The sequence below is a fragment of the Urocitellus parryii genome, chromosome 1 (assembly GCF_045843805.1).
Source record: "Urocitellus parryii isolate mUroPar1 chromosome 1, mUroPar1.hap1, whole genome shotgun sequence".
Lineage (NCBI taxonomy): Eukaryota > Metazoa > Chordata > Mammalia > Rodentia > Sciuridae > Urocitellus > Urocitellus parryii.
Window position 1 is genome coordinate 191,457,616 of NC_135531.1, and position 253,724 is coordinate 191,711,339.

Below are 253,724 nucleotides of genomic sequence, written 5' to 3' on the forward strand. Positions count from 1 at the left end.
AGAATCCATTGCTGGTCACTGGCAGAAACTGGAAGCCAAGGTGTTACAGATAATCTGCACCAATACTATAAGATTATGGGGTAGAAAATACCATAAATCCACTCTGCAAAAAAAGGAAGACACATAGACAACATTAAAAAAAGGGGGGGGGGGAAGTGCCCCCAACAAACCAGGAAACCATAATAACAGAACCCATGGACAGCAAAGTTGATGAAATGTCAGACAAGCAGTTCAGGATGTATGTAATAAAATGATCTGTGAATTAAAGTATTACCTAAATGAGCAAATACTAGCAAAAATTGATCATTTCAACAAAGAGATAAGGGAGAAAATACAGGCAACCATTGATCACACCAACAAAGAGATAAGGGAGCAAACATAGGTAGCAAAACATTACTTTAAGAAAGAGAGAGTCTGAAAAAAAACCAAATCAGAAATCCTTAAAATAAAGGGGAAACAATAAACCAAAGAAAAAACTCAATAAAAAGCATCCCCAACAGAATAGATCACTTGAAAGACAGAAGGTCATATAATGAAGACAAAGTATATAATCTGGAAAGTAAAGTTGACCACACAGTGAAGATGGTCAGAAACCATGAACAGAACATTCAAGAATTATACAATAGCATCAAAAGACCAAATATAAGGGTTATTGGAATAAAGGAAGGCACAGAGATTCAAACCAAAGGAATGCACAATCTCTTCAATAAGATAATTTCCCCAAAATGAAGAATAAATTGAAAAATCAAATACAAGAGGCTTACAGGACACCAAATATACAAAATAACAACAGATCTACACCAAAGCACATTATAATAAAAATAAGCATTCAGAATAAGGTTAGAATTTTAAAAGCCTTAAGAGAAAGAAATCAGATCACATATAGGGGGAGATCAATTGGATCTCAGCAGATATTTAAATCCAGACCCTCAAAGCCAGGAGATCCTGGAGCAACATATACCAAGCTCTTAAAGAAAATGGATGCCAACCAATAATCCTGCAAAATTAAGCTTCAGATTTGATGATGAAAGAAAATCCTTTCATGATAAACAAAAGTTAAAAGAATTTACAGTGATAAAGCCTGCACTAAAGAGCATCCTCAGCAAAATACTCCAGGAGAAGGAAATGAAAAACAACAATGAAAATCATCAAAGGAAGGAAGTACACTAAAGGAAAAGGCCAAAGGAGAAACCAAGTTACATTGAAAACCAAAAATAAACCAAATTGTCTAGGAACACATATCTTATTTCAATAATAACTGAATGTAAATGGCCTAAACTCATCAATTAAAAGACATAGCCTGGAAGATTGAATTAAATAAGAAGACCTAACTATATGTTGCCTTCTAGAGACTCATTTCACAAGAAAAGATATCTACTAACTGAAGGTGAAAGGGTGAGAAAAAAACATACTCACATCGACCATGTAAACAAGCAGGGGTTTCCATCCTTATCTTTGAGAAAATGGACTTCAAATGAAAGCTGGTGAAAAGAGATAAAGGAGGACATTTTATACTGCTTAAAAGATACATACATGAACAAGACATAACAATCATAAATATCTATGCTCCCAACAATGGGGCATCTATGTATGTCAAACAACTACAAGAACAAAATAGACCACAACACAATAATACTGGGTGACTTTAATATACTTCTCTCACCACTGGACAGATCTTCCAAACAAAAACTAAACAAAGAAACTACAGAACTCAATAATATAATCAATTTGGACTTAACAGACATTAACAGAATTAACAGATTTAACAGACTTAACATTAACAGACATTAACAGACTTAACAGATATTAACAAATTCCATCCATTAACAAGAAAATACACTTTCTTCTCAGAAGCACATAGATCCTTCTCCAAAACAGATCATATGTTATGCCACAAAGCAAGTCTTAGCAAATACAAAAAAACCCCAGAGATACTACCCTGCATTCTCTCAGATCATAATGGAATGAAATTAGAAATCAATGATAAAATTAAAAAGAGAAGTTATTCCAACACCTGGGGACTAAACAATATGCTATTGAATGATGCATGGATAACAGAAGACACCAGGAAGGAGATAAAAAATTCTTAGAGGTAAATGAGAACTCCAATACAACTTATCAAAATCTCTGGGACACTATGAAGGCAGTGCTAAGAGGAAAGTTCATTGCATGGAGTTCATTCATTAAAAGAAGAAAAAGTCAGCAAATAGATGACCTGACATTATAGCTCAAAGACCTAGAAAAAGAACAAACCAGCACCAAAAGTAGTAGAAAACAGGAAATAAAATCAGAGCAGAAATCAATAAAATTGAAACTAAAGAAACAATTCAAAAATTGACAAAACAAAAAGCTGGTTGTTTGAAAAAATAAATAAAATTGACAAATCCTTAGCCGGTATAATGAAAAGAAGGAGGGAGAAATCTCAAATTACTAAAATTTGTGATGAAAAAGAAAATATCATGGCAGACACTATTGAAATACAGAAGACAATTAAAAACTATTTTGAAAATTTAAACTCCAGTAAAATACAAAACCTATAGGCACCAACAAATTTATCGAGACATACAATCAACCCAAATTGAGTTAAGAGGACATACAAAAGGCTACCAGCCAAGAAAAGCATGGGACTAGATGGATTCACAGATGAGTTCTACAAAACTTACAAAGAAGAATTAATATCAATACTCCTCAAGTTATTCCATGAAATAGAAAAGGAAGGCAAAAATTGATCATTTCAACAAAGAGATAAGGGAGAAACTCATTTTACAAAGCTTGTATTACTATGATACCAAAACCAGGCACAGACACATCAAGGAGAGACCAATATCCCTGATTAACATTGATACAAAAATTCTCAATAAAATTCTGGCAAATTGCATACAAAAACGTATTAAAAAATAGTGCATCAAGATCAAGTTGGGTTCATTCTAGGGATTCAAAGTTGGTTCAACATATGGAAATAAATAAATATAATTCAACAGACTTAAAGATTCATATGATTAGATCAACTTATGCAGAGAAAGCATTTGACAAAATACAACTTTTCATGCTCAAAACACTAGAAAAAACTAGGGATAGTAGAAACATACCTCAACATTGTAAAAGGTATCTGTGCTAAACCCAAGGCCAACATACCTTGATTCATCATTTCTTCACATGAATGTACCCATGTTTATTACTGGGTTCAGTTCAGACACTTGTCTTCCTAATTACTATTGTTTCAAAGACAATAGATTCAGCCCTCTATTTAGTCCTCCCCTGATACGGTTTTAAATTTTATCAATCTACTGAATTTTCAAGAAGAAACTGGACCATAGGTGGTGGCACATTTCTGTAATTCCAGTTACTTGAGAAATTGACATGTGTAAAATAAAAACATCAACCAGAAACACTTAGAAAACCACTAAAGTAGAATTATCACAAATTACAACATCACAATTCAGTTCATCAAGGAAATCTGGAATGAACTATCAAAGTACACACTTAATTGAATATAGGTATTGGCATTTCTGTTTATCTGATAGTCTTAAAATGTAGCAATATTGGGCTGCGGATGTGGCTCAAGTGGTAGCGTGCTCCCCTGTTTTGAGTCACCTTCATTATATAAAAGAAGACATTCGGCATTTGGTTTTTAGGGATTGGCTAACTTCACTTGGCATAATCTGCTCTAAGCCATCCATTTCCCTGCAAATGCCATGATTTTGCTTTTTAGTGCTGAGTAATATTCCATTGTGTATAAATGCCACATTTTTTTTATCCATTCATCTATTGACGGGCATCAAGGTTGGTTTCATAGTCTAGCTATTGTGAATTGTGCTGCTATGAACATTGATGTGGCTGTGTCCCTGTAGTATGCTCTTTTTAAGTCTTTTGGGTATAGTCCAAGAAGGGGAATAGCTGGGTCAAATGGTGGTTCCATTCCCAGCTTTCCAAGGAATCTCCGTACTGCTTTCCAAATTGGCTGCAGTCCCACCAGCAATATGTAAGTGTACCTTTTCCCCCACATCCTTGCCAGCACTTGTTGTTGTTTGACTTCATAATGGCTGCCATTCTTACTGGAGTGAGATGGTATCTTAGAGTGGTTTTAATTTGCATTTCTCTGATTGCTAGAGATGGTGAGCATTTTTTTGTGTAATTGTTGATTGATTGTATATCCTCCTCTGAGAAGTGTCTGTTCAGATCCTTGGCCCATTTGTTGATTGAGTTATTTGTTTTTTTGTTTAATTTTTTGAGTTCTTTGTATACTCTGGAGATTAGAGCGCTATCTGGTGTGTGAGGGGTAAAAATTTGTTCCCAGGACGTAGGCTCCCTATTTACCTCACTTATTAGTTCTCTTGCTGAGAAAAAACTTTTTAGTTTGCATAAGTCCCATTTGTTGATTCTTGATTTTAACTCTTGTGCTATAGGTGTCCTATTAAGGAATTTGGAGCCCGACCTCACAAGATAGAGATTAGAGCCAACTTTTTCTTCTATTAGACACAGAGTCTCTGGTTTGATTCCTAACTCTTTGATCCATTTTGAGTTAACTTTGTGCATGGTGAGAGGAAGGGATTCAATTTCATTTTGTTGCATATGGATTTCTAGTTCTCCCAGCACCATTTGTTGAAGATGGTATCCTTTCTCCATTGCATGCTTTTAGCACCTTTGTCTAATATAAGATAGTTGTAATTTTGTGGATTGGTCTCTGTGTCCTCTATTCTGTACCATTGGTCTACCCACCTGTTTTGGTACCAGTACCATGCTGTTTTTGTTACTATTGCTCTGTAATATAGTTTAAAATCTGGTATCACTATACCACCTGTTTCACTCTTCCTGCTTAGAATTGCTTTAGCTATTCTGGGTCTTTAATTTTTCCAGATGAATTTCATGATTTCTTTTTCTATTTCTGTGAGGAATGATGTTGGGATTTTGATTGGCATTACATTAAACCTATAGAGTACTTTTGGTAATATGGCCATTTTAATGATATTAATTCTGCCTATCCATGAACAAGGTATATCTTTCCATATTCTAAGGTCTTCTTCTATTTCTCTCTTTAGGGTTCTGTAGTTTTTGTTGTATAGGTCTTTCACGTCTTTTGTTAGGTTGATTCTCAAGTATTTTATTTTTTTTTGAGGATATTGTGAATGGGGTGGTTGTCCTCATTTCCATTTCAGAGGACTTGTCACTGACATACAGAATGCCTTTGATTTATGCGTGTTAATTTTGTATCCTGCCACTTTGCTGAAATCATTTACTAGATCTAGAAGTTTCTTGGGTAGAACCTTTTGGGTCTGCTAGGGATAGGATTATGTCATCTACAAATAGTGCTAATTTAAGTTCTTCTTTTCCTATCTTTATGCCTTTAATTTCTTTTGTCTCTCTAATTGCTGTGGCCAGTGTTATAAGAACTATGTTGAAACGAAGTGGTGAGAGAAGGCATCCCTGTCTTGTTCCAGATTTTAGAGAGAATGCCTTCAATTTTTCTGCATTTAGAATGATGCTAGCCTGAGGCTCAGCATAAATAGCTTTTACTTGAGGTAAGTACCTGTTATCCCTAGTTTTTCTAGTGTTTTGAACATAAAGGGATGCTGATACTTTGTCAAATGCTTTTTCTGTGTCTATCAAGATGATCATATGGTTCTTATCTTTAAGTCTATTGATGTGGTGAATTACATTTATTTATTTCCATATATTGAACCAACCTTGAATCCCAGGGATGAATCCTACTTGATCATGATGCACTATCTTTTTGATATGTTTTTGTATCCAATTTGCCAGAATGTTATTGAGGATTTTTGCATCTATGTTCATTTTAGATATTGGTCTGTAGTTTTCTTTCTTTGAAGTGTCTTTATCTGGTTTCAGAATCAGGGTGATATTGGCCTCATAGAATGAATTTGGAAGAGCTCCCTCTTTTTATTTTTCCTGAAATAGCTTGAAATGTATTAGCATTAGTTTTTCTTTAAAGGTTTTGTAAACTCTGCTATATACTCATCCGGTCCTGGGCTTTTCTTGGTTGGTAGTCTTTTGATGGCTTCTTTTATTTATTCCATTGATATTGGTCTGTTTAAGTTGTGTGCATCCTCCTGACTCAATCTGGGCAAATCATATGACTTAAGAAAGTTATTGATGTCTTCACTATCTTCTATTTTATTGGAATATAAGGTTTCAAAATAATTTCTAATTACCTTCTGTATTTCTGTAGTGTCTGTTGTGATATTGCCTTTTTCATCCCATATGCTAGTAGTTTGAGTTCTCTCTCTTCTTCTCTTCATTAGCATGGCTCAGGGTCTGTCAATCTTATTTATTTTTTCAAAGAACCAACTTTTAGTTTTGTCAATTTTTTCAATTGTTTCCTTTGTTTCAATTTCATTGATTTCAGCTCTGATTTTAATTATTTCTTTCCTTCTACTACATTTGCTGTTGCTTTGCTCTTCTTTTTCTAGGGTTTTGAGATGAAGTGTGAGATCATTTATTTGTTGGTTTTTTCTTTTTTTGAGAAATGAACTCCAAGCAATGAGTTTTCCTCTTAGAACTGCTTTCATTGTGTCCCATAGATTCTGATATGTTGTGTCTGTGTTTTCATTTATCTCTAAGAATATTTTGATTTCCTCCTTTATGTCTTCTGTAACCCATTGATCATTCAGTAACATATTGTTCATTCTCCAAGTGATGTAGGATTTTTCCTTCCTTCTTTTATTGTTGATTTACAGTTTCATTCCATTATGATCAGATAAGATGCATGATATTATCTCCACTCCTTTATAATTTCTAAGAGTTGCCCTATGGCATATATATGGTCTATTTTTGAGAAGGATCCATGTGCTGCTGAGAAAAAAGTATATCCACTTGATGATGGTTGATATATTCTATATATGTCGGTCAAGTCTAGGTTATTAATTGTGTTATTGAGTTCTATTGTTTCTTTATTCAACTTTTGTTTGGAAGATCTGTCCAATGGTGAGAGAGGTGTGTTGAAGTCACCCATAATTATTGTATTGTGGTCTATTTGACTCTTGAACTTGAGGAGAGTTTTTTTTTTTTTTTATGAACGTAGTAGCACCATAGTTTGGTGCATAAATATTGATAATTGTTAATGTCTTGTTGGTGAATGGTTCCCTTTAACAGTATATTGTGTCCTTCTTTTAACCCTTTTGATTAACTTAGGCTTCAAGTTGATTTTATTCGATATGAGGATGGCCACCCCTGCTTGTTTCCGAGGACCACGTGAGTGGTATGATTTTTCCCAACCTTTCACTTTAAGCCTGTGTATGTCTTTTCCTATCAGATGAGTCTTCTGAAGGCAGCATATTGTTGGATCTGTTTTTTTAATCCAGGTTACCAGCCTATGTCGCTTTATTGGTGAGTTTAAGCCATTAACATTTAGGGTTACTATTGATATATGGTTTGTATATCCGGTCATGTTTGTTTATTTTTAATTTGGTTTGTTTTTCCCGCTTTTATTAGTCCCCCCCTTTACTGAGGTACTTCCCACTGTTGGTTTGGGTTGTTTTTTATTTCCTCTTCGTGTATTGTTTTGCCCAAAATGCTTTCCAGTGCTAGTTTTCTGGCTGCGAATTCTTTTAACTTCTGTTTATCGTGAAAGATTTTTATTTTGTTGTCAAACCTGAAGCTTAATTTTGGTGGATACAATATTCTTGGTTGGCACCCATTATCTTTCAGCATTTGAAATACGTTGTTCCAGGATCTTCTCGCTTTCAGCATCTGTGATGAAAAATCAGCCATTAACCTAATTGGTTTACCCCTGAATGTAATCTGCCTCCCTTCACTTGTAGCTTTTAATATTCTCTCCTTGTTCTGTGTGTTGGATATCTTCATAATTATGTGTCTTGAAGTTGGTCTATTGTGGTTTTGTATGTTTGGCATCCCGTAGGCTTCTAGGATTTGGACATGTGTTTCATTTTTCATGTCTGGAAAGTTTTCTAAAATTATTTCATTCAATAGATTGCTCATTCATTTGGTTTGGACCTCTGTACCTTCCTCTATTTCAATGACTCGTAAGTTTGGTTTTTTTATGATATCCCATATCTCTTGGATGTTTTGCTCATGTTTCTTACCAGCCTTTCTGAGTTGACTAGACTCTTTTCGAGATGATATATTTTGTCTTCATTGTCTGATGTTCTGACTTCTACTTGATCTACAATACTGGTAATACTCTCATTTGAGTTTTTTATTTGGTTTATAGTTTCCTTCATTTCTAGGATTATTGTTTGATTTTTTTATAACCTCTGTCTCCCGGTAGAGTTGTTCTTTTGCTTTTTGAATTTATGTAATTTGTTGTTGAAGTATTCTTTTATTGTTTGCATTTGCTGTCTAATGACATCTTTAAGATTCCATTCCATCTGAGTCAGGTATGCCTTGAGTTATTTATCTGATCATTTTTCTGATGCCTCTAGGTTCTCTTATAAATTTAAGCTGTCCTGGATTGTTTGTAATCATTTTTTTCCTTGTTTTTTCATGATGCTCACATTACTTTCCAGCCCTGTTTGATTGCTGTGTTACTATTTACCCCTATAATTTTGTTTTGGTTTTGTATATCTCCGTGATCTCTCCTTTGTGATGGGAGACTATGTCTAGAGATGTTGGTTTTATTGTACTTTAAAGCAAATTCATTTGTTTCATAAAAGGCATATGGATTCTGATGGCATATAGTGATCTGCGGTTTGGTCTTAGGACTTGGTTTAGGTCAGGTGATGTGATGGTATGGGGGTTGGTATATATCTTAGCTTCCTTGGAAGATTGCTCTACTGAAGGGGGATATTAACAGGAGAATGGACCTGAGTATTTGGGGGTAGCTAGGGACTTGGGAGCACTATAGACAGCCTCAGAACATTCACCTGTATGCATTTAGTAAATTACACATAATAGAAGTTGTAATGCTTGGGAGGAAAGGTAGGGGAAGGGGAAGTAAGAAGTCACTAAAGAGAAAGAGACAGAGAAAAATAGGTAGAATAAAAAAAGGGAAAAATAAAAATTGAAAAGAAAAAAAAAGATAAATGCAGTCTTAGAGTTCTATTATCTTCTCTTCCAGTAGGTGGAGCTGTGCCCTTTGGGCCAAGCTTCTGCCCTCAATGCACAGGAAACAATCCCTGTGAGGTGGCTCCTCTTGCCCAGGGCCATTCCTGGTCTCCAGCCCTCCCCTTCTCCTGCCAGCCAGGCCCCAGTCAGCAGCGCCGTTCTCCACAGATCTAGCTACACTCCGGGCCTGCAGCCCCCTGGGTGCCCTGTACTCTTGAATGACTGGGAACTCTCCCTGTTTGCCATTCACCCAGACCCCAAGGTTGTGGAGCGTGGGGGCTGGGGTCTGTCAGCTTATTTTGCCTGATTCCCTCCAGGTAGCCAGCCTGGGAGCTGGTGGAAAAGGCCTCGTTGCGGCTGGTGGGAGGGGGAGTTGGAGGTCAGGTGCCCCTCCTGTTTCCCTCAGCTCTGATAATCATGCCCATGGAGAGCTGGGGAGAGATTTTTGAGATTTCCCAGCTGTATGGAGAGGGAGGGCTGAGGATCGAGGGTCACACACCTGTTGTCACCCATTTCTCTGTGGAGGGATCCCATCCGCTGAACTCTGATGACGTCAGTTCTCTGCCATGGTGGACGCGGGTCTCCTTGTCAGGGTGTCCCATGGGAAGTGTGGGTCTGGTCTGTCTCTCCTAAGTCCCTACCTCAGATCTCTGTCCGCTGGCCATGGAGGCTCGTTTGGCACCTCCTCAAAGGGTTCGAAGTTTTGTTTCTCTATGCCCCTCGAGGGTCTCCCTAGTGCTGAGTCGTGGTGGGTCGTCGGCAGGTTGGTGGCAGGTGGCCAGTCAACCAGCCAGTACGTCTGCACGCAGGGTGGCCTGGATTCACCCACCGGAGCATGCTGCGCCTCTGAGAAGCTCAAGCTCCTCGCTTAGGTTTCACCTCAGCCCAACTTTGCTGGACGTTCCTGAGCAGACAGCCTCCAGTTGTTCTGAAGTCTCTCTCTGCCAGCCTAGCTGAGGAAGTCAGGGGAGTGCTCTCTCCCCACCCGCCGCCGTGTTCTTCCTCCTATCTACTGACCACAATTTTAACCGCTCAATCATAAGATTCAAATTTGATCTTAATTCATTGGTCATGTAAGGAGATTACACAAATGAAAACACAAATAATATTCAGGGTTTTTTGAACCTCAGTTCTGAGGATAAAATTCAGCTCTAAGTAACAGTAATATATTAAGTTTTGCAGCTACTTAAAATAATCTAAAATATAAAATTCAGTATTAAATGAATATCTACTAATTCTAAAAAGCTATGAAAAGTACACTCTTGTCAAAATGCTACATTTGGAAAGCACAGCAAACATACTAGCAGCTCATTACTTTGACTGCTATCAAGGTTCTTTTGTTGATCAGATGTAACTTCTGTGTCTGATTCTGCTGACAAAGCCATATATTTATTTAAAACAAACTACTTAGAATAGTCTGATTAAGAAAACTGCCTTTGAGGGGTTGTGGCTCTGTGGTAGAGCACTCACCTAGCATGTGCAAGACCCTGGGTTTGATCCTTAGCACCACATAAAAATAATTAAAATAAAATAAATATATTGTGTCCAACTACAACTAAAAAATATTTAAAAAGAAAATTTCCTTTAAAACAGCAGAAAATAAGAAAAAAATACTAATCTTAAAAACTTATTTTTTACTCTCCCAATGAAGATTTACATGGACTTCAATCTTTAGCTGAATATTCTTTAGGAAATAATTTTAAATATACAAATCATAAAGAAACCACTTGGAGAGACACTAAGAACTTGTTATTATTACCAGGTTTAACATGTACAGACATCACAGATTTGCCCATTAAACATAGTAGATGTTCTCAACATTCATGAACAAACCCTCATAAAAATTAAAATATATCTTGCAACCATGTAAATTCACACTGTATACTTTTATCCACCTCACATTAGTATATTTTAATGTTTATACTAGTGCATTATAATTATACATGATATTGTGACATAATCATACAAGCATGGCATAAAATTGACTCTAATTTAGTCCCCAGTACTTGCTTTATCCCTCCACTCCTTCCTCTGTTTTTCTTTATCTACTCTACTGATCTTCCTTCTATTTATTTAGTTTTAAAAAATTATTCCTTTATGGATATAAAGTGGAAATTCACTATGATATATTCATATATGTACATAGCATTATTTTGTTAATTTCATTTCAGTTTCTCCCTTTTTCCATCCCTCTTCCACCCCCCTCAATCTCCTTCCTCTTCTCCACTGACCTCCCTTCTATCTTCATGGGACCCCCTTTCCTCATTTTGATTTATCTTCTGCATATAAAAGAAAACATTTGACCTTTGACTAGTTCGTTTTGCTTAGCTTGAAATGAGCTATCCATTTATTAGCAATTGCCATAATTTTATTTTTTTTATGACTGAGTAAAACTCCATTGTGTATGTATGTGTATATATACAGTGGAAGATATATATATATATATTTTTTTTCTTTATGCATAACATGTTGATGCACACATGGGTTGGTTCCATAACTTGGTTATTGTGAATTTTGCTGTTATAGACATTATTGTGCATGTGTCACTCTAGTATGCTGATTTTCATTCTTTTGGATAAATACTGAGGAGTCATATATCTGAGTCATATGATTGTTCCATCCTAGTCTCGAGTAGTCTCCATAATTCTTTCCAGAGTGGTTGTACTAGTTTGCAGTCCATCCCACAAACAATTCATGACTGTACCTTTCCCCCACATTTTCACTATCCACTTATTATTTGTATTCTTAATGATTGCTATTCTAACTGGAGCAAAATGAAATCTCAATGTGGTTTGATTTGCATTTCTCTGATTGCTGTGGATGTTGAACATTTAAAAGATATATTTGTTGGCCATTTATATTTCTTCTTTTGAGAAGTGTGTGTTTAGTTATTTTGCCTATTTATTGATTGTGTTATTTGATTTTTTAATGTTCTTTATAGATGCTGGATATTAAACCCCTGTCAGAGAAAAGCTGGCAATTTCTTCCTATTCTGTAGGCTCTCTCTTCATGCCCCCATTTGCTTTGTTGTGCAGAAGCTTTTTAAATTGATGCTGTCCCATGTATTGATTCTTGGTTTTATTTTGTGCTTTTGGAGTCTTGTTAATGAAGTCAGTGCTTGCACTAATACATTGGAGTGTTGACCCTATATTTTCTTCTAGCTTTTGCAAAGTTTCTGGTATAATTCCTAGGTTTTTGATGGTCTTTGAATTGCTTTTGTGCAGGGTGAGAGAGAGGTATCTAGTATTCCTCTTCTACATATGGATGCATTGCTTTCCAAGTATCTTTTTTTAGAAAGGCTATCTTTTCTCCAATGTATGTTTTGGCATCTTCAACTAGAACCAGATAACTGCTTATATGGATTTATCTCCTATTCCTTTTCCTATACCACAGGTCTTCATGTCCATTTTGATGACAATGTAACTCATTAATGTGTTGTCATTAATAATTTCTGAAATTACTGCTTTTTTTCACCATCATCTGTGAATAGCCTATTCCTTACATCTGAAATGGCTTCATTCAATATTTTTTTTCTCTTCTCTCTTATTCCTTCAAGTTGTGCAATCCTTTATATTTACTGTGATATTCAGTTTGTGCATGTTTTCTTATTTGTTGTTTTTAGTTATACATGAAAGTAGGATGTATTTTGATGTATTATACATTCATGGAGTGCGACTCATTTAAATTTGAATCCTATTCTTGTGGTTATACATGATGTGGAGTTACACTGGTCAGGATGTACAAAGAAGTAAAAAACCTTAACACCCCCAAAACAAATAACCCAATCAATAAATGGGTAAAGGAACTCTCTCTCTCTTTCTTTTTTAAGACATAGGCTGATATGTGAAATCTTCCTTGATTATGGCCATGTTTTCTAAGATAGTCAAGTGTCTCCTACCTTGGTACTTTGTCACCATTTCTACTAAATTATTACCTATCAACTGGAAATTATTTTTACCTCTCTCTCCTTCTTTTTCATTGGAGGGTTAATGTTTCAAATCATTGTAATATAATGACTTTATTTTTTCTACAATAAGTTCTTGCTAAGAGTTAAACACTGGAGTTTAAAGAGCAGAAATAAAAGGTGGCAAAGGTAGTTTCCCAAGATGCTTTTTCTGTTCAGAGAGTTAGTGAAAATAGGCAGGAAAGGTTGAGAAAATAAAGGGCAGTAGCAAAAGAGAAATAGAAGTCTTAACTGGATATGTATTTGTCTCAAAATTAAGGGATGGATGTGGAGAGTATCATCAGCAAGTTAGTTTCTCTGTCCACAAAGGTGTGGACAGAGAAAAGGGCTAAAGATTAAAAGCTGAACATATGTCAGACTATGAAAGCCTTTTATTGTAACCTTAAGATCATTGGGTGTTGATGTTTAAAAAATCATTCATGGTTATATTTCATTGGAGAGAAATCACTCAAACCTCTGACAAGTATATGACTGAATGGAGGCAGAACAAAACAGAGGTGAACAGTGCAAAATGAAGATGATACAGGTCTGTATTGTGGGAACAATTCCAGAATTATTAGAATATAAAATTATCAGTGCTTAATGGAGAAAGAAGTGCTGTTAAATTAACTATACAAAAATGAATTAATAATTACAAATCCAAATCTCTGGAGAAACAGTCTCTATTACTTCACCAAACAGAAAATAGGTGTGAAATAAAATTAAGGAACTATTTATGTTGCTTCCATTTACTGTGTAGTTCTTCTGTTTTACTTTTTTTTTAGATTAAAACTTACTTAGGTATTTTGTCTTAAATGTCCTTCTTCTCCAATCTACCATATCATGAAGAAATTAAGCAGACCTGGAGATGAGATAAGTAGAGATGAGATAAGTAGAGATTCTGCTTAGGAAACACAAATACCTGGGATGAATCTCCAGTATCAATACATATCTCTCTATATATGCATATATATATGTGTATATGTGTATGCATATATATGTACTCATAGATATATGTATTTATAACTATCTATCTAATAAAAGCAAATATGTTCACTTTTTAAGTTAGTATGTATATGCATATATATGTACTCATAGATATATGTATTTATAACTATCTATCTATCTAATAAAAGCAAATATGTTCACTTTTTAAGTTAGTAACTATGGATTTCAACATTTTAGTCACTACTCTAAGACATAATTGAAAATCTTCTATAAAATACTATGTTAATTCTATAGAATAGGGACTAAAAGAAAATACATGTTATACAATATTATAGCATTATTGATTGCCTAAGACATGATCATATGACTGACTTGGGGCACTGAATTAAGTGGGACATAAAATGGAACACATATGAAATGCAGTTAATTAATAAACTGGGTGCCCTAGTAGAATTAAATTGATTTTCTAATTTTATTTTTAAGTGGCAGGGTCTCATTGCATTGCTCAGGTTGGTCTTGAATTACTGGGCCCAAGTGTTCCTCCTGCCTCAACATCTGAAGTAGCTAGAAATATAGGAATGTGCCACCAGGATCATCTAGATTTTCATATATCAATTTCAATGACGTAATACTCCTTAATACCAATAATCCTTTTGAAATATTTATCATTCCTTTAAAGAATGTGATAGAGTATGTGGACACATCTAATGAGCTACCATATATAAAATTCTCAATGATTCCCAGGTAGTAAAGGGAAAGTCAACTCCATATAAATTATAAGAGATAACTTAGTATTTGTGTTTGGAAGATGATTTTGGTAGTTACACTCATAGAGTTATAAATAATTCATTTGAATTCAGAACTGTACTAAATTGAACTGGTCTAATTCCTGAATCTATTTTATAGAAGATTCTCAATTATGAGTAGTGAGCAAAAGGTGGAAATACAAAGTTGTTAACTCATACAAGTGACATGTTTGCTCTTATTACTTTATATATATACATATATTACATATATTGATGAATATATATATATGCATATATCTATGTATGTATTCATATATATGTATTCATCTACATATATTGATATGGGGGCTTCATCACAGGAACTTGTATCTCCTATGCATTTCAATTCTAGTCTTGTGCAGGGTAAAAAATAGGGTTCTAATTTCATTTTTCTACATGTATCTATCCAGTTTTCCTAGCACCATTTATTAAAAGGGTGCCTAGTCTCCAAGAAATATTTTTGGCATCTTTGTCAAGTATCAGATAACTATTGGTTTGTGGGTTTGTCTCTGGGTCTTCTATTCATTCCTTTGGTCTTCCTGTCTACTTTTGTGCCAATATTATGTTATGTATAAATAATGCTCTAATATAAAAAAGAAAGACTCATCATAAAGGTTTAGGCTAACTTGTAGGCTCCATATAAAATACTTAGCAGGTGCGGTCAGGGTCAGAGTGCTCACTGTGTATATCACTGAAGCTTGAAGGCCAAGCAGCCAAAGCAATGTGTGGGTGCTTCTGCAGTACTGTGTGAGCTTGAAGTAGATGCATTTCTGAATTAAAACAGTTATATCTTTGAAGTCCAAGTGCGAAAAACCCTGAAAACTCAAACTTGGTGGTAAAGATTAATTGTTACTAGACTGAAGGATCAGTTTTAATAGCAACATCACAGAAAAAGAATTAACAGAAACCAAGAATGGTTACAGTGGTCACATTTCCCCCTCCATGTGACATGAAAGTGGATAATCCTCCATGGACTTTAGACTCACTTTTGTTTCTGGGAAATTCAAGGATCAGGGTACAGAAAATAGCTCCCAGAAGGAAGGAATATGATTTGCTGCTTAAAGAACATTTTAGGACCCAATGCACTAGTCAGAAAAATCCAAAATGTAACTATTTGCACCCCCTTCATAGAAGTTATACTTGTATTGAAATAAAAATGTCTGGGATTCCTAGGATAAATGTCTTAAAAGACCTAAGGCAAAGGCAGGGGTTTAGCTAACTCCTAGATCACTTGACTTGCCAAAAACAAAAGTCCTGTACCCATTTTTTCTTCTAGTCTAGCCTATTGCTTGGTTTTGTCTGAATTTGTCTGATGGATGGAATAACACATTGCCATTTCAGAAATACTTGAACCTCAAACTAGGAAATTTCACCCGATGTATACGATACCATAGCTCAATTTCATTGTAACTAACATATTTATGTAAACAAGAACAGATTATAACTATCGAGAGCATGAACTCATGTAAGCCATCCTCAATTATCTTTAGAGAAAGCATCAATTTCTCACTCAAAAAAAAGCCTGATTCTATTTTTGATTGACTCTTGCAATAATCATGAGAGCTGTTCTAAAAAAACAGAGATACCACACCTAGGCACTTTAATAAAGTAATTTAAACAGCTAATTTGATATATTTTGTCTATTTAATATCTTTCCTCTCTATGTACAATTGACCATTTACACATTATAATAGACCTAAGCATCTTGGAAGTTAAAGTGTTCATTGCTGTAAGTAAAATGGTATCCTCTTGTTCTGATGGGGTATATGAGCTAGATGTAACCAAGTTAAAGTCCTCTGGTGGACATAAATTTTGATGTTGGGATCTGAATTTACTCCCTACCTGAAATATCATGCCATGTAGATCATTATCTACTATCTGCCTTTGTATTATGCTTGTCAAAATCCTGTTATCTGTAAGTTCTCAAGACACCACCCCTTTGCAACTTTTTTGCAATAAAATCTTGTTCCTGAAAAGCTGATATGCTGGTTTCTAGCCCAGGTTCGGGAGAGACAGTTGCTGGTAACCAGCTTTCTTTGTATACACAATACAAGCTTGCTTTAATTTGATTTAAAATTGGAGTTGATAGTCTTTTCTTTGCATGATAGTTCAACACAAACACCCATCGAGGATATATCATCTTCCTTTTCATATCAGGAAATGTATTTGGTTATAAGTAATATTTCCAATGTCACACTCCTAGCAAGTGTGAAAGATAGGAATTAAATCCTGTCCCTTTTGAATTTAAAGCTTATCATTTTTCTCTTTGTAACCCACTTATGATTAATCTTCATTAAACAAAATTCTTTCCAATTAAAGCCATTACTGCCCATGCTAGTTAAGAAAGCATCAAAATGCACTAGAAATGATAAGGGAATGGAACCAAACAGCACTATGTAAAAGCAACTTATAGTCACTTATGGATAATATGACACCAATATTCATCAGAGAAAGCAATTCAAAGCAAGTCATCCAATATAAAATGACTTTTGATTCCTATTTATGTTTTTTAAAATTTTTAAAATACATGACAATAGTGGAATGCATTACACTCATTACCCCTATAAGCACAATTTTTCATAACTCTGTATATAAAGTGTGTTCACACCAAGTTATGCCATTATACATGTACTCTTTTTTTGCATTACAATTCTTAATACACATATATACCACAATTTTTCATCTGTTTGTATATAAGGTATGTTGACACCAAATTCAAATCTTCACACATGTATTTTGTATAATGATGAGCATCACATTCCACCATCCTTGCTATTCCCCTTCCCCCTCCCTTTCCCTCCCACTCCTCTTCCCTATCTAGAAATAATCTTCCTCCCATGCTCTCCCTCCCTATCCCTTTAAGTCACCCCCCTTATATCAGAGAGAACATTTGTTTTTTGGGGATTGATTGGCTAACTTAACTTAGCATAATCTTCTCTAACGCCACCCATTTACCTGCAAATGCCATGATTTTGTTCTTTTTTAGTGCTGAGTAATATTCCATTGTGTATAAATGCCACATATTTTTTTATCCACTCATCCATTGAAGGACATCTAGGTTGGCTCCACAGTTTAGCTATTGTGAATTGTGCTGCTATAAACATTGATGTGGCTGTGTCCTTGTAGTATGCTATTTTTAGGTCCTTTGGGTATAGTCTGAGAAGAGGAATAGCTGGGTCAAATGGTGGTTTCATTCCCAGATTTCCAAGGAATCTCCATACTGTTCTCCAAATTGGCTGCACCAATTTCCTATTTATGTTTAGCACTTTAAAAGGAAGATTATGTAAGATCAAGTTGTAAAATCACCAGAAAAGGAAAAGCCTAGCAAGAAACTTTTAGACAATAAATTTTTGTCTCCAGCCAAACATTACATTACATGAGTCTAGACTTCTACTCTCACCAGGCTATAGATTCCCTACTGAATATGTCACAGAGACATTCAGGTCTATGACAAACAATCTAATGTTTAAGCTAAAGAAGTTCAAGAGAAAGAGGATCAACAGGTGGGTCTAAAAATTACTCAAAGAAGTACAGCAGAAAACTTTCAAAATTTTGTAAAAGTCAAACCTGTGGACTTGAAAAGTTGATAAGACCCTGAACAAGAAATACCAAAAAACGCATATCAAAGCATAATATGATTAAACTTTTGAAAGGCAATAAAAATGACTATAAAACTTTTAAGTTCAATACTGAATCAAAAATTATGCTAAGCTATATTTTATGAAACAAATAATAAAACATTTTAACTAATGACTGGTGCCCCTTATGGACACCAGTCATCTCCCAAACTCACTCAAACAGTTGCTGATTCCAAGCAACTTTGGTTCTATCACAGCATTTACCTTGGTGTTCTGGAGATACAAGATTTCTCCTCATCTAAACCAAGGGATTCTTGAGGGCAAAAGTTATACTTGTTACCTCAATAACCACCAAACTATATAAGATCTATAACTAATATAAGATCATATGGCCCACAGAATCAGATTACAAATAAGAAACACCAGTCAATATTATAAGGGGATATGAATATTACTTCATACTATTTGTTCTTTTTTTTTTTTTTAGTTGTAGTTGGACACAATACCTTTATTTTTACGTGGTGCTGAGGATCAAACCCAGCGCCTTGCATGTGCTAGGCGAGCGCTCTACTGCTGAGCCACAACCTCAGCTCCAATACTGTTTGTTCTTGTGTTGCCCAAATTATTGTTTTTCTACCAAAGTGATGGTTTATTTTCTATTTTTCATTAAATTCCAATAATTATAAGTTAATTTTCTTTTTCCTATTAATTTAATATTTAACTTAAATGATGGTAAGCACTCTAGAACCCCACAAAACAAACTACTGTACCTTTCTTGTTCAACTGCATAGTTTTTTTCTTCTCTGTTAAAAATGCTTCTACTTCCTGTCTCTTGTGTTTCAGAGCAAATGATATTGGTGTGAGGCCATCCTATGAAACAATAAAATGATTTGCAATAAAATACATATGTCTCAACTGAACTGAAAATCATATCAATGGTCTGCTTAACAAAACATATCAAATAAAAAGTAAGTAGTCTCTTTCTTCTCACACCACCAAATTTTCACATGTGCTGCTTGTTTTCTCTTTGAAATCCCTCTCTTCCGCCTAGTGTTGCCCCTTGTGGACACCAGTCATCTCCCATACTGCTTTCCAAATTGGCTGCACCAATTTCCTATTTATGTTTAGCACTTTAAAAGTGACATGATTCTAAGCAACTTTGGTTCTATCATAGCATTTACCTTGGTGTTTTGGAGATACATGATTTCTCCTCATCTAAACCAAGTGTTTCTTGAGGGCAAAAGTTATACCTGTTATCTCAATAACCCCGAAACTATAATAGTAAAGTTGAAAGATTGAAGCACTTTTATTGGATTAGTGAGCTAAATTATCATCTCTAGATCAGGGTTTCTCAATCTGGAATATTTCTCAATTTCTGGAATATTTACCTTTTCAGAAGTACCATGACCCAACAGTAATAGTCCATGACCACCACTTTGAGAAAGAATACAAAACTGCACTTTATGTCTCCTATTAAAGAATTCTCTTTAACTTTATCTAATCATTCCCTCTTGTTTCATATTTAATCATGACCTAGTCAATAAAAATCTGGTGCCATTATTGATAGACAAGTTTATGATTAAATAACTTTTTTTCCCAAATAAGAATTATTGAAGAGCATCTCATATATCAACATAAACTACAAACAGTTTTCCTTCACATTTTTATTGGTGCATTAGAGTTGTACATAAAAATGTGTTCAGATTTGGTATCACATATTAGCATATGCACACAATATATCAATATAATTTGGCAAATATCATTCCCTAACATTTTCTTCTCTTGTCACTCCTTCCTATCTGGTTCCCCTGGATCCCTTTCATCTATTCTACTGATCTCTTTTTTCATTTCATGAATCACCCCCACATTTCTTTCACTTTTTCCTCTCTAGATTCCACATTTGGTAGAAAAGTAGGACACTTGGCCTCTGAGTGTAACTTATTTTGCTTAACAATATGTTTTCAAATTCCATTCATTTTCCTGCAAAGGACACTGTTCTTTGTGGCTGAATAAAACTCCAGTGTGTGTATACATCACATTTTCTTTATCCATTCATCTGTTGATGGATGCCTAGGCTGGTTTCATAGTTTGGCTATTTTAAATTGTGCTGCTGTGAACATACGTATGCATGTCTCACCATGGTATGATAATTTAAACTTCTAGAATACTGAGAAGTGGTATAGCTGGGTAATATGGTAGTTCCATGCCTAGTCTTTTAAGAAACTTCCATATTTATGGAAATACATTTTTTAAAAAAAATGAGCAAGCTTTTCTTGTCATTTTCCCTTGATTATCTAATTTCCAAATTGGCTGGCACACCTCTGATTGCTTTTCTTCTTCATTTTCCCTTTTTCATGCTTTACCAACTAAGAGATAAATTTCATTTATATAAGTTATCAAGAGCAAGATTTCCATTGATGTTAATACTTTCCACTTGTCAGAGTTTTAATATAAAGTCTTCTTCTAAGGCAAATTTTGCTTTCTTGTGTTTTTGTACATTAATTGAGAAGAGCCTTAATGGAAAAAATTTTGAACAAAAGGAAAATTTTCACCTTTAACAAATTTATAATTTTCACAAATATTTTCTATGAATGCAAAATAAGCCTATGTTCCTCCTCAATTCTTTTTTTAAAAATATCAGGATTTAAAGCAAAATCTTCTACAATAAAATTATTTTAATATTTTAATTCAGAGAACTCTTGAACTTCTTAAGTAGAAAATAGAACTTACAATATGCAACTATTAAAATATGCATTACAAATATTCTGAAAACAAAGCTTTAGTGGATCTATACCTTGTTTTTTGCTTCAATATCTGCATTATATGAAAGTAATTTTTCTGTTATTGGTATGTTATTCCTAAAGGCAGCATGGTGAAGCAGAGTGAAGCCACTTGCATCCATAACTTTTGGATCTGCATCATGTTCTAGAAGAATAGTCACACATTCTTTCTGTTGGCATTATATGGCCTGTTGGTATTGTAATGAGAAATAGATTTTATATTCACAATAAACATCTAAAAATCTCATCAATTAGATATCTTTAAATCAGAAAATTAATTTTTTTCTAAGCTGATATTTACTTTAATAAGAGGTGTGTGGTTTTTGCAGTCACAAGCATCAATGATGCATTTCCTATCTACTAGGAGAGTCACCACTTTTGGATGTCCAGAGAAATAGGCAAAATGTAGAGCAGTCCTATAAAAGCAAGAGGATTTGTTAGGAAATTTTAGAGCACTCTCTCAAAATATACAATTATTTATGCAGTTGTAAATATTAAATAGTATGTAATTCTTATGCCTAAAAAACAAATATTTTTTGTCTTCTGAGGAAAATACAATATTTAGCAATATTTAGTAGTACCTTTAATTGCTGTATTAATGAAGGTTTCTTTTCTTATTTTGTTACTATATTAATGTGGTGTCTTTTTTTTTTTTTTTTTGGCAGTGCTGGATATGAAACCAGGATCCTCCACAAACTGGGCAAGCAGTCTACCACTGATTTATATCTCAAGCCCAGAGAAGCCTAATTGAATAGAAAGAATATGGTCTTTCAATTGAGTTTAAATTTACTATAAGTTCTGCTACTTAAAAGCAGATATATTTTTTTCAAGGTTTCAATTTACTTATCAAAAAATGGGCATTAAAAATACTAGTTAACTCACAGGACACTACTGTGATGCTTTAACATGCTTCTATGCTAAGTATTTAGAAGGTTTGTAAGTCTTCAATAACAACTCAATAATCATAATTTATAATTATTATGTTATTGCTACTTAACAAAGACAACATTTCAGCTAAGTAAAACAATCCAATTATATCTATTTTTCAGATATATCTTGAAGAATATAAATTTCAGTGAGTCTAAGATGCTATTTTCTCACATTTTAAGATTTTTAACATTGGAATACCACTTAGCATTTGTGAGGTGTTAAAACTATACTTGGCAAAATTTTTTAAAAAATTCATAAGAAAAAATTATGGTGCTTTCACATAATCCATGGTGCCTTACATAAAAAAATATGATAAAATTGACAAGTCTTTAGCTATCTAGACAGTTATTTGGCATTTACAGAAATTGTGATTCTTATCTGTACTAAAAGTGGAAGAGACCTTAGTGTACACACACACACACATGTGTAAAAAACTAATTATTTGGTTTTTTTTTTTTGAGAGAGAAAGAGAGAGAGAGAGAGAATTTACTTATTTATTTATTTTAGTTCTCAGCGGACACAACATCTTTGTTTGTATGTGGTGCTGAGGATCGAACCCGGGCCGCACACATGCCAGGCGAGCGCACTACCGCTTGAGCCACATCCCCAGCCCCTAATTATTTGTTTTTAAACCAGTGGAGTTGGTGCATGTCTATAATCCCAGTGGCTCAGGAGGCTGAGACAGGAGGATCTCAAGTTCAAAGTAGGCTCAGCAACAGTGAGGCAATATGAAACTCAGAGAGACCCTGTCTCTAAATAAAATACAAAATAGGGCAGTTGTGGCTCTGTGGTTCAGTGTCCGAGTTCAATCCCTGATACTCAAAACAAAACACTCTAATTATTTGTTTTCCAAGAATCATTAACACAAAGAAAACTTAGCATTGAAATGGGTGTCTCATTCAATATTTGGATATTTAAAATATATGGAAAAGCAGATGTTTCTAATGCTTAATGACAATAATTAATATTATTGTAATTTTTTCAAAGACGTTAAAGATACTTTTACATAATAATTATATATTATAGTTGGTTTCATTGTGGAATATTCATAAACTCACATAACATAGTTTGGTCACTCACATTCCCTAGTACCTTCCCTTCCCCTACCTTTTTCCTAGTCCCTGATATCTCTTCAGACCCAGTTTCACTTTGCTTTTCATTGAATATTCTATTTTCCCCCTTTTTTCTATCTACCATTCCCATGTCAGAGAAAATTTATGACTGTAAGGGTCCGGCGGAGCGTCGGAGGGAGAGACCACACAAGAGACCAGCCTCATGCAATTGCAGGGGGAAGTTTTATTGAACCAGCATGCTGGGGCTCAAGGCTCACTCAGGAAGGGAGAGCAGCCCAGAGCCCAGAGCTTAAGTACACTTTTTGGAGAGGGTGGGGGGCTTTGCATACATCAGAATAAATCATCTTGAGGCTCGGAAAATTGAACAACAACCCTGAGCCATGATTAGTACATCTATTGGCGGGAACAGTCTGGGCAGGGGTGATTGGTCACCACTGAGCGGGGGACACATTTAAACTGATTGGTTTTGTGGCCTGGATGCTTACGTCTGAGCTATTTGGAGCCCTTAGCTAATAAACAACCAGGGAATCAATGGAAATATTTACTGGGCAGTTCAGGTATTGTTCTAACAGCTACAGAGATTACAGGTTCCCGGGGTAGCAGAGGAATTTTAACAATACCTGGCCTATTATTATTATTTTTTTAGCCCAAGTCTTTCAATTTAGAAACCTTACAATCCCCAGTCTTTTACACTTTAACTCAGACTCTTGCAGCTTAGAATCAGCTTAGAAATTTTACCTTTACATGACCACAGAATTTCTGAGTCTGGCTTATATCCCTTAACAAGTTGCTTTACTATTCTATCAAAATTTCTGCAAATGATACGATTTTTCTTTTTTTTTTCCCATGGCTGAATAAAATGACACTTATATGTGCCCTATTATCATTATTCATTCATCAGTTCACACACACACACACACACACACACACACACACACACACGCTGGTACCAAAATTTGCATACTCTGAATTGATGCTACAAAAATGAGTATGAATGCATCTCTACAGTATATTGAATTTAAATATTTTCAGTGAATACTAAGAAGTAGAATAGCTGGATCATATGGTGGTTTGATTGGAGGTTCTTTAGACAAATCTCAAAGTTGAAAACCATAGTGTCTGAAATAATTTAAAACTGTGACAGGGGTACAAGCTGAAGCACTAACAAGTTTCTGTAAACTGGGTTGCATTGCACATATAAATTACCTACAAATTCATAAATACACACAGAGGAATCCATGCTTTCCTATGCACCTATACTGTTGTTTGCTTTCATTTTTCTCTCATGCTTCAGGGGTTTCACATCTTCCTTGTGACAAATCAGCCTTTTGAATAGTTGCTATTAAGCAGGGGGTGAAGATCAGGTGGAAAATTTCCACTGGGGGTATCCCATGCCTTGGTGTCAAGCCCCAGGACATCCTTGCCAGGGAAAGCCTGTGCAAATAGGCATTTAGGTTTCCTTGAAGTATGGTATGATCCTCACTTTACATTATTCCTTATGATTAAGATTAACTTCTTCCAGGGAACTTATTTCTGCATCATAAAACCCAGACAGCTTTCACAAAACTGTTAACAAGGCAACTTGTTGGTGAATAATCAGTTGTTTCTACAACTGTGGAATGTCAGAAGCATCACAATGAACCTTCTGGCATGTACTTAGGGGTCTCTGAAGTTTCTCTTGGGTTCCCTTTAGTTACCTATCAATTTGTCTGTTAGCATCCAATTATTCATTGGTGAGAATGAGCAGGCAAATTGGGCTGTCTCAAAGGGCACTTGCACTTACAGAAATTTCCTTTGTGTGGTCACAACAGTCAAGGCCATCAAAGGGCACTTGCACTTACAGAAATTTCCTTTGTGTGGTCACAACAGTCAAGGCCAGCAGTGGAACTAAAAAATGTTCAAACTGTGATAATGTTATGGAGTGTCCATAAAACTGAGCACGTGCAGAGAGCTGACATTTCTGGGAAGAAGGAGTCTTCCAATTGAGGAACAGGAGCCCTTCTCCCACTGAAGCCAGAATTAGACAGGCAGTCAGCATAGATAGGTAAATCTAGTCTGGTTGGATCAAGGAGGCCAATTTTGAGTCTGGGAAGTTGGAGACTATCCCCTGAAGGATTGAAATGTTAATTCCTTCAGAGCCCTTCCTCCACCCTTATCAAGAACTGCCCCTGCTCCAACCTGTTGCCAAGGTAACCTGTCCCAGGAATGCTGCTCCCTACAGGGAGCTATAAGATTGTTAATGTGTCCTAAGCTGCACCATCTTGCCCTTCCCCCTTCAGCCCACCTGTTTCCCTCCTTTGAGCCATTCCCCTGAGCATTTCCTAGGCCTAGTCATGTATGTATACAGGAAGGAGAGAGATAAGGGGAGGAGGGCAGGAGAACAAAGGAAGCCTAGAACTTACAAAAAAAAGGGCAGAACACCATGTTTCTTGGGATACCAGCATACCAGCTATGGCCCCCTCCACCCACCCCTTTTTAAATAAACCCTGCTTCTCCAATGTTATACTTCAACCTGTGAGGAAGTAAGACTCCTCACCAGTAATGATAATCAATGGTAGTGTTATGCTCCAATTCAGGACCTCCAAAAGACCACCAGAAACCAAGATTGATGTAAGCAGCAAAGAGGCATTTATTTCGAGCTAGCTCAGTCCTCTGCCCACACACAGCAACTGGTGATGCTGAGAGCCCCTGAGCCCAGGGTTTGCAGCAGTTTTATATATTCTTTGGGGAAGGCAGGGACTTCACATACATCATAGCATCTCTTAGCAAATCATCACACACCACGAGAAAATCATAAAACAACTCTAAAACATGATTAGCACATTCACTGGTGGGAACACGTTGAGTAAGGGTGATTGGTTAGTACAAGAGGGGGATTCGTTTGAACTGATTGGTTTAAGCCACAAGGGGAGTATGTGCTGAACTACATGGTTTTCCAACATGTTATCAACCACCATAAACTACTGGGAGGGTCATCTGACATCCCAGGTATTTTCCCTGTCTCATGCTGGTTGGTGGTTGCTAGGGGGTTGCTATGGGTCCTCACCTTGCCTGACTGAGTCAGGGACACCTGGCTCACAGATCTCTCCTGTTATTTGCAGTCAAACAACTCAGCAGGGTGGGTATGTATCTAGGAGTGCTCTGTGAGTCTTTCTAAGGACAAGGGCCATGCCCCCTTCCTTGGACAGGTTTTGCTCTGAGGTAGAGGCTAGTTTCTCAGTAGCACCACTGGCCAATTTCTTTGTTGTGTTCCTCAGTGAAGAGAACCCATCTGCTTGGGGGTAAAGTGATTTGAAATTTTGTGTGAAAATGTCTAGGTCTGGTGGCTACGTGGTGGTAAGTAGAAAGCTCACTGTGCATTTGTCTACAGTGGCAATGTTGTAGGGACAAATGAGGCAAGGCACCGAAGATAGCAGAAAACAGTTTTACTTGGCTGCAGCCAGGTTCAGAGGGCACAGCTTTTGCTGTAATCAATTAATCCCCTGAACCTCGAGTTTAGGTAGTTTCAGAGTTTTATACCTAGTATGTAAGGGGAGGGGTTCAGAAGTTCACAGTCTGCAAAAGTTCCCATAAAAGCATCTTTTTCTTTCACTGTTCTGGGCATGTTAACCCTTCAAGGACAACACCTGAGAAGGGGAGAGCCAAGTTGGTAACTCCGCTTATCTTAAAAATGTAGACATCTCTGTGAAGCCCAGCTCAAGGCCAGAGGCCTTGTTTGCACATTTCTTCAAAGCACTATACTGGATATGTTTGTGAAAAACTAGTAAGGGGGTATCTAGCACCTGGAGTGCTAGTATCTTCTTGGCCAGTGGCCAAGTAAAACAGGGTGACATGAAAATAGGAAGTTTATCTACATTGAACTCTTTTGTAGAGACTCTTTTGCTGACAGTCCTGAAATCAGTCTGGGTAAAGATTTCTGGAGAGGCCCAGTTAAGACTTTTCAGTGGAGAAAGGGGGTGCCACTTCAGCAATAATGTGGGGGATGTTTAAAAAGTGGAAACTGAAAGGAAAACATGGTATTTGCTGAAGTTGGCTGGGAAAATCACTTGGAAATGCCTCCTAAGATGCTCAGGGTCTGAGGGGTCTGAGATGTCTGTGTTAGGAAAAGAGCCTTGCCTGCCCCTGCAGGGCCCTGGCTCCAAGCCCATCCTTCGCATTGCACCCTTCCAACACCACCCACCCCTACAAACACAGCTCTCAGGTCCCCTCACCTGTGCCTACCCCCAAGGTACTGCCCATCATCACCCCTTGACCTTGGCTCACTGGTCCTTGGTTACCTATTTTTCCTGTCTCTGTCATTCAGGCCACATTTTCCCTTTAGAAACATGTCCTGCACCTTCGCGACCTTGCCTGCCTTCGCAGTGGCGTGGATCTTGCCCATATCCTTGCCTGGCGCTGGTACTCGGACAAGCTGAAGCTACAAGCCCTCTCACGTGCAAAGCTGGCACTGGCCCTGTGAGGGTCGGTGAAGGAGACCAGGGCCAGGGCCCTTCATCAAAGATGACCTTCTCAGAGGTCCTGCTATGGAGGCACCTTCCCCCTCACTTCCCTTGGCTAATAGCTGCCTAAGGACCCCCGAAGTAGGACTCCTGTAGGAGCCAAGCAAGACATGCCACAGGGTCTTCACAAGGAAGTCTGTAGTTTGGTGTCCGATATGGGCCGACCAGTAATGGTTGCCCAGCTATGACAGGTAAACAGCAGTGCATGTGCACCTCTTGGAGTGCGCAGATGCAGCTCTGGCTTCCAAAGGCCACAAGAGGGCCAAGGCAGCCTAGTGCCCATGTGCAGGGCCTCTCAGTGTGTATGTGCAGAACCTCTGTCAAGGTTCGGCTGCAGAGGTGCCCCGCCTTCTCTTCCACTCTGTGCCGACCCAAAGAACTATAGCAAGGACCACAAGGAACACAACCTTCTCCAGGCAGCCTTGCCCCAGAGTCAAACCAAGGGCCTGAAGGATGATGAGTGACCCTTCAAGTTGATGCACCCCCAAGTTTTTGTGTCCCTGAGCTCTGTTCACAGGGACTCCATTCCTCTATACTTGAATTCTGACGGATAAATAGTGAGATTAGTACATTTCTTTTAGTACTAGGGATTGAACACAGGGATGCCCTACCACTTAGCTACAAACACACACACACACACACACACACACACACACACACACACACATATATATATTAAAAAAAAAAAATATATATATATATATATATATATATATATATATATATATAGAGAGAGAGAGAGAGAGAGAGAGAGAGAGGGAGTGAGTCTCTCTTGCTAAATTGGCATGGCTGGCCTCAAAATTGTGATCTTCCTGCCTCAGGCTCTGGAGTAGCCAGACTTACCTGTCTACATTACCATGCCCAGCCTTTTTACAATTCCTTTGGGTCTACGAGTGAAATTACTGGGTCATATGATAATTGCTTAGCTTAAATATTGATTGAGAAACTACTATATTTCATGAAGTGTTTCAAGTACTGACAACACAATATTTATGATATTGGAAAAAATAGATAAGATCTCTGCTCCTTATACTTAAATAGCAAAACAAAACACAATAAACAATACATAACAGTGGCATATAATTTGTGGCACAAAATGAAAAGGCAGGTCCATTGCTTAAAAATTATTAAAATATCAAGATAAGCCTGGTTCATTGGTAAATGCTTGGGAGGCTGAGGCAGGAGGATCACATGTTCAAAGCCAGTATCACAACAGAGAGGCCTTAAGCAACTTAGTGAGACCTTGGCTCAAAATGAAAATATAAAAAAGAGTTGGGCATGTGGCTCAGTGGTAAGAATCTCTGGGTTCAATTCCCAATACCTAATAATAATAATGATAATATTTTGACACTGAGTTGCTTAGCCTTTTGCCCATTGCTGAGGCTAGGCTTGGAACTTGCAATCCTCCTACCTCAGCCTCCTGAGCCACTGGGATTATAGGCAAGAACCATTATGCCAGGCCCTGAGCCTATTCTTAGAAACCTGTTACATAGTTACTAGTTGTAATTTATGCTGCCTCAACTTTAATATTCAGAAACTACACTTAGTGCATGACTTGTGTTACTAAAGCTTCACATTCAGTATTAATTTATTATGTTCAGGTACTCTGATCTGTTTCTCTGTCAGAATCAATATGTCATTTGTTAGGACTATCAAGCTTGCTATTTCCTCTACCTTGTAACGCTTTTTCAGTTCTTCATAAGGTTGTCTTCATCTTGCCATTTAGGTACCAGCTCAAATATTTCCAGTTTACCTTCCCTGTCCCACCCCTGAGTCACACTGTTGGATGGATGCCACTTAAACATGTAAAGATGTAGTTAGTACAGGTCAGTCTACCAAGCACCATGCTTTAGGGTCTTGGTCTTAGGATCATGTTCATGTTATCTTGCTTCATTTCATGTGTTGCTTTTTATGTGTGTGTTTATCATCCATCTTGCCCCTAGAATTTCAGCTTCTTGAGACCAAGGGCCTGATCTTGATCATATCTATATTACTACCTTCTAGAAACAATGACAAATGCTTGTTAGGCACTCCATAAATATTTGCTAGATGCAAAAAAAAAAAAAAAAAAAAAATCTGGCTTCCACACAGATTTATCTATTCCAAGGAAAAAATTACATAATTATGGAGGCAAGAGGTCCAAAGATTTGCAGGACACATTAAACAGGCCACTCAAGAGAGCTAGTAGTTTTGGTTCTAGTTCAAAAGCTATCAGACTTAAGACTGAGGAAGAACAGGTATTTTCATCAGGTATTTTGCTGCTGTGACTAAAGGAACAATTGTAACTGCTGTGACTAACTAGAATGATTGTAAAGGAACAAAAGTTTAGGTAGGGACTCATGGTTTCAGAAGTCTCAGTCCATAGACAGCCAACTTCATTCTCATGGGGCTCTACTTGAGGCTGAACAACATGGCAGAAGACTGCTTCAGAGGGAAGTAGCTCACATTGTGATCAGGAGGGAGGGAGGGAGGGAGGGAGGGAGGGAGAGAGAGAGAGAGAGAGAGAGAGACACTACTTGCCAGATACAATATATATACGCCAACGTCATGCTGCTGACACCCATCACCTCCAATCACACCCTACCAGTCTTCAGTTATCACTCAGTTAATACCATCTGAGGATTAATTCACTGGTTGGATTAAGACTCTCAAACCCAATCATTACTTCTTTGAACAATTTTGTATTGGCTCATACTGAACTTTTGGGGGACACCTCACATCCAAATCACAACATTTCAACCTTTGACCCCCACAGCTCAGACAATCTCACACGGCAAAATATATTTGGTCCATTTCCAAGAGTCCCCATGGTCTCAGCAGTTCCAAGACTGCTCAAGGTCAATTCTAAAGTCTTATCTGAGGTGCAAAGCAATCTCACACTGTGAGCTCATGTAAAATTAAAAGAAATTTACCAGTATCCAATATATAAAGGTATATAGTAAACATTTCCCTTCACAAAATTAGGGGCATAGAAAGAAGGGATAGAACCAAAACAACATCAAAATCTAGCTGGGCAAACAAGTCCTGTAGTTCTGTGCCCTGCATCTGGATCAAATGGAATGATGTCCTCTCCAAAGGGCTTGTGTATCTCCACCCCTATGGCCTTGATGGTTGCAGTCCAAGTGGCCTTTCTGTTGGCTTATTTCTCCTCAATTCCTGTAGCTTTCCTAAGATAATGTCCCACATTGCTGGCATTTCTTAATCGTGTGTGGAGAGCAGTGACAGAGAATGGGAGAGCAGTGTCTGAGATTGGGGTCTCTGATTACCCTTATGGTTGTTACAAGAATGTAACTTCTTGGTGCCTGGGAAAGCTTCTGTGAAAAGGTGCAGGATGCTAGCTGCTGTGATAATGCCCTGCATGAGGAGGCTCTATGCTAGAGTCTTATCAGCCTGGACCTTGATCTCAGGCACACAGCTCCTGGGAATAGAGGAATTCTCTTGCTTGACAACCACAGTGTTTCACCAAGCTCAGTTGCTCCTCAACCTGCCTGCATAATAGTAACTTTAAATAATGGACTTTCTTGATAGCTACATAAAGCTCTTAACATTGCACATTGCAACTGTAGAATGTAACTGCAGAATAAGTTTCATAATCATGCTAACTCTGTAACTTACATGAATACAAAGAATAATTCTTGCATGATCTTTAATCTGATATTGAGACATATATAAATAAATATTGCTGGCATAATTTTTTAGATCTGCTTCTCCATCAGATACTCCACCCAGCTATACTTTACAATCTGCATCTGTGAGTCTTTATTTTTTTTATCCCCCTTCACCTCTCACTGGAACCTGCTAGATTGACAATCTTGGGGATCTCCATTGAAGCTTTGGCTTTCTCCTCACATCTCCATGATTTGCCCTCTTAGGGGCTTCCTGCAAGGACTCTTACCCTGCTGTGCTTTGCCTGGCTTGCCAGGCCTTTCTTTGAAATCCTGCTGGAAATCTCTATGACCCCCAAATCCAACTTCTTTCATTCCTGCAGAACTAGCATCACATTGTTGATGCCAAGGTCTGTTGCCATCTCCAGCAGTAGCCAAGACTACAGGCACCCTGGCTACAGCAGCTTTTGAGCATCTGGATGGCTAAGCATGTTTTAAAAACATCCTAGACCCTCTTGTACAGGAAGAGTTCCCTGCAGGTCTCTTCTCAAAATAATTTTTACTTTTACATCCTGGAGTCTGCAATGGGTTTGGTGTTGCTAGCTCCTCACATGATCTCAAGTCATCTTTCTCATTGTCTCTGAGCAGTCATAAGTATTTATCTTTAGTGGTGTTAATCTCTTTAACAATTGCAACTTCCTTAGCCCCAGTTTTACTCCCACCTATCAAGTCCAAGTTTTTCAAATATTTCTGATCTGATTTTTGTTCCTGATTATCATAATAAATTTGGCTAAAAGCCACCAGCAATATTCATGCCACAGTCTGAATGCTATGCTGCCTAGACATTTCTTCCACCAGATTAAGAAGTCCATTGCTTTTCAAATCAGCCTCAAAGAAATTCTCAGGACATGGGCATAATGCAGACAACTTCTCAGCCAGAACACAACAGAAATGGCCTCTAGTCCAATTATAAACAGTGTCCTCCATTTCCTCTAAACTCTCTTGAGCCCTGTCTCCACTATCTACAATTCTATTGACATTTGGGCCTTCTAGGCACACACTAGAATTGGCCATGAAGCTCTGCTTACAACAATCTAGAACATGTCCTGTTTGCACTGCTAAGCATCTCAAAATTTCTCCCACTAATTCCAGAAAGCTCATAAAACTTCTGAACCACATGGCAAGGTTAGTCACAGCAATGAGCCCATTTCTTGGTACCAATTTGTGTTTTAGTTAGCTTTTTTCTTTAAAGAGAGAGAGAGAGAGAGAGAGAGAGAGAGAGAATTTTTTTAATATTTATTTTTTAGTTTTCGGCGGACACAACATCTTTGTTTGTATGTGGTGCTGAGGATCGAACCCGGGCCACACGAATGCCAGGTGAGTGTGCTACCACTTGAGCCACATCCCCAGCCCCTTAGTTGGCTTTTTCACTGCTGTAACTGACAAGAACAATTTTAGGGGAGGAAAAGTTTATTTAGGGGTTCATGGTTTCAGAGGTATCAATCCGTAGACAGCAGGTTCCATTTCTTGGAACCACTTCAAGGTGAGACAGATTATCATGGCAGATAAGTGTGGCAGAAAGAAGCTGCTTACATGGTTATCAGAAGGCAGTGAGAGAGAATCCACTCACCAGAAGCAAAATATATACCCAAAGCCATGCTCCTGCTGCCCACCCACTGTAACCATAACTTACCAGTCTTCAATTGTCACTCAGTGAATCACACAAAAGGATTAATTCATTGACTGGGTTAAGATCTCACAACCTGTAGGCCATGGCTGCCCGCTTCCTGGTCTTGAGGCCACACATGTGACTGAGACGGCTCCTGGTGATCAGCCAGGAGGCGGTGCTGTGGGTGGTAACGGAGGAGGCGGACCACCTCAGGATAGGTCCAGGACTTTTCCACCCTCGCCCTCGTGGACAGCTCGTGCCTTCCCTTACAGACTATGGGATGGATGTACACGTGAACTTGCTCCACCCCCATGACCTTCATTCTCATTGGCTCCTGTGCAGTATATAAGCAGTGTGTACTTCCTCATTAAATGAGATCCTGCTTTGACTGTTCTCCCTGGCATGTCTGATTGTCCTCAGAGGAGGGAGGGCTGGGTGTGGGAGGCCAGTTTCTTGGCTCATCCTGGTCAGGGCATGCTTTCCCTGCTTCTCCCACTGGTAGGAGGAGACGGGGTGGGGTGGGGAGCTAAAAATCCTGACAACAACCCAATGATTTTTCCTCTGAACCTTCTTGCACTGGCTCATACTGAGCTTTTATAGGACACCTCACATCCAAACCATAACAGCTAGTTTTTCAGCTTCTGTCAAAAAGCAAGAAAAAAGCTGGTGTCTCAGACTGAAGGTAGACATGCAGGAGGAGTTCTGTCTTTCTTGAGGAAGGGCTAGCTGTGGGAGACCATCCTTGCATGTGACTGAGTTTCCTCCCTGGCTGAGTGTGAGGCACTCAGTCACTTTTAATGTGGCAGAGCTTTCCTCACTCTTCTTGGTTCGAGAGCTTGTCCGTGTGGAGGCATGTCTCATCACTGCCCCAAAGATCCAATCATCACACCTGACCTTGCCACACTACCTCCCTTGACCTTTATTGGATCAGATTTTCCCCAGAATTTTTTGTTACCCAATAAAAGCCTCTCCCTAGCATGCTCGCTCTCTCTCACTAGCCTCTTCTGTAAAACCCCACTCCCACCCTGGGAAATTTGAGGCTTAGAGCTTGAGGAGCTGTCCTGGAGCTGGTTTAAAGGTAAAATGGTGTCTGTGTCTTTAACTTAAACTCCCTGATGATTTTCCCACATGATCAAACTGTCTATCTGTGCTGGCCGCAGACTAAATGTGGCACCCTTGAATGTGGGCCATGTGAGTTATGAAAGAATCCTCCACGCAAGACAATTCGCCAGGGAGAATTCCAATTTTATTGCAAAAGGCTGTGTGCTTATATAGATCTAAGGAGAGATGGCAGGGCTTAGATAAATGGCTGGCCACCTGTTTATTGGCAAGTTCTTCCAGATATCAGTTCCAAAGCCCAGGAATTAGTTCTTATTGGGGCTAAGGTTCCCTGCCAGCGAGATTTGAAATTGGCACCGCCGGGAGAGTTCACACCCACGGGAACTTTTTGCGCCAGTGAAAACAAGGGGAAAGTAGGAAGAGAAGGTCCTTAGGCACCATGTTTGGGTTTTTTTCTGGGGTGTGGCTGCCGTTATACTTTTCTCAACAGGTTAAATTCTAGGTTGAGTGGAGAAGCGCACTATATAAATTTAGTGGATCATGACAATTTTTGTAGGGTCATAGAGGTAGCAGACAGTTCGGAGTCAAGGACGTTAAAGATTAATAATGGGAAATTCAGCTTCAACAGATAAGGACATGTATCTGACTATTTTGGAGACAGTAATTAAACAAAAAGGAAAACAGGTCAAAAAAAGTCAGCTAGCACAGTTCTTAAAGACGGTTGGTGAGTTTTGTCATGGTTTTGTGATCAAGATTTACCGGATTTATGTACTTGGGGGAGATTAGGAAGAAAATTACATAAAGCTTGTCTTTCTGCCAAATTACCAAACAGTACTATTAATAATACTCAGAGGGTTTGGACTGCATTAGAAATTTGCCTTTTTTGATAACTTGGGCCAGAGTCCATGGCCCCCAGAAGATCTATTGAAAGGAATTCAGAGAGCAATCAAATCCATACAAATGGAAAAACTGCCTGAGGCTAAAAGAATCTCTCTTCCTTTACTGAGGTTGAGAGCAGAATCAAATTCCATTCAAATTACCCATCAGGTGAGTGACCTTGCAGCCAGACCCAAGATTGAGAGGTTAGCTCCACCCAAGCCAGACTGAATTAGTCACTTAGAAAAACATCATTCCCAAGAAAGTCCAGAGGAAAACCATAGAGAAGTCTCCAGAGGAATAGATAATGCCCCTCAGAGAGAGGAGAGTGGAGAGAGAATTTCTAGGGAGGTAGAGAGTCCTCCTCCTCGAGGCTTTTGGAAACAAAGCCAAGATGGTGGTGAGGAAGGACACATAGATGAGTCTCAGACCAAGGGAGATGAGTCAGTGAAATCCAGGAATTACCAGGAAATTTTTACATATTACATCTAGCAGGCCTGATCCATCTATTCAGATTCAGCCGCTTCTAGTTAGGAGGACAAATTTTAACAAGTACTCTGAGCTAGCAATGACCTTCCTTACACCAAATGACAACATGGATTTAGGAAGGCTCAGGAGGCAGGTGATGATATTGAAAGGGTAAAGTTTCTAAGCTGGAAAGCTTGAATGTAAAAGATTAGGTATTATTAAGTTCCTCTGTGACACCCAGATTCCTGAGATAGTTAAGACAACACCCTACCGGCCATTTAGCCTAGGGTCCTGTGCAGTTCGTCACAGGGCCCAAACCAATCAGTTTGAATGTGTAACCCGCTTAGGAATGATGAATCACCCCCGCCCCACCTGTTCCTGCCAATGATTGTGCCAATCACGTTTCAGAGTTGTTGTTCAATTTCCCCGCGCCTCATGATGATTTGTTCTGATGTATGCAAAGCCCACCGCCCTCTCCAAAAAGTGTACTTAAGCTCTGCTTGACCTTTGCTCTGGGCTCTGAGCTGCGCTCCCTTCTTGAGTGGGCACAGAGTCCCAGCGAGCTGGAATGGATCCCCAATAAATCCCCTTTTGCCAATTGCATGGAGTAAGTCTCTTGTGTGGTCTCTCCCTCCGACGCTCCGCCGGACCCCTCTTACAATATTAGTGGATTTCAGTTCTTTTTCCAGTTTTTGAACAGGTTAATGACCAAGACCAGTGTGACCACGTCCATGCTGTAATACCATTTAAAGCTATCAAGGAGTTAAAGAATGCTTGTGAGGTATATGGTCCTGATTCACCATTTGTACAAAGCTTGCTCAAGACAATTTGTCATTAACCTCTTCCACCTTTTGACTGGATCTCTATTGTATAGTCTTATTTAAGTGGTGGGGACTTCCTGCTTTGAAGGTCATATTAGTCCAATTATTATTCAGAGCAAGCAGAGAGAAATTGAAGGCAAAATATTAAAATCCCCTTGGAGATGCTTTTGGGGACATATGAATTCGTAGATTTGGAAAGATGGTTGAATTATGAATTTGCAGTTTATGATCACATAACTGCATGTGCTAAGCATGCATGGTGACAAATTAACTCCTGGGACCAGTCTAGATTAGTTTTAACTAACATTAAATGGGCACAGACAAGCTTTAACTGAGACTTTGTAGACTGCCTGTATTGAAGTGGCACCCCCTTTCTCCACTGAAAAATCTTAACTGGGCCTCTCCAGAAATCTTCACAAAGACTGATTTCAGGACTGTCAGCAAAAGAGTCTCTACAAAATATTAATGTAGATAAACTTCCTATTTTCCTGTCACCCTATTTTACTTGGCCACTGGCTAAGATACCAGCTCTCCAGGTGCTGGACACCCCTTACTAGTTTTTCACAAACATATCCAGTATAGTACTTTGAAGAAATGTGCAAACAAGACCTCTGGCCTTGAGCTGGGGCTTCACAGCGATGTCTATATTTTAAAGATAAGTTACAATTGGGCTCCATGGTAACAGCTGGCAGGGGGAGGAAAGAGAGGGGAGAAGCAGCTCTCCCCTTCTCAGGTGCTGTCCTTGAAGGGTTAACTTGCCCAAAACAGTGAAATAAAAAGCTGCTTTTATGTGAACTTCTGCAGACTGTGAACTTCTGAGCCCCTCCCCTTACATGGTGTGTACAAAACTCTGAAACTACCTGAACTTGGGGTTCAGGGGATTAATTGATTACAGCAAAAGCTGTGCCCTCTGAACCTGGCTGCAGCCAAGTAAAACTGTTTTCTGCTATCTTTGGTTCCTTGCCTCGTTTGTCCCTACAACAGTATCAGATGGCTAACAGGTCAATCGGAGACCCAGGTGCTTGTGAATTTATTGTCAAGCAGTTAGCATTTGAAAATACAAATAAACTGAGACTGGAGATGTGGCTCAAGCGGTAGTGCACTCGCCTGGCATGAGTGTTCACTTGCAGGAAAACTTTTAATTTTTAGGTTTCACTTTGTTTTCCCCTATAGGGATGAATGCAGTTGGAACTGGAAATCAAAAACGGTTTGTGCTAGCTGCTTCAAACTTCACCCATTCAATTTGTTCTCTGTGGGAACTCTACGCTTTGTTCCCCAATGAAGTAGCCCTAAGCAGAGGCACTTCTAAGCCAAGAAAGGAACACCTTCATTTGAAAGCATTTGGGAAGCTTGCACAAACTCCAGTGTACTGAAAACTCTGAAAATATTTTTTCACTGGATTTTGTTGATACTGTTCTGGAATGTTCCTTATCCTAGTCCCTCTTTGCCTGCCAAATTTCATTGTTCTACATTGAAATGTTCTCTTGCAGTGCCACAGTCTGGCTGGGCACAAAATCACAAGCCACTCAAGCAGGAACAAACTTTATTTCCAAAACTCCTGTGAACACCACTCACGCGGCCTTCTCCCAGGACACACCACACCAACTGGCAATCCCTCCTCCAGAAATCCCTCCTACCACACTTCCCCAACCAATGGGAACTCTCTGGGAGTCCTGTGAGAGCTCCAAAGTAGCAGGCTGAGGTGGATAGCAGGGGTTTAACATCCAATTGAATGCACATCTTAACATAATCATTATCATCTCAATGGCTTGCTGGTGTCACCTTTCAACCAAAAATGCCATGCATCATTCCTACTCGGCTATGGCTCTTAGCATTGCAGGAACACTTTTAATTTTTAGGTTTCATTTTGTTTTCCCATAGGGTTAGGGCTAGGGTTAGGTTTAGGGGTTTGGGTTAGGTTAAGAGTTAGGGTTAGGGCTAGTGCTAGGGTTAGGGTTAGGGCTAGGGCTAGGGTTAGGATTAGGGTTAGGGCTAGGGATTGGGCTAGGGTTGGTTTAGAATTAGGACTAGGGCTAGGACTAGGTCTAAGGCTAGCTAGGTCTAAAGATAGCTTTAGGGCTATGGGTAGGTTTAGGTTTAGGGTTGGGTCTAGGTGTAGGGTTATGGTTAGGGCTAGTGTTAGGTATAGGCTTAGGGTTAGGATTATGGCTAGGGCTAGGGTTAAGGTTTGAGGTAGGTTAGTTGTTAGTGTTAGGGCTAGGGCTAGGGTTAGGGTTAGGTAGCTAGGGTTAGAGCTAGGATTACACCTCTGGATAGGGTTATGGCTAGGGTTAGTGTTAGTGTGGGGTTAGGGTTACTGTTAGGCCTAGAGTTTCAAAGGAAGGGAACAACTTCCTTTGGAAGCTTTTGGGAAAGGTTAGGTTTAGGGTTATGGCTAGGGCAAGGGTATTGGGTTAGAGCTAGGTTTATGGTTAGTGTTTCTGTTCAGTTAAGGGTTAGGGTTAGGACTAGGGCTAGGGTTAGGTTTAGGGCTAGGGCTAGGGTTAGGGCTTGGGTTATATCTAGGTTTTTGATTAGGGCTATGGCTTTATTTCAGCTTAGATCTAGGGTTATGGCTAGGGTTAGTGTTAGGTTTAGGGTTAGTGTTAGGGTTAGGGTTAGGGTCAGGGGTAGGTTTTGGTTTACTGTGAGGCTTAGGATTAGGGTTGGTGCTAGTGTTAGGGCTAAGCTTAGGGTAGGTTTAGTCAGGGTGAGGGTTAGTGTTAGGACTAGGGCTAGGGTTAGGTTTAGGGCTAGGGCTAGGATGAGGTCTAGGGTTTGGATTAGGGTTAGGGTCAGGGTCAGAGAGAGGGTCTGGGCTATGGATAGGGTTAGAGTTGGTTTACGGTTAGAATTAGGTTTGGGGCTAGGTTAAGAATTAGGGTTAGGGCTAGATTTAGAGTTGGGGCTTGGTTTAGGGCTAGTGTTAAAGCTAGGGTTTGGCTTAAGGTAAGGTTTGGGTTAGGTTTATGGTTAGTGTTAGAGCTAGGGCTAGAGTTAGGGTTAGGTTTAGTGCTAGGGTTAGGGTTAGGGCTAGGGCCAGGGCAAGGGTTAGGGTTAGGGTTACGGTTAGGGCTGGAGCTAGGGCTAGGTTTAGGGCTAGGATTAGAATTAGGGCTAGGGTTAGTGCTAGGACTAGGTCTAGGGCTAGAGATAGTGCTAGGAATAGGGTTAGTGTAAAAGTTAGGTTTAGGGTTAGGGTAAAATTTAGGGTTAGGTTAGTGTAAGGGCCAGCATTAGGGTTAGGTTTAGTTTTAGGGTTAGGGTCAGGGTCAGGGTTAGGGTTATAGTTGGGATCACATTATGGTCAGAGTCAGGGTTAGGGTCAGGGTTGTGTTTAGGGTCAGGGTTAGGGTAAGGGTTAGAGTCAGTGTTAAGGGTAGGTTTACAGTTAGTTTAAAGGTTAAGTTTAGGACTAGGGTTAGCGTAGGGCTAGGCCAAGGTTTAAGGCTAGAGTTAGTTTTGGGGTTTGGGCTATGTTTAGGGCTGGGATTAGGGCTAGGGTTAGTGTTAGGATTAGTACTAGGGTTAGAGCTAGGGCTAGTGTAAGGGCTAGGGTTATGGTTATGGCTAGTATTAGGATTAGGGTTATGGCTAGGTCTAGTGTTATGGTTAGTTTTAGGGTTAGAGTCAGGTTTAGAGATAGGGTTAGTGTTAGGGTCAGACTCAGGGTCAGGGTTAGGGTTAGACTTATGGGTTAGGGCTAGAATTAGAACTAGGGTTAGGGTAGGGGTAGGATTAGCATTTGGGGTAGGTTAAGGGTTAAATTTAGGGCTAGAAGAAGGATTTGGTTTAGGAATAGGGTTAGGGTTAGGGCTTATTTCAGGATTAGGGTTAGGGCTAGGGCTAGTATTAGGGTTAGGGTTAGGGTTAGGGCTAGAGTTAAAGTTAGGGTTAGATCTAGGGTTAGGGCTTGGGCTAGGATTAGGGATAATTAGGTTTAGGCTTAGGTTTGGGGTTAGGGTTAGGGCTAGGACTAAGTCCAGGGCTAGAGTTAGGACTAGGATTAGGGTTAGGTTTAAGGTTAGGGTAAAATTTAGGGTTAAAACCCTCAGAGCCCAACTGCCACCACCGGCTTCCACAAGCCTCTCCCACACACCAACCACCACCTCCCACAATCCTCCTGCTCTTGAGGCCGATTGGCTAGGTCGCGTGGGCGGAGCCAAAGAAGTCCCCCAATGAGCAGTTCCGTAGTCTGAAGGGCAGGGAAACAGCCCAATGAACATGACCGCAGAGGAGCCAATCAGCTAGATGTTGCTGGGGCCACTGTGAGCCAATCATCAGCTGGCAGTCTGAAGGGCAGGGAAACAGCCCAATGAACATGACTGCAGAGGAGCCAATCAGCTAGATGTTGCTGGGGCCACTGTGAGCCAATCATCAGCTGGCAGTCTGAAGGGCAGGGAAACAGCCCAATGAACATGACTGCAGAGGAGCCAATCAGCTAGATGTTGCTGGGGCCACTGTGAGCCAATCATCAGCCGGCAGCTGGAAGTTTGCTGGGGCCCCTTTGGCTGTGGCTCTCAACATCTCCCCCTCTCTGTTTAAACAACAAGCATGTGGCTTAGGGACCGTGCCTGCCTTAGGTTGTCCAATACTACATATGGTCCTTACCCGTCTTCGGATGAGCTGACCTCAGGGCGTCAGCCTCCTGTCTTAGGTTGGTACCATTGTAATTGGATCTTACCCGTCATTGACTACCAGTCCAGTATACAGCCACACCTGTGGAGAGGTACCAGCGGGGGGGTGAGGTTCTTTGCCTCACCTCTGTTGGCCCCCAAATAGCTGAACGATCATTACAAGCAGAAGGGAGGAAGATATACCAAATCAATACTCCAACACTACCACAAGTCGCTGCACCAACAGATAGTTCACAATGCATATAAGTGAGTTTACAATGCATACAAGTGACATATAGTTTAGGCAAGTTCTGTAAGCGGTTCAGTGATGGCTATTGCAGAAACTGTAGATTAGTTTTATCTTTGTCTTCACCGGCACAGGGATGAAGATAGGAATTCTGGCAATAATGGCTAAAGAAAAAATTATATAACATTCTAGAAGGTACTAAAAGAAAACAATTTTCTTAACAATTCTTCACTGGCACTGGGATGAAGATAGAAATTCTGGCAATAATGGCTAAAGAAAACATTGTGTAACATTCCAGAAGGCACTAAAAGAAAACAATTTTCTTAACAATTTACATTATCTTCACCGGCACTGGGATGAAGATAGGAATTTTGGCAATAATGGTTAATATTAATAATTGTGTAACATTCTAGAAGGCACTAAAAGAAAACAATTTTCTTAACAGTTTACATTATTTTGAAAAGAATTATTAAATATAATGAAAAGAATAGGTGAAAGTAAACAAACAGATCTGTTAACCTTCTTTTTTGTTTACATATTAAAATAATTCTTAACAGTTATTTACCCAATTTAAATTAAACCATTTAAATCACGTGAATAAAAAAAATTTTTGGATCCATTTTTTTTTATGAGCGCTCAATTATATATGATATATGGACATATGTACATTCAAACATATAACACAAAACACAAGTGTGCACACATAATATAATACATACAACACATAACATAATAGTAAAGGCCTTATAACTTTTTACAGGTGAAATCTCCATTGCAATGTTTAAAAACTCAATAGTCAAAAAAGAAAACAAATAGAACTGATCAGCAAAACATTAACCTAGGTCTGTATGAGCTCAAAAAACAAAATAGAACTTCATGATATGGGAAAGGGCAATAATAAAACAGATATTGAAAAAAGCATCCTGGTTCTGTCGCAGATGTAAGGATAGCCAAATTGGAGTTTTGGATATCAGCTATTATTGATTTGAGCCAAATCATCTTCTTTTTGGTCTGTAGAATTCGCTTTAGTTAATCTCTCTGGAATCCAAATTGGCTGCTGTTCTCCCTGTGGAAACACACAAACAGACCCCCGACTCCAGACAATCACTGGGTCAGGATTTTAGTTAATCTCTCCGGAATCCAAATCGGATGCTGTTCTTCCTGTGGAAACATATAAACAGGCCCCCGACTCCAGACAATCACTGGGTCAGGACCTTGGTTAATCTCTCTGGAATCCAAATCGGCTGCTGTTCTTCCTGTGGAAACACACAAACAGACCCCCGACTCCAGACAATTACTGGGTCAGGACCTTTCCATTGTCCTGTTAGAATATCTTTCCAAAGTACCTTGGGCTTATGTACATTTTTTGGACACATGCCTTTCTGCAGCACTAAGTCCTGATGAATCCAAATTTAAAAAGTTTAGAGTAAAAAGGGTTATTTTAAGTTTATCTTTGGGGAATATATACCCCTTCCCAATTCCGTCTTTTTGCTTTAATAAGTACATTTTAATAGTTTGATGAGCTCTTTCAACTATGCCTTGTCCCTGTGGATTGTATGGGATTCCTGTTATATGAGTAATGCCAAATGATGAACAAAATTGTTTAAAAGAAGTAGACGTATAACCAGGGGCATTATCTGTTTTTAACTGTTTTGGAATGCCCACAGTGGCAAAATTTTGTAAGCAATGAGCTATAACATCTTTAGTTTTTTCTCCGGCATGAAGGGAGCCCATCAAAAATCCAGAAGAAGTATCAACTGTAACATGCAAATATTTTAATTTTCCAAATTCTGGCAAGTGTGTGACGTCCATCTGCCAAATATGGTTAGGTATCAATCCTCTAGGATTGACTCCAAGATTAACTTGTGGTAAAAAGGTCACACAATTTTGACATTGTTTTATTATTTGTCTAGCTTGCTCCTTAGTTATTTTAAAACGCTTTTGTAAAGTATTAGCATTGACATGGAACCTTTTATGAAAATTTATAGCTTCTTCTAGTATAGAGAAAATATGTACGTCATGTGTAGTTTTATCTGCTAAATCATTGCCCAAACTAAGGGCTCCAGGCAATCCTGTATGTGCCCTGATATGTCCTATAAAGAATGGATCTTTTCTGTCCCAGATTAAACTTTGTATAGCGGAAAACAAAGAGAAAACAGTAGAAGAAGGGGAAATCCTACCAGCATCTTCAAGGGATACTATAGCATTAACTATATACTGACTATCAGAAAATAAATTAAATACAGAATCTTTAAACATCACAAAAGTTTGTAATACTGCATTAAGCTCTACCTTTTGAGCTGATTTGTTTGGGTACTAAAAATGTAAAAGTTCGATCAGGTGTAACTATTGCTGCTGTACCATTATTTGACCCATCAGTGAATATATTTGGAGCATTCATGATAGGTGTTTTTCTTGTCATTTTTGGAAAAATTACAGGATGCAATGACCAAAAAGACAATAAAGGATTAGATGGTAAGTGGTTATCAAATGAAACATTAGATTTGCACATGATTATTGCCCAAGTATTTAACTCATTAGCTAATTCATCAATTTGATTCATAGTATATGGAGTAATAATTTTATTAGGAGAAATTCCAAACACTGCCTTTGCTGTTTTTATTCCTTTGAGTATTAATTGTCCTACAGCCTCAGGATACCTAGTAAGAATAGTGTTAGGAGAATAAGATAAATGTATCCATAATAATGGACCTTCTTGCCAAAATACTCCTGTAGGAATATTTTTTGTTGATAGTACAATAAATAATAAAGGCAAACTTATATCAATTCTATCCAAATGCATATTTTCCATATATGTTTCAATGATTTTTAATGCCTTTCTTGCTTCAGGCGTCAACATTCGGGGTGAATTTGGATCTGATGGACCTTTTAGGATATCAAATAAAGGTCCCAATTCTCCTGTTGGAATACCTAGATAAGGCCTTATCCAATTTATGTCTCCTAATAACTTTTGAAAGTCATTAAGTGATTTGAGTTGATCTACTCGTATTTGAATTTTTGGTGGACGGACCATGGTTGAGGATAATAGAACTCCCAAATAATTAATTGGAAAATTTAATTGTACTTTATCTATTGCTATCTCTAGATTATAATTTTTTAATAAGTTTGTAAGTGTGGCATAACATTCTAGCAATGTGTTTTTAGCTTTGTGTGCTAATAATATGTCATCCATATAGTGAAATATTTGTAGCTCAGGATTTTGATTTCTAAGTGGCTGGATTACTTTGTTAACATAAATTTGACACATAGTTGGGCTGTTAGCCATCCCTTGAGGGAGTACTTTCCATTCATATCTCTGATCAGGACCTTCATGATTTAGTGCAGGGATAGTAAATGCAAAACGTGGACTATCCTCAGGATGAATTGGAATTGAAAAAAAACAATCTTTAATATCTATAACTAAAACATACCAAGTTTTTGGCAAAGCAGACAACTGAGGAATCCCCGATTGAGCAGGTCCCATAATGACCATTTCATTATTAATGGCTCTTAAATCTTGCAATAATCTCCATTTACCAGATTTCTTTTTGATGACAAAAATGGGAGTATTATGGGGAGATACAGAAGGTTGTATATGTCCTTCCACTAATTGTTGTTTGACCAGATCATGGGCTACTTGTATCTTTTCTTTAGTCAAGGGCCACTGAGGAACCCATACTGGTCTTTCTGATTTCCAGGTAATTTTTATTGTCTCAGTGGCCCTTTGTGAAAATCCAACCCATGTCTGTCTGTTCCTTGATTTATTTGTATTGGTGCTGCTATACCTTGTTCTTGTTTTTCTAATCTTTTTCCTTTCCTAAAACCTTGTCTAGCCATAATAGTGGGTGCATTTTGATTGATATTATTTGTTAATGTTAAACCTAATTGATCTAAGACATCTCGTCCCCATAAATTTACAGGAAGATGATCCAATACATATGGCTGTATAGTTCCTTCACATCCTTCAGGATCCTTCCAATCTAATACCATTGCACTTTTATCGGGATTATTCGCCACTCCTAGGCCTCGAAGCGTTTGAGTGGCTTGTTGTAATGGCCAATGTTTTGGCCATTCTTGACGAGAGATAATGCTAAGGTCTGCACCTGTATCCATTAACCCATTAAATTCATGTCCTTGAATATTTAGTTTTAGCATGGGGCGAGAATCTAAATTTAAAGAAAGCATAGCCCAATCTACACCTGTGGAGCCTAATCCCTTGGAACCTCTTTCTACAGCATGACTGGAAAATTTATCATGTAGGCATGGTATTATTAGTAACTGTGCTATTCTATCTCCTGGTGAAATTACTGATATACCCTTTGGAGAACTGGCTATAATTTTTATTTCACCTTCATAATCGGGATCAATTACTCCAGGACTTATCAAAAGTCCTTTTAGAGTAGAAGAGCTGCGTCCCAATAATAAGCCTACTGTTCCTTTGGGAAGAGGTCCTTTCACCCCTGTGGGAATGATTTGAACTCCCATCTCTGGAGTTAGTACTGATTTGACGGAGGCGCAGATGTCCAACCCTGCGCTCCCTCTAGTCTGTCTGACGAGGGATCTGATGCCCTGGGCACTACCCTGATGGGGTTGCTGGGGTTGCTGGGTTCCTCCAGAGCTCCGTATATTTGTGGTTTGGGGCCCCGGAGCATTGGGGCCCCCTGTCCGTTTTTTGGCAATGGAGCCCGATGCCTTTGTCCACGATATTGTGGATAAAAACCTTGTCCTTGCTCGTTTTTTGATAATGGAGTACCCTCTATGGTGGTTTGAGAATGGCATTCATTAGCCCAATGTCTCCCTCTACGGCATCGTGGGCAAATACCCGGTATTCTATTCCTTTGATACCTAGTATTGTTAAACCCTCCTCCTATGGGGCAATTCCTTTTAAAATGTCCTGCTTGTTGACAATTGTAGCATGTTCTTGGCCCGGCATCTAAAGCCTGTTTTACTGCAGCTGCCACAATTTGCCCTTGTTCATTAATGTCTCTGGCATCTAAAGCCTGTTTTACTGCAGCTGCCACAATTTGCCCTTGTTCATTAATGTCTCTGGCATCTAAAGCCTGTTTTACTGCAGCTGCCACAATTTGCCCTTGTTCATTAATGTCTCTGGCATCTAAAGCCTGTTTTACTGCAGCTGCCATGACTTGCTCTTGTTCATTAATGTCTCTACACAATTTAATATATTTGTTTAAATCTTCCTGTTTCCATGGTCTAATGATATCTCTGCACCAACGATTCGCTTGGTCATAAGCCAGTTGTTTTATTAATGGCATTGCTTGTTCTGTATTCCCAAAAACTCTGGTAGCTGTTTGAATAAGCCTATCTACAAATTCAGCATAAGGTTCATTAGCTCCTTGTATTATCTTAGATAATTGACCTTGTAAACCTCCATGTCCTTGTAAAGTCTTCCATGCCTTAAGTGCATCTACAGCAATTTGTGCGTATACACCAGGATCATATGCAAGTTGTTGCTGCCGATCCTCATAAGGTCCCTTTCCTAACAACATATCTAGATTTCTCTGAGGATAACCAGCTGCTGCATTTCCCATAGCCGTCTCCTTGCAAAATTCCTCATTAGCAACCTTCCATAACAGGTATTGTCCTCCAGTTAGCACAGCTTTACACATATTAGCCCAATCTGCTGGCGTCATATTTAAGTTGGTAATGGATTCGATCAAGCTTACAGTGAAGGGTGCTTGAGGACCATAGGTTGTTACAGCCTCTTTTAGCTCCTTCACTGTTTTGTAAAATAAACCCTGGTGAATTCGCTGCCCTCCTACCTCAAATACAGGGCATACTTGAGATCCTGTCTCAGGATCCCAACTATCAACTGTGGGGGTTGGGAGCCTCCTAGCATATGGAGGTGGTGCTGTTGGTTGGAGACTTTCACTCTCTAATAGAAAGATGTTATTAACAGTCTCCTGTTGTAACTTTTCCCCTGATGGCTTTTGCTGCTCTAAACTTCCTTCCTCTACCTTTGTCTGAACTGAAGGCTTTGGACTAAGCAAACCAGATACGTTCGCCCACAATGTCAATGTGCCAACTGGCAGAGTCCCTGGGTTGTACTTTTCTATTCTTTTTAAATCTTCACCATGATGGTTCCATTGTGATATATCTAACAACTCCTCCTTAAAAAGCCATGGGCTATATTTTTGTATTGTATCAACGTATGCTCTGACTGCTCTTGATTTTACTGGGATGCCTCCTTCGTCTAACAATTTACTTAACACTCTTTTGGTTTGTTTTTTACTAATTGCTGATCCCGTATTTCTACTATAATACAACCCAGCAAGATAACACCAAAGCAAACCGAGACAGAATCCAATAAAAATGGAACAACAAAATTTCATTATAGCCTTTCTATCCTCCTGACATGTGCATCCGTCCTTTCTCCCTATCTGTTCCTCAGACGTAAATAGTTTTTCCTCAAATGTGAGCGGTTTTTCTTCCGTCTCACTCATCTCCAGGGACTGAAATGTCCATCCTTCCTTTCTCCCTATCTGTTCCTCAGACGCAAATAGTTTTTCCTCAGATGTGAGCGGTTTTTCTTCCGTCTCACTCATCTCCAGGGACAGGCAACTTAAAACAAAAATGAAGCAAAACAAAAGAGTAAACTTAGAATGGCTACCCATCCTCTCGCCCTGCCCTCAGGGGCGAGCAGTTTACTTACCCTCAGTCGTTCCCCGTGCGAGCCACCAAATGCCGCAGTCTGGCTGGGCACAATTCAGGAGCTACTTGTCAAAAGAAACAAACTTTTGGGTTATGGCTAGGGTTAGGGCTATGGTTAGGTTAGTGTTAGGGTTAGGCTTAGTAAAAGGATTAGAGTTAGAGTTAGGGTTAGATCTAGGGTTAGGGTTAGGATTAGGCTTAGGGCTAGCTTTAGGGCTAGGGTTAGGTTTAAGATAAGGGATAGGGTTAGAGCTAGGTTTAGGGTTAGGACTAAGGTTAGGGTTAGGATTAGGTTTAGGGTTAGGTTTAGGGCTAGGATTAGGGCTAGGGTTAGTGTTAGAATTTGGGCTAGGTTAGGGCTATGGCTAATGTAAGGGCTAGGGTTACACTTAGGGCTAGTTTTAGGGTTAGTTTTAGGGCTATTTCTAGTGTTAGTGTTAGGTGTTGGGTTAGGGACAGGTTTAGAGCTATGATTAGTGTTAAGGTCAGAGTCAGGGTTAGAGTTAGGTTTAGGGTTAGGGTTAGGTTTAGGGATAGGTTTAGGGCTTCAGTTAATGTTAGGGTTAAGTTTAATCTTAGGGTTAGAGTTAGAGTTAGGATTAGATCTAGGGTTAGGGCTAGGGCTAGGGTTAGGGCTTGTGTTAGGTTTAGGGTTAGGGTTAGGACTAGGGTTAGTGTTAGGGTTAGGGCTAGGTCTATGGCTAGGGCTAATGTAAGGGTTAGTGTTAGAGTTAGGGCTCGTTTTAGGATTAGAGTTTAGGCTAGTTCTAGTATTAGGGTTAGATTTAAGGTTAGGTTCAAGTTTTGAGCTTGGGTTAGTGTTAGGGTCAGAGTCAGGGTCAATGTTAGTGTTAGGGTTAGGGTTAGTTTTAGAATTAGGGCTAGGTGTAGGGTTAGGGTTTGGGTTAGGTTATAGGTTAGGGCTAGGGCAAGGGTTTGGTTTAGGGCTAGGGTTAGGCTTAGGTCTTGTTTTAGGATTAGGTTTAGGGCTAGGTTTAGTTTTAGTGTTAGGTTTACGATTAGGTTTAAGGCTAGGGTTAGGCTTGTGGTAGTGTTAGAGCTAAGGTTTGGGCTGGGTTTAGGGTTAGGGTGAGGGTTAGGGTTAAGGCTAGGGCTAGGTTTAAGTTTAGGGCTAGTGCTATGGATAGGGCTAGGGTTAGGTTTAGGGTTAGGGTTAGGTCTAGGACTAAGTCCAGGGCTAGTATTAGGGCTAGGATTAGGGTTAGGGTAACGGTTAGGTTTAGGGTTATGGTAAAATTTAGGGTTAGGTTTAGGGTTAGGGTAAGTGTTAAAATTAGGGTTAGGGTTATGGCTAGGGTTAGGACTATGGTTAGGATTAGGGTTAAGTTTAAGCTTAGCATTTGGGTTAGAGTTAGAGTTAGGGTGAGATCTAGGGTTAGAGGTAGGGATAGGGTTAGGGCAAGGGTTAGGGCAAGGGTTAGGATCAGGGTTAGGATAAGGGATAAGGACAGAGCTAAGGTTGGGGCTAGAGCTAGGGTAGGGTAAGGGCTAGGGTTAGGGTTATGGTTAGGTTTAGGTCCAGGTTTAGGGCTAGTATTAGGGTTAGGGTTAGTCTTAAGGTTAGTGTTAGTGTTAGGGCTAGAAATAACATAAGGTGTAGGGTTATGGTTATGGCTAGATTTGGGTTAGGGTTAGGGTTAGGGCTAGGTCTAGTGTGAAGGTTAGGTTTAGGGTTAGGGTCAGGTTTAGAGCTAGGGTTAGTAATAAGTTGAGCATCAGGGTCAGGGTTAGGGTTAGAGTTAGGGTTAGTGCTAGAATTAGGAGTATGTTTAGGGCTAGGGGTAGAGTTAGGGTTTATGTTAGGTTAACATTTATGGCTAGGGCTAGGGCTAGGGTTTGGTTTGGGCCTAGGACTAGCATTAGGGCTAGTTTTAGGATTAGTGTTAAGGCTATGGCTAATGTTAGGGTTAGGATTAGGGTTAGGTTTATGGCTAGGGCTAGTGTTAGGGTTAGGTTTAGGCTTCAGGTAAGGTTTAGGGCTAGGGTTAGTGTTAAATTCAGAGTCAGGGTCAGGGTAAGGATGAGGTTCAGTGTTAGGGTAAGAGTTAGTAATAAGGTTAGGTTAGAGTTAGGGTTAGGGCCAGTTTCAGGTTCAGGGTTAGGGTCAGGGTCCGGGTCAAAGTGAAGTTCAGGAGTAGAGCCAGGGCTAAGGCTAGTGTTAGGTTTAGGGTTAGAGCTAGGCCTAGTGCTAGGATTAGGGTTAGGTTTAGGTTTAGGGTGACATGTAGGGCTAGGGTTAGTGCTAGTGCTAGGGTTAGCACTAGATAGGGCTAGAGATAGGACTAAAATTAGTGTTAGGGCTAGGGTTAGGGGTAAAGTTAGGTTTTGTGTGAGGCTTAGGTTTAGGGTTGGGGCTGGTGTTAGGGCTAGATTTAGGGTTAAGGCAAGAGTTAGGGTTAAGTCTAGGGCGAGGTTTAAGTTTAGGGCTAGGACTAGGGATAGGGCTAGGGTTAGCTTTAGGGTTAGGGTTAGGGCTAGGACTAAGTCCAGGGCAAGAGTTAGGGCTAGGATAAGGGTTAGGGTAAGGGTTACTTTTGGGTTAGGTTATAATTTAGGGTTAGGGTTAGGGTTAGGGTCAGCGTTAGGGTTAAGGTTAAGGTTACGGCTAGGGTTAGTGCTATAGTTTGGGTTAGGTTTAGGTTTAGGCTTAGCGTTAGAAATTAGTGTTAGAGTTAAATTTAGACCTAAGGTCAGGGTTATGGCTAAGTTTAGGGCTAGGGTTAGGGTTAGGGTAAGGGAGAGGGTTAGAGCTAGGGTTAGGGCTCTTGCTAGGATGAGGTTAGAGTTAGGGTCAGGATAGTGTTAAGGCTAGGATTAGGGCTAAGGTTAGTGTTTTAGTTAGGGATATGGTTAGAGTTAGGGTTAATGTAAGGGCTAGGGTTATGGTTAGGGCTAGTTTTAAGGTCAGGTTTAGGGGTAGGTCTAGTGTTAGGGTTAGGGTTAGGGTTAAGGTCAGCATTAGGGTTAGGGTTACAGTTACGGCTAGTGTTAGGGCTAAGGTTTTTGTTAGGTTTAGGTTTAGGCTTAGCGTTAGATTTAGAGTTAGGTTTAGATCTAGGTTTAGGGATAAGGCTAGGTTTAGTGCTAGCATTAGAGCTAGGGTTAGGGTTAGGGTAAGGGATAGGGTAGAGCTAGGGTTAGGACTTGTGCTAGGGTTAGGTTTAAGGTAGGACTAGGTTTAGAGTAGAGTTAGGTTTATGTCTAGGGTTAGGACTAGGATTAGTGTTAGGGTAGTGTTAAGATTAGGATTATGGTTAGGGCTAGGATTAGGGTTAGGTTTAGTGTTAGGTTTAGGGCTAGGGCTAGGGCTAATGTAAGGGTTAGAGTTAGGTTTAGGTTTAGGGTTTGAGTTTAGTGTTAGGGTTAGGTTTAGGCTTAAGATTAGGCTTAGGGTAAAGTGTAGTGCTAGGTTTAGTGCTAGGGCTAGGGTTAGCACTAGGGCTAGGGATAGAGCTAACGTTAGTGCTAGTGCTAGGGCTGGGGCTAGGGTTTGTTTTGTGTGAGGCTTAGGGTTAGGGTTGGGGCTAATGTTAGGGCGAGGGTTAGGGTTAGGGCTCATATTAGGGTTAAGTTTAGGGCTAGGGTTAGGGTTAGGGTTTGGTTTAGTGCTAGAGTTAGGGCTAGGATCAGGGTTAGGGTTGGGGTTAGGGTTAGGGCTAAAAATAGGGTTAGGGTTAGTGTTAGGTTTAGAGCTAGGTTTATGATGGGCTAATGTATTGGTTAGAGTTAGGGTTCGGGTTTCATGTTAGGGTTAGTGTTAGGGTTAGGGTTAAGGTTAGGCTTAACCTTAAGGTTAGGTTTGGCTTAGGGTGAAGTGTAGGGCTAGCATTAGTGCTAGGGCTAGTGTTAGCACTAGGGCTAAGTATAGGGCTAATGTTAGTGCTAGGGCGAGGGCTAGGGTTAGGTTTTGTGTTAGGGTTAGGGTTGGGTCTAATTTTAGCACTAGGGCTAGGGATAGGGCTAACATTAGTGCTAGGGCTAGTGTTAAGTTTAGAGTTAAGGTCAGCATTATGGTTCGGGTTTAGTGTTAAGGTTAGGTTTAATAATGTTAGGTTTGTGTTAGGCTTAGGGTTAGGTTTGGGTCTAATTTTAGGGTAGGTTTAGGGCTAGGTTTAGAATTAGGGTAAGGGTTAGTGTTAAGGCTAGGGTTTGGTCAAATTTAGGGCTAGGGCTAGGGCTAGGGTTAGGTTTAGGCTTAGGGTGAAGTGTAGGACTAGATTTAGTGTTAGGGCTAGGGATAGGGATAGGGCTAAAGTTAGTGCTAGGGTAGGGTTATGGCTAGGGTTATGTTTTGTATGAGGCTTAGGTTTAGGGTTCGGGCTAATGTTAGGGCTTGGGTTAGGGCTAAGTTTAGAATTAGTGCAAGGGTCAGGGTAAAGCCTAGGGCTAGGGTTAAGTTTAGGACTAGGGATAGGGATAAGGGTAGGGTTAAGTTTAGGCTTAGGTTTAGGGTTAGGGTTAGGGCTAGGACTAAATCCAGGTCTAGAGTTAGGGCTAGGATTAGAGTTAGGATAAAAATTTGGTTTAGGGTTAGGGTAAAATTTAGGGTTAGGTTTACAGTTAGGGTCAGCGTTTGGGTTAGGGTTAAGGTAGGGTTAAGGCTACGGTTAGGGATAGGGTTAGGTTTGGGCTTAGCATTAGGGTTAGAATTAGAGTGAGATCTAGTACTAGGGCTAGGGTTAGGGCTAGGGTTTGAGCTAGGGTTAGGGCTAGGGTTAAGGTTAAGGTAAGGGATAGATTTAGAGCTAGGTTTAGGGCTTGGGCTAGGCTTAGGTTTAAGTTTAGGGCTGGGGTTAGAGTTAGAGTTAGGTTTAGGTCTAAGGTTAGGGCTAGGATTAATGTTAGGGTTAGTGTTAAGGTTAGAATTAAAGTTAGGCTAGGATAGGGTTAGGTTTAGTGTTAGGGTTAGGGTTAGGTTTAAGGCTAGGGATAATGTAAGGGTTAGATTTAGGGTTAGGTTTAGGGTTCGGGGTTAATGTTAGTGTTAGGGTTAGGGTTAGTTTTAATGTTAGGTTTAGGGTGAAGTGTAGTGCTAGGGTTAGTGCTAGAACTAGGTTTAGTGCTAGGGCTAGGGATAGGGCTAACATTAGTGCTAGGGCTAGGGTTAGGGCTAGGGTTTGGTTTTGTGTGAGGCTTAGGGTTAGGGTTGGGGCTAATTTTAGGGCTAGGGTTTGGGCTAGGGCTAGGGTTAGGGTTAGGGTTTTGTTTAGGAAGTTAGGGCTAGGATCAGGGCTAGGGTTAATGTTAGGGTTGGGTTAGGGTTAGGGATAAAAATAGGGTTAGGGTTAAGGTTAGTGTTAGGTTTAGGGCTAGATTTAGGGTAGGGATAATGTAAGGGTTATGGTTAGGGTTTTGGTTTCCTGTCAGGGTTAAGGTTAGGGTTAGGTTAAGGTTAGGCTTAGGATGAAGTGTAGGGCTAGCATTAGTGCTAGGGCTAGGGTTAGCACTCGATCTAAGGATAGGGCTAACATTAGTGCTAGGGGTAGGGTTAGGGCTAGGGTTAGGTTTTATGTTAGGCTTAGGGTTAGGGTTGGATCTAATTTTAGGGTAGGTTTAGAGCTAGGTTTAGAATTAGGGCCAGGGTTATGTTGAGGCTAAGATTATGGTCAAGTTTAGGGCTAGTGCTAGGGATTGGGCTAGGGTTAGATTTTGGCTTAGGTTTAGGGTTAGGGTTAAGGCTAATACCAAGTCTAAGCCTAGAGTTAGGACTAGGATTAGAGTTAGGGTAAGGGTTCAGTTAAAAATTAGGGTAAAATTTAGGGTTACAGTTATTGTTAGGGTCAGCATTGGGTTAGGGTTAGGGTTACGGTAGGGTTAGGGATGGGGTTAGGTTTAGGCTTAGCATTCAGTTTAGAGTTATGGTTAGATCTATTGTTAGGGCTAGGGCTATGGTAGGGCTAGGGTTTTGGCTAGGGTTAGGGGTAAGTTTAGGATAATGATAAGAGTTAGGGTTAGGTTTAGGCTTAGGCTTAGGGTGAATTGTAGGGCTAGGGTTTAGTGCTAATGCTAGGGATAGGGCTAATGTTAGTGCTAAGGCTAGGATTTGGGCTAGGGTTAAGTTTTGTGTGAGGCTTAGGGTTTGGTTTGTGAATAGTGTTAGGGGTATGGTTAGTGCTGAGTATAATGTTAAGAGGAGGGTTAAGGTTAAGGCATGGTTAGGGTGCAGTTTAGGTGTAGGTCTAGGTATAGGGCTAGAGATAGGTTTAGGCTTAGGTTTAGGGTTAGGGTTAGGGATATAACTAAGTCCAGGCCTAGAGTTAGGCCTAGGATTAGGTTTAGGGTAAAGTTAGATTCAGGGTTAGGGTATAATTTAGGGTTAAGTTTAGGGTTAAGGTCAGCATTATGGTTATGGTTAGGGTTATGGCTAGGGTTAGAGCTATGGGTAGTGTTATGGTTAGGTTTAGGCTTTGTGTTAGGGTTAGATTTAGATTTAGGGTTAGATCTGGGGTATAGGGCTAGGGTTAGGCTTAGGATAAAGAATAGGGTTAGAGATAGAATTAGTGCTTGGGCTAGTGTTAGGTTTAGGATTACAGCTAGGGTTAAGGTTAGGGTTAGGACTAGTGTTCGGGCTAGGGTTAGGGCTAGTGTTAGGCCTAGGGTTAGCGCTAGGGTTAGTGTTAGTGTTAGGGGTAATGTTAGAGTTAGGTCTATTGTAAAGTCTAGGGTTAAGGTTAGGGCTAGTTTTAGGGCCAGGGTTTAGGGCTAGGTCTAGTGTTAGGATTAGGGTGAGTGTTAGCATTAGGGCTAGGCCTAGTGCTAAGATTAGGGCTAGGCTTAGGGTTAAATGTAGGGTTAGGGTAAGTGTTAGGGCTATAATTAGCATAAGGGCTAGGTATAGGGCTAATGTTAGTGCTAGGGCTAGGGTTATGACTAGGGTTAGGTTTTGTGTGAGGCTTAGGGTTAGGGTTAGTGCTAATATTAGGGTTAGGGTTAGAGCTAGGTTTAGAATTAGGGTAAGGGTTAGGGTTAAGGCTAGGGCTAGGACTAGGGTTAGGTTTAGGCTTAGGTTTTGGGTTTGGGTTAGGGCTAGTACTAAGTCCAGGGCTAGAGTTAGGGCTAAGATTAGGGTTAGGGTAAGGGATCTGTTTAGGGTTAGGGTAAAATTTAGGGTTAGGGTTATGTTTAGAATCAGCATTTGGGTTAGGGTTAGGGTTACGGTAGGGTTAGAGCTACAGTTAGGGATAAGGTTAGGGTTAGGCTTAGCATTAGGGTTAGAGTTAGAGTGAGGGTTAGATCTAGGGTTAGGGCTAAGGATAGGGTTAGTTCTAGGGTTTGGGCTAGGGTTAGTGCTAGGGTTAGGGTTAGAGCTAGGGTTCAGGTTAGGTATATGGTTAGGGTTAAGTTTAGGGCTAGGGTTAGGGTTACATTAGGTTTAGGGCTAGGATTAGGGTTAGAATTAGTGTTAGGTTTTAGGCTAGGATTAGGGCCAGGACTAATGTAAGGGTTAGGGACAGGTCTAGAGTTCTGGTTTAGTGTTAGGGTTAGGGTAGGGTTAGGGTTAAAGTTAGGCTTAGGGTAAAGTGTAGGGCTAGGGTTAATGCTAGGGTTGGGTTTAGCACTAGGGCTAAGAATAGAGGTAATGTTAGTGCTAGGGCTAGAGTTAGGTTTTTTGTGAGGCTTAGAGTTAGGGTTGGAGCTAATGTTAGGGCTAGGGTTAATGCAATGTTTTGAAATAGGGTGAGGGTTAGGGTAAAACTAGGACTAGGGTTAAGTTGAAGTCTAAGGCTAGGGCTAGGGCTAGTGTAAGGTTTAGGCTTAGGTTTAGGGTTAGTGTTAAAGCTAGGACTAAGTCTGGTCCTATAGTTAGGGCTAGGATTAGGGTTAGGGTAAGGGTTAGGTATAGAGTATAATTAGGGTTAGGTTTAGGGTTAAGGTCAGCATTAGGGTTAGGGTTAGTGTTACTGCTAAAGTTAGGACTATGATTAGTTTAAGAGTTAGATTGAGGCTTACTTAGCATTATGGTTAGAGTTAGAGTTAGGGTTAGATCTAGGGTTAGGCCTAGGGCTAGTTTAGGTTTAGGGTTATGGCTAGAGTTAGGTTTAGGATAAGGTATAGGGTTAGAGCTAGGGTTAGGGCTAGTCCTAGGATTTGGTTTGAAGTTAGGGCTAGGGTTAGGGTTAGGGTTAGGGCTAGGGTTAGGGCAAGGATTAGGGCTATATTTAGTGTCAGGGTTAGGGCTAGGGTTAGGGTTAGCGTTAGGGTTAATTATGAGGTAGGGTTACGGTTAGAGCTAGTTTTATGGTCAGAATTAGGGTTAAGTCTAGTGTTAGGGTTAGAATTAGGGTTAGGGTTAGGTTTAGGGTTAGTGTTAGTGTTTGGGCTAAGCCTAGTGCTAGGATTAGGGTTAGGCCTAGTGTGAAGTGTAGGGCTAGGGTTAATGTTAGGGCTAGCATCAGCTCTAGGCCCAGCGATAGGGATAAAGTTAGTGGTAGGGTTAGGTTTAGGGCTAGGGTTAGGTTTTGTGTGAGGCTTAGGGCTAGAGTTGAGGTTAATGTTAGGGGTATGTTTAGGGCCAAGATTAGAATTAGGGCTAGGGTTAAGTGTAGGGCTAGGGCTAGGGACAGGTCTAGGGTTAGGTTTAGGGTTAGGGCTAGGGCTAGGACTAAGTCCAGGGCTCAAGTTAGGTTAGGGCTAGGGCTAGGACTAAGTCCAGGGCTAGGCATAGGGTTAGGTTTGGCGTTAGGGTAAAATTTATGGTTAGTGTAAGGGTCATCGTTAGGGTTAGGTTTAGGGTTATTTCTAAGGTTAGGGCTACAGTTAGAGTTAGGGTTACATTTAGGCTTAGTGTTAGGGTTAGAGTTAGAGGTAGATTTAGATCTAGGGTTAGGGTTATGGCTAGTATTAATGTTAGGATTTGGGCTAAGGTTAGGGCTAGGGTTAGTGTTAGGGTAGGGTATATGGTTAGATCTAGGGTTAGGGCTAAGGCTAGAGTTAGGTTTAGGGTTAGGGAAAGGGGGTTAGGACTAGGGTGAGGCCTGGTATTAGGGCTAGGGTTAGTGTTAGGGTTAGGGCTAGGGTTAGAGTTAGGATTAATGTAAGGGCTACGGTTACACTTAGGGCTAGTTTTAAGGTCAGGGTTAGGGCTATGTGTAGTGTTAGGGTTAGGGTTAAGGTTAGTGCTAGGCCTAGTGCTAGGATTAGGTTTAGGCTTAGGGTGTAGGGCTAGTGTTAGTGTTAGGGTTAGGGTTAGGGCCAGGGTTAGGTTTTGTGTGAGGCTTAGGATTAGGGATTGGGCTAATATTAGGGCTAGTGTCAAGGCTAGGTTTAGGTTTAGGGTGAGGGTTATGGTTAAGGCTAGGGCTAGGGTTAAGTTTAGGAATAGGTTTAAGGCTAAGGCTAAGGTTAGGTTTATGCTTAGGTTTAGGGTTAGGGTTAGGGTTAGGATTAAGGCTAGTATAAATCCAGGGCTAGATTTAGGGCTAGTATTAGGGTTAGGGTAAAAGTTCAGTTTAGGTTTAGGGTAAAATTTTGGGTTAGGGTTATAGTTAGTGTCAGTGTTTGATTTAGGGTTAGGATTACTGTAGGATTAGGATGAAGGTTAGGGATAAGGTTAGATTTAGGCTTAGCATTAGGGTTATAATTAGAGTTACAGTAGGTCTAGGTTTAGGGCTAGTACTAGTGTTATGGCTAGGGTTTGAGCTAGGATTAGGGCTAGGGTTAGGGTTAGGATAAGCATAGGTTTAGAGCTAGTATTAGGGCTTGGGCTAGGGTTAAGGTTAAGCTTAGGGCTAGAGTTAGGGCTAGGATTAAGGTTAGGGTTAGTGTTAGGGTTAGGGCTAGGGTTAGGGCCAGGGGTAATGTGTGGTTTAGAGTTCGGTTTAGGGTTAGTGTCGAGTTTAGTGTTCAGGTTAGGGTTAGGGTTAAGGTCAGGCTTAGGGTGAAGTGTAGGGCTAGGGTTAGTGCTAGGCTAGGATTATCACTAGGGGTAGGTATAGGGCTAACGTTAGTGCTAATGCTAGGGCTAGAGTTAAGTTATGTTTTGTATTAGGCTTGGGGTTAGGGTTGAGTCTAATGTAAGGACTAGTGTTAGGGCTAGGTTTAGAATTAGGGCAAGAGTTACTGTTAAGGCTAGGGCTAGGGTTAAGTTTAGGGCTAGGGTTAATTTTAGGGCTAGGGCTAGGGCTAGAGATAGGTTTAGGCTTAGGTTTAGGGTTAGGGTTAGGGCTAGGACTATCTCTAGGCGTAGAGTTAGAGCTAGGATTAGGATTAGAGTAAAAATTTGGTTTAGGGCTAGGGTAAAATTTAGGGTTAGGGATACATTAGGGTCAGCATTTGAGTTAGGGTTAGGGTTATGGTAGGGTTAGGGCTACAGTTAGGGATAGGGTTACACTTAGGCTTAGCATTTAGGTTTGAGTTAGAGTTAGGGTTAGATCTAGGATTAGGGGTAGGGCTAGGGTTTGGGCTATGGTTAGTGCTAGGTTTAATTTTAGGATAAGGGATAGGGTTAGACTTAGAGTTAATGTAAGGGCTAGGGTTAGGTTAGGGCTAGTTTTATGGTCAGGTTTAGGGCTAGGTCTAGTGTTAGGGTTAGGGTTAGCATTTGTGTTAAGGTTAGGGGTTAGGGTTAGGGTTAGGGCTAGGAATATGTCTATGTCTAAAGTTAGAGCTAGAATTAGGGTTCTGTTTAGGCTTAGGGTAAACTTTAGGATTAGTGTCAGGGTTAGCATTAGGGTTAGGGTTAAGACTAGGGTTAGGGCTACAGTAAGGGTTAGGGTTACATTTAGGCTTAGCATTAGTGTTAGAGTTAGTTTTAGATCTATGTTTAGGGATATGACTAGAGTTAGGGCTAGTGTTAGGGCTAGGGTTAGTGTTAGGGTAAGAGCTAGGGTTAGAGCTAGGATCAGGGCTAGGGCTATGGTTAGGTCTAGGGTTCGGGCTAGGGCTAGTATTAGAGTTAGGATAAGGGATAGGGTTAGAGCTAGTGTAAGGGCTATGGCTAGGATTAGGGTTAAGTTTAGAGCTAGGATTAAAGTTAGGTTAAGGTTTAGGTCTAGGTTTAGGGCTAGAATTAGGGTTAGGGTTAGTGTTAGGGTTAGGATAGTGTTAGTGTTAGGGTTAGGGATATGGCTAATAATGTAAGGGTTATGGTTATGGTTAGGGTTAGTGTTCAGGTTTAGTGTTAGTTTGAGGATTAAAGTTAGGCTTAGGGTGAAGTGTAGGTCAGGGTTAGTACTATTGTTAGGGTCAGCACTAGGGCTAGATATAGGGCTAATGTTAGTGCTAGGGCTAGGGTTAGATCTAGGGTTAGATTTTGTGTGAGTCTTAGGGTTAGTTTTGGGGCTAATGTTAGGGATAGGTTTCAGGCTGAGTTTAATGTTAAAAAGTTGGTTAGGGTTAAGGCAAGGACTAAAGTTTAGTTTAGGGCTAGGGATAAGGCTATGGTTAGGTTTAGGTTAGGGTTAGGGCTAGAACTAAGTCCAGTGCTAGAGCTGGGGCTACTATTAGGGTTAGGGTAAGAGTTAGATTTAAAGTTAGGGTATACTTTAGGGTTAGGGTTAGGGTTAAGGTCAGCATTAGGGTTAGGGTTACTATTGTGGCTAGGGTTAGGGCTAGGGTTAGTGATAGGGTTAGTTTTAGGCTTAGCGTAAGGTTTAGGTTAAAGTTAGGGTTAGATTTAGGGTTAGGACTAGGACTAGGTTTAGGGCTAGGGTTAGGACTAGGGTTATGCTTAGGATAAGGGATAGGGTTAGAGTTAGGGCTAGGGCTAGGGCTAGGGCTAGGTTTAAGGCTAGGGTTAGGGCTAGGGTTATTGTTAGGGTAAGAATTAGGGTGCCAGCTAGGGTTACAGTTAGGGTTTGTTTAGGTTTCAGGTTAGGGATAGGGTTAGATTTAGGGTTAGGGCTAGGGTTAGGGCTAGGATTAGAACTAGAGTTAGTATTATGGTTAGGACTAGGGTTAGAGTTAGGATTAATGTCAGGCTAACTAGGGCTAGTTTTATGGTCAGGGTTAGGGCTAGGACTAGTGTTAGGGTTAGGGTTAGAATTAAGGCAGGGCTAGTGCTAGGATTAGGGTTAGGCTTAGGATGAAGTATAGGGCTAGGGTTAGTGTTAGGGATAGGGTTAGCGCTAGGCCTAGGGATAGAGCTAAAGTTAGTGCTAAGGCTAGGTTTAGGGCTTGAGTTAGGTTTTGTGGTGATGCTTAGAGATAGTGTTGAGATTAATGTCAAGGCTAGGGTTAGGGCTAAGTTTAGAATTAGGGCAAGGGTTAGGGGTAAGGTTAAGGCTAGGGTTAAGTTTAGAGCTAGGGCTAGGGACAGGGCTAGGGTTAGGTTTTGGGTTTTGGGTAAGGCTAGGACTAAGTCCAGGGATAGAGTCAGGGCTAGGATTAGGGTCATGTTTAGTGTTAGGGTAAAATTGAGGATTAGTGTTAGGGTCAGCTTTAGGGTTAAGGTTAGGGTTATGGCTAGGGTTAGGGCTATAGTTAGGGTTAGGGTTAGGTTTATGCTTAGCGTTAGGGTTAGAGTTAGGTTTAGATCTAAGGTTAGGGCTATGGCTAGGGTTAGGGCTAGGGTTAGTGTTAGGGTAAGGGATAGGGTTCGAGTTAGTGTTAGAGCTAGAGGTAGGGTTAGGTTTAGGGTTAGGGCTAGATTTAGGGCTAGGGTTATTGTTACAGTTAGGGCTATAGTTGGAGTTAGGGTTAATATAAGTTCTAGGGTTATGGTTAGGGATAGATTTACAGTCAGGATTTGGGCCAGGTCTAGTGTATGTGTTAGGGTTAGGATTAGGGTTAGGGTTAGTGCTAGGGTAAGGGTTAGGCTTAGAACTAGGGTTAGGGCTAGGATTAGGGCTAGGTTTAGTGTTAGGGTTAGGGCTAGGATTAGAGTTAGGGTTAATGTAAGGGCTAAGGTTATGATTAGTATTAGTTTTACAGTCAAGGTTAGGACTAGTTCTAGGTTTAGGGTTAGGATTAGCATTAGGGTTAGAGTTAGGTTTAAGGTTAGGGGTAGGCCTAGATCTAGGATTAGGGTCAGGCTTAGGGTAAAATGTAGGGCTAGGGTTAGTGTTAGGGCTAAGGTTAGTGCTAGGGCTAGGGATAGGGCTAAAGTTAATGCCAGTGCTAGGATTAGGGTTAGGGTTAGATTTTGTGTGAGGCTTATATTTAGGGTTGAGGCTAATGTTTGGGCTACAGTTACTGCTAGATTTAGAATTAGGGCAAAGGTTAGGGTTAAGACTAGGGCTAAGGTAAATTTTAGGACTAGGGCTAGGATTAAGTTAGGCTTAGGTTTAGGGTTAGGGTTAGGGCTAGGGTTAGGGTTATTGTTAGGGTTAGAGCTAGTATTAGGGTTAGAACTAAAACTAGTGCTTAGGTTAGGGCTAGGATTAGGGTTATTGTTAGGGTTAGAGCTAGTATTAGGGTTAGAATTAGAACTAGTGCTTAGGTTAGGGCTAGGATTAGGTCTAGGGCTAGGGTTAGTTTTAGGGCTAGAGTTAGGGCTAGGGTTAAAGTTAGTTTTAGGGTTGGGACTAGGTGTAGGGTTAAAGTTAGGGCTATGGTTAGTTCTAGGGTTAGGTTTAGGGTTAGGTCTAGTGTTAGGGTTAGGGTTAGGTTTATGTTTAGTGTTACAGTTAGGGTTAGAGGTAGGGCTAGTGTTAGGGTTAGGTTTTGATTTGGGGTATGGTTTAGGGCTAGGGTTAGTGTTGGGGTCAGAGTCAGGGTCAGAAAAAGGGTCAGGTTCAGTGTTAGGTTCAGAGTTAGCATCAGGGTTAGGGTTAGTGTTAGGGTAGGACCAGTTTCAGGCTCAGGGATATAGTCAGGGTCAGGTTCAAGGTGAAGTTCAGGGCTATGGCTATGGCTATGGCTAGGGTTAGGGTTAGGGTTAGGGTTAGGGTTAGGGATAGACCTCATGCTCAAATTAGGGTTAGTCTTATGGTGAAGTGTAGGACTTGGGTTAGTGCTACTGCTAGGGCTAAAGTTACTATTAGGGATAGTGTTAGGTCTAGGGTTAGGTTTTGTGTGAGGCTTAGTTTAGGGTTGGGGCTAGTGTTAGGGCTAGGTTTAGGGTTTGGATTAAGGTCAGTTCGAGGCTTAGTGTTAAAGCTAAGGCTAGGGTTAAGTTTAGGGCTAAGACTAGGGATAAGACTTGGGTTAAGTTTAGGGTTAGGTTTATGGTTAGTTTTAGGGCTAGGACTAAGTCCTGGGCTAGAGTTATGGCTAGGATTAGGGTTAGGGTAAAGGTTAGGTTTAGGGTCAGGGCAAAATTTAGAGGTGAGGTTAGGTTTAGGATCAGCATTAGGGATAGGGTAGGGTTAAGGCTAGGGTTAGGACTCTGGTTAGGGTTAAGGTGAGGTGTGTAGACTTAGGGTTATATTTAGAGTTAGGAGTAGATCTAGGATTAGGGCTAAGGCTAGGGCTAGGGTAAGGGCTTGGATTAGGACTATGGTTAGGATTAGGGTAAGGGACAGGGTTATAACTAGGTTTAGGACTAGGTTTAGTGTTAGGGTTAGGGCTAGGGTTAGGGCTAAGGCTAATGTAAGGTCTAGGGTTACGGTTAGGGCTAGTTTTAGGGTTAGGTTTAGGGCTAGGTCTAGTATTAGGGTTAGGTTAGGTTTAGAGCTAGGGTTAGTATTAAGGTCAGAGTTAGGGTCAGAGTTTGAGTTAGGCTTAGGGTTAGGGTTAGGTTTAGGCTTAGGGTTAGGGGAAGAGTTAGAGTTAGGATTAGATGTAGTGTTAGGGCTAGAAATAGGGTTAGGGCTAGGGTTAGGGCTTGGGCTAAGGTTAGGGCTAGGGTTAGGGCTAGGGTTAGGGCTTGGGCTAAGGTTAGGGCTAGGCTTAGGGCTAGGTTTAAGGTTAAGCTAAAGGATAGAATTAGAGATAGAGCTAGGGTTACGGTTAGGGTTAGGGTTGTGTCTACAACTAAGTCCAGGGCAAGAGTTAGGGCTAGAATTATGGTTAGGGTAAAGGTTAGGTTAAGTGTAGGGTAAAATTTAGGGTTAGACGGGCTGGGGATGTGGCTCAAGCGGTAGCGCGCTCGCCTGGCATGCGTGCGGCCTGGGTTCCATCCTGGGCACCACATACCAACAAAGATGTTGTGTCCGCCGAGAACTAAAAAATAAATATTAAAAATTCTCTCTCTCTCTCTCTCTCTCTCTCTCTCTCTCTCTCTCTCTCTCTCCTCTCTCACTCTCTCTTTAAAAAAAAATTTAGGGTTAGATTTAGGGTTAGGGATAGGGTTAGGGATAGGGCTTTGCCTAGGTTTAGGGTTAGAATTAGGACTAAGCTCAGGTTAGGGCTAGGACTAGGTCTAGAGCTAGAGTTAGGTCTAGGGCTTGGTTATGGCTAGTGTTATGGTTAGGTTTAGGGTGGGGTTAGGTGTAAGGTTAAAGTTAGGGCTAGAGTTAGATCTAGGTTTAGGGTTAGGTTTAGGGCTAGGGCTAGTGTTAGTGTTAGGGTTAGGGTTAGATTTAGGATCAGAGAAAGGGCTAGTGTTAGGTTAGGTTTAGGTTTCGGGTCAGGTTTAGGGCTAAGGTTGGTGTTAGGGTCATAGTCAGGGTCAGGGTAATGGTGAGGTTCAGTGTTAGGGTCAGAGTTAGCATCAGGTTTAGGGTTAGTGTTAGGGTTAGGGCCAGTTTCAGGCTCAGGTTTAGGGTCAGAGTCAGGGTCAAGGTGAAGTTCAGGGCTAGAGCTAGAGCTATGGCTAAGGTTAGGGTTGGGGCTAGTGTTAGGGCTAGGCCTAGTGCTAAAATTAGGGTTAGGCTTAGGGTGAAGTGTAGGGCTAGGGTTAGTGCTAGAGCTAGAGTTATATTTTTTGTGAGGCTTAGGCTTAGTGTTGGGTCTAGTTTTGGCCAGGGTTAGGTCTAGGTTTAGGGTGAGGGTGAGGCTTGGGGTTAAGGCTATGGCTAGGGTTATGTTTATGGCTAGGGATAGGGATAGGGCTTGGATTAGGTTTCAGGTTAATTTGAGGGTTTGGGTTAGGGTAAGGACTGAGTCCAGAGCTAGAGTTAGGGCTACAATTAGGGTTAGGGTAAAGGTTACGTTTAGGTCTAGGGTTTAGGGATAGGCCTAGTGCTTGTGTTAGGGTTAGGGTCAGCATTAGGATTAGGGTTAATGTTACTGCTAGAGTTAGGGCTACGCTTAGTGTTAGAGTTAGGTTTAGGCTTAGGGTTATGGTTAGAGTTAGATTTAGGATTAGATCTAGTGTTAGGGCTGGGGCTAGGGTTAGGGCTTGTGTTAGGTTTAGAGTTAGGGTTAGGGCTAGGGTTACTGTTAGGGTTTGGGCTAGGGTTAGGTCTAGGGCTAAGGTAAGAGCTAGGGTAACAGTTATGACTAGTTTTACCATTAGAATTTGGGCTAGGTCTAGTGTTAGGGTTATATTTAGGATTAGCATCAGGTTTAGAGCTAGGTTTAGTGTTAGGTTCAGAGTCAGGGTCAGGGTTAGGGTTAGGGTTATGGTTAGCATGAGAATTTGAACTAGGTTTAGGGCTAGGTGTAGGTTTAGGGCTTGGGTTATATTAAGGGTTAGAGTTAGGGCTAGGGCTAGGGTTAGGGCTAGTTTTAGAATTAGGGTGAGGGACAGGGCTAGTGTAAGGGTTAGGTTTAGGTTTAGGTTTAGGGCTGGTGCTAGTGTTGGGGTTAGGGATAGGTTTAGGTTTGGGGTTAGGTTTAGGGCTATGGGCAGTGTTAAAGTCAGAGTCAGGGTCAGAGTAAGGGTCAGTTTCAGTTTTAGGTTCAGAGTTAGCATCAGGGTTAGGGTTAGTGTTATGGTAGGGCCAGTTTCAGACTCAGGGTTAGGGTTAGGGTCAGGGTCAAGGTAAAGTTCAGGGCTATGGCTAGTGCTAGGGCTAGGGTTAAGTTTAGGGTTAGTGTTAGGGATAGCCTGCTGCTCAAATTAGGGTTAGGCTTAGGATGAAGTGTAGGGCTTAGCTTAGTGCTAGGGCTAGGGTTAGCACTATGTCTAGGGCCAGGGCTAAAGTTACCGCTAGGGCTAGTGTTAGGTCTAGGGCTAGGTTTTGTGTGAGGCTTAGTTTAGGGTTGGGTCTAGTGTTAGGGCTAGGATTAGGACTTGTTTTAAGGTTAGGGTGAGGCTTAGGTTTAAGGCTAAGTCCAGGGTTAAGTTTAGTGCTAATGCTAGGGCTAGGGCTAGGGTTAGGTTTATGGTTGGGTTAGGGCTAAGACTAAGTTCAGGGCTAGAGTTAGGGCTAGGTTAGGGTTAGGGTAAGGGTTAGGTTTAGGGTCAGGGTAAAGTTTAGGGTTAGGGTTAGGGTTAGGGTCAGCATTAGGGATAGGGTTAGTTTTACAGCTAGGGTTAAGACTACAGTTAGTATTAAGGTGAGGTATAGGCTTAGGGTTAGGGTTATAGTTACAATTAGGAGTAGATCTAGGGTTAGGGCTAGGGCTAGGGTAAGGACTTGAGTTAGGACTAGGGTTAGGTTTAGCGTAAGGGATAGGTTTAGAGCTAGGTTTAGGGATAGGGTTAGTGTTATGGTTATGGCTAGGGTTAAGGCTAAGGTTAATATAAGGTGTAGGGTTAAGGTTAGGGCTAGTTTTAGGGTTAGGGTTAGGGCTAGGTCTAGTGTTAGGGTTAGGTTTAGGGTTAGGGTCAGATTTAGAGCTAGGGTTAGTGTTAAGGTCAGAGTCATGGTGAAGGTATGGGTTAGGGTTAGGGTTTGGTTTAGGGCTAGAAGTAGGACTATGTTTAGGGCTAGAATTAGGGCCAGATCTAGAGCCAGAGATAGGTCTAGGGCTTGGGTTAGGGATAGGGGTAGATTAGATATTGGATTAGGTTAAGGTTTAGGATTAGTTCTAGGGCTAGATTTAGACTTAGGGCTAGGGCTAGGGTTAGGGTTAGGTTTAGGGTTAGGATTAGGGCTAGGACTAAGTCCAGGGCTAGGTATACAGCTAAAATTATGGTTAGTGTAAGTGTTAGGTTTAGGTTTAGGGTAAAATTTAGGGTAAGGGTCAATATTAGGATTAGGGTTAGGATTATGGTTAGGGCTAGGGTTAGGGTTAGGATTAGGTTTAGGTTTAGGTTTAGGGTTATGGTTAGAGTTAAATTTAGGATTAGATATAGCATTAGGGTTAGGGCTAGGGTTAGGCCTTGGTTTAGGTTTAGGGTTAGGGTTATGGCTAGGGTTAATGTTAGGGTTTGGGCTAGGGTTAGGCCAAGGGCTAATGTAAGGGCTAGGGTTACAGTTAGGATTTGAGCTAGATCTAGTGTTAGGGTTAGGTTTAGGTTTAGGATTAGGGTCAGGTTTAGAGCTAAGTTTAGTGTTAGGGTCAGATCAGGGTCAGGGTTTGGGTTAGGATTATGGTTAATATTAGAATTAGGACTAGGTTTAGGGATAGGTGTAGGGTTAGGGTTTGGGTTATGTTAAGGGTTAGGGTTAGGCTACTGTTTGTTTTAGGGCTAGGGAAAGGGTTAGGGCTAGTTTTAGCATTAGGGTTAGGGCTAGTGCTAGTGTAAGTCTTAGGTTTAGGGTTACATGTAGGGCTAGTGCTACTATTAGGGTTACGTTTAGGGTTTGGGTCAGGTTTAAGGCTTGGGTTAGCTTTAGGATTAGAGTCATGGTCAGGGTAAATGTGAGGTTCAGTGTTAGGGTCAAAGTTACCATCAGGGTTAGGGTTAGAGTTAGGGTTATTCCCAGTTTCAGGCTCAGAGTTAGGATCAGGGTCAATGTAAAGTTCAAGGTTAGGGCTAGGGCTAGGGCTAGGGCTAGGGCTAGGGCTAGGGCTAGGTTTAGTGTTAGGGTTAGGACTAGGCCTAGATTTAGGGTCCTAGTCAGGGTCAGGGTAACGGTGAGCTTCAGTGTAGGGTCAGAGGTAGCATCATGGCTTAGGTTTAGAATTAGGGTTAGAGCCAGGTTCAGGCTCAGGTTAGGGTCATGTTCAGGATCAAGGTAAAGTTCGGGTCTAGGGCTATGGCTAGGGCTAGGGTTAGGGTTAGGGTTAGGGCTAGGCCTACTGCTAGGATTAGGATTAGGCATAGGGTGAAGTGTAGGGTTAGTATTACAGTTAGGGGTAGTTTTAAAGTTAGAGTTAGGGCTACGTCTAATGTTAGGATTAGGGTTAGGGTTATGGTAAGATTTAGAGCTAAGGTTAGAGTTAGGGTCAGAGTCAGAGTCTGGATTAGGACTTGGGTTAGGGTTAGGGCTAGAATTGGGCTATGGTTAGGGCTAGGGGTAGGGTTAGAGTTTGGGTTAGGTTAAGGGTTAGTGTTAGGACTAGGGCTAGGTTTAGGTTTAGGGCTAGGGCTAGGGTTAGGGCTAGTTACAGGATTGAGTTTAGGGCTAGGGCTGGTGTTAGGGTTAGGTTTAGGGTTAGACTTGGGGCTAGGACTAAGTACAGGGCTAGAGTAAGGCCTAGAATTACAGATAAGGTAAGGGTTAGGTTTAGGGTTAGGGTCAGCTTTAGGGTTAGTGTTAGGGTTAAAACTAGAATTAGGGTTATGGTTAAGGATAGGTTTACATTTAGACTTAGGGTTAAGGTTAGAGTTAGATTTAGGGTGAGATCTAGGGTTAGGGCTAGGGTTAGGGCTAGGGTTAGGATTAGGTTAAGGGATAGGTTTAGAGCTAGGGTTAGGGATAGGGATAGGGTGTTAGAATTAGGGCTCTTGTTAGATTTAGGGTTGTTTAGAGATTGGGCTTGGGAAAGGGATAGGGTTAGAATTAGGAATAGGGCTCAGGTTAGGGCTAGGACTAGGTCTAGAGCTAGAGTTGGGTCTAGAACTAGCTTTTCGACTAGGGTTATGGTTAGGATTATTGTTGAGGCTAGGTGCAGGGTTAAATTTAGGGCTAGGTTTAGTTCTAGGTTTAGGGTTAGGGTTTGAGCTAGGGATATGGTTAGGATTAGGGTTTGGGTAAAAAACAGAGCTACTGTTAGGGTTAGGTTTAGGTTTTGGGTAAGGTTTAGGGCTAGGGTAGGTGTTAGGGTCAGAGTTAGCATTGAGGTAAGAGTGAGGCTCAGTGTTAGGGTAACAGCATGAAGGTTAGGTTTAGAGTTAGGGTTAGTTGAAGTTTCAAGCTCAAGGTTAGTGCAACTGCAAGAGTTAGCACTTGGTCTTGGGATAGGGCTAAAGTTAGTGTTACTGCTAAGGTTTGGGCTAGGGATATGTTTTGTGTGAGGCTTAGGGTTAGGTTGGGGCTAATGTTAGGGTTGGGGGGAGGCCCCTCTAACATGGGTGTCGGGGGGAGTTCCCACGGTACCCAGGGTAGAGGACACTACCCCTCTAGGGGAAAGGCCTATCTATCCTGGGTGTCAGGGGGAGCTCCCACAACACACAGATTGGAGGACACTCCCCCCTCCGGGGGAGGAGGCCCCTCTAACCTGGGTGTCAGAGGGAGGTCTGTGGCACACAGGGTAGAGGGCACTCCCCTCTCGAGGGGGGAGGCCCCTCTAACCTGGGTGTGTGGGGGGGAGCTCCGATACAACAACAACACCCAGGGTAGAGAAAACTCCCCCCTCTCGGAGGGAAGCCCGTCTAACCTGGGTGCTGGGTAGGAGCTCTGATACCACAACGGCACCCAGGGTGGAGGGCACAACCCCCTCTTGGGGGGAGGCCCCTGTAATCTGGGTGTAGGGGGGAGCTCCCCAACGCACCCAGGGTAGAGGTCACTCCTCCCTCTAGGGGGGGAGGTCCATCTCACCTGGGTGTCTGGGGGAGTTCCCACAGCACCAAGGATAGAGGGAACTCCGCCCTCTAGGGGAGAGGCCCCTCTCAACTGGGTGTGTGTGTGGGGGAGATCCCTCGGCACCCAGGGTAGAGGGCACTCCCCCATCTAGGAGGGAGGCCCCTCTCACCTGGGTGTCGGGGGGAGCGCACACGGCACCCAGGGTAGAGGGCACTCCCCCCTCAAGGGGGGAGGCCCCTCTCACCTGGGTGTTGTGGGGAGCTCGGATACCATCATGGCACCCAGGGAAAGGGCAAACCCCTCTCTAGGGGGGAGACCCCTCTCACCTGGGTGTCTGGGGGAGCTTGGATACCACCACGGCACTCAGGGTAGAGGGGCCTCCCCCCCTCTAGGGGGGAGGCCCCTCTAACCTGGGTGTCTGGGGAAGCTTCCCATACCACCACCACACCCAGGGTAGAGGGGCACTCCCCCCGCTGGGGGGGGACCCGTCTCACCTGGGTGTCTTGGGGAGCTCCCACGGCACCCAGGATAGAGGGAACTCCGCCTTCTAGGGAAGAGGCCCCTCTCACCTGGTTGTTGGGGGAAGATCCAAACCATCACGGTACCCAGGTTAGAGGGCAACCCCCATTTAGGGGGGAGACCCATCTCACCTGGTTGTAGGGAGGAGCTCGGATGCCACCACAGCAACCAGGGTAGAGGGCAATCCCCCCTCTAGGGGGGAGGCCACCCTCACCTGGGTGCTGGGGGTACCTCGGATACAACCATGGCGCAGAGTAGAGGGAACTCCTCCCTCAAGGGGGGAGGCCCTTCTCACCTGGGTGTCAGGGGTAGCTTGGATACTGTCAGGGCACCCAGGGTAGAGGGCACTCCCCCCTCTAGAGAGGAGGCCCCTCTCACCTGGGTGTAGGGGGGAGCTCAGATACCACCAAGGCACACAGGGTAGAGGGCACTGCCTCCTGTAGGGGGAGGCCCCTCAAACCTGGGTGTCGGGTGGAGCTCGTATACCACCCACGGCACCCAAGGTAGAGAGCATTCCCCCTCTAGGGGGGAGGCCGCTCTCACCTGGGTGTCCGGGAGAGCTCAGATACCACCCTGGGCTGGGGTGGAGCTTCCCCCGACACCCAGGTGAGAGGTGCCTCCCCCCCCCAGAGGGGGGAGGTCCTCTCTACCCTGGGCACTGTGTTGTGGTGGGGAGCTCCCCCACCAACACCCATGTGAGAGGGGCTTCCCCTCTAGAGGGGGGAATGCCCTCTACCCAGGGCGGGGTGGTGTGGTGGGGAACTCCCCAGTACACCCATGTGAGAGGGGCCTCCCCTCTAGAGGGGGGAGTGCCCCTCTACCCTGGGCGTGGTGGTGTGGTAGGGAGCTCCCCCGGGGCTCCCAGTTGAGAGGGGCCTCCCTCCTAGAGGGGAGAGTGCCCCTCTTCCCTGGGTGAGGTGGGGAGCTCCCCCACACACACACCCAGGGAAGAGGGGCCTCCCCGCAAGAGGGGGCAGTGCCCCTCTAACCTGGGCGAAGTGGGGAGCTCCCCCAGACACCCAGGTGAGAGGGGCATCCCCCCTAGATGGGGGAGTGCCCCCTCTACCCTGGGCATGGTGGGGAGCTTCCCCCGACACACTCCACCCCGGGCGCAGTGGTGTGGTGGGGAGCTCCCCCGACACCCAGGTGAGAGGGGCCTCCCCCCTAGAGTGGGGAATGTCCCTCTACACTAGGTGCCATAGGGAGCTCCCCTCGACACCTAGGTGAGAGGGGCCTCTCCCCTAGACGGGGGAGTGCCCCTCTTCCCTGGGCACTGTGGTGCTGTGGGGAGCTCCCCTGACACCCAGGTGAGAGGGGCCTCCCCGCTAGAGGGGGAGTCCCCCTCTCCCCAGGGCGCGTTGGGGAGCTCCCCCCCACACACACCCAGGGTAGAGGATTCCTCCCCACTCCAGGTGGGAGGGCCCCTCTACCCTGTGTGGGCGGTGGTGTGGGGAGCTCCGCTGGACAGGCAGGTTAGAGGGGGATAACCCCTAGAGGTGGGAGTGCCCCTCTACCCTGGGTGCGGCGGGGAGCTAACCCACACCCATGTGAGAGGGGCTTCCCCCCTAGAGGGGGGAGTGCCCCTCTTCTCTAGGCGTGGCAGTGCTGTGGGGAGCTCCCCTGACACCCAGGTGAGAGGGGCCTCCCCTCCTAGAGGGGGGAGTGCACCTCTACCCTGGGCGCGGTGGGAAGGTACCCTGGACACCCAGGTGAGATGGGCCTCCCCCCTAGACGGGGGAGAGACCCTCTACCTTGGGCATGGCGGGGAGCTCCCCCCAACACAGCCCGGTGAGAGGGGCCTCACCCATAGAGAGGGGAGTGCACCTCTACCCTTGGGGCGGTGGTGTGGTGGGGAGTTCCCCCCACACACACACCAAGGTGAGAGGGCCCCCCCCTTGGGGGGGAGTGCCTCCCTCTAGGGGGGAGGCCCCTCTATCCTGGGTGTGTGGGGGGGAACTCCCAGGGCACCCAGGGTTAGGGTGCTCCCCCCTCTAGGGGGGAGTCTTCTTTCACCTGGGTTGGGGGGAGGAGCTTCCCTGGCACCCAGAGTAGGGGATCCTGCCCCCTCTATGGGGGAGGACCCTCTAACCTGGGTGTGGCAGAGGGGGACCTCCCATGGCACCAGAGTAGGGGGCACTCCTCCCTCTAGGCGCCAAAGTATTCAATAAATATTAGGAATGGTACCTGTTGCTCCTTAGCATTGACTAAAAGCTGAAGCCTTTCATGTAATGGTTCCATGGGAGGCTTAGATAAATGTTCCTGGAAAAGCTATTGTGGCCACTTATTCATGTTCACTTTATTTTTAACTAATTCACCCAATATTTGTGAAACATTTATAAACAGTATATTTGGCAGGATTTTTCAGAGAATCACAACCAATAGGCTCTATAACCACACATTTCATAAGGACCTTCGATTCAATGAGGGACCACATATGCAATGGTGGCCCATAATACTACAATGAGAAATTCCTATTGCCTAGTGATGTGATAGTTGTCCTAAGGTCAAAGCACAACACATTTCTTATATATTTGTGGTGATGCTGAGGGAAATGAACCTTGTATACTGCCAATTGTATAAAGTACAGCAAATACAATGATGTAGAGTACTTGACTATATAATAAACTACTGTTACTGGTCTATGTATGTATTACACTATATATTTTCATTATTATTTTACAGTGTACTCCTAATTATGGAAAAAAAAACATTTACCATAAAATAGTATGCCATGTTACATGGGCAGCATCCTCTTACATCTTGTGTTTACCAAGTCTTTCGATTGACCCATGTCTTCCAGGCTTATGTAAGTATACTCTATCATGTTCACACAATGACAAAATCACCTAACAACACATGTCCCAGAACATTTCCCTATCATTAAGCATGATAGATGGGTAAATAGGTTGATAGACAGAAGAACACAGAGAGATTTGTTTTAAGGAATTGGCTCTCATGACTTTAGAAACTGGAAAGTCCAAAGCCTGCAGAGCAGGCAGACCCAGGGAGGAGTTGACAGTGCAATCTGAGTCTGAAGGTAGTCTATTGGCATAATTTCTCCCAATTGAGGAAAGTCGGTCTATTTTAATGAAGTCTTAAACTGATTGTATAAGCCTCGCCCAAATTATGGACAATAAACTGCTTTACTCAAAGTCTACTGATTTAAATGTTAATTCCACTTTTAAAAGACCTTCACAGAAAAACATCCATAATAGTTTTTGATGAAATATTTGAGTTGTTATGCCCCACCCAAGTTGACATATAAACTTAACCACCACAATTACCTACTCAATAGCTTTTCACTGATGATGTAATAGACAATAAGTTAAACACAATCCCTGTTCCTGTGGTGCTTACTCAAAACTTCATTAAATCAACAGTGCCTGAATGTAGATAAATTCAAGTCTAAAACACTGGAACCAGTTCCTCTTCAAATAACAATGTTTGACAAGGAAGAGAAAGAACAAGAAGTCTCTGGATACCTGGATGTGGTGGACCATGCCTGTAATCCCAGCAATTCTAGAGACTGAGGCAGGAGGATAACGAGTTTGAGGCCAGTCTCAGCAACAAAACAAGATCATGTCTTAAAATGATATATTTTTGAAAGGGCTGGAAATATAGCCAGAGGTAAAGCACCTCTAGGTTCAATTCTCATCCTGAAAAAGAAAAAAAAAAAAAAACAATACAAAAGAGGGGGAAAAAAGGGTTCCTGGATGCTGAAAACAAGGGTGTGGGGAAAAGGTAGCAGAAAAGGACTCTGGTATCTTTAAAGGGCTTTTCCAGGGTCATTACTCACTCCCCAAGCTGAGTGCTCCAATAGAATGTGGTTCCCTTAACACTGGACTATGGGAGTCGTCAAGAGAGGCTTTATAGAGGAGATGAAGCTAAATGTTGAGTCCCTGTTATGAATATTGGTGGCCAAAAAAGAAAAGGAAGAGAAAAGTCATTTCAGATATTACAGAGCAAAGAAGTCATACATAAAGACAGAAGGGAATTCATCACATGCGGGGAGAGATGAAGGGCTCCTTGTGGCTGGGGCATGGGACACAGTAACAAAGTATAGACACAAGAGGCCAAGCATATCTGGGGTCTTGTTTCTCTTGGGTAGTTGGACTTAGTGAAAAACCACACAAGTGTTAAGCTGGAAGGAGATGTGATCATTTTGTGTTTTGTTTTGTTTTTCCTATTGTAATTTTTTATAATTTTTTAAAATAATTTCTTCTCTGATATAAGGGGGTGTCTCAAAATGGGTAGGGAGGAAGAGCATTAGAAGAAGATTACCTCATTTTGTGTTTTGGAGAGATTGCCACAGCCAAGAGTCTTAGTACAGTGAGCCATGCCTGGAGCTACAGGCCATTAGTAGACAAAGAATCCTGGAGAGAGATAATAAGGTCCTGAGAGTGAGAGAGGAGGAAGCAAGGTTCTGAGATGCAATAGAGTTAGAACAAAAAGACTGGGTGATTTATTAATCATGGGGGTGGGGGAAGAAGCAGAGAGGAAGAGTTTACCTTAGGTGGGGTGTCACCCGTTGAGAGGGAAAATACAAGAAAAGAAGCAGATGTAAGAGCAAAGAATTCCATTTGGAATAGGCATTTCCAGAAATGATCCTTTCAACCAGTGGAGCTGCCCACCCTCAACTGCACTACACAGACTGACCAAGAAGAATACACAATATGATGACCATCACAGAAGGCAGCCCCCACTCAACATTCCCAGATTACATAAATTTCTGTCCTTGTATAATCCAAGAAAGGGAGGGTCCTTAAATTGACTGATACTAGACTCCATGCCTGTCTTGGTATATGGCAGACTACGCCATAATTGGATTGTGTGTCATGTTACAATTCACAGCTGATCATTTTATGGGACTCAAATTAATAGTACAATTCTATGATGTCAGTTATTGTACTATCAGGCCTATTACAGTAACTTGCCCTAAGCCACCCAACTAATAAGCAGTGTGGACAAAAGTCAAACCTTGGTATTTGAGCTGATTTGGAGCCATTAGATTAGGTTACATTTGAGAAAATATTTACTCAGGCTTGGTTTAGACCATTTTTTTTTATTTTCATACAACCCAACTACTGAACAATTTAAGGACTTCTTGCCTTTTCTCCATAGAGGAATGCTCAGTATAAACCTATATGATTTATGAATCACTTTTTAAATGTGAAGATAAGATCTTATACAATTTTCCTTTTTGTTTTCATCTTTCTAGGTTTTTTCCCCCCAGTGGGAATTGAAACAGTGTCCTTGTTTGCTCTAAATTACCCTGTAATTAAACTCCTGTTTATTTAGCTAAAAAGTTTGCCTGTCTTCATGAGCAAGAAAAAAAGCATGGTAGCACTCCAGTAATCCCAGTGACTCAGAATGCTGGAGCATGAGGATACAAGTTTGAGACCAATCTCAGTACCTCAACGAGGCCCAGAGCAACTTTAGTGAGACCCCTTCTCAAAATAAAAAATAAAAAAGGCTCTGGATGTGGCTTAGTAAAGCACCCCTGGGTTTCAATCCGCAGCCCATACACACAAAAAAAGTATTCAAAATTTTAAAAATCATTGCTCTGTTATAGGTACATTGGGTATAGTCATATACACAACTTTTTAAAACCCCCACTTTCAGTTTAATTCTACTTAGTAAATGTACTCTTTCTCCTCCCTCTTTATGAAAACCTGCACAGCCTCCAAGACATCTCAACTCACTTTCATGTAATAAAAACTCCTAAGGTTGTTTTAAACTGCAAGCCCAGCCTCAGATCAGAAAGTAAAAACTGTCCCCTGCAATGTTAATAATCTCGTTAATTATCTTTGGAAGGTAAAGCTTTTCTTCTTCCTAAAAGTGGGCACTTCATCCTTGCTCCTTCTTCCCCAACTGGCATTTCCCCTCCCTGATCTTGATCTCTTTTTCCCTTCCAAGTCAAAGCAAGGGGAGGGAGGAATTGTAAGGGCTGTAGGGAAGTCTTCACTTGACTGACCCTGTGGTAAGATGGCTCAGAGCTCCATGGACCAGGTTGGAACTGACAAAACTCTCCCTTTTGGCTTGTGGAATACTTTTGAAGTTCTTTGGTGGTTCCCGCACACTAAGACCCTCCTCTTCAGCTCCCTGTAGATAACTTTTACTTGATTGATTTATCAGTAATTAAGAGACATGTATTGGAAGATTTGTTATACACACACATATATTTCTGCATTATATATTTTGAGGCAATTTGTTCTACCAAATTTAGAATTACTATAGCTTTTTATTTAGTGATCCTTTTATTATTATGTAGTGATCTACCTTTACCCTAAAAATGCTTTTCATTTGCTAGTTTTATTTATCCGATATATGTTTTTACTTCCCTGAAGTGTTAATGATAAACAGCTATCATAGCTTTCCTTTTTTATAATTTCTTTTTTTATTTGTTCTTTTTAGACATACATGACAGTAGATGTATTTTGACACATACATGCATGGAATATAATTTCCCATTCTTGTGGTTGTACATGATGTGGAGTTACACTGGTCACCTACTCATATATGAACATAGGAAAGTTATGTCCGATTTATTCTAACATCTTTCCTATTCCCATCCCCCTCCTTTCCTTCATTCCCCTTTGTCCAGTCCAATAGACTTTGATCCTTCCCCTCTCCACCCTCCTTTGTTGTGGGTTAGCATCCACATATGAGACAGAACATTTGACATTTGGTTTTGGGGAATTGGCTTATTTCGCTTAGCATGTTAGTCTCCAGTTCCGTCCATTTATCAGCAAATGTCATAATTTTATTCTTCTTTATGGCTAAGTAATATTCCATTGTACATATATACCACATTTCTTTATCTAGTCATCTTTAGAAGGGCACCTATGTTGGTTCCATAGCTTAGCTATAATGAATTGAGCTGCTATAAACACTGATATGGCTGTGTCACTGTAGTATGCTGATTTTAATTCCTTTGGGTATAAAATGAGTAGGATAACTGGATCAAATGATTGTTCCATTCCAAGCTTTCTGAGGAAGCTCCATACTGATTTCCAAAGTGGTTGCACTAATTTTCAGTCCCACCAACAATATACAAGCGATATGAGTGTACCTTTTTCCCCACATCCTCACCAACATTTATTGGTACTTGTATTCTTGATAATTGCCATTCCAAGTGGAGTCAGATGAAATCTCAGTGTAGTTTTAATTTGTGTTTCTCTAATTGCTACAGATGTTGAAATTTTTTTTCATGTATTTGTTGACCGATTGTATTTCTTCTTCTGTGAAGTGTCTGTTCAGTTCCTTTGCCAATTTACTGATTGGGTTATTTGTTTTTGGTTTTGTGGTTAAGTTTTTTGAGTTCTTTATATATCCTGGAGATTAATGCTCTGAGGTACAGGTGGCAAAGATTTTCTCCCATTATGTAGGTTCTCTTTTCACATTCTTGATTGTTTCCTTTGCTGTGAAGAAGTTTTTAGTTTGATACCATTCCATTTATTGATTTTTGATTTTACATCTTGTGCTTTAATAGTCTTGTTGAGGAATTCAATTCCCAAAATGACATATCATGGCTTTCTGTTGGTTAATATTTTCTCCTTTAAAAAATTTTTTTAAAGTTGTAGATGGACACAATATCTTTATTCTTATTTATTTTTTTAATGTAGTGCTGAGGATTGAACCCAGTACTTCATGCTTGCAAGGCAAAGTGCTCTACCACTGAGCTACAACCCCAGCCCAGTATTTCCTCCTTCTGAGTTCTCTTAACTTTCTGACTTTCCGTATCCTTCCTTTTTTTTTTTTTTTTTTTTTTTTGTTGTTGTTGTTGTTGTTTATATTGCCCAGGCTGGTCCCAAACCCCTGGCTCAAGTAGTCTTTTTGCCTCAGCTTTCTGGGCAGCTGGGACTACAGGCCTGGTCTTATATCCTTATAATTTAAATGTGTTCCTTATAAATACACAGAGTTTTTGGATTTTGTTATTTCAGCATTTTTATTTTGTGCTTTCTATTTGGCTTACTTTTTATTAGCTTTCTTTTTTCTTCTTTTATTGTCTTCTTTTGGATTGATTTTTTTTTTCTTATTCCACTTTCTATCTAACTGGCTTTCAAGTTAGGTACCATATTTGAATTCTTTCAGTAGCCACTCTGGAAATTCATCATGCCTAATTGTGGTAAGCTGTATAATGCTCTCCCACCCCCTGCTCAAAAATGTCTATGTGATAATCCCCAGAACCTGTGAGTATGTTACTTTGCATGGTAAAAATTACTTTTAAAAATGTGATTAAGAAAGAATTTTGAGATGAGAAAATTATCATGGATTATCTAGGAGGGCCCAATTACATGGGTCCTTACAAGAGAGAGGCATGAGGGTTATAATTTTTTTAAGGCAATATGTTGACAGAAGCAGAGAAGGAATAGAAGATGCTATATTTCTGGCTTTGATGATGAGCACAGATATACAAGCCAGGGATACAGATAGTCTCTAGAAGCTAGAAAGACAATGAATTCTTTTCTAGAGACTTCAGCAGGTACTAGGTGTGGTGGAGCATGCCTGTAACCCCAGCAGCTCAGGAGGCTGAGACAGGAGAATTATAAGTTCAAAGTCAGCCTCAGCAATTTAGCAAGGCCCTAAGTAACTTAGTGAGATACTGTCTCAAAATAAAAAATAGAAAGAGCTGGGGATGTGGCTCAGTGATTAAGCACCTGAGTTAAATTCCTAGTACTGAAAGAGAGAGAGAGAGAGAGAGAGAGAGAGAGAGAGAGACAGACAGACAGACAGACAGACTTCGGTAGGAACACAGCCCTGCTCATTTATTTAAGACCTCTGACCTCCTGATCTATGTAAGAATAAATATGTACTGTTTTAAATCACTAAAATTGTGGCAATTTATTAGCAACAAATGCCTTGAATGGATTACTAGTAGAAAACTGTAGATGTCAAAGGTTCTGGGCAACAGTGGTGAAGGCTCAAAAGGGAATGAGGACAATTAGAAACTGGAGGAGAGAGGATCCTTGTTACACAGATACAGATACAGGTTCTGGTACCTGAAAGTGAGGTGCTGCTATAACAAATACACAAAAATGCGCAAGTAGGGCTGCAGATGGAGCTCAATGGTAGAGCGCCTGCCCTGCATGTGTAGGGAACCGGGCTTGATACTCAGCACCACATTTAAAAAATGAATAAATAAAGTTATTGTATTTAATCTACAACTAAAAATATTTTTAAAAATATGTGCAAGCAGCTTTGGAGTTGAGCAGAGAGTAGAAGAATACTGAGTGCCTGATATAAAAATCCTAGATTGCACCTTTTTCTATAAGTGGCCTAAGGTAATCTGTGATTCGCTACTCTCTTGACCAAGAAAACCCTGAAAAATCATGCAGATTGAGAGATTCAAATCTTCACGTTCACTTTAAGAACACCAGTGAAACTGCCCACGCCATTGAGGGTATGTATATCTGAAAAAACACCAAATGTCTGAAAGTTGTCACTTTGAAAGACCCCTGTTTCCCTGTCCAAGGAGAATCACACGGAACACTGGCTGCAAAAGCACGAGGTGGTTTATTGGGACACAGGCGCCTGCGGGTGTCCAGCAGAACCTCAGCCGGAGCTTTGGTGAACTGGCACACTGGGCTTGGGGATACAGAGATTTTTATAGGGTTTGGGACAGGTTTCGCGCGCGCGGGAAGCAACAGGTTTCTTATTGGTTTGTTTAAATCTAGCATATAGGCCATCTAGGGGGTACAGGTCTGCATTCCAAAAACCACAGGTCTGCATTCTATTCTTTCTGTTCCTGCTTATCTGTTCCGGTTTATTCATTCATGCCTCAGGATGCGGGTGCTCTGTTCTTCAACCGGTTGTCCGGAAAGCATGCCGGGCGCCTGAACCTGTTTATGGCCTGCCTGATATCTTGGTTTCATATCTTGGCCTTAGGTAACTGGGCTAACTGGGCTAGGGTCTTTCAACTTAAAGAAGCAGTGTGTGATTTCAGCATTACCACAGGGCAGTTGAGAAGTACACCCAGGTCAAACAGTGTAGCTGAACTCAGGGTCAGTGACCCAAAAAGAGTGCTGAATTTGTCCTGCACATTCTTAAACATGCAGAGAAATGTTGAACTTAAGGGTTTAGACACAGATTCTCTGGTCATCGATCATATCCTGGTGAACAAAGTGCCCAAGATGACTGCCAAACTTACAGAGTTCAGGGTCAGATGAATCCATACATGAATTTCCCAAGCCAAATTGAGATGATCCTCACTGAAAAGGGACAAACTGTCCCAAACCAGAGGAGGAGATTGCATGGGGGTGGGGGATGGGAAGACATCCCCTGAAGAAACTGAAGGAAAAAAAACTTATGGCATGAGAATAGATTTAGTATAAAATAAATGCAAATAAGTTTATTTAAAATCCTAGATTGCCTTGAACAGACTGTTAGTAGAAATTTAAATGTGGATGTTAAAGGTTCCTCCAGTCAGGGCTCAAATGGTAGTGAGGAGTTTGATACAGGAGAAAGCACTGTCTCAAAGAATACTTACATCACAAACATCACAAATCATATCATGGGTTAAGAAATACATATGTTTATATAATATACGTGTGTGTGTGTGTGTGTGTGTGTGTGTGTGTGTGTGTGTGTATCTCAACAGTGGTAAGGGCTCAGAATGGAATGGAGATGCATAAGAAACTGGAAGAGAGGGACTCCTTGTTATTCAGTGGCAGAAAACTTAGCTCAATTGTGTACCCTACAATTATGTGGAAATCAGAACTTGTAAGTGATGAAATTGGATGTTTACCTGAGAATATTTCCAAGCAAAATAATTAAAGGTACATCCTGTTTTTTCTTGCTGCTTATTGTAAATGCAAAAGGGAAAGAATTGACTGAAAAACTGGTTTGCCCAAAGGAACCAGGACTTAATGATTGAAATTTTCAGATCATTCAGATTGGTAAAAGATAATATTAGTAATATTGGTACAAGATAATATTAGGAGATTCACTGTCAATAGAGCATGTGCTGGAAATAAAAGGCAAGGCTATGGCTGCACAAAATTTTACTAGTGCCTAGGATAAACATTAGTAGTAGTATTAATATTATTTTTAGTATTTAACTTTTCCAAGTTGTCTTATATGATTACACAGGGTTTTTTTTTTTGTTCCCCCTTCAATCTTGCATTTCAGACTATCTTTCTAGAGTCATCTTCCTTATTTCTGGAACATAGTTTTAGAAATTCCTTATGTGAGAGTCTTTTGTAGTTCTAATCTACAAATGTCTTTACTCTTCCCGCATTGTTAATATAAAATTGTACAAGGTGTACAATGTAGCTTGAAAGTTAATGTCTCTTGGCCTTTTGAACAAACTATCCTATTGTTCTATGGTTCCCATCATTGCTGCAGTTTTGAAGGCATTCTCTTTCTCTCTAGGAGCTTATCTTAATTACTGGTGTTCTGTAGTTTCATTACAAAGTTTTAAAATATGAATTTCTCTTTATTAATTCTTAATGATATAAATTTTGGAGCCACACTGGATTCAAATTTAGTCTCTACCATATACTGTTGAGGGACCATGAATGAGTTATGCAACTACTCTGTACTTCAGTTTTCTCTTCTATAAAATGGATATTGTTCATAACTATATTATGGGCACTAAATGAACTGATATGATTGAAATGCTTAAAACAGTGCCTGTTCCATAGGAAATACTCTAAAAGTGCTGGCACTTACTCTGGGTTTTGGCATGTGCCTCTGAACTAAGAGCTCACTCACTGGGTTTTAAAACTTTTTAAAAATGGAATTTGAGAATTTCCTTTCAAGCTGAGAATCATTTACAAATACATCAGTTATGATTTACCCACAGTCTAGTTAAATTATAGCAGGAAGGCTTTTTGACTACTTAGTCTTGTCCTATAGGGACTGAGCTGGGAAGAACATCTCCAAGCAGGTTTAAGGCTTTGCCAGGAACCCTGGGTTCTCTTAAACATGTTAAGTTTTCCAGGAAGAGGAAAAGCTCTCCCCAGCTGCCAAGATAAACCCCAATAGAAATAGCTACTGTCTTCTTTCCCCTATGCTTTGGCTGTGTACAATTATCTGCTATAGAATATGTATTAGCTTATCTCTCTTTCAGCCTTATATCCTCAGTGCATGTTAGCTTTCAATATATGTTTGTTAAATGCATGCAAGAATGAATGAATGAACAAGTGAGTGAAGAAACAATACAGGGAAAGCTTATAGGAAGAGTGGATACTTTCTATAATTTAAAAATAAAGATGAAACTTCCTTACAACATGATAAATTTTCATGAACAAACCATTTGTTAAAATAGTATTTAAAGACATGGAAATAACTAAACAAAAAAGCAAAAGCAGTAAAATTGGTTGCTTTTAGGGAGTAAAAACAAATTAAAGAAGATGTGAATCAGAAGCCTTCTGTGTTATTTTTAACCATGTACTATTTGAGTTTTAACCATATACCTTAATAAAATCATAATATTTAAATATAAAACTAGTCTTGCTATTGACTTACTGTAGCCCAGAGCAGCCTGAAGTATTTTTGAACTCAGAGGTTGAGTACGATTCTTTTTTTTTTCTTTTCTTTTAATTTTGTGCTGAGTTCTGCTTACCAAAGAGTGTTGATCCAAAGCCAGGTTGGTAAACAAAATTTTAAACTTTAATAGGGCAGTTCCAATAGACTAAGACAGGGCTGGCCAGGCCTCTTGACTGGTACCTGAAGGTAGCAATAAAGAGACTGAGTAAATCAATCAACTCCATCGCTTTCGTCGAGATCTCTTGATACCAAATTTTCTTCTTCTTTTACACAGTCCCCTCTGATACTGTGAAGATGAAAATTGACATCCATAGTCATATTCTACCAAAAGAATGGCCAGATCTAGAAAAGGTAATTATAACCAATTTGCTGAATTATTTCTGGAACTTCTCCAAGGTTTCTCAATGCCTCTATTTATAGACCTTTCTCTTATTTGGGAAATTAGATGTTGTGTTTCTTTGCTCTGGGGATGATTTTAAATGTCTTGGGAGCTCTAATTTCCCCATTTTAAAAAATGACTTTCATATCTATTTTGAAAAAGCATCAGATCAATGAAATAATTGTCTTCTCAATATCTCTTTTTCCCCTCAAATAAAGTATTTTTTTAACATTCTGGACAATTTAAACCAGGCAGATTTACTTCCTTTTAAATTCAGCTGCTGGAAAGATACATGCTGATTACAGAATCTAATGTTACAATTACTATTAAAAATGGAATGTGATAAGTTTCAAGGACTTCCAAAATCTCTCTCTCTTTTCCAAACTGTTTAAAATAAGCTTTAGAAGCACCAGGAAATAGCTTTGTGAAAAATTTTTAGTCTATTTTAGGACACTGTCTGAAACCTTTCCTTTTTGATTTTTAAGCTGTAAATCCTTGTTATGAAGAACTGGGAAGTAGGTATATCAGAACCCTAGAATAAATGACATGAAATCTTTGCATGAGAGTATCTCTAAAGAGTATTCTCTAGGTTGCTCCATACATGGAAATTATTTTTTTTGATTAAGGACTTTTGAATAAGTACTAAAAAAGAAAAGCAGGGAACATGAAGAAAACTTTAAATTGGCTAGAAGTTTACTCAGGCTTTCTATCAGGTGTTAGCCAATCTTCAGCATTCTGCTAGTACTTTTATATCCCTGATAACATTTCATCTTTTTTATCCCAAATGAGGAAAAATGAATTAACCCAAATTCTAATTAAAATGTGGCCTGTTGGCCAGGCATGGTGGCATATGCCTGTAATCCCAGTGGCTCAGGAGGCTGAGGCAGGAGGACCAGAAGTTCAAGGCCAGCCTCAGCAAAAGTGAGGCTGTAAGCAACTCAGTGAGACCCTGTCTCTAAATAAAATACAAAATAGGGCTGGGGACATGGCTCAGTGGTTGAGTGCCCCTGAGTTCAATCTCTAGTATCCCTGCACCCAAAAAAATGTGGTCTTTTGTATAAGCAATCTTTTCATAGTTGTCTACTACATGATTGTTGATCTTAAGTGTTTCTTTGTTCATTGGTATCTTAGGTAAAATGTGTAGCAGAAACATAGACCAAAAAATACAAATGATGCTGAACTACTACAGCTAGTGGTAAAAGCAAACCCTACGAATCTTCCCCCTACAAAAGGAGTCTAAATGCTTTCATGGGACCATGCTGTTCTCCACGCCATTGTCATCCTCCTATCTTATTAAAGCACAAATACCACCTCATGATGCTAATCTTTTTATGAAGCAAACCCTCAGCTACTTCACAGGAGCACTGGCTTGTTTGGAAGCTGTGATGCAGTTTCTTATTTCCTATGGTGCTTGCCATTTTCTACCCCTCACTTATGAGTAGTTACCAGGAATGGCACAATCAATAAATTAATTTATGATACAGATAATGAAAGGAATATATGATACTTCTTAATCTGACAGTTTTCAAAATTTCTAGGTATTTAGCATGTGATATTTTATAAATAGCTCTTGATCTATTCCCACCAAAGAGTGTTAACTCCAACATTCTAGCTATTCTCTTTATTAATATCAAAGAACACCTACATGAAATGCTTTGGGAGTTACCTTGGCGGTCTCCAGAGGACATTGCCCACCTGTACCTGAGAGAGCTAACCAGCATAACCCATCCACCTAGAGAAGTCACAGCAACTGGGATGCCAAGCTCTATGGCATCCACCTCCTTGTCCTGACAAGGATTTTGAGGCTTAGAAAGTGAGTTGGGCTGGATATTTGTGTCTCTTCCAAGTTCATATGTTGAAATCCTAGCTCCAAAGGCAATAGTACTAGGAAATGAGGCCTTTGGGAAGTGATTATGTCATGTGAGCAGAGCCCTTGTGAATGGAACAGTGCTCTTACAAACTAGGCCCAAGGAAGCTTGTTTATTGTTTCTACCATGAGGACTCAGCAAGAAGGTACCATCTAGGAACCAGGAATGAACCCTCACCAGCCAGACACCAAATCTTCCAGAGATGTATCTTGGGCTTCCAGCTTCCGGAAATGTGAGAAATAAATATCTGTGGTTTATAAGCCATCACTTGATGGCATTTTGTTATAGCAGCTCAAATGGACAATAGGGAGCTAGCTCGTCACAGTTAAAATGTTTTTATCACTAAGGAAAAATTTTCAGTTTCTTTCAGAGGCAAGTGTGTGGTAGTCGTAAAAAGAGGAACCAGTCTGTTCTGTCTGTGCTTGTCGAATTCTTAGTGTGTTATGTGTACTTAAAACCAAGCTTCAGAAACCCCTGAACTGTTTTAAATCATTGCTCATTTTTTTTTCTGGGGAACATAAGCTCCAGCCTTCTTGGGAAAAATGGTTGTGTTCTTACTAAACTAGGCACCAATGAGACATCCCCTCTGAACACTGGAAGCTGTTCCTAAGTAAGCCACATGTATAAAGGCCTTCCCCAGCCAGAAGACTCACAGGGGCCTAGAATGGTGCCTCCTCTTTGCAAGTAGAGAAAGTTTTCTATCTGTACTCTGGGCCACAAACTCACTTCCAATAACCTACCTCCTACTCCCAAACCTGCTCCATTTAAGCAAGACCTGAGCACCTAGGTCTGACAATTTCTAGGTATCCTGCCTTATGCAAGGCCCTAAAAGCCTTGTTTAAACTACTTTAAACAATAGGATGAAGAGCACATGGTACATAGATTGTGCCCTAAAAATTTCCCAAGCAGTTGTCCTGCTGACTCTTGACACTGCCTCCCCTTCTATTCTCAGCCATTGCCTTGAAACAGGGAGAGGTGTTTTGCCCAATATGCAGGCTTCCTCTTATCCATCAGTCTCACATGCTGCAAACACATAGATTTTGACATGCTTCATCAAAATAACAATAACAATAATAATGGTCATAACACTTTGTGCTTCCAGGGACAGAGACCAGAGATGAATATTCAATTCATATAAAACCTTGTAACATTTATATAATATTTATTTTAAAAGGGTTAATGCCCTTTTTATATTGTTCTTAATTTTCATTTATTATATATGACAATAGAATGCATTACAATTCACATATAGAGCACAATTTTTCATATCTCTGGCTGTACACAAAGTAGAATCACATCTTTCATATCTTCATACATGTACTTAGGGTAATGTTGACCATTGCATTCCACCGTCTTTCCTTCACCCATGCCCCCTCCTTTCCCCTCCCTCCCCTTTTCCCCTTTGCCATATCTAGAGTTCATTTAATTCTCCCACTGCCACCCCCACCACAGCATATTATAAATCAGCACCCTTAATCAGAGAAATCATTTGGCATTTGGTTTGAGGGGATTGGCTAATTTCTCTTAGCATTATATTCTCCAGCTCCATCCATTTACCTGCAAATGCCATGATTTTAATCTCTTTTAATGCTGAATAATATTCCATTGTGTATATATACCACATTTTCTTTGTTCATTCATCTACTGAAGGGCATCCAGGTTGGTTCCACAGTTCAGCTATTGAGTTGTGCTGCTATAAACATTCATGTGGCTGTGTCCCTGTAGTATTCTGTTTTTATGTCCTTTGGGTACAGACGAAGGAGTGGGATAGCTGGATCAAATGGTAGTTCCGTTCCCAGTTTTCCAAGGATTCTCCATATTGCTTTCTATATTGGCTGTACCAATCTAAAGTACCACTAGCAGTGTATGAGTGTGCCTTTTGCCCCGCGTCCTCGCCAACACTTATTGTTGTTTGTATTCTTAATAGCTGCCATTCTGACTGGAGTGAGATGAAATCTTAGAGTAGTTTTGATTTGCATTTCTCTGATTGCTAGGGATGTTAAACATTTTTTCATGTATTTGTTGATTTGATTGTATATCTTCTGAGAATTGTCTGTTCGGTTCCTTAGCCCATTTATTGATTGGGTTATTTATTTTTTTGGTGTTACGATTTTTGTGTTCTTTATATATTCTAGAGATTAATGCTCTATCTGACATGTGTGTGGTAAGAATTTGCTCCCAATTAGCAGGCTCTCTATTCACCTCAATGATTGTTTCTTTTGCTGAGAACCAGCTTTTTAGTTTGAATCCATCCCACTTATTGATTCTTGATATTAATTCTTGTGTTATAGGCATGTTATTAAGAAAGTTGGGGCCTAATCCAACATGATGGAGATTTGGGCCTACTTTTTCTTCTAATAGATGCAGTGTCTCTGGTTTAATTCCTAGGTCCTTGATCCACTTTGAGTTGAGTTTTATGCATGGTGAGAGATAGAGGTTTGATTTGTTGCATATGGATGTCCATGTCATTAACCCTTTTTGATAGAGATGAAAGACTTGATATTCAGAAATGAACCCAGAGCTGCATGGGAACACAGTAATTCTTCCAGAGCATCACCAATCCATCCAACTTGAAAAAGCTGAAAAGGGAGCATATTACTATTTTAAGGGATGTCCACTCTTCCCTATGTTCCCCCACTTCTCCTCTTGACAACCAGCCTGCCCCCACAACTCGTCACTTTCACATAAACCAACCGAGGGCAGCTTTGTCACAGGGTCATTGGAACCTGGCTTCCAGCCCCAGGTCAAGCAATTAAATCTGTTATGTGTTAGAGGTTTAAAGCTAGTGATGAGGGCTGGGGATGTGGCTCAAGTGGTAGTGCGCTTGCCTGGCATGTGTGCGGCCCGGGTTTGATCCTCAGCAAAAGATGTTGTGTCCGCCGAAAACTAAAAAATAAATATTAAAAAAAAATAAAGCTAGTGATGAAACTACTAGCCCCAAACAACCACATTGACCAACCAAGATCAGTGAAGTAAACAGAGACACATCTAAATGGGACTAGGATTTTTCTCCCTGACCCCTCATTTTTAGTCTATATGATCAGAGAAGAATGTGTAGTAATGAAATATTACTATAGCAGAGTTTCATCTTCAAATTGTTTTTAGTGGGGAAAATATTATTTTAAAAATCAATCTCTGATCTTTTCTCACTTCCAATAAAAAAATGAAAAGAAAAAGCCAGAACTATTTTTATTTGAGATGATGAAGTCCCTTTAGAAAAATTAATGTCTCCTTTCAAACCTACCTTTCTTTTTTAAATATTAATAGACACACCTCCACAACTTTGACCTCATGGAATGAAGAAACTAAAAAGCGAATAAACACACTCATGCTGATGATTAACTAATGGTTACAAAGAACCAGGATTTAAGATATCTTTCATTTTCACTTGCTAACAATGATTTTAGTCAGAGTTACAAGTCAGGATCCTTTTTAAAAATTTGGGGTGGGAAGTCAACAGATTCAGGGGAACTTAATTAAATGGTTTCTGATGAATCAGGACCCACATTCTCTGCTGTCACAAAAGGAGGATCCTGATCCAAGAAGCCATAGTGAAAGATGTTTCAGGTTAATCTACAATGAGATTATTCATAACAACAATGATTATGGTAAGGTTTTGGCTTTTTCTTCAATTGGGCTTTGTTGACCCCCTACTCTATGTGCAATAGTAGGGCTTGCAAAGATCTTTCTAATTTTAAATGGGGTAAAAAAAATCTGGCCTTTAATTTAAAAGTATATATGTATATCTCCTTTCATTGGCAATGATTTAACTACACTTGTTCAAGGTAAAATTTTCAGAGACAAAAATCCCAGGCATAATTTGAATTTTAAACAACTGCTCTCAGGAAATAGGTAACTGACTACCCAGGAGGTTCATTACTCACCATGTGAAGATGTGAAGTCTTAAGGACATTGAAAATGTCATTCAGGAGCCAGGATCAGTGATACACAACTATAATCCCAGCTACTCAGGAGACTGAGGAAAGAGGACTGCTTGAGCCCAAGAGTCTCAGCAATACAGTGAGACCCTGTCTCAAAAAAAAAAAAAAAAGTCATTCAGTCCATCCACTCTGGTGTTTGTTTGTGTGTGTGTGTGTACTGCACATAAAACTAAATTCCCTTAGTTTTTTAAAACTTGCTTTTTCATTTGTCATGCTATAAATACCTATGGGACACTGGTCAGTGTCAATCAAACCCTTTCAGATTGTAAATGTCTCCTGGCATATGCTCTGACTAAAAACCACTTCCAGAGTCATACTTGAGACCCCAAATTTGACACAATCAGAATGAGAGATGGAAGACTGTGTGGAGCCCAGATCCTGGGCAGAATAGAGTTGCCCTAAATAGGTTATTGGTTGGTAGAATAACTTCAATACTTTAAGCTTTTTAGGAAAGTGAGGGAGAAACACAGAGTGACAGAGTCTCCTTCTTTCATAACCTTCCTTAGTGTCTGACCTCAGTGTATTCTACCTAAGGCTGTCATCATAACTGCCATTCCCATCAGCATCACCAACTGCCACACATCACCTCCTCCTCTACTACCACTCCTGCTGCCATTATTGTTGCTATGACCACCACCATCACCACCACTGGTACCACCACTGCCACCATACTGACAACCACAGCCACTACCATTACCATCTCACTCCCTCTACCCCTGCCATTGCAACCACTGCCAACTCTAGCAACACTATTAGCAACCACCACTTCCCCTCCACCACCTCCATGATCACCACCCATATAATTAGCTTTGATAAAGGACAAACCTGATGTCAATAGCTTTATATGCATTATCTCAGTTAATTCCCATAATACCCTATATCTCAGCTATGCTTGTTAGTCTCCATTTTACATGCAAGAAAACAGAAACTTGGAGATGTTATATTACTTCAACAAAGTCAAGTACCTTGGACATGATTTTTCGGATGTGGCCAGATTCATCCCTCTGCTCTGCCTCCCTGTTCTTCTCCAAATGCAATACACCTCTAACCTGGTCACATATGGATTAAGGTTCTCTAGAGAATTAAGAAACAGTAACAGTGAGGGAAGAATAAAGGAAGTAAAGAGAGAGAGATGAAAGAAGGAAATACAACCTTTTCTTCTACACCGAAGATAAGATTTCAATGACAAATGTTCAGTTCAAGAGCACATTGTTAGTCTCAAATTTACTCTAAAGTGTAACTGATAGAAGTCATATTCTACTCCCTCCTCCAGCAGCTTTTTCCAAGGGAAGAGAAGGGCATAAAGGTATCGAATGCACAAAGAGAGGAAAGTGAGGGGTTGGGGGCATAGGCAGAGGAGCAAACTGGTGCAGTTTCCCTTGCAGTGTTCAACCTGATAAACAGCAGGTCACTAGGGAGGAGGCATACAGATCTCCAAAGATAACATGATTATTTGGAACTAACCTCAAGAACAGAAGCCTGTTGAGGTAGATCCTTGTCACAGATGAACACCTCTATGCTATACTGTGGTCCAGACCCAGACCTTCCCAGTCAAACTGGAGGTTAGAAGGAAGCTAGGAAGAGGGATCCATCAAGACCTCACTCTCTTCAGGTAACATTCCAGTGCCATGACATGAGAGCAAACCACTGTTACCTGACCTTACCCAACTACAAGTGAAAAATGGAAATGAAATTCAGCTTGCTTTATTCATCTACTTATTATTGCTGATAGTCTAAGGAGCTGGTGATGAGCTCTTTCATCTAGCTGTCTCTGCTTCTACACATTCCCTCCATATATCTTGCATTATGAGTCATTCTTTGGAGCATAGAAATCCTGAATAAGAAGTTTCTCTCCAATCTGATACCAGTCTACCTTTCCAACCTCGCTTCCCCAATACCACCTGACCCAAGGTGTGGATCAGCATCCTCCTCCAGACTCCCAGAGAACATGGGCAGCACTATCACAGTGCATCTCATACACTTGTACAGCTCTTCCATCACTTTTCCACTTGACCCCACCCTCTCAACACTCTGCTCCACATAGAAATTGTCCTCCACTTTTATTTTCTTTGCCCCAGTAAGACTGGTCATGAGATTCCATGAGAGCTTGAACAATGAATGAGTGAACAAATAAAATATTATATGAGTCATATATACCTACATCCTTAGGAATCCAATAAATATTGAATAAGTGATACATTATTAGGCTTTCAATTTTTTAAATTTATGACTCCCAGGAAGAGATATATTTTGTATATTATAAATCATGCAAACATTTACAAATGTAACAGGAAATTTTTATGAAACTAATACTACATGGGAGATATTATTCTATTCTTTTTCATTCTATTCCATTTCTTTACTATCTTATCTTGTGTTTTTAAAGAAGCACACTTTGAATCAAGGATTCAAAGGCAAGTACTTTACTTTGGAGATGATCTCAGGAAAATACAAGTGGGGAAGTAAGATAGGAAAAGCCATGAAGCCAATAAAAGGGTTGTTATCCATTATAAAATGTGTACCTTGCCTCAGAGTTATCCTGCCCAGAACTGGAGTACTAGTATATTCAGTATTTTTACATTCAACTTTTCTCAGTCATTGGTTGAGAGCTGCTGGGCAGATGGCAAGGGTAGACTAATTTCCTGGTACTTCCTACCTGTTAAAAGGGGTGGATCAAAGAAGCTTTCAGGGGAAGAAGAGAGATTCTTAAAGAAGTATAGACACTAGCATTTGGAGGTGGGCTGTTGTACCCCAGAGTATTAAGGGGAAGGAATATGAGTGGGATGCCGTTAGTATCTGCAACACATATTATCTCATGATTTTAAAATGTCTAGGCCCCTAGTCACTGAATTGTTTTTATGATCTATTCATGGATTGCAACTCACAGTCTGAAAAGCAGTATATGTTCTAAAGAGTAGTCCTTATGGTCCATGTACTCCCAGTACTGCATTAAATGATCTGGTAGTACATATCCAAATATTCTGTGTTAATCTTTGCTTTAAAACTTCAAACTATATTAGGAAAAAAGATAAAACCAATGAGATGTAGAATTTTCTTTCTGTATAAATATATTTAAAGGAAAATGTATATTGAAATATACTTTTTTTGGTACCAGGGATTGAACCCAGGGGCACTTAACCACTGAGTCACATCCCCAGTCCTTTTTGTATTTTATTTATAGACAAAGTCTCACTAGTTGTTTAGGGCCTTGCTAAATTGCTGAGGCTGGCTTTGAACTCAAGATTTTGAGCCGCTGGGATTATAGATGTGTACTACCTCACCCAGCTTGAAATATAAATATTGAATAGTGATACATGGGGATGGAGGGACAAATGGAAAGATAATGTCTAAAAGGATGGAGTTTAGGCTCCTTTGCCCTGAGGATGTGTCCTTTATTGCAATCCTCTCTTCTTTGCTTTTCAAGCCTAATTGTACTTCTCTCCACTACAGAGATTCGGCTATGGAGGCTGGGTGCAGCTCCAACACCATGGCAAGGTAAGTTTTTCCCAAAGCATGAGTATGAGCAGGACCCAGGGACATCCTGAGCATTAAGATACTTTATTGCAGGCCGGGGCTTCAGGGAACTCAGCTCTCCTGCCTTCACATTAGCTTGTAGTAGGGAAGGAAACAGTACCACTATTTTTCAGAATTATTAGGAGAAATGGGGGTGACTTCAAATAGTGGTATTTAGGAAGATAAAATTGGAATTCGAGAACACATTGAGAAATGACTTCCCCGCCCCTCTCTCTTTTGGCCTAGAACCAATTTTGGCATTTATTGCTATGCCTCAAGGGTTATCACAGTATATTAAGGCTGACCAAATAAATGGGACAATTAAGTTTGAGCACAAGCTTGAGAAATTAAACATTGGAGACAAAAGGGAGAAGCCACTGTTATTAAGGGCTGAGATTGATACAAAAAAGGGAAGATACAGGGCAAAGCATTCTGCAAATAATGAGGCCTGAGAGTGATCTGGGAATCCAGACCTACACAGAGTTCAGGTCTGACCTCATTTTCAGATGCCCTCTATGAGTTCAAAGGAAACATTCTTGAGCTTCTAGCTAGAATATGGACATGACTAACATGCCCTGGTGCAATCATGGTCTGGAAAGAGTATGCATAGGGTCAACCCAAAGCAATGTGGTAAGGATAAGACTGCCTTTGCTAAAGGGCACAGATTTGAACACCAAAGACTGGGAAAGGCCTCCTGGAGAAAGTGATACCCATCCTGACTCTTGAAGCAGGGGTACAGGCAGGGTTGCTCAATGAGTAAAGGAAACAATTTTCCATAAAAAAAAAGAAGTCAGGGACCAAAGTCATGGAAATATTAAACTTGTAAGCCCAGAACTTAAGCACTAAGCTATAGCAGGCACAACCTGCTAGTCCCTGGACTAGCAGGTTCAGCATCACCTGGGAACCCAGGAGAAATACAAATCAGGGGGCCACACCACCAACCTTCCAAATCAGGAACTTTGTGGGGGGATATGGGAAAGGGGCTGTCCATTTTAACAAGCCTCCTAGTGATTCTGCTGCACACTCAAGTTTGAGTACCCCTGGCTCATATATTCACTTAATAATTTTTATTGAAGCCTGTTTTATGCCAGGCCCATCCACCAAGGAAATAGGAATATGCTGATGAACAAGACAGAGATGGTTCCTGTCCTCATGGTGCGAAAATTCTAAGGGGACATGAGAAATTTAGATAATGGAATAAAAAACGATGCTTCAATAAAGAGTGACAGGCTGGCTGGTCAGTGACCTGTTAAAGACTTGGAAGAGGGTTGGGGTTGTGGCTCAGTGGTAGAGCTCTTGCTTTGAATGTGTGAGGCACTGGGTTCAATTCTCAGCACCACATATAAATAAAACATAAAGGTCCATCAACAACTAAAATAAATAAAATTTAAAAAAAAAAAGACTTGCAAGAAAGGAAAGCAAAACCTGAAAAATGTTCCTGGCTGAAGGAACAACAAAGGTCTTCAAGTGGGGAACAGTCAATGTGTTCAAGGAACGAAAAAGAAGGGCAATGTGGCTGGAATGCTGTGTGAGGAAGAGATGGTAGGAAATGGATCCATTATATAGGGACTTAAGGACTTAAGACTTAAATCTGGAATTCATTCTGAAAACAATGCAAATTCTTTGAAAATTCTTAATGACTTTAAGTTCTTAATGACTTTAAAACTTTGCTCTATGGAGTATAGACAGAGGCAGACAAAAGTTTGAGGAACAAAGTGGTGGGAAGGAGCTGGAGAAGGGCAGGTTGAAGCATCATCAGATGGGGCCTTGAAGGACTTAGGGGTTTAGGTCCTAAAATTGGTTTAAGCCTTTGTACTTGACCCTGAAGGCAGTGGGAAATCATGAAAGAGTTTTCAACACTGCCACACTCTCCCATTCCCAATACTAGTTACTAGCTGGAGAGCTGGTTCTCTCTGCTGGTCTTAAGTATCTCCAAGGGAAGGTATGATATGAGTAGAGCTGAGTACAAGGAAACCCCCACTGGAGGAACAGGCAGCCTGTAGATATGTTTTTCCTTGCTCCATGTCCCAGGTTGCAGTTTGTCCTCAATATTAGATATGAATGACTTTAATTTCATTTTGTTTTAATGTCAAGAGATTTCATAAACTTAGCAGCAGATCTCCAAAAGAAAACAAGAAGGAAAATATTTTCCTGTCATATCTACTGACCTACTTACCTCTGGCAAAACTGAGTACAATGGTTGTCCAATAGAACCAAACAGGAAACTCTTTTCTTTTCTCTCAGGGAAAAAGCAAAGCAAAACATAGCCAAATCTATATTTTTTATAATAACACAAGTGAGGGATGACAGTCACTAGAAAACAACATGAAAATGTAAACCATTATGTAAATTAACCAAGAGCAATGAGACAATCCAGTATTTAGGATTTTAAAACTCTTTTGATTCTGCTACATTCCTTTGGTGAACAAATATATTCTGCCCTCATGATTGATTTACCTTAGAGCTTTCTGTTCTCTGGAAGATCATTCCAAAACATTTCTCTGGTTTGCCCTATTTCTGTTTTTAACCTTTAGTTTTTTCAGTGCTCCTAGAATAAAGTCAGGGGAGGTAAAGCCTTGCTCAGAATTTGTAAAATATAACTTGCCTTTTGGTTAAACATTTACAAAAAGACAAGTAACAAGTCAGTGACGCGTATGATAACCTGGCAGAAGCTATACAGGATGAAGGTGAAACTGTGGCAAGAACACCTGAAATTATTTTGAAGGCTATTACTCAGAAAGGTAAACATAAGGCCCATTTCAAATCTGTAGGTCAGTAACATCTTAAAAATCCACTGAGTGTTTCTTAGAAACCTGAGGCCACAAATATACATGTGCAAACACCCCACCCCCAACACATAAAAATATACATTATACTTAGCATTTTTAAACACATACTTCTGCCTGATTCCCCACTGTTGTGGACTAAATATTTGTGCCCCACCCCCCAAATTCACATGTTGAAGCCCTAACCCCCAACAGTTGGTATTTGGGTGAAAAGTAATTTGGTTAGATAAGGTCTTAAGGGCTGCCCTCATGATGAGATTAGTGACTTATAGGACATACCAGAGAACTTGTATTCTCACCACTATATGGGACACAGCATGAAGATAGCCATCTACAAGCAGGAAGAGGGTCCACCAGGAACTGAGTCAATGGGCACCTTGATCTTGAACTCCACAGCCTCCAGAACTATGAGAAATAAATGTCATTTAAACCTCTCAGTCTAGGTATTTTGTTATAGCAGCCTAAGCTAAGATACCCACAGGGTACCTACCCAGGATTTTCCTTTTCACCTACATGAATAAAGAATATACAGTCAACAGCAATTTTGTGCTAAATGAGAAAAAGAAATAATAAATAGTAAGAGAGCTCAGAGAAGGTGGAGAGCCCAAGGCAGGGAGCAATTTTCAGGAAGATGAAGTATCATATAACTATAGTGCTAATGATCCAGTCTAGTGTTTGAAAACATGGGTTACAATACAACAATAAATCATAATACCAGTGGAGTGAGTTAGGCAAGCTTAAAAAAAGGAAAATAGATCATAAAACAAAATAGCAAAATGCGTTGCTCATGGTAAGAGTAAACATTGTTTCATGAAATTTTTGTCTCAGTTTGTATCTGTATAAATAGATTTGGATGAGTACTCTGGGTCGCAATGAAAGATCTCTTAATGTGAGCTCACAGCCAACAGTGACTGAAAGCTATTGATCTAGCCCAATGCTCTCATCTCATATAGTTACTGTTAAAATTAATTTATTTTATAATGAGTATTTGTGTAAATTCTCCTTTTTTAAACTTGAGCATTTAGAGATAAACCTACAATTCCTTTGGACCAATACTCTGCATTCTCAAAAGTAATCCTCATTAACAATTTGGTGGTTATCTTTCTAGATCTTTTCCTATGTAGAAATGACATAGTATTTTTTTAATATGTTTAGATTCTTTTAAAACCTATCTCAATCAGGTTCCAAACAGAAAACAGATGGGACAATTAAATTAGAATACTTTGAAAGTAGTTAAGAGACTATTTGTAAAGGTGTAGGCATGTGAGGAAATTACAGAGGTAGGCAGAGGTTAGTTCATGCAGGGTCTTACCAGCTGGGTTAATGAGTTTAGACTTTATCTTCAGGGCAATGGGAATCTATTCAAGATTTTTAAATGGGATAGTGGCAAGCTGGGGATTTAAAATCTTACTCTGTTTTGTGAACACTGGTTAAAGGGGTCAAAAGAGGGAGCAGGAAGATCCAATTGAGCAGTTGTTCAAGCATAGATAATGTGGGCTTAGACCATGGCTGAGCAGTGGAAGTAGAGAAATGTGGACCACTGCAGGCTATATTTTCAAGACAGAATCAATGATATTGGGAAGTGGATTGGGTGGTGGAATATGAGGCAAAGGGAATTGAAATTGTCTCAATGCTGAGAAAAAATAATGCAGGCATCAAAGATAGAAGTGACAATACCAAGAAGACAAGCAAATCACAGAGAGAGATGAACAGGTTGAACACATCAAGTTTGAGGTAGTTGCAGTGGGGCCTTTCTGTGAAGCTGTCCTACAGAATGGTAGTATCTGGGAGGTGGAATGATTAGAGATTGCTTACTGTTTGCAGGGTCTGGGTCATTCCTGCTAGCTCTACATCTCAAGCCCCACATAGTCTAGAGGGGTAGCCTGAATGGACTTTGGGGATAGGGGAGGAAAATGGAAACATGATGGTGAAATACTGAGTTTGAGGATGCATTTCTGATAACATTTGCAGTACCAGATATTGAAAGAGCATTATTTGTATTTATTTGTGAATAATAATAGGAGTTGAACTTAAGAATCAGTAGCTCCACAGGTTACACTCTCTAGGAATCAGACTTTGGGACTGAAATTAGCATGCCTGAAGTATATCAGGAAGTGTTCTTAGTATAAACATCAGTAGAAGGGAAGAGAAGGAGAAAGGATCAACTAGAGGGCAACATTGAGCTGTTATGTAATCCCAATAGAGGCCTCAGCTGAACCTACTTGGAGCACTAAAGCTAATATTCAGAGTCGTTCCAAGTTGGCAGGGGGAGAGAGCAAAAGAGAGGGTCCTTTAAGGCTGGGTTATGGCTCAATGGTAGAGTGCTTGTCTGGCATGTGTGAGGCCCTGGGTTTGATCCTCACCATCACATAAATAAATAAATAAACGAATAAATAAAATAAAGGTATTGTGTCCATCTACAACTAAAAAATATATAGTTTTTTTTAAAAGGGGGGGTGCTTTATACCTCCACAGAAATCAGTCATTGGAATTGAGCTGCCCTGGACATGGAGCAGGACCATAAGAGTAGCAGTTCTCTTAAACCAAGGCAGTCCCCATGTGGGTCAGGAGTTGTCTGCTGCCAATACTCCCAGCATCTGGGAAAATTAAGTCCTTTTTTTCTGAAGAGGTATGTGAGTGGTACGACATACCATCTGCCTTGAGAAGGACCTTAAATATTGCTTACCCTAAGCTCTTATTTTAAAGCGTTAGAACCTGATGTCTCAGAAGGATAAGTGGCTCACACATAGGATACAGGACTCCTGAAGGCCATAATATCCCACTTTGCATTATACCATGCTACTCTGGCTTAAAAAAAATATTAGAAGTAATTTTTAAATGTTTATCTGGATAGTAATGGTGGCTTGGGAAAATTCTTTAAATAAACTTGGTTTCCTTTTGAGAGTTTAGAAAAAAATGAGATTGAATTCTGGTTATATTAATTAGAATGGCTTGTTTATTAGTTTAATTTAAGATCTTAATTGATATAGAGTTCAGTGTTAAAAAAAAAAAAAGACTTAACCACACCCTTCATTTCTTACCATGGATTCAGCATGGAAAGAGAAATTTAGAAATGTAGAAAAAGAAATTTAGTGAATCAGATTTTCCTACCGTGTAAATTTTTATCATATAAAGAGGGCATCCTTTCTCTGAAAAATATCAAACTCTTCAGAAAATTATGGTAATTAACTTTTGCCTACTAGATAGATATCAATTGCCAAATATCAGCCTGACAGGGTGGAAAATGGCTTCACATACTTGGGTTCTTGTCTCAGCTCTATACCAACTAAGTATATAGCCTTGAACAAGTCACCGACATGTATGGAATCATTAATAAAATCAAAAATTGAACTTTGTCTTACATCAATTCTTTGGCATCTCCCAGAGAAAACCAATTTCTTCCCTTGAAATTGAAAATAATAGTAAAATCTGGCTGTCATTTATTGAGCATGCTATCTGGCATAGTGCTAAATTCTTTACAAACGTGTTAATGAATCTTCTGTATCATTCATGGTTCTGACTTGCAGACAATAGAGCTAGTTTAGAAAAACAGTGCAGAGACTTCTTGGGAAAGCCAGAGATCAAGCTCAGAGACTGTACTTACCTGAACAATGCCCACATCACACCTGATGAGCTGGTCCTGCAGAGAGTCACCAGTCCTAGTCAGACAGGACATTCACATTGTTGCTGCAGAGACTAGAGACCAGACGCTTTGCCCTTGCTGGATCAGTCACATGTGATACTTAAAACAACACCATTGTCTACAGGTAGACTGCACATCCCTGCCACCTCACACTGCTCACTTTCAAACCAGTCCAAGACAGATGCTTCTGATCAGCAGCACCTAGAGTAGCTGCCAGTAGTCCTGCTACAAAAGGAAACTGGGAAACAAATTTTTGGATTCTACCTCAGGAAGGAAGAATCAGAAAATCAAATTTTTGGTTCATATTTTAGAGCTAGTAAAAGTACAGCTGAAACTCAAAGTACTCATAGATTAACTAGTTATACTGCTCCTAAGTAATTTAATAAAATTTATACCTAGATTTTCTTGATTGCAAAGACACTTTTTGACACTCTGCTATATGGGTACTTTATGGTGATTAAGCTTTCCTCATAAGGATCAAGAGAACAATAAAAATCTCTAATTTTCCAGATGAAAGTTTGTTTCCCAACTTTTTCTCTTTCACCATTACCCATCTCTACTCCCTTCTTTGCCAAATTCAGAGACATGTGTTCCTTCATCGCATTTGTGTAATCCATATCAGTCAGGACTCTTGGCTGCAAGCAAATGAAATCAACATGGTTAAGTTTAAGAAGAAAAGGAGTTTGTTGAAAGTATTTTAAGCCTGTCAAAAATTACAAGACATCTGGATAACCAAGCTCATAAAATGTGCAGAAACTAAGGAAAGTCACACAATTGAAGCCACAGCTAAGGCCACATCACAGGAACTGCTGCCCCCAACTGGACACTGGACACTACCACTACTGCCAATGAACATAACCACTAGACAGAATAAATTCACTTGCCTGATTTTTATCACTTGCTGTTTATTAAAAACTGAATACTGAATGGCCAAACTTAGGGTGGAGAAAGCAAAGGCTTAGTGGATTTTGTAGATGGAGGGTAGGCCCTGCCTCCACCAGGATTCCTACAGAAGATTGCCCAACCTGGAAAGGTGGTTCAGATGCTGGCATGGTAAACAGAGGATCTGAGATGAGGCCAATCAATTCTGATGTTTTGGTGTCAGAGATCCAGCTCTTCAGGGATATGGACCCTTATCACAATTACATAAGTCACTCGATCATTAACCTGTTCCCCAGCCCCTGGGGAATAAGAATATGAATATCTGGGGTCTTCCTTATGTAAGGGAGATGGAAATGGACTGCAGGACTGTGGGAGATGGGCAAGGTCTTGTCCATGGAGTAGAAAACAAAGAAGGGTTGTGGCAAGGCTCAGATATAACTCATGATGGAGGGAGATATTTATTAGCTCTTTAGCAGAGGTATGGTTCAGATATTTTACCTCATTTCATAGACTGTCACTTCCTATTGATTTTTTTTTTCTGCGCATAAGTTTTTAGTACCTCTGGCTTTGTTCTTTTTGCTCAAGATTGCTTTGGCTGTTCAGAGTCTTTCATGGTCCATATGAATTTCAGGATTTTCTACTTCTGTGAAAAATAATTTTGATAGGTATTTCATTGAATATGTAGGTTGCTTGAGTGGTACATACTGTATATTAACTTCTAAGCCATAACCATAGGATATCATTCTATCCATTTATGTCTTCTTTAGTTTCTTTCATCAGTTCTTAATAGTTTTCAGTATATAGCTCTTTTACCCCTTAAGTTAATTTTATTGCTAGGTATTCTTCCTTTTAAATGCTATTATAAATAGGATTATTTCCTTGATTTATTTTTTAGATAGTCCATAATTATTGCATAAAAATGCTACTCTTCTTTGAGTTGGTTTTGTACCTTGAAATTTTACTGAAATAATTTTTAATTCTAGAATTTTTTAGTGGAATCTATATATATTATACATCATGATATCTACAAATAAATACAATTTAGCTTCCTCCTTTATGATATAGATACCTTTTATTTCTATTTCTAAATTGCTTTGCCTAAAGCCTCTAGTGCTATGTTGAATACAAGCGGAAAGAGTATCATCTCGTTTTATTCCTGATCTTAGAAGAAAAGCTTTCAGCTTTTCATTAGTAAATATGACTATAGATATGAGATTGTCATACATGAACTTTATTATATTGAGGTACATACTTTCTATACCTAACTTTTTAGAGTTTTATCATGTAAAATGTTTAAATTTGTCAAATGCTTTTTCTGCATCTATTGATATGGTCATGTGGTTTCCTAAAAAAAAAAAAAATAGAACCACCATATGATCCAGCAATTTCACTTATATATATATAAAATCTCCAAATGAAATGAAACCAGTATGTTGAAGAGATATTGCCATACGATTCATTCTTGTTTTATTTGTTTATTTTTGGTATTGGGCATTGAACTCAGGGGTTCTTAGCCACTGAGCCACATTCCCAGTCTTTTTATTTTTTATTTTGAGACAGGGTTTTGCTAAGCTGCTTAGGGCCTTACTAAATTTCTAAGACTGGCCTTGAAGTTGAGATCATCCTGCCTCCTGGGTTGCTGGGATTATAGGCCCATGCCACCATGCCCAGCTATTCATTCTTTAAAAGGAAAAATAAAGAAAATCTCATCATTTGCAACAACCTGAATGAACATGGAGGTTGTTATGTCAAGTGAAATAATCCAGGCACAAAAAGATTAATATTGCATGATCTCACTTACACATGGATCTAAAAAAGTCAGATAGCAAAATGGTGGTTACTTGGGGGTGGGGGTGGGGGACAGAAAGGAAAAGGAATCATCAAAAGATTCAAAATTTCAGTTATAATTCAGAAGACTCATTGTAGTTTATGGTATCTTCAGTTAATAATAATGTTATATACTTGAAAATTGCAAAGAGAATAGATTTTAAATGTTCTCATCACAAAAATTAAATATGTGAAGAAGTTGATAAATTAATTAATTTGATTTAATAATTTTATAATGTATACTTATATTACAACATCATATTATATGCCATAAATATATTAAACATTTATATACCGGGCTGGGGATGTGGCTCAAGCAGTAGTGCGCTCCCCTGGCATGGGTGCAGCCCGGGTTCAATCCTCAGCACCACATACAAACAAAGATGTTGTGTCTGCCAATAACTAAAATGTAAATAAAATATTTTTAAAAATTTATCTACCAATTATATACATACATATATATGTGTGTATATAGGTTTATATATATATGTGTGTGTGTGTATATATGTATATATATACATAATGTGTGTAGATATATATGTATATCTACACACATTATGTATGTCTCACTAAGTTGCTTAGGTCCTCACTAATTTGCTGAGACTGGCTTTGAACTTGTAATCCTCCTGCCATAGCCTCCCAAGCAGCTGAAATTACAGGTGTATGCCGCAATGCCTGGCTAAAATAGATAGTATTTTAAAAGGTAGTATACACAAGCAGTCATGATGTGTGGTGGAAGTGAGCAGTTCAACATGAAATTTTGCACCTGTTTCTAGGTGGATTCATTTCACTGCTCCATTCTTCTACAGGTGTTGACATCAGTGTGGCCTGTTCTGTTGAATAAACCACTTACTTTCACTATCCATACGTTGCTCTCAATAAAGCAAAAGGGTTGAACTAGATGGTCTATCTCAAAAGTCCTTTCCAATTCTGAAATGTTCTAAATTGAACATTTTCCAGATACTGGGCCATCCTCTTGGGTCTTGTAGTCAGTAGCTCAGATCAGCAAGGTAATCATCTCTCCTCAGTCTTGCAGGCCAGAAAGGCCATAACCATGACCTTGCTCTCCATGTGTCCCATCGCTGATACCCACAGAACACGCCCCTTCAACTGAAGGCCAAAGAAAAGCATGAGGAAGAAAAACTGAATCTTATTAAATAAATAATTTCTACTTCTAATGAATTAAGTAAAAAATCTCTAAAAATGTTAGAAGAGAAACATATTCCAAAACCTAAAAAGGAAAGATTAATCCAAATGGGCTTAGGGTCCCATTTACTGATGTGAATTTTCTGCCCCAGGGAGAAGCAAAGATGATGAAAGATGGGAAGGTCTTCAGAGTGGTCCAAGAGAACTGTTGGGATCCAGAAGTTCGTATTAGAGAAATGGATCAAAAAGGTACTTAAAATAAGAAATGCTACCAATGTATGTGTCTGATATAAAAACAACGTCTGCCTTTAAAGTTTGTTAACTGGCATGACCTACCCAGGAACAACTTCTGATCTTTTTCTTTGCCAGGACATGCTGTTCCAGCTTCTGTGGGGAAGAGAGAGGCTTCCACTATAATGCTTTTAAAGTATGGATTTAAAATGCTTTGCAATTAGTTGCATTCTGTTTAAAGTGGAATACTGTATCATCAAAAAGATAATAGTAGCATTTTATTATTTATAACTTCTAGTTCAAATTATTGTAGAATCAATTAAAATTAGAAATGACAGATTAAGGATGTCAATTGTCTGCTTAGTCAAACTTGGGATCCAATTTCTTTCTTTTCTTTTTTTTTTTAACAGATACAACATTTTTTATACCTTTATTTTATTTATTCACTTTTATGTGGTGCTGTGGATCAAATCCAGTACCTCACACATGCTAGGCAAATACTCTACCACTGAGCCACAGCCACAGCTCGGACCCAATTTCTTTTTGTCTCAGTGCACTAGATAGGTAGGTAGTTAGGTAGGTAGGTAGGTAGGTAGATAGTTAGATAGATAGATAGATAGATAGATAGATAGATAGATAGATAGATACACAGACAGATCTACTGACACAAAAGGGGTATAAGGTTAAAAAAAGGTAATTGTGTAATCTCAGAGTACTCTATGATGAAAGCAATCTGAGAATCTGAAAGAAGAGGATTAAGAAATTTTTGTTTCAAAGCTGAATTGCTAACAATTTCTAGGAACTGCTTGCATTCCTTATATCTAAAAAGAAAACAAGTCCTCACGATTAAGAATTTCAAAGACTATCTAAAATATATGATGGCCACATAATGCTTTCATTTATTACTTCCTGGCTGACTATGCTCCCTGAGGAGAGCATGCTCCAAGAAAATGCATCAAACCTTTCAGACTTACATGAGCCAAGCCCATTCTGGGGAATTCACCCCTTCTGGCACTACCAGTCCTCAATTGTGACATTGGTGATCTAAATTTGAACCAGAAAACAAACAACACACTCATACACACACACACACACACACACACTCACACACAACACACACACCAGTTTAGAACTACCATTTTCCTAATCAAAGAAAGAAAAATTTAGAAGTTTTTATATATTTATACAGAAAGAGAGAGAGAGTAGAAGACTTTGATTTTATTCCAAGGAATCAACCTGGCAGCCCAAAATGACTAGGTGGTCTCTGGTATGTTAGAATCTATAGGAAACTTTTGTCTAGGTGTGGCTTTCCATTTTTTATTTATTGTTTGTTTTTTGTTTATTTATTGGCACCAGGGATTGAACCCAGGGGGACTGACTTAGCCACATCCCCGGCCCTTTTTATTTTTTATTTTGAGACATGGGTAAGTTGCTTAGGGCCTCATTAAATTGCTGAGACTGGTTTTGAAATTGCAATCCTCTGCCTCAGCCTCCTAAGCTTCTGGGATTGCAGGAGTGTGCCACCACGCCCAGCTGCTTTCTATATTTTTTAACAATTTAAAATATACCTTTATGGCCTGGCATAGCAGCACATACTTCTAATCCTGGCAATGCAAAACAAAATAAAATATTTATATAAATATTTTAAATATAAATACTTCATATATATTTTAAAGATAAATATTTTAAATATATTTTAAATATAAAATAATATTAAAAATGTCTCAAAATAAAATGGGCTGGGGATGTGGCTCAGCAGTTAAATGTCCCTGGGTATAATCCTGGGTACCAATTCCTGGTATATATATGTCTCTATATAAATTTTATATATAAATTACACACACACACACACACACACACACACACACATATCCCTAGGTGGCATTCAGATGGAACTTTTCAGAATCTGAAGCACTTCCCTGTTCTAAGAGTACATTAGGATAGAAGCAGAGCTGGAGAAGAACATGCTTCCTAGATCTACAACAAAGAGCAAGGCTTTGCTATAGATGTGAATGGATAAAAATGGCCCATGCTTTCAAGGAGAAAACTAGCGGGAATGAGACTTGGCTGACTAGTGTCAGAAATCATTTATGGCTATAGTATAGATGGAAGTACACGTCTCTTTGGCTGTTGTTGTTTCAACCCATTGCTATCATTGAGAAAATAGTCATGACTAATCCTTACTGAACATTTACTTTGTGTCATACACTGTTCTGAACACCCAACAGGTATTGATTCATTTAATTCCTACAACAGCTCCAGGAGGTGGGCTCTCTTGAAGACAAGTGATTCTTGGCATCCTAGATTCTGGAGCCAAACTCAGGATCTCATTCTGGATATTTCAGACAATGAGGCTCCAACTAGGCTGATTTAGGAGCTGAATTAAGAGGGTAGGGAAGAGTGCTAAGAGATACATTGTCATGTGTGACCTAAGTTGAAAAATCCTGGCAGGGGTGGAGGGGCAGGGAACAGTGGAAAATGTCTTGCTTAAATAACACTTTACAGGAAGGAGGGTGGAAGAAACTCCTGGTCAGTGAGTCAACTTATTTTTCTTGAATGACCTAATTTTGGTCCAACCTTTACCTCTCTCCCAAGATCTTAGGCTGATGGATGAGGTAGGCCTGGGAAATGGCCTGAGAGAAGGGGCACAGGGAGGAGCACCCAGGGAGAGGTGACAGGAGGAGGTCGGGGCAGAGGCTTGCTGGCCTCTTCGCTCTGGGAAAGGCAGTAGTGCCTGGGTTATCCTTCTCACCAGCTTTGCTTTTCTTTGTGTCTGTGTCTAGGAGTATCAGTGCAAGCTCTTTCCACCGTTCCTGTCATGTTTAGCTACTGGGTGAGTATGAAACTTCAGACCATCACCCTAGTGGGGAATGCTCATGTCTAGCTCCCCAACAAGTGACCAAGGCTCCCCCTCCCCCAACAACAGCAGCATCCTCTCCCAGGCCTGTCTTCTTAGCCATGTCCTTGCTCCAGAACAGTAGCCAGTAGGATGTGACTCACATTAAAGTTCCACTAGAACTCAACCTTCATCTCCACCAGAATGTACCTGTCTGGTGACTCATTCCTGCAATGCCTTGCTGGGGATCTGACAAGCCAGTTTATTCTGAGGTGAGAATGATTTTGAAAAAAGATGATCACAGCCTAATGTGTTGCTTCTCCCAAGGAAATATATAATTCAAAGTGAAAGTCCTGGACTTGGATCCCTTTCCTCAAGTTAACAAATCTCAAGCACGGAAAATTTCAGGCATGATTTGGAGCCTGCTGAGGGAAACTTCTGTGTAGTGTTGAAGTTGTACTAAATACCTGCCCAGCCAAGCAGATATTCACTCCTCTTGTGATTTAAGAAGTAATGGAAATACCACCCATTCCATATACTTCCCCAACCTGTGTTCATAAATCCAGTATCAGAGGTTTAGGCCTTCTCTGCTCCTGTGTTTAGATTCACTACTTAAAATAAAATGCCTTAAAACCTCAGTATGCCTGAACTTATCAAACTAAGCATCACTTTGACCAGACAACTGGAATTGCAAGTAGAGTACCGAATTCCTGGCAGCGGGGTAATGTTGAAAGAAAGAAGACAGTGCAGAAGAGAGAGTTAGAGAAACCAAAAGCAAAATTTATCTGTCTTAGCCTTTTGCTGAGTCTAGCTCCAAGTGTCATAGCCAATAGGAAGGATATATAAGAGGAGAGACAAGGATGGTAGAAGTCTGTGAGCAAGGCTAGCATCCCTAAAAGAAGAGTGACAAAAATGTGAACTGATGGTAGCTTCAGGCATTGGGCCAGATACAGCCTTCTAACTGAGGAAGCCATCAAAATCTGTCTGCAATTGGTGGTAGCCCATTTTCATTTCGTCTCTAGTATGAAATGGCCCAGTAATTAGGATGCCAGTCCCAGTAATCTATTCTAGCTTCAATTTTTCTAAGTGACCAGTATACACTGGCAGTTTTCTTTGATATTTACAAAGATTGGGTCTTCTGTGGGGAGTGCCTTTCTCATTCTGTACCTCAGCTTTATGATGGGTAAAGCCATTGAGAAGGACAAATAGTTTAGCCAAGAGAAGGCATTGTTTAGAGTAAATGACTAAAGAAGTAGGTTTTGAACAACATAGTTTTCCCTCTCCTGTTTCCACCAGGCCAAACCTCAAGACACTTTGGATCTATGCCAACTTTTAAACAACAACATAGCTGCCACTGTTGCCAGCCACCCCAGGAGGTTTGTGGGTCTGGGGACATTACCCATGCAGGCTCCAGAGCTGGCCATCAAGGAGATGGAGCGCTGTGTGCAGGAGCTGGGGTTTCCAGGGGTCCAAATTGGCTCCCACATCAATAAGTGGAACCTGAATGAGCAGGAACTCTTCCCGGTCTATGCAGTGAGTACACAGCTGTCACTCAACCAAGGCGTAGCCCCAGAACACATAGCTGGGAACAGGCATCTTGCTGGGTGCTAGTAGGAAGATACAGGCACCTCCCACTGGAGTGGAAGACAGAAATAACTTATAAGTAGACAGGAGATGTGGAAATCCTCTACCAAAACTCCTCCCGAAAAAGGAATGGGTCATTCTACAGAAGAAGGGCAGTGTAAATACTTCCTAGGCCAGTTCTGAGTTAACTCAGTGATGACATATCTCTTCTTCCTATCATTCTTGTTCTCTTTTTAATCTTTTATTTGGAAGCCTAAATATCACCCTCATCACAAGCATTGTGTATAGAACCATGTCATTGCCAAAAAAAATTGGGTTTTCTTTGGGAAAAATACTTAATGTATTTCAAAAATATGAAATAAATTTGAAGAAACTATGGAAAATACAGAAAAATATAAATAAATAAAAAGTCACCCTTAATCCTGCAACTCAAAGTAACAACCGTTGTAGTACATTTTGTTTTTTTAAAACTGCATATATCCTAAGCCAACCTCAGCAACTTAGCAAGGCCCTAAGCAACTAAGTGAGACCCTTTCTTTAAATAAAATACAAAAAAGGGCTGGGGTATGGCTTAGTGGTTAAGTGCCCCTGAGTTGAATCCCTGGTACAAAAAGAAAAAAACTTCATATATCCATACTTTAACAAAACTGACATTTTTTTACACTTGTGTTTTCAAATGCTAATTGAGAACTTCCAAACTAAATGAAATTTATCTTAATGTGTGATTTTTAACTGCAGAATATTCTAATATATGAATTTATTTTTATTTATTTAACCTGACCTCAATTAATAAACTTTTTAAATTATTTTTTATTTATTTATGATAGCAGAATGCATTACAATTCTTATTCCACATATAGAGCACAATTTTTCATATCTCTAGTTGTATACAAAGTATATTCACACCAATTCATGTTTTCATACATTGTACTTTGAATAATAATGTCCATTACATTCCACCATCATTTCTAACCCCATGGCCCCTCCCTTCTCTTCCCATCCCTCTGCCCTATCTAGAGTTCGTTTATTCCTCCCATGCTCCCCCTCCCTACCCACTATGAATCAGCCTCCTTATATCAGAGAAAACATTAAGCATTTGGTTTTTTGGGATTGGCTAATTTCACTTAGCATTATCTTCTCCAACTCCATCCATTTACCTGCAAATGCCATGATTTTATTCTCTTTAATTGCTGAATAATATTCCATTGTGTATATATACCACATTTTTAAATCCATTCATCTATTGAAGGGAATCTAGGTTGGTTCCATAGTTTAGCTATTGTGATTATGCTGCTATAAACATTGATGTGGCTGTGTCCCTGTAGTTTGCTGTTTTTAAGTCCTTTGGGAATAGACTGAGGAGAGGGATACCTTGGTCAAATGGTGGCTCCATTCCCAGTTTTCCAAGAAATCTCCATACTGCTTTCCATATTGGCTGCATACCATTTATTGATTCTTGATTTTAATTCTTGTGCCAAAGAAGTCTTATTAAGGAAGTTAATCTCCATCCCACATGATGGACATTAGGACCTATTTTTTCTTCTATTAGATGTAGGGTCTCTGGTTTTATTCCTAGGTCCTTGATCCATTTTGAGTTAAGTTTTGTGCATGGTAAGAGATAGGAGTTTAATTTCATTTTGTTGCATATGGATTTCCAGTTTTCCCACCACCATTTGTTGAAGAGGCTACCTTTTCTCCAATGCATGTTTTTGACAACTTTGTCTAATATTAGATAATTGAAATTTTGTAGGTTAGACTCTGCGTCCTCTGTTTTGTACCATTGATCTACCAGTCTGTTTTGGTACCAATCCCATGCTGTTTTTGTTACAATTGCTGTATAGTATATTTAAGGTCTAGTATAGTGATACCACCTGCTTCACTCTTCCTGCTAAAGATTGCTTTAGCTATTCTGGGTCTCTTATTTTTCCAGATGAATTTCATGACAGCTTTTTCTATTTCTATGAGAAATATCATAGGGATTTTGATTGGAATTGCATTAAATCTGTACAGTGATTTTGGTAGTATGGTCATTTTTATAATATTTTAACTTTTTTCTTTAAGGTTCTGTAATTTTCATTATATAGATCTTTCACCTCTTTCACTAAGTTGAATCCCAAGTATTTGGGGGGGGGGAGGAGTCTATTGTAAATGGGGTAGTTTTCCTCATTTCCCTTTCACAGGATTTGTCACTGATATACAGAAATGCCTTTGATTTATAGGTGTTGATTTTATATCCTGCTACTTTGCTGAATTAATTTAATAGTTCTAGAATTTTTCTGGTGGAACTTTTAGGGTCTTCTAGTTATAGAATCATATCATCACCAAATAGTGCCAATTTGAGTTCTTCTTTTCCTATGTGTATCCCTTTCATTTCTTTCATCTAATTGCTCTGGCCAGTGTTTCAAGAACTATATTAAATAGAAGTGATGAAAGAGGGCATCCTTTGTCTTGTTCCAGTTTTTAGAGGGAATGCTTTCAATTTTTCTCCATTTAGAATGATGTTGGCCATCATGGGGCTTAGCATAGATATCTTTTATGATGTTGAGATATGTTCCTGTTATCCCTAATTTTTCTAGTGTTTTGAACATGAAGGGGTGCTATATTTTGTCAAATGCTTTTTCTATGTCTAATCTATTAAGAAACTTATAAAATCACATATTTTGAAAATGTATAGTAAAAATCCATAGTGAAAAATTATGCCATGAAATTGTTAACATTTGATGAAATTAGATGGTGAGAATATCAATGTTTGTTGAACTATTGTTTACACTTTCTATATTTTTTTAAGAGAGAGTGAGAGAGGGAGAGAGCGAGAGAGAGAGAATTTTTTTAATATTTATTTTTTAGTTCTCGGCGGACACAACATCTTTGTTTGTATGTGGTGCTGAGGATCAAACCCAGGCCACATGCATGCCAGGCGAGCGCGCTACTGCTTGAGCCACACCCCCAGCCCCGCTTTCTATATTTAAAATACTTCAAAATAAAATAATTTTCAAATATTCAGTGCCATCCATTTTTGAAGAACCCAACTTCAAACATGTATCACTTCACAATTCTATTACTAGCCCTCCTCTTCTTTCTGTTTCTTCTGTAACTAAACCTGCTATACTCAATATCAGAATTCAAGATGCATGAGTCTTTACTCAATTGCATTTCTAAATTCCTTACTTCCCTCCTAGAATTACAATGACTGATTCACTTTGTAATCTTTTCATTGTAAGTGCAAAATCTTTAATAATGTATTAAATAGACATTTATGGACTCACCAGGCACCGTACTCACTATCATTTATTCATTTTTTATTCATTTAATATTTATTGAGCTCTAATTACATGCAAAAATATCTATGGTAACTGCTCACCAGTTGGGGGATTACCTGTTAAATTGCCTCCTGGTGACCTGAAACATTTCAGGTTCCTCTAAATATTGAACTCCAGGAAGCTTATTGGCTGCAGTGGCATAGTTGATACAGTGATGTTTCCTGGAAACCTTAATGAGCTTTGAAAAATGATTTATTTACTTGTGCATCCAAGTTGTTTCAGCACAGTGTGAGTGAAACTTCAGTTGCAAGTCATTTTATTATTCATTAGAATCAAATATATGAATTAATAAGGGGCTTAGAAAGTAACAGCAGCCAATTGGAGTCCACATAGATATTTTCATTTGTGTGACTATCTCATCAATCATTCTAACTATATTAGGGGCTGCCAGTCTCTGAAGGATTCAGGAGCACATCCTGACCCCTGTGGACTTGTAATGTCCTGGGGTTGACAGCACATTTGTTTGGTTAGCAAGCCTTGCCTGCCTCACTGCTCTCTAGTTTGCGTCAGTAACCTGCTCAAACAAATGAGGAATTTCTGAGAGCCAAATTGGCTTGGTCATTTTAACGTAAGCCTGGTGCTCCAGAGCATCTAACTATCCCCTTAATCTCCAAGATCTCTGTTGCTAGTGAGTAAACCAAATTACACATGCTCAAGTCAGTTTTTAGGTACAAAAATGACATTGTTACTGCTACAAGGCAGATGAAATGGTAGTACTAGATTGCCTGGCTCTACCATTTTTCTGCCAGGAATACTGAGTAAGTTACTTAGACTCTATCTACCTCAATTTTCTTCTTTGTAAAATGAGGGGGAATAAGAGTGTTTATCTCATAAAGGATTAAATTAGTCCATAATTGTCAAATTCTTATAACAACTTCAGCACATGGTAAGTTCTCAGTGAATGTTAGCTGTGATTTTGAGAGTATAAGTGACTTTATGTAGAGATAAAATGCCTTATGTACATAAGGAGATCTTTTAAATATTGATTTAAATTGAATTGAAGTAAACCATCATAGGCACATAGATTAAAGTGTCATCTAATGAGGACTCAAATACTACTGAGATGTGCCTTTGCCAAACCCAAACTGTCCCCAAGAAGATGTTATTCTCTTTCCAAACTGCATTCATTATCAGAAATCAATTAGCTCCTCTCCCTTCAAAAGGCTTGATTTCTCTGCTCCCCAGAATCTGTTGAGTTAGAAATCTTCTTCAATTTATCCTTTGTCAGCCATTTCCAGAATTCCCTTTTGTCCAAAACTGTTTTTCCATTTTTAAAATGCTTATGTACACAAGTCACATTGCATCAGCCCAGTTAGCACAAATATTTATGTATGAAGATAGGATGAGTCACTCCAGCACCCCAAAACATTCTAAAAGAAAATGTTCTAAGGAAAATGTGTTTTGAACCTTAGTAAGCACTAATATTCAATGCTTGTTGAGGGAACTTATCTTAATTAAACATTCTGTTGAATAAAGGTCATTCTATCCAGATTGTGTTTCCATTTCCCAGAAGTCCCTGGAGCAGGTTTGTCCATGACATTTATCTTAAAACCTGCCAAGCTCAGGTGAGGTGATCTCATTCACAGCAGACTGTTCAGGGATTCATCTGGGCTCTGGGGACTGTGTGAGTGCCTATAGACCCCAGAAGTTACCACCCACTGTGGGTTCTGAATGGCTCAGTAGTTCATACGTCAGCCCAGCCCTGAAACACTGGTCTCCAACCATCATTGTCTCATTTTCTATAGCCTCAGGTGGAAAAAAAGAAAGGAGCATTCCTGCCCTGACTTCAAGAATATCACATCTCTACTGTCTTTGCCAAAGAGAGGACCATGTAGGAGCCAGCAGGGAAATGTGCCCCCACATTGGAGGTGTGGGATTATTAGTTCCTAGACATTTTGCCCCCAGAGAACATTTGTGAGTGATGGCTATTTCCTGTGACTTGTTCTGCCAAACAATATATTAAATGCATCAACCTCAATGGTAAATCCACCAATTCCCTTTTTCAATTCTAAAAGTCCTTTTTATTTCCCAAACAGGAGCAGAGTTTATCAATGATTCGATTATATAGATCAAGAAACAATTTCAACAATATTTTAGTTTATTTATTCAGATAAGCAGTTTCCCTAAAACAGTACCTTGTATTTGCTGGCTCCTTCAAATAACCTCTCTCTTTCTCATTGCTTCTTTGAAGGCAGCTGAACGGCTGAACTGCTCCCTGTTTGTGCACCCTTGGGACATGCAGATGGATGGGCGGATGGCTAAATATTGGCTTCCTTGGCTCGTAGGTTTGTGTCAGCTTGGGGTCTGGAACAGACACCAAACCTTGGGTTTTTCCAGTCATCTCTGAAACCCTCTTGTCAAGAGAGAAAATATGAATAATTAACTTGATTGAAAATAATAGCAACTGCCATTTATTGAGCAAATAAGTGCTGTATATATTACTGTTTGATTTTGATCATATCTAGTATGATCATAAATAAGTCACATCCTAAATAAATAACATATTTACTCTACAAGGTTGATATTATAATGACCACTTTACAGATGGAGAAACTAAGTCTTGGGGTGGTTAGGTAATTTGTCTACATCACACAGTTAATGAGAGAAAATGGAATTTGCACATATCTGTTTGATTGCACAATTAACAGCATCAGCTGTTATAAATGAGGGCCTGGAATTATAAGTAGAAAGTTAACTTCTTCTACACAGGGATCTGAAACCTTAGATTATAGAAGACCTGTATTCCCGATGATGACCCTGTTATTTGCTCTCTCTTCTGCTCTTTTTTATTCCCCCTGTACCAGTTATTCAAGGTTCCACATGAAAGTGAGGGAAACAGAAAAAGAAGAAGCCTCCCTTTATCCTATCCAATTTCTTAGCATTGGTCCCAATAGGAAGGAAAGATGGAGAATAGATGTAAAATTCTGGAGCTACAAGTGAAAAGTGCAGCTAATCAAAAACCCAGTGAAAAGTGTTGGACTTTATTAGAGGGGGATTATCCATTCTCTCTCTCCAGTCTCTCCAGTCTAATTAGTATAATTATTAATTATGAAGTAATCAAATGGCAACCACCATGAAGAGTTAAATGAAAAACAATATATTGGAAGTCAAAACCAGAATTTCTGTTGCAGCTTAATTTCTATTTCACTGTATAATCTGAGGCAAATCACTTCATCACCTTGGGCCCCATTTCCTCATCTGTAAAATAACGAAACTGATCTGGATTCCTTTAAAGTTATCTTTCTGCTCTTACACTTTATATGCTCCTGTGATTGCTGGTGGCAACTAAAGTATTTAAATAAGATAGCTTCCTACCCACCCCTACCAAGTTATTGAATAACAAGAAGAAGAGATAACCTAAGAGGCTCAGTCAGTTCTGTCTAGCTTCCAAGATAATCTCATCCCGATTCACAAACTTTTGACAAGTCCAACAAACTTACTTATATTGCAACTTTCCACATGGAAAACATTATTTGCATATAGTCATTTCATCATTCATTTATGTAACACACATGTGTGTGTGTGTGTGTGTGTGTGTGTGTGTATAGATCTCCTCAAAAATATCAAGCTTTGTACTAGGCACTTGGGATATACATCTGAACAAAACCTCTGCCCTCATGGAGCTTATATTCTGGCTTGAGGAAAAAAATATTTTAAACAACTACACCAATCATAAACATGCAAACAGGTCAATTTCAAGAAAGTTATTGTGAATACAAAAATGATGTTAGTGCATTGTACAATTTCCAGCAGGGAAGGATACAATCCAATTCACATTGTAAATGTAACTTTAGCTCCTCAATGAAGGATGTCTTATGAGGCTGTGGTTGAAGTAATTAATGGAAAGCAGAATCACAGGACCAGAAAGAAATAATGCTGTCCATTCCCCAGCTTTCAGTAAGCTCTGCCTTTAGCTCAATTCAAGATGGATATGAATCCATCATTTTTCCAAAATTCCCAGGAGGCCAGGGAGCTAGAAGTATCTCTGCCTGTGGTGTATCAATGGGCAGAATGAGCATCCAGGGAAGCCTCAGTCGGCAGACCAAAGTCAGGCTTCCTCAGAAGGTGCAGGGCACAGCTGTACAGCATTCAGATATCTTTGAATCACAGTTGGAAAAGCAGTCATCTGGCAATGTAGCCTAAACTGGCTCCTTGGGGATGAAGGCATAAGACATGGATCAGCTGTTTCTTCTAGGAGCACAAAGCACTTGAAACAACTTATGTTAATCCTGTGATTTTCAACCTTAGCAAAAGGTTGAAAAAGGCAGCAAAAATTTGGAAGAAATAGCAATAATAGTTAATATTGAGCAATAACTGAATGCCAGGAGCTATCTGCTGAATCCTCAAAACAGCCTATGGCAGGAACTAGCCATTATGATCCTCATTTTACAGATGAGGAAATTAAGACACAGAGAGGTAACTAATTTTTGCTGAGCACAATGATAGAATGTGACATTCTATCCAGGAACTTTGCTGACATCATACTTGCAAAATTCCATAAAAGCCTTGCAAGATAGGCAGCAAGGTCTTCATTTTTACAGGTAAGAAGCACAGATCCAGTAATATTAAATAGCCTATCACAGACCAGGAGGCAGAAAATTGCAGGAGCTAGCATTCAGCCCAGACTCCTTACACTCACTCTGCTTGCCCTACTCCATCCAAAAGTGAAGTCAGGAGAATCAGGACAAGACCTAGGTCCTCAACAGCGCTAGCCACTAGACAACTCTCTGTAATGGGAAGCTTCAGATGATTCTTCTTGCCAAAGCAATGGCATGTATGCAGCTAAATCATGCTGGGGCTCAAGGACCCTAACTTTCTTGGGACTGACTATTCCCTGGCTATTAGCTACTATTCCTCAGCCATTAATATTACCAAGCTTCTTCCTGCTCAAGGTGACAAGCATAAACTTTGTGACTATTTCCTCTTTCAGGAATGCCAGCAGAGACCACCATGGCTGTTTGCTCCATGATCATGGGTGGGGTGTTTGAGAAGTTTCCTAAACTGAAAGTGTGCTTTGCACATGGAGGTAAGACCATGTTTGCATTACTCAGTTCAGGTTGTCATAATGAAATGCCATATATGGGGTGGCTTAATCAACAGACATGTATTTTCTCACAGTTCTAAAAACTGAAAGTCCAAGATCTAGGAGTCAGCAGGGTTGGTGTCTAGTGAGAGTTTTTTTCCTGGTTACAGATGGCTACCTTTCCATAGTGTTCTCACATGACCCTTTTCCTGTGCATGCATGGGTCAGGGATTAGAGTGGGGTGATTGGAGAGTTCTAATATTTCTTCATTTTCCTACAAGGACATCAGTCCTACTGGATTAAGGGCCCCACCCTCTGACCTCATGTAACCTTAATTACCTCCTTAAAGTCCTGTCTCCTCCAAATACACTCACATTGGAGGTTAGAACCTCAACACAGGAATCCTGGAGGGTTACACTTCCATTCATAACATCCTTCCAACCACTTTTCTAGTCATATGATGTATGGGGACCAAATTCCATTTCTGTAAGCAAATTTAGTTTGGTTGGCACGGTTTTCATTTTATTTTGTTTTTTATTTAAATCCCTCTAGTCAAGCAAAGTAAGGGGAAAAGCAGGGGCAGAGCCCATGAAAACAGAGGGAAGATCAGTGGAGTAGAGGAAGGAGATTGAGTGGGAGAGAGGAGGAATAGGAAAAGTGGAATGAATTTGACAAAAGTATATTGTGTACATATATGAATATGCCACAGTGAGTTCCACCTTTATGTATATCTATAATGCACCAAATTAAAAAATAATAAATAGAAGGGAAACCAATAGCGTGGAGGAAGGGGAATGGAGAAGGAGGAGCAGAGGGAAAGAAGAAGCACTGGAGACTGAAATGGAGCAAATTATATTCCATGCATGTATGATTATGTCAAAATGAACCCCACTATTATGTATAAATATAATGCACTAATAAAATATTCTTAAAAATAAATAAATCCCTCTACTCAGACTATGAGCTCTCCAATCCCTAATATGCCACCATGATTTTGATATCACTCAACTGCTAGGTCATCTCAATATTTTGCTATGATAACCACATTAAATTTGAAAAGCTTATATCTTTACATACTTGTGTACTCTCTTTGGCACAAATTCCTCAGAAATTTGGATTTCTGGATATATTCATGCCATTTTTCCCAAGTCATCTTCCAGCATTTGGAACCCAGCAGGTCCTTTATAAATACCTGATCAGCTGGGCTATGGAAACTTCTCCTTAGAACATCAGGATTTAAAGGAATTCTTTTCAAAAATACTGGGGATTGAACCCAACGGTGCTTTACCACTGCGCGACATGCCCATTCCTTTATTTGTTTGTTTGTTTATTTTGAGACAAAGTCTTACTAAGTTGCTTAGGGCCTCACCAAGTTCCTGAGGCTGGCGTTGAATTTGCGATCCTCCTGCTTTAGCCTCTGGAGTCACTGGGATTTACAGGTGTGCGCCACTGCACCCAGCAAAAGGAATCCTTTTTAATCAACGCTAGCTGCTCAGTAATGAATTTTACTTGCAGGTGGTGCTTTCCCTTTCACAGTGGGAAGAATTTCCCACGGATTCAACATGCGTCCAGATCTGTGTGCCCTGGACAATCCAACTGACCCGAGGAAATACCTAGGCTCCTTTTACACAGATTCCTTGGTTCATGATCCTCGGTCCCTCAAGCTGTTAGTAGATGTCATGGGAAAGGTAAGCTAGGTTTGCTATTTGGATGGTATATGCAGAGCACAAATCTGTAACCAGTTACTTGGCAAGTTAAGTAAAGGCCAATGTGAATTCATTTTTTAAAAAATTAACTATTTAATATAGTTGTCCCTTGATATCCAAAAGGAATTGGTTCCAGGATCACCAGAGTTACCAAAATTCTCAGATGTTCAAGTCTCTTATATAAAATGGCTTAGTGTTTGCATATTTCCTACACACATCTTCCTATATATTTTTAACTCATCTCTAGATGACTTATAATATCTAATACAATGAAAATACTAAGTAAACAGCATAGTTATACTTTACTAGTATAGTAAATAGTTGTTACACTGTACTGTTGAAGGAATAGTGACAATGGGGAAAGTCTGTACATGTTCAGGGCAGAAGCAATTTTTTTTCCAAAATATTTTCAATCTATGCTTGGTTGAATCCAAGAATATAGGACCCAAGGATACATAGGACCAACTAGCCATTATTTCAGTTCCATTTTATTACTTACAGCTATCTATAGAAGGTTTTCAAGTTTTTCCATTGAAAAAAATTGGGGGACTTTCTTAAAAGTACATGGACATACTGAAAGATTTGTAATATGGTACTTGAATTGAAATCTAAATCTTTAAAAATCTTGCTCTTGGGGTTGGGGTTGTAGATCAGTGGTAGAACACTTGCCTAGCACATGTGAGGCACTGGGTTTAATCCTCAGCACCACATAAAAATAAGTAAATAAAACTAAGGTATTGTGTCCACTTATAACTAAAAAATTATTTTTAAAAAAATCTTGCTCTCTAGAAAAAAAGAGAAAGTTGCAAGTAGTGTTCTATCTCTGGAATAGATACTTCATCTACTTTAATGCTCTTTCTCTGGTTTAAGAAAATCACTAAAATATGAATGTTAAAAATTCTAGTTTGGGAATAAATTTTATTAATCCCTCCTTATCCAAGGGGGATACATTACAATACCTACAATGAATGTCTGAAACCAAGATAGTACCAAATCCTATATATAAGCACTGAGATATTACAGCAGTCAGTCTGATAACAGGATGGTTACCAAGTGACTATTACGAGTAGTCTAAACAGCCTGGATACTCTGGACAAACGGATAATTCATTTGGACTGAACAAAGTGGGACAGTGCAAGATTTTATAATTCAACTCATAATGACATATAATTTCAAACATATGAGCTGTTTATTTCTGGAATTTTCCATTTAATATTACTTTAGTGTAAATAACCAGGGTAACTGAACCATGGAAAGCAAAATACCAGGTAAGGGTTACTACTGTACATAGTTGAACTGTGCCTCTGAGTTATCTAGCTTCTGTGTTGTCCCTGGAGCCAGCAGTTGATGGTGATTATTGATTCTTTTTCGGTTTGGATGGAGGTTGACAGGGAAGTATATAAACAGGAAACCACCGGAAGAGAAGCTGAAAGAGACTTTCTGGGCCCTAGACTTTCAGCAATGAAGGAGGGGAATAGGGAAAGTGGTGGGAAATTGGGGAAAGTTCCATTCTCATGATATCCCTTCAAGCCTAGCATTCTTGGAAATGAAAACATTAGAAGAAAATACCCTTAAAACATACAAAGCCCATCTTCTGAGAAATACCATCAGAAGTGAGGAATACCATTAGCATCTAAAACAGTACTGAGTGCAATACATGTTAGCCAGGGAACCATATGGGAGTACATCTCTGGTAGTACTCCTAGTAAAACTCATAAGGCATTTTGCAAATATAATTATACTGAGATTTTGCATTCAAATTTTGAATGCTTGAACTACTAAAATTTGGACAAAAGTAAACATATCCTTGGGGCTGACATTGTCGCTCAGTGGTAAAGCGCTTGCCTAGCACATGTGAAGCAGTGGGTTCAATCCTCAGCACCACATAAAAAATCAAGAAATATTGTATCCATCTACAACAAAAAAATATTTTTTAAAAAAGTAAATGTAGCCTCATTTTATGTGACATCACAGGCTGGTCAATTCAGGACATAGAAGATATATATATATATATATATATATATATATATATATACCCACGTGTGTGTGTGTGTATGTGTGTGTGTTTGTGTGTGTGTGTGTGTGTGTGTGTGTGTGTGTAAGCTCCAAAAACAAACTTCAAATCAAGAATAGCTAAGAAAAGTTCTAGCAGTAATATATGGGCAAGAGAGTAACCTATCCAGATTGCAACAAGAAAACAGGTTTCTGAGGAATGAGGTCCCCCAGGAAGGAAAAAAAATGAAACTGATGGATTATTTAATGCATTTGAGAGGTAGAAATGATCATTTCCAAATATTAAATAGATCTGTTGGTGTGTTAGGAACAAAAAAACAGTACATACATAGAAAATTAAACCAATGAAAGAAAAGGAAGTAACTCCAAGTAAACAAAAATCTGTATGGGGGCAGATAATCATTGTATATTATTCGACTCAGCATTAAACAATCAGCACTTTACTTATCATCATACATGTATAAGTACTAAATATTGGCTTTATTTAAAATTGTAATTCAATCAAGAAAATAGAGAAGTTGAGTATAAGGAAGAGATTCCCAATGACCATAATGGGAAATCAGTAAATATTCTTCAAAGCTAATGAATCAAGAAATGATAAGCATATTATCAGGGAATATGAATGTAGTTATTGGAAGATGTAAATTAAAAAGGTGAAAGTGGCTACTTTAAAGGATAAGAGTTAAGAAAGTGGCACTGGACTGTTTTTGATAATATATTCTAGTAATATTTGCTTAACTATGTACAGGTGTTATTTTGATAAATCACAATGTTAAACTATATTATAAAACTAAATATATATTATATATTGTAAAAACAATCATTTTAGTATCTATAAACAGACATATATATAAAGTATATTTTCTTTTTTAATATTTATTTTTTAGTTGTAGTTGGATACAATAGCTTTATTTTATTTATTTATTTATTTTTTATGTGGTGCTGAGGATCAAACCCAGGACATTGCACATGCTAGGCAAGTGCTCTTCCACTGAGCTACAATCTCATCCCCAAAGTATATTTTCTTATCTTTATTTTATTTATTTACTTATATGTACTGCTAAGGAGCGAACCCAGTGCCTCACAAATGCTAGGCAAGCACTCTATCACTGAGCCACAACCCCAGCCCCTAAAGTATATTTTTTTATGATTGTGTGTGTGTATGTGTATGAATGACAGATTTTTAGAGGTCACTCATGTACTCATGATGATTATGTCATAATTTCCGCTAGACCCAGCACCTGTCTAGAAGTATAATTTGAGGATCCCAGAAGAGGCAGCTTGGTACCTAAAATGCCCACCATTAGAATTATTCCTTTGTTTTTAGTAGAATCTTTCAAAGGGCCGACCAAAATGTAGACATTGTGAAGTGATAGATTAGCACATTAGAACAAGTACATTTTAAAAATTGGTTCATGTCATGGAGGATCCCAAAGGAATAGAATATTGGATCACAGTCAAGAAGATAAGAAAGTCCAGCTTTGGAGAGACTAGGATCAGGTCTGTGACTTGAGAACCTGAGATTTCATGAGAATCTTGAGTATCCCAGGGAGCCCAGGCCCATGAAAACAGGAGCCACAGTCATCTAAGGCCACGTTGTATGTTTTCTTAACCCAGAATCCTTCATGTAATTCATCTAAAACAAAATCAATTTGCATGAGATAATAGATGATAGATACAGCACTAGAAAGAGTATTTTTAACTCAATTATTTATTAAGAATATATTAAGTAGAGACTGATATTAAGCACAGAAGTGTGTGACCTTCATTCTACAGGACCATACAACTCTTGAGCAATCTCCTCTTTGCTGCTATCTTCTTCCACAGAACAAGAAACACTATTAACAAGAATTTCATTTCCAGTCCTTTTATACCTTCTTCCCTCTCCCCTATGAAGTTACTAACAAACTAGAAAATGAAATTACTAGCAAGCTTGAAATGGTCAAATGTTTGCCAGAAATCATCAATTTAAAAAATTCATTGATCAGATAATCACAAGTGGATAATTAAACTCCTATTTAGAGGAATTTTAATAACTGCTAAATAATAATTAAGTGTTGCCAAACTATGAATTTGATGTTCTGCAGTAAGCATCCAAAATCAAGTTGGGGAGGGGGGGCAGAGACATATCTTAATCAGGAGGATGAATTGCAGAGGAGTGATTTTCATTCCTGTTTTAGAATCATTTTCTCTCTTCACATTAAAACAGATCAGACCCCCTTTTAGAATGTATTTATTACTGAGAAGGCCATAATATTGGGAGGGAAGGAATTCCTGAACGGAAAGCAAAATTAATTTGTAGATTTCACTTTCCTGTTAATGTACCTGACAAATGTACTATAAGCATGGAACCTTCAAAAATTATGTTGTGTTTTGGAATTGTAAACAGCCTTAGTGAGAGGAGGTAGAAATGAGGACAAATGAACTTCCAATGAATGCCAAGTAGACAATTCAGAACGAGATCAGCTCTTGGCACAGATTCAAGTAGGCATAACTTAGGGTCTTTAGGGCTTCTGTCAGCAGGTGTATTTGCTTGGTTTCACATAGTAATGATTACAGAAATCTAAATATAGATTTGTTAGTCTATAATGTCTTTCTTTTGAACTTTATTATATGTTGTTCCATATTATTTCACATGAATGTATTCATAAAACCTAGGAAAATCTTTTTTTGTAGAAATCAAAGTGTTATTTGCCCTCACAAAAGCTCATATTTAGATTATTTTAAATATTGTTAATATTCCAGGCCTATTTACAATTATACTTCCCTTCTTTGTACATTCAAGCATTTATTCCTTCAGTACACACATGTTAAAGCAACTCTCAAATAGATCACAATCATGAGTCAGAGTTACATTCTTCACTCAGTAGTAAAGCACCCCTCGTTCAATCTCTAGTACTGCAAACAAACAAAAACACAATTCTCTCCAGTGATTAATATTTCTTAAAGTAAATGAGTTTGAAATCATAAGATCAATTAGAAAATGATAGTAGCATCCCAGTTTAATTCAATAAACACCTAATCTATGCCAGGCTTCCTGCTTACAGCCAGGGACATGGTTTCTGTCCCAGTTCTTAGCTGAGTGTGGAGATGAAGGCACAAACCTGGCTGCACTGCATCCTAACTGTACAACTCTAGTAAAGTTCATTATCATCTTTGTTACCCTAGCTATTGAATGAGGAAAATAATGAAAATCATCTCATAAGAAGGTTGTGAAGATTCATTGAGTTAATAAATGCTAAGGGCTTAGAATAGCACCTTGTATATACCAAGCAATCAATAAATGATAGATAGGGCTGGGGATGTGGCTCAAGCGGTAGCGTGCTCGCCTGGCATGTGTGTGGCCTGGGTTCGATCCTCAGCACCACATTCAAACAAAGTTGTTGTGTCTGCCAAATACTAAAAAATAAATATTAAAATTCTCTCACTCTCTCTTTAAAAAAAATAAAACAAATGATAGATATTGTTATTATTTTTAGACATTGTCTCATAAATAGCAATATAATAAGTGCTCTGAATACAATGTATGTAGGGTGTTTCAGTACTACAGAGGTCACACTTGGCTAAGCTAAGAGATGGTAAGGGTCTGACTCTGAGTTAATAGAGGAATTGGGGAAGTGGAGAGAAGGTGATGGAAGCAAGAAATGATGTCATAGTAGGATCCCAAGAGCTTAGTAACTCATCAGATGCCAGGAGTGAAGAAGCAGGATGAGTCCAACATAATTCCAGGGTTGTGTTGGAGCAAAAGAAAAAACAGGTTTAGGTTAATGTATCTTCTCAAACATTTAACATTTCTTTGTGGTGAAAACATTCAAAATTCTTTCCTTAAGCTTTGTGGTGAAAACATTCAAAATTCTTTCCTTAAGCTTATTGAAATATATAGTCCTTTACCATGTTCCTCAGTCATCCTACTATGCAATAGAATACCAGAACTTCTGTGCCTCAGAAATTAGAATTTGTGGAACTACCTATTTAATTCAAGATACAATTTCCAATTAACAGTGGCAAAATGTTATTCAAATCCAATCAGAGTTGCTACTTAACATCTAGAATTGGAAATAGACATTACTATGGTAGACACATTAAAATATTTAAAATTTAAATTCATTTTTAATTGATACATAAAAATATTAAAATGTACAATTATATTTTTTGCAACTGAGTTATAGAGTTTTATGTATATTCTGGATATTAACTTTTTGTCAGATGTATAATTTGCAAGTATTTTCTCCGGTACTGTAGGTTCCCTCTTCATTCTGTTGATTATTTTTTCCTTGATGAGCAGAATTTTTTAAGTTGTATGTGATCCCACTTGTCTAATAATTGCTATTAGACAAGTGGAATCACATACTTTTAGAATCTTTTTATATAGTTATTTTTCATTTTTGCTTTTCAACTCTAGTATGCTTTCAGTAATTGTGGGATAGATTGCAATGTATCAGTCAAAGAAAGATATAATCCTTAATTTTATCCAAATATGTGTCTATTTTATTATATAAATTTTATTATATAAATGTCTTAAATTTCAGTGCTCTGCATTTCAATTAATTAAAAAAAAAGGAGGATGAGGTTGATTTGCAACTTTAGGAGATCTAACAGCGACACCTGCTGGAAAAATGTTAAAAGAAAATTTGAACAACAAAAATCTAAAATTTTAGATCAGTTTCATGTTCTATTGATCAGAAAGACACTTATTAATTTACCATAAGAGAGTTTATAATAAGCAGATGCAAAATATTTTATAGGAGGATCTTTGATCAAGTTTTACAAATTTACAAATGAAAATACATCTTCTCTTTTCAGGATAAAGTTATTTTGGGAACTGACTACCCCTTTCCACTAGGTGAACTAGAACCTGGGAAATTAATAGAGTCCATTGAAGAATTTGATGAAGAAACAAAGGTATATATCTTTCATTTCATAGTCTTTTCCTGAGCTTTCCTGTTCAATTGGGTTTGATTTCAGAGCACTTTGGCACACGATAACAAAGAACAGAGGAACCACTGAACTTAATGTTCCTAGAACTACTACTTATTTTCAGAGATAGCTAAACTATTTTTTTTCTTTTGGTGGTTCTGGGAGTCAAACCCAGGGCTTCATGCATGTAAGGCAAGAGCTGTACCACTGAGACACCCTCCTAGCTAAAATATTAAAGGGCAAAAGAACATTAAAAAAGCTGAAAGTCAGCCTACTACAACTGAATTCATAAAGCCATGAAAGAAAACTGTAAATAAGCATATAATAATAATAATAAAACTTGCATGTTAAGTGGATTAGAAGGGAAGTAATATTTTTCTTTAATATTTCTGTTACAAATCTACCAATCTCAAAAGTTGTAATGATTCTAGTTATTCAGCTAAAGTCAAGGTTTCAAGGAGAAAGAAGAGTTCTAAAATAACTGGATTTTTTTCTCCTTAGTGTTTAAAGGTGGGTATATAATACTAAAATATATCTACCTAATCTATCCCTTAGACTCCTGAATCAAGATGAGTTTAAAATGAGACACAGTGTCCTCACATTTCCTCTTCTTTGCTATCTCCTTGCCACTCCATCTTCTAAAAATGAAAGTTCTTCCCAAGGGCTTCACCACCTGTCACTACCAGGGGTCAGGGATGGCCAAAATTTGAAATTAGGGGATGAATAAACTCTTAAAAAAATTTACAAAGGTCTCAATCATAATCCTTTTGCATATTTATTGACTTCTAATGTAAAATCCAAAAGTTTCCTCAAGGTTTCTCTACCTTACATAACTTATCAAATCTTCTGAATGGACTTGAAGCACATTAACAGATGTGGATAATTCATTCTGATGTATGCTAGTTGCCAGTTATTAACTGGGAAACCTTAGACTGTTTAACAAAGATGTATCCCCTTTGGCATTTACCTTGAGGTAGTAAAACCTTGAATTGTTGGGGCTGCAATTGTGGCTCAGTGGTGGAGCACTTGCCTCGCATGTGTGAGGTACTGGGTTTGATCCTCAGCATCACATAAAAATAAACAAAATAAAAGTACTGTGTCCATCTACAACCAAAATATATTTTTTTTAATTCTTGAGGGGTTGGGGATATAGCTCAGTTGGTAGAGTGCTTGCCTAGCATGCACAGGGCCCTGGGTTCAATCCCTAGTACCACAAAAAAAAAAAAAAAAACTAATTAGTAGAAAGCTAAGATTTTTTTCTTTCTTTCTTTTAGTTTTTGTGTTTTTAAACAACAGTTTAAAAATGAAAAACTTTTTATAATGTTAACCAAAATTATACAGAAATCATATTACTACAAGTATCCTGATTAAGACTTTAATGGAATTATAATTATTATTTTATGCCTCTTTTAGTTTATTATTTGGTGTTTATTGCTTTGAAGTTTTAAAATAACTTCCATAAAAAATTTATACTATCACAAATTCACAATGACATTCTTTATAAGGGTACTCATTGCAACACTGTAATGAAATACTGAAAATAAACTTTAGGGGAATGGTTAAATAAGTAATATATACAATAAAATCTATATAACCATAAAAATATTAGAAATCAATATTGAACATATTATTTTAAAAAGCAAAATGCAAAATGATTTATATATTTCCACTTGTAGATACTATACTGTCCATTTAATGAAAAAGAATACCTATATACCTAAGTAAAAGTATTTGCTTGAATATGCATAAAATATTCTGATAGAATAAATAAGAAACTGATAATTCTTGGAAGAAAAAGTGGTAGTAAAGTGACAGTAGTGGAAAAATGTTTTCACTTTATATCTTTTGATTTTTTAACCACAAGCAGGTAAATACCCTTAAGTTTAAGGCAAATTTAAAGTGTAATAAATAAATTCATTTGATGAGTTCAACAACACTAAGAGGTATACAGGCAGATGTGTACCACCAAGAAGATATGGAAGAGGAAAACAAAATTTAGTTGTTCAGTGATTTGCCAAAAGTGATATAACTTGGGATATAGCATATAGAGGTAACCCCAAATCCCTTGACTCAAGAATACACAAAAGGGTAACACTTTTGAAGCATACTTTGAACTAGCATATTTTAAAAGATAAAGAGATGGTTTCTCTAAGTAGCAAGTCACTTCTAAAATGTAGCTTTAAGGAAGATAGCCCAAGTATGCATCAATGAAGAACTCTGAGTAAGAGGTCCTGATACCAAATCACCCACTAATTAATGCTATTCAAGAGCCCCAAGGTAATCATGATATGGAAAGCTGTGTGACATCCATATATTAGTGGTATGGATGTTACACAACTGTCATACATGTTTCCTTCTACCCTCTCTACCCTCAGCTACAAGGCTGTTCTTTGCAAACTAGATAAAAATCAATTAGGGTATCACAAAGTAAACTGTCCTTCAGTCATTTCTTTCTACAGAGTTGATAGTCTATGGCCAGGAAGGAGGTGGAGGGAAAAATGACAGAATCTTTTCCTCATAGGAAATTTATAAAATGTACAGATTTGTACTTCAATCTGAGATCCTTCATCTATATAACTTATCTTGTTGCAGGCTGGGGTTGTGGCTCAAGTGGTAGAAGGCTCACCTAGAACATATGAGGCACTGAGCTCCATCCTCAGCACCACATAAAAATAAAGATATTGTGTCCACCTAAAACAAACAAAAAAAAATAACTTCTCTTGTTCTGAAAGACCTCACTTTTTTCGGGGGCGGGGGGAATGGGGGGTGGTTACTGGGGATTGAACTCGGGGGCACTAACCACTAAGCCACATCCCCAGCCCTATTTTGTATTTTATTTAGAGACAGGGTCTCACTGAGTTGCTTAGCACCTCACTTTTGCTGAGGCTGGCTTTGAACTCGTGACCCTCCTGCCTTAGCCTCCTGAGCCACTGGGATTACAGGACTGCACCACCTCACCTGGCTAGACCCTACCTTTTATTTAGGGCAATATAAAAGTACAATATATAGAAGCCACGGAATGGCTAGTTTACTTCTCAACACTGTTTTTCAAGCCCTCTTGTCCCATAGACCTAAATTGTACATTTTCTCTGCATTTGCCTCAAAATAATCCTTCAAACCTATTGGAGATCCAATAAGGATTTCCAAAGAGGGGATCTCCCCTAAAAAGGCTTTCCCCCTTATAAGTCTTTTCCTCTACTCCTACAGTCAAGTTTCAGATTTATTTTTAATTTTAATTTGTTCTTTTTAGATATACATGACAGTAGAGTATATTTTGACATATTATACATACATGAAGTATAACTTCTCATTCTTGAGGTTGTACATGATATGGAGTTACATTGATCGTGTATTTATATATAAACATAGGAAAGGTATATCCAATTCATTCTACTGTCTTTCCTATTAGCATCCTCCCTCCAAATGCAATAATTTCATTCTTCTTTTTGGCTGAGTAATATTCCATTTGTGTGTGTGTGTGTGTATTTCACATTTTCTTTATCCATTAAGTTTCAGATTCAGATTTCACATAGTGGGGCAAAACATGGGTCAAAGGATTTTGGTAAGAGACTCACTATATAACCTGCAAATAATTTTCTCTCCTACTGGAGAGCTGATAATTTTTTTTAAATTTTTTTTATTATTAGTTGTTCAAAACATTACAAAGCTCTTGACATATCATATTTCATACATTTGATTCACGAGGATTATGAACTCCCATTTTTACCCCATATACATATTGCAGATTCACATGGGTTACACATCCACTTTTTTACCTACTGCCATACTAGTGTATGTTGTATTCTGCTGCCTTTCCTATCCTCTACTATCCCCCCTCCCCTCCCCTCCCTTCCCCTCCCATCTTCTCTCTCTACCCCATCTACTGTAATTCATTTCTCTCTCTTGCTTTTTTTTCCCTTTTCCCCTCACTTCCTCTTATATGTAATTTTGTATAACAATGAAGGTCTCCTTCCTTTACCTTGCAATTTCCCTTCTCTCTCCCTTTCCCTCCCGCCTCTCGTCCCTGTTTAATGGTGATCTTCTCATGAGGGAGCTGATAATTTAAAAACCCAATGAGGACATTTAATAAAATACTTTAAAAACAACCAATAATGCTTTAATATATTCTCTTCTTTTTTTAGGATAAACTCAAAGCTGATAATGCCCTGGAATTTTTGGATCTTGAGAGAAAACAATTTGAATGACTGAATTCACTACAAAAACAAACTTTCAAGAAGATATTTCACATTTGTTTTTAAATATGTATCACATATGCATTACTAAAATCCTATTTTGAATTATTTAACCTAGAAATAGAATATCCCAAGTACTCTAAATTATTCATAACAAAAATGATTCACAAGTGCTTTCATTCTGAAAAGCAGTACATTATCTCACATGAAAATCAGAAGTTATTTTTCCAATGCCTTTTCTTTTTTGTGATGCTGGGGATTGAACTCAGGGCCTTGTGCAAGCAAGGCAAGCACTCTGCCAACTAAGTTATATCCCCAGCCCTCCAATGCCTTTTTAATTAATTTGGAAGAGATCAAAAATAAACGTCATTAATTATTTATACAGAGAAAGACTAACACCAGATTTATTTTAGAGGGCTCAGGTGGGGGTCTTCATTTTGATCAAGGATATGTAAATTGGGCCCAAATAACCTGTTTTATTCACTTTTTAACACTTTTCACTAGCCCATAATTTGGCTGGGAATGCTTTAGCCTCCACAAAATAACTGATGTTCATACAGGATATTCAAGCCATCAAAGAGCTTACAGCCCAATTAAAGAAGCAAAGTACATGTTCATGGAATAATTACTGAGCAATGCAACATGAAGGTCTAAAAGATTTCAGTAAAAATAATTCATTTTGGTCTTAAATGATTAGGTAAATCTTCATAGAAGTTGGAATTTAGATTGAATGTAGCAAGATGGATAAGGCTTATTTTAGGGTTACAGGATAGGAAACAGGTAGAAAAGCAAACTGCAGGAACATAGATGTGATTCCAGACCAGATGAAACTTATCTATTCTGGAGAAAAGTTCCAGTCTATAAATTTACCAGAAGTTCTTTTAATACCCCTGTCCCAAGGACTGGGGATTGAACTCAGGACCCCACACATGCTAGGCAAGCACTCACTCTATCATGGAGCTACACTTCTACATTTTTATTTTATTTTGATACAGGGTCTTGCTAAATTGCCAGGTTCACCTTGAAGTTGAAATTCGCCTACCCCAGCCTCCCATGTAGCTGGAAATCATCATACTTGGCTAATTTTTAACTTAAAATACTGATCAAAATGTATAAAGCTAGCCATGAAGAGTGAGCTGGCCAATACCAGGGTATCCTTGTTCTACTCATTATATTTATTGTCCCACCTGGGCTGTTGAAAAGATCCTGGTAAGGATGATGAACAACTGTGGTTCATATAAATCTGGCTGAATTTCTTTTTTTTTTTTTAAAGAGAGGAGAGAGAGAGAGAGAGAGAATTTTTAATATTTATTTTTTAGTTCTCGGTGGACACAACATCTTTGTTGGTATGTGGTGCTGAGGATCGAACCCGGGCCGCACTTATGCCAGGCGAGCGCGCTACCGCTCGAGCCACATCCCCAGCCCCTGGCTGAATTTCAAAATCAAATCAATGAAATTTTTCCAAATGATCTTTTTGCTTTGGGTACATTCATACTTCCTTTCCCTTTCCTTAGTACAGAAAATCAAAAGTATTGCCATATAATTTGTGTTGACCAATCTTAAGGGTGAAGAAGACATCTAATTCTTACTAAACTTCCCATTCCATTATTTTTACTTTATATAGTTCATCCATCTCCCTCTCCCTCTCTCTCCTCCGACCTCCTGTAGCTTTCTAGGATTTTGCCCAGCAACCACTCTGCTTATTACTTCAATCTGCCTAAAAAGAAAAATAAGGTTAAACAAGGTAATGTTAGACAGCTAGTCAGTCATACGGATAAGCAGGGGAAAAGACAATGAAGGATGACTAAAAACCACAGGGACCTTTATCTGACAGATAAGCACCTGGAAGATGGGACTTGGTGTGTTAAAACTCCCCCTGCCAAAGTTACATTCCTTTAAGTAAAACTTGTTTCATGTCCAAGTCACTCCCTCCCAGGTATCTGGACCCTATCACAACCCCATTGCCTTCTACCACAACTAAAACATTTAAGAAGACCCTCATCAAGAAAGCTTGACGGGGGCTATTCAAGTGCTAATAAACTGATTAAGAAGGCAGGAAATTGAGGCAAAAACTGGATCAATGACAAACCCACTAAGGGGACAAGTAATTGGGACAAAAACAATTCCTAGGGGAATTTCCTAAAACACTTCAACTCTGAATACCATCCCTTTCTTGAAGGTGGTCCATGAAGTTCCTGTGCTGTCAGTGAAAAGTCAGAAGGTGGACTTAGAACTCTGGAAACTTCCCCTAGGACTTCCCGTAAAACAGGAGGGCTGAAGAGGCCTGATATCCCTTTCTTCTCTGAGAGAACCCTTTTCCTACCTTCAGAGTGTCCCTTTCCTCTTTCCTGAGCAACATATCTGAAATCTTTCTGGCCTCACCAAAAGTATGGGCGGGGGGCGAGGTTCGTGCTGCCTCAATTTCCCAGAGGGCCCATGCTGTGTAACAGTAACAGTATGAAGCATGTTATTGTTTTTTTTTTCATCCCCAAATCTTTGGGAGAAATGTCTATTCCTTTTCAAATATTTCATATTTCAATAACTTGAATATAGTACTTAGTGACTGTTTTATAAAAAGGGACTCAGTAAGGTGACTCTATGGCCAGTGTGATTCTGCAATCTGTACAATCAGAAAAATGAGAAATTATACCCCAATGATTCAAATGTGTGAATTGCCAAGATCATTGTAATGTCATGTGTAGCTATTAAAAAAACATAAAATAAAATTTTAAAAAAAGGGACTCAGTAACTTTATTCAGTATCACATATGATATAGTGAATGGGTCCATTCATATTCACAAGAGTATTTTCTAATGTGTCAGGACTGTAGGAATGCTACAGGCACCGGGTAGAAGAAATAACCAAAACCGGGAACAGACCTCTATAGATCAGCAAGCTTCTTATATTAAGCAGCAGAATGGCACATTTTCAGGGGAGGAAATGACAATTGATTACAACTAGGGTCTGATTTTTATAGGGTTTAAGTGAGATTGGAATCATAACAAGTGAGACTTAAATAATGGCAAAAATGTATCTGTTGGGTAGTCAGTGGAAAACAGTTGTGCAAGTTCAAAGCTCAAATCAGGGGAAACAGTTGCAAAAGTTTTAAAGCCACTTTTCCTGGGAAAGTTTGAAAGTCCAGAGCCCAAAGTCCATTGTTTGCCTCCCCTCTACACACACATTGTCCTCTTTTCTCCCTGGAGGTTATTCCCCTTTTTTCATGGGGTTATTTTTCATATCCTTCACTGGGGATATGGAATTAAACACAAAGGATAAAATTCAAACAGAAAGGATAAAATTCTTTCTCTAACGAAGGTTGCAGTCTTGAGGGTGAGAAACATAAATAAATGTAGGAGGGAGGGAAAACAGTGAATGAACAGAATGAAGGAAGAAGGAAATTTTCACTTATTGGTAAACACTCAAAAAATTAAAACAGGGAAATGTGATAGGGACTGGGAAATAGATCAGAGATAAAATAATAAATTGGAGGGCCAGGGAAAACCTCTTTATAGGGGACTTTGATTAGGGTGTAGCTGGAAAGGGGGGTTGCCCTCTTGCCATCATGCAACCCATGTTTGTGGTGGCCCTAAAGGGAACATGCTTCTGGGTTTAAGGGGGATTGTATGTAGCAGAGCAGCTCCCTGGCTGCAATCTATTGAAGTGAGCCTTCCACACAAGGGTTTGATTAAAATAAAAATTTTAATATAATAATAATAAAGAGGACTTTGAACTGAGACTCCAGTGCTAGAAGGGGAGAAGCCTTCCTTCTAGGCAAAAAGTACCAAGGCACTGAGGCAGGGAAGAACTTCTGGTTGGAGTTTGTGAGCAAGGGAGAGAGAGGTAGGAGATGAAGCCAAAAATTTGGCCAGTTTAGCAGATGATGTCAAGAGTTTACATGTTTACATTGTTTCACAGAAAGCTGTTGGAAATTTTTTAATAGGTCTGTGACATGTTCTGACTTATGTTTAATAAAAATGTATTAACTACATAGAAAATTATTTAAAGGAGGTCAAGAATTAAGGTAGGGAGACTAGGCAAGAATTGATGGTGACTCAGGCAAGAATAATAGAATAGGGATGGTGAGCTGTGTTTGGAGGTAGAACAAACAGCACTTAGTGGTGGACTGAGTGTGAAGAAGAGGTGATAAGTATATAATGAAATGAGTGAGCAGGGGAAAGACAATGGTGGGGGGGACAATTGAAAACCAAAAACAACCTAACAAATAAGCACCTGGAAGATGGGGGCTTGGTATGTCAAAACCTCCCCCAGACTTTTTTTTTTTTAACTTACTGAGGATTGAACCCAGGGGCACTTAACCACTGAGCCACATCCTCAGCCAATTTTATATTTTATTCAGAGACAGGGACTGGCTAAATTGCTGAGGCTGGCTTTGAATTCTCTATCCTCCTCCAGAGTTTCTGGGATTACAGGTGTGCACTAATACTCTGGACTTCACCCAGTCTTTTTTTTTTTTCTTGTCTTAGTTGTACATGACAGCAGAATGCATTTCAATTCATTGTACATAAGTAGAGCCCAATATTTCAATTCTCTAGCTGTACAAGATGTAGAGAGGCACCATTCGTGCATTATTCCCCCAGTCTCAATTAAGAAAAACTCCTGCCAGGCATGATGGCCGATGCCTGTAATCCCATCGGCTGGAGAGATGAGACATGAGAATCTCGAGCTGAGCCTCAGCAATGGCAAGGTGCTAAGCAACTCAGTGAGACCCTGTCTCTAAATAAAATACAAAATAGGGCTGAGGATGTGTCTCAGTGGTTGAGTACCCCTGAGTTCAATCCGTGGTACCCAAGGGGTGGGTGGGTAAATGAATAAATAAATAAATCTACTGTTTTTGGACCATTATCTCCTCGAACAAGTCTGCAGGACTCTCCCTTATCACCAAACTATGTCACACCCCCATCACCCAATAGCCAGGACCCTTACAAAGAAAACCTGATGAGGGATATTCAAAGGATGATGAACCAATTAAGGGGGCAGGAAATTGAGACAAAAACTGGGGAACTCAGTATCCTTAAAACTCAAACTCTGAGCCCATAACATTCTCTCTGGGACCCTTCCTGCAGTTCCTATGCTGCCAAAAGTCAGAAGTTTAAAAACAGTCAGAAGTTAAATTTGAACAGGACTCTGGAAACTTCTGTGGGAAGCCATTCTGACACGAGACTGGGTGGCTCCCGTTAAGGGTCTGAGGCGTTCTTGCTGTGTCAGAACTTTCCTGGCCCTTTCCTGATGAGAGAACCCGTCCGTGTGGGGGTGTGACTGACCACTGACCCCGAGGGCCCAATCACTGACCCTGACCTTGGAGTGCAGTCCCCCCTCAACCTTCATTGGATGGAATTCTCCCTGAATCTCTTGTTCCCCAATAAAAAGCTACTCCCAGGCGTGTTCACTCTCTCTCTCTCCTGCTAGCCCTGAGTAATCCTTGCTGCCCTGCCGGGCAGTTAGAGGAGGAAACCAGAGAGGGGAGCCGTCTCGGACCTGGCAATAGAAATAAGGTGACTGAGTCTGTGTGTTTTATTTCAGTCTCGCTAACTAACTTTTATGCCAAGAACCTCATTAATGAAACCATTGCACTGGCCGCATGGTGGAAACTTGCCTGGGACTCTCAATAAATTTGGAGGGCAATCCTTCTCCTCTCTGAAAGTTCTCCTTCTCTCTTGAAAATATCTCTTTTCTCTATTCCTACTGCTCATAATAAACTCACATCTGTTACTGAGTGATACTCAAAATATTTATGGCATGATCACAAGAATGGGGGGGGGGAGGTTTCAGGACTGTATCAGTTTCTCAGAAAACCTATGTATAAGGGCACTAGTAGAAAGCTTAATATAAGGGTTTTATCCTATAAGAGTGTCAGGAAAGGACTTTTCAAAAGTGTTCCTTAGACATGCAAGAGCTAAAAGTAGAGGAAAGAGTATTCCAGGCACAGGGAATAATACAAATGAAAGCCTTGTGGCAAAGAGAACACACAAGAAAAACGTCCACTAGGGATGGAAGTGAGAAAGGAATATATTTTTAATATAAATTGGCAAAATCATGTAAGACGGTTGTAGGGACAGACGAGGCAAGGCACCAAAGATAGCAGGAAACAGTTTTATTTGGCTGCAGCTGTTATGCTTGAATTCGGGACCCCCAAAGACCACCAGAGACCCAAGATCGATGCAAGCAGCAAAGAGGTGTTTATTGCCAGCTAGCTCGGTCCTCCGCGCACACACACAGCAACTGGTGATGCTGAGAGGCCCCGAACCCAGGGTTTGCAGCATTTTTGTACATTCTTTGGAGAGGGCAGGGACTTCACATACATCATAGCCTCTTTTAGCAAATCATCACACACCTCGGGAAAATCAAATAACAACTCTAAAACATGATTAGCACATTCACTGGCAGGAACAAGTTGGGTAGGGGTGATTGGTCAGTACAAAAGGGGTATTCATTTGAACTGATTGGTTTAAGCCAAGAGGGGTGTACGTGCTGAACGACGTGGTTTCCCAACTTGTTATCAACCACCATAAACTACTGGGAGGGTTATCTGGCATCCCAGGTATTTCCCTGTCTCATGCTAATTGGTGCCTGCTAGGGGGCTGCTATGGATCTCCACCTAGCCAGACTGAGTCAGGGACATCTGGCGCAGCAGATCTCTCCTTTATTTGTAGATAAACAACTTAGCAGGGTGGGAATGTGCTTAGGAGTGCTCTGTGGGTTTTTCCAAGGACAGAGGCCATGTCCCTTCCTTGGACAGGCTTTGCTCTGAGATAGAGGCTGGTTTTTCACAGCCAGGTTCAGAGGGCATAGCTTTTGCTATAATCATTAATCCCCTGAGCCCCGGCTTCAGGTAGTTTCAGAGTTTTATACCCAATATGTAAAGGGAGGGGTTCAAAGGTTCACAATCTGCAGAAGTTCACATAAAAGCAGCTTTTTCTTTCACTGTTTTGGGCAAGTTAACCCTTCAAGGACAACACCTGAGAAAGGGTCAAATGGTGGTTCCATTCCAAGCTCTCCCTCTTCTTTCCTCTCTCTGCCAGCTGTTACCATGGAGCCCAATTGGTAACTTTTCTTGTCTTAAAAATGTAGATATCTCTGTGAAGCCCAGCTCAAGGCCAGAGGCCTTATTTGCACATTTCTACACACTACTATACTGAATATGTTTGGGAAAAACTAGTAAGGGGGTGTCCAGTGCCTGGAGTGCTGGTATCTTCTTGGCCAGTGGCCAAGTAAAACAGGGAGACACAAAAATAGGAAGTTTATCTACATTGAACTCTTTTGCAGAGACTCTTTTGCTGACAGTCCTAAAATCAGCCATGGTGAAGATTTCTGGAAAAGCCCAGTTAAGACTTTTCTGTGGAGAAAGGGGGTGCCACTGAAGCCAGATTTAAAGTTAGGTAGTCAGTGTAGTTAGGTAAATCCGGTCTAATATCAAGTAAGATCCAAAATGGAGGCCATGTTTAGAATGAATTCCTAGAAAAGTTGAACAACTCTTGGAATGTTAATGAAGTCTGGGAAAAGCCCAAGGCCACAGCCCATCCCAAAGAAGTGTTAATGAACAGCCCCCAGCAAACTTGAAGATGCTGACTCAGAAGTCCTTCCTGCCCAATTATTTCTTTGGCCCACCTGTGTCCCACCCCTTGGGCCTTCCCACCTACATTCTCTCACTCATATGGACTTCGGAAACAAGCAGGAGTGTCCATACTCATATCAAATAAAATAGATTTCAAGCCAAAGTTAATCAAAAGGGATAAAGAGGGACACTACATACTGCTCAAGGGAACCATACACCAACAAGACATAACAATCATAAATATATATGCCCCAAACAACGGTGCAGCTATGTTCATCAAGCAAACTCTTCTCAAGTTCAAGAGTCTAAAAGACCATCATACAATAATCATGGAAGACTTCAACACACCTTTCTCACCACTGGACAGATCTTCCAAACAAAAGTTGAATAAGGAAACTATAAAACTCAATAACACAATTAATAACCTAGACTTAATTGACATATATAGAATATACCACCCAACATCAAGCAGTTACACTTTTTTCTCAGCAGCACATGGGTCCTTCTCAAAAATAGATCATATATTATGTCACAGGGCAACTCTTAGACAATATAAAGCAGTAGAGATAATACCATGCATCTTATCTGATCATAATGGAGTGAAACTGAAAATCAATGATAAAAGAAGGAAGGAAAAATCATGCATCACTTGGAGAATGAACAATAGGTTACTGAATGATCAATCGGTTATAGAAGACATCAAGGAGGAAATTTAAAAATTCTTAGAGATAAATGAAAACCCAGACACAACATATTGGAATCTATGGGACACATTGAAAGCAGTTCTAAGAGGAAAATTCATTGCTTGGAGTTCATTCCTTAAAAAAAGAAAAAACCAACAAATAAATGATCTCATACTTCATCTCAAAATTCTAGAAAAAGAAGAGCAAAACAACAGCAAAAGAAGTAGAAGGCAAGAAATAATTAAAATCAGAGCTGAAATTAATGAAATCGAAACAATTGAAAAAATTGACAAAACTAAAAGTTGGTTCTTTGAAAAAATAAATAAAATCGACAGACCCTTAGCCATGCTAACAAAGAGAAGAACAGAGAGAACTCAAATTACTAGCATATGGGATGAAAAAGGCAACATCACAACAGACACTTCAGAAATACAGAAGATAATCAAAAATTATTTTGAATCCTTATACTCCAATAAAATAGAAGATAGTGAAGGCATCGATAAGTTTCTTAAGTCATATGATCTGCCCAGATTGAGTCAGGAGGATATAGACAACCTAAACAGACCAATATCAATGGGGGAAATAGAAGAAACCATCAAAAGACTACCAACTAAGAAAAGCCCAGGACCGGATGGGTATACAGCAGACTTTTACAAAACCTTTAAAGAGGAACTAATACCAATACTTTTCAAGCTATTTCAGGAAATAGAAAAAGAGGGAGAACTTCCAAATTCATTCTACGAGGCCAACATCACCCTGATTCCTAAACCAGACAAAGACACTTCAAAGAAAGAAAACTACAGACCAATATCTCTAATAAACATAGATGCAAAAATCCTCAATAAAATTCTGGCGAATAGGATTCAAAAACATATCAAAAAAATTGTGCACCATGATCAAGTAGGATTCATCCCTGGGATGCAAGGCTGGTTCAATATATGGAAATCAATAAATGTTATTCACCCCATTAATAGACTTAAAAATAAGAACCATATGATCATCTCGATAGATGCAGAAAAAGCATTCGACAAAGTACAGCATCCCTTTATGTTCAAAACTCTAGAAAAACTAGGGATAACAGGAACATACCTCAACATTGTAAAAGCAATCTATGCTAAGCCTCAGGCTAGCATCATTCTGAATGGAGGAAAATTGAAGGCATTCCCTCTAAAATCTGGAACAAGACAGGGATGCCCTCTCTCACCACTTCTGTTCAACATAGTTCTTGAAACACTGGCCAGAGCAATTAGACAGACGAAAGAAATTAAAGGCATAAAAATAGGAAAAGAAGAACTCAAATTATCACTATTTGCAGATGACATGATTCTATACCTAGCAGACCCAAAAGGGTCTACAAAGAAACTATTAGAGCTAATAAATGAATTTAGCAAAGTGGCAGGATATAAAATCAACACGCATAAATCAAAGGCATTCCTGTATATCAGCGACAAATCCTCTGAAATGGAAATGAGGGAAAACACTCCATTCACAATATCCTCAAAAAAAATAAAATACTTGGGAATCAACCTAACAAAAGAGGTGAAAGACTTATACAATGAAAACTACAGAACCCTAAAGAGAGAAATAGAAGAAGATCTTAGAAGATGGAAAAATATACCCTGTTTATGGATAGGCAGAACTAACATCATCAAAATGGTGATATTACCAAAAGTTCTCTATAGGTTTAATGCAATGCCAATCAAAATCCCAACGGCATTTCTTGTAGAAATAGAGAAAGCAATCAAGAAATTCATATGGGGGGCTGGAGGTGTGGCTCAGCGGTGGCGCGCTCGCCTGGCATGCGTGCGGCCCGGGTTCGATCCTCAGCACCACATACCAACAAAGATGTTGTGTCCGCCAAGAACTAAAAAAAATAAATATTAAAAATTCTCTCTCTCTCTCTCTCTCTCTCTCTCTCTCTCTCTCTCTCTCCTCTCTCACTCTCTCTTTATAAAAAAAAAAAAAAGAAATTCATATGGAAAAATAAAAGACCCAGAATAGCAAAAATAATGCTAAGCAGGAAGTGTGAATCAGGTAGTATAGCGATACCAGACTTCAAACTATATTACAGAGCAATAGTAACAAAAACAGCATGGTACTGGTACCAATACAGGTGGGTGGACCAATGGTACAGTATAGAGGACACAGAAACCAATCCACAAAAATACAACTATCTTATATTTGATAAAGGGGCTAAAAGCATGCAATGGAGGAAGGACAGCATCTTTAACAAATGGTGCTGGGAAAACTGGAAATCCATATGCATCAAAATGAAACTGAATCCCTTTCTCTCACCATGCACAAAAGTTAACTCAAAATGGATCAAGGAGCTTGATATCAAATCAGAGACACGGCGTCTGATAGAAGAGAAAGTTGGCTACGATCTACATACTGTGGGGTCGGGCTCCAAATTCCTCAATAGGACACCCATAGCACAAGAGTTAATAACTAGAATCAACAAATGGGACTTACTCAAACTAAAAAGTTTTTTCTCAGCAAAAGAAACAATAAGAGAGGTAAATAGGTGGCCTACATCCTGGGAACAAATCTTTACTCCTCACACTTCAGATAGAGCCCTAATATCCAGAGTATACAAAGAACTCAAAAAATTAGACAATAAGATAACAAATAACCCAATCAACAAATGGGCCAAGGACCTGAACAGACACTTCTCAGAGGAGGACATACAATCAATCAACAAGTACATGAAGAAATGCTCAACATCGCTAGCAGTCAGAGAAATGCAAATCAAAACCACCCTAAGATACCATCTCACTCCAGTAAGATTGGCAGCCATTAGGAAGTCAAACAACAACAAGTGCTGGCGAGGATGTGGGGAAAAGGGTACACTTGTTCATTGTTGGTGGGACTGCAAATTGGTGCAGCCAATTTGGAAAGCAGTATGGAGATTTCTTGGAAAGTTGGGAATGGAACCACCATTTGACCCAGCTATTCCCCTTCTCAGTCTATTCCCTAAAGACCTAAAAATAGCATGCTACAGGGACACTGCTACATCGATGTTCATAGCAGCACAATTCACAATAGCAAGACTGTGGAACCAATCTAGATGCCCTTCAATAGATGAATGGATAAAAAAAATGTGGCATTTATACACAATGGAGTATTACTCTGCATTAAAAAATGACAAAATCATAGAATTTGGAGGGAAATGGATGGCATTAGAGCAGATTATGCTAAGTGAAGCCAGCCAATCCCTAAAAAACAAATGCCAAATGTCTTCTTTGATATAAGGAGAGTAACTAAGAACAGAGTAGGGACGAAGAGCATGAGAAGAAGATTAACATTAAACAGGGATGAGAGGTGGGAGGGAAAGCGAGAGAGAAGGGAAATTGAATGGAAATGGAAGGAGACCCTCAGGGTTATACAAAATTACATACAAGAGGAAGTGAGGGGAAAGGGAAAAATAATACAAGGGGGAGAAATGAATTACAGTAGAGGGGTAGAGAGAGAAGAGGGGATGGGAGGGGAGGGGAGGGGGATAGTAGAGGATAGGAAAGGCAGCAGAATACAATAGACACGAGTATGGCAATATGTAAATCAATGGAAGTGTAACTGATGTGATTCCGCAATCTGTATATGGGGTAAAAATGGGAGTTCATAACCCACTTGAATCAAAGTGTGAAATATGATATGTCAAGAACTATGTAATGTTTTGAACAACCAACAATAAAAACAAACAAACAAAAACCATAAAAACATCAAAAAAATAAAAAAAATAAAAAGCAATGAGAATATTTTCAAATGAAGGATGACATTAATAAGAGTTGAATTTTAAAAAGACCCCTCTGGCTTGCAGGAGGTATGGTGGAACCAGAGGCAGAGTCCAGAGATCTTAAGAAGAGTCAGTTAAAAGACCTTCATGATGGGTTAGATATAGGATGTGAGGATTAGAGGTTCAAAGATGACCCCTGGTTTTTTGGCTTGCATGACTGAAAGTGAATGTGCCATTCACTGCAAAAGGCAGAGAGAGAAGAACAAAGTTTGAAGGGCAGGAATACAATTTTAGTTTTTAGATGTACTGTTTTATTTATCTATTTTTGAACTGGGAATTTAACCCATGGGCAATTTACAACTAAACTACATCCCCACCCCTTTTAATTTTTTTAATTTTTATTTTGAGATAGGGTCTTGCTAAATTGCTGAGACTGGCCTTGAACTTGAGATCCTCCTGCCTCAGTCTTCTGACTTGCTTGGATTACAGGTATATCACTATGCCCAGTTTACACATGCTGAATTTTAATGATTTTGAGACCTACAAACAGGGAAGTTGAGTGTGTTGATTATACAATTTGAATTTACTAGCATATAGTAATATGTCCATAGACATTTATCAAGCAACAACAAAAAATAAACCTAATTTTAAAAATAGATTTTCCTAAGATGAGCAAAGACAGGAGTTAGAAGTCAACCTTCTAATTACTATTGGAATTTCTATGCTGTGGGAATTCATAGGGTTCTGAGTATAATTCAAATGGCTAGGCCTCATGAACTTATAACTATTATAATGGCTTGAATCTTCACTATCCTAGTGGTAACTCCTTGGCAAAATGCTTTCCACTACAATTACTTCTGGGGATCCCCAAATGAATGCTGTATTTGTCTGCTACAGCTGCCACAACAAAATACCACAAACTGGACAGCTTCAATTGAAACTTATTTTCTCACAATTCTGGAGGCTGAAAGTATAAGGTCAAAGTGGCAGTAGGGTTAATTTCTTCTAAGGCCTCTCTCCTTGGCTCATAAATGGGCATCTTCTTCTGCCTTTACATGGTCTTCCCTTTGTGTCTTCATCCTAATTTCTTCTGATGATGATGCTGGCCATGTTAGATTAGAGCCCACCCTATTTACTTCATTTTAACTTTATTACCTCTTGGAAGACCTTCAAGAAGCTTCAACATATGAATTTATTTGGTGGGGGTATCTAGGATTGAACTCAGAAGCACTCAACCACTGAGCCACATCCCCAGTCCTATTTTGTATTTTATTTAGAAACAGGGTCTCACTGAGTTGCTTAACACATCCCATTGCTGAAGCTGGCTTTGAACTCACATTCTTAATGTCTCAGCCTCTTAAGCCGCTGGGATTACAGGCATGCATCGGGCTGTATGAATTTTTGGGAGACAAAATTCAGCCCAAAACAGATACCTTATATGTGTTCATAAGCAAACCTGGCAACCTCCATGCCAAGTATACTAATCAGTGATAACAGACATTCTTCTCAGATGCCCATGTAAGAGTAAAAGAAATTGAAGTTAAAGTGTAAAAGACCGGGCAAATTGTAAAGTTTCTAAGCTGCAAGGCCTGAGTTAAAAAGTGAAGGACCAGGTATTGTTAAGTTCCTCTGCTACACCCAAAACCTGGAATTCCTGTAGCTGTAAGGACAATACCCAGAACTGCCCAGTAAATATTCCCCCTGACCCTCTGGTTGTTTAATAACCTAGGACCCAGTGCAGTTTGGCACGTAAGCATTCAAGGCCCAAACCAATCAGTTTGAATGTGTACCCCTCTTAGGAGTGACCAATCACCCCCGCCCGACCTGTTCCCACCAATGAATGTACTAATCAAGTTTAAGAATTGTTGTTTGATTTTCCTGCGCCTCATGATGATTTGTTCTGATGTATGCAAAGTCCCCGCCCTCCCCAAAAAGTGTACTTAAGCACTGCTCAACCCCTGCCTGGGGCTCTGGGCTGCTCTCCCTTCTTGAATGGGCACGGAGCCCCAGCACACTGGAATGGATCCTCAATAAATCCCCTTCTGCAATTGCATAAGTCAGTCTCTTGGTGGTCTCTTCCTCCGACATTTCGCCGGACCCTTACATTTAGTGCGTTGGCCGGGAATCGCACATCTCTGGACAAGAAGACCCCCAACGGACTTCTTTAGGGGGTAAGGCGCCTCTTTCTCCAATGTTTCGCCGGACCCTTACACCACTTACAGCACATGGTTCTAAGCAAAGGTAAAGAGAATAACTTTCTCAGTGGCATGTTTGAGTATCTGGCCATAGAACAACAGAGTTCACACAAGAATTTAGAAGAGTCTCTGAAGATAATTACCTTTTCATCTTTTTCTCTCCTTCCTTATCTACTGTACTTCTCCAAAATATACCTTGGGGAAAAAAATTGCACCATCATCAGATTCCAAAGGAGACAACCATTATCCAAGCATTCCTTTCTTTTCTTGCACATTTTCCTATCCCACCTAAAAGGAAGCCAGCTTTGGCTCAACACAATTCATATCACCCAGCCAGAACATTTATATTCAAGAAAATCACTTAAGATGAACTGATTAAGATAAACAACATCTTTAAATTTAACTGAGAGACCATTCTAAAGATATTTCCCAATAAAAATTGAAAGCATTAAATTGAGGTTTCCATTGTTGACACAAAAAAGTTTACAATTTATTAAAAAATATTCATTTTGAAAAATCAACACAAAAATATGCCAAAGTTTAGAGAAATCAAATTGTACCTTATCTCCCAGTCTTCACCCCAAAAAGAAAACAATTTTACTTTTTTCTTTTGTTTTTCTTACAGTCTATGATTATATAAATATATAATATATATTCCTGCTTTATATATATTACAAATATATATAAATATATATGTTCCTGTTTTCTTTTTACCCATTTTCATTTTTCTTGCTTTTTGGTAGTCATTTCACATATAAAATGCCTCCTTTTTAAAAGAATACATTCAATAAAGTTTATTAAAAATAGAGCAACCAGTTTATACAAGGTGTTTATAATTTCTACTTTTAACGAACTATTAATAATTGCCATGTATTCAAAGTTCAGTAATAGTCAAGAACTGTAATAAGCACTTTATCTCATTCAAAATATCACAATAAAAGCATAACTTTATACACACACACACACAGACACACACACACATATATACGTATATGTATTTTGGGGATAAGACATAGTATAGGGATTGAACCAGAGGCCCCCTATTGCTGGGTCATACCCCCAGTTCTTTTTATTTTGAGGAAAGTTCTCATTAAACTAATGAGGTTGGCCTCAAACTTATGCTCTTCCTGCTTTAGCCTCTCAAGTAGCCAGGATTGCAGATGTGTGCCACCACTCTAGCTGGAAGCTGCCTCCTTTATAAAGGAGGAATGCTTGTGGTGAGCCGTTTCTGTGTACTGTGGCCGCCATTACAAGATGGCGCTGATAAGCGCCGTGGCCTGTGATAAACAACTCCTTATTTTGGGAGAGTTGGCATGTAGCTGTAAAACACCCTATGAGAAAGATCCACTTGGCAGTTGTGCATTGGGGCTTTATCTGCTTTATTAAGGCTGGGGCACATAGCAGTAGTAGTAGGAGGAGGAGTAGCAGTAGGAGTAGTAGTCGTAGTAGAGAGAAACAAGCTAAAAGACATGTCAAAATAAAGGCCTGAATAAAGTGCTGAAAGAAGATTCCTGAGTTGCGTCTTCCTTGTGGGCAAGGGGTCGCGACAAATGCTATGAATGAAAATTGCATAGATGTACCATGATTAGCCAATTCTCAATTTATGAACATCTATGTTTCATGTTTTTTATAATTTCAAACTGCTGCTAAGAATATGCTGTGATATATGTTGAGCATCCTTTCATATGCTATTTTGCAACCTGTGTATCTTTTTTTGTGAGATATCCATTCAGATCTTTCACCAAATTTTAAATTGGGTTGTTTTCTCATTGTTAAGGATTTTTTTGTTGGTGCATTATAATTATACATAATAGTGAGTTAAGTTTTAAGAGGTCTTTGCATATTTTAGATAAAAATCTTTATCAGGTGTGTTCTGAAATATTTCTTCCTGGTATTTTCATTTTAAAAAATTGTCTTTCACAGAGCAGAGCCTCCACTTGAATGAAATCCAACTTATCAATTTTTTCTTTCATAGATTGTGCTTTTGATGTTGTACCTTAAACTTCACTGACAAATGTAGGGTTGCCTTCATTTTCCCTGTTTTATAATTTTGAATTTTACATTTAGTTCTATGATTCATTTGATCATAGAAGGTATATTAGATTCTCTCTTTTTTTAATGGATTTCCAGTTCTTCCAGCACTGTCTGTTTAAAAGACTCCTTACTCCATTCAGTTACCATAACTACTTTGTCATAAGTTGGTTGACTATTTGTGTGGCTATTCTTTCATCACCACCACCCTCTCTCAATTACTGTAGCTTTGAAGGCAGGCAGTGTCAGTCCAATGCGCTCTTCAGTATTACCTTGCCTATTGTCTTTTGCCTTCCCATATAAACTTTAAAATCATTGTCAATATTTTCAAAAGTACTTCCTGGAATTTTGGTTGAGATTGCACTGAATTTCTGTATGAAGTTGGGAATAACTAATATGTAAACTTGAGTTTTGTAATCCACAAGCCCAGGACATCCTTCCAATTTTTAGATTTCTTTTATCAGTTTTGTAGTTTTCTGCATATAAATCTTATATGTATTTTAGATTCATACCTATTTATACTTCGGGGAGAGAGTACAAATGTAATTAGTATAGTGCTTTTTTTTTTAAGTTTTGTTTTGGTACGGGAAGTGGGGGGGATTGAAACCAGGGGCGCTTAACCACTCAGCAACATCCCCAGCCCTTTTTTGTTTTGAAACAGAACCTCTCTAAGTTGTTGAGGCTGGATTTGAACTTGCGATTCTCCTGCTTCAGCCACCCAACCCACTGGATTACAGGCATGCACCACTGCCTGTAATTTCAAATTTCAATTATTCATTGCTGTTATACAGGAATACAATTGACCTTTGTATATTAACTTTATATTCTAAAATCTTGCTATCATTGCAAAATTAATTGCAAAAGTGGTTATTATTTCTTTGGAATATTCTGTATAAGCAATTATGTCATCTGTGAACAGACTGACATTTCTTTCCAATCTCCATGTCTTATTGATTGTATTAGCTAAGACATCCGGTACAATCATGAGGAGTCCAGAGAGGGGACATTCTTGCCTTCTGCTGGATCTCTGGGGGAAATAATCTATTTTCTCACCATAAAGTATTATGTTGGCTGTAGGTTATTGTTTTTGTTGATGTTTTTTAAAGATGCTCTTTATCAAGAAAGTTCTCTATACCTGCTTGATAATTATGAATGAGAAATAAAGGCAGGCACTTTTAAAACGTTGCTTTAAATCAATCTAGGAACTTCTAAATAACACAAGACCTAAGTCCAGTAAGAAATTAAGTTATTTAGGCAACTATCTCTAATAATCGCCTACTATAATCAAATCGGTATTATAGCATAATTGAGGCAGATACTGCCTGCCCTATGCTGAGTCTGGGAGCCCCAAAACAATGATGAACAAAAGCCTGGAGCTTTAATTAGGAACTCACTTGAAGTGGGTCTGTACTCCGAAGTCTTCAACAAATAGTTAAAATTTTAAAATCAGAAACTTTGTTCACAAACAATATGCATTGGTTCAGAGCTGGGCACTAACTCTCACAAGCTCTGAGGCATTTTCTTAGAGATAGTGAATTAATCAACAGGTGTATGAGATGTTATTTTATCAGATACTGAAGCCCAAGCTTTGGGTAACATTTTTTTTCACTCAATTCCCCTTGGGATATTCATTTTCCCACCCTTTTATTGCATAAATCACATCGCAGTATAAAAACATACTCCCAAGGTTGGGGTTGTCGAGTGCTTGCATAGCGTGTGAGGCACTGGGTTCGATCCTCAGCAACACGTAAAAGTAAGCATACTGTATCCACCAATAATTTAAAAAATAAACTTAAAAAAACACTCCCAGTCTGGACTCAAGACCTAATTCAGAGAGTCAGCTCCTCCAGTTAACTGCACATTTGGCAAACATCTTAAAATAAACCCAAAGTATGCGGCGTGGTTTTTTTGGCTTTGGAGGTTGAGGGACTCAAGCGCGGACAAACGTAGAGCATTATTTCCTCTGCACTCTTTTCCATCTAGCTCCTTCCCAGAGCTGCACCTTGGGCGAAGGCTCTTCATGGACCCTGAAGTCACTCGTCTACGAAAATAAGCGAAAGGAAAATGGAGGCTGCGGCACGCGGTCGCGACAGAAAAAGCTTTCCTGTTTTAAAGAGCAACCAATGTTAGGATCCAGGAAGAAACCTCCGCGACTTCGAGTCCAAACCCAGGGCCCACCGCGCAGCCGCCCGCCCGCCTCTCTTTCCACCCAACCCGAGCCCAGCCTCTTCCTTCCTCTTACTCCCGCCCCTTCGCCTTGCCAATCCTTAACCCGGCATGCATCACGCCGACCTTTTCCTTCCTAGCGACCCCACCTTCGGCGCCTCTCAATGACAAGTGGCGCAGAGCATTGTGGTCCCGCTCTCTCGAGAGAGGTTGGGGGCAGGAAAAAGAAAGCAAAAGACTTGGGCAGGCCGGTAGGGCGGTCCCCGCGCACGCGCACGGGAGGAGGCGGGGGTGAAAAGTGGGCGGTGCGTGGCCTACGGCGAGCGGAGTGGGGCGGGGCCGCGCGGCCTTGGCGGGGAGTCCGCGAGCCGGGAGGGGAGGGGGGTGGGTGAGGGAGCGGGCGGAGGAGGAAGTGTCATGGCGTCGGGCCGTGGAGGTTCTTCTCGCTGGTTCTTTACTCGGGAACAGCTGGAAAACACGCCGAGCCGCCGCTGCGGAGTGGAGGCTGATAAAGAACTCTCGTACCGCCAGCAGGCGGCCAACCTCATCCAGGACATGGGACAGCGTCTCAATGTGTATCCTTTCCTGTTCTTGGCCTTCCGCCCCTCACGCCCTGTCTCCCTCGCCGGGTTGCCGGGCCTGGTGTCCCGTGAACATGGCGCCGGTGCCTTGGCCTTATGTGGGCCTTGGCTGTGTCGTGAGTGAGGGAACGCTTGGGCTCGGGCAGTCACGAGAAGCCCGTGGACGAGGAGAAGGGGAGAGAGGAGCACAGGAACGCAGGCCGGCAGGTTGCGTTGTGTAATCTGTTTAGGGCAGCGCGTGGTGGCGGCAGGGAATGGGAGTGCCTCTCTGGAGAGAGCAGAGTCTGAGTATTATCGAAGGAAAGGGGCGGCTCCTTCGACGTCTCCCTTTGCCAGAAGGGGTTGAGAGGTGGGAAAGCTGAGTGGTAGGAAGACTGAAGTGTTCTCCGAGGCCTTTCTCCGCGCTCCTCTCCCGCTCGGTGGCGGTTCTCTTGTGCCTTGGAAGCGCACTACTGGAGGTCTTTATGTTCTTGGCGTGGTTTTGTTTGTATGTGTGTGTGTGCGCGCGCGCGCGCATTTCAACTGCTTGATTTTTGGTTGTAGCCACTAATAAATAGTTCGAGGGCTCTCATAATAGTAAAGTTAGAGAGAAATGTCCGCAGGTATTATTTTTGCTATTTATTTGGCGTCAAGCCTATTATCCCCACCCCCACCCGGCTCCGGCTTTTATTTATTTCCTGTTTTGGATTTGGTTTTGAGTGAATTGGAGGCACTGGGAAAAGGACCTTAGATCAGGAATTTTCCATCAAAGTTGTTTTGGGAAAGAGATGTTGTTTTTCTCAGAAATTTCCTGAATGTAACATTCCAGCTCTCAGCTTACTATAAACACTGCGATTGTTTATATGCACAGGTTTTATATGCACCATTCTTTCACCAAATTCAGTAGAAATGTAAGTACCATTTTATTACCTATTATACTGCTACCACAATTTAAAGTAAATCTATACTCAGAAAAAAGTTAGTTGGTCATTGATTTTACTGTTGAACTTAGTGTTCCGAATTAACGGTAAAAGTAAATAACGTGATAGACGTTTTGTTCAAACGCGGAGGGTTTCTTTGTGTACGTGTTTAAATTTTATAATGAATTAAACGGTAAGGCACTGTGTTAGGCTCTGCCAGGCCTTTTAAGCTGAAAAATAAGAAACATTTGCCTCAGAGTTAATAAATCGGTTTTCTTCATTTAAATTTTTGTATTTTACATTTGAATATGTTTAGTAATCATTGTGTAGATTGGGCGAGCCTGTTCATTCAGTGATAAATCTTAATTTTATTGGACTGTTTCAAATAATTGGAAATTGGGATTAATTCCTTTGAAGTGATACTGAAAGAGCTAGCTGTTTAGGGAAATACTTACTAATAGTTTAAGATGTCAGAGTTTCTGTTTATCATACATTAGCATTAGTTGTCTCCTTAAGCATTAAGTTATTCAAATGTCAAAATTCTTCCTTCAAGTAGTCTGTGTCAGGAGTGTATTTGTATATGTTAATTTTGATGGAAAACTTGGATACTAAAGTATTTATTTCTTTTCAGAATAACATGTGTGGCACTTGTTAGCCAAAGGAAAAAGAAATGCATATTGTTTAGAAATGTTTAACCCTGGCTTAATTCTCACTATCTTTATTTTTTACTCTTTTCCCCATGCTTTTCTGAATGTTATTCTTAAAAAAAATGTGTGTTGGAGAACTTAATGCAATTTTGGATAGTCATTAGGACTTCATTTGCTAAGAAAACAGTCTTAGAAAGCATCCTTAAGAATGTTATTTTTGAAAGGGGAGAGTTTCATGATTTAGATTGATTCCTGCTTCTAGCTCTTATGATCATAAATCTAATTTGGTTTATTAGATTTATCTTGAATAGTATTTCTACTATTACATATATATATACATATTTCTGTGTAGGTTTAGGTCTCTTGCCTTCCCCTTTATTTCTAATCTTCTTAAATCTGTGTAATTAATTCTTGCTTTATTAATTTGAGTTTCCTGGTTATTTTTTAGGCATAACTCCTAAGTTAGTGAATAGTATTGTGGAGGAGAACGGAAACCAGTAGGAATAATATTTAGATTAAAGGAATTACATTTTTATGTAATTCCTTTAATCTAAATATTAGATTCAAGGTAGTAGTGAACTTAATGAATACTAACATAAATTTTGCTGTTCTTAAGTACTCATGGGTAATGCTGGTAAAAGTTATAAATCAAAAAGTTCTGGAAATTCTTTATACAGCTTTATATAGATGTCCCATTTGGTGAATTGGGTTTACTTTTCTACTTCCAGCAATGATCATCTCATACATGTCTTCATTTCTTTTTTTAAGTTTTTCCTCTTACATAATTTGTCTTTATGAGTTGATTGGTGTGCTTCAAAATATCTTGTTGAAGGCCAGGCCAAAATTCACAACTTTAAATTGATGGGTAAGGCCCAGGTCATTTTAATTCTAGCTTTCACTATTTTATTAAATGTCATTATTCAGTAAATAGCTAGAATATTTTATTATTATTATTATTATTATTGTCATGTGTGTATGAAGATAAACTTCAGCATTTTATATTTAATTATTATCAGCAACATTGAAATCTTAGGTTAATTTCAGTTTTGCAAAGCAACATGACATCCTTCACATAAAGCTTGTCCTTTTTACCTTCATTATTACAATCTCATAAGTGATTGTTAATGTTAGTGTACTTGAATCAATTTCACAACTTGACCCTTTTGCGCGTGCGCGCGCACACACACACACACACACACACACACACACACACACCATCCTTTAGGGTGAAAGGGGTGATCTCAAATTGAATGTGAGTCAATGCTTAAATTCATATTCACCCAGATTATTGGGAAATTTTTTATTCAGGGATGTAATCAAATGTTGGGTTTACAAAAGCCTAAGTCTTCACATAGTATACTGAACATCATTTAGTAATTGGACCTATGGAATAACAAGCTTAGATTTTAAGCTGCTAGAACAAACTGTATCAAGTCTTAAATATAATTGTCACTTCATTTTATTTCCAACATTGACAAATAGTATTTAAGAATAAAATCATTATCAGCCTGTGCTGGTGACCCACTGTCTCTTTCTCATCCTGTTCTTTTGTCAATTTCTTATAGAATTGAGTCACTATAAGAAGTAAATGACTTTTCATCTGTAGTCTAATTAGGTAAATCTATCCTTCATTTACTGTGTGCCTTATGTAATTCAGATTGACAATTAAATTTCTAGATCACGTTTAAGATAGGTCTAGTAAAAGTATAAAGGCCCTGGGGCTGACAATGTCTACAAGGTATAAACTGAGGGTTGAGCATCCTCAGTAGGTTTTTTTGTTTTTGTTTTTGTTTTTTTGGTGATGCCAGAGATTGAACCAAGTCTTATGCTAGGCATGTGCACTGCCCACTAAGTTATATCCCCAGCCCCTCCAGTATCACATTTAAGAGTAGATATTGACTTAGTTTCTCAGATTCTTTATTAATTTGGTTAGACAAGTTTATGATGGTGTTTGTTTCTTTTTTGTATCACTGGTGGTTGAACCCAAGGCCTCACTCATATTAGGCAAGCACTCTGAGCTAATCCTCAAAACTTTTATTTTACTTTGAGACTATCTTGCCAAGTTGGCTGGTCTGTCCTCTGAATTGCTATCCTCCTGCCTAGGCCTCCTGAGTAGGTAGAATTTCAGTCATGTGCCACTCACCCAGTGCACTTTTAAAATTTTTTTTGCTGGGTGGCAGGGGTGGGGCGGGGGAGATACTGGGAGTTGAACAGAAGCACTTTACCCTTGAGCTATATCCCCAGCCCTTTTTGTATATTTTATTTAAGACAGTATCTCACTAAGTTGCTTATGGCCTTTCTGAGTTGCAGAGGCTGACCTTGAACATGCTATCATCCTGCCTCAGCCTCCAGAACCACTGGGATTGCATGTGTGCATCACCATATGCAGATAAGTCCAGTGAGTTCCCTTAAGGATCTCTTAAGTATTTTTGCTGGGCATAGTCTGCTGTAATAGCACTTCTCCAATTGATGTACTTTATTTTCCTTAATAGGATTGCCTCTTTCTTGAGTTCATCAATTAGAACTACAGATAATATGCAAATTTTAGATGTATTATAGTTCTATTTAAGAGCCCACGAATACATGGTGAGTAAAGGACAGCACTAGGGGTTAATGATATTAAGAAATGACTACTGGGGCTGGGGCTCAGTGGTAGAGTGAGCGCCTTGTATGAATGAGGCACTGGGTTTGATCCTCAGCACCACATAAAAATAAATAAAATAGAGGCATTCTGTCCATCTACAATTACAAAAAAGAAAAAGAAAAAAAAGAAATGACTATAATGGTTAGTAAGAATGGACATGGTCTACATCATAGTTGAGTTTAATTTTATACATGTACATTAGATTGATCCCCTGCTGCACATAAGCAGATTTGTATTTGTGCAATTTGATTTCCACTTTCTGCTCACAATTTTTGTTTTGTTTCTCAGTTGACTTGGCTCTTGAGTAGTGGAAATCATTGGAAATTTAAAGATAATCTGGTATTCCTTTCTTCCCTTATGAAGACTTCAGTGATTCTGAGGAAGGACTTTTTTTAGAGTCTATCATGAGAAGTGTTCACAATTCCTGTTCTTTGTCTGATAAAAGCTACCTATTAGAATGTAATGGCAGGGTTTTTGTTTTGTTAGTTATTTTGCTTTACTCACTGTTACATTACTGCTGCCTAGAAGGCTGCCTCACATAGAGAAGATAGTTTATATTATTCTAATATGCCTTGCCCACATACATGCATTTAGAGTGTTTTATGATTGAAAACTACTGCAGGCATATAGCAAATTAAAATGGTAGAAAGAGGGTTAGGTGTAGCTGCTTCTGGGGTAGTTTTTTGTTTTAGTTTTGGTATCAGAGATGGAACCCAAGGGTGCTTATCCACTGAATTCACATCCCCAACCAATTTTTATTTTGAGATGGGAACTTGCAAAATTGCTTAGGGCCTCACTAAGTTGTGAGGCAGGTTTGGAACTTGTGATTCTCCTGCCTCAAACCTCCAGAGCTGCTGAGATTACAGGTATAAGAAAGTTTTTATATTGGAATGTTTTGGTTCATCTACTCTGTTGAAATCCAGTGGTGCATACCATCCACAATAAATATTTGGTCCCTGCTCTATATTTAATACCTCTTAAAGATATAATTGACATTGCTTATGTTTCAGCTGTTGAAAATAAATGAGTGGGCTTTTTTTTAAAGTATATTTAGAGTTATACATCAATTTCAGAAGTTGTTATCATTTCTCTTTGTTACCTCAAAAAGAAAACCCACTCTCACTTGCCATCTTTGCCCATTCTTTCCCTTAGCCTATGTGAACATTTCATATAAAGGGAATCCATACACTAAGTAGTCCTCTTGCCACACTTTGGCTATTTTGAATATTGTACCTGTGAACATTGATACGTATGTTTTGCTTTCCCTTGGGTTCATGCCCAGGAGGAAAACTGCTGGATCATATACTAGATTCCAGTAATTTTTTTTTTGGTACTGGGAATTGAACTCAGGGGCACTCAACCACTGAGCCACATCCCCAGCCCTATTTTATTTATAGACAGGTTTTCACTGCTTGTGTATCCAGAAGGGAAATTGGCTGGATTATATAATTCTATTTTTAATTCTTTTAAGAATTTACCATTTGTAGCATTTTACATTTCCACCATCAGTGCACTAGGGTTCCAGTTTCCATGTCTTTGCCCGCAACTTTTCTGTTTTGAAATAGTAGCCATCCTAACTGTTGATCTTACTGAGATTTTGATTTGCATTTCTGTAATAACTATTTAGGTTAATCTTCTGTGCTTGTTGGCCATTTGTATCTTCTTTGGAGACATGTTTAATCAAGTCCTTTGTCCATCTTTCAGTTGCATTGTTTGGTTTTTGTTGTTGTTATTTATGTATAAATTTTTTATCACGTATATGATTTGCATATATTTTCTCCCATTCTGTGGGCTTTTGGCTCTTTTATTGGGGGGTGGGTACTGGGGGTTGAACTTGAGTCACTTGACCACTGAGCCACATCCCCAGCCCTATTTTGTATTTTATTTAGAAACAGGGTTTCACTTAGTGGCTTAGAATCTAGCTTTTGCTGAGGCTGCCTTTGAACTCCTGATCTTCTTCCTCAGCCTCCTGAGTTGCTGGGATTATAGGCATGTACCACAACACCCAGATTTTTGCTTTTTGATGTACAAAAGGGTTTTATTTTGATGAAAGCCAACTTGTTTTTTCTTTTTGTTACCTGTGCATTTGGTTTCATTCACAGTACCATTCCCAAATCCATGAAGCTTGTTTTCTTATAAGAGTTTGTAATTTATTTCTTATGTTTATGGTTTTGATTTATTTTTGTTACTTTTTGTATATGTAAGGTTGGTAAGGTTCCAATTCATTCTTTTTGCATGTGAATATCCAGTTTTCTCACCACCTTTTATTTTTTTAAAATAATTGTAGAGATTTTGTTGCTTTAATTAGAAGGCACAGCACTTCTAATTTTTCCTTATGCTATCCTTTATGAGCTAAATATTCTTCTGTTATACATTTTTATAATTAGCGTAGCTTTCCTGGAATTTAATAAGATGTGCTTCTGTTTTTCTAATCTCACAGAGCTCCTTTTTTATTTTCATGTACTATTTTAAAATGTTTGCACTGTTGTGCTTATCCTGCCAATTGTGCTTTTGTTCTCAGAGGTTTCTCTTCAGTGCAAGTCCTGGAAAAGAACCAGATCATTTTCAAAACTTAATAGATGTTAATTTCGACCTTTTAAGCTTTACGTAAAGTAAAATCCACCCATTTCTGGTACTGGCAAAACTTCTATTTAGCTCAGGAATTGGCCTGCCACGATTTCCAGTGAACCACCTATTGGCTCTTTTGAGGTTCTTCTGTTATTGGATCCAACACATGTCCTTTTATCACTCTTTGCCTTTTGCTACACAGGTGCTAAGTATTTTGACTCCATAGTACCCTATTTTTGTCTTTACCCACTTGTATTTAGATTTCCTAGGAACGCCCTGTCATGTGATTGGGTTGTAAGTATTTATGGGGTTTTGATTTTGCTATCTTGTTGCTTTGTTTTTCTGTGGGAATTTCGAATTGCCTCTGCCAACATCTTTAGAAATTATTAAAGGATAATGCTTGCTCAACTACCTTCATTTTTGTCTTTTGTGTGTGTAATACTAGAGATTGAACCCAGGGGTGTTTTACCACTGAACTATGTCTATATCCCCAGCCCTTTTTATTTTATTTTACTCTTGAGATAAAGTCCCACTGAGTTGCTGAGGCTGGCCTAGAACTTGTAATCATCCTCCCTCAGCCTCCTTACTCACTGGGAATACAAGCATGGTGCAGCTTCGGTCATCTTCAGTGATAAACTATTTCTAGTGACACTAGGATAAGGTATTATTATTTAAATGTACTTAAGGTACAAATTCTTCTAGGAAGTTGGTTTTCTTTTCTACGGTTTTTTCAAAGAAATTACTAAGTTACTTGAAGTTTTCCTGTTAAATAAGGAGGGTGATCTATCTGGGAGATATTAATAGATATTAATAGATAAATATTACAAAGTACATATGATGTTCTTTTTTTTTTTTTTAAGACACAAGGTCTCACTGAGTTGCTTAGCAACTTGCTTTTGCTGAGGCTGGCTTTGAACTTGGGATCCTTCTGCCTCAGCCTCCTGAGGTGCTGCTGGGATTACAGGAGTGCACCACCACGCCCAGCGCACATATGATATTCTTAACTGATTTTTCTCAAACTGATTCTGAAAACAACTAAGAAAATTTCCCAAAAGTTTTTGTTATTTTGAAACAGTGCTCTTGTCTGCCTAATTATGGATTTAGTGTAGTGACTCTGTATTATGAAAGTCTTTAGTCTTAATAATTTGTGTCTATGATGATCATATCCCACTTGACCTTGAATTTTTTCTGTGTTGGGATCAAATCCAGGACCTTGCACATGCTAGGCAGGTGCTCTGCTGCTTAGCTACACCCCACCTCAAGAAATAATATTCTGTTTTGTGCTGCTATAACAGAAGGAGTTTAGGTAATTTATAATGGACAAAAATTTATTTTCTGGCAGTTCGCAGAAACTCCAAGGTCTAGGGTTTAGCGTCTAGCTAGGGCCTTCCTACTGAAGATCACATAGTGAAAGGACAAGAAAGAGAACCCACATCCCATCCCTTTTTATAATGGTATTAACATCTATTTGTAAGGGCTATTTTTCAAGCCTTCATGACTTAAAACACTGCATTAGACGCTATCTCCTCTCTCTCTTGCCTTGGAGAGTTACATTTGCAGTGCATGAATTCTGGGACATATCCAAACCATTAGGAAATTCTAAACTAATTCAGATGTCCAGAATAGAGTAGGAATTAATATTTGCAATGTGTATTGAGTGTTTGCATTGGCTAAAGCACATAGTTTACAAATAAACTTTCAAGGCCATTTTAGAACATTTAAAAAAAAATATTTTACTAGTGTCCTATAATTACACATAATTGGAAGAACAGGAGTTTTATTTTTAGTAGTACATAAAATGGTTGTTTTTAGGTGAAAACCAATAGATAATTATAAGTTCTGTTGTAAACACATATACATATTCTAGTGAATGGGGGAAATTAAGTTCTAACTGTAAAGCCATCATGTTAAGTACTCTGTATGGCCATATTTAAGGAAATATGAGCTATGGAGGTTTTCTCTAAATGGGGGCAACAAAATTACCTACTTGATAAATGTTGAAATTTAAAAATGTGAAGTTAATGGCTTTAATGGCTTGTATTTAGCAATAGCATGTCTTATATTTACATGATAGGGAAACATGGAAATTTTTTTCTTTATAAACAGGACATAAATCGTGCTTTTCCCAAGGGGCATATTCTAGTGGGAGAAAAAACAAATTACTTAGTGGTTTACTTTAAATTTGTCTAATGTGGAAATTGCTAAAAACAGTAGTCAATTTGAAAGACTTTGTATATCTGTGAACATTTAGTACGTTTTCCATTTCATTCTCTTCTTGTTTTGAAGCTATGTAATATGATAGGCCCTAGCTGGAAGTGGGTGTTGAGCACTTAAAATGTGGCTAGTATAAGGAACCGTAATGTAAGATAATTTCCTATTAAGCACAACTTATGTTTTGGTAGGACTACGTTTTGCTTTGTTGAAATATTAACATCTGATTTAAGATATAGTATGACAGCATAAGAGCAAATTTTGAATTCTTAACATGATGGAAATATAAAATATCACAATTTAATACTTTTGTCTTTTCTCTTTTGATACCAGGGATTGAACTCAGGGACACTCAACCACTGAACCACAATTTTTTTTTAATATTTTTTAGTTGTCAATGGGCCTTTATTTAATTTATTTATATGTGGTGCTGAGGATCAGGCCCAGTGCCTCACACATGCTAGGCAAGTGCTGTACCACTGAGCCACAATCCCAGCCCCACCAGCCTTATTTTGTATTTTATTTAGAGACAGGATCTCACTGAGTTGCTTAGCGAACTTCTAATCCTGTCTCATGCCCCCAAGCTGCTGGGATTGCTAACAAGTGGCTCAGCACCTGGCTCCATTGTTTATTTTTTTCATTATTTATTTTTTTTATTAGTTGCTAGTTTTATATTTATGGCAGCACTAGTTTGGGGTTATGGATATTTTGTACCCATCAACAAATAAAATGATTATTGGGTCTCACACTATAATATTTTGTTCTGTAGGCAAATGTGTGCACATTCAAATAAATTTTAAAACAATTCAATTTAGAAGGTTAAAAGTGGGAAAGATGACTTTTCTGATTATGAATCTAAAGATAATAAAAACTGGTATAGTTTAAAGCTTTAAAAAATGGCTAAGAGGGCAGAGAGAAGATTCTGAGGATGGGGGAGCAGTCTAGATGTTATAGTGAGCTGAGCACAATAACAGATGCCTATAATCAGCAATTGAGGCTGAGGTAAGAGGATCACAAGTTCAAGGATAGCCTCAGAAATTTAAGGAGACCCTCAGTAACTTAGCAAGTCTTTATCAAAATTAAAAATAAATAAATAAAAAGGACTGGGATTATAATATGCTCAATAAAAGAGATCATAGAAACATCTAATAAATATCGCGTATTAACTTCTTTTTTAAAAATATTTATTTATTTATTAGTTATTGGCGGACACAACATCTTTGTTTGTATGTGGTGCTGGAGGATCGAACCCGGGCCACACGCATGCTAGGCGAGAGCACTACCGCTTGAGCCACATCCCCAGCCCCGAGTATTAACTTCTTTTAAAAAACATCTTTATTGATAACATTCACAAACCATAAATTTACTCAGTTATTTATTTTATTTTTAAAATTTATTTAGTTGTAGATGAACACATGGTATCTTTATTTATTTTTACATAATGTTGAGGTTTGAACCCAGTGCCTCACATGTGTAAGAAGCACTTTACCACTGAGCTATAGCCTCAGCCCCAAATTACTCATATAGAATACATAATTCAAAGGGTGTGTTAATGGAGTTGTATAGCCATCATTTTTCATCACCTCCCAAAAAAGCCTTAAACACATAAATAGTTTATTCATCATCAATTCCTTTCCCCGCCTTGGGCAATCACTACATAGTTTTCTGTCTCCATTGATTTGCCAGTTCTAGATATTTCATATAAATAGAATCACACAATATATAGTCTTTCACATGGAGTATTGTTTTTAAAGTCCATCCATGGTGTAGGATATATTAGGACTTCATTCCTTTTTGATGCTGAATAATATTCTGTCCCTTTGGTAGCTATCCTTTAATTATTCATATGACAGTTGATGGGCATTTGGGTTGATTTCACTTGTTGTCTGTTATGAATAATGATATCAACATTCAAATATAAGTTTTTGTATAAACATTCACTTGTATTAGGTAAATACCTCAGAGTGGAATTGCTGGGTTATGAGGTAATCTAGATTCCCATAATGGAGAGCTTTGTAAAAACATTTCAAGGAACTGCCAAACTGTTTTCCAGAGTAGCCACACCATTTTATCTTCCCACAAGAAATAAATGGGGATTCAATAACTCCATATCTATTCTACACTTATAACTGTTTGTGGTTTTTTGTTGTTGTTGTTGTTGTTAGGTGTGAATGGTATCTCTCCTTGTATGTGGGCTCCCCCCTCCCCACACTTTCTTGGTGGTATTTGCAATACAGACATCCAATTTGTTAATGTTTTTTCTTTTATCACTGGTATAATCTAGGATCTGAAATTTTAGTCTGTGATCTATTTTGAGTTATTTATTGTGTATGGTATAAAGAAGGAGTTGAGGTTTTGTTCTTTTTATTTTTTTAAGACTAGTTATACAGTTGCTCTAGTACCATTTGTTGAACTTTTTGATAATCTTGTTGATAACCCATTGACCATGTAAGGGTTTATTTCTGGAATCTTGGTTTTTATAGTAAGTTTGAATTCAGTAAGTATGAGTCTTCCAATTTTGTTCTTCAGTTTATTTTGGCTCTTCTGACCCTTTGTATTTCTTTTTTTTTTTTTTTTAATTATTGATTGTTCCAAACATTACAGAGCTCTTGATAATTCATCTTTCATACATTTGACTCTATTGGGTTTTGAACTCCCATTTCTACCCCAAATACAGATAGCAGAATCACATCTGTTACATACTCACATTTTTACATAATGGCATATTAGTGACTGTCTTGATCTGCTACCTTTCCTAACCGCTACTATCCCCCCTCCCCTCCCCTCCCACCTTCCCTCTCAGCCTCCTCTGCTGTTGTTCAATTCTCTCCCCTTTTTTTCCCCCCTCCCCCTTGCCCATCATAACCTTATACTTTTGACATGAGGAAAAGACTAACTGTAAACAAAGACAAATGGGGGGAGAGAAAGGGAGAGAGAAGGGAAATGATATGCAAATGGTAGGAGACCCTTTGTATTTCCATATGAGTTTTAAGATCCAGGAAAAAAATTGGTGTACTTTAAACTCTTTAAGTTTTCTCAGTATGAATGAGAAAACAACTAAAATGTCAGCCTGAGTAATGACATTTGCTGTAACACTTTAATGTCAGTGCAGCAAAATTAAAGGTGTAGACCACTTTTTTTGTACTAGAATTTTGTTTTAGTTATTTTAAGTTTGGTGATCATTCTTATTAACAAATGGGCATTTTGATTTATTCTTTTTTTTGTTTGTTTTGTTTTAGAGAGAGAGAATTTTAATATTTATTTATTTTTTAGTTTTTGGTGGACACGACATCTTTGTTTGTGGTGCTGAGGATCGAACCCGGGCCGCATGCATGCCAGGCGAGCGCACTACCACTTGAGCCACATCCCCAGCCCTTGACTTATTCTTTTTTGTATGGGCTCTTCCTCCCTAGTCTTCCTTCATATCAAGTTGATCTTTCTGTGATCCTTTACTAATGTTGTACCACTACCACTTTTCCTAAACTGTAACCTAGGCAAGTAATTTTCAAATTTTGAGCTGTGGCAATTAAAGCTAGCTAAGAATTTATTAATGGAGTCCCTTTAGAAGGTACTGAAAATAATTATCAAGTATTAAGGGTGGGGTGGAAATATGTTTGGGAAAGTTCAGGGACAGGGAAAGAATGACTTCACTAGTGTGTAAGACCTACAGATAAATCACAGGAACAGATTAGAATGAGCTTGTTTGTATTAGCAAACTTGGAAGCCTTTTTTTTGTGCCTTGAGGCTTTTCTCAACTAACAGATTTAAGGGCAAAGGGTGATAAAACAGGCATGGCAAGTTCTTATGTGCAAATACACACCAAATTATTCACCAAGACTATTACAAGGCTAAAGGCCAGATGTTTCATAGAACTGACTGATGACAACCATTTTTGGTGACTTAGCAATTACCCAGGCTTTTTTTTTTTTTTTTTTTTTTTTTTTTTTTTTTTTTTGTTAATGCAACCTGACTTTGCCTCTAGTTATCAAGGTTGAAACCAGCATTGGAGACTGAAGAATGTCATCAGTGAGGGCATCATGGCAGAGAGGAGAGACAGCAGACAGGAATGGGCAGGAGGAAAGATGTAGAAGGAAGAGAGTCAGATCAAGAGGTAGAAATGGAAACATAAAAGAATAGAAAAGGAGAAGGGGAGAAAGGAATATGGGAATAAATCATAATAAGAATCTCAAGTATCATAATTTGCGTATTTGAATGTGCTTAGTTAGATCTGCAGCAGAACCTTAGAAGAATTGAGTTTAATTAACTGTGGAAGGAAGTGAGCAAGAAAAAGGGAATTTAAAAAGTTCGCTTTTTAAATCATTTTTTAAGGTCAACACTAACAATTGTTTAATTTTTCAACGTAGTAGTAATAATATTTGAGTTACATTCCTGTGGGGGCACTGTTCTGCTTTGCATGTGTTGGTTCATTTAATCCTCATTATAATCTTGATAAGTGGATATTATTTCTCCTGTTCTAAACATGCAGAAACTGAGCCACAAAGAGAATAAGAATAGATTTGTCAGATAATAGAGACAAGATTCCACTCAGACAGTCTTGGCTTTATCACTTCCATTTTACCCCTCAATAATTGTGTGTATATTTAGGTAGAAATTTGTCTTTGCTTTGAAACTTTAACATTCCCTTGCAATATTTGTACATCTGCTAGAGTGACAAATGCTTTAAAAATCGGCTTTTTTTTTAAATGTTCACAAAATTTTTATTACTGTTAAATCAGCTAGGTATCGAAACATAAAATGGACATAAAATGATCCCTGTCCCCAGTAAACTGGATCTCAACTTTATAATTGTTTGATTGTGCAAACCAACTAAACATATATACTCCAGTATTGCTGGTGTGAATTCTTTGGCTTTAAACCAGATTCACAAGTGCCAGTCAATGTTGCCTTCAAAATATGCTCACCTTTAAAAACCACAGACCAACTAGTAATATTTCTGTTACCCAAAACTTTTGGAATTCTTTTAAGTCACACAACAAAGTCAGCCTTCTATACAAAAGGCAGTAGTAATATCTAGTTTGATCACCGTCTTTGATCATCCTTAAAATTAAAGCCGCACATGGATATTCATTCACCTAAGTGTCTGTCTGAAAAGGTGTTGTGTTTGTTTTGTTTTGTTTTTACAACCCTGATGGAGTAAAATATTTGCAGGCTGTAGAGGAGGAAATGTGAATGGAGTTGGTGGATTTCACCAGGAACTTTGGAAGAGTATTGGGTATTAGTGTTGCACTGGAGGAGGATGAGAGATTTGAGCCCTATGTAAAGGGAACAGAAAGACTTCTATGAAGTCTTTCCTGAAGATCATTGCTTGGCTCCCTAGATACTTAAATTTTAAAATTATGTATAGAACTTTAGAATCATTAGTATGCATTCTTTGTTTCTTTTGAGACTATCTCTGAAGGAAAATGTGTAGTTTGAAAGTTTTGTTGATATTGAGGCTTATAATAGCACTGCCACAAAATGTATGGAGGGGATGGAGCTGTGTTTAGGAATTATGTGGGAGTTATGAAGAAAAGTTCATTGGAAACTTTTGTTAAGTATCTTTTTGGAAAATAAGAGAAATTCTGGATCATCTGGCAGTTCAGGAAATGTTAAGTATTAAATAATTCACTCTAATTTGACTTTTGACTTGGGCCTCTATTGCTTCGCTTTTGATACAGAGTTTTAGCATGTTGAAGGTTGGATTGCTATTATTTTAGATATGAATAAGATGAGTGAGAGATTGTGGGAAACAGAGTTTCCTCGTTTTATTGTTTTTTGAATTTCTTTTGTGGCCATTGGCTCTTAGATTTTTATTATGGCATTTGGGATACTTTATATTGGTGCCTTTCATACATCTCATGCATTCAGCAAACATTGAACTGCAGTCATACAATGCTAGATAATGGGAACACAGTGAATAACTCAGTCTGTGTTTAAGCTGCTTCTAGGCTGTTAAATCTTTTAAGCATTCTCAATTTTTCCAATATTTTTCATGTTAAAGTTTTAATTTTAAAAAGAGGAAATAATTTGAAAGTCTATGTTGAAATTATTAAGCCCATTTGAGAAACCATTATTTCTGATTATTGGGAGTAGTTACTAACCAGCTTTCTGTCACTGTAGTGAAATCTCTGTGGCAGTTAACTTATAAGGAGAAAGGGTTTATTTCAGTTCATATTTCTGGAGGCTCTATTCCAATATCAAATGGCCTCATTGCTTTGATGGCCACACATCAGGTCAAAGCAGACTGCTCACCTTATGACAGAAAGCAAAGAGAAAGAGAAAGGTCCTATAATCCTCCCAGTGACTTAAGCTTCCACTAAGCCCCCATTTCCTAAAAATGTATGTCACCTCCCAGTAGTGCTACTATATTATAGGTCTGTTTTAAAGATTAATGCTGCAGAAAAAGAGCTTTTTGAAAGCATTTTTATTCTATTTACTCATCTGCAAAACTAGAGAAACTCCCTTTTGAATCCAAAATCCAGTGATTAAATTCCATGTCATGTTTTTTAAAAAGCCCTCAGAAGACAAGGATCTCTTCCTTAATTACCCAAATCATGTGATAAGATTCATGCCTCTCTTTTTCCACCTCCCCTCTGGCAGTATTTCTGTATAATGATTGATGAACCCCCTCCTCCCCAAAGATACAGTGAGACCCAGATTTTCATCTCTTGAAAAATAGAGACCTAAGTCTTAACATTTAGAAACTACTTTTCCATGAGAAATTTCTTTTGTATAATCTTATTTTATTTATTTATGTAGGTACTGGGGATTTAACACAGAGGCACTTTTCTACTGAGCTACATCCCCAATTCTTTTTCTTTTTTCTTTTTGGACATGGGGTGTTGCAGAGTTGCTGAGGCTGGCCTCAAACTTGGAATCCTTCTGTCTCAGCTTGCCAGGTTTACAGGCATGTACCACATGCCTGGCTCTTGTGTGACCTTTTTTAAAATTATTTTTATTTTTTAGATATTCATGGACATTTGTTTTATTCATTTATTTATATGCAGTGCTGAAAATAAGACCCAGGGTCTCACATATGCTAGGCAAGTGCTCTTTCTGCCACTGAGCCACAACTCCAGCCTCTCTTGTGTGTAATCTTAAAGCATACTTTGAGCATAAAGTATATCTAATTCCTGGGTTAGTATATCTAATTTCTTGGTTTTTTGATTTATTGCTAAATTTACTTTTTGGGTAAATGTTTTTTTCAAAATTTATGTTTCTCTAGTCATTGTCTTTGTAGTGCTTTGTTATTGTGCTTATATCCCAAGGACCGTAGTTATAAAAACAGAAAATTGGTACTTTCTGGATCTCCACTTTTACAAAAGTTTCTAATCTGTATATATTACATGCTTATACCCTGTTTTTTTTTAGCTTTAGCTGTAGTGAAGTAATAAAGGTAGCCAGGCTGAGTTCAGAATTTTTTCTTAGGGTACCTGTTCTGCCTTTTAAACAAGATAGTTTGGCTCTTAATCATATAATAAGTCAATGCTTGATTTAAACAAGCACTAGAAAGTGATGATTCTGTGCCTAAAAAGGAGAGAGTATAGTAGATATATTTTACCTGCTGTTAATCTTTTTTTTATTTATGTCATCATTTTGCTATTCCTTTACTTCCACAGTTTATAAATTAATATTCAACTTTCCCTCTTTAGCAGAAGTATAAATCTTTTCTCTTATCCCTTTTGCTTTTCTGTCTGAAAACCAAGTAAAACACATTATGTCAGTGGACAGCTAGTTCTGTTTAATGAATAACATGATTAAAGCTCTCACATTGGAGCTGGGAATATAACTCAGTGGTGGAGCTTCTGCGTAGCATGTGCAAGGTACTTGGTTCAATCCTCAGCACCAAAAATTAAAAAAAAAAAACTTTTTCATCAATCTTTCCATAGACCAGTGTACAATTCATACTATTAATAATGCATTCTTTCCTTGCACACCTTCCCCCTTACAAAGTAGAGAAATTTCCTAAGATTTGTTTTTAAATCATCAAATTTTTCTCTTTTCTACAGATAATATCACCTACTGCATTATTTTTGGCTGCAAAAGTGGAAGAACAAGCTCGAAAACTTGAACATGTTATCAAAGTGGCACATGCTTGTCTTCATCCTCTTGAGCCACTGCTGGATACAAAATGTGATGTACGTTGTTTTTTTTTTTAAAGTGCTTGGAGAGTTTTTCTTTAGAAGTTTGAAACTTTTTTATATTTTAGGCTTAATAGAGTTAGTGTGGAATACCAAATGTTGCTTATTTTTATTACCACTGAGAAACATAATACCAGGAACACATCTGACAGAAACATTTCAGATATGTTCCTGAATTTGAATGTCATTCTGAATTATATAAAGCTTTGATTCAAAGTTACTTTCAAGTGTTTCACATGTTGTCTGTCCTCAAAGCAAACCTGTGAATTATGTAAGAGGATAAGTAATATTTGTAGATGTCCTTGACCAGAAGATAAAGAACTCTTTTATGTTATTAGCAGATGAAGAAATAGAAAAACTCTGATTTACCTCTAGAATAGTAATTAGTCTTTTTTTTAAAGAGTTGTTCCTGCCAGGTGTGATAGCATATGCCTGTAATCCCAGCAGCTTGGGAAACTGAGGCAGGAAGATCATAAATTCAAAGCCATCTTCAGCAACTTGGCGAGACCCAGTCTCAGAATATTTTAAAGAGGCCTGGGGATGTTGCTCAGTGGTTGAATGCCCCTGAGTTCAATTCCCTAGTACCAAAAAGAGAGAGAGAGAGAGAGCTGTTTCTTCTAATAAAGTGGGAGCTAGAATTGTAGGCCTTTTTCTAACTATTTTTATTATATATGAGTTATTTAATAAGAAACCTTTCCTCACCAAATGACTAAAGAATTACATTAATTTTGTTTAATTTAGGTCAAGTTTCAAGTCCAGATAAAGCTCTGATAGAAGTATATCTGATTTTATTAATAATAAACTTTATAATAAATGTTCGATTTAATGGAAAAATGTACCTACTAAATAAATAGTAAGGAATTTTTGATTATTCAAAGATAGTACAAACTCAGAATTATTTCTAATGAATGCTTGATAGTATTGCTCAAATACTAGAAAACCATGTTTTAAAAATTAACTCAAATGACCTTTGAGAATGGAGCATAAATAAAATTAAGTGTACTTCTTTATCACCCAGGTTAGTTGTCATGATCTAAGAATAATGTGGCAGAAAGTTCTTATAGTATTACAATGGAGAATACTTTCTTGAAGTTTAGGGAGAAGGTTCTCTGACATTTATGTCTTCAGGGGTGTATGATACATTGTTTTCATATTTTATATCTGAACTCTTCTTTTAATCTAAAGAGTTGAGGTTTTGTTTTGATTGTCTTTCCTAAAGAGTGCTAACATTTCTTTAAATGCTGGTTTGAGTTTGATGTTATTATTTAGCTTGGTGCTTCTGTTGTAAATGTGTCTTGAGGCAGAAATGCCTCGGTAAAAGTTTTAACTATATGCACTGTATAGATCTTTTCTCAGTTAACCTGTATTATCATTAAGGATTTTTCTGTTTCTTTTTGTTTTTTCTTTGTACACTTTGTAAACTGGAAAGTGATTCAGTTTAGGCTTGTCACAAAAAAAAAAAATGAGTGTTCTCCATTATTCTCAGTTTATTTTTCCCACATTGCAAACTCCATTAGTTCTTTTGTAATTGATCTATAATTCTCATGAGATGTAAAGTATTAAGTAGTTTAGTAGTGTTGTTTAATCTTAAGTATTTTAATATTATTTTTATCTGCCAGGCTTACCTTCAGCAGACTCAAGAACTGGTTTTACTTGAAACCATAATGCTACAAACACTAGGTATGTATTAATGTCAATTATTTTGTGTTCTTCAGTGCAATATTTTAAATTAAAGATTCCTAGAATAATTTTATTGAAGAAAGTTATTTTAAAATATAGTAGTATTGCCCAGCTTGGTGTGGTGGCACACACCTGTCTTCCCAGCTACGGGAGAGACCTATAGTCCCAGGACAGGAGTGTAAGGCAAGAAAGAGGATTGCAAATTTAAGGCCAGCCTGGGCAATGTAGCAAGACCCTATCTCAGAAGTGTTCAAAGTACTAGAGGTATAGCTTAGGAGTGGAGTGCTTGCCTGGCATGCACAAGGCCCTAGGGTCAGTCCCTAGTACCACACAAAAGTATTGCCTAATAGTAAAGAAACTATTTTTCTAAAATTTAATTTCATTTGACATAATTTAATTGAATGGTAAACATAGGCAACTATAATGATTTCTTGGGTTTTCAGATAGGTGAAGCAAAATGCTTCACTGTGGATTTGCCCTGGAGAGTCCTCTAGGATTGTTGCATATAATGGTGATGTATACAAATATACATGGCAATCCTAACTCTCCCAGTGCTCATAGTCAGTATGTAATGACTATATCACATCATTTTTAATGTGATATAGTAATTAAGTGATCATCCTTTTTAAAAAGTTAAATCTTTGTTTAAGGTTTATTTACTCTAGTTTTTTTTTTTTAACTTCACAGCAGACTATTTAGGACTAAATAAAATTGAGTCCTAAAAAGGTTGTGACTTATTTAAAATTGACAGGAAGGCAGGGGATATGAGGATAAGAAAGATAGTAGAATTACTGTATGTATGTATGTGACTGTATAACCAGTGTGATTCTACAATATGTACACTCAGAAAAACGAGAAATTATATTCCATCTATATATGATATATCAAAGTATATAAGTGCATTCTACTGTCATGTATAACTAATTAAAACATTAAAAAAAATTTTTAAAAGTCACCCCCCCCCCCAAAAAAAAAATCATGAATTCCTTATGGAAGAACTTAGCAGCATGTGGTAGGGTAATTATGGACTTAATAGGGATCTAAGTTTAAATCTCTAGTCATCTGACTTTCTTTATAAACACGGGCAAAGCTCCTTTCTGTTACACCTTCATTCTATGAACGTGTGTTACATTACAAATTTGTCATTTTTCGTTTTATTTATTACTTTATTCCCAGCCGTTGAATAGAAATACAAGTTATAGCTACTTGTAGCAGTCTCTTTATTATAAAATGAACTTGTTTGAGATGCATGTAACTCATTTTTTATCAAAAGATACAAGTGTTGTTCCCTGCAGATATAATGGCTTTTTATCATGTTGTTATATAAATTTACATAAACTTATGGGTAATTATAAATACTTGTAATAAAATTTAAAATTAAAAAGTATTGTAGACTACTGTAAAGTTACTTTAATGTACAATGGCATTGTATAGGGTCTAAATGTGTAGCCCAGTGGTAGAGCATTCACCCAGCATGCACAAAACATGTGTTATATCCCCAGCACCATAAAAAAAATTTTTAAAGTCATTGTGTAACATGTATTCCTTATGACATTCTTTTTTTTTTTTACATTCTTTCTTTCAATATTTTTTTAGTTGTAGTTGGACACAATACCTTTGTTTTATTTATTTTTATGTGGTGCTGAGGGTCGAGCCCAGCGCCTCACACATGCTAGGCGAGCACTCTACTGCTGAGCCCTAGTCCCAGCCCCAGTGACAAATTCTTAAGTATACAGAATGAATAGCATTATTTTAAAGGAGTAAAGTATTATTATGCATACTTTATAGTAGATACATAAATAAAAACCTAAAACAACTTTAAAATAATTAAGATTGTCCATTTGTTATACTTTTATTCACTTAAAGAGTTTTAAATATACTAAATGTGACCTACCCTTTTTATAAAAGTAAAAACGCTACCCTACATAAGGATTGAACATTGGAAGCTTTCAACATTTTATCTTTAGTTTTAATTCTTTAAATTGTGATTTCAAGAATTATGAGACTTACGTAGTTTGCTTGCTGTGTGATTTTGATTATTAGTGTAGTTATAAGTGAACTGGTTGAAACCCTTCACTGTACCACAGTAGAAACTAAGGACTGTATCATTTAAAAGTTCTTTTCTACCACTGTTGCCCAACATTGACATTTATGAGAAATGTTTTTTTCACATCTTTTGAAACAAATATTTGGAATATTAAGAAAGATAGTACTTTGGTACTGGGGATTGAATCCAGGGGCGCTTAACCACTGAGCCATATTGCCAGCCTTTTATTTTTTATTTTGATAAGGTCTTGCTAAATTGCTGAGACTAGTCAAAAACTTGATCCTCCTGCCTTACCCGCACAGTCTCTGGGATTATAGGCATGTGCCACTGAACCTGGCGCCCAAAGACAATATTTTGTTAAATTCCCTGCTTAAATTACCATCTTAGTCATTGTCATTTGCCATGATTTTGTTTCGAACTTGATAGTAAACCCAAATTAATTATAACTTAAAATTTTGAATATAATTATCCTTGATTCTGAAATAACTGTCTTGAGACATTGTATTTGAGAAGAAATTAAGTACTTCTCATTTTTGGAGTTGTAATGAGCATGTCAGTGATAAGAAACTCTAAGTGTTTGGATTTTTTTTAACATGGACGAATGTATTATACATTTGTAGTTGTAATGAATGACATTTCTCAGGCAAGTATTGGTAGTGGTATAAGTGGTTGGGAAAAAAAGTGCTTATCATTTCAGGTTTTGAGATCACCATTGAACACCCACACACAGATGTGGTGAAATGTACCCAGTTAGTAAGAGGTAAGTGATCGATAAGTATTAATGCTTTTTATCATCTATAATTGGTTTGTATGCTAATTTGTTCTTTTAGCCTTCTGCTGTGTTTTATTAAAATGGGGTAAAAGTCATTTTGAAGCATTATTTTTTAACATTCTACATCTACCTATTTATTTACTTTCATGGTTCTACATAGTGTGTTAGCTTCCTTTAAGCTTAAATAAATTTCAGTTCGCTAAAAAAATTGGAGAACTTCCAAATATTAGTAGTAATTCTCTCCCCCTTTGGGTTCTGCCAGTGCCATTTCCGTTAATATTTGAGATGTATACTATTAGTACATGGGTGCAAAAAGTAGTATTAATGTCTGATTTATTTCAAATTTTCATTGACTTCTTGAAAAGTGATAAAAAGTTTAAGAATTCTGAGACCAATCTCAAGTCTTGCTGATAAAATCTGTCTTTGTTAGCAGATTTATTATTTGTCATTTTTGGAAGGGTTTTGCCCATATTTATTTAAACAAAATTGATTTAGTCCATTTGTTGAAGTTTTTTTAGCATTTCTAAAAGTGTTTTTTTCTTTGTGTATAATGGGGAAATCATTATGAAGCATGATGTGTAAATACAGTTTGTGATATGCTTGTTAGACCTTTTATAAATGGGAATATGAAGTTTTTATAGTATTTGCTTTACTCTGAGTAAAGCATGTGGTATAACATTTTTCTACTCCTATTAATAAATCCTATATATATACGTTCCTGTAGTCTTAGAAATACTTTTTTACACGGTTGCATGTTGTGGTGCCTCTTCTTTCCTGTTTCCTATTTGAAGTGTTATATACTCACAGCAACCAGCTGGGACCTTTAGTGTGCTTTTTCCTCTTCTTTTTTTTGAAAAAGAAGCTTTGCTATTTCATTCTTTGACCCACAGCCTTTTTTATTTTTTAGGCTTATTCTAAGTAGGATGGGTCAGATTTTTTTGATGGCCTTGTTTTTAGAGTTTACCTAAATAGTCTTACATTGTATTCATTCTAAATTGAATTTGTTTTATGCCTAGATAACATTTCATTATGTTAATGGATGCATTAAAAAGAAAAACATGCCTGTAACCTGATTATGTCCTTATGGAAGTAGACGTATAAAAGTCTCATATTTTTTTAACCTAATAGCATATGTTATTACTATATCACTTTGTAAACTAGAATATAATTAGGTTCCTATTCTTCATAATTATACAAATACATTTTATAGTATATTTTCATCCCCAGTACAGAAAACTCTGTACTAATTGTAGTATAGATAGATAACTAGTTGTTGATGTTGAATTAAGGGGAAAAAAAAGCTTAGTTTTGTTTTCTTGAAAACTTAAGCTTTATGAGAATGATAGAGAACCATAAAACCTGCTCTAAGAGCCTAATGAAGCTAGCTTAAAGATATTAAAGGAATATATTATGGTAAGTTTTAAAAAATTACTTATGTATAATAGTAACTCAGAAAATAAAACTGGGTTTTAAATTTTCTCAAAAACTACAAATTTGTTATAACACCTAAAACAAAACATTTAAATCTCATTTTTCTTGTTAATGTTTAAAATGTGTCATCCCTAAATTTGAGTACAAACCATCCATATATGTTCAGCTTCATTTTGTCTGACTAACCTAGTCTTGCTCCACTTAAAAAAAAAAAAAATGTTTTTCCACGTTTGGTGTCTTTCTTCACTCTTACAACTTTCAGCTAACAAGAACATTTCCCCTTCATTCTTCTTTGTTGCATAGTGACTGTTTATAGATTATTTAATTTACATACATTTCTAGGTGAAAACTGCTATGGCAGTTCAAAATTATTTTTCCTTTTCTGTATGTTTTGATTCTTTTGCGGGGAGGGGTAGATAAATTTTATTCTGTAAACTCCTTTTTCTCCCTGCTGGAGATGAGAGAGTTGATATTATACTACTTTGCTACAAAATTGGCTATTGTCATTTTACAGGGACCTTTCACTTCTGTGATTTCTCCTTCCCTCCCCACCAGGAAAGAATGACATACTTAAGTCACACTGCCTCCAAGACATCTGATGCTTTGACACTCTTCCTTAGCACAACTCTGCCAAACCCAAATCCCTTTTGTAAAACCCTTATGTTGATGATCCACATGGGGCAGCAGGGATTACAGGTGCCATGAATAAAAAATAGGAGGGGGGGAGGAATTTGAGGCCTGTTAGAGAGGGGTGGAGTTCAGGTGAACTGATCCTAGATAAGCAGTGATTATGAATGTAATTGGGGAAAATAGGGAAACTGTACCAAGGGCCTTCCTGCTGTGAAGAATACCAGGCAGAAGGGGTGGGTAAACTGTTTTCAGTGTCTTAAAAAGCTAGTTAAAAATTGTTTTTCTGTTGGGAACCAGTGTAAAGCATCCTGATTCCTCCCAGAGTTCTCAGATCTTTTCTAAGTGTTACCTCTAATTGCATTTTATAATTTAAAAAAATACAGTGGCGCTTCCTGTATCTACATCCTTATGATGTTTCTAGGTTGTTTATTTTGTTGATGCTTACTAGCATGATAAAAAACTGAGCAGTTTATGCTCTTGAGTTTGGGGGGTGGGGACTTGTTTTGTTCTGTTTTGTTTTGATGGAAGTATTAAGGCCAACTTAAATGTGATGACTGAAGATTAAGTCTGGCAGGCAACTCTTTGTATTTTGTATTAGACTTCAAAAATCTTTTCTTCTTCTTCTTCTTCTTTTTTTTTTTTTTAAATCCAGGAGAATGCTTTATTTCAACTTTTAGCTGACTAGATGCTTAACTTAGTAACAAGTTTAGCCCTTGTAACTGGCTAGCTAAAAGCAAATCGGCTTGTTTCTCAGATCTTTGGGGGATAGCAAGAAACATTTGAGTGAATGTTGTTGAAGATTTTCAGTAGTATAGAAAATGATGGCGCTCTTGTGATATTTGTAAGTAGTAAGTAAAATTTACTTTTTGTGTACAAATCTTTGAAGTTTTGTTGTGTTGAGAGCTTTTTGATGGTAGCATGTTAAAGCTGATAGTATTGTCTTTTCTTTTTTTCTTTTCTTACAGCAAGCAAGGATTTGGCACAGACATCCTATTTCATGGCTACCAACAGGTTGTTATCCTGACCCTCTTTGTTGCACTGTTGTAGCACACTATAGCTTCCTTTAATGCAGGGCCCCCTCAATGTGTCTCTTACCCTTGTTGCAACAGGAGACTGGACCATCTACTGTGGTGGTACCTTCCTGTTTGCTTTGCGGTGTATTGTACAAGGGACTTTGGGCACAGAGGGGTTAAATGCACAATGTGAAGTGTAGTGGTGCTTTCTGATGACATATTCTCGATTTGTGAGTGCATAAGTCTAAAATTGGTAGCCTGAATAGCAGCTAAAGATTACAAAGAGCTAAACTTAACGTAGAAATTCGAGCAACTTGGTAAGTATAAAGCTATTTCTAGTTTACAATTATAGTTAAATGACAATTTTTTTAAAAATTTCACATTGATCCACTCTTAATTTTAAAATAATTGTTAAAGTTTTTTTAATACATAAATAAATAAAATTTATATAACTTAGGTTTCTTTTTTCCAGATAATACTCACAAATAGTAAATTAGAACTAGTCAATTCTTATCAGTGCCTGGATTTACATAAATAGAATTTCTACTTTTTTAAAAAGTTGCTTCCTTTTTAGTTTATATAAAGTAAAAAATAGTGGTTGTGGCTAATAGTAAACATTTCATAAATTCTGAAACTGAACTGGAAGAGTAATGTATAATTCTGTTCTAGATTGATATTAAAGATATAGATTTGTCTTCTTGGTGGGCTGTTGGGGAAAAAGGTACCAAGTCAGCTCTGTGGTGATTCTTAATTTCTTGTGACACTGATAAGTTTTACTTAAAATTTTCTAAGATATATGTTATTGGGATTTGACTTTTGTTATTAGGAAATCTGAGGGAAAAGTAGACTTAAATTTAAAACTTTGGTCAGAAAGGCATTTGTCATGCCCAAGTTTTGATATATAGTAGGAGGAGAGAGGTAGTATTTTTGTAGTATTAAACATTGAGCCATTAAATTGTTTGGCAAAAGGTAAGTTCTCTTTGGGGCTTTGCTGAAAAGAGCACAGATTTACAAAATAAGTGTTAAATTCTCTTTATTAGACAATTATGTCTTTTAAGCCACATCAAATGATAACAATCCTTGATTATAATGTGACATTGAAATTACTTCATCTGTCTTTTACAAATAGTCGTCTTTTTTCTTTACATTTTTTGCCATGACATTACAAAAGAACGAAAAATGCCACAAAAGTTTAAAATGTTATTTGTGCCTAGTGATTATTGCAAATATACTATCTTCCTCTTCTTTTTAAAAATACTTTGAATTTAGATACAAAAACATTTCAAAAAAATTATTAGCATTGATAAAATATTAATATGCTATGGGGAGTGAGGATGAAAGCATTTCATAATCTATAGGTTTTTATATTAGAATTTTTATTGATATATTAGCTTTTAATTTCATAAAATATGGTTATATACTCTAGATTTACAGAAGAAAACCTCCATACGGTTATTTTTGCTTTAATCTTACTGGTAAATGTTTTTCTTTGTTTTACATATTTAAATTTCTATGGCTCTGCATTTTCAAACCTGCTCTACAACAGTCTACATCTTACGACCTTCTGTCTTCAGTACAAACCAACAGTGATAGCATGTGTATGCATTCATTTGGCTTGCAAATGGTCCAATTGGGAGATTCCTGTGTCAACAGATGGAAAGCATTGGTGGGAATATGTGGATCCTACAGTTACTCTAGAATTACTAGATGGTAAGTAAAGAAAAAAATATTTTTTATATTGAAAATATTTTTTTCACCTTTTTATTGTGGAAAAATTGTATTTCTGTGTAGATTTTTAAAATAGTAAATTTCTATATTACGCACTACCCACATTTATTGAACATTGATTGATTCTGGGCAATTCAACACACATACCACAGTTATCCTGATGCTAATCCCAAATATCATTTCATTTATTAATATTTCTGTTTCAGATGTTAAGTACTTTAGAAATCCATTTTAGTAATTGGATAATGGAATTTAAAGATATAATTACATCATCAAGTGAACAGGATGAAAATAAGGATTCATTAGCCTAATGGGAAAATATGATGTATATTAACCACCAATGAGCATGGAAAGCTATTTCAGACTTTTTTAAGAAATATGATTTTAAATGCTATGGGTTTGATAGGACAAGAATATCTAAGGTACACTAATCTTGTTTCAGTGTGTAAACTGGGACTTGGTGTAAAAGTGGGTTTATAGATCCCTATATATTGTTCTTAATTAACTTGTGTGGCTTGGAGTTCAATCCCCAGTACCACCCAAAAAAGGGTGTACACTCAAAGCTGGGTGTGAGATAATTGTATAAGATGTTAATCGATAAGCTAGAGGGATTTTTCAGGATAACATTCCTTGCTCTATAGTGCCATTGTGGTCTTGAATTATTAAACATGAATAGACAAGGAAAAATTGGGGATATGAGTGTTATCAGAGTCCTAGGCTATAAGAAGCTTGCCTCTGAGGTCCAAAAAACTAGGTCTAGTCACCAACTGGAAAACCCAAAGGGAAAAAAGTAATGGTGAAAAACAGGAAAGGAACTTTAATTTAGTATGACCCTTTTGAAAAAGGCAAAGTGAGACCAGGAGTCTCAGCCCTTTACAAGGGTCTGAAAATGACTGAGATTTTATAGAAAGGGAATTGAGAGCAGGAGTTGGAAGTTTTCATAGCTGCAGGATTTACACAGCTGCCAAAGCAGCTTGTCTTGATCAGGCATTGTCTGGTCCATCTTTATCTTAGGATTGCTCAGGCAGGATCAGAAAATTGCTGTTCCCTTGGGGTTAGTTTTGAGTCATCACAAGATGTTTATAAATCCAGATCTGTTATTCTTAAAATTTAAGGTGATACAGAATATAGGTGACAGATACAAAATGTAGGCAAAAGTGCCAACTTTTTAATCCTTTTAGTTACCCATTGGACATTTGTAGTCAAAAGTGAGGAGTAGTGGGCTGAGGTTGTGGCTCAGTGGTAGAGCGCTTGCCTAGCACGTACAAGCACTGGATTTGATTCTCAGCACCGCATATAAATAAATAAAATAAAAGTCTATTGACAACTAAAAAAAATATTTTAAGAAAAAAGTGAAGAGTCTTAAGTACTGGTTAAGTGAGTTCTATAAATTACAGACCTGGAATTAGGGTTAGGACATTTTTAACCAGATATTGCAGATTTCAGAAAAGAAATAGATGATAATTTTAAATAACTTTAAAGATGAAAAAAATGATATGTCAGATTTCTAACTTACTCTTTTGGGGACTTTTCTCAGCTCTCTTCAAAATAGGCTAATGAGAAAACAAGATCATTTTTGTTACTGTTGGGGATATCTGTTACATAAAATTAGAGACCTGAGTAGTTATTTTAGATAGCATGGGCTATAAAGTCTGTATTACAGCTATACAACTCAACTGTTGTAGCTCAGAAACAGCTGTAAACAGTTCATAAATGAACATGTGGGACTGTGGTTCAGTAAAACACTTTACAAAACAGACAGTAAGGCCATATTTGGTTTACCGGCCATATTCCTATTATAAGATTTGGCTTTGTTAGGTTCCTTTTTCCCCCCACCCCCCTTTTTTTCCTTCTTGAAAATTTTTTTTTCCAGAGTATATATCTTAATGCTTACTAACCCCTGATTATGCTGTTTTTCTTAAATTGTTAGAGGTTTTAAGTTTATACAGAGGAAAGAAAATCTTCAGTGTGTTGAAGTAACATTCACTAGAGAAGAATAACGTTACCTTAGATTAGGTAAAGGGCAGTGATGGGAGGGGATAAGAGGGGATGTGGGATAGGAAAGATAGTAGAATGAAACAGACATTGTTACTCTATGTATATATGTGACTGACCAATATGATTCTGTAACATGTACATTCAGAAAAATGAGAAATTATATCTCATTTGTGTATGATATATCAAAGTGCATAAATGCATTCTACTGTCATGTATAACTAATTAAAACAGATTTTTAAAAATTGAAAAAAAGAAAAAAAAACAATAAGGGTTTTTAATAATGTTTTCATCTGTTCTGTAGCTTAAAAATAAGGTTACCTATATCCCTGCCTTACCAGTCAATAGATTAAATAGGCATAATTTTTATAAAAATGGTTTATATACATATTGTGGAAATAAAGCTCACAAGTAAGTAATCTGTCTTCTATCCTGCTTGTAGGTCACAGGTAAGTTGTTACTTTTTTTTTTTTTTTTAAAACAATAGGAGCCACCTAAATGTTCTTCCACTTCAATTCTGGAAAAGTTCACATTCATATTGATTTGGAGAGTGATTGAATAGGGATCTAGGAAATTTAACACAATAAGATTTTTAGCATATCATGTAGCAGCTATTTTCTTTTTTCTTTTTTCACTCATAAAGTCTTAAGTACTTAAATATTCTTATTTTTTATTAAAATAATTAATTTAGTGACAGTGTTCCAGAAACAACATTGATTTAGACTTTGCCTAACTGTAAGGTTTTTGGGGTGTTTGTATATATTTTCAGATTAATAGACCCTTATATGGAGTTCAAGGGATTGAATTCAGGGCCTTTAGAATGCTAGGCAAATCATTCAGTACTATTGAGCTACTCTCTGAACCCTTACATTTTTTGTTACCTGGGATTGAACCCCAAGGGCACTTAACCACTGAACCACATCCCCAGACTTTTTTTTTTATTTTGAGACAGTCTCACTAAGTTGCTGAGGGCTGGCTTTTAACTTGTGATCCTCCTACCTCAGCCTCCTTGGTCACTGGGATTATAGGTGTGTGCCACAATATCCAGGGTCCTTAATATATTTTTGTATTAGCTTTGAAAAACAAAGGCCTCTATTTTTAAGCATTGTACAGTGTTTTTTGTGACTGTAACCAGTTACTTATGTTAACAGATTATGTAACAGATTCTTTGTTCCTTTGTTATAAAATTTAATAGAGCCAGGCTCAGTGGATACACCTGTAATCCCAGTGGCTCGGAGGCTGAGGCAAAAGGATCGAGAGTTCAAAGCCAGCCTCAGCAACTTAGCGAGGCCCTAAGCAACTCATTGAGACCCTGTCTCTAAATAAAATACAAAAAATGGGGGCTGGGATTGTGGCTCAGTGGTAGTGCTCACCTAGCATACACGAGGCACTGGGGGATTCTATCTTCAGCACCACATAAATGTAAAATAAAGATATTGTATCCATCTAAAATTTAAGAATAAATATTTTTTTAAAAAATGGCTCAGTGGTTAAGCACCCCTAGGGTTCAATCCCCAGTACCCTCCCCCCAAAAATTAATGGAGTAGGATACACATGAAAAACAAAGCTTATGTTTTTTGTCTGCTGGGTACCAGGTGTTGGACTGGGAAATATTGTGTGTATTTAATGTTTGACAACAAAGTTGTTAAAGAAGCTAAGTCAAAAAACAATTTTTCATTAATATTGGACCCAAAAGTATTTTGAATTTTCTAGTGTCATGCAGAAAAGTGGTTGGTTGGTTGGGTTGGCTTTGAACAAAGAAGTGAAAGTCCAGGCTTTTTTATCCATACTTGATCAGAAACTCATGAAAATAACAGAACAGTTATAAAATGGTCAAGAAGGTTACATCTTGAAAAGTTATTAGATACTTTGATTCATGTGGTGCTTATTAGCATGTTAGTCGTAGGCTAGTTTTGGATAGTCATCATGCTAATGCAAAATTTTTGTATATTCTGCTTTTTTTTGAGACATTCTGTGTTGTGTTTTCATTGTCAATCTTAATGTTTGCTTAGAATAGTTTACACAAAAACATGCTATTTGTACTGAAAAATAAGTGAATCTGTAGTCTCCTGACAGAGGTTCCCTCCCACTATTGTGTTTCACTTGGCAGTGAAATTCATCTATTTGTTTTGAGAGTGGCCACTATTAATGATGCTATTTTAGTGTATGAAGTGATAATTTATTATAATCACAACACTTTGGAAAGTGGGTCATCTCACTCTCACCCTAAATTTAAGAAAATGGATAAAATTATGGCCAGGATAATTTGCTAATTATCACTATTTATTAACACTATTTATTTATAAATAGTGTTGGTTGCTAGAAAGTATAAGTGGGGGAATTTATCCATTTGTTTATTTTTACCTTTTCAACACTTTGAAAAAGATTTAAAACTTAAATTATGAAAGAATGTATAGAATTTTCTGTACACCCTTCACCCAGCATCTCTGGTGGTGTTATCTTATGTAACAATATCATCAAAAACAGAAAATTAACATTAGTATAATACTCTTAACTAAACCACAGATTATTTCCAGGTTTTCCCAGATCCCATGTTCCATTTAGTTGACGTGTTGCTTTAAGTCTGCCAGTCTGTAACAGTTCTTTAATCTTTCTTTCATGACTTTGACACTTTGAAGAATAATGGTTAGTTGTTTTACAGAGCATTTCCTAGTTGGGGTTTGTCCAGTATTTTTTCATAATTAGATGGAAATTATTTGGTTTTGGCAAGAAAACTGCAGAAGTATGCTTTATCTCACTAGGGATAAGCACTTAAGGTGGTAATGCTTGAGTTTCTCCACTGTCAAATTACTATTTTTCTCTTTATAATTAATAAAACACCTTGGAGAACATACATTGAGATTATATAAATATCCTTTCCTTCAAAACTTTTGCCCACTAATTTAAAAGAATTCATTGATGAAAGATCTATTGATGAATCTTGCCTTCAACAAATATTACTATATTTCTTGCCTAATGAAGTTTTTTGTGGGGAGGGACAATATATATATATATATATATACACACTATAGAATTTTACAGAGATTCTAAAGCAAGTAATAGTGGCCACAGAGGGTGGGGGATATTCTTTTTAAAAGAAGAACAACAACAACTCTGCTTAGTCAGCTTTGAAAATACCAGTTCAGAATTGTATCAACTTCTGTTGAAGGTTGAAGAGGAGTTTAACAATGAAAGAGATTAACTCTTAGGATCTCTTTTTTAATATTGCCCACTTGAAAGTAATTTAAATCCTAAAGACACCTTCTAAGTTTTTTATTTAAATTTTATTTTTAGAGCTAACACATGAGTTTCTACAAATATTGGAGAAAACACCTAGTAGGTTGAAGAGGATTCGAAACTGGAGGGTAAGAAAATTGGCAGGATTTAATAGATTTTCAGTTTGTCCCTTAACTATTACATAGCTAACCAGTTTGAAATGATATGGTTAATCATCTTTCCAGTATTTGTAAATAATTAAGACATACCATAAGCTACATAGATTCATAGTTGATTCAACTACTTTGTCTGGTGTAGGTCTTTCAAGTACATTATACTTTTTATTTTTAATTCTCACTGATTACAATGAAAGTATTCATTGTTCAAATAGATAAATTACTGTCTTGTGATGAGCTAAGATTTAATTTTTTTTCTAAAACTAGTATTTTCAACTTGATAGCCTTTTGATATATCTCCAAATAAAACATTTATTTATTGGCAACAGAAAACCTTGAACTCCAGGTGATTTTATTTACATATATCTCGTGTCATCTTTTATAAGCAAAGAAATTTATATTCCTTCGTTGTCATTGCTTCTTTTGTTTTATGTAAATAGGCTAATCAGGCGGCTAAGAAACCAAAAGTAGATGGACAAGTTTCAGAGACACCACTTCTTGGCTCATCTTTGGTCCAGAATTCAATATTAGTAGATAGTGTCACAGGTGTGCCTACAAACCCAAGTTTTCAGAAACCATCTACGTCAGCATTCCCTGCACCGGTACCTCTAAATTCAGGAAATATATCTGTTCAGGACAGCCATACATCTGATAATCTGTCAGTGCTAGCATCAGGAATGCCCAGTACCTCATATGGTTTGTCATCACACCAAGAATGGCCTCAGCATCAAGAATCGACAAGGACAGAACCGATTTATTCACAGAAACAGGAGACATCTTTGTCTAGTAGCCAATACAACATCAACTTTCAGCAGGGACCTTCAATATCACTGCATTCAGGATTACATCATAGAACTGACAAAATTTCTGATCATTCTTCTGTTAAGCAAGAATATGTTCATAAAGCAGGGAGCAGTAAACACCATGGGCCTATTTCTGCTACTCCTGGAGTAATTCCTCAGAAAATGTCTTTAGATAAATATAGAGAAAAACGCAAGCTAGAAACTCTAGATCTTGATGTAAGGGATCATTATATAGCTGCCCAGGTAGAGCAGCAACACAAACACATGCAATCACAGGCAGCCAGCAGCAGTTCTGTAACTTCTCCTATTAAAATGAAAATTCCCATCACAAATACTGAAAAACCTGAAAAATTCATAGGAGAGAAAAAGGAAAAAAGTGGATCACTAAAATTACGGATTCCAATACCACCCGCTGATAAAGGCACTAGTAAGGAAGAACTGAAGATGAAGATAAAAGTTTCATCCTCAGAAAGACACAGCTCTTCTGATGAAGGCAGTGGGAAGAGCAAACATTCAAGCCCACATATTGGCAGAGACCATAAGGAAAAGCACAAGGAGCATCCTGCAAACCGTCACCATGCAAGCAGTCACAAGCATTCCCACTTACATAGTGCAGCAGCAGCAGCAGTGGCAGTAAACACAGTGCTGATGGAATACCACCCACTGTTTTGAGGAGTCCTGTTGGCCTGAGCAGTGATGGCATTTCCTCTAGTTCCAGTTCTTCAAGGAAGAAGCTGCATATCAATGATGCCTCTCACAACCATCACTCCAAAATGAGCAAAAGTTCCAAAAGTTCAGGTAGTTCATCTAGTTCTTCCTCCTCTGTTAAGCAGTATATATCCTCTCACAACTCTGTTTTTAACCATCCCTTACCCCCTCCTCCCCCTGTCACATACCAGGTGGGCTACGGACATCTCAGCACCCTCGTGAAACTGGACAAGAAGCCAGTGGAGACCAACGGTCCTGATGCCAATCACGAGTACAGTACAAACAGCCAGCATATGGACTACAAAGACACATTCGACATGCTGGACTCGCTGTTAAGTGCCCAAGGAATGAACATGTAATCATTTGTTTAGGTCAATTTTTCCTTTACTTTTTTAATTTAAAAATGGTTAAAGTGGAAAACTTCCTCCTGATCTAGCAGTGGTAACACCTGCTGTTGCTGCCACTGCTTCAATATTTGTAAGTGCTGCTTTATTCTTCATTCTGAAAAGAAGAGATTATAGTAAACAAGTCTTTATCTCCACATATGATAGTGTTTATAAATACTGTAAAAGCATGGAAGGTGCAAAACTCAGTATTTCTACAATTGCAGCTAAGAACATTAGGATGAATGGCTGGCTGCTTCTAGGAATATAAGATGCCTCAAGCATCCATTATTTATAATTTGAATACTGTAGCTATTTTTTTGTTGCTTGGCTTTTGAATGAGTGTAAATTGTTTTCTTTTGTGTATTTATACTGTATGTATGATTTGCATGTTTCAATGATAAAGGGATAAAACAGTATGCTGACAACTGTTTACAAGAAAGTGGAGAAAAATGTACATACATTTTTGTATGTTTAGATATTACCATAAATACTCAGGATTGGAGCTGCTTGTAAGTATAACAATATACAGAATAACTTTATTTTCTCTTGTCAGAGTCCATCACTAACCTAAAACAAAGGTGGCACTTTTTCATGTTAACCTTAAACTCTAGGCCTTACTGGAAGCCATTAGAGGGGGACACTTCACTACCGGATGGTATGCAGTGCCACAGATGGTCTACACTGTGAGGCACTCAATTTTTTGCCTTCAGAGGTTCTGACCAGATTGGCTGCTGAAATAACCCCTAATTTTCTGAAGGCTTGAAGAGGAAAAAATAAAGTTTACATACTCTTGATGTGAAGTGCATTTAAGTGTTTGTTGGCTTGTTGCAGTACTACAAAACAGCTATTAATAATGGATATGTGGATTACTGTGATTTGAAAACTAGATTCACAAAAACTTACCTAGTGAAGAAGTTTTTCCTTAAAGAACTTTTAACACTACATATTTTAACAGTAAACAAGGATCACTTTTCCTTTAGCATTCAGAATGACACCATATTCTTAAATATACTCCTCCCCTAAAGTGTGTCTGTGTGTGATGCCATATTTTTTTCAGGTAAATGCAGTCTTCCTTATAAAAATGAAATGAAACCTATGCTCTCTTAATTATTTTATATTCTAACAATAAAAAGATCACTGACTGTGCATTGTACCTGTACTTATAGCTTATGATTGTTATCAGAAAGTTCTGTAAGAAAAAGAAAAAAAACTTCAGTCTCCAGTCAAACCACTCTAGTGGAGGTTTTATATTTGTTTGCACATCTCAGTATATTCCTGTTGAGGTAAAGTTTGCACAGTCATCTGACTCCTGATTGAATAATAGACTTTAACATGGTTAAATTTTGTCTTAAAACACCAGTAGTATGGCTCTTGTTTATTGGCTAATCTTGAATTTATTCTGTGGTATACCTTCGAGCTGTTTAGTATCTTTGAGATGGGTTGGATTCAACTTCTGTTGAATGGAAAACTGTCTTAATTTTTCCTCTGTGTATATGAACTATTTTTGTTACAAAGCCACTGATATGTGCACAATTGTAATTTTACTCAAAAATCTTGTGGTTGTAAATATTAAGAGTTTAATCTTGTGCTCTACTTTTATTTAGCAGTTACCTTATTTGCCAGTAGCTTATAATTTTTTTAAGATAATTGTTAATTATTTTTGTCAATGTTATTTGAACTTGGGAAACTAGCAGCCTCTTTGTAGGGACTTTGCCTAGCTAGCATGTCCACATTTGTTATTGTCTTGCATAACTTTAGTAATCTTTGTCATTATATGTAACTTTGTTGCTCTGTATGGCATAATATTGTATCCATAAACATGGTAATTTTGATACAGTTATACTTTTACAGTGGTACATAATCCAAGGACTAGTATAGAATTAAGCTGAGTGCAAGATGAGGGAGGGAAGGGTTTTTGTTCTTGGTAATTTTAGATGTGAAACCTCTACAGAGCTATCATGTGAAATGACATAGGGTGGTTGTGCTACTGTATAATTGGGGATAAAACCAGGAATTTTAATAAGATTTTGTAAAGAGTATCCAGAAAAGTAGTGAATTTATTTTCAGTATAGCATAGGAAACAATGTGAATATTTAAGGTCTGTGACTGTAGTTAAACTTCACTAAGAATTTGCAGAATTGTTTTGAGATGTGGGAATAAAGGTAATTTTGTTGAATCTTTATTGGTGCTAATGATGGACAGTTAAAAAGATAGCTAGTGTATATTGTTATGGGTCAGTACTTATTAGTACTTCCAAAATTGAATTTGAAATGCTATGTATTTACTTTTCACTCTGTAAATGTAATTCTTTACAATGACTTTATTTATTAAAGGGCAGCCGGTTGTGATTTTTACAGGATCGTGTGAGCTATTGAAACTCTTTAACCTCTGAACAGGATATTAAGCTTCCAGAACCACAATGGGGATAAATGTGGAAATCTTTTTAAGTTTATTTCCATTAAACAAAAATCTTATAATTCATATTATCGTGAATTTGCTTTAACCAAATTGTTTGCATAAAATAGTTCATCTGCCTGGTCCCATTAGGCTCTACCAAAGAAAAAGACTCAGACAAATGGACATTAATACCATGAGTCTTCTTGTAAGTAGCCATAAATAAACCAAAATAGTATCAGATTTAGGTATGAATTCCACATGTGCAAAGTACTGTTAAGGTGATACGTTTTTTATGAAATTTTTAAAAATATTTGAAATATTAAAAAGCATTATCTTCAAACATCTTATATAAGAGTGATTCATTTTTAAGTTGTGTTTTCCCCAGATCACAGATTTGTTACCTTTATACAAAAGCACATTACAAACAAAAGCTTTACTTCTACCTCTGACCCAGTTTTCCAATATTGTTCTGTGCCCCCATGAATATTTGCCTTAGCTACTTTATGGTGTTTTCAGAACCAAAGCAAAGGAATATTTGTTCATATTCAGGAGTGTCTGACATACTCTTTAGGTAGGTCAATAACATCTCAGAGGCCTACATTATAAAATCACTGGTAATACTCATTAGTGATTGAGACCTTGCAGAGTCTCTGAGTTGCCTGTATTTAAATCCTGAAAAGTAATGGCATTTGTCCTAGGTTTTCTTTTTGAAAGCATTTGCAACATGTGTGAATTAGTTCAGGTTATTCACAGTTGTTGAAAGAAAATTTCTACAGGATGTATGTTTTTTTGGATGTCATTAGGGGATGCTTATGTTACTTTGTACCAACAGATTTTAATAATATAGGATACCTTATCTTTGGGACCTGTCTATCCTCTTTGAATTAAAGAAGTTACTTATTGAGGTCCACTTTAGATAACCAGAGTGAGATGTTTTTGTTAGTTAACAAATACCTTGCCTTAAAAGGTTTCAAGCACATTTTCATTTATATTTGAGAATTTAAATTGCTGGTATTTATTCCTTAACCAACTTTAGAAATAAACCATTGCTTATAAGTCGTGAATATTATTATACAATACATATTCTTAGAGATTTTAGTGGTTTTCATTTTTGGAAATACTTTTTATCTTTTCAAACATGGTAACTTGTAAAGGAAGACAATTATGTTCATTAGATTTCACTGTTCCCAGTTTTATCTAAATGAAAAGCAATATTTCTCACCTATTGTGCTTAACTTGCTATGTGATTTTTAGGGTTTTTTTGCTAAGCAATTTTTGAAAATTCTTGTTATAAAGGATCCTTGACTTAGTATTTCTCTTGATTTAGCAGTTTCTCCCTCGGCCGACTTCCTTGGGAGACAGTAGGAATTCACTAACCAAAATTACACAGAGGAAGGATCAGCAACCCTCTGGGGCAACTTGAAGTTACAGTTTAAGTTTTATGTGCCCATATATTTAAGAGAGGCTGGTTTTTAAACACTGGAAAAGCACATTATGCCCCTGTCCTCCTAGGCTACTGTTATGATACTAGTATGTTAATTTGAGAATTTGCGGCTACATTTATATCTAAAGTTGAAGGACAATTTGATTGTTATAAGTTCACAGATGTAAGCCAAGCCAGAAGTTTGCTTGTTTTATAAGAAGTTTGCCTGAAACATGTATCTTTACAATTGAAGTAAACTTGCCAGTGCTCACTATTTAGCTCTGATACTATGTTTTCTTTTTTTTTTTTTTTTTTAATCCAGTGTTGATTTGGACCCCACCGGCTTTTGCTTCTTGACTTCTCTTTTTCTTTTCTGTAATTTATCCACATTTCTGCTTGAATTTTTTAGGTAGGTTGATAAGATGTATTAAAGGTTGCATAGCTAAGAACAGTTCTGTTCTCATTCACTGTTATTCATTAATCTCAAAAAGTAAATTCTGAAAGCTGTTTAATTTCTATTTCCAAATTATATGAGGAAGCCTCACTTAAATTCTGCGTATTGACACTTCCACTTAGTACTTTGATTTGCCTTTTGTTTAGTAATGAATACATTCCTGTTTTTAAGGTGTGTTTTTCAAGCAGTTTCACTTAGTTAGAAAAACAAAACGGATACTCATTCATTGTAAACAGCTATTGGGATTTCATTTTCTGAATGTAGTTAACCCCCACCCTCTCCCAAGGACAATTGGGATGTTTGCTGATAGAAAAATCCAAAACAGGAGTATGTATATACTGTCATGAATTAGTCACTGAATTTCAGCTTCTCAGTATCTATGTAAGGAATTAATAAAATTTGCTTACTGACAACATAAATCCAAGGCTGTAACATGTCTTGTTAAATCAATGTGAATTAAATAATTTTTAGTCCCTGGGAAATGTGGTCTCTAATATAATTGATTGTTTGGGGAGGTACTGGAATTGAAACCAGGGACTGAGCTATGTATGTCCCCGGTCCTCATTTTTTTTATTTTTTAGTTTGAGGTGGAGCCTTGTTAACATGCTGAGGCTGACCTTGAATTTGCAATCCAGCTACCTCTACTTCCCAAGTCATTGGGATTACAGGCATGTGCCCACCAAGCCTGACTACAATTGACTATCCAAGTAACTATACATATATCATGAAGGAATGCTGCCTTGGATTGGATGGTCTGCATTCCAATCTCAGCCCCACTGCTTAATACAGTGATATTAGGTGATATATTTGATTTTGTGTCTTCATTTGGTTCCACGTAAAGTCAGTTTTTAAATCTGCCCTCCAAATTCCTCTGTACTCACATCAGTAAAGATAGTTACCCACATCCAGGATTTTAAAGTTTACAGAATCACCTGGAAAGCTTTTTTAAAGACAAGTTCTCTGCTTTTAAATAAATGCTTTAAACTGTATAACTATCACCACCACTTGAACTGGGGATCAATCGCAGGTGTTAGTGCTGAGCTGTGACCCCAGCCCCTTTTTAATTTTGGCACAGGTTCTTGCTAAGTTGCCCAGGCTGGCCTCAAACTTTGAATTCTGCATCCCAAGTAGCTGTCTAAATTGAATACTACTTTTAAAATAGAGCAAAAGAAAAAAAGGCAATTTTACAAGTGTTGGGAGTATTTAAGTTGCTCATTGAGCAGATTAAGTGGGTTTTTATCTTGAGGCTGCTTTTTTTTTACAGAAGGCCCAGAATTGCTATAGTCTTCCAGTAGAGAGCAGATATTATATGTTATCCCATATGCTAGAGAGTTCGCTCTCCTTGTCACCACCTCATTCAGCAACTGAGAAAGGTTCACAATATCAGGCCTAATGTAGGTTAAAGTTGAGATCAGAGGACTGCTTATTTTAGAGATTTACTTGGGAGTTAAAATTTCTTTGTTTGAATTTGGACCTAGAACATAAAAAGAGATCAAAACAAAATGAAATTTTAAAGTGTGATGGTATGAAAACTTGGATAGTTGTTCTTGGTGGAAATAGTGATGCTCATGGATTGGAAGGCAGTATAACTGCTAAGTGTAGAATGGAAAGCTTTGCACACCATTAAAGTATTCAGAATACATTCTAGACTTCTGGTATTTTGAACAAAACTTAAAAATGTAACTGGTATTTTAAAACTGTTGAGTCTGGAAGACTGCAAGGAAAAGAGCTTTCAGGTTGAATATATCTGGGTAGCAATCCCAACTACCATCTACCAGTTTGGTAATCTTGAGAAAACTACCTCTGAATCCTATTTTGAAGGGTTTTTTTTTTTTTAATTTCAAAATTGTGTTCAGTTTTCTTTATCAACAGAAAAGGAGTAGGTTATTTTTACCAACTTAATACGTTCATTACCATGGTCTATGTACACAAACGTTCTCTACCCTTTCCTCACGGGTGTAATAGGGTTGAATATTCAGTATGATAATCAAATCCCCTCTACATCCATCCTGGGAATCAATTCCAGGCCTTGTGTAGGCTTGGTGCTACCACTGAGCTATATCACCAGACCTAAAAGATTTTAAAGAAGACTGAAAATCTCCAAAATGAGAAAAGAATTAAGCCCTACCTTTACAGAATCACATTATTTCTGGTCATGTTGATATGCAAGTAAGTAAAATAAGGAACTAGTTTAAAAAATAAGGTTTTCAAATATGAAAAAAACTGTCCAAGCTTGAGAGAAGGGAAGTAAACTCAAAGACTTCATTCAATGTTATATGTTGGTCAAAGCAAAATCTGCTTTTTCCTCACATGGGCTACATTTTACATATATTTCTCAAAAACTAAAGCAGCAGCTTGGTTTTAGCAAACCCTGATACTATTGTTAGAAGGCACCTGCAATTAATTTATAGTTGTGCCATCCTGAAAGATTCTGTGGATATAGCCTAAAACAAGTGTCGATGAAATTTAGTGGATGAACCCACAGTAATTAAAAAAAAAAAAATGTCAAAAATTGTCCGCCAACTTAAAGGGACTTGAAATATTCTAACAGTTCTTCCCAGAAATAGAAATGTTTGAGAAGTAGCCAGGTACACCTGTAATCCCAGCAGTTTGGGAGGCTGAGGCAGGAGTAAGGTGAGTTCAAAGCCAGCCTCCGCAAGAGCAAGGCTCTAAGCAACCCAGACCCTGTCCTTAAAATACAAAATTGGGCTGGGGATGTGGTAGAGTGGTAGAGTACCCCTGCGTTCAATCCTGGTACCAAAAGAAAAGGGACCTCAGCAAGGATAACTTTAACTCAAGTGAAGTGACCAAAGTTCTCTGAAAAATTTATGCTGTAGATTTATTCTCTTACCAGATCTAGCTTTTGTTCTGCCAGCTGGTTTAGGCTTAGCCAGTTCTAGGTGTGGTAGGCAGAACTGTCAAATCATATTATGCATTAATTACAGAGAAAGCAGCCAAAGTCTTATGACTCTACCTTAAATAATTCAACAACTTGGAGTTCGGGACCCTCTCATGATGGAACATCAAGGCACTTACCTCCTGGTAGACCTCAAGGCTCCTAGAATCTAAGGTTAGCATTGCTGCCAAAGTAAACAGTCTTAGCATCTCTTTTGACTTAATTTCCCCACTTTCTTGTAGACTCCTTTACAAGAATTAATAGTCTCTACTCACCAAGACAAGGTAAATGTTTTTAAATTTATTGTATACTTATGAAATTAAAATTGAGAGGCCAAAAATCAAAGGAAATACATAAAACAATAGATTCCTGGACAATCAAAACCATAAACACTGGAATAGATCGTTATTTAGGAAACCTTTCTTATACACATGAATAATCATGCCTGAAACTTGAGGCTGCTAATAGGTACCTAGAATTTGCTGTTAGTAACACTGTAGGATCTGGTTAAGTTGGGGTAGACAATTTCCAAGAAGAAAACAAAGGTCCTTAACCATCATTCCCCACAATTAAGCAATAACCGCATCTACATTGGCCTGGGGAGAAAATCTTGTGTTCTCAGTGATTTCTCTTCAAGAAGGAGTGCTTCAGGAGCTGGAGAGCTGAAGGTCGCTCATGCTGGTCCCTAAGAAGGGAAAACACATTAGAAGCAGCACCCAGTAATGTGCCAGTAAGATACACTTCACCCAGTGCAGTCTTTGAAGATAGAAGTACAGCCACCAACTGTTCAACAGACTTGGGCTGAGTCCAGACTCCTGTTTTCAGCTATGTAATCTTAAATGACTCAGATTTTCCTCATCAGTGAAGTGGAGTTAATAATAATACCTGAGTTAATAATAATACCTTAAATAACATAGATCTGGGTTTTAAATGGTAGACCTGTAGTAGTTCAAACCAAAAAATCCCCTCTTTTCTATTGTTCAATTTCTTTGGGGTATGATTTACACACAGTTAAAAGTCACACTTTCATGGATATAGTGCAATACGTACTTTAAATTAGCATTGGAATCCAGAACTGAAAAAAAATTTTGAAAGTAGACACAAAGTACATTTTGGTGATAAATTGCAATAATACCATGTTGGGCATTTTTTTAACTTTATTTATATTTATGTGGTGCTGAGGATCGAACCTAGGTCTTCACAAGTGCTAAGAAGCACTTTACCACTGAGCTACAACCCCAGCTCCCACTTTGGGCATTCTTAAATGAACATAAAGTAAAAGGAAACGGTTGCTGAGTACTATTGTGATTTAGGGTTTTTTTCTTCAAGAAATTAAAAGCTTTTGGAAATGTTCCTGCTCAATAAGCAAATTGGCACACTACTGAAATAGTCAATCATTAGCTGCAATGAGCTATACCAAAGGCATTCTTTTGCTAGCTTTTGATAATTTGAAAGCAAAATGACCACCACATCATTTTTCAGGTGAAGATAGAAATAAACTATTTTTAGGTGTTTTTTTTTTTTGTATATCATTTCAAAATAAAAATCACCATAAGAGGCCCTTTCTCCTGCCTTCAAAATAGAAATCACTCCTCAAAAATCTTTCCCTTTCCATCTAACTGCTATCCTCTTTTATCCCACATGTTCCTAACATATCCAAGCTTAGTGAGTTCCCCCCTGCAACATTTGTTTTCCCCTAAATACTTAGTCATTTGGCCCCCTGTCCTGTAGTATTTATCCTCTTGATATTAAACAGATTTAATGAGCTCATCCTTCTTGTCTCTGCAGCATTTGAAATACTTAACTATTCCCTCCTACCGGAAACTGTCTCCTTTTAGACTTAGAAGGAACTGTGCTTTTGATTCCCCACCTCAGGCAACTCCACTCCTTACCTCCTTCCCTTTGTCCCCTCCTTTCTCCAGTTACACACCAGACTTGACGCTGTGCTTATTCTGTTAGTTTCCTCCGTGAGCACTTTCAAAAATATTTTCCTCTTGGCTACAGCTGTCAACACTTAATCATTTTTTTTAATGTTGTTTGGTGCTGGGGTTAAACCAAGGGACTTAAACATGCTGAGCACACACTCTATCCCTAAGTGATGCCCCAGCTACTGCAATGTTTTAAATTTTTAAATGCTAAAAGCAGTACCCTCATCCAATTTATTTCCTACCACTTTCCCAGGTCCACTTCTGTCCTGTTCAGGCCTTGCTCCTGGTCTGTACCAGATCACCTCTCTTCCTGAGTCTTTAAGACTGTCTCATCCTTTACATGCACACCTCTAAGGAATATCCTTATAGGAATCAGGTGAGATGCTAGAGTCTTTAGGGGTTTTGCCATAGAATTTCAGGAGGTAATTATATGTATGTTATGATGCTAATTAGGTGCGTTAGTGTTCTCCCTAATGGTTAGTAAACATGGGGTCTTAATTCTGTTCCCCATACACAATTTATACACACCATTTCACTTCACAACTCTGTTAATTTATTATTAGTGGTATGAGTTGTGTATTTGCTTAGTTTATGAACCAGTGTTTCAAAAGGAGAGCCATAAAAGATTCCACTCCTTTTAAAGTGCTTTGTATGTGTACTGTGTATGTAAACACAATGACAAACTGAAAGAAAATGAGGTTTCTAGCTTTGAGTCAATAATAGGTAATTGTTAAACTCACACAAAGCAACTAGAGTAATTGTAAAAGCAAAGACCAATCTCCACATCTAGCTCTGTTCCCTATGATATTCCCAGCACCACTGTGTGTGTGTGTGTGTGTTTTCTGTGCCTGGGGCTCTGTCCACAAAACCTACACTGGGATACTTAACATGAATCTGCATCTAGCAGTGCCAGAACTACCCCCTAGGGTATACGTTCTTGCTCTGGCCCATGTGCTCATCCTAAAATTCAACCAGGATAGGCTGATAAATATGTGCTGGGAAAGGGAGATGGGCACATTTCTTGGCAGACAGATTGCCCCCTATACCCAGAGACAACAATGACAGTCACCCAATATGGTCATTGTTAGGTGCAGGACAGGCTGAGCTAAGTTGTCTGCAGGGCAGGCTAAACAAACATTAGCTACAGGATAATCCACTCACTCAAATCCCCCTCTGTCTGGTCCTTTATCACCTGTTTGTGTCAAGGCTGAACACTCAACCCCACTCAAGGCTGAATACTCGACCCCCACCAGTCTGGTGCAACAGAAACCCACATCTGACCCCTGCCCAATCTGCCTGGCAGAATATGACACTACTGTATGATCCAATCACTGTACGCCAACAAGGCAGCTTGCAGACCCAGAGACCCCATCAGATTTTGGCTATAAAAACTCCCTCCTGCCGGGCCCCTCTCTCCTGCTCTTGCTCTCTGTCTCCCTCTCTTGATCTCTCTTCCTTCTCTTGCTCTCCCTCTCTTGCTTTTTTTTGCCCTGCTGCAATAAAGATCTCTTGGTCACTCCAAGTGTTGTGGTCACTTTCCTTTCAGTCATGATTACTTTCAGCACAAAATCATTCCCTGTTTAATTTCATAAATGAAACCGTTTTTAATGGGTCAGAAATTATAAGGCCAGTGTCAGTTGCATGGAATCTCTGGGTATTTTTTTTTCTCTCTCTCTCTTCCTACTTTCAGTTTCTTACCTGGTCAGGCACATGCGAACAAAATCTGATGCATTTTCTGAGAAGTGGTCTGGTAAAGGAGGCATCAGCCCTCGGTGGGCTCCAATGTAAAACATGGCTGCCATCCTGTCCATGGAAGCCAGTGGAGGCTTCCCTGTAGCCATCTCAAACACAGTGCAACCAATGCTCCAAATGTCTGATTTCCTTCCATAGCCAGACTCATTGATGACTTCTGGGGCCATCCAATATGGAGTCCCATGCATGGACTTAAGCATGTCACTGTGAGTGCCATTTAAACCTGCCCAAGCCAAACGCTTAGCACAGCCAAAATCGATCAGCTTTATGATTCCAGTTGGCATGAGCATAACATTATTTCCTTTGATATCTCGATGGACCACACAGTTCTCATGGAGATAAGCAACACCTTGCAGAATTTGTTTTGTATATTTACAGAACACCATCTCAGGCAATGGTCCAAAACGGTTTATAATACTAGAAATTGAGCCACCAGGAACAAACTCCATGAAAATGCTTACAATGTTCTCTTCCAAGCAAGTCCCCAAATAAGCCACAATGTTGACATGTTTCAGTGCTTTAAGTAAATCTACTTCTTCCTGCAGTTTCCGGTATTCTTTTTCAGTAGCCAATTTATCAGAGGTATCCAAGGTCACCTGTTTTACAGCTATTAGCTGCCCTTGGCTAGTGAGACCACAGTATACCTAAAAGCAAACCAATACTTGATTATTAAATTTAAATGACATAAAGGCATGTTTACAAAATGCCTCATGTGACATTTGACTTTCCCATCTCCTCCAAAAGCTTGTGTTCTTCTAAGTTGCTACATCTCCACCTAAATATAGAGTATTTAAGCAAATTCTGTTTCAGTTGAGCCAAGAGAAGGATGAGCAAGAAGCATGACAATGGACATCATAATGACTAGGATTGACTAGAATCCTGGCTTCACCATTCTCCAGCCATGTAACTTTGAGTAAGTTGTTATTGTGTAATTTTTTTTTTGGGGGGGTGCTGGGGATTGAACCTAGGGCCTTGTGCATGCAAGGCAAGCATTCTAACAACTGAGCTATATTTTCAGCCCCTGAGTAAGTTGTATGATCTTTCTGACTTCATTTTTTTGGTCACCTGTAAAACTGAAGTAAAATTACTTACCTTAAAGATGTCTATGATGATTATATCCTATGGTGGTTTGGTAAAACTATTCAATGAATAGACATAATTGGGTTAGGTCAGATCTAAAGCTCCCTGGAGAGGACACAGGACTTGGCAGTCATCCTCATGATGTGATATCAGGGAGTTTTGTGTCTTTCCATCTTCTCACTGATTCCTGAAATGTCCCCAGTTAGAGACTCTGCAGGTCTTATTTGGGGGTCAGTCTTTGTAAATACTATCTAGACCACTAAGATTTTAAATTTTATAAAAATGTTGTAAATTTTTATAAAATTTACAAACCACAAGGAACACCTTTTCGTTTTTCCACCCAGCAATGAGTTCTGCCAACTTCTGGTAGCATCTGGAACTAATGAAGGAAGACATTTCTTTCCCCTGGGCTTGAATGTGGAATAATGAAAAGCTAGAAATTAAATGGCCACTATACCACCACATGGAGCCTGGTGGACAGAGAGACAGTGACCAGATCCTGATGATATGGTTTGACCCCTGAAATCACCAGTGACAAGAGCCAGACCAACCCCTTACCTTACAGATACATAAAGCAATAAATGTCCTTTTCCTCAAGCATGTTTGGGTTGGTTTTTTGTTACTTCCAACTGAAAGTGTTTGAATTTGAAGTAAGAGTGTGAGCAGGAGGACTTGGGGAAGATGGTTAGAGGAGAGAGGGGTGGAGGAGGGACAGGGAGTTCTGATTTCTAGTTTTTATGGTAACTTACTGTGCCGTAGGCTCCCTTGCCAAGGATCTCACCCTTAGTCCACAGGATAGGTTCTTCATGCTTTAAACTATTTTCAGAAAATGTCTTCTTTTCATTTGAGTTGAGAAATTTCTCTTCCCTGTCATATATCCCGAACCCATTTCTATACCTCTGGAAAGTGAGACAAAAAGACACCATTGAACTCTGAGTGTTGGGATAGAGAGAAGGGATGCAGAGTACTGAGGAGTCTTCCTTTCAAACACACCTGACTATAGCTCTTCTCATTGCTCATGGGTAACCTCTAGACACAGATTTCACAAAACTAACCACAAAGAATATCTTCTTTCTATGCTTCAGGCTTACTAACTATACACATCTCCACACATTTTGTCTCATAGACTTTGTAGAAGGATGTCTTATATTATTTATAAACATACAAACATGCATATATAGCACATGTACACAGACACATATGTACTGAGAGACACACCTGCAGCCACTATAAATCCTTCCCTCTCCTCTGCCTGCCTTTGAGTCTCTGTCAAGTAATAGTGGTTGACTCCCTTGATACAGCAAACTCTGAATAAATAGCCTTTTTGTGTTCTTCATTTATTTCCAGTATGCACACATACACTCAAGCACACATATATGTACACAAACATACACTAATATACACACATATGCAAACATACACTAATATAAACACATATTTACACACAAACACCTATCATTAGTTTCTGTCTCTTTCACACACATATGCGTGCATATGCAGGCAGCCTCAACAGGAATTCAAGTGTCCAAGACCAGCCATAAGAAGCTGAAGACCCACAATCCTGAAGACCCTACCACTCAAAAGAGGATCTCTAGGCCAGCTGCACTGGTACTATTGGAAGCCTGTTAGGCCCCAGACAGACTGAATCAACATCCACATTTTAACAGGATTCCCAAGAAATGACGTTCATTCACAGTAAACCTTGAGAGCTTCTGCCCCTGAAGTCAGGAGACAAGCATCCCTCTGAAGAACTTAAGACCCCTTTTCCACTGGGCTGATTGGGACCAAAAATGCTTCTTTTTCATCTCTTCTGGGGTTGGAACCAGCCTGACTCCACCATATACCAGCTGCATGATTTTCTAAACCTCAGTTTCTTCAATATGGGGATGCACTGTTACCTACAATACTTATAGAGCTATTATGAAGCATAAAAATGAGAGAATACAATGTGCCTGACTTTCATGTAGTAACTTATTAATAAACCTAGCTATGGTATTTACATTGTTTGTTCCTCTGCTCAGCTTTTTAAAATAAATATACCTGACATTTCCTGAAGAGTGTATCTGCCAATCTGCATCTGAAATACCATTACTATTTTCAATGTCTTGTAAGTGGCTGATATAGTGTGGATACAGTGTAAGATAACCTGTCTTAGTGTTCAGTAAAAAGCATTTTAACTTAATCTACTGTTTCTGTCTTTAAAGCCAAAACAAATAAGACCTGACTATCTATTGATATTCTGTTCTCCTCCCCTCCACCGTTAACTCCCATACTGAGTAAAATTTTTAATTTCTTTTTCAGTATTTTTGCTATGCCTCCTTGAGAGCAATAGCTGAGTATTAGATACCACTATCTCCATAGTTCTTAGCCCAGTGCCAGAAATATAGTAGGCATCAGTGATAAATGAATGAACAATCTGAAAGCAAGTACTCAGGTGCAGGGACTCTTCATGTGAATGAAGCAGTGAGCTGCTTCACTGGTACAGATTATTTATTGAATAAAATATTTCTTGAGTAAAATATAGACATTATTTAAATAAATAGTTTGTCTATGTTAACTTATCCCAAGTGACTTCATTGTAGTGACAAGCTCAATTCTAGAAGCAAGGAATATTGGCCTAGGGGATGAGACCTTGACCCTAACCTTGCAACCAAACAATGAGACCTTGAAGAAACTATTTAGTTGTCTTGGGTTTATGACTCCTCTTTTGAAAATAAAGGGTTTGAACCAGATTGTCTCTGAGGTTTCTTCCCACCCTGGTGAATCTTTAGTTATACCAACCTGTATTCTGACATTTGTTGTCTCTCTGCCCAGTTCTTCGGTAGTATTTCCTTTCCTACTGAGGACAAGATTTAGGTTCTCAGGATCAGTTTCATTTGCCATCATTTGGGAAGAGTTATTGTCTTTTTCATCAAGAGCTAACAGTTCTGCAGCTAGACAACCTAATAGTTCATCTGTCAATTCTTCTTTCTTTACTGAGTCCAGAATTTCTTGGGAAATTGAATTTGCATCATTTGAAGTTGTTCCAAGTTTTTGATACGTGATTGGCTTATTTGCTAAACTATCATAACCCAAAGAATGTGCCCAGTGTTGATATGTTTGGGAAGATGCATTTTCTTGTTCCTCTTGGAAAGAGAAACCCCCAAGTGTTTTGGGGTTATCCAAAACACTATCAAACTCAAGATAATTTGTTAACATTTGGCTGGAATCTATTTTATGAAGAGGTGCATTATTATTATTTTCTTCAAATGCATACTTGTTAGAACTCTTCTCACTGGGCAAGACCCAGCTGTTTTCTGAAGGGACAAATGGGATCTGGTGATGTAGCTCTTCAAGTTCTTGCAGGTCTCTAAGACTTGTGGCAAGGATTTGATTATTGGAAATGTCACCTTCATCCGTAGACTCTTCCATAGATATTTCTTCAACTATAGATATATCTAGGGCAGGAAGAAACTCATTTTGTTCAGGGACCTGCTCAGGAGTTTGGTCCAAGTTCATAGTCTGAACTTCATCTTTGGAAGATAGAAAGACATTTCCTGAAGAGTGTATCTGCCAATCTGCATCTGAAATACCATTACTATTTTCAATGTCTTGTAAGTGGCTACCTATAGCCTTGCAGCCCTTTTCCTTAGAAATTGAACTTTTATGCTTTTGTTTAAGGCCAAGTGAAGGCTTTGGAGGTTTAATATGTGGTCTTTTCTGAGAAAGTCTTGCTCTGCTATTGCTGTTCCTCTCACTGTGTGAAGATCGACATTTATTGGAGATACATCTGCCTGATGGAACTGAACATATCTCATGGTAATACTTGTTTTCATGCCGTTCAGCCTCTCGCAAGTGACTATAAACAGGGGTCCCAAACATTTCATAGATTCCAGGTCCGTTAGCAGTTGAATTGATTTCCTTGAACATGTCACTATATTTAAGATCTAGGTAATGTAGTCTTGGTTCTGTTGGTTGAACAGAGAGAGGAACACATGGCTTTTTTATTCCTGGATTTTTACATATGCAAGGAAATGACTGCTTTTTAGTTTTCTGAGTCCAATAGCTGGATTGCTTCTTTTCTAATGGTGGCATTCTCCTTTGAAACTTGGATGATTGCTGAGGGCCAGAGTCAACAAACTCCAATGCAGGGAAAATCTGAGTTTTTATGCTAGTTTTATGCATATTAGGCTTAATAGAAGCTTGAATGGAAATCATGAAATTGTGAGGTGTCCTGTTGTTTATCTTGGTCTTTGAATCCAACTTACTTCTATGGGTCTTCATCTTACGTTTGTCATTTTCTTGGTGTGCAAGAACATTGAAGCTGTTGTTATGAATAGAGCTCTTCCTTTTTTGGAGGCTTGGCTTGGTTATCGCTGTTTCCTTGGGGACTCCATCTCCAGGGAAAGTGATGTGGATAAGAGGCACCAGCCCATTCATCTCTGGTTTCATTGCTTCTGCCACTGATATTTTTACATTTGTCCCCATGTCATTATGACCTTCTGGAAGCTTTCCAAAGGGGCCATCGGAGACTACACTGGACAAGCTTTGAAGTGCTGTAAACTCTTCTAAAATATCTCTTGGTCTCATTGTTTCACCCTTATATACTGAAGAGCTTTTTGAATCAATTTTGTCATGTCTAACTTCTTCATCCTCATTTGGTGTTATTTCTGAATGCTGAGCTTCTTGGAGCTTGCTTGGAACAGTACATACAGTTTCTGCATTTTGTTCAGATTTACTGGCTGCTGAATCCTCTTTCTTTCTTGATGAAAAATCTTGAGGGTTCTCTTCTGCTTTTCTCATTTCAGGACCATGACATTCAATATCCTTTTCCCTATCTGTAGAAAGTTTGCCTTCCTTAATATTCTCAAAGGACACCAAAGACTTCCCTTTTTCAAAGAGAGAGATTTCCATGTTGTCCCATCCTTCTCTTTCCTTGGATTTCCAATTCACCTCCACCTCCAGGTGTTGTCTGTGATGATCAGACTTCCGAAAAGAGCACATGTTTCTTGACCAAATGGAGCTATCAGAAAACCTGAGAGTCTGATCCACCAACCTTTTCAGTGGGGCTTCCTGCTGCTGGTTTGCTGGACTAAACTCATCAGATGAACTGACCGATGCTGGGAGTTTAGGTATGAAAGGCGTAAGGCTTGAAATAGTTCTTTCTCTCTCTTTTGGGAACTTGTAACTTTGGGGGAGAGTGAGGACACCAGATCTCATGGGCAAGAGTGACAGTGGAGGCAGAGGGAACTAAAAGAAAAGAAGAAAAAAAATAATGAATGTAGAAACATAAATAAATATTATGTTAACTTGTTTAAAGACTTGTGTAGAGATTCTAATACTCTTTTAAGGAAGGCCTTTAAAGTACAAACATATCTATCCTAGAGATCACAATTTTAAAAACTAAAACCTCAGGCCAGAAGTGTGCCAGAGGATATACTTAGAATGTATAAGGACTGTGTTCTATCCCTAGCATCAAAGCCAGCAAAACCAGAACACTAAAATCTCATTTCCAATGCTTTTATTTTTAGATCTAAAGTAAAACAATACTTAAAAAAAAAATTAAAGACTCACGGTTATGCATTTTAAAGGAAAGCTATTCAACAATGTAAAATGTTAATTCTTAAAACATTTTCTGTTCTCTTCTTACTTTCCATAAGAATTAAGGTTTTTTTTTAAATTTCACGGAGAATAGCCAGAAATTGAGGCTGCATCTATTTTAGCAATGATCATTTTATTATTAACTAACTCAAAGTTTGTATATGGAACACAAATAGTCAATCTTTTTTTGCAGAGTTTTTTTTTCTTTTTTTATGAGAGTGGTTTGTAAATGTGCTACGCTTCATACTTGAATGTTAGCAACCTGGACAACTTTTTGTTCCTTTTTGCCATTTTCAGGCTAAGCTAGTTTTTTATTATTACCAACCTCTAGAGGTCAGTGTAACACTTGTCTGTAGTCATGAAGCTATAATATTCAGTACTTCTTGCTGTGATCTTCTCCCATGTATACAGATTCTACATCTAATTGTATAAGGGTATTTATAGGCATGGATCATGTGTGGAACCTGAGACTATGAATTTAATTTTCATTCTATTACCACCTATGTGTAGGAAGGAAGGGAAAGGAACATGATTAGAGACTTTGGCATTAGGAGGAGGTGAGATGCGGTGTGGTCCCAGTTTTTTGTTTTTTTTAATATTTATTCTTAAATTTTAGGTGGATACAATATCTTTATTTTACATTTACAAGTTGCTGAGGATTGAATCCAGTGCCTCGTGCATGCTAGGCGAGCACTCTACCTCTGAGCCACAACCCCCGCCCCGTGGTCCCAGTTTTATTGTCTGGATTTTTTTTTTTTCGTTTCTCAAAATTAACTTAGGAAATACAGGCAGATTTTCCCAGTGCTTAAATATCTTCCTAGTAACAGCCACTCAATTTATAGGCAAACAAGATCCTTTTTAAGACACTAAGCAATATTGATATATAAGTATTTTCTGAAAAGCTCATTGGATACAGAAGGGTGAGGGAGCTTGAGAATTGAAATATCTTTTCAAAAGCTTTACTTATGAATTAGAACATCTTTCCACCACTGAAAAAAAATTACCTAGTTCCTATATAGGTTAAATTACTTCAAATGAAAATGTGTATAAGAAATATTCTTGGGGCTGGGGTTGTGGCTCAGAGGTAGAGTGCATGCGTGAGGCACTGGGTTCCATTCTCAGCACCACATACAAATAAATAAAATAAAGGTCCATCAACAGCTAAAAAATATTTTAAGAAAGAAATATTCTTGTCACATAAGAGATCTTTCACTCTACAGTATATCCTTTGTATCGTTTTAACTTTGTACTATGTTTCATATTTTATGTTTTCATAAAAATAAGTTACATATTTCTGGAAAAAAATTCTTGCCTCATTATGCTGAGGACAGGAAACTGCTTGGAAAAGCAATGTATAAGGAAGGAGATAATTTTCTCAGGAATGATTTGCCAATCTATAATTTATAAGAGTTCTTATTTTTCCAAGCTATAATTGCTGACTTTTTGATTCTGAATTGTTTGATAGTTTGTCCCTAACAACCAAAGTTCTTTGCTTTTTAATTAAGTCAAAAATGCTAAAACTAATCTTACCTCGATTCTTCCGCTACTGTATTTCATATCAGAGGTAGAAAACTCTGTAAGAAGGAAAAATATAATTGGATATTCTTAGTAATAGAGTATGCACTGTCATAAGCCAGAGTTTGGGAGTGGAGTAATTTAGACCCTAAAGTCTGAGAAAAGTGTTAGAAATTAAGAGCTTTTCCCTGAGTAATCCACAAGGAAGTGGGTATGGAATGACAATACAGAACTTTAGACAACTGCCACCAGGAGGGGTTATTTTATACAGTAGTTCACCCTTGTCCTCAGTTTCACTTTCCCCAGTTTCAATTCTCTCTGGTCAGCAGAGGTCTGAGAACATTAAATGGAAAATTCTGGAAATAAAAAATTCATAAGCATTAAATAGTATGCCATTCTGAGTAATGTGATGAGATCTCACAGGGTCATACTCTGTCCTGCGCAGGACAGCATCCATGCAGTATACACTTCCCACCCATTAGTCACTTCCCAGCCATCTCAGTCATCAGGTACACTGTCACAGTTCTTGTGTTCAAGTAATCCTGATGTAGTAGCCTAATGTCCTGTAACAACACCTACATCATATCACCTCATTTCATCTCATCACATAAGTATTGTATCATGTCACACTATCACAGGAAGAAGTGTGAGCACAGTGCAATCAGATATGGAGAGAGACACCATATTCACATAATTTTATTACACTATATTGCTATTATTGTTCTATATTACTATTAGTTATTGTTACTCTCTTACTGTGCCTCTTTTATAAATTAAACTTTATCATACGTATGTATGTATACGAAGAAACAGTATACATACTGTTTCAGGTATCTACTGGGAGACTTGGAATGGATTCCCCCATAGATAAGGGATAACTACTATATCTATATATATATTTGTATCTATATTCTGACTGAAATGCAATATCTCTGGATCGGAGATAAGACCATTTATTACTCACAGTGCATCAAAATACCAGTTCCCAGCATCCAAATTCCTCACAGGGTGAAGTGATAAGAGGCATATGTTTACCAGATGTTTATGTATTGGGGGGTGCAACCACAGGAAGGAACCCTGAAATGCAACTCCAGTAGTATTACAAAGTGGTTGGCATATTGGCCTGACCAAGACTTTTACTCTGAAATGTAAGTAAATGTCTTTAGAACAAGGAGTTAGGTATTTTCCTAGGTTCGGCAATCTTCTGGAGGAACCTGGTGGAGGCAGGGCCTATCCTCTGTCTAAAAATTACACTAAACCCTTGCTCTCCCTACCCCAAGTTTGGCCACTCAGCATTTGGTTTTTAATCAACAGCAAGTGATACAAAAGCCAGGGCAAGTGAATTTATTCTGTCTGGTGATCATGTCCATTGGCAGTGGTGGCAGTGTCCAGCAGGGGGCAGCAGTTCCTGTGGTGTGGCCTTAGCTGTGGCTTCAATTGCCTAACCTCCCTTAGTATCTGCATATTTTATGAGCTTGGTTCTCCAAATATTTTGTAATTCTTGACAGGCTTAAAAGACTTTCAACAATCTCCTTTTCTTCTTAAACTTAACCAAGTTGATTTCATTTGCTTGCAGTCAAGAGTCCTGATTGATATGGATTACACAAATGGGATAAAGGAACACTTGTCTTTGCATTTGGCAAAGAAGGGAGTAGAGATGGGTAATGGTGAAAATTCAAGGTTTTCTTTTCCCCCTCCAGTTTGTGCCTACACCAACTAATCCTCCTTTTCTTTGAATTCATCTTCACTCTGAGACTAAATATGCTTCTTATTTTTTCCCATCACTACTAAAGTAGAAGCTGAACTCTGTACAAAGTTGGCACGGTGCTAAAGCACACTGGCTTCAGAGATAGGCAGCCCAAGTCTGAACCCAGCCTCTGTAGCTCACTAACAAGGAGTCCTGGACACACACTTATATTTTAGGAATAAGTTTCCTTATTCCTAAAATATAGGATTTTAATAATATTAGAGGATATTTGTGCCTTGCAATCATAGGTACACAATAAATGATTATTGTACAACATGCATTTTGAAAATACACAGTTATGTGCTAGGTATGATGCGAGGTGCTTGGAGGTACAATGATTCTTGCCTTTATAATTTGAGGAAGACAGGCACATAAACAAATAGTGACAATTCAGCATGATGGGTGCTACATTGCTGGTAAGATCAGGACCCTGTGGGAGTTCAAAGGAATGGCTACTCTTCTGTTCATAGAGGGGCTCAGAAGTTTTTCCAGAGGAAGTGATATCTAAGGTCAGACCTAAAAGATGGCATAATATTCCAACAGAAAGAACAGTATTTGTTCTGGGAATGGAAGGTATTTTGTAGTGCCAATGTTTATCATATGCTGAGGAAAAGTGGCAAGGTATGAGGCTAAAGAGTGGCTGCTCAAATGGGGAGCTAACTTTGTAGATTTCAAGGAAAAAGATTCTGAATCTACTTTGTGGTCCAGACTTGATGTTCATACCTTTAAACACAGCGTTTCAAATCACTGCTTCAACATGTGTTAAATGAAAAATGCTAGACCCCAAAGAGTACAAATTATATAATTCAACCTATATGAAGAACCTAAAATGGTCAAATTTATATTGAGACAGTAAACAGAGTGGTGATTACCAAGGGTTTTGAGGAGTGAGGTGGAAAGGAGCTAATTTTTAGAGGGCACAGAGTTGCAGTTTTACAAGATGAAGGTATTCTGGGGGTAAATCATGGTGGTGTTTGCACAACAATGTGAATGTACTTAATACCACTGAGCCATACACTTGAAAATATCTAAATGGTAAATTTTACGTTATGTACATTTTACCACAATAATTTTTTAAAGTTAAAGCAACGCTTATTTAAAGTTTACTTAAACTGCTTCCTTTTCCCAAAATTCATATTTTTTTCCCTTCACTTGGAAAGATGCCTCACAGTTCCTCTGGAGTGCATTCTTCCTAATTTCAACAAGCCAATTAATGCAACTTGTTGGATGGTAATTATGTTCCTGGTGGTTTAGCTAAAGGGTTTAGGACAACAGTGGTAAGCAAACACCGACAACAACCTTTCCACATTGTGAGGAAAGGTTGGCATGAAAGCTTCTATATTTGTAACTAAGTTTGGGGCTCCATGTAATTGGAGGTTGTTCTTAGACTCTTACACTAACTTGGGGATCCAGGAATGAGGCTAAAGAGGATTCAAGTCAGTAAGGAACCTGGCAACTAGCAGATACAAACTCATATCCTTTTCATGGAAAGCATCCTCAGTGTAGACGCTCAAGATTTCCATAGGAAAAATGCCAATAAGATATGAGCTCACAATAAAGACTTTCAAGTATTCAAAAGAAAGAAAGAAAGAAAAGAAAAGAGCCAACAATAGTTCAAATCAATGGAAACTGGAAATAACAGATTTGGATCCTTCAGTGATTTCAGATTTGGGGATCACCAAATACAATACAGTTACAATGTCTTAAATGTTTAAAGATACTAAAGATGAAAAAAAATTAAGATAAAAAATAAAGATGAAATCAAAATGAAACTCTCAAAAAATGAACAAAGCATATTTGAAGAAGAAACAAATGGAACTTTAAAAATTGAAATATAATTGTTAAACTAAAAATTAAATTAAAAAATGAATGGGTCTGCTGGGGGTGGTAGCACACATATTTGTAATCCCAGTGGCTTGGGAGACTGAGAAAGGAGGCTCGTGAGTTCAAAGCTAGCCTCAAAAATTTAGTGAGACCCTAAGCAACTTAGCTAGACCCTCTCTTAAATTAAAAAATATAAAAAGGGCTGGGGATGTGGCTCAGAGGTTAAGTGACCCTGGCTTCAATCCTCGGTACCAAAAAAAAAAAAAAAAAAGGATTACCATTTTATATCATGACTTCCACAATGAGATGCCACTCTACATCTACCAGAGAGGCTAAAGTTAAAAAGACTGGCAACAGGGATTGGGATGTGCCTCAAATGGTAGCATGCTCACCTGGCATGCGTGAGGCACTGGGTTCCATCCTCAGCACCACGTAAGAATAAATAAATAAATATATTGTGTCCACCTAAAACTAAAAAATAATAAAAAAAAAAGACAGGCAACAAAAATGTTTGTGGGAATGTGAAGCAACTGATTGTTCACAAGGATATAAAATGGTACAACTACTTCAGAAACATATTGGCCATTTCTTTGTGTGTGCGTGGGGCAGCGGGTAATTGGGATTGAACTCAGGGGCGCTCATCCACTGAGCCACACCCCAGCCCTATTTTGTATTCATTTAGAGACAGGGTATCCCTGAGTTGCTTAGCGCCTTCTTTTTCTGAGGTTGGCTTTGAACTCACATCCTCCTGTCTCAGAAGGCATGCGCCACCGCACCCAGATTGGCCATTTCTTAAACATATAGCTACCCTATCCCCTGGCAAATTCATAGTAGTATATATAACAATCTAGAAGAATCTCAAAAATGTCAAGCTAAATGAAAAAAGGATCACATAAAAGAATATGTGCTATGCAATTCCATTTATGTGGAAATTTTAGAACAGGCAAAACTTATCTGTGGTGGAAAAAAAAACAATGTAGTTATCTTGGGGTAATGGCTTAGTATAGAATGGGAAGGAGCATGAGAGAACATTTTGGGATTCATGTTAATGCTCTATATCTTGCTAAGACTTTGGGTTTCACAGACAATATGAGCTTGTAAATACTCAATTAAAGCACATCAATGTATACTTCCAAATGAAAAAAAAAAATCTTCAAACATATATGGAACTCTAATTAATAACAATCATCCTGACATTTTGGGGAAAAGTATACTGATATCTGCAATTTACTTTTAAATGCAACAAAATTAAGATGGATCAGATATATGATAAAGCAAAATAAAATGTTAAATGTGGAATCTAGGTGATGAATATACAAGTATTCAGTGTAAAAAAATTCAACTTGCTGTATATTTGGAAAATATTATAAAATGTTGGAGAAAAAAATCAATGGATGGATTTAACAGCAGATTAGGTAATGCTGAAGAATTAGGTAATGCTGAAGAATTAGGTAATGCTGAAGAATTAGGTAATGCTGAAGAATAGTGAATTGGAAGACTTGTAAAAATAGAATTACCCAAAATGGAGTCCAGAGAAAATAGGAAATGGAAAATTTGAAATCCAGGATAGAAGATAAAGAAGAGAGAAAAATAAGTACTAATATGTAATCTAAACTGGGGATTCATAACCAGACTGTGCATAATTTAGCAAAGATAGAACTATAAGATATAATTGGTCACGCTGTACCTATTTTAAAAGCATCTTTTAAAAGGCTGTTTAAACTTGCATTTTAGATCACTCTCAGCTATCTCCCCGGGTCACTTATAATTCTTCTCATGTACTAGGTGACCCTATATAATCTGCACCCACTTCATTACAGTTCAAATCTCTTTTCCTCATACTCACCCCCTCTCACTCTGTTCCAGCTACACTGTTCTACTTGTTCCCTGGAATATTTTCCCCTGAAACATAAAGATAGCCCATTTCCTCTTCTTCTTCAACTATCTGTTCAAGTTACATTCTCAATGATATGATCCCTCATTCACCCTATTTAAAAATGTCAAACTTCTTACTATGGTCTAAATGTCTGTGTTCCCCTCAAATTCTTAACTCCCAAAGAGACAGCATTAAGAGGTGGGCCTTGGGGACTGATTAGGTCATGAAGGGGAAGCCCTCAGGAGTGGGTTTTAGCCTTTATGAAATAGGCCAAGTGAGCTTGTTTGCTCCTTCCATCACGAGCGGGCACAGCAAGACGGTACCATCTATGAATCAGGAAATGAGACCCCACCAGACCCCAAATTTTCTGACATCTTGATCTTGAACTTCCCAGTCTCTAGAACTGAGAATAATAAATGTGTCAGTTTAGAAGCTACCCAGACTACATTCCCCTTGCCCACTTCTTTTTATCCATAGCATTTACCATCATCTAATGTTCTATATATTTAACTTGTTTACTAGTTTATTGTCTACCCTACTCCTACCCAACCCCCATAAGAATGTGAATTGCACAAGGACAGGGTTATTGTGTCTTGTTTACTGCTATACCTTCAGCATTTATAATAATTTCTGGGTATAATAAATAAATATTTATTGGTCAAAATAACAAAACAATCATGTGGAATTAAATGTTTAACTTACCTTCTAATTTTCTTTGCTGCCCCTTCAGAAAATGAGGAGCCCTTTCCTTGGTTATAGTCTTAGAGATGTCTGGTTCTAAGCAACGTCTGGGCAACAAAAAGTCCAAGTTCACATCACAGAGATCCTTGGAACTTTCTTCTTTCTTTGGAAGTAAAGACTCCATGGTCAGCATCTTTGTCCTGAGGTCCACCATCTCGATTTCATTTGGGAGAGAAACAGAATTTGCCTGTGCCCATTCTTGATGCACTGAGGTTATCTGACTAAAAGGGGAGACATAGTTTGATTTAGAATCCATTCACTGCTATAGTTTAGCTCTGGAGTATCTCCCAAGGGCTCATGTGTTAAAGGCTTAGTCACTAGCCTATGGTTCTACTGGGAGACGGTAGAATCTTTCGGAGGCTGGGCTTAGTGGGAAGAAGGTAGGCCACTGGGAGGGGACATGTTTATTTTTGCCTCCTAGCCAACATGAGGTGAGTAGCCCTTTCTCCATGCATTCCCTGCCATGATGGACTACCTCACTACAGGCCCCAAAACAACAGAGCCAAAGTGACTATGGACTGAAAACTCTAAAGCTGAGAGCCAAGATATAGCTTCCTCCTTTTCAGTTGATTATCTCCGGTATTTGTCATTATGTCTCCCTGAACTCCCATTCTCAGGCCAGTCTGATCTTACTGGAAAGTTTGGAGAACTATTTCCAAATGTGGTGGCTGAGTAGAATGGCTGTATCCTGAGAGGACAAGGTCTCTCCACACTATGACCCACTCCCCACTTTCTCTACCCTTTGTACCTAGAACAAAAACCTGAATGGACTCAGTTCCAGTCCACTTCAGTTTTTCTTAGTCTTTATTTCCTGAAGCAGAGAAATCAGAGCCAGAGGGCAGGTGCAGGAGCTGTGCTTTCTGTCTCCAAAAGCATTAACCAGATCAATGCTTCTCAAACTGTCTTTGGTAAAGGACCAATTTTTAAATTTTCCAATCCATTGTGGAACGATACTTTTGTAAAATATAATAAAAATAAATTACTACAAAAATGAAAGAAAAATAAAAAACTTGCAGAAAATCATCCCCAATTTTTAAAAAATCATCTGATCAATGAATCTAAGATTTTATTGTCAAATTGCTAAATAACTTTTTAAATAATTACCCTCAAGTTCTATACGGATTTTATCATGAACTGGTTGTACAATTAAGACCCACATTTCGGATAGCATTTTTCTGAAGTGGGTTCAACAAACTATTGCCCTGGGGCCTGGTCTGACCTTCAGCCTGTTCTTGTAGCTTTAATTGGATCACAGATACACTCATTTTTAATATATTGTCTACAGCAGCCTTCAAGTAACAGTTGCAAAGTTGAATCATTGCCACAGAAATAATTGCCCACAAAGCCTGAAATATTTATTATTTGACCCCTGCCACATAATAGTTATTGTGACCTTTGCTTTAGAGCATTGTTTTGGATTGAATTACTGAAAATTGTAGGTTGCCACATAAATATCATCACTTCCTACTTAAATTCAAATCAAACACCTCAAAGGATATTTCTTACCTGCATTCTTTCGAATCTTCTTGGCTCATTTCTTGGGGATGATTGACATCTCTTGGAAAAGTCACAATAATCTCCACACCTATAGAGATGTACGATCAAAGAAAGTACTGAATTCCAGTGGTAATTGGAAGAACAGACTTTAACCAGGGTCTGAGGTTTAGCCATTTTTGTATCTTTCTTGTCCAGCATATGCTAAGTCCTAAACTAATGCTTACTTACAGAGCAAAAAATCGGAGCCAGGCTCAGTGGCACATGCCTGTAATTCCAGGGACTCAGGAGGCTGAGATAGGAGGATCAAAAATGCCAGGCCATCCTGGGCAATTTAGGGAGAACTGTCTCAAAAACTAAAAAGGACTAGAAATGTAGTGCAGTAGTAAAGCACTCCAGGTTAAATCTTCAGTACTGAAAAAAGCAAAAAATCTGTATAATAAAAATTTCCAGATGTAAAATACTGTTTTATGATGAGCAGCACTATCTCCTGGGTGGAGAAAACACGGTTTTCAGTAAAGTGTAACCAATGACACCTACCTCCCAGGACTGCTGGGAGAATGAACTGAGAGAATTTATATAGCCCCAAAGTAATTTTGTTCATCTCCCATTTAATTCCACAGAATGATTCTCAGTGTAACCCTTAAGTGGAAAGTTTCAACTTGTAGAATCAATGCTCATTGCAATATCATGTTTAGCAAATTTATGTAAAAAAACTAGTGTGGGGGAAAAATAGTGTGGATCACTCTAAAATTTTACCAGTACTTTAAGGTTTGTTCAATCATTCACTTTTTCCCATCTGACAGACTTGTTAAATATATGCCAAGCCCAAGGCTCTGAGATGAAGATAAAGAAATAAACAACATGGGGCTATGGCCCTAGTAGAGATGAGAAGAAAGCAAAGAATGCAGAGGGATAGCCAGTGCCGTGGTACCAGTGTGAGGAGGGGCTTGTCTCACGTTCAGTCTTTTGCATGTGTTTGTTCTGCGCATGCCTGACAATCAACTGTTTTATAAGCTCCGCTGACTGAGGATGCTAGGGATGAAGTATCACAAGGAGAATAAGGGAAGGGAGTGCATCAGAAAGATCTGGGTCAACATGCCTCCTCTGCCACTTCCTGGAAAGTCGCTCATAGCTATCATCATCTCATTTAGTATATTTTTATTGTTTTTAAAGGACTTTTGATATTTATCTAATGCATACGAACCACCATAGTGACTTTTTTTTTTTTTTTTGTACTGAGGATAGAATAGAATCTAAGGGAGCTTTACCACTGAGCTTCATCCCCAGTCCTTTTCATTTTTATTTTTATTTTTTTTTTTTTTGAGACAGGGTCTCTCTAAATTGCTGTGGCTGGCATCGAACTTGTCCTTCTCCTGCCTCAGTCTCCCAAGGTGCTGGGATTATAGGTGTTGGACCACCACACTCCGCATGACAGCATATTTATTGTTCAGTTTCATACCTGTGACTTTTAATGAGACTAATGCAAAAAGAAAGTAAAAATTTTCCAAAGGACAAAGTTTTACTTACAATCAGGCAGATGATAATGGTATTTACTGTCTTTGTCATCCAATATATTTTGTGGTATCATCAAAATGTATCTGGCTTTAAATTCCTTCATGTTTAATCAGACAGAACAACTTGACTATGTGTTTTCTAACATTATACAATAGCAAGAAATGCCTCCCTAAAAATGAAGGGTCTTTTTTTTTTTTTAACTTTTCAAAGATCCTTTTACCACACCAATGAAGGACTTGGAATTGTAGAGCTGGAAGGAATTTAGAGGTCATCTGATCCAAGCCCTTCATTTTAGAGACAATGAAAATGATAACCATGAGTTGTGTGGCATGCTGAAGGTCACTCTTCAACTTGAAAGGAAGATGTATGTCTTTCATAACAGTTTTGCAGTCATCCTCGAGTGTGAAAACCTAGCTGACATGTTAGAGTGAGAAAAACACACAGGATACATTCCAAATATCTAAACTGTCAATGTAAAGGATGTTCTGAGACAAAGGTTAGGCACACTCAGTGCTTTACTGTGGAAGCTAGAAAACTGAGTGTGTTCATGTGAGCACATATTTTAAAATGTACTTATAAATCCAGAACATTTTCAAGCAAATTTAAGGTACTCAAAAAGTCCAATTGACTGATTTCCTATTAAAACCAAGGAACAAAGATACAATAAGCAAGTATAGAAAATATCTGACTTTTTAGAAATTGTTAAGAGAATGGCTGTTGTCCTAATTATTGGTCCAAAATAGGAGGAAAAATGTACTGACTCTGAAGTCTTTTAGAAACATATGAATATTCCTTTGGATCTGTTTCTTGAATATCATGAATGGCCAAGGAGCCATGAATAAGGCCTCTGAACCTATCCAGTAGGTCAGGAAAGATGATGTTTTGTCATAGGTTAAAATGAAGCACTTGATTGTTTTATCATGGCCAAGCGCATTTTTCACATAAGGAAGTGTAAATTAACTTGCCAGAAAATGTTACCATAGAGAGAAATTAAAAGGCAACATTTCAACAAAGGCAGAAACACATTTGCTTCATAGAAAAAGAGAAAATGATGTTCATTAAAACTCAGAAAATGATCACTAACTTTTTGTTAAAGCCATTTTTATTAAAATAGAAACTTGCAATCTAACTCAGCCTAACTTATTCCAATGCAGAAAAATTATTGTCTCAAGAGAGGTCTTACTTCCATGTATGTTCCTTTTTTCTGTTTAAATTGATGCACATATCCATCTGGGTTATGAGTATTAAGGTTCAACATGCTTCCACATTCTTTCCATGTTTTGATAATTTCCCAATTTGTGAATCTCAACATAGATTATTTTAAAATTCTATCTTCCACATTCCTGTAAGTTCAGAAAGCTTACTTGAGAGACTAGGGCACATGGATTGCATGAAAATGACAATGTACAGGAAATCCTCTGTGCTAAGTGGGCGTCAGTAGAGGGAGAAGAGTCTTTGGTTAGTAGTAGGAGCATCTTTGGGGCTATGGCAGAGGCAGTATGACTTGAGGCAATAGCCACCAGGCTTGAAATATAGTTATGGAAATTCTTCCTGATAGTCCAATCCAGAGTTTTCCTGTTATGGACTGTTTATGTCCTCCCAAAATTCATACGCTTGATCCCTTATCCACAGTGGGGCTGTATTTGGATATGGGGCCTCTGATGAAGAAACTAAGGTTGCATGAGGTCATAAGGATGGGGCCCTGATCCAATAGAATTAGTGTCTATATAAGAAAAGATCCCAGAAAGCTCATTCCTTCCTACTCCTGCTTTCTCACTCTGTGTGGACAGAGGAAAGACCACATGAGAGAAAAGCAGCTTTCTGTAGACGAAAAAGAGAGCCCCTTACCAGAAGCTGATCCCTGCCAGAACCCCAATCTCGGATTTCCCAGTTTCCAGAACTATGAGAATATAAATGCTATTTAAGCCACCTAGACTGTGGTACTTTGTTATGGCAGCCAGAGAGGACTGAGACATTTCTCTCTGATTTTTCAATGATTTATGAACTTTCTCACATCTTTAAAAAGTTCTTCCTTTTTTATATTTTAAAAAATTTTTTAGTTGTTGATGGACTTTTATTTCATTCATTTATTTATATGTGGTGCTGAGATTAGAACCCAGTGCCTCACACATGCTCACTCTACCACTGAGCCACAACCCCAGCTCCACTTTTTAATCCAACTAAGGGTTAATTCTGTTCCTGAAACTAAGAATCCTGACATATTTATATCGTATTAAAAAAAGTTTTTTTTTGTTTGTTTATGGTTACCAGGGATTGAACTCAGAGGCATTAACCACTGATCGACATACCCAACCCTTTTTTGTATTTTATTTAGACAGGGTCTCACTGAGTTGCTTAGTGCCTCGATTTTGCTGAGGCTGGCTTTGAACTCATGATCCTCCTGCCTTAACCTCCTGAGCCACTGGAATTACAGACATGTGCCTGGCTAAAAAAGATTTTAAATTAAGGTCAGTAATTTTAGGAAACAGGTTCTTATTTTCTCATGAAAACAGTAAGTTTACAGCTCAATTTCTAGTCTACAAGGTCTGTGCATGCTATCTTCTGGAAAAAATATATGATTGAGAAAGGCAGGTAGATTCTTCTATAAAGGAAAAGGTGGATTTTTGCCTGTAAATTGTATTTTACATGTTATCCTCTCTAACCCGTAATAAAGCAAATGCATTCTGTGAGAATTACTAAAGCTTTTCATGCAGAATGTTGAGGACTATGAAGTAATCCAAACTTTAGGAGTTTATATGTATTTTAATTAATGATGTTCCCTTTTGTTGGATAATATGATGAAGAGATGTGAATTAAATGACTAAATATGTATAAACAGACACATGGTGTATGTATAAGATGTTCATAAAGTATGGGAGCATTTTGAACATTAATAATTGGGCATGCTAGAACTGACATGTAATTGGTATTTAAAGAGATTAAATTGATATTTAAAGAGACATACATGACATTTAAGATAAAAATGCACAACAATACTCAAAGAATCTCTTCATTCTGACTTTGGGACAGAAAAGAGGTACTAATTCAACCAAAATCTATCAACTCCAAGGAGAATTTTTGTAATGTCCTTGATTAGCATCTGGATGTCTGTCTTAAGTGACAGTCTCCATTTTAAGAAAAATTTTGCTTTCCCACCCAAGGGGATTTCTGAGAAAGACTCACCATTCCCTCATATCAACCCAACCCTTTACGGCCACATTAGGACCCACCCAGCTCTGATTCCTGAGCCTCCCCCATAAAAGTCCTGAACCCCAAGCCTATTTTCCTCTCTCTGACTATGAAGAGATGGACTTTATTGGTCAGCTTTGACAAATAAACTCTCGTGAGTATCTCTGCTTGGTCTCTGTCTTTCATTTCTTGCACGCCTGTCTCCTGGTTCCTCGCTTTCCTTTCAATTTTCATAAGAAAGATCATCATTTCTTGGAAATTTATAACCCAACTTATGAAAGCTTAAAACTGCACAAGCTCACTGGAGATGCTGCCAAAGTGTTATGATTCCATTGTGAAACCGGAAGTATTATAGATCAATTTGAAAAGAATAGCTTTTACCATAAATGGCAAGTCCTCTCCAAGTTAAGCAGAATAAATGGAAGGTGCCTTGGGACACCATTAGGCTTCTGAGGACTTGGTTTTGAAGTCAATGGACATCAAAGGCAGACCACAAGGACTGTTTGGAAGGGGACCAAGAATTGCTTATTTTAATAACCTCTTCCAGGCTTAATGGTGTTCATATATTAACTATTGCAAAATTTTTCTCAGCCCTCAGCCTGAGAGTCCAAATGAATTTGAGGGAGGCAGGAAGCAGACCAGCAGAGGGCAGCAGGTACAAGGGATTGAAGGAGATGGAGCAAGGAAAGAGCTGCAGCCTTCAGATGCAAAGGGATGAGAAAAACAGGTATCAGAGAGAGCAGCTTCCCTGGAGTGTTAGACTTAGAAACCAGAAAATTTCCAGGGAGAAATTGGAGCAGTTCAAATAATCATTTAATTTGTGAAGGTTATAGATAAATAGTTGGTGACTCTTCTGGAGCAAGAATCTACAAATACCTGTGGTCTACAAAGGGCACATAGGGATATTGCAGGGTATTATATTTGAAGTAGGTGTTATTATGAAAAAATAAAGCCTCACAGGCTCACTCTCCCACCTTCCCCTCAAAAGGAACAATAGCTCAGGGACCACGGCTGATGGAGAAATGATGGGCTCTAGAAGAGGGCAGATTCCTGGAGCTGTTAAGAAACGGGGGAAATTATGTCAAAATTAGACAAAAAGGAAAGGGACAGAGAATGGTAGACTGAACTGGAGTTGAATGGACTAAAGAGAAGAGCCAGGAAGCCAGGCCTATAATCCCAGCAGCTTGGGAGGCTAAAGCAGGAGGATCTCACAAGTTCAAAGTCAGCCTCAGCAAATTAGTGAGATCCTGTCTCAAAATGAAAAATAAAAAGGGTTGGGGATGTGGCCTGGTAGTTAAGTTCTGCTGGGTTTAAAATTCCTGGCACCAAAGTGGGGCAGGGAGCCAGAGAGATTTGCCCATTTAGATAGGGGTAACTTGCCAATACTCACTAATTCAGGTATGTACCAAAGGACAGAATCATGAGTGGTTTTTATTTCACCTTGTGCTTTTCTATATTTTCAAAGTTACACTCAGTACTTCTGAAATTGGGGGAGAAACCCAAATAATCAATATTATCTTTGTAAACATATTAAGGACAGAAGTTGGATACCTTCTGTCCTGGGTGACCAGTCTTTTCCTTCACCCCTGAGATCTCCTTCTTCACTAACCAAAAAGGAATGACTGCAGTCTTCATCTTGGTCGAATTCCTGAAACATCATAGAATAAAAACAGTTATTCAATGTACTACTTTGTTGGCAGGATGAATGCTGAGGCTAAGTCTCACACTGTGGATTCTTTTTAAATTGAATGAGGAATTTAGGACTAAAATAATGGGGAAGTATCTACCCCTGGAGCACCAGGCTCAGATAGTCGCAGATGTTATTAATTGCATAATCAAAAACGAAGATCAAAGTGGAAATCACATGGACACATAGAGATTTAATATTTTATACTTTCTCATTTCAGCATTCAGGCTACTAAGCTGCCACAAATTCCATCTGGATGGGTAACTGGAAAGAATCCTTCAGCCACAGTCACAGTGAACAGCCCCAAAGGAACATGATCTTTTGTATAATGCCTCCTTGAGGCATTGTTTACGAATAGGCGAATGGCAAGGATGTAAATCCCTGCCCCTTGTGGAAGCTACAGATATGACCCTAGACTGAAGGAAGGAGCAAAGCTGATTAGAGTTTTCACTCTGATGGCTTTGGGATCTAATCATGGTGCACAACTTCTCAAACTTCCTTTGTAACCTTTAGAAAATGATCATTATATTGAAAAACAGTTGAAAACAAACTTGATTTATAAAAAGTGCTTAAAGCTCTCTCTAAAGTGGAAATGTTTTCTTAGTTGTTGTTTGGTTCCTTCATTACAGTTGTTCTTGTTGATTTTTTGTTTTTAAATGTCTAGAACCAGGTTGGGTATGTAGCTCAGTGGTGAATCACGTGCTTAGTATGTGAGAAGCCCTGGGTTCAATCCCCACAAGTCCCTGTGAACCCTGCCCCCCACTACCCTACCACCCCCAATTTCTAGAACTACAACAGGTGCAAATAGTAGTTAAAACATCCCATCACAACCTGAATGTTCTAACTGGCTTTCGTTTCTATGATCTGGGTGAATCACCTATTTCAGGGATCTCTGGATGAAAAGTCTTTGCCCTAAATTCAGGTGCCTGTCATCTGACAGTTCAGACAGTAGTGTTTCCCAAAAGCTTTTGATATTTTATTCTTTGATTCCCAAGACAGCTTAGAAAATTTTTCTTGCTTTATTCATTATAATTATCACAGAAAATAATAAAAGTAAGAATCCTCCATTTATACTGCCATTGAAAATAGTTTAAAGTATTCAATCATGATAACTTAGTTGTCTCACTTACTTTTGTGCTGCAGTTCCTACTTTTACAAAACATTGTCTATCTCCTGGCACATTTGAGCTGTCCTGTCTCAGCTCATACTGGCTGTCTGTAGCAGATGGGTTCATTTTGCTCTCAGGCTGTTGTCAATTTCATTGCTTCTCTGCATTTCAAAAATTCTACCAAATCTGGCAAATTCCTCTCCTTCCCATTCAATTGCAAAAGAGGAGGACTTTACTCTTTCATAATGTATGTACGTACCAAAAAAAATCTTTTTAAAAAGCAAGAGAAAAAAATCGCCTAAAACCTGACAACTAAAAAGCAAACTCTGTTAACATAGAAAACATCTTTTCTTTATATTTTTCCTAAGTATTTAATAATCTAGTTGCATCATATAATTTTTTTTTTTTTGGTACCAGATTTGAATTCGGGCACTTAACCACTGAGCCACATGCCCAGTTCTATTTTGTATTTTATTTAAAGTCAGGGTCTTACTGACTTGCTTAGTGTCTCCCTGTTGCTGAGGCTGGCTTTGAACACAAGATCCTCTTGCCTTTGCCTCTTGAGCTACTGGGATTATAGGCATGCACCACCACACTCGGCATCATATAATTTTTTTGCATAATATATATATATTTTTTTTTTCACTTAAGTCGAGCATAAGTTCTTCCTGTCTCTCGCCACATGATCCCCCGCACTGCCTCTGCCAGCAAGAAGGACATCTTTAGATGTGGACCTGGACCTTGGATCAGGACTGTGAGCCTAAATACACCTCCTCTTCTCCTTATAACTTATAAACGATTAGCATAAATTTATAAGCAATTTATTAAGCAAACATCATTTTAATGGAATTAAATATTTTTCTTCAATTAATATCTATCAGAAGGTCATAGAAGTGTCCCTGTGTAATAAGTCTCTTAAGTCTTAGACTATAAGAGCCTCTGCTTGTTAGGACATTTTTCATTCTTCATTATTACACACAGTGCTGTGGACATCTTAGCAATGCAAATCACAATTTTGCATTATTTTTTTTAGAGTAGATTCCTGGATAAGAAACTATTAATCCAAAGAGCATGAAAAATCTTAACCTTTATTTACACACACTACTTTAAAAGTAGAGCTTACACCTACTATAATCCACCAGCAGTGTGTGTGTTCCACTACATTTCTTCCTTTATCAATTATAATCACTTTTCATTTTATTAATGTACTATATAAGATTGGCTATCTTATTATTATTTGAATGTAAACACACTAATGAATAGGAAAGTTAGAGATAGTTTTAGATGCTTAATAATAATTTTTTTTAGTATTTATGGTTTTCATTCAGATCCTTAGTCTAGAATACTCGATGAGACCACAAAATATATTACTACCATTTCATATAGTTGAAGTGACTCAGTGAGATTTTTATGCTAAACTTTGGGGAAATAGCAACCTCATTTGAAAGTGTTAAATATACTACTGGTTCTCATGCTAAGTTTATAGGTTGGCTAATGAACTCTGGTCAATCTCAACTGCTCAGTTCATTTAGCAGGTGGTCCTTTAGGAAGAGTTGGAAGACAGCAGAGTGTAAGCATATCTATTTATCTACAAAATACATAGCAATGTCTAGCATATACATATATAGTGCCAGACATTGTTTTATGTAACTTACATATATTAACTAATTTTATTCTCACAACAAACTCTAAAGGTAGGAACTATTATTTTCATTTTACACGAGACCCAGAGAAGCTGAATAACTTACCCAAAGTCACATAGCTACCTGTTATAGAGCCAAGATTTACATCAAGACTCTGAAGTCTGGTTCCAGAGCTTGTAATCATTCTACTGTCTTGCTACAATGAATAGTTTGAAATAAAAATTTCAACAAGAACAGAAAGAAGAGAATCAATAATGAACAAAATGAAGTTGTGTTATGCAAAAAAAAATGAAAGATGTGTAATACCCATAAGGGTCCAATAAAAGTTTCTGCACTGGAATAAACCAAAAAAACCATCATAAACAAAAAAGATATTAGGAATAAAGTCTACCTGAAAAATGATCATGGAAAAAAAAGGTTAATATCAAAGCAGCTCACTCTAATTTCTTATAGAATGCTAATTATGAACAGTTTCAAGATATGCTTGGGGGTCATAAGGAAGAGAATTGAAATAATGACATCTAGTAGTGAGTGAAAGAGAGAAAACATTAGCAACTTCCAAACACAGATGGATTTCATAACCCACTGACAGCAAACCAGGAGGCTCAAGATGGAAGAGAAATAGAGCATAGCATTCTAACTGCAAATACTGGATCACCAAGTAGAAGAGAAAAACAGCCTCAGAATCATAGGCAATGAATTTGGAAAGAGTCTCTTCAGATGAAGAAAGACTGGGAGAGTCTGTACAGAGCTTCTCACAAGCAGTCCTACCAGCAAGGCAGCTACTTGAATTTGTACATTATAAAAACCTATTTCAGACAAACAAGAAGAGATGCAAGCCTCCATTCAAAGAAAAGAAATGAAGATGACCTTGAGTTTTGCTGTTTAAACCTAGAGAAAGCACTAGGGGGAAAAAGGCAAGTCCAAAGTGAAAAAGTCTATTTCACTTTCAAAAATGAGTTCGGAGTTTATTTCAACACCACAGTTAAAAAAATATACATATATAGTGAAAGTTCAATAAAACCTTTGAAAGTGCATGAAAAATGTGCTAATATGAAGGGATTTTTAGTCCTTTTAAAAATTGTTGAACTATACCATAACAAATGAAAAGTAAACATGTCTATTAGTTTCTTTTGGGGGAGGGTACCAGGGATTGAACTCAGGGGTATTTGACAACTGAGCCACATCTCCAGCCCTATTTTGTATTTTATTTAGAGGCAGGATCTCACTAAGTTGCTTAGCACCTCGATTTTGCTGAGGCTGGCTTTGAATTCAGGATCCTCCTGCCTCAGCCTCCTGAGCCCCTGGGATTACAGGCATGAGCCATTGCACTTGGCTGTGTCTATTAATTTCTAACGCATGACATTCACTTTAGAGATTGGTCTTTAGGTGTTTTATTTCTTTTATTATTTAGTATTAGTAACAAAAACCAATGCAAGCCAAGTGTGGTGGTGCACATCTGTAATCTCAGCTGCTCTGGAGACTGAGGCAGGAGGAACACAAGTTCAAAGCCAGCTTCAGCAATTTAGCAATGCCCTAAACAACTCAGCGAGACCCTGTCTCTAAAAAAAAATATTTTAAAAAGGGGTGGAGTTGTGGATTGGTGGTTAAGCACCCCTGGGTTCAATCCCTGGCACTAAAACAACAACAACAACAACCAACCAACCAACCAACCAACCAAACAAACAAACAAATAAACAAAACATCAATGCAGCCCCACAGCAGGGCTTCTCAGCCAGCGCTATTAACATTTAGGGCTAGATAATTCCTCCTTATGGGGCCATCCTGTGCCTTACAAGATGCTAAGCAGTGAACTTGGCCTCTACCCACTAGATGCATTCTGTTCTTCCCTATTTCTGACACCAAAAATGTCTGTAAACATTACCAGACATCCCCTGTGAGCAAAATCACACCCCTCCCCATGAGAGTCAGGATATTAAAGTCACTTTGGTAAGATGTTGATTAACCTATTTAGAAAGATGATAAATGTGACAAGTTAAAATATTTAAATTGTGTTAAAAACTTAAAGTTCCTGTTCTAATTAATCTTACCTCATGTCTCAGAAAAGTCTTAATTTAAACATTTTTGTCTTTTTAATTTTGTTTAAATTTTTCAAAAATTTTAAAAAATCCAGTAGCGGTAAATGACTTAAACAAATCAACAAACAAAGCCTTTCCTATCCTTTCTAGACTTTTAGTTATTTCTTTTTTATTTTCTTTCATATCTCTAGCTGATTATTATGGTATCTGTGGAATACAAAAGTAAGACATCACAGGTGATGTAAATTATAGTTGATTTAGCATTCTTGTGCCCCACCCCCATCCTCTCAATAAATCTACTCTTTTTTTTTTGTTAAATCAATAGTTAAAGTAGAATTATTAGGAATTAGGAATATGTAGGTGTTGTATTATATACTAGTACAACTGTAGTATAATTGTTTTCTCCCTGGACACAATCAAAAGCCCTTGTTTTTCAAATAAACTGGTCCTTAGAGCAGTTTTAGGTTCACAGAAAATTTGAGAAGGCACAGAGATTTCTTATAACCCCCTGCCCTACACATATACAGCTTCCTCCATGAATAGCATCTCCACCATGGTGGTAGGTCTGCCAGCACATCAGTACCACCCAGGCTCCACAGTTTACATTAAAATTTACTCTGGACACTGTGCATTATATGGGTTTGGACAAATGTGTAATGACTTGTGTCCACCATGATAATATCGTATAGAGCAGTTGCACAGCCCTCAAAATCCTCTGTACTCTGTCTGCTCTGCCTACTCACCCCTGCTTTCCCCTAAACTCCTGTTTTTAATTTCTAATTGACTTATTTTATTTGTTTTTGCATATCTTTATTTGATGCCTAACTCTTCCCAGCCTCTAATGTTCTCTCCACTTGGTCAAATACATGAAATAATATATCCATTCTATTTCCCTTTTCCATTAATCTGCCCCTCTCCAACCTCTGCCAATATTCGAGCTCTTTATTCTCTAGATCTGCTATATGGTTGAAGTCCTTGTAGATTTTGTTGTATTCTCTATCAATGATTTCCTCTTCTCTCTCATTTTAGATCCTAGATCCACTGAGTAATAAATCCTATTTTTCCTTTCTTAATTTAATTTATTTAATAGAGCATTTTTAGCTTTCTTTTTGTCAAAAGAAAGCTCTTCCTTTATTTTTTTAAAAGAATTTAACTTTCTTTCCTTCCTTCCTTCCTTCCTTCCTTCCTTCCTTCCTTCCTTCCTTCTTTCTTTCTTTGGTGCTGAGGATCAAACTCAGTGCTTCACCCATGCTAGGCAAGAGCTCTACCACAGAACTACAACCCCAGCCCAAGATGCTTTCTTAAAAGATGTATAAGAAGTAAAATGTCAGGCTGGGGATGTGGCTCAAGCGGTAGTGCGCTTGCCTGGCATGCGTGCGGCCGGGGTTCGATCCTCAGCACCACATACAAACAAAGATGTTGTGTCTGCAGAGAACTAAAAAAAAAATATTTAAAAAAAAAGAAGTAAAATGTTTGGGAATTTGTGTGTCTGAAAAAAAATGCCTTATTCATCTCTAATATTTAATTGCTAGTTTGGGTATAAAATCCTATTTTGAAAATCCTATTCTTTTGTCAGAAATCTGAAGGCATTATTTATAAGCATAACATTATGTTCAGAATAGTGCACATATCGTGAGGGTATAGATTCATGAATTTTTATAAACTGAAAATACTCATGTAACCAGAACCCCAATTAAGTAAAAGAACACTATCAACATCACCAAAGCACTTATTTTCTAAACAAAGCACTTTTTTTTAAACCAAAGCACTTTTTTACACAATCTCATCCTGAATTTACCACCATTAATTTATTATGCCTCCTTTGTGTTTTATATAGATGAAATCATCTAGTATTTACTCTTTTATGTCTGATTTTTTTTGTTAAGCTATGTATTTTCGAGGTTCCTTTATATTGTTGCATGTCATGCAAAAGAATTCATTTTCACTTGTGTATAGTTTTCCACTGTGTGAATACACCATAATTTATTTATCCTTTCTATTGTTTATAGTATTTGGGTAGTTTCCATTTGGGGGCTATTATGATTAGTGCCACTCTATCATTATAGTAGTTATCTTTTGTGAATGTGTATATATTTCTACTGGATATGCACATACAAGTGGAATTGCTGGTTCATAGAGTATGCATATGTTCATTTTTAATAGACACCAACAAACAGCTTGTTCCAAAATGATTCCAACAATTCATTCTCTCGGCAGCAGTGCATAAGAATTCCAGTTGCTGTACATACTTGCCAACACTTGGTATTTTACAACTTTAAAATTTTTAACCATTGTGGTAGATGTGTAATATTACCACAATATGGTTAAACATTACATTTATCCAGTGACTAAAAGCTGATGTGTTTTATTGGCCTTTAGATGTCTTCTTTTGCTATGTGTCTGATCAAGAATTTTGCCTCCTTTCTATTGGTCTATTTGGTACTGTCAGTATTTTTTATTTCAACCATTCTAATAAGTGTGTAGTAGCGTCTGCTGTGGCCTTAGTTTGTGTCCATCTCATGATTAATGAACACTTCTTCTTGTATTTATTTATTTATTATTAGTATAAATTGTCTAAATCTTTTGCTCATTTTCTAATTGGATAGATTGATTTCTTACTGTTGGATTTAGAGAATTCTTTATATATTCTGGATATGTGACTCACAAATATTTTCTTTCAGTCAGTAAGAAGACTTGACATGCATTTCTAAATCCTTTAATCTTTTAACAAACAGAAATTTAAAATTTTGATAAAAAACAATTTATTCTCTTATGGATCATAAATTTGGTCTTATACCTAAGAATTCTTCTTAGATTTACGACCACTTTGAGTTAATTTCTATAAAGTAAGAGTTTTATATTGAGGTACATATTTTTGCATATTGATGTTCAATTATTCCAGCATCATTCAAAAACTGTCTTCTCTCCATTGAATTACTTTTATACATTTATGTAAAAACAAACAAAAAAACTGTTGAGCTTCTTTCTTCAAATTAGCTACTATCAATATATGATGCATACTTTGCATTTTAACATCTTTGAAATCACACATCTTACAACTGTCATAGTCAGGGCTGGGGGTGTAGCTCAGTGGTAAAGTCCTTATCTAGCATGTGCAAGGCCCTAGCCCCACCTTCAGTACTGAAAACAAAACAAAACAAAATGCCACAATCATCATAGTCACATGGTCACCATTTTGTCATTTTTTGTGGTATATTTGATGATATTTTATTTTATAATAGGTGGTTTCTTAGATTAAATGCAACATGGTGGAATACATTGCCAAACCAAAGTTATCATATAAGATGTCAAAAAGTGAACAGAGACGTGGTAAAGGATTTGGCAGTAGGCAGTAGGTAATTAACTAGGTTAAAACCTAGTCATCTGCAGATGAGACATCAATGAGAAACAAGATGATGTACCACATGGCAGAGCTCAGGAATAAGCAGCACCAAGTATTACAAAAGTTGGGAGTTAGTAAAAGGTTGCAAAAAGATGGTTTGGTTGAAAGTCTGTGTAAGGAACAGGGAAGTCTCCAACATTCTACTTCACTGTATGTAACCATACCACTGCTCCACCTCTACCCTCAAAGAAGGAAGGAAGACTTAGTTGGGAATTATTTGAACTGGAAGGGTCTGGACTTAGGGACAAGATGCATGATGAAGAGTGGGAACAAGGCTTCAAAGTAGAAGAGAATCTTTAAGTTTGAATATTGGCAGAAACACTGTATTCATCCTCCTTTCTGACCCAGCTCCTATACAGCCTGCAGCCAATTTATATTCCTGAGTCGAAAGTTTGTAAAATCCTTTTCTGAAGATATTTAATGACCCCAGAGAATAGATCTACAGATACTGACATATATTAGTCCCCCCTCCCCGAATCATTTCACTATCAAATCAATCCCAACGAAGCCCACCAATAGGTAAACCGCACCGTGGGTAGAGAGTTTCTAGTCAGGTTTTAGTGTCTCCTTAAATATGAATCAATATCAAAGATCTCCAGATGTTTGAAGAAAACCTTCAATGTGAAAGATACAATTAACACAACAAAAAGAAAAAAAATGAATGCAGTTGAAATAGAGAACACAAATAAATGAAAGGAAAAAATAAGTTTGTTTATTTTGAGACAGGGTCTTGCTCTATTACCCAGGCTCATCTTGAACTCCTGAGCTTATGTGATTCTCCCACCTCAGCCTCCCAAGTGCTGGGACTACAGGTGTGTACTACCATGCCTGGCTGGGAAAAATAAAGAAAAAAAAAAGAAAATTTCCAAGAACCAAAGAAAATGAATTTTCAAATTTAAAGGGTTCATCTAGTTCCCAGGATAATGATTTTAAAAAGTCCCCCTAAAGTATTATGAAGTTTTAAAGTACTGGGGTTGTAAGAAGATCCTAAAAGCTGAAAAGGAGGGAGGGAGGGAGGGAGGGAGTAGAAGAAGAGAAAGACAGACATACAGTCACAGAGAGAAAATGAATATACAAAGAATTGGAAACTAGAATGGTGTCAGATTTCTTTCTTTTCTTCTTCTTCTTTTTTTTCTTTTTCTTTTTTTTTTTTCTTTTTTGGTGCAGAGCTGGGGATCAAACCCAGGGCTTCATGCATGCTAAGCATGCAACTCAGTCTACTACTGAGTTGTACTTCCAGCCCCTCAGATTCCTTAAAAATATAATTGCAAGCTACAAAAATATGGTACAATGAAATACTTCTATGCTGAAAATAATAAAATATTGTTGAAAAAAATTGAAGAATATACAATAAATGGAATTATGTGGCATTTAGTGTGGATTCAGCTGCAACAATCTTTTATGGTATTAAACACACACACACACACACACAGAGTTTTGGATAGACTGAACATTTGTGTCCCACCAAGATTCATATTTTGAAATTCTAACTGCCGGAGTGGTGGTATTAGGAAGTGGGGCTTTGGGAGGTAATTAGATCATGAGAATTCAGTCCTCAAGATGGATTTATGCACTTATAAAAGAGATACCAGAGGGCACGCTAGCTGTCTCTCTGCCATGTGAGGATACCATAAGAAGTTGGCAGGCTGCAAGCTGAAAGACAGCCCTCGCCAGAACCCAACCAGGCTGGAACCCTGATCTTAAACTTTCAGGCTCCAAAACTGTGGAAAATAAATTTCTATCATTTGTAAGCCTCCCAGTTTATGCCACTTTGTTAAGCTAAGACAGACAGATACACAATACCCAAGTTATACATGAGATTCAGAATTGACTAATTACCACTCTAACAGTAGACTCAGAAGAGTGTCTTACTAATTGTGCTTTACATTTTTAATGAATTATATTAAGATACAATTATATGATTATTACAAAATATCCAAGTGTCACAAATGAAGTGGTAGATGGTGCAGTTGACTGTTTTTTTAATTTTGTTTCTTTAAAAGGAGTATCTTACCTCACTGCTGCTGATGCTTTGCAAGATTATGTTTTGATTTTTGGTAATTGTCATCATATCAGTTGGAGAAGAATTTGTATCATGACAAATGTCAAGCAATGATTCAGCATGTTTTTCTGTCAAAATGAAACATAATATTGTGTTTTGATAAGATTCATCTCCAACAATTTCACAGGAAGAACTAGTTCTAGCCTTTAAAATCAGCTTCATTTTGTCAAATTTTCCTGAAGTAATGGGCCGGGATCTCAATGAAGTTTAGCAGTAATTTTCACAGGAAAAGATATGGAACAACAGGAATTCGTAGAATAAGTGGATTACAAAAAAATTTTAAAGGCTTTAGTGATAATTGCTATCATTCAAGGATAAAGAAATAAACAAGGACCTTGAGTTTTTGAGTAAGTGAAATACTTGAGTTAAAGTTCAATCAATCAACACCTGCATACCTATTGACCCTTAAATTCTATGAATTAAAGTTACCAAGAGTCAGATTTTTGTTCAACATAATGCAAACCAATTCACATATAATGTCTACATCCTCATTGCAACCCCTCTGTGGGGTGTTAGGATATGAAGACAAGCTTTTCAACCATTCAAATCATCAGCACTTGGTTCAGGATTGTGAAGTCCTCTTTTCTAGTGGTCTAGGAACAGAGGAAGAACATCTGTTCTTCACCTTTCACAAGGATGATCCCTTGCATGGACTTCCACTGGTGGGTGGTTGGAAAAAAAAAAGTTCTTCATCTATTCCAGTCACCCTGGGACACTTCCATATGTGGATTAGAGTAGTGAAGACTTCATGCTGGTTCTGATGATACTGTTTTTTCCTTCTCTGAATCTCCACACTGCCCTGGAGCATTCATGGAGAATAAGGATGATCTCAACACAACATGGCTAACAATTAAACTGAGAATACAGGGACTCACAGAGCATCCTGTAATTTTAAAAACAGGTTACACAACTTTCTTCTTTGGTGAGTGGAAAAGGAGATATTATGAGGTTAAATAGTTATCCACTGTTCTCCCTTCAAACATTCGGGGTTCACTGGTTTGTTTTAGGCAAAGTGGCAAAGTGTAACCCTAACACTGAGCAGGAAATCATATTTGCTCTACAGTTGCCAAGAACAAAGGCACTCAGCTACTCCAAGTGCACTTCCCCATGAAGCCACATTGAATTGATAGAGTTCTGAGCACCAAAGACTCCCAGTTACCAAGGGACATTGCTCTCTTATGTATCCCACTTCTTCTATCCTGACATCTTCAAAAAAAAAAAAAAAAACCCTAGGCACTCTATCAATGAAATGAACCTTTTCCAGTAACTCTTCCAGTTAATCTTGACCTTGAAACAAAATTGAATATGTGACCTGCCCTCAGACCCTCCACTTCTTCACCATATTTTGCTTATTTATTCTTTGTAATATATCTTCTGCCTCCAGGCTGCCACTGAGACTTCTCACTTTCTCCCCATGTCTGCCTAGGAATCTCTTTCCCAATTTGACATTGTTTCTTAGCACTTCTCAGAGCATCAAATTCTGGGCCTTGTAGTAACTGCTCAATTGAGTCATTATATAAATGTATCCATCAAAAAGATGTAGAAAAATAAAGACTGCTAACAGGCATTTTTAGTTGGAGAATAATGCATGTGGAAAGGAAATATTTACCTGGTTTTGGCATAGAATTCATTAGAATGTCCAATAACTGCTGTTTCTTCAAACTTTCTATTTGTGATACATAATGTACTGCTGATTTTCCACTAGAATCACAGAGTTTAGGATCTCTAGGAAGAACAAAATCAATATCAAAGATTATTTAGTAAAATCTGTTGAAAAAGAAAACAAATATGGCAGGGAAAAACATTGAGATCAAATAAATAAAAAGCAATCCTACAGAACTAGAGATGTCACACAGTAGTAGTACTGTGGTAGAGCACTTGCCTGTAAATGTGAAGCCCTGGGTTCAATCCCCAGCACCACCACCAAAAAAAAAAAAAAAAAAAAAAAAGTAATATTACAAAGTGAGGATAATAATAATGATTTTGAAATGCATGTATGTGACAGAGAGTGATGATTTTTCAAGATTTAAAATAGGAGGAATATTCTCTATATCTTACTCCCACACTCATTGTAAAGATAATTCTAAGATTTGTAGAACATTTCCAACTTTGGGCAAAAATTCTTATAATTTAATGGTGCATAAATCAAGAAAACATAAAACTGTTATTTTATCATCCTAAATAGCTGCATTCATATTTTTTCCTTTCCAATGCTTTAGTTAATTGCTAGTTTTTTTCCTAATGCTAACAGCTTGCTCTTCCATCATTCACAATGGTGGAATTGCATAAAATCTCTCTTTAAAAATAAACTAGGACACACACACGTTAAACTAGGGCCAAGGTATAGCTCAGTGGTAGAGTGTTTCCTCAGTTCAATTCCCAGCATGACAAAACAAAATGAAATAAAACAAAACAAAACTATTATGGTTTTTTCACAGGCTTATGGTTGAGTGGAACCATCTTGTTATAATATTTAAAGTGTCCCTTTGCACATGACCATTTCATTTCTCCTTCCTTAGTCCCATACCTGTTAGGCTAAACTGGCTGATATTAGGGCCTTTTACAACAGTATAAACATCTTCTTATCCTCTCCATGCTGTACTGAATCCTAGCTTTTGATATCAGCTTCCAGAGAACCAAAGGGAACTCATTAACAAAATATAGGGTGAGAAACAACTCTCTTTATTCTTTGCATTCTAGGACAAGGAGCAAGTTGAGTATGGTTTCCAACCTAAAACCTTTCAATTTAAGTCTCTTTGTCATGATGGACAGGGTAATGAGTCATGAGCTCCAACACAGTATTCTCTTGTGGCCTTTTCTCTGGCAAAAGTCGTAATTCAAAAGAAATAGCATAGGACCAAGAATTGGAGGCTGCCACTGCTTTGATATGCAGCTCTAAGCAAGTCACTCTGTTTGGAATCTCAGTTTGCTCATCTGTCAGAGTAGTGTTTCTCCACCAACTGGTCTTTAATCTTCTGTATTCTAAGTCCCAATCCAGACCTGTTGAACACTATCTTGGGTAAGGTGTTCAGTAATCTGCATTTTTAACAATCACTCCAATTTCTTAACACTAATGTCTAAGGTAGTCTCAAAATTCCATTTTCATTCCATTGTGCTGATACTTTTATTATTATTCATATCCTTGATCATACTTTTCTTCTTGAAGCTCCTTATTTTTTTTTTCCAAAACAAAATTCATATGAAATACTGAGAAAGAGTTGGGCCATCTGTTCTTATTCAATGACAAGATGTCTAGGTATTAGCCATAGAAACTGCAATTCTAACATGAGAGACTATTTATTAACCCTTCTCCCTTTTAAAGTTAATTGCCAACCTCCCAACTTCTAGAAGAGAATTTGGTAAATAGTTATTTTCAGATAACTGGAAATCACTATAATAAATTGCTTTTGATAGATCAACAATGCTTTTCAAAATTGTTAATGACATCTTGGAGGTAGAGAGCTGCATGATCAAGAATTATTTGACATTCCCAGTAACTACCAAAATAGTAAGTACTTAAACAAATGAAGAGCTGGCTGGGCACCGTGGTGCACACTTGTTATCCCATCTACTCAGAAGGCTGAGACAGAAGGATTGGAGGCCAGCCTCAGCAATTATTGGGGCCCTGTCTCAAAATGAAATATAAAAAGGGCTAGAGATGTAGCTCAGTGATAATGTGACCCTGGGTTCAATCCCCAAAATTCTCTCAAAACAAACAAGCAAACAAAACAAAACAAAACACAGCAACAACTAAAACCCCAAAGAGCTTGGTATCTTAAGAATAATAGGCAGTTATGTAATATCTGTAATATAAGTTATATAATATCTATAATAATGTAATATCTGTACATTCCTTTTCAATTGTCAGTTTTTTTGACAATGCATCTGCATTTAATGTATATAAGAGAAAACCATCTGTATGTCTATGTTTACATGTGAATTCTGTAAATAACAACGAGATAGATGCTCTTCAACTAGTGCTGACTGACCACTAATACTCACGCGCCATGTTTAAGGAGCTCCGACAGAACTTCCTCAGGTCTATAGACTGTTAATATGTCAAGACTCTCAAACAGGTCCACATCTCTCACAGCCAGCATCAGAGGAGTCAAGCCATGTTGGTTTGGGAAATTTATATCCAGAAATTCTTCAGATGCCTTTAAAAACATGAGGCTTTATTTCTATTGTGTTTTACTGTATGCCTGTTTATACTAATCTTTGTATTTTCATTACTTGGTTAACTTCTCACTTTATTTTATTTATTTTTTATTTTTGGTGCTGAAGAGTGAACCCAAGGCCTCTCTTGTGTAAGCACATACATTGCAACTGAATTACACCCCCAGCCTTATTCTTTCTCAAAATCTATCCTGAGGACTGGTGTTGTAGTTCAGTGGTGGGGCAGTTGCAGGCACTGGGTTCAATTCTCAGCACCACATGTAAATAATTAAAATAAAGGTCCATCAACAGCTAAAAAAAATCTATCCTGAGAGGAAGCTGAAGAGGTGGAAGAGCACAAACCTGACACACAGACCTGGGTTTCAGCCTTCCTTCTGTTCACTGGTTATTCAACCTCCCTGACAGATTATATCACAGACACCTTGTTAAATGGTTGATAAAATCAACCTTTGATAAAATAAGAGATGCCAGTTAAATGACAAATAATTTTCATTTGGGAAACACTTATACTAAAAATGTATGTACTGTTTATTCAGTTTAACTGGGTGTCCTGTATCTTTATTTGCAGAATCTATCAATCCTATACTTGCTGACCTTCAGAACCCTCTGCTATACAGTTGGAATCATAATAACTTATTTGCAGTGTTGTTTGATGATTAGAGACAAAATATAAAAAGCACTTAGCAAAGTGTCTGACATATAGTAGGTATTCAATAAACACTTATTGAAACAATTAATAATTTACAATAATAAGGCAGTTTCCTTAACTGGATTTATATAGTCAAACACAATGGGTTTAGTGTTGTTGGTTGCTCTAAAGAAAGTAAAATTTTATTGACACAATTCAGAACTGAATTGGCTACTGAAAGGCCAAAATATCCAAACTGCTCACTTTATAGATCAAAGTAACTCACTAATTTCCATCTCTATTTCACTTTATACCATCAGTATAGTCAGTGTTTCTATCTCAGCTTCTCTAGGGACAAAATAGAGATAATGATATTACTTCAGCAGGGTGCTGTGGGAATTAATTAGTTAATATTTTTTTCTGTCTCTGAGAAGAAATTGCCTCTTATATCAATGTTTATTATTAGTTAGAACCAACATGAAAGTTTTAAGCTGAGAATAATCTTGCAGAAGCACATTAATTTAGCATCTGTCAATTAAGCTCTAGATCCAGTTATAGGCACTAGTCTCTTAAAGCTTGGTTGCTAATCTTTAGGGGTGAAAAATGTGATTATGAAAACAGACATTGGATTATAGTTACAACTGCTGAGAATAACATTAAAATAAAATGTATTGTGTTTAAGAAAAATTTCCAAGCCTCCTTCCATGGTGCATGGCAATTTTAGACCATCACAGACTATCATTTAGTACAACAAAACAATTTAAAGTATCCTTTGGTTTTGTTCTAGCTATCCTTGAACTGTACGTGACTGGAATATCTTTCACTCTTTCTTTATCTGTTTGTGTCTTTACCATAAGGGATTAGAAGAAGCTGTTTCCTAGCAGCAATTGATTTTCTTTCAGTTGGAAGGTCACGTGGGCCTGACAAGTATCTTTGAAGGTAAATGCCAAGAGCAGACAATTGCCAGTTTCAATAATTAATGTCCTTTAGTTATGCATATGATTTCATAAAGTTCTCTGGGAAAAATAATCTATAGGTAGAAAATCTAAATGAGATTAATACTCTCAAAAAACAGCATTTAAAAAAATATGTCCTCTGAAGTCCTTTAGTCACAACTAAATATTATGCAAGGCATAGGCTGGCTGATTCCCTTTTCAGGATAAAGATAATAACTGCAACTGGTCCAAAGGGATCTAAACAGCAACTGTACAAATGGCAATGATGTCAAGGGAACTCCTCTGAGCAAGTTGACAGTAGTCCTCTGGAGGCTTCCTGGGAGCATATCATTTCCCAGTGGGCTGCATGACTTCTTCTAGCATTCTGCTGGAGGACTGTGTTCTTTTATTATCTTGTTTTCCACCTCAGCATCCTATTTGATCCTGTTTCTTTCTCATATTCCCTTCATGAACTTTCTGAAATTCCATTTGAAAATACCTTGTTTTTCTTTAAAAGGAGTCATATATGGTCTGTGCTCTTATCACTTGTATACCCACCTAAAGGCTGAAATAAACATCAGTTTAACTAACCAGTAACTGTTGAAGTTTTTCAAGATCACCTTGCCACGAACTTTGTAGAAGTTTCATTTGGGGATCCTGGATTCCACTGATTGCCAAGAGTTGCCTTTGGATATCACAGTTGCCTACATGAACTGCAGTTTGGTTGCTATAATTGCAAAGGGTAATATCTGCTCCCTTTTCCAGAAGAAATCCAATAACCTGTAGCACAAGAAAATTTTTTATTTTCTATTTTTGTGTACCAACTGTATCTTCAGATATGGATAGTAAACTGATCTGAATTGGGTATGGCTCTGATTCACGAAATAAGAAAGGGAAATTAGAAGGAAATAAAAATGGAGGAGTGCAGGTTGGGGTGTGTGGCTTATTGGTAGAGTGCTTGCTTAGTATGTGTATGGCCTGGGGTTCAATTCCCAGCACTACAAGGGGGAAAAAAGGATTAATTTAGATGCAGATGATTACTACTTGCCTTTTTTAGTTTGGGAAATAAAAATTTCTGTCATATAGATTTTTTTGGGTACTATTTAAAAATATTTTTAGCTGTGATGCACCTTTATTTTATTTATTTATTTTATGCAGCATTGAGAATTGAACCCAGTGCCTGACACATGCTAGGCAAGTAAGTGATCTACCATTGAGCCATAAAATTACAACCCCAATACTAATTTTTTTGTTACACTAGAAATCTGTAAGTATAATATGCTAAAGTCACATACCACATTGAAGTTTTATAATAGTCTATAATTTAGAATATAAAATTCAAATGTTCATATATATATATATATATGCTTTAATGTTGCAAATATTATTTCAAGTGTTTCTAGGAGAAGTCAATCTGCATTCCAAAAAGTTAATTGATAAATATTCAACAGATATGAATCAGGTGCCCAGTGTGTGTTGAGAACTATCCTTGGTGCTGAGCCTCTATCAGTGAGCAAGTAGCCAGCCTTCAATGAATTCACAGTTTAGTGATGAACAAAGGCAGATAAAAAGGAAACTGCAGAAATGAAATGCATTATGCTGTAATGTATAACTAATTAGAACAAATTTTTAAATTTCCAAAAGAGAGAGAGAGAGAGAGAGAGAGAGAGAGAGAGAGAGAGAGAAATTGCAGGTGCTAGGAAGTAACACTGGCCAAATTATATTGTTATATTGTGTGCATGTATGAATGTAACAACAAATTCCATCATTATATACAATTACAATGCACCCATAAAAATGTGGGGAAAAGGCAATTACAACACATAATTGTAATGATAGAGGCAAATAGAGGAGGCAGAACTGGGGTACACCTAGAAGAAACCAATTGAGCTATCTTAGGAAGCCCAGGAAGAATGTGGAAGGAAGTGATATTTAAATTGAGACCCCAGGAATTAGACTCATTTAACCAGACAAAGACCAGAAGAAAGATTGTTTCAAGCAAAGGAAACAATGTGAATAAAGGACTGTGAATAAGAGAAAAAGTAACATTCAAACTCTAGAAGGAATTACATACTGATGGAGCTCAGGCAAGAAGGAAGGAAGGAGATATGGATGAAGACAGTAAAAAAAAAAAAACCCTAAATCCTGAAAGGCTTTACCAACCCCAGTGAGGAGTGAAAGGTGTGTGTTCAGAGAAATGGGAGATAATGCAAGATTTTTATTAGAAAAAACATGGTAAGATCAGTGTTTTAGAAAATCACTTTGAATGCTCAACTAGTTTGATGTGGGGAAGAGCATAACTGGGAGATCCTGTGAGTATACCTTGACAGCAGCCTCATGGAAAGATAACACAACTGAGAAAGGGAGCCAGTCATGGAAATGGAGTGGTTGTGGATATAATCTAGGGGCATTTAGGAAGCTGAATTGACAGGACATAGACATTGATTAGACATGGGAATGAATAATGCACCATTAATCAAGTATTACTCCAGGTTTCTGTTTACTTTTATCTGTCTTCTCTACCTGCCAATGCAGGACAGACTGCCATGCTTCATTGCCTGAATGAATGGAATGGCCTTCTCACAGGTCTTTCCATTTCCAGATGTCTTTGAATGAAACCAACTAGAGTGGCTAGCATAAAAAATTCAGATAACAATAAGTGTTGGCAAAGATATGGAGAACTAGGAGCCTTCATACTGCTGTTTGTCTTACTAAAAATGTAAATTGTATAACCACTTTGAAAAACCATCTAGTAGTTTGTCCAATGATTTAATATAGAGTTACCATATAACCAAGGAATTCCAGTCATAGGTATGGTATTTAAGAGGACTGAAAATGTATGTCCACACAGAAACCTGTACACAGGCATTTATAGCAACATTATTCATAGTGATTTATAGTCATCAGAAGTTGAAAACAAAATTTCCATCAATGGTAGATAAATAAAATGTGGTTTATCCATACAATGGAATATCTTTTGGCTATAAAAAGTAGAGACTAATAGGTGCTGGGTGGCATGTTGGCCAAGCTTTCAACAGGCTTCTGGGACACAAGAATGGCTATGGCTAGTGATTTCTATCTATGCTACTATGTAGAGCACAAGGGCAAGTTTGGACATGAGTTTCTAGAGTTCGAGTTTCATCCAGATGGAAAACCTAGATATGCCAACAACAGCAATTACAAAAATGATGTCATGATCAGGAAAGAGGCATATGTACATAAGAGTGTAATGGAAGAACTGAAGAGAAGTATTAATGACAGTGATATCACAAAAGAAGATGATTCTCTGTGGTCTCCTCCTGACAGGGTGACATTAGAGATGAACACATTTCTTTTACCACATCAAAAATAGGCTCTCTTATTGAGGTAAATCAGTCAAAGGATCCTGATGGCCTTCAAGTATTTTACTATTTGGTACAGGTCTTGAAATGTGCAGTTTTCAGTCTCATTGGGTTACACTTCAAGATTAAACCACTTTAAATTGTGTTTTTGAAGTTGTTTGTATATTTAATTAAGGAATAGGTAAGGGAGGGTTTATTTACCATTTCACATTTTTAGGAATGTGAAACAAAAAGGCTTCTCTTTCTTTTTCTTTTCTTTTCTTGGGACCAAATGGGTTATACATCCCCACACAAATTAAATTCTGTAAGTAAAAGCCACTTTTTGTAGAAATTTTGTTCTAATAAAACATCAAAGCCTGAAAAAGTATTGATAAGTATTACAATGTGGATGAATCTTGAAAACATTATGCTATGTGAAAGAAGCCAAATGCAAAAGACTACATACAATTCCATTTATATTAAACCCCAGAAGAGGAAAAGCTAGAGACAAAAATTAGATTAATAGGCATGAGGTGGGGAGTTTGGGGAAAAGGATAGTTGGGGACAGCTAAAGGGCACAGAGGTTGCATTCCTCCTTTGAGGGTAATGGTGTTCCTTGTGAGGTAATGAAAATGTTCTAAAACATTTACTGTGGTAATTATTGCACATCCATATGAATATACTAGAATACATTGAATTATATATTTGAAATGGGCAAATTATGTGGTATATGAATCATATTTCAATAAAGATGTTTTTAAAATGCCTTTGTGCCAGATGTGGTGGTTCATGGGAGGCTGATTGCACATTTGAGGCCAGTCTCAGCAACTCAATGAGGCCCTAAGCAACTGAGTGAAATCCTGTCTCAAAATAAAAAGAGCCAGAGATGCAGTGGTTAAGGCCCCTGGGTTTAATCACAAGTACCAAATAAATAAAATAAAATACCCTTTTCATGCCTTCATGACCCTGCATGATCTGGCCCCTGCCTATCTTTCCAGTCTCATCTTGTGCCACTCTTCACTCTTCCTCTGCAAGTGCTAGACACCTTACTATACCTCAAATAGACACACTTTTTCCCAACCTAAAACCTTTTCCCTTATTATTGTCCCTTCCCCAACTGCTCTTTCCTTATTATTCCCTCTTTCCCAAATGCTCTTTAAATGTCCTTTATCATTATTTATATCTTACCACAAATGTAACCACATCAGTAAGGACTTTTCTGACCACCTTATCAAAAAAACGGGAGTCGTTCTATTGGTTAGTTCCAAGCACTAATCACAATTTATTTAAGTGGCTATTGTTTACTCATTTGTTGTGTTTCACTTTCAATAGAAACTAAGTTTATGGGCAAGAGATCTTATCAAAATAATATTTTATGAATGGGTTAAGATGCTAGATTTTTTGCTATATAATAAGATGATTAACACTAATATGGGTGTTCCTTAAAAGGATTGGGTACAGGAAGAAAGATGAAGACAGTTTTGGATATATTGTATTTGGAATGTTTGTGCCATTCAAGTGCAGAGATTCAGTTGGAAGCTGAATATAATATATACAGGAGTTCAGGTGAGGGATGTTGACTTGAGTTACAGCAGGTCCCATCTCCATATTATTGAGGGATGTTCACATTTAAGAAATGAAAAGAATGCACAAAGGAGATTGGGTAGAAGTTGTCACATAAGGAGGATAAAATACCAGAAGGAAGCCAGTGGAAGAAAACATTTCAAGAAAAATTGGTGTCCAATGCTACTAAGAGCTGAAAGTGAACCAAGGACATTGTAGATGACAGACCAGAATAATTTCAATAATATGGTAAAAGAAGATGCCAGAATGTCATAGTTCAAATAGGTGAGAAAGTGGAGCAATGAGGGTACATCAGTAGATCATTCTTTAGAGTGGCTGTTGGGAAAAAAATCCTCCATGATTTGTGTTTCTGCAGGTCTCATGAGCAAAGCTGAAGCACTGCCTACCTTTGTTCTAGACTATGTTATCAAATATGTGTGAAAAATCTTGGAAGATAGAAATAGGGTCTTCCTCTGGAGTAATAAAAAGACATGCTTACTGTCCATTGTAAAAGATTAAGGTTCCTTGAACTCTGGATTCTTCTATAAAGCAACCTGTTGTATGTACTCATATCACCTGGCCCACTTCAATTTGCTCTGGGAAAATTGGGGCTTGGAAAATTGAAGGAAATGCTGATTCCCAGCCTCTTACTAGTACTAAAAGTAGTGAACCGTGATTTTTCCCTGGCCTAGGAGTCTTTTTTTCTGCCATGTTCTATGAATCTCAGTCAGGTAACTTCCAAGTAAGGTAAAGACTCAGATTCTTCACACTTGACAGTTTATTACATGAAAGAAAGAAACAAAGGAAAGAAGGAAGAAAGAAAGAAAATTAAAAGGATTAGATAATAAGAGAGACAGGAATAACTGAGGAAGAATGAAGGCTTTGTGGGCTAATTAATAGGATTTTAAGAAAGTTCATGGGAAATGGTATTAAATGTATTGACCAAATTGTACGGCCAATTAAATAAGAAGTATTCTCCACTTTATTGATTTAATGAGGATAAACTGAGAGGTAGATGCAGGCTGAGTACCAGGAAATAAATTCAATGACAGCTGTTCAAACAGTATCCTGTTTTTGCTAACTCTTCTGTGGGTGCTGTCTTCCTCTCGAATCTGGCAGTTAGCCTCAGATCCATGTTGCTCATGCCATGGTAACAACTAATACCAAGATGCTTCCTATATGAACAAAACTTCTACCCCCTTTCAGGCAACAGTTACAGAGATATGCATCTTTATAGAAAGAAGTGGAAAAGATAAAAGGAGTAAAAGGAGAAAAAAAATCATGACTAATATGAACAGAAACCCCCCAAACTTCCAGCTTTGACTGGTTCACTGGGGAGGTGGGTGCTGGGGTGCATAGTGCTTATTAAAGAAAATCAAATTGGTACAATCTGTCTCATAGCACAGTACTTCCTGATAACAACCTTGGATCCATTCAGTGATTAGAGAAAGGTCTCAGAATTTTTCATAATAGATGTTTCCTGCTCTAGGTAAGGGTGGTTTGGACTTACAGGGGAGATTTCCCTGACACAGATAAATTTCCATGGGAAACCATCGATAAGGCATTGGTGAATGTTCAGGCCCTTCCTGGTCTGCATTAAGGTTTATAATACTCTAGCAGTTAACCCACCAGAGAGTGAGAAACTGACCCAAAGAAATCCAAATTCATGTGATTATCCCCACTGTCCTGGAAAACTCCCCTAACTGTTACATTTAAACTAGGTGAAAACTTAAAATATATCATGATAATGGAACAGAAAATGATCTGGAGTAGATTCCTTTTTAAAAAAAAAAAAAAAAGTCAGGACAAGCCTGTGTTAATCAAAGGCTTATTCCAGCCAGAATGTAATGTGACTGTGACCACTATGTTAAACAGTGCCTGAAGCTGAGAAAGATAGTGATAATGACCTTGCCTTCTGAACAGGGCTTTGGATGGACTCTAGATACTGGAAGTTCATTAGGTTGAGCAACAAGGAGGAGCCATAAGCCTGGAAACCAAATGTAAATATGCTTTGCTTATTGGTATGGAACCATTGTCTTTCTCCCTCCCCTTGTACCTCTGTTAAATTTTCTTCTGCTGCAGTAATGAGAGGAGTATTTCCAGTCTTTGGGTGCTGAAAGTCAAGGTTTCCCAGGATGGAATGGACTTTAGTAATATGATCACAGATGAGTTTCATATCACCTCTTGAAACAAATTCCAGGAAATCATGAATCAGTTTATTTTTATTCATTTTGTTTGTTCCATATAATGCCTTCAAGAGAAAAGAAATGACATAATTATATGAGAGCCAACAGTAGGTGGTTCAAATGTAATATATTCTGCTTTTACTGTCACCTGTTTCTTTCACATGTAAAGATATTATAACAGCTTTTAAAGCAATTTTTTGGGGGGAGGTACCAGGGATTGAATCCAGGGCACTTAACCACTGGCACACATCTCCTGCCCTTTTTTTGTATTTTATTTAGAGAAAGGGTCTCCACTCTGTTGCTTAGGGCCTCACTAAATTGCTGAGGCTGGCTTTAAACTTTTGATCCTTTTGCCTAGGCCTCCTGACCTGCTGGGATTACAGGCATGTGCCACTGTACCCGGCACAATTTTTTGTTTTTAAAGGGAGAAAACCCTACATTTCCACCAAGAATGGTTCTCCACACATTTTTAAGGAACAACAATCACTTTACCATTTCTTTGGAAGATCTACTGTGATACAGGAAAAGAAAGGATAGATAAATACCAGAATGGAAAGAGCACTGACTGAATCTGGGTTAAAATTCTTTCTCCAAAGAGCACCAAAGTGTGTGATCTTGGGCATATCGCTCACCTCTGAGCTTTAATTTCTCATCTCCAAAATGCAATGATAGATCCTTATTCAAAAAATTTCTGAGGATCTGAAATACCACATACAACCGGTTGGCACATTTTATGGGTGAGAATTTTTGTTGAATTTTATTTTCTTTAGTATTGTTTATTAACCTCCCTATAATTTTCTTTACAGAAGTTTCTATCTCTCCAATAATGCCATAAGCTCCTCTACAGCAGGGAAATTCCATGTTTTCTCTTTTGTAGCTTCCATAATTCTACACTGTATGTCATTGAGGAACTCGGAGGCCACCAGTCTGGATCTTCCAGGAAGGTCTTAGATTTAAATATCCTATCTCAGTTTTCCAAATCTTTAAAATAGTTCTTAAATTACAATTGCAATATTGAAAATCTACCCCATTTCCATGGAGCATATTGCTGTTAGAAACAACAAAAATCCTCAATCAGACTCTACATTTCTACTTCTGCATCTGACACCATAGTCAACTGTATGTGGTCACGTGTAATTCGTTGCAATAATCTGGCATTGGATTGAAAGCCAAAGAATAAGAGGCTCATCTCATAGTATAGCTTTGCATGTGTGTGTTTGCGGGGGGGGGGGAGAATCTAAGAAAAATAAACAAGAAAAAGTCTAAAATTGATCTTCAATGTTCTAAACACACAAATGCCTTCAGAATTCATAGGGCAACTACATAAAGCCCTCTTTCTCAAGAAAGAACATCACTTCATTCCAGAAATAGTATTATTCTGTGAATTCATCCATTCATTAGGAAGAGCTATATGCCCTTTGGAAGCTTTTATTGACCTGTTGCAAGGAACATAAATTAATTAAAGCAAAATACATGATTGTCAATGCAAGCAACAGCTCATGAATTTTACAGATGCCAGAGAATGGAGATGACAACATGGGCTGAAACAGCCCCTGAAAAGAAAGTATTGACAAAATTTGGAGAGTCAGAGTGAAGGAGAAAAGGCAGTTCTGACAGGGAGATGAGGCTGAGCAAAGGCCTATCTATACCCAGGGCCAAGGAGAGGAGAGTGGAATCAGATGACGTCTACACTGTTTTCCCAGACAGGTTGAGGAATGGAAAGTTTCTCATGGAGAGTTTGGAGCAGTGCTTTTTAGGACCACTGGAACTTTAAGAAGATTATTAGAACAGAGAATGGAAAGGCAGAAACAAAAATTTAAAAGCAATGGTTAACAATAGGATTGTGATTCACTGGCCATAGAAAAATGAAAAAATAAGTTCAAGAGTTTGAGGGTTGGAAACGGAGGAGGGCCTGATGCTGGAGGAGGAAAGTCTTTCTTTTATAGAATAATAGATGAGATCATCAACAGAGCCAGTAGGTAAACAGGGTGTATTGTCTCCTTGGTTTTCAAAGAAATTGTGGTCTTTCCTTATTCCAGTTTCCTAAATTTGCTTGAGAATAAAATCCCCTGTCTCCTTGTTATAAACAAACAAACAAACAAACAATTTCCAAGTTCCTTTAGTAGGTATGGGTTAAGGCTAGGGACTCTCCTTTAAAAAAAAGTTAATATACTTTTAAAAATAGACTTTATTCCTTAGGGCACTTTTAGATTAACAGCAAAATTGAGTAGCATAGCAGTTTATGTTCTGCTCCTCCTTCCTGTCTCTGGCCTATCGACAGCCTGCACCTAAGTGGTACGTTTGTTAACAATTGATGAAACTACATACCGGCAACCTCACCTGAAGTCCATAGTGTACATCAGTGTCTGCTCTTGGTGTTGTACATACTGTGAGTTTAGACTAATATATAATGATATGTATCCATACATCAACTATTGCAATTTTATACACAACAGTTTAATAGCCCTAAAATTCCTCTGTGTTCTGCCTATTTATCCCTCATTCCCTCCCAATGGACCCCTGGAAACCAGTCATCTTTTTATTTTCTCTAATGGCTCTATCTTTTTTCCCTTTAAATTAAGAATTAAGGTAGTTCCTAACAACTGCTAACTGACCTAATGATTAGAAATCAGCCTATGACTTTTCTTTCTTGCAGACCTTTTTATTTTCTATCATCATTACCTGTTATTACTTTTCATTTAACCGTCCTAGGATAGATATTAGTTTTCTCTCTCAACTTCTAACAAAGAATAATTTGAAGTAGAGAATAAATTCCTCAAGAATAGATCTTTTTTCCAAAGTGATGTTACATAATAATAACAATAACTTAACAATAGCAATAATATTCAATGCTTATTAACTTACCATGTGCCACATACTGTTCTAAATGTTTTACATGTATTTTATCAAGTTAGTGTCAAATTATATTATTCTTTCTATTTATATATGAGGAAAATAAAGTATAGGTCTTAGTAAAATGGGATCTTATACTGAACAGATAAAAGTGCTAGTTCCCCAAAAGATCTAATGGAATTAGTATTTAAAGGAGCATTTGCAGAATAGACCTGTTTTGTTGTTGTTGTTGTTGTTGTTTTTTCTTGAGAGAGAGATAACCTTTTTTACTTTTTCTTTTTTCTTTTTTTGTAGATGGACACAACACAATGCCTTTATTTATATGTGGTGCTGAGAATCGAACATGGGTCACGCCCGTGCTAGGGGAGCACTCGACCGCTGAGCCACAATCCCAGCACCCACCGGCCCCCCAGACCCGTTTTTGACATTTGGAGCTTCGATGTGCTAAATTCATCACACTCATAAGCAGCACTGGACTGGGTCCGGCTTTTCTTTATTTTGTTTGTCTTTTCCCCTTTCAGCTCTGATCCCCTCTGGCCCCCCTTTCTTCCAGGGTTCACAAGAACCCAATCTAGTGTACCTGAGAGGTATCTTCAGATATGTGAAGGTATATGGTGCTATTATATGTGTGTAGGGGAGCAGGTTTTAAATTTACACAAATGATATTGTACTATAGAATTCGTTACTTTTTTTTTTTAAATTTTAGACTTTGTTTGTAAGCTTATCCTTGCACTCATATGTGTCTCTGGGGTTTTTTGTTTGTTTGTTATGCATTCACTATATTTTATTATCTCCTCTTTTGGTGATGGACATCTAAGTTACCTCCAACATCCCCGAACTCAGCAAGCAATACTGTGATGAATACCTAGAGTGGGCCTTCTCGTGCACTGGCAAAAGTTTCTCTGCCATGAATGGGTCAAGGGTATTTAATTTCACTAAACACTGCCAATTTCTTCTCCAGAATGACTTCATCAATTTACACTCCCACCAGCAATGTCTATTTCCTTTAAGCTCTTCTAAGAGAAGCAGAACTTTGTTTGATTGCTGCCACTTAATCATCATTCTAGTCATTACTTGGAGCTTTGCTACAGGCAGAGAGAGCAGATGATATACTCAAAATCAGGCCACAGAAAAATTTCAAACCAGTACAAATATCTGTCCTAACAAATTGCTTTGCAACTTGAATTTATATACACAGTTGTTTTTGAAAATGCAAAAGTATTTACAATATCATTTCAGCTAAAAGTCCTTTCAGAAATAAAGGGTAATTAAAACATGTCTGTCAATAAAGCTAAAAATCATATTTGAATAACAACTAGATAAGAATAGGTATTTATCTCACTAGCTTATGCATAAAGTAGAAATAAAACCTCAACAATATCTTCCCCAAGTTTATTACCTAGGGAAAATGCTATGAAGTTTGTGGTTTAACTCAGGCAATCTTTGAGAATATTTCACAAGTAGTACCTACCATCTAAAAAAAAAAGTTTAGATTTATCAAAACCACAATCCCAAAGTTATCAAATCAATTCACTACAATACCAGGCAACATGGTCATAATTTGGTCATTCTTTCTCTCATAAGCTCAGTGGTGGTCAGAGAAAGACAGTAAGAATGAAACAAACCCACAGAAATATCCCTATACATGTTGCTCTTTCAATTATGATGCACAGACCTACATTGCTCAGTGAGCTCTATTTCCTCCTTTGACCTTCAATCTGTCTAAGAAAACTTTTCAATTTCCCATTTAGAACTTTCTTGAGCTGGATTTTTTTATATAATATTTCATTTCATAGGGCTTTCTGGTTTAGCTTCTATTGAAGCCCAGTCTTAGTTTTAACTCTATGCCTGGTTTATCTACTTGTAATGTCAAAAGGTTTTATTATATTGTATGTTTTGGTTGGAAGTTTATATAATAAAGATGATAATTCCATTTTATATTAATAAAGTGTGTTCAAGAAATATATGTATGTAATATTGAGTAGTTATAAAACTTATGCCACATAAAATTTACAAATATTTAGGTGATTAAATCATTGTCTCTGCATATAATTCAATGGAAGCAAGTGCTTTTTAAATATATTTTTCTTGTAATTATTAATTTAGCCTATGGTTTACAGGTGTTTGCATTTATTGGTAGGGATATCACAATACTTGAAAAGTCAAAAAAAGTTCACTAAAACTCTAAGGATATAATTATTTGATATTAGTTTTCCCCACCAATTTACCTGTTATTCTTCCTCTGGGACATCCTTTGGGGAGAAAAAAAGTTTCAACACATGGTATTATCTAAAATGGGATAAAAAAGTAGAGATCTGGCTTACCTATGGTTTGTTTTGCTGAAGGAGTTGGTACACAGTTGAAGAGTTGCCAAGCCTAACAGCAGCCAACATCATCCTAATTCACTGTGGTACTGATTTCCAGGCCAGCTGTCAACCCCTACTTCAACTAATAATCCATTTAAATGCAGCATAGATTTAGATTTTTTTCTCTGATTTTTTTCCGGTTTGCATAACCTGAATACTTTTTAGAAAAATAATTAAAACTTGTTCTGGATGCACAAACCCTTCAGTTAGCTGCAAGGAGACTGCTTAGTTTACAGACTGTCACCCAGGCAACCATCCACCGTGTGTTTAGCTTAGAGAATTGAAAGCAGGACAATCTCATCTAGGAAGGAAAACAAGAGTTGTACACTCTTTCAAGTTGCTGTGTGAGTGCTTAAAAAAAAAAAAAAAAAAAAAAAGGTTGGGCCCTGGTGTACCTCCATGGTTGACACAACTGCCATTATCACCTTACTTACAGAGATTATCTCTAGGAATGGTACAGTTTTGTAATCTCTGTCATGTGTCAATATGGTCTCTTTCCGAATCTGTGGCTATGTTATAGAGCAAGAATACAATAGGTTGCCTGTGAACTCGTTGTGTTCTGGAATCCATGCTTGAGAAGCCACCACTGGATGGAAATCCTTACATTAGAACAAGCTAGACAAGCTTGTGGTATTCTGAAGCAAAAACTTTAGTAAGTGGTCTGCATTTTTGTCTGTCTCATAAATGGCAATAAACCCACCTGCAAAAGACTATGGACTACAAAAACATACTCATAAGGAAGTAGACTCAGGGGACTCTAAAACATAAGGTCATCTGACCTTTGTGTGTTGCTAGGTTTTTTCCTGCCACTTAGTAAGAGGTGCAGTGGTTTTTGTTCTAATGATGTCAGTAACATTACATATTCTCAATTGGAGGTGGTGCAGATTTATATCTGGTAACTCTTAGGATGCCATTAAAAGCATGAAACCTTGGGCTGGAGCTGTAGCTCAGTGGCAGAGCGCTTGCCTAGCATGTGTGAGGCACTGGATTCAATCCTCAGCACTGTGTACAAATAAAATAAAGACATGATGTCCATACATAACTACAAAAAATAAAACTTTATTTCTGTTGTGTTTTCATTCTCTATGATTATTGAAACTAATCTTTGCATTTTAATTATTTGGCCAATTTCTCATTTTAATTTCAGATGTTCTTTCTCAATATCTATCTTGAGAGGGAGCTGATGAGATAAAATAACCCAAGCCTGCAAGATAGACAGACTTGGGTTTCATTAGCTCCATAGTTGTTTATTAATCTTCCTAATAGATTTATCAATCTGTCAAATAGTTGATAAAATAAACTTTATAAGTAGGGGTGCCAAGTTAAATGATTAATAGTTTTCATTTGGAACATATTTGTAAGAAAATAATAATAATAAAATATTAAATATAATAACAATTATTATAATTATTATTATTTATGGTACTGAGGCTTGAACTCAGAGTCTTGTACATGCTAGGCTAGTGCTCTACCATTGAGCTACATTTCCAGCCCTAAACAATTATTTGTGGTTCATTTGAAGTGTAATTTAACTAAGTATGCTGTGTTTTTATTTGCAAAATTTGGCACTCCTACTTGCTGACCTCCAGAGCCCTCAGTTGTATAGTTAGAATAATAGTATCTTCCTTGCAGGGTTGATTGTCTATGCAAAAAATCTAAAAGAATTGTCCAAAAAAAATCTTCTTCGAACTAATAAATAATACAGCACAGTAGATCTTTAGGGCAATGAGACTATTCAATGATAAAGTAATGGTGGATACATGTTGGTATATATTTGTCAAAATCCATTAATGCCTATGTGAACAGTAAGCCCTAATGTCAACTTTGGACTTTAAAATCTATGTAATTAGTTAATAATAACATATTGATACTGATTCATCAATTGATGTATACTGCATCAATAGAAGATATAAGTAAAAGGGGAAACTTTTTGAGGAGAGGGGTATGTGGGAACTCTGTACTTTCATTTCAAGTGTTTGGGAAATCTAACAATGTCTATCAGTGATTTTAGAGCAAAAAATATTAATAGGAAGCATTTTTACCTAAAAAAAACCCCTACCACTAGATCTGCTAGAAGCAGATACATATATACAGTATATGTATCTACTGGAAATTATAAAAAAGAGAATGATGTAAACCCAAATGGGCAAAAGCAAGAAAATAATAAAGTAGGGCTGGGATTGTGGCTCAGCAGTAGAGTGCTCGCCTAGTACGGGCGGGACCCGGGTTCGATCCTCAGCACCACATAAAAATAAAGGCATTGTGCTATGTCCATCTACACCTAAAAAATAAACATATATTTAAAAAAGAAAAGAAAACAGGTCACTGTCCCCCTTACACATACACAGAAACAAATTGTCCCATGGCAAGAGCCACTATCGAAAGAACACAATGGTTAAGGGCAATAGGAGAAGCAGCTAGACTATTGGGAAGGCTTCAATGGTAATCCAGAGAGAGATGCTGGAGGTACACTAGGTGATAGCAAGTGTAGGTGATAGGTGAGGAGGGAGAGAAAAATTGTTGAAGTCTTCATATAAAGACCACCAAGTAAAACTGTTACTCATAAAAAGGAGCTGAATTTGTTAAATTTGTAGAGCAAAGAAATGATATGTCTCCAAAGGAGGCATTAGGAAAGGATACTTGGAGTTTTAGGTGCCTGAGTTAGTTATAGGGGGGGTTTGGCAGGGAATTTGTAAACTAAGTGGATTACTTCAACTTGTTTTTAGAACACATGGATCTGTGCAAAATTAATATATGCACTTGTTTTGGAAGGTGTGCACTTAATGCCTTTGCATTAAGCTGAGTTTGATTCACACATTGTGGTTTGGTGCAGTTAAGCTTCTTTGTGAGTGAGGGAATGATTGCTTTGTAAATAGTGGTTTCTGTTCCAGTTCTAAACTAGACGATTTGAAATGAATTTTGGAAGTAAAATTAACAAGATATGTTAGGGAGATTGAAATTAGAAGTTGAGAGACCGAAAGGAATCAGGGAAGACTTTAAAATTTGGGACTTATCCAAATGTATAAATTGGGATGTCATTTACTGAGATGCAGATAACCATATAGGAAAGCTTGAGGCAAAAAGAAAAAAAAGAGAAGAGTTACATGTTATACCTACTCAAGTGTGAGGTGCTTGTTAGTCTTCTAAGAATTGATACCATATGTAAGGCAGCTGGATAAAGCAGTTCAATGGTGTTATTTGGGTCTGAGATAAAAGTTTGAGAGTCACATATATATGGATGACATCAAGCCATGGGACTGGGTGAGGTTACCTGAAAGTGTGCCTGAAGTAAAGAAGGGGCTCACCCACTCATTCATTCAACACTGTATCTTAAGTGTCTTTTGTGCAAATCTGAGCACTGAAGAAATACCTGAAAAGTTACTAAAGCCCTGGGAGTAAATCTATTTGAGGGTGGGCCTTTGAACATTTTGACGACCGAGGGAAGATTTACCACTGTCTTGTTTCTCATTTCTTAGTTTTTCTATATAAAGAAATTATTTTTCTTATTTACTATTTTTTTAATATTTATTTTTTAGGTGTAGATGGACACAATACAATGTCTTTATTTTTATGTGGTGCTGAGGATCGAACCTGGGTCCCGCCTGTGCTAGGCGAGCACTCTACCGCTGAGCCACAATCCCAGCCCTCTTATTTACTAATTTGAATTCCAGATTTTTGGAACCTGAGGGTACTTCTTAAATCATATTGTACAGCTCTTTTATTTTATAAATGGAAAAACTAAGCACAAATCATATAGCTAAATAACATTAAGGGTGAGAGTTTAGTGATCCTAACTCCTATTCTAAGGCCCCTTTCACCAAAAATGTTATCATTTTTGTCTTTAGTAATTTATCTTTTCTTCTTTCTCTTGAAATTATTAGTATCTTATATCTCTTATAGATGGAGGTTTAAAGGCATGTTGCAAAGATAATTGCATTCAGTAGCTAAATTGTGCATGAGCATAAAAAGGATCATATCAAATCACACATAATCAGAGGGCAGGCCTAGGAGCAAGCTTTACTAGTAATTTCGGAAATACAGTCAGTCAACAGGAACAGGCAAGCTGGGAGAGGTCTGAGATACCAAGGGCAGCTCCCAGGTCTGTCCTTCCTTATAAGACATATACATGCTCTCTATAATGAAACATTTCCATTTTATAGTCACATGTGAATAGCTTATGTGACATTTTTCTGGAAGCCATGCTTCTTAAGTCCATAGAGTTACCATAACCCACCCTAGGGTGGGGATATCCTGAAAAATGCATTCCATAGAAAAGGACTTTCCTCCTAGCAAATAATATAGTATATTTGCCAAGGTCCAGTTATCAAATGTTTACAGTATTGGATCACTTACCTTCCTTCTTTCTTTTTTTCTGTCTTTCTTTCTGAGCCCCCACTTCTATCCATTAATGACAGAAAAATGGATCACAGACCAGCTGCCTCTCCTGGCCAGTATTACATAGTGAATAAAAAATGATTTCCACTGTTGGTAGGATTGTAAATTAATACAACCACTGGAAATCAGTATGGAGGTTCCTCAAAAGACTAAGCATGAAACCAACAAATAACCCAGCTATACTACTCCTTGGTATTTATCCTGAAGAATTAAAGTCATCTTATATAGTGATGTATGCATGCCCATGTTTATAGCAGTACAATTCACAACAGCAAACTATGGAATCAGCCTAGGGGTCCATCAATGGATGAATAGATAAAAGAAAATGAGGTACATATTCAAAATGGAATTTTGTTCAGCCGTAAAGAAAAATGAAATTATGGCATTTTCAGGAAAATGGATGGAACTAGAGGCCATCATGTTAAACAAAATAAGTCAAACTCAGAGGTTCAGGGTCATACGTTTTCTCTCATGTGCAAAAACTAGAAAGGAAAAAGGAAAAGGAAGGCAAGGTGGATCTCCTAAAAACCAGACAGAGACCAGTAGAGGAAAGGGATGAAGGGATGGGAAAGGGGGAAGGAGGAGGAACGTGCTGGGGAGTGATATTGGGCAAGTCACATTGTGTACATGTACAAATATGTAACAAAAAAATCCTATCAATATGTACAACTATCATGCACAAGTAAAAAATGTTGAAAAAGAAGTGAACAGGCCCCATTTATATATATAACTCCCATAAAATTGCCAGATCACTATAGGAAAGAGGAAAAAACCTTAAGTCTGTAGTTTTCCATATTTAACTATAGTCAAAATGAACGAGACATGACAGTGTTAGAAATTTGGATCTAGAGCATATTTAATTATACTGTGTAAAAATGCTATCCATAATTGGTTTCTTTGGGCCAAATAAGTAACAGAGACCCTCAGGCAAACAGTCATTTCCCAAGTCCATTTATTTTATTCTGCTTTGGTTTCCATAAAAATGTACTAATAAGAATGTCCTTCAACCAAAAGCATTTTTAACAGTTATTTACTTTTTTTTTTTTTTTGGCCTGGAACACTTCCACTTATTGATAGGAGCTTATGGCAAACCAAGTACCAATTACTTTTACATTTACCTCTGACTTCTATTCTTATGCATTAGAATCTTTTCTCTATAGAACTATTGATATGATCTTTTAAAAATCAAATGAGATTCTATCGTTTTCCTCAATAAAATGCTTTACTGATTTCATGTTTCACTTGGAATAAAGTGAAACTCTTTACGATGCCTGTTAGGTCCTTCAAAATCTGGCATCTTCATATCTTCCTACCTCAAATCTAATACCTTTCCCATCCTCTTTCTTTCTGTAATGTGAGCATTTTATGCTTTTAGATTCCTCAGTGCCTTTGCACCACCTGTACCAACTGCCTAGCACTCTCTGATCCTCCTCCCCATTCATCTAAGTGATGGCTGTCTCTTTTATTGGTTATCTCTTAGTGAGAGATACCATGAGCATGCAATCTGATAGTTTCCCTCTTAACCACAACTGTCAGTCTCCATCACTTAAATTTTTGGTAGCATTTATAATCATCTAATAATATCTTGATTATTTATTTACCTTGTCTACCTCATTTATCTAGTATTTCTTCAGTGTTGAGAGTAATGATTTGCACTGGCCTCTGTGAGCCAATATACTCCCTCCAACCAACTCTATTCCTAGGTCATTCTGTACTTCCCTTATGACCCTTAACAGGGCCAACCTTGTTTTAGAGTTATCTTTTCATTAAATTTTAGCTTCTGGAGGACCAGGAATGTGTTTTAATTATGTTTTCTTCATTGTATCTTACATATAGAAGGTTCTCAGTAAATGTTTCTAGAACTGAATATATGCCCAGGAGAGCTCAAGAAATAGTGTGGGATTTCATGCATGGATATTTTGCTCACTAAAGGAAAATCTCAGGTTCTCAGCAGAGCTATATTTTTATTACATTCTGGCTGGGTAGAGAGGAGGAGAAATAATTTCAGGAAACATTAGTGCCATATGAGATGCTATAAGAAAAGCTTGAAAGTGATGACAATTATAGTTTTGAATCCAATGATAGCTGTAAGAGAACGCTGTGAGTAATTTTGGAATGTTTGGACCACCCCAATGTGTATTGAGTAGAGAAGGATTAAAGGATTTTAAAGTTTTATAAAGAGCTTTTCTGCTGAGGCAGCAGTGGTTTGAATTTGAGCTGTACCTTTGGCATGTTAAGCATGACCTATTTGTCCTTTTCACTGTAGTTGTGGGAAAAGGTAGAAGATTTTTCAGGAATTCATTACTTGTAAAGAACAAAATCTTCAGAAAGTTAATGGAAGGAAAAAGCGATAGAAGGAAAGAGGCATGATAAATAGCACAGCTCAGTAGGCTGAAAAGAAAGATAAAGCAGATCATCAAGGTCTAAGAGTTAGGGCAGCCTGCAGAAATATGAAAGAGACTAGGACTTCCTGCTATTCTAAATGAATGGCTACTGGTTTCATTAACTAAGGTATTTTGCAACTCAGAAAACCATCATGAGCATAAAGGTCTTCCACTCTATGACATGGAGGCCAGGCTTCCAAATATGGTTGGCCATCAGCTTCATCTGAAAAAAAATTATAAAAACACAGGTTCTTGCAATTTCACAGAAAAACAAACAAAATATTTCAAATCTCTCTTTATAGGAGATGAATACAAATGCCTAAAAAACACATGTAAAATTGTTTGACCTCATTGGGAATTCAGGAAATACACATCAAAGCACTGGTGGGTTTTTGTTTTTGTTTTGGTTTTGGTTTAGCATATTAGAAAAAACATAAAAAATTGGGAATATTAAATGCTGTGGGGGACATACTCTGGTATGCTATTAGTGAGTATGTAAATTAGTAAAGCTCATTTTGTATATAACAATCTGTTGGTATCTACTACATTTTATAATGCACATACTCTTTAACCCAGCATTTCCATTTCAGTGTTATCTTCAAGTTATTCTTATACATGATAATGAAGATGCCAGCAGAATGAAATTTTACACTAGTAAGTTAAGAAAAACTTTCACTATGGAAAAAATTACAAACATGGTAAGTAAACAACATAGTATAATAAAATTCCATCCACCCATCATCTAATACTATTAGTAGCAATATATAGTAAATGGTCTATGTGTCAAGCCATAGGAACCTGTTAAAAGGTAGTTAAAAGGTTCCATACTTTGAATTTTGGAATGTCATTCAGCAGTATAAAAAAGGAGAAAAGAGCTTTATAAAATATATGGGTTCCATCCATATATTTAAGCAAAAAAAAGTGAGTTACTAAGTAATGTATGTAGTGTGATACTGATGAGATGAGGAGGTTCAGAGACTATGCCTAGGAGTTAGCCCTACCACTTATAGGTTTGTAAGTTGATAAGCTATGTTCCTCCTGCCTCAGTTTCCTCATCTTTAAATACAGATGTGTGATAATATTATCTATCTCATAGGACTCTTGTGAGATATCAGTGACATACCATCTTATTTGTGCAAATACATGGATTAAAATGAGATTAAAAACTATCTATTTTTTTTTTTTTGGTTATGCTGGGGATTGAACACAGGGTCTTGTGCATGTGAGGCAAACATGCTACCAACTGAGCTATATCTGCAGCCCACTATTTCTCTATTTACAGATATGCATGTAAACACTTATGGAACAATCTGAAAGCATTAACACAACTGGTATCCAGTGATTGTATCTTGGGGACACTGGAATTAAAAGGTCAGTAAAGGAGGTCACTTATTTAATGCATATCATTTAAACCTTTTAAAATGTGAAGACATTCCTCACACTGGATAATACTTAAATAATCTAAATTAAAACACAGATTCCCAGGCTCTATCTTTGGGGATATATTATAAATATATCCAAAGAACAGACATAAATGGAAGATACAAGATTAACAGCAGAAACATAGCAGAAGCTGTAGAAATAGAAATTCTTGAGTATTAGACAGAAGTGAATGTTCAAAATATCCCAAGGAAAAGATCATTAGGCACTGGGAGATGTTACTGCTGTGAAAGTAGCATTACTTTCAGAACAATGTGACACGAAAGAAGGCCAGGATTAGATCTAAGATTTTTCATTTATTAACCATTTGTAACAAGACTACTTTACCATTCCAAGCAAGGGAAGAATGGAGATTAAATAAGAATATACATGTATAAAATAGAGTAACTAGTTGTACACAGATATGTGCACAAACATGATGCTTAGTAGAAAACCCATGTTGTGTAAACTTGTACTCAATTCTTATGACTTTTTTCAATTATTTTATTTCCCACCTCTGAGTTCAAGATCCATGAAAATATCTAAAAAATAAAAACACATAACTTGTGCTAACTAGATCAACCTGCCAGCAAGCATTGTCCTATGTGAACCTGCCAGGCAAGTAACAAAAGTAAGGACTGGAACTGGTTATTCCTGATTTATTATCACCTAGAAGAATTCAATCACTTTATATTTAAAATTTCCTGGAGGCAAGAAATTTTTTATATTTTATTTTTGTTTCTAGTTTCTGGAACAGCGCTGATATACAGAAGCTGCTTTTAACAAAAGTTTATTGAATGAAGGAATGACTGAATGAATGGTGAGTGAATGTAGACAGAATTATTTTTTTTAATCTCTGTTCAAAAAAATTCAAGGAGTCTCTGGAGATTCCTTGCCTGAGTGGCTGCTTTCTGATTTGAAAAATAGTGGACCTAATTTTTAGAATGCAAGATAGTACGTGTGTGTTCTGAAACGTCACTTGAATATTTTTCTACTATTGATTTTTACAAAGAGCTTTAAGAAATTGGATAACCATCATGCATCCCTTTCTAAACCACATTATACTTACTTACGTCTTATCTCTCAGTCCTCAGACTGTGAAACCCCAGCAGGCAGGGATTATTATTCTTTGAATCCATCCACAGGACTGACCACAGTGCCATAACAGTAGACTCTTGATAAATATGACTGACTGAATGAAAACATGCTGTTTAATAAATTTTACTTAGATAATTTCTCTTTGAAGTTTCTTGTTTTCATAGTGCCTTCCTCTTCAAAGTTGTACCTTCTATTGCAATTATTCCATGGCAGCATCTTGGAGAGTTCTTGATTCTCTCTGCTCAGGGCATCAAGACAGATGAGGATGGTGTAGTCCCACAGCTGTTGCTCCTTTCACAAACAATGTTTGCTCTATCACTGTGACCTAATTAAACCACTATGCTCCCACATTTCTCTGAGGACTAAGCTGAGGGTGATTTTTCCAGGCTTCTAATCTCTTAAATTGCCTATGCGTCAAAATATCTCCCCATGGCCATTATTGGTAACACCTTGAAATAACTGAATTATACCAGAGAGGAAATGCACTTGCAAGGAAAAGCTCTTGCCTTTGGACATGAAGCAATATAGCTCTTAATACTGAAGAAACAGATCTTTTCTGCTCTGTGAACCAGTGGAAATCTAATAAAAGTGTGTCTCCCCTGGGTGTTTTACATCATTAGCATCCTGGCTTCACACTTCACTTTAACAAATAACATATTTTAAAAATTTCTCCAGGGAGAAGATGAGAAGCCAAAAATATCCTGGAAGAAAACTTTACCTAGCAACCTGGTAAGGCTGCTTCCTAGAGTTTCTAAAATTTGACTTCATGCATCAAAATCTTCATGATATTTTTAGCTTCTGATTTTTGTATGTACTGAAACTTCTTCATGGATAAGCAAGGAGGGAAATAAGTAATGCCTTACATGTGAGTAGCACTTTATGTTTTTCCTAGTACAGTCATCATAATGCTACTACTATAATTGATCACCTATTGAATGCCAGGACATTGTGCTGTTGAACATATGAACATAGAACTTAATGTCTGCTATGTAGTATTAGGTGGTACAAAGCCCATTTTTCCAGTGGAGAAACAGATTCAGAGGAGTTAAGTAATTTGCCCAAAGTCCTACAGTTAATAAATGTCTGAACCCAGATATGTTTGATCCTAAAAGCCATGAACTTACTTCATTTGGTGAGAATCTTTAAAAATTAGTGAGTAACTCTTCCTTTTAGGTATACAAATCTCCCTGTTTGTATCCAGATTTTGCCCGCTTCCTTTTCTCCAAAAAGGCCAACCTTACTACATATGCTTCATTTTCCCCTGTTGCACATGCTCTGAATTCCTCCTACTCCCTTGCTGCACAACTCCAAGAGGCGCTATTCACAAGGTGTTTTCTGTAGGGGGCACCTCCTACAGTCAGATTTCGGAACACACAAGAGTTGGTGTTCCCTGGAGTTCTGTGATCACCATCTCTGTGGATTTCTTCCCCTCTCACTTTATTAAGAATGTTCTCCTTCAACTCTCCCATCTCTCCTTCATCATCACTCTCTCTACTGGACCATTTCCATCAGCATACAAACATGTCTATTATCCTCTGCCAAAAAGGTGAACAAAAAGAAAGCCAAGAAACAACCAATCATCCTTGACTTTACATTCCTCACTCACTTGCTTTTTCAGCAGCAGTCAATATTTACCATTTGCAAATGGTCTCCTCTCTCAGGTTCTGTGCAATTGCTCTTTCTTTGTTCTCCTATTTCTTGAGCTACTCCTTTCCTTTATCCATTCTCTAAATATAAAATTCTTTGGAACTTAATGAAAGGGTCTTTTCTTCCCTTTCTATATTCTTAAATCACCTCATCTGTTTTTTGTGATTGAAAATGCCAATACTTATGAATTTATACCTTCACCCCTGGTCTTGCCTCTGAGTCGTTTTCCTCACCTGATTTTTTTTTCTCCATAACTGCCCTTGGATATCTTACAAGCTTGCCAAACTTAACATCTACCGAACTGAACTCTTTGTTTCCAGGCTCCTTTGCAGTCTTCCCTATTGCAGAAACTATCCTCATATGGCTACTTAGGCTAGAAATCTGAAAATTATTATTGATTCCTACATTTCCCTTATTCTTGAATTCAGTCCATAAGCAAGTCCTGTCTATCCCATCTCTAAAATTCCTACCAAATCTGTTTACCTCGTCATCCTAGTCACAGCCTTTGCACATTCTGTCTAAAATTCTCTAATAGTCTCTAGCTATTTCTACTTCTTCTTTTGCCCCCTTCCCATCTATTATTCACATGGCATCCGTACTTCTGCAAAATGTAAATTAGATTACATTGCTCTCTTGCTTAAACATTCTAGTGACCTTCATTACACTTCAAATAAAATCTATCCCTGGTTTAAAAGGCCTTGTTTGGTCTGGCCCATACCTCTCTCTCCAACTTCATCACAGAAGTTGTGCTCTAACTGCAAGACCCTTGTTCAGTTCAAAAGACAGAGCAGATTTTTCTACCTTGCAATCTCTAGACATGCTCAAATCCTTCCCCACCCTTGACATGGCTGCCTCCTTTCTATCCTTCAGCTCTCTTCCAAGATGCTCCTTGTCAAGGTTACCATTGACCTTTATGTTGCTGATACTGACACAGGTAGCACCTCTTCCTGTTCGTGTAGCAAATTTCCAGCTTCCCTAATAGGCCTTGAGTTCTTAGAAGTCAGAGATTATAGCTACAGTATATCTTCACATTCCTGGAACCTAGGAAAAAGACTGACATGTAATAGATGTTTAATAAATGCTTGTAAATAAATAAAGGTGCAAATTGAGACCTCTTGGGACAGATTACTGCAGTAGTAATTCAGCCCCTCAGTTTTGTACTGGACAGAAACTGAGACATGCGTGCAACATTTTGCATTGGCAATAATTGTTGTCAAAATTCTTCTGACCTTTAGTTTCCTCGTCTACTCTGTCTATACCACTATATCTTTTATGTCCCTAACTTTAAGTCTTTTTATGATGGAAGCTGCATTTACTGGTCTGCCACCTCCAAATTTTCTGTGGGTTGCCAATTTCATTAAATAAGATTTAATTTTAAACAACTTAATTATGAAAAGCTTCAAACCTGAAACACAGGAAATAGTATAATAAACACCCATGTACGTATCACTGGTTTAAACAATTATTGACTCATATAGCTTTTATTTCATTCCCATCCCCACCCATTTTCCCCCTTTCATTACTTTGAAGCAAATCTCAGAAAAGTTATTTCATCTGGGATATTTCAGTATGTATGAAATAGAATTCTTAACTGTTAGTTGGCAGCCCTTCTGTTCCTTAATGGCTTAAAAGTGAAGCATTAATTGAACAGCATGTTGCTCTTCCCCCAAACCAGATAACTGGTATGATTTTTATTTTATTTCTTAACCCAAACTGGATAAGTTCTTTAGGGAGTATGGTGACAGAAATT

General features: G+C 38.1%; 3 protein-coding genes and 1 pseudogene across 8 annotated transcripts; 3 read left to right on the forward strand and 1 right to left on the reverse strand.

Annotated features, from left to right (window-relative positions):
• The first annotated feature begins 81,477 nt into the window (after nt 1–81,477).
• Acmsd (aminocarboxymuconate semialdehyde decarboxylase) lies at nt 81,478–127,064 on the forward strand. Of its 2 annotated transcripts, none has more exons than XM_026389236.2 (10): nt 81,478–81,534; nt 90,822–90,866; nt 101,321–101,417; nt 104,183–104,232; nt 105,532–105,768; nt 111,331–111,424; nt 114,070–114,165; nt 115,678–115,850; nt 122,685–122,783; nt 126,941–127,064. In XM_026389236.2, the coding sequence occupies exons 1-10, from the start codon at nt 81,478–81,480 to the stop codon at nt 127,001–127,003; spliced, it is 1,011 nt and encodes a 336-aa protein (XP_026245021.1). In that variant the 3' UTR covers nt 127,004–127,064. The 2 variants fall into 2 exon arrangements, with proteins under 2 accessions (XP_026245021.1, XP_026245032.1); XM_026389247.1 differs by lacking the exon at nt 81,478–81,534 and adding an exon at nt 86,956–87,038.
• An 18,725-nt stretch (nt 127,065–145,789) lies between these two features.
• Ccnt2 (cyclin T2) lies at nt 145,790–182,129 on the forward strand. Its single transcript, XM_026388369.2, is given in 10 exon segments — nt 145,790–145,947; nt 146,762–146,843; nt 162,932–163,060; nt 164,683–164,743; nt 167,488–167,550; nt 170,589–170,634; nt 172,183–172,346; nt 177,654–177,724; nt 178,192–179,166; nt 179,169–182,129. Coding segments are annotated over 10 exon segments (2,202 nt in total). The 3' UTR covers nt 179,622–182,129.
• Nucleotides 182,130–187,436: 5,307 nt separating this feature from the next.
• Nucleotides 187,437–235,856, reverse strand: Map3k19 (mitogen-activated protein kinase kinase kinase 19). 5 transcript variants are annotated; one of them, XM_026389178.2, is made up of 13 exons: nt 235,683–235,856; nt 229,335–229,523; nt 227,007–227,161; nt 224,614–224,729; nt 222,957–223,072; nt 212,614–212,710; nt 206,368–206,446; nt 204,823–205,082; nt 198,689–198,732; nt 194,360–196,807; nt 192,328–192,477; nt 190,445–191,142; nt 187,437–187,503 (listed from the first exon to the last, which is right to left on the reverse strand). In XM_026389178.2, the coding sequence occupies exons 1-13, from the start codon at nt 235,854–235,856 to the stop codon at nt 187,437–187,439; spliced, it is 4,593 nt and encodes a 1,530-aa protein (XP_026244963.2). The 5 variants fall into 5 exon arrangements, with proteins under 5 accessions (XP_026244963.2, XP_026244988.2, XP_026244980.2 ...); XM_026389203.2 differs by lacking the exons at nt 194,360–196,807; nt 227,007–227,161; nt 229,335–229,523; nt 235,683–235,856 and having other exon boundaries at nt 190,445–191,030; nt 192,360–192,477; nt 224,614–224,635; XM_026389195.2 differs by lacking the exons at nt 194,360–196,807; nt 227,007–227,161; nt 229,335–229,523; nt 235,683–235,856 and having other exon boundaries at nt 224,614–224,635.
• Nucleotides 231,799–232,223, forward strand: LOC113183128 (protein mago nashi homolog 2 pseudogene; annotated as a pseudogene).
• Nucleotides 235,857–253,724: the final 17,868 nt, after the last annotated feature.

What these genes read in the sequence shown, in the direction of transcription:
- Acmsd (XM_026389236.2), top strand. Translation starts at nt 81,478, where the DNA reads ATGAAAATTGACATCCATAGTCATATTCTACCAAAAGAATGGCCAGAT. An exon ending in AATGGCCAGATCTAGAAAAG is followed by an intron (nt 81,535 to 90,821) that starts GTAATTATAACC and finishes TCTCCACTACAG; the next exon opens with AGATTCGGCTATGGAGGCTG. An exon ending in TAGAGAAATGGATCAAAAAG is followed by an intron (nt 101,418 to 104,182) that starts GTACTTAAAATA and finishes GTCTGTGTCTAG; the next exon opens with GAGTATCAGTGCAAGCTCTT.
- Map3k19 (XM_026389178.2), bottom strand. Translation starts at nt 235,856, where the DNA reads ATGAATAAAAATAAACTGATTCATGATTTCCTGGAATTTGTTTCAAGA. An exon ending in AAAGCATCAGCAGCAGTGAG is followed by an intron (nt 212,711 to 222,956) that starts GTAAGATACTCC and finishes ATGATGTTTCAG; the next exon opens with GAATTCGACCAAGATGAAGA. An exon ending in GCAAGGGAGCCTACGGCACA is followed by an intron (nt 191,143 to 192,327) that starts GTAAGTTACCAT and finishes GTTTGCTTTTAG; the next exon opens with GTATACTGTGGTCTCACTAG.